Source organism: Perognathus longimembris, chromosome 8 (assembly GCF_023159225.1).
Source record: "Perognathus longimembris pacificus isolate PPM17 chromosome 8, ASM2315922v1, whole genome shotgun sequence".
NCBI lineage: Eukaryota > Metazoa > Chordata > Mammalia > Rodentia > Heteromyidae > Perognathus > Perognathus longimembris.
The window spans coordinates 13900293-14157658 of NC_063168.1; the positions used below are offsets into that span (position 1 = coordinate 13900293).

The following is a 257366-nucleotide window of genomic DNA, read 5'->3' on the forward strand; positions in this document are numbered from 1 at the left end:
GGGAGTGTCTGTGAGGACTGAATTGGCTGAGAAATGTTTTCATGAATCAAGTGATGCAGGATTTCTTCCGAGTTTCAAGAAAACACTTCTCTAGCCAAATGTCTTTTAGGCACTTCATACTTTTCCCGTGATTCAGTCCTACAATGATGCTTCTACTCAAATCAAGAATGCAGCTTTAAAGAACAGCTTTAATGGTCATTTTGAAGTATTTTACAGAAACATAAAAATCTTACCACCAACAATATCAAAATATAACACTCTTCTAAGTGAATTCCTAGTGTTTCCATACTGACAAGTCTGGCATACTTTACTTGCTTGGATGTTTGCATTTTAGGGAGGGAAACATTTGTAAAAAATGGAATGTTTGAACTAGAGAAAAGTGAAGGAAGGGGGCTGGGGATATGGCCTAGTGGCAAGAGTGCTCGCCTCATATACACGAAGCCCTGGGTTTGATTCCTCATTACCACATATATACAAAAAGGCCAGAAATGGCGCTGTGGCTCAAGTGGCAGAGTGCTAGCCAGGACTGGCAAAAAAAAAGAAAAAAAAAGAAAAAAAAAGAAAAGTGAAGGAAGGTGTGGTATTGTCCCAAAAAGAAATGTACTTATTACTTGACTTATGAGTTGGTAATCCCTCTGTACACACCTTAATAATAACAAAAAAATCGTATGTTTTTTAAAAATTGAATGTTTGAAATTCATTGCTCTGAAGATTTGTTTGTTTGGTTAATTTTGCTTTTGGAAGCCAGGGTCTTATTACATATCCTTAAACTCACTTTCTGTCTTAGCCTCCTGAGTGCTAGGATTACAGGTACACTGCTATGCTTGGTTATTCCTTTAGATTTAAAAGAAAATCGTACTTCATGTTTGTAATAACATTTGAAGAGTTGGAAAACACAATTTCTTAGTTTGTCTTTTTCTGTAACAGAAAAAAAAAGCCCAAACAAGTACTTTGTAGAGTGCAGAGACTCAAGTGATGGCATTTCAGTATGTCACATCTTACATATATTTAAAATGTGGAGTCAAACCTGTAATCCTATCAGCTTGGGGGGGAGGGGTTGAGGCAGGAGGATCTTCATGTTGAGGACTGTGTGCGCTACATGGGAAGATGTCACAAAATTTTATGGTATTTGTTTCTCCTCTCCAAGAGAAGAGGCGACTTAATAATGGCTATTTAGTATGTATGTATGTATGTATGTATGTATGTATGTATGTATGTATGTATGTATGTCAGTACTGGAGCTTCAACTAAAGGCTCTGTGCTTTTGCTTGGCTTTTTTGCTTATGGCAGGTGCTCTTCCACTCAAGACATGCCTTTACCTCAGCATTTTACCAGTTAACTGGAGATAAGAGTCTTGTGTACTTTTCTTCCTTGGGCTGGCTGTGAAAACCTATCCTCCAGGTCTCAGCCTCCTGAGTATCTAGGATTACCAGGGTGAGCTAACAGCATCCGGCTAAGGTCTTAACAGAAAGTTTCAGAAAAACAGGCCTTCCCGAAATTTCTAGACAGAAATGGGACTGCTCAGCCAGTTAATATGAACCCCATCCTTGCTACTATGAGCATCTGGGACATGTACTTTAATTATTGCTTCAGGAGAAACTACTGATTGTTTCAAGATTAAATGGAATATTTTTAGAAGTCGGCAGTCTTAACCTAACTGCAGAAGACAGGATTCTCATTGACATGACAGAGTCCTGGCTATGTCCTCATCGCCTAGGTAGTTTCCCACCTACCTTGAGGATTAGGCATGTATAGTATCTGCCCAGATCAGGAAGTCTAAAAGCTGAAAATGGGGTTAAAGACAATCCATTGTGCTCCTGGCCACTGTGGTGTCACTGTTCTGGATACAGGTGTAACCTGAGCCACCACCGTGGAGCCAGAAATCAGCTGAGAAGAGGGAGAGAGGCTGCCCGGGGTGGATGAGGCAGGCTCTCCGAACAGCTCATCCCACCGCGGGCTGACTGGCCCCGACGGTAGGTAAGTCCTTTTTGCAGCCCAGGAAGTCCGGGGAAGGCTTGTGCCACCTGAGCTGTGTGCTGAGCCCCTCGAGGAAGAGGATGCTGACGGCGATGCCTGGGTCGTGACTTCCTTGGCAGCCCTTCACCCCGCAACTGGACTGGGCTGGGGAAAGCTGACACCTGGGGGCAAGGGAGGCCCCGACAGGCCACGACCGGCGTCCCGGCACGTGGAGGGGGGGCGGTGGCGGGGGCTTTTCTCCAAGAGCCCCGCAGGCCACGCACGCTGGGGCGGCGGCGGCCGATCCCACCCCGCCTGACTCTCCCACCTCCGAGGTAGAGGAGCCCACCCCTCCCGAGGCCCCGCCCCGAGGCCGCCCGCTGCCTGCTGGGGTTTGTAGTTCCCAGGGGCGGGGGACAGAATTCATGCGCGCGTGCGCGGGTGGGTGGTGGTGGTGAATGAAAACCCTTGTATCGCGGCGGCCACCGTGGCGTTCGCCGCGTTCGGACTTCGGGACCTGGAGTTAGCCGCGTCAAAGACCCCAGCGCCCAAGACCCCGCCCCCTTGGCGCGCTGCCTGCTGGGACTTGTAGTTTATACTCGCTCGGCCCTGGGCAGGTGGGGCCGAATTGGAGGCCTAGTTAGGTGCCTTTCCCAGTTCTGGTGTACCAATCAACCCGGAACCTGTGCCCTCCGCCAGTTTGTCCGGGCTTCGTTCGCATGGCCGACCCACTATGTAGATACTAGGGTCTGCAGGACCAGAGTCTAGGATGGGCAAACCAAAACACCAAAGTGGAGCTTTCAGGCCAGGGTTCACCCCCTTTGCCCGTGATTACATCGCTGATTACATGCAGAGATGGCCTATCTAACTATCTTTCTATCATCTATCTACACACACACACACACACACACACACATCTACACACATACATATGTATACACGTACCTTCCCTGCTAACTAGCTAGCTACACACACACATACACACAAATACACACAATACATACATATGTATATATGTACTGACCTTGGTATCTATCTATCATCTAGAGAGGTATATGTACGTATATATGTGTATACACACACACACACCAGGGAAGGTACATATATACATATATATATATATGTTAGTCAAGTACCTAAATTTGAATAGTGTCTTGCTATGTAGCAGGCTGGTATGGAACCCATGGTCCTCTTGCCTCATCCCATCCTCCTGAGTTCTGAGCGTGTACTCCCCTACCAAGTTGGGGAAAAAAATGATTTGACAAATTTGTCAACTCCACAGAAGCAAATCCAGAGAATCTGTTCGGGGAAAATGAATGGGCAACTCAGGGCCATACTTTGCTTTAAGGATCAGATAAATGGGAGTGTGTGTGTGTGTGTGTGTGTGTGTGTGTGTGTGTGTGCTTAGTAAACTCTTTTACCCAGGATATGAGTGAGGTGTTGCTGAGGTCCTTCCCATTACAGTCTGAACTCAAGTCTCTGAAGAAAAGCTGGCAGCCTTGGGGAGCTCAGACTTTTAAACAGGAAGGTGCAGCCTGGGGGTTGGGAGTGGTGAACACCAGCACTAGGGAGGCTGAAGCAAGAAGGTCTCAATCTTGAGGCAGCCAGTGCTTCCGAGTGGTATCTTTTCTTTAAAAGGGGGTAGGGATAGGTCTAAGCTTAAGTGGTGGCTCCAATAGGTGAGAAGCCCTGATTTTTAACTCCAGTACCACAAACAAACAAACAAAAACACAAACAAATCAAACAACAACAAAAAACACTATAATGATGCGAGAAGCCCTATTTAGCTGAAGAGTAGATAGGCTCCACACTGTTTTAATAAAATGTGGAATGCACTGGACACTGTAATCCTAGCTACTCAGGAAGCTGAGATCTGAGGATCATGGTTCAAAGCCAGCTTGGGCAAGAAAGTGGGAGACTGTTAGGGCCTGAGCACTGTCCCTGGCTTCTTTTTGCTCAAGGCTAGCACTCTGCCACTTGAGCCACAGCGCCACTTGTGGCTTTTTCTGTGTATGTGGTGCTGAGGAATCGAACCCAGAGCTTCATGCATGCTAAGCGAGCACTCCACCACTAAGCCACATCCCCAGCCCCTACCTTCTCTTTTGAAGTAAGACCTGACTTGTGGCATGTGAGAGGACTCCTAGCGGGCCCTTAGCTTCAGGACTGGAGGCAGGGTGGGCCTGAGGAGGGGAGGAAGAGAAGGACCTGAGGGGGAACAGCTGACAGGGGCAGCTGACAGGGGCAGCTGGTGGAGGGATGGTTGGCAGGGGAGGCTTGGACTCCCACCACGGAACTCCCCACACATCTTCTGCCGCCTCTTAAGTGGGTCCTGAAACACAGTTTTCGAGTGGCATGCTGGACGTGAGCTTTCCCCAAGCCCTCCCCTCCCCGTGCCCCACCCGCCTCCTTCCGAGGCCCGGAGGGTGGATGGGCCGCTGGCTCTGACTCACCTCCGGGGAGGAGCTGGGAGGCTGGGGGCGCCGGAGCTTCGGCCCGCTGGGCATGGTTCTGGCCTGTGAGACCTGAGGTCAGCTGGAGGGGGAGAGGCTGCGGCTGGCTTAGCTGGTCCCCGGGCATCTGGTGGCCCAGGCTTGGAGGCCAGCTCCTGGGGACACATAGGCTCCTGGATTCCTGGAGACAGCAAGCGACCCCTTCTTTGGCGACAGGCTCTGTCTTGTTCTGGGGAGACTGCAGTGGGCGTAAACTTTGAGTCTCGTTAAGAAACAAAACAAAACCGCAGGTGGAGGTGTGGATGGCTCAGGCCTGTGATCCTTGCTACTCAGGAGGCTGAGAGGCGAGGGTTGTGGTTCGAAGCCAGCCTGGGCAGGAAAGCCCCATTACACTCTTATTTCCAGTTAACCACCCAAAATCTAGACGTGGAGTGGCCCAAGTGGCTAGTAGAGCACCAGCCTTGAGTGAAGAAGCTCAGGGACAGCATTCAGACCCTGAGTTCAAGCTCCAGGACAAACACCAAGAAAAACAAAGAAAAGAAAAGACATTCTAGTGTCTTGCTTGCAGATCATTTATCAGCGTATGTTTTCCAGTTCCCAGAGGCTGAGGAGAGACCCACAGATTGCCGGGCCTGTCCCCGTGTTTTTCTGCTTCTTGGTCATCCTCTCCTTCCCCCACCTCCCCACTTCCTTCCTGTGGTGATAGGACCTTCTTTGGCCCGGAGAGGCCCTGTGTGTAGGTAACAGTGACTCTCACTCATCCTTGTCCCCTGGATGGGTGCTCAGAATTGAGTCACCCAGGTTTGCACTGGTGCAACCAGAATGGCCACTTCAGAGGGCTCACAGGGAGGTCAGGGGGGGTGGAGAGGCATGTGGTGTACTGTAACTTTCTTCCCCTGGAGCTATTCACTAAGGGCGAATGAGGGACAAGAAGTGCTGGGCACACTTACTGGGGTTCTCTCATAAATTCTCATTGTTGCAAACATGAGGCCCTAAATTCAAACCCTAGTAATCCCCCCAAAGTACACTTTCACCGCTGGGTGATGAAGTGCATAGCAACCTAAAGAGAAGCGAAAGAAGCCTAGATTTATTGAGCATCTATTATTTGCTCATTATTTATAGGGTCCCAGTTAATCTTCACATTCCTCTGTATGTTCATTTTACAGACTGGACACAGGAGGCTCCAGGAAGTTGAGTAGCTGGCCTGGGAAAGCACACTTGGTAAGTAGCCAAACTGCCCAGCTCTTAGCTTCTCTTCCAGGTTGTCTGCCCAGCCCATGGCGCTTGTGTGAACAAGGCCTTCCTGGGATTCCAACCCAGACTGCCTTGCATTTAAGGCTATCTTTTGGAACCAGGCCTGGTGGTAATCCTGACTCAGGAGACTGAGTCAGGAGGATCTGGAGTTAAAGATCAACTGGGCTACTATAGCAAGACCAAATCTACGTGAAAAGAAAAGATCCGGGGTGTGGTGATACATGGCTGTAATTCTGGCTACAAGGCCAAGGTAGGAGAATTGCAGCTGAGTTGAGCAGTCAAAAACATATGAGACTTGATATGGAAAAACCAAACAACAAAACCTGAAAGCAAGAAGAACTGAGCTGGGGCTGCGGTGAGAGTGGCCACGGAGATGCTTGGAGGTCTTAACCCACACACAGTGTTCAGCGCCACTTGAGTGAAAATGCACAGCCCTGACTTCAAGCCTCAGTACCAGCACAACAAAAACAACCAACCCACCCAAACCACATCCTTCCAGTTTCAGGCTAAATCCTTGCCAGGATTTGCTTTGAAGGTTCCGTAAGTGTGAAGATTTCACAGTTCCCACTGCCAGGGCAGAAGCTTGACCCTCCACCCTGAGCGCTCTCTGGAACTCGATGTGAACCCACAGTTTTCTACTCTGGGGGTGGTCACTTGTGCTCACAGGGCCACCGTGTCCTCTGCAGAACCAGAAACTTGGACAAGACTGGCTGGGATGGAGGCGGGCCGGCTCCCCCGGTGCGGCCTGGGCCGTGCTTATTTCTATGGCCGTTCCTGAGTGCCCCGCGCTGATTCTGTGACAGTGGACATGTGGCGAATGACTTAGCAGAAGGAACAGAACTGTCTGGGGCAGGCAGGAGACCACAAAGAGCAAGTCAGAACCTTAGCCACTCCCTCAGCCCCGAGCGTTCAGAAAAAAACAACAACCAAATTCAAACGCACTCAGGGCAAGAAGAAGTCAGGGGGAGGAGGAAAAAGTGCTGTGGAGCCAATGACCCCACCCAGGAAATGTGACTAACCAGGAGCGGCAGGGGCTGTGCAGACGTGCCTGCCGGTCTGGTGAGTGGGGGTGCCGGGGGAATGGGGAATAGGGCGTCTTTCCTTGTGAGCCCCACACTCAGACACCTCCCTGGGCCTGCCTGACCTGAAGCTGGTCACTATTCCAGGCTGGGTGCGGGCACCCCTGGCCCGGCCCTGGACAGCACCTCCTGCTGGGCTCCAGGCCTGTCAGCACTGTCTAGACCCGGCTTCCAAGCCCTGAGCCTCCCCTTGGAGGGGGTGAGTGGGGCAGGGCAGGAGGAGAAAGAAAGGGGGAAGTGAGAAATTGGGGTGGGGCAGCAGAAGCAATCCAAGGAGCAGGAGTGAGAGAAAGCGGTGCCAGAGGTAAAATGGGAGGTGGCTGTAAAGATTATGCGGATGAGACAAGTAAGGGGTCCAGAGACGGCAACAGAGATCAGAACAGGCTTTTATTTGGGGTGAAAGCCGGAGAGGGTCGCCAGAGTCTTCCAGCTAGACTGGAGAGACGGTGATGCACTCTTTTCCAACTGAGATCTGCTTTTATAAGCCAAAGAGTGTGAAGCCCAGCAAGGCAGGGGCCTGGGGTAGTTTGTCACAGGAGAAGGGGCAGGATGGGAACAGGGGAAGGCACTCTGTGCAGAGATTGAATCTTATCTTGAGTTCTAGGTAGCGTCTGGTTTTAGTAGACATGTTAACTAATGGTAGGGCCCTCAATCCACAGATCCTCCTGACTCAGCTTCCTGAGTGCTTGGATTACAGAGAGTCATGGACCACCCTTCCTGGTTCCAAAAGACAGCCTTAAATCCAATCTCTTTTGCCACGACAGGGTATGTTTGGGGAGAGGGCAGGGGTTGGGAGATGACTCGGATTCATCCAGGTCTGTAGCAAGGGCAGTTTATGGCAGTCTTGGGCAAAGGTGTTTTGCGTTGAAGGCATTTCCCATCAGTGGCCACCAGAGGGCGATGGGGGCTGTCCAGAACACTTTAGGGAAGACAGAGGACGGCTGGCTGCCAGGGTCTTGAAACTGAAAGCTAAGAATGATGCTGACCTGGTCGACTTGTGCCAGCCTCCATGTGCCTTCCTTGACTGCGGGCTTGCAGGTTCCTAGGTGGGTCAGCAGGCTGTGCCCAAGATACCAATGGAGGAACTTGCCAGTGGGAAGTGGTGCCAGACTTCCTGACAAACACCGAAGCCCTCAACCAGCCTGCCTGGTGGTGATTTTAGATTTGGCTCTTCAGGTCCCCAAGACAGCACTGTGGTACATTTAGACAACTGGGCTAGAAGGGTTTGGGCAGAGGCGTGGCAGGCCTTGCCGTATGAATTCAAACACTGAGTATAGATTGGGGTTCATTAGCTCCCAGCAGAAGGTCTGCCTGAAGGCAGGGTGGGAGGGAGATGGAGCTGGGGGGCTGGGAGCTGGGATCGAGGGAGGCAGAGAAGCACCTCTGGATGGCTTCTGAGACTCCCTGGACCGTTTGATGGGATACTTAGCTCCAGCTTTCTGCCCCGAGGCTGCTTCGTTCCAATCTGCCTGTTAAAATCTTGGGCTGTCCTTCAGATTCCATCTGGTGTAATAATTGGAGCTCATCAAGGGTTGTCAAACCATCTTTGAGCATCTGCAAGGTATTAGGCACCCAGAGGTTCTGCTAGCTATGGAATATAGTTCCTAGCAACATAATCCAGCTCTTGCTCCAAAGGCCCTCCCTTAGAGTCTGGTGGAAGGGCGGGGGGGGGGGGGTCAGTGCCTAATTCTCCTCAGTATGGGAGAGCAGAAGATCTAGAAAGGGGCTGAGCATAGCTCAGTGGTAGAGAACTTCCTAGCATGCATAAAACCCTGGGTTCAATCTCCCATACCACAAGAAAAAGAGGGGCGAGGAAGAGGATAGTTGGCGAAGGCTATTACAGTAGAGGCTTCTGTGCTGTGTGTGTGTGTGTGTGTGTGTGTGTGTGTGTGTGTGTGTGTGTGTGTGCAGGTCTAAGTTGGGAGGCAGATTCAGATCAGGACTAGTTTGGCACTAAGGCTCCTTCTGAGGCTGACCTCTGTGATTCTGTGACATTCTCTCCTGGGGGAAGTTGGCGGGTTCATGTCTCTGTGCCAACTAACTAGGCCACAAGGCCTGGGCCTTTTTTTTTTTTTTTTTAACCTCTGTGTATTCCTGACCTCCCTCATCCCCCCACACCCAGTCTTCCCTTGGAGAGCACCCAGCAAGGGCCTTGAATGGAATTGGGTAGGCTGCTGGGCAAGTGCACAGAGGTATCAGGCTCTGGAGACATGACACAATCCCGACATGCAACATGCTTCCAGAGAGCCTGCGCACAAGGGCTGCAGTGTGTGCTCCCAGCAGAGAGGGCTGGGAGAACTTCCATAGGAAGCTGAGATACCAAATGGCCCAGACATTCCTAAGGCAGCTCGGGCTTGACGTGGGCCTGCAGGGATGTTGGGCTTTTATAGAGGTGAGCTTTTGATGGACCCTTCCCTGGCAAAGCCTGGGCAGGGTCAGGGATCTGATGGACCTTTAAGCCTGCCCTAGCACTTCTCACACACTGGCAGCCAGGCTCTGAGTCTGATTTCAGCTAATCCAGTATGGCTTTGGGGCATCAGGAGGTTTTTTTGTTGTTGTTGTTTTGTTTTGCCAGTCCTGAGGCTTGCTCATGTCCTAGGTACTGCCCCTGAGCTTCTTTGGCTCAAGGCTAGCACTCTACCATTTGAGCCACAGCTCCACTTCTAGCTGTTTTGGTAATTGAGTGGAGATAGAAGCCTCACAGACTTTCCTGCCTGGGCTGGCTTTGAACCATGATCCTCAGATCTCAGCCTCCTGAGTAGCTAGGATCACAGAGGTGAGCCACTGATGCCCGGTTAGATATTAGGAGTTTCAAGGGTCTTCAGATGATTCCACTGTGCCAAGGGTTAGACATTGTTCTGATGGAATATACTGGTAGCATTGGGATTGCTTCAAACATGTTTCAGGCCTGTGGAAACAGATTTTCTAGGCCAGGGGTGTGGGTACTATTCTGGGAAAATGTAGTAATACTTGAAAATGCACAATAAAGACTTGGAGAACACTGCCATGATATAAGGACCACAGAATCAGGGTCTTGAGTTTAGGAGAGAGACTGAGTTTAATGGGCAACTGGGAATTTATACCTAAGGAGCAGAATAAGGGTCAAGAAATGGAAAATTACTGAAAGGAAATGCCAGGGGTAAGGAAGGTTTTGTCCAAACTGACTTAACAGGATTCTAGAAGATTATCCAGGTTGATCAGACATCACCTGAAGGGGAGAGGAAGATAAGGAAGCTGATCAGAAAAGAAGATGACTGAATGTTGAGGGAGGGAGGACAGGGACTTGTGACTAAATAGGCTTAGCAAACTGGCCCAAATTGGATTTTTATTTTTTAATTAATTAATTGTCAACCTGATGTTCAGAGGGTTACAGTTTCATATGTAAGGCAGTGCGTATATTTCTTTTCCAACTTGTTACTTCCTCCCTCATTTTTCTCCCCCATGCCCCCTCCCCATTTCTCCTTCCCCCATGAATTGTACAGTTGTTTTATAGCATATAGTTTTTAAAAATTTATTTATTGTCAAACAGCATATAGTTTTGTAAGTATTGTTGTTGCATTGGTTTGTCTTTCATCCTTTGTCTCTCCATTTTGATATTCCCCTTCCCTTCTCTAGTTCCAATACAGCTATATACAATATCCAGGGTACCAAAGTCAGTTTCAATGATATCAAGGCTAGGAAGGTGGCATAGTGGTAGAGGGCTTGTCTAGCCTGCCTGAAGCCCTGGGTTCGATTCCTCAGCACCACATAAACAGAAAAAAGCCAGAAGTGGTGCTGTGGCTCAAGTGGTAGAGAGCTAGCCTTGAGCAAAAAGAAGCCAAGGACAGTGCTCAGGCCCTGAATCCAAGACCCAGCACTGGTTAAAAAAAACAAAAAAACAACAACCCCCAAAACGACATTGCCAAACTGGATTTTACAAGGAAGTGTACAGAGAGGGGCCTAGGGGAAGATTGAAGAGCCTGAGGGATTTGGGACAGCAAACCATTGTGCGTGTCTACAATTGTGTAAGGTCTCAAGGTAATTCTCTTGGGCAGCCAGGGCAATGGAGGAGCTGGTAGCCAAAGCTCTTTCATCAGAACCCTGAAATGTCTCAAGATTAGCTAGTTTTGAGCTAATATGGGCCTGAGTTCTCATGTCAGGAACAAATTGAAAAACAGCAAGGCTGATAATTGGCTCCCTCTATCTCATGCTTGGCTCTTGCTGCCGGCTTGGGTGGGGCGCCCGCCTCTCCGCTTCCCACCCGAGTCACAGCGGCTGGTGGGCTGCCTGTGGCAGGGATGCGGGCATACCACGTGATCCTGTGTGGGATGGAGAAGCTGTAGCTCCCCCCCTCCCCCGTGACTGCCTCCCAGCCTCAGGGAAGCGTGATGCCAAAAAAATGCCTTCCACTGTGTTTAGGTTGGTAATGGAAAGTCATAACTCATATGGTATTCCACAGCCATTATTACCGTGGCTCTGCCTCCCCTTCTGTTTCCTACTCAGACTCAATATCCTGTTCTCTAAGCCACCATTCAGAGTCTCTTCTGCCCTCCTGCAACCTCAGTCTCTGAAAGTCTCCTAATTTTACATTATTTTCTACTTTGTATTTTCACCCTCAGTTTCCCCAGACCTTAACCCTGCACCACAGAGGCAGGGAGCCTTACAAAAGCCTCAGTTGAGCTGGGCTCACGCCTGTAATCCTAGCTACTCAGGATGCTGAGATCTGAGGATCGTGGTTCAAAGCTAACCCAGCAAGAAAGTCGATGAGACTCTTATCTCCAATTAACCACAGAAAACCCGAGGTGGTGCTGTGGCTCAAGTGGTAGAGTGCTAGCCTTGAGCAAAAGAAGCCAGGGACGGTGCTCAGGCCCTGAGTCCAAGCCCCAGGACTGGCCAAAAAAAAAAAAAAGGTTTGCCTTTCAAAGTCTCTCCCTACTCTAATATATTTTGTTTGTTTGTTTGTTTGTTTGTTTTTGCCAGTCCTGGGCCTTGGACTCAGGGCCTGAGCACTGTCCCTGGCTTCTTTTTGCTCAAGTCTAGCACTCTACCACTTGAGCCACAGCGCCCCTTCTGGCCATTTTCTATATATGTGGTGCTGGGGAATCGAACCCAGGGCTTCATGTATACAAGTCAAGCACTCTTGCCACTAGGCTATATTCCCAGCCCTCTAATATATTTTGTTCAAGGATGGCCCTTCTGACCTACAGAATGAAGAGGGCAGTCATCATCCTAGCAGGCAAGCTAGGCCCACAGAAGTGAAGTGATAGCTGAGGCCTGGAAATGGGTGGATTTCCTGGGGATAGAAGTTTGAATTGGGATAGTCATTAAGTTTAGTATTAGCTAAGGTTTTACTAGATATCTTCTACCAGGTTAGAGAAATATTTCCTCTAGTCTTTGTTTGTTAAAGTATTTATTTTTAAATTTATTATTATTATTATTTTGGTCAGTTGTAGGGCTTGAACTCTGGGCCTGGGTACTGTCCCTGAGCTCTTCAGCTCAAGTATAGAGCTCTACCACTTGAGCCACAGCACCACTTTGGGCTTCTTTTGTTTATGTGGTACTGAGGAATCGAACCCAGGGCTTCATGCATGCTAGGCAAGCACCCTACCACTAAGCCACATCCCCAGCCCATGGATATATATATATATTTTTTTTGGCCAGTCCTGGGCCTTGGACTCAGGGCCTGAGCACTGTCCCTGGCTTCCTTTTGCTCAAGGCTAGCACTCTGCCACTTGAGCCACAGTGCCACTTCTGACCGTTTTCTGTATATGTGGTGCTGGGGAATTGAACCCAGGGCCTCATGTATATGAGGCAAGCTCTCTTGCCACTAGGCCATATCCCCAGCCCCATGGATTTATTTTTTGAGACATAGTTTCAATATGAGATCTAAGCTGGCCTCAGTCTTATGATCTTTATGCCTCAGAATCCTGAGTACTAGGATGTCACCATGGCCAGCCTTTTTAAAAATCAAAGTGGATATATAGAATTTTGCTAAATGCTTTTGCCTACGTGTATCAAAATTATATATTTTGTATTATATATGGTATATATACACATATATATACACAAATATGCTTCACACACATATGTTTATTAACTACATTAGTTGAATTCCAGAGGTTAAATAAGCTTGTATGCCTAGGGTAAACCTCATTTGATCCTCATGGATTATTTTATGTATTTATTTATTTTTGGTCAGTTTTGGGACTTGAAGATCAAGGCCTGGGCACTGTCTCTGAGCTATTTTTCTCAAGGCTAGTGCTCTACCATTTGAACTACTTTTGGATTTTTTTTTTGGTAGTTAATTGGAGATAAGAGTCTCAAGGGCTTTCCTGCCCAGACTAGTTTCGAACCACAATCCTCAGGCCTCAGCCTCCTGAGTAACTAAGATTACAGGCGTGAGGTGCCTGGTTTCCTGAGCATCGTTTGCTCAAGGCTAGTACTCTACTACTTGTGCCACAGCTCCACTTCTGGTTTTTTTTGGTAGTTGGCCGTAAGAGTCTCACAAGCTGGGTGCTAATGGCTCATGCCTGTAATCCTAGCTACCCAGGAGGTGAGATCTGAGGATTGTTTAAAGCCAGCCGTGGCAGGAAAGTCTGTGAGACTCTTACGTCCAGTTATCCACCAAAAAATTGGGGGATGCTGTGGCTCAAAGTGGTAGAGCGTTAGCCTTGAGCAAAAGAGCCCAGGGACAGCATCCAGGCCCTGAGTTGAACCCCCTCAGCCAACAACATCTACAACATCAACAACAACAACAACAACAAAATGTCTCATGAGCTTTTCTGCCTGGGCTGGCTTTGAACTGTGATCCCCAGATCTCAACTTCCTGAGTGGCTACTAGGATTACGCGTATGAGTCACTGGTGCTTGGCTGATTTTAAACTTTTCTAACATAAGCAGTGATTAGTTAGAAAGCTATACTCCAAGTTTGCCCAATAGCCAGAATTCAGGATAGATAAGAAGACTGTCTGAGAAGTCATGGCAGGAAAAAGACACTGGCCTAGAGGTCCGAGATCTAGTTTCCATAAGTCACACTCACCTTACTGCCTCTGCATTTATTATTATTATTATTATTATTATTATTATTATTATTATTATTATTATTATTATTGCCTGTGTAATGAAGCCAGGACCGTGTCCTCTTGGGCTCCTAGATCTAAATTAGTTGATGACAAGGCTTCCCCAGACCAGCGCGAGAGGCGATTATTGTGGCCTTTGTGATAACCATGGCTTCTTTCTTTGCAGATCTGGAAACAGCATGTACACACCCATCCCCCAGAGGTAGGCAGTGGGTCCCGTCTCCTCACTCCCCTCCCAGCTTCTCTTCCTTCCAAGGGCTTCTCCTCCTTCCTCCCTGCTGTCCTCATCCCAGACTTGTTCCCAGGCCTGTTCAGGTCTCTCCCTGAGCCCACTTCTTGTGGGCCCTGGACGCTGCCAACCCTCTCCCCCTTCCCACAGTGGTTCTCCATTCCCAGCCTCGGTACAAGATCCGGGCCTGCACGTGTGGCGGGTGGAGAAGCTGAAGCCAGTGCCCGTGGCGCGCGAGAACCAGGGCATCTTCTTCTCAGGGGACTCTTACCTAGTGCTGCACAATGGCCCCGAAGAGCTCTCTCATCTGCACCTGTGGATAGGTACAGGGGTTGGGCTGAGTGCGGAGTGAGGCCTGCGCAGGGGTGGAGGCTGGGGTGATCCTCAAAGGCTTTTCCCTGTCCCCTCCCACCTGCCACAGGCCAGCAGTCGTCCCGGGATGAGCAGGGGGCCTGTGCGGTGCTGGCTGTGCACCTCAACACCCTGCTTGGGGAGAGGCCTGTGCAGCATCGTGAGGTGCAGGGCAATGAGTCTGACCTCTTCATGAGCTACTTCCCACGGGGCCTCAAGTACCAGGTCAGAACCCACCTCCACACACCCACCCCGGGCTTCTCTCAGAGTCAACCCTGCCTCTGTGTGTGTGTGTGTGTGTGTGTGTGTGTGTGTGTGTGTGTGTGTGTGTGTGTGTGTGTGCCAGTACTGGAGTTTGAACTCAGGGCCTGGCCTCTGCTGTTGGCTTTTTTGCTTAAGGATATTGCTCTACCACTGGGCTTTCCTGCCAGGACCGGCTTCAAACTGTGATCCTCAGATCTCAGCCTCTCGAGTAGCTAGGATGACAGGCTTGGGCCACTGGTACCTGTTTCTGGCTAGTTTGTACCCTGTCAGAGGTCCCCCAGTACATGCAGACGTGTGTCCCTGCCTTTCTTCCCATCTTCCAGTGGGATGGGGTGCAGAGGGATCTGGGCCTATCAGCAGCTCAGACGAGCTTTCTGCTTTCCAGGAAGGAGGTGTGGAGTCAGCGTTTCACAAGACATCCTCGGGTGCGGCCCCAGCTGCCATCAAGAAACTCTACCAGGTGAAAGGGAAAAAGAACATTCGTGCCACCGAGCGGGCGCTGAGCTGGGACAGCTTCAACACTGGGGACTGCTTCATCCTGGACCTGGGCCATGTGGGTAGATGCGCGGGCTGGGCACTTGTGTTGGCACCCTAGTAGAAGAGGGGCAGGGCGGGGAGGCTGGGCAAATGGAGAGGAGTCAGGAAGCTGTAAAGCCACTGGTTCGCAGGTGGATAGATCCAAGCATGAGAGGAGGTCGTTATAGTCAGCCCTTTGTGCCCACAGCGGATAGAGATGTCCAGGCCCCACCCGGGACACCCAAATCCACAGATGCTCAAGTCTCATAAACACTTCCTCTCATATACTTTCCAGCATCTTTCCATGACTCCTAATAGTACATTGTGAATGCTGAGAAAATAGTTGTTACACTATATTGTTTAGGGAATAATAACAAGAAAAAAAAGTGTTATGTACAGATGCAGCGTTTTTTTTTTTTTTCCTGGAGATTTTCTTCTTTTCTTTGTGTATGTCCCAGTACTAGGGCTTGAATTCAGGGCCCAGGCAACTATTTGTTACTTTTTCTTCTTTGTTTTCTAAAGGCTGGCACTCCACAACTTGAGCCATAGGTCTACTTCCAGTTTTGATGGTTAATTGAAGATAAGAATCCCATAGAATTTCCTGCTCAGGACAGTTTTTGTTGTTGTTGTTTGTTGCAGAGTTTGAACTTAGGATGTGGGCGTTGTCCGTAGGCCTCTTTGTGCTCAGGGCTAATGCTCTTCCACTTGAGCCATAGTGCCACTTCTGGATTTTTGAGTGATTAATTGGAGATAAGAGTCTCACAGGGACTTTTCTGCCTGGGCTGGTTTCAAATTGCAATCCTCAGATCTCAGTCTCCTGAGTAGCTAGGATTACAGACATGAGCCACCGGCCCCTGGCCCGGGCTGGTTTTGAACTGGGATCTTCAGATCTCAGCCTCTTGAGTAGCTAGGGTTACAGACGTGAGCCATTAACATCTGGCTTCAGTATAGTTATGATCTTTGTTTAGTTGAATCTGGCTGAAGCCACAGATAAGAAGGTTGGCTATATTTGATAAAACAAAGCCTCCTCCTGATATCTGGCCATTATATCTAGGGCTCTGTAGTTTAATACCTCCTTCTTTTGGAAGCCTTTGTGGCTCTGAGATGGCTTCCTGCCAGACTCTTAGTAAATTTATTCACCAATGGTTCAGTGAATCTATCATGTTCTTCTGAGCCAGCATGAGGACCATAAAAGCTCACTCTGAGGAGGTATCCAAGACAGTCCAGTTCTTTGGCCTTAACCCATGGCAGGACACCAAGTGGGGGCAGTAACCACTGGGGTTGCTAGGAGGGGCAGGGAGGGTCCCTCTAGCCTAAGCCACTGCCAGTTGTCCCAGGGAAGTGCCATTTGACTACACCTTCATGGGGAGAGAGCGCCATTCCAGGTGAGGGGGCAGGTGAACGAGGCAGAATAAGGACTTGGGTGTAAGACAACAGGGAGGGGAGAGAATAAGCAGGAGCAGTGGCAGCACAATGGTCAAGGAAGCTGAGTTCCAGGTAATGCGGACACTGAGCTGGGTTGAAGATCTGGGCAGGAGGTCATCTGTAGGGAGGATTAGAAGTAGTTTGATGAGCAAATAGGGAGCGCAGATAGGGAGTTGACCTCTCCATCATTGCCAGTATAGGAGAGAAGTGATGTACTGAGTTCAAGGCTGGCATTCACCCATTCACTCATTTGTTTGTTTGTTCATTCATTCATTTATCCATTCATTCACTCTTACTCATTCAGTACAGAGTTACTTTGTGTCTAAATATGTGCCAGCTCTGTTTTAGCAGTAGGTGAATGCCAGGTAACAAAGCAAAAGAAAACATCTCTTAAGCCAGGCCCGGGTGGCTCACACCTGAATCCTAGCTACTCAGGAGGCTGAGATCTGAGGATTGTGGTTTGACGCCAGCCTGCACAAGAAAGACTATGAGACTCTTATTAGCCACCAGAAAGCTAGAAGTAGAGCTGTGGTTCAAATGGTAGAGAATTAGCCTTGAATAAAAACCAAAACTCAAACCAAAAACCTCAAGGACAAAGCCTAGGCCCTGAGTTCAAGCCCCAGGTTCAACACAAAACAACAACATCTCTTCTCTGAAGCTTTTAAGAGATGAGAGAAAAGTAAGTTTAAGTACACAACAATTGAAGTGGTGCAAAAATAAAACAGGGAGGGGCTGGGAAGGTGGCCTAGTGGTAGAGTGCTTGCCCTGCATCCATGAAGCTCTGGGTTCCATTCCTCAGCACCACATATATGGAAAACGGCCAGAAGTGGCGCTGTGGCTCAAGTGGTAGAGTGCTAGCCTTGAGCAAAAAGAAGCCAGGGACAGTGCTCAGGCCCTGAATCCAAGCACCAGGACAGGCAAAAAATAAAATAAATAAAAGTAAAACAGGAGGAGAAGTGACCGGCAGGCAAAAAGCACTCTCACAGAACGTCGTCAGTGCCTTTCTCTGAGGCCTCTGTCCTTGCTTATCCTGCCTCTGGGAGGAGAGCAGGGGCGGGACGTGGCAGCTGGACTCCTTGCTTCCTTGCAGAACATCTTTGCCTGGAGTGGTGGGAAGTCTAATATCCTGGAGCGCAACAAGGCAAAGGATCTGGCCTTGGCCATCCGGGACAGCGAGCGGCAGGGCAAGGCCCGGGTGGAGATCGTCGCTGATGGGGAGGAGCCCACCGAGATGATCCAGGTTGGAGAACATGGGGGGTGGGGGGCTGGTGGCCAAATGGCCAGAAGCAGTGCTATGCCAGAATCGTGAGGGTGGCAGATGGAGGACAGCAGGAGCACGGCTCGGGGCTGTGACTGGCTCACAGGGTGTCTTTGTGTGATGGAGAATAAGGAGTCCCTCTAGGTGGCCAGGTGGGACAAGCACCCTGGCTGTGGGTAGAGTGGACCCAGTCCTTGCTCATTTCTGCTTGTGCAGGACACAAGGTACCCATAGGAGCATGCTGAGAAAGAGCTACATTTAGAGTTTAAATGGTCATTCAGTGTCAATTGAGAAATAATTGCTAGGGGTTGAGTCTTAGTGTGTCTATCATACATTCTATAACTGATCATGTAATGAATAGGTTACAGTAATAAATATTATTGAAAAGAAATCTAATTTGTTATCTTAGAAATCTAATCTGGGCTGGGCACCTGTGGCTCATGCTTGTAATCCAAGTTACTCAGGAGGCTGAGATCTGAGGCTTGTACTTCAAATCAAGCCCAGAAGAAGTCCGACGGACTCTGACAGACCTCCAGACTGGAGGGGTGGTTTAAGTGAGCACTAACCAGGAGCAGAAAAAAAAGTGAGAGGTTCTAGCTTATGCCAGCGTGCATGCATGTACACACACACACACACACACACACACACACACACACACATCTAATCTGGGTGTGATGGCTTTGGGAAGTTTTTTGGGGGCAGGAATCCCACCATCCCTATTCTGCTCCTATAGGTCCTGGGCCCCAAGCCTGCTCTGAAGGAGGGCAACCCTGAAGAAGACCTCACAGCTGACCAGACCAATGCGCAGGCTGCAGCTCTGTATAAGGTGGGGCCTTCCCCAGGGACCAGATAGGGAGTGGGAGCCTACACGGAGCATTGAGCAGCGGAGGGAGCCCCGGGCTGAAGGACAAGAGGAGGATGTGGGAAGGTGGATCCAGGAACCAGGGGAGTTCATGCAGGGGTTGGAGAGGCAGACAGGGGCAAGGTGGGTGGGAGGTGGGGGGATGGCTTGTGATAAATGCTATTTTACTTCTGGTCCCTTCTTAGTGAAGGTTTCAAGCCAGGACTGAGTTTGAATCTGTGCATCTGTTTGTAGTTTCATTCTAAAATGAAGTTAGGGCCTGGCTGTTGTGGTGACTGAGGTGATGGGAAGGAGAGGAGCATCTTGGGTGTGCTTTTCAGAGCTTCTTTCTACCGTCTGTTCCTCAGTGATGGGCTGAGGCTCACAGGAGAGGCGGCCTGGGCACAGCCCCCTCCTCGGGCTCAGGTGAGGGCTGGTCTGTGAGCACTGCCCATCCTTCCTAGGTCTCTGATGCCACTGGACAGATGAACCTGACCAAGTTGGCAGACTCTAGCCCTTTTGCCCTGGAGCTACTGATCCCTGATGACTGCTTTGTGCTGGACAATGGGCTCTGTGGCAAGATCTACATCTGGAAGGGTACGTGTGGCTCCTTCCCACCAGCCTGAGGTCTCTGTAGCTGTCCTGACCTGAATGGGCCTTCCCCGGCAGGGGTCAGCCTGCCCCAGGGTTGCCTTTTGGCCACTCCCACCCCATTAATCTGGGTGGTGGCTCTCCAGCTGCAGCCAGCTTCAGAATTCGCAGGACCTGCCTCAACACGTTGTTGGGCACTGTCCCAAAGATTCATTGTTGCAGGTGGAGCCTGAGCATGCACATCTAACAAGTTCCCAAGGGGTGGCCTACAATCCCGGAGACCACACTTTGAGAACCATTGTCCCAGCCCATTCCTAGGTCTCCAGGTCTCTGGGTCCCCTGACCCAGAGTTTTTTGTCATGAGATGTCATAGAGGTAACTTAGATAAATTGTCACTTGATGTGGCACAAAGAAAACTAGCAGAACTTGTTTTTGGAAGAGATGTTATCAACTAGAAAGAAATGCTGTTGGGCAGAAGTCTGTTGGGCTTTGACTATAGGAAAATATTGGAACTAGAGGATCTTGAGTATTGGGGCACTTTTCTGTGGTTGTCTTTCCTTTCTTCCTTTTTTTTTTTTTTTTTTTTTTTTTGTCTTTGACAGGGCTTGAACTCAGGGCCTGGGCACTGTCCCTGAGCTTTTTCACTCAAGGCTTGTACTCTACCACTTTGGGTTTTCTGGTGGTTAATTAGAGATAAGAGTCTCACAGACTTTTCCTGCCCAGGCTGGGGCTTTTTGAATCATGATTCTCACATCTCAGCCTCCTGAGTAGCTAGGATTACAGGCGTGAGCCACTAGTGCCCAGCTCTGAAATATTTCTGAGGAGATTTTGATCAGACCAAGGCAGAGGGAAGTTTTTGTCTTAGCTTGGAGCTGGCAGTTTCCTGGGAAAATTCTTTAGCAACTGACTTCATACTGCTAGAGAGTCCCTTAATGTTCTTGGAATCTCCTGGTCCAGTTGTTTGTAAACAACTCTCTGTGACCACTCTCTGCCTTGAATTTGCTTAAAGTAGGATGAAAGCCAGGCATTGGTAGCTCATGCCTGTAATCCTAGCTACTTTGAGACTGAGATCTGGGGATGGCATTTGAAAACCAGTCCAGGGCTGGGAATATTGCCTAGTGGCAAGAGTGTTTGCCTCGTATACATGAAGCCCAGGGTTCGGTTCCCCAGCACCACATATATAGAAAATGGCCAGAAGGGGCGCTGTGGCTCAAGTGGCAGAGTGCTAGCCTTGAGCAAAAAGAAGCCAGGGACAGTGCTCAGGCCCTGAGTCCAAGGCCCAGGACTGGCAAAAAACAAACAAATAAATAAATAAAAAGAAAACCAGTCCAGGCAGGAAAGTCCACGAGATTCTTATCTCCAATTAACCACCAGAAAACTGAGGTGGTTCTGTGGCTCAAAGTGGTAGAGCACTATCCTTGAGTAAAAATGCTCAGGTTCAGTGCCCAGGCCCTGAGTTCAAGCACCACAACCGACCCTCCCTCCCCCCTGCCCCGCAACAAATGGATGGCGATTAGAGAGGTTCACTTTTTTAAAAATCTCTTCTTTCTGTTATCCAGGGCGGAAAGCTAATGAGAAGGAGAGGCAGGCGGCCCTCCAAGTGGCTGAGGACTTTATCTCCCGCATGCAGTATGCCCCCAACACTCAGGTGAGGAGACACCCACATCCTCAGCCCCTGCTCCCGGGCCTTTCCTGAACTCCTGCCCTTCAGATTGGATAAAAGGAGCAGGACAGCCGTAGGAGTCAGGAATACCCACACCTCCCCTCAGACCCATCCTGGGGAAGGTCCTTCGCAATCCTTCACCATTTAAGTGTGCTCTTGCTGGACCACAATGGCTCAAGTCTATAATCCTAGCTGCTCAGGAGATAGATCTAATGTTTGTAGGTTGATGCCAGCCTGGGCAAGAAAGTCTGTGAGACTCATATCTCTAAAGAACCAGCAAAAACCCAGAAGTAAAGCGATGACTCAAGTGGGAGAGTGCCAGCCTTAGCAAAACAAGCAATAGGACCAAACCTAGGCTCTGCGCTCTTGCCCCAGTACCAGGAAGAGAAAGCGTTATTTTCAAGGAGGATGTTGGGCAATACTTTATGGGCTGGTTTTCCCCCTGGGCTTTATGGGAACCCTGTATTTCTTCTCTTGCCTGTTGCCTCTGGCAGCTACAGTCCTTTGTAGCCCTAGCACAATGGCTGTACAAGTCGTTCTCATATAGCTCATTTATAACTGATGGCGTCTATCAAACTACACCCACGCGCTTCATATGATCTGTCTCGTAGCCTGTCTGTGATCCTGTGTCTGGTCTTGTCTGGGGGAGCCTTCCTAGCCTGGACTGAGTTCACTTCTCTCCTATGCCCTGCAGGTGGAGATTCTGCCCCAGGGCCGCGAGAGTCCTATCTTCAAGCAATTCTTCAAGAACTGGAAGTGAGGGAGAGCGGGTCTCAGTGTTTGCTTCCGTCCCTTTCCCAACCCCCGTGCTTTCTGTCTACTCTTTTCTCTGGCTGCTGGGTCAGTGCTGAGGTACCCTCATCATATGGAAAATAAAGGAAAACAAGTGCCTTCTCCACCTTTCTTCTGCCTGCCCTGGGCTGATTCTTATGTCCTACCTGCAAGACACAGATGCCAATTCTACCGCCTCTGAGGGCCCAGCACTGGCTCTGCAAGACGAAGCCCCCAGTACCGGAAGCGCCCGTGGGGCTGGCAGGTACCGCTGTGAATCCAGTAGTGGGGCGGCCTGGCACCGGGGCGCAGGGCAGCCTTCAGCCAGGGCTTAGTTCAGCCTCGCACTCCCTCCCAGGAGAAGGTTGTGTCTGTGGCTTGGGATGACTCTCCACGAGACCCAGTATTTCTTTACACACCCCAGAAAGTTCCCGCAAGGCAGCTTTGAATGATGCTGGCAGAGCAAGAGGACAGCGGCCTGTGAAGCTGGCAGCTTCTTCACAGCCATGGTGCACGGACGGACCCGGCAGTCCTGGGGCTGCTTTTCACCCCGCCTCGGACCCTCCCCTCCTCCTCTTCCTCATTCTTCTGGGCCACTTTTGGGGCTTGAATTTATGGTCTGGGCATTTTTGTTTTGTTTTGTTTTGTCAATCATGAGGCTTGAACTCAGGGCCTGGGCCCTGTCCCTGAGCTTTTTTACTCTACCACTTGAGCCACACCTCTACTTTTGGCTTTTTGGTGGTGAATTGGAGATAAGAGTTTCATGGATTTTCCTACCTGGGCTGGCTTTGAACCACAGTATTTAGATTTCAGCCTCTTGAGTGGCTAGGATTATAGGTGTGAGTCACCAGTGCTTGCTGACCCCATCCCTGCCCCACTCCCCTAGCAATGTGGCTTAAACGCAGGGCCTTGCACTCTTGCTTAGTGCACGCGTGTGTATGGTGTGTGTGTGTGTGGTGTGTGTGAGCACTAGGGCTTGAACTCGAGACCTGGGCGTTGTCCCTGAGCTCCTTTACTCAAGGTTAGTGAGATGTCTCCACTTCTGGCATGTTGTGGTTCATTGTAGGTGAGTCTCACCAGCCTTTCCTGCCTGAGATAGCTTCGAATCATGTTCCTCAGAACTCAGCTCCTGAGTAGCTAGGATTACAGGCGTGAGCCACCGGCCCTCTGTTGTTTTATCCAGGCACAAATTCCTGTGTAGATGGCCACTAACTAGATGATTGAGAGGGGCACACTTCTTATTTTTAGATCTATCCCATATCTTACGTCTCGAACGAAAGACCTAGGCTTTTTCCCAATAAAAATACAGAATTAGTATTTGTTTCCATCTTCATTCAGAGGGTTCACATTCTTATTTCCATTCCCAAACCAAGCCATCCACAGAACTGCAACTTAGAAATTCCTGGGCCATCTTGAAGCTGGACTCTGGTCTGGAGGAAAGGAAGGCAGCTGCCAGCCCTGCGGAGCCAACGGCCCCCTTCCAGCCAGCTCCCAGGATGCTCAGGGCCGGGTCTCTGATGTGCTGGGAGCTGTGTTCTCAGCCTGCTAAGCTAGTCTCACTGGCTGAGAATAAGCAAAGGAGAGGAACCATACAACCTGACATCTGCTCCAAAGTGGAGGCTGAGCTGCCTTCCGGCCCCCACCCGCACAGTGGCTTTCCTGCCGTCTCTGCGAGTCAGCTGAGGAGGCTCTGGAGGAAGTCATGGGAACAAAGCATGACAAAATGCAGGGTGCAGTTACATCTGGAGCCCCCCTGTTGGCAGCAGTCACTCATTCCTTCCAGACTGGACAGAGCTGCCTCTAGTGGTTGTCCCAGAGGGGGCTGCAGGGCCAGGTGACAGTCACACATAGCTCCACTTGAGGGACAGCAGGAGTTCAGCGAGTCTCTTACCTGCTCCTGCCTCAGGGCTGATTTTCTGGTCAGTGGGGACATACTAGCTAACCTTGACAGGATGCCTTGTCCACCGGCAAGAGCTTTCATTGGGTCTCTGGTCCTACAAGTGAAGCCATCAGGAAGATGGATTCCTATGAGTTTGGCTGGTGTTTGGCCAGTGTGTACCTCCGCTCCTAGGGCCCTGAGGCAGCTGACTCCCTCCCCCCCCTCCCCCCCAGATCTGGGACAAGTCGGAAGAAGGCCTTGCAAAACTTGTCTTGGAAGAAAATATTTGAGACCCATATACTACAACAACTCCTTTATTTAAAAACTGCTGGTGTTTATGTGAATGTGCTTCATCCACCCAGACTAGAACACCATCCTCAAGGGAAGGGTCAGCTTCCACCAGAGGCTCCAGCCTGGAGTGGTTAGGACAGGGCAGCCACAGGGATCCTAGACTAGCTGCGTGTCCATTTCTCCATCACAAACAATGGAGGAGGGAGGGGGCGAGAGAAGGCTGGATGCGTGTAAGGATGGAAGCCCAGGGGGCCCTGATAATGCGGGGGCTGGAGGGGAAAGCATGCCCAGCCAGAGGTTTCATCTAGGTTATGCTGACCTCTGCTGGCTGCAGCCATTACTATATTTTTCCTCTTGGAATTCCAACCAAACAGCGGAGCCTAACTGCTGTTAGGAAGTTGGAATTCTAGCTTCTTCTACTGGGGAGTTTCTTTCCAGATGGGGTTATGGGAATGCCTGATGGGGCTGTCCTACCTCCTGATCTGTTCTCTGTTATTGAGATACCTGGAATTCAACGCTGTAGACTGGACCCCAGCTGGGAATAAGACAGAATTCTCTGTGGTTCAGAGAAGGGGTCAAGTCTAGTGGCCCAGAACATTCCAGGCTGGTGAGGGTCCTTGGCTTTCTCTAACCAAATCCAGGAGCTTCCTAATCTCACCTGCTGAGGCAGTATGGGGCTTGGCCGTGCCACAGACCTTCTGAAAGTACTTGTGGCACAGCCGCCGTCTTTCCACCCGTCTGTCTGTGGGTTTGGTCAGATCAGTCCTGCACCTTCGGAGGAGGGGGGCTGCAGGTCGCACACACCAGTGAAGGTGAGATCCTTGGAGTTAGGGCCCTGAGGCCCACAGTACTTCTGGGCTCCCAACAAGGAGGCCTGGCCCTTCGAGACCTGGGCCAGGTAGATGTCCAGGGTCCTGAGCAGACGCCGCGGGCTCTTCTTGGCCAGTGCTTCCAAGTCTGGAACAGAAAGGATTGGGGACCTAAAGGCTTAAGGAGCTTTAGATGGCTCAGCAGACAGGGGCCCAGCACCTCAACTCTTATCCTATGAGACAAAGCTAAGTCACCTAGGATGGAGAAAACAGGGGAAGCCACAGAGCCCAGGGACCACACACCCCACCATGTCCAGGCCCATCTCAACTCTGAGAGACAATCCAATGCTGGGCTCCAGCTTCCGTTTTTGCTGGAAAGGGAGAGAAGTGCTGGCAGACAATGGAGAATTAGTGGGCCCCAGAGGGTGGGTTGGGCAGAAGCTGGAGGTGTAGCCTAGAACCATCTAGCAATCACACTGCGGTCTTTAGACCTCCGCCTTACCAGGAGAAAGAACACACCTTTGAGGACAAAGCCTGAGTCTGAGATGGTCTTTTTCTGGGTCCTCCACACATGTGCCAGGTGGAGGAAAGTGGCGGCGTAGAAGCTGTTTACCACGGGGATGACCTTTTGCTGCCGATTACACTCCCTGCAGGACAAGGGAAGTGATCTGCTTAGCCACAGATGAAGGGCAACACCTGCTGGCTTTTCTGCCCTCCCTCTTGGTCCAAACTGAGGAAGGCATCGGGCTCAGTTTGGAACAGAGAGATGGGCTGAAAGACAGGCACACGGAGGCTCTGAGCAGGTTCTGGAGGGGCCAGCAGGTGAGGAAGGGAGCTGTGGAGAATAAGGCTGGAGTGGGAGGGGCCTAGGCTCTGCTGGTGGCAGTGGGGAGGACTTACCTGGAGAGACACTCCTCCCTCAAGGCCTGGATGGCAATGCGTGTGATATTCACGGACATCAAACAGAAAGGAAACTGCTGGAATGGGGCAGGAGGGAGCAAGTCAGTGGTCATTCCAGATGTCTCCTTATGTTCTTTCTGTCATCAGCACCCTATAGTGTGGCCTGAAAGCAGTCCCAGCCTTGGAGGCAGAAGCTGATATTACTGCTGCCTCTTCTCCTCTTTCAGACAAGGAAGCTCAGGCTCGGTGACCTTATAAAGCTTTCCTAGGGGTTGGGGATATGGCCCAGTGGCAAGAGTGCTTGCCTCGTATACATGAGGCCCTGGGTTCGATTCCTCAGCACCACATATACAGAAAATGGCCAGAAGTGGCGCTGTGGCTCAAGTGGCAGAGTGCTAGCCTTGAGCAAAAAGAAGACAGGGACAGTGCTCAGGCACTGAGTCTAAGGCCCAGGACTGGCCAAAAAAAAAAAATTAAAAAAAATAAATAAAGCTTTCCTAAAGCCTAGGAACCAGGATTCTGCCTGTGCTTATTTGCCCCTCAGCTGGTATTCGTGACCATGAGCCAGCTCTCCAGCCTCTTTAACATTCCAGCCTTCTCCTTGCTCTTCCTGATGCTCAGGGACCGGGTTACCTTCCAGAGTGGGGATGAATACAAGAATCATAAAGCTCAGTTCCCTAACTCTATAGATTCTTGCTTTCTTTTCTTTTTGTTTTAGTGCTAGTACTGGGGCTTGAACTCAGGGCCTAGGTACTTTACCTGAGCTTTTCTGCTCAAGGCTAGTGCTCTACCACTTGAGCCACAGCTCCATCTCTCCATTTTTGGTAGGTAACTGGAGATAAGAGTCTCATGAACTTTCTCTGCCAGGGCTGGCTTTGAACTGCAATCCCCAGATCTCAGTCTCCTCAGTAGCTAGGATTATAGACATGAGCCACCAATGCCTGATATCTATTGGTTCTTTATTGGTGTGCCAGTCCTGGGGCTTGAACTTGGGGCCTGAGCACGATCCTTGAGCTTTCTGCTCAAGGTGAGTGCTATACCACTTGGGCCCACAGCTCCATTTCTGGTTTTCTGGTAGTTAATTGGAAATAAGAGCCTCACAGACTTTCCTGCAGGAGCTAGCTTTGAACCGCAATCCTCAGATTTCAGCCTCCTGAACAGGTAGGATTACACATGTGAGCCACAGGTGTCTTACTCCTTCTGTAAGTGCTTAATCTATTCTCCCTCTGGTCTGGCTATCTGGCTGCTCACAGGTACCTCATTCAGAAACAGAGAAGATGCTGAGTAGGTAAAAAGGCCACCTTGCCTTGCTGGCACATCCCATCTCACAATAACACAAATGCCCAAAAAGCCACTGTGCAGGTTACATCGAAGGATGCAGCAGGGGTATGGGAGTGTGTTTAACCAAGATGGGTCCACCTTAATGCGTCTTTCTTTTTCTTATGTTTATCCATATATGTGTATATATATATATATATATCCATAAATACATAGACAAATACTCATGTTAAACACTTTAATGCTTTCTTTTTAGAGGGGTAAGTTCTTTCCTAATTTTTTTTGTGTTTGTATTGGGGCTTGAACTCAGGGTCTGGGTGCTGTCCCTTAGTTTTTTTTAGCTCAATGCTGGTACCTTATTACTTTAGCCACAGCTCTACTTGTGGCTTTTTTGCTAGTTAATTGGACAAAGTCTCACCGACTTTCCTGGTCAAGCTGGCTTTGAACCATGTTCCTCAGATCTCAGCCTCCTGAGTAGCTAGCACTATAGGCAGGAGCCACTGGGGTCCTGGCTCCTTCCTAATATCTAGTAAAAATAAAACCAACTGGGCTGGGAATATGGCCTAGTGGTAAGGTGCTCGTTTTGTATACATGAAGCTCTGGGTTTGATTCCTCAGCACCACATATTATAGAAAATGCTGGAAGTGGCGCTGTGGCTCAAGTGGTAGAGTGCTAGCCTTGAGCAAAAAGAAGCCAGGGACAGAGCTCAGACCCTGAGTTCAAGCCCCAGGACTGGCAAAAAACAAAAACAAAAACAAAAACAAAACAACAACAACAAAACCCAACCAAGTTCTAGGTGCTGGTGGCTCATGTCTATAATCCTAGATACTCAGGAGACTAAGATCTGAGGATCATGATTCAAAGCCAGCCTGGGCAGGAAGCCTGTGAGATTCTTATCTCCAATTAATCACAGAAAAAGCCAGGAAGTGGGGCTGGGAATGTGGCTTAGCAGTAGACTGATTGCCTAGCATGCATGAAGCCCTAAGTTCGATTCCTTAGCACCACATAAACAGAAAAAGCCAGAAGTGGCACTGTGGCTCAAGTGGTAGCGTGCTAGCCTTGAGCAAAAAGAAGCCAGGGACAGTGCTCAGGCCCTGAGTCCAAGCCCCAGTACTCACAAACAATACAAAACCAAACAAAGCCAACCAAGCTTGGTTTCTAAACAGAAAGGGCATTTTCCCAGGGAACCTACAGTTGTGACGTATTAGCTTCCTTAATAGCACATGTACAGACACACACTAAGAGGGACACACAGGATGCAGGTAGCTGTATTCCTTAGAACAGAACAAGAGCCAAAGGCTTATGTTTATTTGCTTCTCAGAAGAAAATTCTGTTACACTGTGCCATAGAACTGTCTCTCAAAATGAAATTCAGGAAAGAAATTCCTGAATGTTGTGAAAGGGTTAAGGTGGCAGGCCTGCTGACCGAATCTCTTACAATGTACTGCTTACAAGCAGGGTTGTGGCTGGCATCTGGGTACTTAGATTTTGAACTGGTTTCCACCATTCCCTGATAAGGCTGGCTCATATTTCCTGGTCTGCTTGAACAGGCAAAATATATGCTAAACATATGCTTTCCTCTGTGATTCTATAATTTACTGTTTTTATGCTCACCTCTGGGCTTGAATTCAGGGCCTTGCGCTCTTACCTTCCTTGCTCAAAGCTGGTGTGCTAAACCACTTGAGCATCACCTCCAATCTTTTTGCTGGTTAACTGAAGATGAAGTCTTGAAGACTTTTCAGCCCAGCCGGCTTGGGACCTTAATCCTCTGATCTCAGCCTCCTAAGGAGCTAGGATTACAAGTGTAGGGCACCAGTGCTTGGCCTGTGATTCTAGAATTTTGGTATGTGCTTGGCAGAGCATGATCAGATCTTAATAAAAACCCTTTTCCAGGACTGAGGATATGGCTTAGTGGCAAGAGTGCTTGCCTCCTATACATGAAGCCCTGGGTTCAATTCCCACGTATACAGAAAACGGCCAGAAGTGGCGCTGTGGCTCAAGTGGCAGAGTGCAAGCCTTGAGCAAAAAGAATTCAGGGACAGTGCTCAGGCCCCAAGTCCCAAGGCCCAGGACTGGCAAAAACAAAACAAAACAAAAAAAACTCTTTTCCCTGATTAGCAACAGTTTACATGTACCACACATTGTGTGCTGGAAGAGTTCAGTGTATCTTGCGTAAGTCCCTTGAGAAAGGACTTCAGTTTGAGACAGGCTTTCATTATGTAGCCCCTACTATACTCAAATTCATGATCTTCCTGCTTCCACAAGTGTGGGGATTATGGAATGGGCACCATGCCCAGCTGGGTGAAGGCTTCTGGACCCCTTGGTCCTGTGCACTTTGCCTCTTTGCTGACCTTGCATCTGCTTTCCTAATTTGGCTGTGAGTATGAGTATAATGATTAGCTGAGTCCTATCAGAGCCTAGCATTCCTCCAAGTCCTAGCAAATCGCCCCTTCTGGAGTGATTTTGAGAGCCCAATACCCATGCTGTAAGAGAGGAAGTCAAATTGCTAGTCATTACAAAAAGTACAAGATGAGTTTCATTGTTTCCAGCTCATTTCTATTATCCCTCTATCTCACAGAGTACTGTAAGCCTTACTGTGAAATCATATGCTTGACATACTAAGTGTAACTTTGCCCAAGTAAACGTGAACAAATGTTCACCATTATTATCCTTGTCAGAAGACATCATCCTTGCTGAAGACAGCAGCAATGCACTTATGCTTTCATATATACATCATTACTTCCTGTCTCATTACCATATATACTTGCATGATATTATCCTTTCTCTTGACTTTTTTCCGTCTAAAAATAAAGAGCAAGAGTATGGTAAAATATAATTATTCATTAAAGATCTACCCCTACTCTCAGAAACAGTTTTACAGGGTACTTATGAAAGACCTTGATTCTAGCTCTAAATGTCTCTTTCCTTCAGCACTTTCCCTAAGACATAAACAATGTTTTCTGGAGCTAAAATACTTCCCAGTGTTGCTTAGGGACTCAAAAAAACTTCAGCTCCCTCTTTAGGAGAGAACAGGACCAGCTGCTAGCAAATAGGTGTCCTCCAACTGTCCCTCAGCTTTATAGACTACATCCAGAAAATGTGTTGAGCAAAGCTGTACGGGCTGGAGGTCAAGTTTTACATTGAAACACTGGAATTGCTAGTCAGGGAGGTGGTACATGGCTGTTGTCCCAGGTACTTAGGACCTGGCTGAGATCTGAGGACCATGGTTTGAAGCCAGCCTGGGCAGGAAAGTTCATGAGACTCTTATTGCCAAAAAGCTGGAAGTTGTGGCTTAAGTAGTAAAGAGCCACTCCTCAGCTAAAATAATTAGGAAATAGCACCTAGATCTTGAGTTCAAGTCCCAATACTGTGTGCACGCACATGAGCACGCGCGCACACACACACACACAGTGACAAGTAAAAGTTTGAGGATAAATAGGATTTGCATAGTGTCAAAGTAGCTTTCCTTAAGACAGTTATTAGCTACAACCAATAGCTTTATAAGCACAGAAACACAGCCAGCATCATCTTCACCAGGTGGCCTGTTATCATCAGTGGAGAAGCCATCCCCACAGTGGGTGCACCTTTATATGAGGCCCTGAGGAGGTCCTGTCACTCTCGCGGTGCCGGTCTTACCCAAATGCATAACCTTGATTGAATTTTATAAAAACATCAGACAAACCCAGATTGCGGGGCATGATACAAAGTAACTGAGCAGTCCTCTCAAACATGTCAAGGTCATGAAGGGCAAAAAAATCACTGAACAGCTTTAGGTGTTGGAAGAAACTAAAGGAACAGGAGAACCAAACATAATGGATCCAAGTACAGGTGACAAACAGAAGAAAATTTAACATAGTCTGAACAAAGGCTGTAGTTTGGTTAATCATTTCTTGGTTTTGATAACTATATTAGGGTTATACAAGATTATTTTGGGTGAAGTTGGTATATGGAAGCTCTCTGAACTACTTTTGCACCTCTATTTATTTTGAGTATGTGAGGGCCAATCTCCTTCTGTTTTTTTGTACCTCTTCATATTACAACAAATCTGTCCCGATTTCCTGGTCCTGGGCTGCCCTTGGTCTGTCCTCATCTTGCACCCTGCCCCACTTTTCCCAACTGTGCCACCTGCTCCTGGCTCGGAGGTCATGGTCAATGCTTGCGATGTGATCTCAGTCTGCGTGAGGACCGAGCTCTCCGCTGGGGACAGGCGGTTCGGGGGGCAGTGCTGTCAAGTGCTCAGGGCTTTTTCTCCCACAGCCCTCCTATTGCTGGGCCTGGAGGTGGGGGAGATATTCTGCTACGTTTCTGACCATTCCCCCCATCCTCTCTAGAAGACTTCAGCTTTGACTTCCATGTTATTAGAGGATACTGCCACTGCACAAATTTTCTGACATTGGAAATATATAAAAACAAAAACCCCTTAAGGGCTGGGGATATGGCCTAGTGGCAAGAGTGCTTGCCTTGTGTACATGAAGCCCTGGGTTCCATTCCCCAGCATCACATATACAGAAAATGGCCAGAAGTGGCGCTGTGGCTCAAGTGGCAGAGTGCTAGCCTCAAACAAAAAGAAGCCAGGGACAGTGCTCAGGCCCCGAGTTCAAGCCCTAGGACTGGCCAAAAAAAACCAAACCAAAACAAAACAAAAGCTCCTTAAAAATATCTTTACCCATTACCATTGCTTTTGCTCTTCATTGCAAGAAAATTCCTTGAAAAAAACTATCTATACTTACTGTCTCCAATTTGTCCCTCCCATTCCCTATTAAACCCAACCTACATCAAAGCCTTCTGCTTCTAATACCTACTCAAAGTATTCCCATTAAGCCAGGTGCCGGTGGTTCATGCTCGTAGTCCTTAAGAGGCTGAGATTGGAGGACTGTGGTTCAAAGCCAGCCCAGGCAGAAAAGTTGGTGTGACTCTTATCTCCAATTAATCACAAAAAAAGCCGGATGTAGCACTGTGGCCAGTGGTGGAGTGCTAGCCTTGAGCAAAAGGACCTCAGGGACCCAGCCCAGGCCCAGAGTTCAAGCCCCAAAGAATTGGAACAACAACAACAACAACAACAACAACAACAAAAGTACTCCTATTGTGATCCCCTAGTCCCTAGTCACATATCCAAACAATCCTGAGATCAGTCAGCACATGAGCCAGCAGTCCAGGATTGCGCCATGTGCTTTCTTCCTGTAGCTTCCAGAGACTGGGTCTCCTGAGCTCCTCTATGGAGCAGTTTAGAACATGCCCTTTCCCCAGGCAGTCACCCTCCAGTTTCACAAATGTATGCAAGATCCTTCCCAGTGGTTCTCAGAATTTCCTGCGGGGGTTTGTTACAACATAGGATTCAGAGAATCTGAGGATGGGCCCTAGAATGTGCTATGCTATTCTTTTCTTCTCTTTCCTTCTTTCCTCTCTTCCTATTTATTGTGTGTGTGCACATGAGCTGGTCCTGAGCATTATCCCTAAGCTTTTTTTTTAAACTACTTTATTTTAATTTTTGTTGTCAAGGTGATGTACAGAGGGTTTACAGTTACATATGTAAGGTAGTGAGTACAATTCATGTCAAACTTGTTACCTTCTCTCCCATTTTTCTCCCACCTTTCCTCCTTCTATTTTATTATTCATTTCTTTCTTTCCACAACCTCCCTTTCTTCATCTTAGCATATCTAATCTTCAAGATTCTGGAGGTTTAAGAACAATTCCCCAGGCTGGGAATATGGCCTACTGGTAAAGTGCTCACCTCGTATACATGAAGCCCTGGGTTTGATTCCCCAGCACCACATATATAGAAAAGGCCAGAAGTGGCGCTGTGGCTCAAGTGGCAGAGTGCTAGCCTTGAGCAAAAGAAGCCAGGGACAGTGCTCAGGCTCTGAGTCCAAGCCCCAGGACTGGCAACAAAAACAAAAACAAAAACAACAACAACAACAAAAAAGAACTATTCCCCAAATATTTTAGAAACACACATCCAGGCCTGTGTTCCAGGTTGGAGAAACTCCAGTGAGAAATTCATGTTGCCTTGATCGGCGTAATAATAAAGTATTCCCTTTAATCTTTGTCAAATCCCTTCATTTAAGAAGCCCAATCACACCGTGCAGGAAAGACAGAGACATTTCTGTTTGCCTGTTTCTCTTGCACAGTACCAGCTATTCCCTTTTGGTTCCATTTGCTTATACAACCTATAAACCCATCTATGGGAAACTGAGTCTTGGACAAAAATGGTTTCTATTCTGTTTAGTGTCTTACCTCTCTCTTTCTTGTACTGTCTTTCTTGTACTGTCTCTCCATCTCTGTATCTGTGTCTCTGTATGTCTGTATCTCTCTGTGTCCTGTCTTTGTCTCGCTGCCTCCATCTGGTCCCTAAGCTTTTTTGCTCAAGGCTAGTGCTCTATCACTTGAGACACAGCTCTACTTCTGGCTTAATTGGAGATAACCCTCCTCATATCTCAGCCTCCTGAGTATCTAGGAGTGATCAGCACCTGACTTCATTTCTTTTCTCTTTTTGTCAGTTGTGGAGCTTAAACTCAGGACCTGGGTGCTGTCTTTGAATTTTTTCCACTCAAGGCTAGCACTCTACCACTTTGAGGCACAGCACTACTTCCTGTTTTTTTTTTTTTTTTTGTTTGTTTTTTTGCCAGTCCTAGGCCGTGAACTCAGGGCCTGAGCACTGTCCCTGGCTTCTTTTTTGCTCAAGGCTAACACTCTGCCACTTGAGCCACAGCGCCACTTCTGGCCATTTTCTGTATATGTGGTGCTGAGGAATCGAACCCAGGGCCTCATGTATACGAGGCAAGCACTCTTGCCACTAGGCCATATCCCCAGCCTCTACTTCCTGTTTTCTAGTGGTTAATTGGAAATGAGTCTTATGAACTTTCCTGCCTGGATGGCTTCAAACCTTGACCCTCAGATCTCAGTTTGCTCAGTAATTAGCATTGCAGGTGTGAGCCACTGGCACCTGGCTTCATTTTCTTTTATGTAGGTCTTGCTATGTAACCCAGGCTGTCCTTGAACTCAAGCTCTTTCTGCCTCAACCTCCTGAGTGCTGGACTACAGGAGTGTGCCATCACATGGTCTCAAAATATGTGTTTCTAACAAGTTCCCAGGTGATGGTGATATTTCTGGCCCGAGGACAGTCATAGATAGTCACTGTTCAATGTGCTGACAATTCTCCAATTTTATTCTTAAACCTAGAACTTTCTCCTTAATTCTATATTCATATTTCCAACTGTTTATTAACATCTCTACATGGAAGTTGGATGTATCTTTCAACTTGTTCTTCTATTTATTTATTTAGTCAGTCATGATAGTTGAACTCAGGGCCTGGGCACTGTCCCTGAGCTATTTTGATCAAGGTTAGTACTCTATCACTTTGAACCACAGCTCTACTTTTGGTTTTCTGGTGGTTAACTGGAGATAAGAGTCTCATAGACTCTCTTGCCTGGTCTGGCTTTGAACCTCGATCCTCAGGTCTCAACCTCCTGAGTATTACAGTTGCGAGCCACCAGTGCCCGACTTTGTTCTATCTTTTAAAAAAAGTTAATGGCAACTCTCTTTCCAAGTGCACAAACTAAAAAAGTCAACATTAATTACTTTCTCTGTATTAAGCTCATACTGAACAAATGAATTCTACTTCCCATGAGTCTGGATAGACAAAGAAAAGGAAGCAGGGCAGATCAGTTTTCCACAATGGAGAGAGAATCAGTTTACTACTAGAGTAAATTATCATACCTCCCCCAGAAGACAGATTTGGACAGAGACCAAGGGGTATAGGCTGTCAGCAGGCCCATGGGTCATCTGAAGACTAACTCCCCCCTTCAGAGGAAGGAGCAGCACCAACACTGCAAGGATTTCCCTAGGGCGCAGAGTGGAAGCAGTGCCTCACTGTGTGCAAGTGTTTCTTGTATAATACCATGAGCTCCAGTGAGCCAGTTTTAAAGCTCCATGAATTCCCTTCTGCAGGGGAGAAAACCAAGTTGCCAAAAAACTTGCTGGAGGCCCACAGCTAATGAGTGGTAGAGCTCAGATGCCAGGGTGCACAGACAGACAGAGAAGCCTTCCCCAAGTTTGCCTCCACCATCCTGAAAGCCCTGAGCAACCAGAGATAGGACCTGCAAAGTCCTCCTGGCTGCTCAGGGTCTGGCTCCTCAGACCTCTCCTCGCGCTTCCCACCCAAGTCCCACCTGGATATGGTGACGAGACAGGCGTAAAATCTCCAGGGCCATAGGTAAAGTCTTTGAGTCCATCACCAGGTACAGCAGATGCAGGAGGGCAAGAAAGCCCGCCCCTCTCAGGTCCGTGGCTGGGTTTGCTCCTGTAACAGAATGGGGAGCAAATGGGGAGCCAGTGAGCCAGGCTTGTGAAGTCTTGCTCTTGAGTTTCTGGGACCTGGTTTAGCCTCCCTCTCTTTTTCTTTCTTTCCTTTCTTTCTATCTCTCTCCTCTCTTTCTTTTTCCTTCTTTTTTCCTCTCTTTCTTTGCTTTCCTCCTCTCCCCTCTTTTTTTCTTAATATAATCTTATTAAGGTGGCATACAGAGGGACTACCATTTCATAAGTCAGGTAATGAGTACATTCCTTTTTTTTTTTTTTTAAACAATGTCACTCTTCCTTCCCTTTCTTCCTCTTTCTCTTTGGTTACTGGGGGTTGAACTCAGCACTGGGCATGCTCCCTTAGCTTTTGCCCTCAAGGTTGATCCTCTAGCAATTGCACTACACATCTACATCTGGCTTTTTGTTGATTAATTGGAAATGAAGAGTCTCGCGGACTTTCCTGCCCAGGCTGTTTTGACTCAGGATCCTCAGATCTTAGCCTCCTGAGTTACCAGCACCAGCTGCAAAGCTAATTAAAATTATGTTTGATGACTGGAATAAGAATACTAACATTGCCTGATGCGATTCTCCATAAACAGAGAAGACATATTTAGAACAATTATGCTATGGATGAGGAAGAATGCAGGGGCTTAAACACCTTGCCAATTCCCAGACTTATATGACTTGATATGACTGGAAAAATAAACCAGTATAATTTCAAAATAAGTGAAGTTGGTTTATTGCAATTCTGTATACGTAAATATATGAAAACATACATGTATATGTATATATATATGTATGTATGTGTGTATATATACATTTTTTTTCTCTTCTTTTCTTTTCCCTCTGGAAGCTGGGTGCTGGTGGCTCATGCCCGTAATCCTAGCTACTCAGGAGGCTGAGACCTGAGGATCATGGTTCAAAGCCAACCCAGGCAGGAAAGTCCATGAGACTATCTCTAATTAACAATGAGAAAACTGGAAATGGTTCTATGGCTCAAAGTTGTAGAGTGCTAGTCTTGAACACAAAAGGTGAGGGATAGCACCCAGACCCTAAATTCAAGCCCCATGACTGATTTTTTTTAAAGTTGTTTTTTCATTAAAAAGTGAAAACCCAAGCAAATTAGATTCCAAATCATATAATTGCAGTGGTTTCCATCTGTGCATGAGACCACAAACCTTGGAGGCCATAAAGCAACCTTTTATCTCATCATTCTTTTTTTTTTTTTTTTTGCCAGTCCTGGGCCTTGGACTCAGGGCCTGAGCACTGTCCCTAGCTTCTTTTTGCTCAAGGCTAGCACTCTGCCACTTGAGCCACAGCGCCACTTCTGGCCGTTTTCTAGATATGTGGTGCTGGAGAATCGAACCCAGGGCTTCATGTATTCCAGGCGAGCTCTCTTGCCACTAGGCCATATTCCCAGCCCCTCTCTCATCATGCTTGTCAAGCTCTCAATTATTCTCCTTACTAATTTTCCAACAGAGTGCTGCCCTGGGTCTCTGCATCTGCTTCCCCCTCCTCCGCTGCTTCCCCTCTGTGTCCTGCCTCGTCATGCTGGCCTGGCAGGGAGAAGACCATCTGGCCTTTCATTCAGATCCTGGAATCAGGGGCAAGAAAAAATGAGCCATTGCTCCTCTTACCCTGGAAGCCCAGGTCCTCCCAGTGGTCTCCGTGGAGGGCACAGTCAAACCTGGAGCCTGTCAGCTTCTTGTAGATGGTCTGGAGGATTCGTCCATGCATTGGATCTTGACTGTCCAAACCACCTGCCCCAAAACACACCAACCAACACTCTCTGCTGGGCTGTCCCTTAGGATAGGACTGGGTGCGCCTCAAGCTCTGATTCCATTCTCCCCCACCAACATGGTACATGCAAGAGCCCTGGCTTAGCCTCAGCCAATGGGTGGGCCAAGAGCACTGTTCTGATTACACACGCGGCCTCTGTTCTGCGGCGGAGCCCATGCACTCACACTGAGCTATGGTCAGGACCAGGTCCCTTTCTTCCCGAAGACCCTGGTGGAGCTTTGGAGGCCCGAAGAGGCAGTGCCGGAGGGCAGCGAACCCAGTTCTTCGAACGGTTGGCTGGATTCTTTTCTGGGGAGGAAGAAGCAAGCAATGAGCAGAGTATTGTATTGATTTCCCTGCCTTAACGAATGTGATCAACTAAAAGTCAGTTAGCACCTCTAAACTAAATGGTTGGTCTTTGAAAGGAGGAAAAAATGGAAGCTATCTGCTGAGATGTCCGAGGTAATAAGCTCTGTTCAAACTCCTATATTCTTTGCAAGGAGAAATATCATCAAGCATAAGCATCACCAGCATCCAGGTGCCTAACTGGGAAATCCTCTATAGGGTCAGGCAAAAGCCTGGCCAGGGTTCCCCGCCAGATCACTTCTACCCTTGTATATTCATCTTTCTGTCCCTCTAGGGACACGAACTAAAAAGCTAACAACTTCCTTCTCTACTTCTCGGATAACAGGGCCCACAGAGGTTGAGTGGGGATTTATGGGAGTCAGATGTCACTGCAGGGCGGCTGGAACCTTCTGGTTCACCAGCACTTCCTGCACTAGGTCATGCTGGCTTCCATGGGCAGGGCCATTATGGCCAGCCATTGAATAGTCTGCTTCTGAATTTTATCAGGCAACTCAATTTCTGTCTCCTTGGCCTCTCTTGCCTGAGCCAGGTTTCAGATTAAATGCCTGAAATCATATTCCCCGAAACTTATTACTAGTCATTCAAGACATCCCAGAATGTCTCACACTGTTTCGTGTGTGCGTGCGCGTGCGTGCGTGTGTGCGTGCGGGTGCTTGCTTGTCCTGGGGCTTCAATTCAGAGCTTGAACACTGTCCCTGAGCTTTAGTGCACAAGGTTAGTGCTTTACTGCTTTGTGCCACAGTGCCATTTCTGGCTTTTTGATAGTTAATTGGAGGTAAGAATCTCACAGACTTTCCTGCCCAGGGTAGCTCTGAACTGAGATCCTTAGATCTCAGCCTCCTGAGTAGCTAGTATTACAAGTGGGAGCCACTGACCTGGTACCTCACAACTTTTATTCCCCCAAGAATTCTTTTTCCAATCCCACTTTGTTGGTTTTTTTGTGCCAGTCCTGGGGCCTGGACTGAGGGCCTGAGCACTGTCCCTGTCATCTTCTTGCTCAAGAGTAGCACTCTGCCACTTGAGCCACAGCACCACTTCTCGCCATTTTCTATATATGTGGTGCTGGGGAATTGAACCCAGGGCTTCATGTATATGAGGCAAGCACTCTTGCCACTAGGCCATATCCCCAGCCCAATCCCACTTTTTTTTTTTTTTTTTTTTTTTTTTTTGGCCAGTCCTGGGCCTTGGACTCAGGGCCTGAGCACTACTGTCCCTGGCTTCTTCCCACTCAAGGCTAGCACTCTGCCACTTGAGCCACAGCGCCGCTTCTGGCCGTTTTCTGTATATGTGGTGCTGGGGAATCAAACCTAGGGCCTCGTGTATCCCAGGCAGGCACTCTTGCCACTAGGCTATATCCCCAGCCCATAATCCCACTTTTTTTAAAAAAGCTGTTTTCTATTTGTTCTGGTAACAGCTGCTCAGAAATCTTCCTCCAAGGTTTACCTATCATCAGCAGTATAGCAATCCTACAATTTTTGAAACTTCTCAAATAGCTGCTGTCTCCCTCAGGGAATTTTCCTCCATTAGCAATGAAATACTCTGAATCCCAGGCAGTTTGCCTCACTTTCCCAAGGAGCTCCATCATCCTCAACTCCAGATATCCCCAGCACTATGAGGGACCTGCACGCATTGCTGTGATACCGTACTTGAAGATTTCTTAGGTGAGGCTGGGCCTTCAATTGGAAGCTTCTATCTTGCTTACGCAGTGCCCTATCCTGCGGAGATGGAAACCCGGCTCCTGGGCAGAAGGAACTTGCTGGAGCCCCCCAAGCCTCCCCACTGCCATACCTTGAAGGAGGAGAGGTCCAGAGTCTGGAAATGCTGCAGAGCTTCACTGAAGGAGACGAGCTGTCCAGGCTGGTCTGAGCTGGCCTGGCTCCCAGGGGCAAAAAGGAAGATACCTGAAGATTTAGAACAGTAGTTATTCCATCAGCAAACACGGAATGCCTGCTGGTTGCCAACTCTGAGCTAAGCTCTGGCTTCCAGCTGGATAGCTCACAACTACAGCACAAGGAGCGGGCATAATCTGCCATGCTGACCTCTTGTTTTGTCTTGCTAGCTGACCTCTGTGAAGAGATCAGATGACTGACCTCCCAGACCTGCCCTTACAGAACTCCCTAAATTTTACTTATGTCTGAGGGAGCAAGTCACTCCTGGAATAGGTATGCATAGAGTGTGAATGCCACTGGTTTGTTCTGAAGCCTTTCCTAATTTCTACTTTGCCCCTTCTCACTCCCTCTAGAGGACCCTCTTTCCTATCCCTTCTTATAACCTGTAGAGCATTATCAGCATTATCACTACAAAATGTCTCCGGGGGTTTGGTGGGACTCCCAGACCTCTATCAGAAAGGGACTTGAGACAACTTTTACTCAGCCTTCACAGACGCTGGGCAGGTGGCGTCTGCCCCAGCCTCATGCAGGGGCCCTAGCTGTCTGCCTCCATCCTCTGTGTCCTTGTCACCCTGCACAGAGGCCGACTCTGATCTGGGTGCTCCCTGTCCTCCCTGAAGAGGGGCGGGAACCGCAGCCCTTTCCCTGTGGTGTGCATTCCTCTTTCCTCCTGAGGTATCATTCTGGACTTGGGAAAGGGACTTTCTTCTACATCCTGCAGTTACAAAATGAGAACACTCAGGAATTCTGTCTCTGGCTCTAGTCACAGGTGTCTATGTACAGCTGCACATGTGGATGGAGTTTCTGCTGACAGCCGCACCGTGTGCTCAGTGCTGTTCCCGCAGTTACCTGGGCCTGGCTGGATGGTGTCCACAGCTTCCCATTCTTCTTGGGCTTTGAGCACCTCAGCACTCACAACTGCAATCACAAGAAAAAGAAACCCTGTGAAATTTAGGTCTATCAGAATCATTACCACAGACCTGAACCTTCACTACTTGACTTAGGCTTGTTGCTTTCCCACCCTGTTCTTCCCCACACAGCTGCCAGATGGTTTTGTTTTGTTTTAGCCAGTACTGGGATTTGAACTCAAGGCTTCACACTTGCTTGGTTGGCACTTTCCCACTTGAACCATGCCTCCAGCCCCAGAATGAGCTCTTGAAAAGGCTGACGTTTTTCCAAACTCTTCAAAACCCTCAAAAGAGAACAATCTATGGCACAGTACCTAAGTTCCATTCCAATCTCCATCCTTGTAACCTTTCTACCTTTTCTCTGAGAGCTACCTGAGGTCCTTGACATGCTGTACCCTCTCCCACCTTAATGCCTTGCTCACCCTCAGCTAAAGAGGCAGGACTGCAAGGACTCAGTCCTAACCCCTGCTGGTACAGCTCTCTCCTGCTTTAGTTTATTTATCAGTCTGATTAAGTTGTTACTGCTTTACAAGGGGCTGACTCTCAGTGCCTGCTGTAGTGGTGCAATTATTTCCTTCTATAGTAAGCCATCCAAGGGCAGGTCTCTGTGCAGACTAGAACAATGAATTCACTCACAACATAAAAAGTGGGGGAAAGCTAGAGAAAAAAAAGCATCAGGACAGGCTCTCCCTAACCACCACACCCCCACTTTTCTCCACACCACAGTGGGCATTCTCCAGACCAAATCACCAGTAGACTCTTTTTTTTTCTGCTCCAGTCCTAGGGCTGGAACTAGGCACTGTCCCTGTGCTTTTGTGCTCAAGGCTATCACTCTACCATTTGAGCCACAGCTCAATGTCCAACTTTTCGATGGTTAATTAAAGATAAGAGTCATGAACTTTCTTGCCCCGGGTGGCTTTGAACTGTGATTCTCTGATCTGTTTCCTAAGTAGCTAGGATTACAGGTGTGAGCCACCAACTCCTGGCTACCAGTGGCATGGTTTTTGTCACTAGCATTTCCAATTTACCACTAAGACATTAATGATATGTATGATGGAGACTGTGCTACCAGAAATTAGGATTTCTCCAGCCACAGTGGTAAAAATAAGTTAGGAGAGCTCAGTCTTGGCTGGCAACCTTGTCACTTGACAGGAAACTACCTGAAAGGTGCTGTAATGTGGATGTGGGTTGGGTGCATCCCTAAGTTTTCCTGTGAGTTATTAATAGAGTAGAAATAATCTAATTATGATGTTTAGAGCTGGGGCCTCTGGGATATGGCCAAGATAGATTAGATAATGGTGAACCGCTACCGTCCTTCCTCTCCACACGATCAATACAATGGCTTTGTAAGTGCCTGATTAGCATATACAAAGCTCTGAGTTCAAACCTCACTATCATCAAGAGAAAAAGGAGGTCAGACAGTACACAGGAACACTCCATCTCTTGCCAGACACCACCCTGCAAAAATTCACTACAATAATAGCAAAAAGGCCAGTGGCTCATGCCTGTAATTCTAGCTATTTAGGAGGCTGAGATCTGAAGGTCATGGTTTGAAGCCAGGCAGGGCAGGAAAGTCTGTGACACCCTCAACTCCGTTTAATCACCAAAAAAGCTGGAAGTGGAGCTGCGGCTCAAGTGCTAGAGTGCTAGCCTTAAGCACAAAAGCTCAAGGACAGCATTTGGGCCCCAAGTTCAAGCCCTAGGACCAGCACAAAAAGAAGCATAAACACCAACCTTTGGTATTTTGTTATAGTAACAAAAAAAAGGACTGACTTATAGATCAAATACAATGCTACCAAGAACTAATGGAATGCAGCAAGGAAGGTTAGAAGATGGTTTCTGAAAGCACCCAAGAGTAAAGGGCTTACTGTTGCTTACTAGTTGGACTAGTTACTTAACCTGTGGTGATTAGGCAATTTTTCAACCTCTGAGGAAAGTATGTGACCCAAAGGTAAGTGCTCAGTAATGTTAGTTATTGGTGTTGGCACAGCCCTGACTCATGTGGCTGTGGACCACAGGGTCCTAAATGTCTAGATCTCTAGGAAATTCCATTTTGCCACCTCCAGCTTGGGGTACAGAGCCAGAGTATCAGGGCTCACAAGCTAAACAAAATACTTGACTTTGGACGCCCAAGAAAATAGAATTCTCTTTTGACATGTAGGGTCCTGGAAGAGGGAAAATAGTGGGGCAAAGTGGCTGAACAAAAAAGGGAAATATGTCACAGCTATGGGGAATGCTGAGCAAGACTTTCTACCTCACTCCTCACCTCCATACTGTGGTACTGCTTCTTTACCCTTCAGATTCTCATCTCTGAGCAATTAGATCCACCTGTCACCATAGATGCTCCTCGTATATCAGAGGCTGTGGGCCCAGGGTCACAGTGGGTAGGAATCTGCTCTTACAACAGGTTAGTCAATAGACAGTTCAAGGCTTCAACTAGCTATACTAAGCTAAGCTGGTGCCTAAAGTCTGGAAACAAATGCCCATCCTCTGAGAGAGCTTTTCCTGTCCTCTTGGAACCAGGAAGACCTTCCCACTTCTGAAGGTGAGACATAAAGACACAGAGGATTATATTCTCTTGACTAACAGATCGCAGAGCTAAAGGACACATCTTTAAAAATAAATTAATGCTGCTCATGTACATGTAGTTCACCTTTTTCCTATTTTTTAACCTCCTTTCTCTTACCTATTTTCCAGATGTTAAACAGAATCATCAATTAAAATAGTTTATCAACTAATCAAAATTTTGGCAGTACTAGAGTTTGAACTCAGAGCCTTGCTTGAGCCATGCCCCCCACCCCAGCCCCTTTTTGATTTATAGTTACTATTTTGCAAATAAGGTCTCTGCTTTCTGCCCAGGCCAGCCTTGGAACATGACCCTCCCTTGCACTTAGAATTAAGTGTGTGCCACCACACCCAGTTAACTTTTTTTGCTTGGGTTGGTCTTGAACTGAGATTCTATTTCTGCCTACCTTATATCTAGGATTACAGATATAAGCCACTGCACCTAGCTAATTTATTTATTTATTTATTTATTTATTTATTTATTTATTTATTTATCATTCCTGGTGCTTGGACTCAGGGCCTGGGCTCTGTCCCTGAGTTTCTTTTGCTCAAGGCTAGCACTCTACCCCTTGAGCCATGGTGCCACTTCCAGCCTTTTCTGTTTATGCAGTATTGAGGAATTGAATCCATGGCTTCATGTATGCTAGGCAAGCACTCTATCACTAAGCCACATTAGCCAAAAGAAATCTTAAAAAAAAGATTATTTAATATAATTAAAACTATTTGGAGCTAGGTGCTGGTGGCTCAAGTCTTAGCTACTCAAAAGGCTGAGATCTGAGGATCAAGGTTCAAAACTAGTTTAGGCAGGAACGTCTAGGAGATTCTTATTTATATTTAACCACCAAAAATGCTGAAGTGGAGCTCTGGCTTAAGTGGCTGAATGCTAGCCTTGAGCAAAAAAAAAGGTCAGGAACAGTACCCAAGCTCTGAGTTCAAGCACCAGGACTGGCACACAACCAAAACAGAACAACAACAAAAACTCTAACTGGTACAAAAATGCCTGTTGTTTTGAAACATAAAATATTTTTACATTTGAAGTAAAATCTGTTCATGTATTTAAAGGCATAGCAACTCAAAGCCTGTAATCTTCGCTACTGAAAAAAAGTTACAAAACTCCATCTTGATCAGTGGCTGGCACAGTGGGACATGCCTGTATCCCAGTGACTCAAGGAAGTACAAAGAGGATCCCAGTCCAGGCTAGCCCAGGCATTAAAGAGATTCTAGCTCAAAAACATCAATATAAGCCAGACATGAATGGCTCTTGCCTGTAATCTTCGGGAGACTAAAATCTGAGGATCACAGTTTGAAGGCAGCCCAGAAAAGAATCTCGAATAAAAACCAAAAAGCTGGAAGTGGAGCTGTGGTTCCTGTGGTAGAATGCCAACCTGGAATGGAAAAAACTAAAAGAGAGCACCTAAACCCCTAAATTCAAGCCCTAGTGCCCCCCCCCAAATACACTCCCCTTCCTTTTCATATAACACTTCAAGAACAATAGTGTTATATTAATATTTCCACTTTCATCACAGACCTTACATGACTTGCCTGCCCAGAAGAATACAGTAAACCACTAGCAGAGAAACTGATTCCTAATCCAGTGTTGATTCTAGTTTTCCTTGAGGGATAATAAATCTACAAAATTCTGAATGACAAAGAGCAAGAGAAATCCAAGCTAGAGGAAGTAGATCTATGGCAGGTCTGAACTGGGTTCCCCCCAGGCTCTAAGAGTCCTGGGGGATCCTTACCCGCTGGCTCCCATCCATTGGCTTCAGCTCTCAGGGCCTGGAGAAGGCTATGGTTCTTCAACTCTGAGATCTGTAGGGGCAGGAGACCTTTAGAGTGAGGGGGAATGCACTCCCCCATATAGACAAGAGCATTTCCCATGCACCATACTGAATATCCTCAACTGGAATTCTCAGTATCCATAGGATACTAAATGATTGGCAGACCCAGAGGTCTGCTCTGCTTTGATAGGCTGATTGAAGTCAATGTTTTGTTTGTCAGTCATGGGGCTTGAACTCAGGGTCTGGGTACTCTCCCTGAGCTTTTGTGCTCAAAGCTAGCACTCTACCACTTTGAGCCATAGCTCTTACAGTTTTCTGGTGGTTAATTGGAGATAAGAGTCACACTGACTTTCCTGCCTGGGTAGGCTTTGAGCCAGGATCCTCAGATCTCCGCTTCCAGAGCAGCTAGGATTACAGATCTGAGCCACCAGTGCCTGGCTCAATTATTTTTTTTTTGGCCAGTCCTTGGACTCAGGGCCTGAGCACCGTCCCTGGCTTCTTCCCGCTCAAGGCTAGCACTCTGCCACCTGAGCCACAGCGCCCCTTCTGGCCGTTTTCCATATATGTGGTGCTGGGGAATCAAACCGAGAGCTTCATGTGTAGGCAGCAAGCACTCTTGCCACTAGGCCATATTCCCAACACCTCAATTATTTTTTCTTTTTTTACTTGTTTTTTGTGTACTGTATAGTGAACTTTGTACATGCTACGCACACTCTACTACTGAGCTATATCCCAGCCCCAAAGTCAATCTTTTTTTTTTTTTTCCAGTTTTTGAAGTTTTAACAAATACATATTTTACTATAGCAGATTTAAAGTAGGGAAAAGTGGAAAAGAGAGGGGAGAAGCATTTCCTGTTTTCCATGGAATCTGGAATTAAATTTCCAGGAAATCTGAATTAAAGACTCCTAGTCGTTTGTCTTATTACATAGCTCAGGAAGATCTTGAATATGGAATCCATCATCTCAGCCTCCAAAAATACTGAGATTAAGGGCTGGGAATATGGCCTACTGGCAAGAGTGCTTGCCTCGTATACATGAAGCCCAGGGTTCGATTCCCCAGCACCACATATATAGAAAATGGCTAGAAGTGGCGCTGTGTCTCAAGTGGTAGAGTGCTAGCCTTGAGCAAAAAGAAGCCAGGGACAGTGCTCAGGCCCTGAGTCCAAGCCCAGGACTGGCAAAAAAAAAAATAAAAAAAAATACTTAGATTATAGGCATGCACCACTACATCTGGCTTGAAATCAATGTGTGTGTGTGTGTGTGTGTGTGTGTGTGTGTGTGTGTGTGTGTATACTGGGGCTTGAACTCAGGGCCTCCTGCTTTCTCTTGACTTTTTTTGTTCAAAGATAGCACTCTGGGCTGGGAATATGGCCTAGTGGTAAAGTGCTCGCCTTGTATACATGAAGCCCTGGTTCGATTCCTCAGCACCACATATATAGAAAAAAGCAGGAAGTGGCGCTGTGGCTCAAGTGGCAGAGTGCTAGCCTTGAGCAAAAAGAAGCCAGGGACAGAGCTCAGGCCCTGAGTTCAAGGCGCAGGACTGGCGAGAAAAAAAAAAAAGGATAGCACTCTACCACTTGACCCACTCTTCTACTTCTGGCTTCTTGCTGGTTAACTGAAGAAAAGTCTCATGGACTTTTCTGCTTGGCTGGCTTTGAACTGCGATCCTCGAATCTCAGCTTCTTGAGTAGCAAGGATTACAGGTGTGAGCCACCAATGCCTGACAAGATCAATCTTTAAGTAAGATAACCTGGAAAACTTCAGCTATGATGAAAAAGAAAAGCTCTGTGGGGAACAAATGTCTATCTTCCTTGAATAGTAAATAAATTAAACTGCATGCCACTCATGGAGCCTGTGGTGTCGCTTTGGTATTCCCCATGCCCTTTCCATATCATGGGTAGTATATCCCACCATCTTATTGGGATAGAGGTGGCACAGCATGTTTGTGCACTTTCCCCCCTCACTGCCCACTTTCTTCAGGTCCTCCCAGTTCCTGGCACAGGGCCTAGCTCCACACGGCCTCATGCAAACCCAACAGAAGTGAGTATTGACAGGAAGCAGGGGAGGTTGGCGATATGTACAGGAATTCCTCTGAAAGCTGCAAGAGCACTGCTGTCCTTGTTGTGCGAAGAAGAGCCATCCAACATGCCTTCAACCTGTAAGACAGACCAGGGGCAATCTCCCAGGCTTCCAAAGACCACAGTTTAAAAATCACACGTTTCCCCAGAATACACACACACACACACACACACACACACACACGAGAATTCCAGATAAATTAGCTACTAAACTTGAGACCTTGGGTTCAATCCCTAGTACAACAAAAAAGTAAATCCTCTGTTTAGTAGGCCCTAGTAAATCCTCTATTTAGTAGGCCCTTCCATCCCCAGTATGGAAGAAGAAGGGAACGAAGGAGGAGAAAGGGAAGGAGAGGGAAAAAGAGAATAAGAAAGTTTGTGCATAGCTAAACCTTTCCCCCACTAGTGTTAATTCAAAATAAAACAAACAAAAAATACACTTGATATAGGGCTAATTTTCCTAATATTTTTTTCAAGTCCTAAAAATCAGGACGTTAAAAAAAAAAACAAAAAAAAAAGGCTGGGTGTGACAGTACACAGCTGTAATCCCAGGGTTTGGGAGATTAGGGCAGTAGAATACCAAGTTTGAGGGCAGCCTAGGGTACATAGTAGCCCTGGCTAAAAACAAAACAAAACCCCAAAAACATCCCAACCAAACAAACACCTAAAGCTAAACCCAGTGGAAAAATAGGCAAAAGAAATGGACAATTTATGCCAAATGAAACACGCAAGTAAATGTGCTCAATATCACTCATGAAGGAAATGCCAAATAAAACAACTCTGAGGTAATGCTTGAGTTGTCAGATTATCAAGGTCAAAAAGTAATACACTGCATTTCTCAGAGTGCCAAAAGTTGTGTTACAAGACCCGGGAGAATAAGTAGTTTCCACTCCTTCACTTGACAATACCTAGCAAAATCATCAGGTTTTGTACATCTTGGGCCTGCACTTGCATTCTAGTAATTTAACTATCAGATATATTCATCTGTGTGTAAAATGACATGTTTACATTTACAGTGTCATTCATTTTGCTTTATTTATTTATTGGGACTATTTATCAGGGCCTTGTACTCTAGTTTGGCTTTTCTTTTCCTCAAGATTGGTGCTCTACCACTGAAACCACACCTCTAATTCTGGCTTTTTTTTTTTTTTTTTGAAAATGCTCAGTATCTTGACATTTGGTCATTTATTTCTAATTTTAAAAATATACATGTATCTTACAGCAAACTATAATGCTATTTAACATACTTTCTAGGCATCTTCTGTTACTTGTAAAGATATCCTCATCAGTAACCTGAATATAGGTAATATGAGAAGTTATATTGAAAAGGACACTTTTTCCACATTATTGAAAATATGACACCAGTGACTACTTACATAAAATCGGTAAACTCTTTCATTAAGGAGCTTCTCATTTTGTTGATTTTCTTCTGTTGATTCCTTGGGCTTGAGCTCAGGGTCAGTGTGTTGGGCCTGAGCTTCTTTGCTCAAGGCTAGCACTCTACCCCTTGAGCCATCGTTTGCACCTTGGGGCAGTCAGTAAGAGTCTCATAGACTTCCTGCCAGGGCTGGCTTCAAAAAATAATCTTCTGTTCTCAGCTTCCTGACAAGCTGAGATTACATATCTGAGACGCTATATGGCCAGGCACTTTTGAAGTGAATGACATATGTTTCCATATATTTTATGTAAGTTATCTCAGGGCTATCATGATGATTTGACTTAGAGGAGCTCCCACCATTACTCTGCCCAAAGGAGATGTTTAAGGACAAACATCAAGAGTATTCTGAGGGCCTGACCAACAGACATGGCAACACCCATGTACTGAGGAGGACCGAGGAGCCCCAAATGCCTTAGACTGCATACCCAGGCACTCACCTTTGACATAGTCGTGGCATTCCTAGACACTTGGGAAGGAGAGAAAACCCTGTGCTGTGTTTCTCAGCACATTTGGGGATTTCTGCTAACGTGAAGAAGTTGGAAATTATCTCAGTGGAAAAGATATTGAAGGGAGGGATGGCCCAAAGTATGGGCTGAATATCTTCCCACCTATCAAGGAGTTCAGATCCAGTGTTCTGGTTTAAACTTCATGATAAAAAGTAGAACAAAATAAATGTCAGATCTTCTCAAACTAATCTCTCAGTTATTTGAAATCTGTATTCCTAATTCTATCTGCAAATTAGGTTCTGTCTGGTTGACCTTTAGTTTGGATTGGATGTTGTCCAAATCTACATGTGATAATCCCTCTTATTAATTTTATGCAATCTAACTATTGTACATATATATTTGTACATATCTATATATTGTTTAAAGATACTTTGATATTCAATAAATCAGAAATGACTCCACTTTCTTTTTAAGATCAAGCTTCCTCAGTGAATCTTTTTTTTTTGGCCAGTCCTAGGCCATGAACTCAGGGCCTGAGCACTGTCCCTGGCTTCTTTTTTGCTCAAGGCTAGCACTCTACCACTTGAGCCACAGCGCCACCTCTGGCCATTTTCTGTATATGTAGTGCTGAGGAATCAAACCCAGGGCCTCATGTATATGAGGCAAGCACTCTTGCCACTAGGCCATACTCCCAGCCCCTTCCTCGGTGAATCTTAATGTTGAAAAATACATCGTTATTCACTCAGAGATTTTCATCACTCACGACACTAAACATCATATACAATATGGAACATTACATATACCACAAACTTGGCTGTTAAATAAAAAAACTATCAATGATAAGAGTTCATCATTCATTTAGATGGAATACTTAAGTGTTTTTAGAACTTGTTACTTCAGGGTTTTTTGCATGCCATACCTGGTGCTTAGATGAATATTTGTTCACAAACTAAAGACAAATGAGGTCTGTCAAGTGACATGCTCTCCTATTACTTACAAATACATTGTATCCCAGTGCTGTTGGCTCATGCCTGTAATCCTACCAACTAAGGAGGCTGATTATCTAAGGATCAAAATTGAAAGCCAGCCGGGTCAGGTAAGTTCTCCAGTCAACTTAGAAAGCCCGAATTGGGGCTGTGGCGTAAAGTGGTAGAGTGCTAGCCTAGAGAAAAAAGAGCTAAAGGATAGTTGACAGCCCTCACGCCAAGTTGAAGCCAGAAGACCAACAAAGAACCAAAACACACACACAAAAACATCATAGATGGAAAGAATTCTCCATTAAGTATGGATTAGGAGTTTCCTTCCTGTTAAGGCCCTTAGGGTATTTGAAACTAACATTGTAACTACAGACTCCTACATTCACTAGAATCCAAGCAGATTACACACATACATCTTTAAATGTGTTTGTGCATAGGGACTGACTAGCCAAACTGAGTTTGGGTCTCTAGGTGGCTTTTCTTGTTCTAGTTCATCATATTTAAATTTACACTAAAGGTTGAGTCATTGTCATAGTTCTTATATGCATACTATACAAGCAAGATATAATACCCCACACGGCTATATTCTTTCCTTTTTGTATCCCCACATGACATTGAAGGGCTGACTATAGACAGAAGGATTTCTCACATGAAAAATGTTCTTGTGGATTCTCATCAGTGTGCATCGTTTGATTCTGTATAAGAGTAGATCAGTTCACAGCTTTCCCAGGAGCAACACTCATGGTTTCTCTCCGCTGTTTGTTCTTTGAGGGAGCCAACCCTCCATGATGACTGAAGTCTTTCCCAGAGCTGCGATGTTCATATTCTTTCTCGCCTGTGGATAATCAGGCCTAAAGCCTTTCACAAAGATGGTTTCTATCGGTCGTTTCTGTCTAGTATATGTCCTATGGTGTTGTTGTAGATGCGTTGATTGACTGAAGACTTTCCCACACAGATGAGACTGCTGAGTTCTCCTTCCGGAGGATTGCTCTTACTTTCTAAGATTACAGGGTGTACCAAAACCTTCCACACACAGGTTGCATTTGTGTGATTGCTGTCATTTCTCGTCCTGGCAAGGTTTAAATGAGATACTGAATGATTTCACTCACAGATGACACGCATCATTTTTTTTGCCAGTCCTGGGGCTTGGACTCAGAGCCTGAGCACTGTCCCTGGCTTCGTTTTGCTCAAGGCTAGCACTCTGCCACTTGAGCCACAGCACCACTTCTGGCCGTTTTCTGTATATGTGGTGCTAGGGAATTGAACCCAGGGCCTCATGTATAACAGGCAAGTACTCTTGCCACTAGGCCATATCCCCAGCCCCGACACGCATCATTTTTTTTCTCTAGTGTGTAATTTCTTATGGTGAAAAAGGCTGGAGGCCAAACCGAAAACTTTCCCACAGAAGTGACACTCATAGGGCTTCTCTCCAGTGTGTATTCTCTCATGTGTGGCACGAGAAGATTGCACAGTGAAGGCTTTCCCACAGGTGCGACATTCATAGGGTTTCTCTCCAGTGTGTGTTCTCTCATGTCTGGCACGATTACGTGGCTCAGTGAAGGCTTTCCCACAGGTGCGACATTCATAGGGTTTCTCTCCACTGTGTGTTCTCTCATGTCTGGCACGATTATATGGCTCAGTGAAGGCTTTCCCACAGGTGCGACATGCATAGGGTTTCTCTCCAGTGTGTGTTCTCTCGTGTGCGGCACAGTGAGATTGCTGAGTGAAGGCTTTCCCACAGGTACGACACTCATAGGGCTTCTCTCCAGTGTGCATTCTCTCATGTGTGGCACAAGAAGATTGCACAGTGAAGGCTTTCCCACAGGTGCGACATTCATAGGGTTTCTCTCCAGTGTGTGTTCTCTCATGTGCGGCACGATTACGTGGCTCAGTGAAGGCTTTCCCACAGGTACGACACTCATAGGGCTTCTCTCCAGTGTGTATTCTCTCATGTGCAGCACAAGAAGATGGCGCAGTGAAGGCTTTCCCACAGGTGCGACATTCATAGGGTTTCTCTCCAGTGTGTATTCTCTCATGTGTGGCACGGTTAGATAGCTGAGTGAAGGCTTTCCCACAGGTACGACACTCATAGGGCTTCTCTCCAGTGTGTATTCTCTCATGTGCAACACGAGAAGATGGCATACTGAATGCTTTCCCACAGGTGCGACATTCATAGGGCTTCTCTCCAGTGTGCACTATGCTATGTCTCTTAAGGTCACATGGCCATTTGAAGGCTTTCCCACAGATGTGACATTCATGCCGTTTCTCTTTAGTGTGTGTTCTGTTATGTGTCTTAAGGTCACTGGGCCTTTGGGAGGCTTCCCCACCGGGAGGACACGCCTGTGCTTTCTCTCTGGCATGTGCTCCTTTGTGATTTCCAAAATGAGATGGCTGAGTGACCGCTTCCCACACACAGAGGGGACCTCCATCTGCCCCTCCTCCAGTGGGCATGTCCGCCTGCTGCCGGAAGTGACTTGGCTGAATGCAGGGGGCAGTACACAGGTGGCTGTCATCAACTTCCTGGCTAGTGTCTCCTCCATCCTGCCAAATGACCTCCCTGGGTTGACTGAGTACATGCCCCAGGTCACTATCCTCACATGCTTTGTCTCCATCCTGTGCAGTCGTATGGTGACTGAACTTTGAAGGAACAAAGGCTGTCCTACACAAACTACAATCATGTGATTTCCTTCCAGTGTGAGTTACATTGTGTTTACAGTGTTCATTGCTCTCCAAAAAGACTTTAGCACATAGACCACAGTCACACTGTCTGTTTTCCTCAAGAGACTTACTGCATTGTCTAATGTTTAACGAATTCTTCATAATGCCATTGCCATTTAGATGATCAATTTCTTTGTGTTCCATGTGCTCAGGAGTACATGAATATTCATGGTGGTTCTCTCCCCGGTATAGGCTAACCCAGGAGATGTCTTCTGCATCCTTTAGCAAACTCTGTGTCAATGAAGAGCTGTGAGTCTTCGTTTCTGTCGAGTCATTCCTGTCAAGTGAGTCTTGCCGATAAAGAGATTTCTGCACTGATGGGGTCACGTGGACCTTACTGCTGACTTGTTGTATGTAAAGAGGGCCATCTTTGCCATGTGGAATGGAAATGCCGATGGACTCCAGCAGACAGGCAACCTCTGACATCACATCTCTCCACAACTTCCTCTGTGCTGCATTCATCAGGTCCCACTCTTTGGGGGTGAAGTTCACAGTTACATCTTCAATGTTCAGAGGTTCCGGGCACGCCATCATCCCAAGAAAGTGCTCCTCTAGGCTTTCACTCCCAGGCAGTCCCAGCGCTATGCTGAAAGAAGCATGGAGGGAGAAAGGAGGCAGCGGCTGCCTCCAGCCCAGGATTCTGGCTTTTTTTGGTTAACTGGAGATAAGAGTCTTTCTGCCTGGGCTGGCTTCTTCAGATTTCAGCCTCCTGAAGAACTAGGATTACTGACATTAGCCACCAGGACCTGGCTTTTTTTTTTTTTCCCCTGTGAAAAACTAAAACCTATAATGCTGGCTTCCCCAAAATATTTCTAAAACGCCACATTCTGAAGATAGTCTCTGTCTCATTAACAATAAATTAACAAAACAATACCTTCTTTCCCAAATTAGAGTGCTTACCTGTCCATCTCTTAATTCTTGCTCATTATGGAAAGAGCAAGATTTTTCATTCATGATGCAAAATCATTTGTTCGGGTAGGCTTTATCCTTGGGCTCAGAAGGAGGTTTATAAAGTCTGAGATCTGAAGCTATGAGGAAAGCAGTAGAATCAATTGCTCTACCTTCATCTTCCTTCTCGGCAGTCATTAAGATTAAAAGTAAGAAAACAGTCCCTTTGTGCCATCACTAGGGTGATGTGAGTAGACAAAGTCCTTGGAGACTCTGAAGCCTCAGCTCTGGAAAAAGAAAGAAACACTGGCTTCATCATTCATTCCAGCTCTACTGAGGAAAAAGGTGACTTTAAGCATTGTGTGTGTGTGTGTGTGCGTGCGCACACACCAATCCTGGGGCTTGAACTCAAGGCTTGCCTGGGCTATGTCCCTCAGCTGCTTTTGCTCAAGGCTAACACTCTGCCATTTGAGCTACAGCGCCACTTCCAGTTTTTCTAGTAATTTAGTGAAGATAAGAATCTCACAGGCTTTCCTGTTCAGGCTGGCTTTGATCTTTAATCCTCAAATCTCTGTTTCCCAAATAGCTAGGATTACAGGTGTGTGGCACCAGTGCATGGCAACTTTAAACATTTTTAAGCATTTAGGAACTTACTGTGAATAAAAAAGCTACCTTAGCCAAATGCCTACCTCTTACTGTCTAGGCCACTGGATAGACAGTACCATGCAGGAGTCTGGGGTTGAGTTTGGGTGTCCAGAGGCAGTAGCACTTCCGTAAGTGTTGGGCTCTGTTTCTAGCTGTGAAGTCATTGGGACTTGGGCAAACTTATCAAAGGCGAAGCTTTCCTGGTACTAGTGGCTCATATCTATAATCCTAGCTATTCAGGAGGCTGATATCTGATGATCCTATTTCAAAGCCAGTCCAGGCAGAAAAGCTGGTAACACTCTTATCTCCAATTAACCAGCAAAAAAAAAAAAAAAAAAAAAAAAGCCCAAAGTAGAGATGTGCCTCAAGTGGTAGAATACCAGCTGACCAGCCTTGAGCAAAAAAGAAAAACTGGAGTAAATAGCCAAATGAGAGTGCAAGGCCCTGATTTCAAGTCCCAGTACTGGCACAAAATAAAACAAAACAAAAGGGATGAGTCTCATTGATTGGTAGTCTTAGCTGGACGGCTCAGATTTTGTTTAGGTCCTAGACACAGGTTGGAGCTGGTGACTTATAATACTACAACTGGTTCCTAGGATGACAGAAACTCAAAATGCAATATGCTGTTTTAATCTTCATCAGTTCTCCAGCAGTTTGGTTGACTGTGTGCTTGGGTGGTGGTGTTGGGGTTGCAGTGTTGGTGATCAAATCTAGAGCCTTCTGCATACTACACAGCACTCTACTCTGTGTTTCATCCCATGTTGTCTGCCTCAGGAAAAAGGATGGAGAGGGATCATATCTTAATCACAGGGGAACTAGACATCATGGATGTCTAGCAGATAAATGGGCAGATACTCCCCACACAACTGACAAACATACATCACAGGCTCACGTGACTATGGAAAAAGGGTGGCCTCTTTATGCTGCTGGATTCCCTAAGAACCAGGTAGCAGAAACAAACTATGGTCTTTGTCAGGATTCAATGTCTAACACTAAGAAGAGGAATACCTCCTAGCTCTCTGGCTGATCATCTGGTGTACTGTACTGGAAGAGGGTGAGAGGGAGGCAGTGTCCCTCAGTTGCAGCACCCCAGGAACTAGCTTTCACTCACTGGAGCTTCAGCATCTGCCTCCCATTTTGGTTCCTTCCACCCTGGTCTCTGTGGTAGAAAATGACAATATAGCGTGTGTGTGTGTGTGTGTGTGTGTGTGTGTGTGTGTGTGTGTGTGTATCTGGCAAGGTGACCAGCAGGTAGGTAACAGCAATCTCAGGAAGGCTCTTTTGTTACTGTGCATGAAATGCTTAAAGCAGCAAAGAAACAGGACTGGCTTCTACATAGCTGGCAGAAGCACAGATGGGGGCTGCAAAAGGGACAATTAGGATATGTGTCAGAGGGGAAAACAATAAAAGAACAAAAACTGTCAAACAAGTACTCAGGGTTATGAAGTCACTTACTTCTATTAGACACATTCCTGATGGGTAGACCCGAGGAAATGGGCATCCTATAGAAATGGACCCTTCTCAAATCAATATTGGACACCTACTTTCAGCAAGGAGCTACCTTGAGAGGATGTGATTTTTCAATTGTTGTTGGAACTTAATAAACTAGCTCATTAATTCAGAAGCTGGCCCATTCTTAATTACAAATGTGCAGAGGCTGGGTTCTGGTGGCTGACATGCTTGTGTTCCTAGCTCCTCAGGAGGCTGAGCTCTGAGGATTGTGGCTCCGAGGCAGCCCCAGCAGGAAAGTCCAGGAGACTCTCACCTCCAATTAACCACAAAACGTCCGAAGTAGAGCCATGGCTCAAGTGATAGATTGCTAGTCTTAAGCACAAAAGCTCCAGCAACCAGGCCCAAAGTACACACACACACACACACACACACACACACACACACACACACACACACGGCTGACTCTGTCATGAGGTGTTTACCCTGGGTTGCTCCTGGACCCCGGGGGCCTCAGATTGCCAACTGGCTCCCAGCCACAGGCAAAAGAGCAGCGTCTTGGCCAAAACCACGAGCCACACAGAGCGAGTGACCCCGGGCCCGGGGTCGCCGGCACGCATCTCCACAGGGGTCTCCGGTCACCCGACGCCCGGCCGCCCCGAAGTTGAGGACGGACTCGGGACGGAAACTTCCTCACCACTCGGAGGGGCGCGCGGGGGTCTGCGGTCAGACCCAGAGCCCCCGACGCGTCCATCGCAGGACGCCGGACCAGAACCCAGGTCCTCGGTGCGTCCCCTCGTCGGGATTCCCTCTCAGTCGCGCATCTTTCAACGTGGTGTGGCCCCACGATGACCACGGTCACCCCATACCCTCTCCCTCCTCAGATCACCCCTCCGCTCACCCGACGCGGCCCAGCGTTCCCCCGGCTTCCCGGCGGGCTCTGACAGCCTCCTGGGCGGGGCCTCCTCTGCGCATGCGCCCGAGGCTCGCCGTTCCCGTCCCGTCCCTGGGAACTTCATTTCCCAGCAGGCCACGGGAACTTGGCGCGGCCGCGCGAGTTTGCAGAGCCGGCGGGGCGGGTCCGAGTCGGGCGTTGTGGACTTTGCTCGGGAAAGCACACCGGAGTTTACGCAAGGTCAAAACTGCCTCGGTCTTCCGGACTAGGGAGGGCAAACTTGGGTAAGGCGGGCTCAGGGCGGAGCCATAGCTATAAAACCTCGGCCCCAGCGGCGCGAGCGGGTGGCCGGGAGCCGGACCGGCGCCATGTGGCTGGCTGTGGTGCTGGCGGCGGTGCTGCTCTTGGCCGTGCTCCGCCAAGTTTACCTGTGGCTGTTCGCTGAAAGATCCCCGAACCCCTTCTCCAAGGACGTCAAGCGGCCCCCCGCGCCCCTGGTTACCGACAGGGAGACCAGGAGGAAGGTTCTCAAACAAGGTCAGCTGGGGGGACTCTGGGTTCTGCGCCTGCGCTCGGCCTTCTCCAGAGCACTGTCCTCGCCTTCCTGCACAGCGACACGGTGCCCGGCCCGCGCCCGGTGTTGCCCCGGAGCAAAGCCCTGGGAAGGCTTCCTCGGACGCCCCTTTTCAGTGTCACCGGTGACGAGAACCTTTCTTCCTACAGACATGGGAAGTAGTTGCCCCAAGGGCGCGGGCACAGTCCTTGAGGCGCCCAGCGCTTGGCACAGCCTCTGGTCATGGCTCTGGCAGCTGGCGTCTCTCCCGCTCACCATTTGGCTCCGGGCCATTTCCACTTGGAATCGCTCCTGATCCCTGATAGCATAGACCTTTCTCCCACTTGGCTGTAAGATCTTATCTTTTTCATGTGTCCCACGCCCAGGACAGCTGCACAGAGATCTCTCCCAATCTGCATAGGAAATTGTGATTTTCCAGTTGGGTATTTGAAAACTTAAGTGTGCTCCCAACCTAGAATTGAACTTTTAACCCTATAACTTAGGAGCGTTTCAACCGGGTGTTTTAGGCCCAGAGCCTTTCAGTCAACCAGGTACCTCCAACTGTCACCTTTACAACATGGTGGTTGCTGGGCTCGGGTGGCTCACACCTGTAATCCTAGCTACTTAGGAGGTTGAGATCTGAGGATTGTGGTTTAAAGCCAGCCCCGGCAGGAAAGTCCCTGACACTTCAATTAAACCATCAAAAAGCTGTAAGTGGTGCTGTGACTTAAGTGGTAGAGCACGAATCATAAACAAAAAAGCTCCAGGGCAGTGCTCAGGCTCTGAGTTCAAGCCCCAGGACTGGCAAAACCAAAACAACAGAAATTTGCTGTTGCTTCCAAGGTCTAAAACAAAGAGTGCTGCTGCTCCCAAATAAATAAATAAACGCTGGGTTCTTGTGTCTCACACTTAAAATTGTAGCTCTAAGCTAGAGGCTGAGAGGTGAAGATCTTGGTTCACAGCCAGCCCAGGGGGGCTGGGGATATGGCCTAGTGGCAAGAGTGCTTGCCCTCGTATACATGAAGCCCTGGGTTCGATTCCCCAGCACCACATATATAGAAAATGGCCAGAAGTGTGGCTGTGGCTCAAGTGGCAGAGTGCTAGCCTTGAGCAAAAAGAAGCCAGGGACAGTGCTCAGGCCCTGAGTCCAAGGCCCAGGACTGTCCGAGAAAAAAAAGCCAGCCCAGGCAGACAAATCCGAGAGACTCTTATCACCAGTTAGCTAGAAAATAGCCAGAAGAGAGAATGTGGCTCAAGTAATAGACTGTCAGCTATAAGCAGAACTAAAGCATGAAGCGTGGTGTTCAAGCCCTCTAGTACTGGCACATACACCTACAAGAATGCTAAGTTCTTCTGCAGCTTCAAAAATTCCAAATCTCAGTTCTTGGATGGATATTTCTTTAATGTTTATGTTTTTGTTTTTGGTAGTACTAAGATTTGAACTCAGGCCCTTGTACTTGCTAGGCAGGTGCTCTACCACTTGCACCCTGTTTTCACACCAGTATCAGGGAGTTTTGACATATCCATGTGATGTCTTTCTTGATCAGAGTCACTTCTTCCATCATTCTCTCCTACTCCCCCTTTCTACCAGCCTTTTTTTGGGGGAGGGAAGGGGGGCTTTAGTTCTTTTTCAAGTAAGGTTCTATGTTTTTGCCGGGGTAGGCCTTAGACCTTAATCCTCCCCATGGCTTTCTGTAAAGCTGAGATTACAATTATATGCAGTCAAACTCTGCTTATTGGTTGAGATGGAGTATCCCTAATTGTTTTTTTTTGCCTGGGACAACCTGGAACTTGGATCCTTCAAATCTCTTTCCTCTGAATAGCTAAATGTATAGGCATAATCCACTGCACCCAGCTTTGGTCAGTGACTTTTTTTTTTCCAGTCCTGGGGCTTGAACTCAGGGCCTGATCACTGTCCCTGGCTTCTTTTTGCTCAAGGCTAGCACTCTACCACTTGAGCCATAGCACCACATCTGGCTGTTTTCTATAGATGTGGTACTGGGGAATCGAACCCAGGGCTTCATGTGTGCAAGTCAAGCACTCTTGCCACTAGGCCATATTCCCAGCCCCTGGGTAGTGACATTTAAAGAACAGGTCTTGTACTAGGGGATTAGGTGAAGTGAAAGAATGCTTACCTAGCAAGTGAAGGTCCTGAGTTCAAACGGGTACTGCCAAGAGAAAACAAAACAAAAAGATGACTTTAAAGAACAAATCCTGTGTTGGAACTGTGGTATGGCACCACATTCTGTCTAGTCTGGCCTTAGCTATGGTGCCTTCTCCTGATACTTCCTCAACATGAGATTGGTGCTGTGATTTCTTAGAGCAGATGTTTCTGAGTAGACCTGTCCTCCCCAGTCCACTAGAAGCACTACCACACATCATAGCCCTGCAGCTTCCAGGAACTCGTCTGTGAATGGGCTACCAGCCTGTCCCCAGCCCCAGAATTCTTCCTCCTTACCTTTTTGGTTCTTTTCCCTTCCCTTGCTCTCTCTTTTAGAAGGCCTCTTTGGTTTCTTTTCTTTTTTTTTTTTTTTAGAAGGCCTCTTTGGTTTCTTGACGTTTGCTCCTCTCTGACTCTTTTTGAAAAGCCCACTCTCCACTCTTGTCCACTGCAGCTTTCTCGGCCAGCCGAGTGCCAGAGAAGCTGGATGTGGTGGTGATTGGCAGTGGCATCGGGGGACTGGCCTCAGCTGCTATTCTGGCTAAAGCTGGCAAGCGAGTACTCGTGCTGGAACAACATACCAAAGCTGGAGGCTGTTGTCATACCTTTGGAGAAAATGGACTTGAATTTGACACAGGTAAGGCTTGTATAGAAAGGAGTTCAAGCATAGATATATCTTTAAGAAGCTTGTAGCAGTCACTGTGGGATAGCATTGGGTATTTGAGTTGTTTTGGAGGTGCATCTTTGGGCACCACTGTTTCTTGTTTTACAGCCACATGAGCTGGGCACAGATCTGGTGGTATCTCCTATGATCTGACACTTCTTTTTTGGTGTCTGTTCTGGGTTTGATCTCAGGGCCTGCGCACTGTTCCTTAGCTTTAAATTTGTTTTTGTTATTATAAAGATGATGTATGGAAGGCTATAGTTACATAAGTCAGGTAAAGAGTACCTTTTTTTTTGGCCAGTCCTGGGCCTTGGACCCAGGGCCTGAGCACTGTCCTTGGCTTCCTTTTGCTCAAGGCTAGCACTCTACCACTTGAGCCACAGCGCCACTTCTGGCCCTTTTCTGTATATGTGGTGCTGGGGAATTGAACCCAGGGCTTCATGTATACAAGGCAAACACTCTTGCCACTAGGCCATATTCCCAGCCCCAAGAGTACTTTTTTTTTTTTTTTCTTTCCTGATTACTGGGCTTGAATTCAGGGCCTAGGCACTGTCCCTGAACCTCTTTGTGCTCAAGGCTAGCAGTTTACCACTTGAGCCACAGGGCCACTTCCAGCTTTATGAGCAGTTTATTGGAAATAATTGCCTCACAGCCTGGGTTGGCTGTGAACCATGATCCTCAGACCTCAGCCTCCTGAGTAGCTAGGATTACACGTGTGAGCCACTGGCTCCTGGCTAAGAGTACATTTCTTTTTGGACAATGTCAATCCTAATTTTTTTTTTTTTTTTGGCCAGTCCTGGGGCTTGAACTCAGGGTCTGGGCACTGTCCCTGGGCTTTTTTTTTTTTTTTTTTTTTTTTTGCTCAAGGCTTACTTGAGCCACAGCACTACTTCTGGCTTTTTCTGTTTATGTGGTACTGAGGAATTGAACCCAGGGCTTCATGCATGCAAGACAAGCACTCTACCACTAAGCCACACTCCCAGCCACCCCTTAGCTTTCTTGCTCAAAGCTGACACTCGACCACTTGAGCTCCACTTCTGGCTTTTTGGTAGTTAATTAGGGATAAGTTTCATAGATTTCCTGCCTGGGCTGACTTTGAACTTCAATCCTTAGATCTCAGTCTCCCAAGTAGCTAGGATTACAGGCGTGAGCAACCAGCCCCCTGCTCTCTGACACCTTTCTATGGGAGGCTGCACATCCACCTATGGGTGCACATGTGGTCAGGCTAGACAACTTCTTCCACTTGACTTCTTTGACTCTCTTTTCAGGGCTCAGTTTGCTTATCACTCTGTCATTCTTGTCTTTCTGCCCCCTATAGGAATTCATTACATTGGGCAGATGCAGGAAGGCAGCATTGGCCGTTTTATCTTGGACCAGATCACCGAAGGGCAGCTGGACTGGGCTGCCATGTCCTCGCCTTTTGACATAATGGTACTAGAAGGGCCTAATGGCCGGAAGGAGTTCCCCATGTACAGTGGGACAAAAGCCTACATTCGAGGCCTGAAGGAGAAGTTTCCCCAGGAAGAAGCTGTCATTGACAAGTACATGAATCTGGTTAAGGTAATGTGCATGACATGCCCCAGGTTATTCCCAAAGTGGAAAAACTGGAGTTGGGGGTGGGGGAAGGGAGGAATAGCCATATCTGTCCTGAACCAAGCCCCCTCTAGGGTCCTCCTGTACTGGGTTCCCAGCTGCCACTCTCACTCTGACCTCTGAGGGCACCTGCTCTCCACAGTCAGTTAGGCTGACTTCTTTCTATGCAATCACATCACTACTTTGTATTCCATACGCTTAGTCTGGGTTTTTTGGAAAGGAATTTGAGCAGGTACTTAAAAAGCAACAAAAGACCGTGTAAGTATACAAGATAGGGAAATTCAGTCTAGCTTGGTTTTTTTTTTTTTTTTGGCCAGTCCTGGGCCTTGGACTCAGGGCCTGAGCACTGTCCCTGGCTTCTTCCCGCTCAAGGCTAGCACTCTGCCACTTGAGCCACAGCGCCGCTTCTGGCCGTTTTCTGTATATGTGGTGCTGGGGAATCGAACCTAGGGCCTCGTGTATCCGAGGCAGGCACTCTTGCCACTAGGCTATATCCCTAGCCCCATCTAGCTTGTTTTTAAATACAAATTCAGCCAAGATCAGCCAGGAATAAGTGGTGCTGGGCCCCCGGGCTGGTGGAGCCTGGTAGAATGGTCACTACCGCAGCAAGCTCAAAGATAAGGGCTGCTACCCACAGCTGGTTTTCTTTTTCAGGCAGTTTCCAATCGAGCTGTTCATGCCATCATCCTGAAGCTCCTCCCGTTGCCTGTGGCTCAGCTCCTCAGCAAGTGTGGGCTGCTGACTCGCTTCTCTCCATTCCTCCATGCCTCCACCCAGAGCCTGGCTCAGGTCCTGCAGCAGCTAGGGGCCTCTCGGGAGCTTCAGGCAGTGCTCAGCTACATCTTCCCCACTTACGGTGTGTACTGGCCGCCGCAGGTTCTCGGCAGCTTCTGGAAGAATAAGCCAGCTGCCCTGGACCTCTCCGTCATTCTTCCCAAACCTTTGTAGCTAGCTGAAATGGAGAAGACTCCAGGCCCTTGTGGATGAGAAGTCTGACCCCTTCCTCATTGGATGGCCTGGGAGAAATTTCTCTCATGCAGTCTGGAATTCAGTGCAGGCACTGTTGCTTTCCCTGGTTTTGGCAGCATGGCAGGTTTCAGTCTATTCTCACCAGCCCCAGATCTGCATAGTGCCCATGTTGGGGTGAGACCACTCTTGTGGTGGCCCTTGGCCACCTGAGATGGACTGACTGTGTGTCACCTATCAGGAAACTCTTATTTCCCGCTGAATGGTTCTGGGTGTCTGCTCCTCACTTTCCCTTTTTTCTGTAGGTGTGACCCCCAGCCACTCCACCTTCGCAATGCATGCCCTGCTGGTTGATCACTACTTAAAGGGAGCCTTTTATCCCCGAGGGGGTTCCAGCGAGATCGCCTTCCACACCATCCCTCTGATTGAGCGGGCTGGGGGCGCTGTGCTCACCAGGGCCCCCGTGCAGAGTGTGCTGCTGGATTCAGCCGGGAAAGCCTGTGGTAAGAGCTCAGAACTGAGTGGCAGGGTCCCTGGTCTGGTGTGAGAGAGACCTGAGGTCTTCCTGAGGAACTGACCTCACACAGGGCCAAAGGTGGGAATCTGCTGCAGAGCAGGGGCTGAGGGACAGGATAGCAATCAGTCTGGAAATAAGAGGAAGCAGGAAGGATAAAGGATTGCATAGGCCTCAAAGAATAGTACTTAATCATTTGTTTGACAGATAAACATATCCAATAATCTGTGAATTCTTGTGTGAGGTTAGTGTCTTCCAATATCTGTAGTCCACAATCAAAGAAGCTCAGTCAGTGTTGGCTCAACGTATCTGTAGTGGTAGAGTGGGGCCTTGAGTCTTATCCTGGCTCAGGCTGATGCTGTTACTTGTACAATACGAGTCTCAATGCCTATTGTGTATGATCTTTTTTTTTTTTTTTGGCCAGTTCTGGGCCTTGAACTCAGGGCCTGAGCACTGTCCCTGGCTTCTTTTTGCTCAAGGCTAGCACTCTGCCACTTGAGCCACAGCGCCACTTCTGGCCGTTTTCTGTATATGTGGTGCTGGGGAATTGAACCCAGGGCCTCATGTATACGGGGCAAGCACTCTTGCCACTAGTCATATCCCCAGCCCTTGTGTATGATCTTTTTGAAGAGATGGGCTGTGTGTAGAAGGACCCCTGATGCAGAACCACCTGTTTAAGATGAGAGGTGCAGCTGAGCATTGGTGGCTCACTGCTGTAATCCTAGCTACTCAGGAGGCTAAGATCTGAGGAATGAGGTTCAAAGCCAGCCTAGGCAGGAAGATCCCCATGAGACAATTGGTGCTGTTGCTCAAGTGGTAGAGCACTAGTCTTGAACACAAAGAGGCTATGGGACAGTGCCTAGGCCCTGAATTCAAGCTCCAAAACTGAAAGAAAAAAAAAAATCTCCCATGGAGGGTCCAGGAAATGCCTGAGGAAAACAAGGCTGCTGGGAATAAGAATTGGCCAGAGAAACATTTAAAGAGAAGAAGGTGGTAAGGGTAGCCCAGCGTACATGTACATGTACATGTGCACACATGTGCACACATACACGAAACAAAGGCCACCTGTGATCTCAGAGTATGTATTTGTAGAAGGGACTGAAAAGTTACCTCATTGTGAGAGAGAGGTTGGTGTCAGTTGTGTCTTTCTTTGTGATGTTTATGAGCAAGTTATCCTTCTAGATGAAAGGGATCAATGAAATGGGGTGACATTATCAGTTCGAATCAATTCAGAATATATTTATGTGGTTGGATGATGATGGCGCATACTAGCTACTCAGCAGGCTGAGATCTGATGATTGCAGCTTGAAGCTCGCCCAGGCAGGGAAATCTCTGAAACTCATCCCCAGTTAACCAGGAAAAACCAGACTGGAACTATGGCTCAAAGTAGTGCTTGAGCCTTAAGCAAGAAAGCTAAGGGGCAGTACCCCAGATCTTTAGTTCAAGCACCAGCACCAAAAAAGTGTGTGTGTGTGTATTTGTGTGTGTGTGTGTGTGTTCAATGATGTGTTAGGTATTAAAAGACAGAGATAAAAGATAAGTAAGTACCAGTCTCTGTCTCAAGTTTTCAGGCTCACAGGGAAGTAATCAAAGGGCCACTGATGAGCATTTATATGAAGGGACATGCCATGCAGAGTGATGGAACCAGGAAGACCTCACAGCTGTTTGAGCCACTTTAGGAAGGGTGAGAAGCAGCCTGGAAGTGCATGAGGTTGGAGGAAGTTCCAGGAAGCAGGAACAGTATGTGCAGAGGTTATGAAAGAGTTGGTTATTTTCAGTCATCTAGAAAAAGGAGGATTGAACCATAACTGACATTTTTATAAAAGGTCAGAGAGAAGTTGATCAGCTGTTTGATATGGATCTGCCTAATAGTTTCATGAGAGTGGCCAGAGAGGAGTCTGGATATGCAGATGGCTTCACCAGATCGAAGAAAGTGGAGTTTCTCTTGTAGAGATTGAGGTGTTGCTGGGGAGTCAATTGGACATAGAACTTCAGCAGATGCAAAGAGGGCCTGGGGTTCCGTGGAAGGACCTCAGCCGGTTTGCTTTGTGGGGGATGGAGGAGCCTTGACTAAATTAGAACAAGTGCTGGGGGTGGGTGGAGAGAGCTGAGGAGGGTAAGAATAGACACAATTGTGGCCTGAGCACCTGGTTTTGCAATGTGCCTGAGGCCTGCCCTGTGTGGCTCTTGGCAAACTTGGACTTCCATGTCTGAGAAAATGGAGCATAGACTCAGCAAGATCTGGAGAGAATACGGGCTCTTCCTGGACTACACGGAACCTCAGCAAGTTCTTGTGCCTGCAGGTGTGAGGGTGAAGAAGGGTCATGAGCTGGTGAACATCTATTGCCCCATTGTGATCTCCAGTGCAGGACTGTTCAATACCTACGAACACCTACTTCCAGAGAGTGCCCGCTGCCTGCCAGGTAAAAGACTGCGCTTCCAAGCTGCTGGCCTTTCCTGTCCGGAGTTGAGCTGTACAGCCTGGATGTTGCTTCCCTTCTTAGCCACCTCTCTGATTGTCCTTAAGCAGAAAAGAGCTCTTGTCTGTAAAGCCACCATCCTAACATTCATGTCTGGGGAACCTGAAGCCCCCAGCAGTGAGTTAACACCCTCTGCCACCCAGCTGAAAGTGGCACAGCTGTGAGGTCACTGGTCTGTCAGATGTGAAAGGCTGGGCTCTCGGCATTCCCTGGGCTGAGAAGTGTGGAGATCCACAGAAAAAGCCTTACTTAAAGGGAAGGCGACCCCACAGGGAACATGGCGTGAGGGGTTAGCCCAGAAGTTCCCCCAGGAGAGTGGCTGAAATCCAGTGGCTTACGCCTGTAACTCTAGCTACTGAGGAGGCTGAGATCTGAAGATTGAAGTTAGGAGCCAGCCTGAGCAGAAAACTCATTGGTACTCTTTTTTTTTTTTTGGCCAGTCCTGGGCCTTGGACTCAGGGCCTGAGCACTGTCCCTGGCTTCCTTTTTGCTCAAGGCTAGCACTCTGCCACTTGAGCCACAGCGCCACTTCTGGCCGTTTTCTGTATATGTGGTGCTGGGGAATCGAACCCAGGGCCTCATGTATACGAGGCAAGCTCTCTTGCCACTAGGCCATATCCCCAGCCCTCATTGGTACTCTTGTCTCCAACCAACCAGCAAAAAGCCAGAACAAGAGGCATAGCTGAAGTGGTAGAGTGCCAGCTCTGAATAAAAAAGCTGAGTAAGAGCTCAAGCCCCGAGTTTGAGTCCAAGTGCGCACATGCTGTTACTGGCCAGAGAGAACCAGTAGCCTAAGAGGGTTGACAAAGGGGTGCAAATAAAGGCCTGGGGCTGGGGAGGGGTGGAAAGGACAGAGCAGCTCAGGCTGTAGCTCAGATGTGACCTTTGGTGGTGTCTAGAGGGCAGGTGGTCTCTGTAAGCTGACCCCAACCCCACCCCCAGCAGAGGAAGGTGAGTAGCAGAACAGGTTCGAGGCTACTTTGGGCAATTTAATGATACCCTGCCTCAAAATAAAAAATAAAAGGGGCCCAAGGGGATTAATAGCTCACTGGTAGAGCACTTGCTTGGCATGTGTGAGGCCCCTGGGTTCCATCTTCAGTACCACAAATAGCAAGAAAAGTGAGGTTCTGGGTTCTCTCGGGGGGGGGGGGGGGGGAAAGGGTAGGGTGACAGACTTTGCCTTTGGTCTTTCTTCCCTCTCTGTATGACTTCTCCTACGACCTCTGAACTTTGACACTGTCCTCTGACAGGCCCCAGTGGCCTACTCAGGCTTGCTTTTTCTCTAACCAGTCATGTGTGAGTTACCTGTAATCCTCGTCTCCCCGCATAATCCAGTTCTCACACTCTATGTATCTTAACCCCCAAACAATTTAGTGTTAGCTAACGTACCGTCACTGCCTTTGGGCAGAGGATTAGATGCTATCCCAGATGAATGCCAGTCTGAAAACTTGCTAGGCATTGGCAGAGGTGAAATGGAACCGAGAGATCCTAGATGTTGGATTCCACGATTCCCACTTGATGAGGGGTGGGGATCCTAAGGTTTGTTCTACCACTCAGGTGGGAGCCAGGTGTCTGATGACCTCTGGAGAGATAAGGCCGGCTGGACTGGGAGTGGAGCTGGCCCCACAGAGCCTTGCTTGCATCAACTGCCCAGGCTGAGAGCCCACCGAGGGGGGCTCAGAGAGAAGAGCTACAGTTCCTTGGGCTCCTTTTTTTGGTTGTTGTTGTTGCTTGTGGGGTTTAAACTCAGGGCCTGGACATTGTCCCTGAGCTTTTTCACTCAAGGCTAGCATGCTGTGACTTTGAGCTTCAGCCTTCTTCCAGTTTTCTAGTAGTTAAATGAAGGTAAGAGTCTCACGGACTGGCTTTGAACCGCAGTCCTTAAATCTCAGCCTCCTGAGTAGCTAGGATTATAGGTGTGAGCCACCGGCTAAAAAATTTTTTGTTTTTTGTGGGTCATGGGGCTGAACTCAGGACTGGGGCACTATCCCTGAGCTTTTTTGCTTAAGGCTAGAGCTCAACCACTTTGAGCCACAGTGCCACTCTGGCTGCTTCCTTCTTGCTGGGTGGAGAAGGGAGGAGCTGGAGAAGTGGTTATGTTCTGAGAGATCTTGAAAGATCCTGTCTGCCTCTACCCACCTATGCCTGCAGCTCTCGTGCCATGTTCCCTGTCTCTCTTCTCCCTACCCCCACAGCGTGGTAGCCATGAATCTGAAGCATGCTATCCTACTATAATTGTTGCTCCTTTCTCTCAAGGGGCCTGTTTAGGCTAGGAGAGTCCCTAGTCACCTATCCCCATAGCTCTTTGTGCTCTATGGTTTCCATTAAGAAAGGCAGTTTGTTTTTGGAAAGTATCTATTCCAGGACACAGGCCTCATATCTGGCTCCTCAGATGGCCCACCTGCACAGGCAGGGTTCAGTACATTGTAGGACATGAGCTGGTATGTGTTAAACGAAGCAGAGCAGCTCTTGGCTGAGTCTTTCCTCAGTCAGGTGTTGGAGATGCTCCTGGGCATGGGATCAAATAATTGCTGGTGCATTTTCTAGAAAAATGGTCTGGAGGGGCTGGGAATATGGCCTAGTGGTAGAGTGCTTGCCTCGCATACATGAAGCCCTGGGTTCAATTCCTCAGCACCACATATATAGAAAATAGCCAGAAGTGGCGCTGTGGCTCAAGTGGTAGAGTGCTAGCCTTGAGCAAAAAGACACTCAGGCCCTGAGTTCGAGCCTCAGGACTGGCCAAAAAAAGAAAAGAAAAGAAAGAAAAATGGTCTGGAATCATGTGTTGTGGTGAGGAAGCCCAGCAGCTTAGTTCTGGGGGTAGCACCCGTCCCACACAGGGGTCTGGCTTCCTCCATGTTCTTTCCTCTGTTCTTCCCTCCTTCCTCTAGTTCAGGAGTGGAGAACATTGACCCAGGCTCTGTAAAGACCACACATTCATTGGGAGATGATGGGACAGATTTGTTTTTCCTCAGCTTCCTGTGGCTGTTCAGCTGTATTAGTCATTTGCTATGGCCCACAAATAATGTTATATAAATAGCATAATCTCAAACTGTGAAGTAAATAATGCCATTTGCATTTGTTAGCTTGAATTATATATCACTTGAAGGCCTTATTTGCATAGTATTTTAGAAGTTATGAATATGTATTCATTAGATGGTTTGTACTTAAAAGACAATACTGAAATCAAAGATTATAACAAACTACTGCTCATTTGTACCGTTTATAAACAGCACTTGTGTCATCTCCTGACTTAGAGCCCTGAGGGTTGAGGCGGTTAGCCGGACTGCCCAGCGGATGCTGAGCGCCTGGGAGGAGGGTGCTCAGAGCAGAGGTGGGTGGAGCTGGAGTCCCTCCGAGGCTGGTTGATAGAGCCAGGAGACCAAACCGCCAGGTGCCCACCTGCCAAATTCCTGTAGGAATAGCTGTAAAAATAGCCTAGACAAGAGAATTTTCTTCTCTTTTTTCCCCCCTTTATTTTAGTTTTTACTTTTGGATGATTCTGTCTTCTTTACCTTATGCACAAGAGTACATCTTTGGAAGGGCTGGGGGAGGATACAGACCTCGAGGGAAAAGGGGTGCAAAAGTGCAGCAGTGCTCACTGGACGGACGGAAGGGACTGGGAAAGAATGAGGGAACAGAAGACACCGTATGAAAGGAAATGTACACGTGACTTATGTAATGCCTCTGTACATCATCTCTATCATAACAATAAATTAATTTTTTTAAAGACTTAAAAAAATGGCCTGAACCCCATCATGGCTGCAGCCTAAGGGCGAGCGTCCGAGGCTGTTAGGGCAGTGGTGGCCATCGCTGGCCACAGTCCTCAGTCCCGACTCCATTTGCAGGTGTGAAGCAGCAGCTGGGGATGGTGCGGCCTGGCTTGAGTATGTTCTCAGTTTTCATCTGTCTGAAAGGCACCAAGGAAGACTTGGGTCTGCAGTCCACCAACTATTACGTTTATTTTGACACTGACATGGACAAAGCGTAAGGCATGGGGGAGGGAGGGAGGTGTTGGGTGGGAAAGTGGCCCCTGGTCTGCAACTGGGAGTTTCACTTCTGTTCTTGACTTGGGAATGAGTGGCAGGACATGACATGGGAAGAGGGAGGCAATTTCCACTGGACTCCTGGAAGGGCTTTCTAATGCCAAGGCTGAACATGAGTTTCACCTGTGGGGTCTCTCGGGCTGAGCCATTCTTGGGTGGTGCTGGTGGTCTTGAGAAAAAAGGCCTGTGCATTAACTTTCCTCTTGCCCACAGGATGGAGAACTACATCTCCATGCCCAAGGAAAAGGCTCCAGAACACATCCCCCTAGTCTTCATAGCTTTCCCGTCAGCTAAGGACCCAACTTGGGAGAACCGATTTCCAGGTGGGGCTTACGGTGGTGGGTGTGGCTGGGAGGGGGGAAGGGGTGGGACTAGGAAGGCAGTAACTGGTTGTCCATCCGCAGATAGATCCACGATGATCTTGCTGGTGCCCACTACCTTCGAGTGGTTTGAGGAGTGGCAGCAGGAGCCACAGGGAAAGCGGGGCACTGACTATGAGTCGGTGAAAAACTCCTTCGTTGAAGCCTCTATGTCGGTGGCCATGAAACTGTTTCCACAGCTGGAGGGGAAGGTAGGATCAAAGCATGCAATGGCAGTGGTGATGGCAAAACTCTTGGTGACCTTCCTTAGTACAGTAGGATAAACCCCAAGGTAACTGAGCTCCAGAGGATGATGGAGTGCCCATCCAGAAAGAAGAGACAAAGCTCTCGAAAGCTCCCATTCACCCTCTGCCCACTTCTGTTTGCCTCCCCAGGTGGAGAGTGTGACAGGAGGATCCCCACTCACCAGCCAGTTCTTCCTGGCTGCTCCTCGAGGTGCCACCTATGGGGCTGATCATGACCTGGGTCGTCTACATCCTCATGTGATAGCCTCTATGAGGGCCCAGAGCCCCATCCCCAACCTTTACCTGACAGGTACACTGCCCTACTTCGCCGAGACCTTGGGCCTCCCTGGTGATCTTTCTTCTATTCCTGTCCTTGGGTCTTGCTATCTTCTGTAGCTCCCATCTTGGGAGGAGTTGGGCTGTCTTGCCAGACTGTGGGCCTGGTTCTGTGCTGAAGCCATCTCTGCATAGCTCTAGCATGGAGAGATGAACACAAGCACCCTTGTTCTCCCCTCACTCCATGTGTGTGGACACTCAGTGGTCTCTGTTCTTGCCTCACAGGTCAGGATATCTTTACCTGTGGCCTGATGGGGGCCTTGCAAGGGGCTTTGTTGTGCAGCAGCGCCATCCTGAAGCGGAACCTGTACTCAGACCTTAAGGATCTTGGAGCAAGGGTTCAAGCAGAGAAGAAGAAGATGTAGTTTGGTCAGGGAACAGTCTGACTTGCCTATAATATCCTTCTCTATTAGTCCCTTATAAATATAAAGCACATGATTTCTGAACAGAAACTTAGCATAAATAACAGGTCTGCTGGAGCTCTCAATTTATGTAATGCTGTTTCTACTAAATAGCTAGTCTTAATATGCATTAAGTCTTGGTGTATCATACTAAGCAGTGCTCTCCAACCCTTTCCCCTACCCCCTAACTCTGAACAAATTGAGTATTCTAAGATTCCAGTACACAGAATCCCTGAGACTTTTCCTCCCATTCACTCTTGGTGCTGTGCTCTGAGTTTTATACTGTCAGAATAACTAAAACAATTTTGGTCAAAACCAAGGCATGGTTAGGCACTGGTGGCTTATGCCTGTAATCCTAGCTACTCAGGAAGCCAAGATCTGAGGATTGCAGTTCAAACTCAGCTCTGGCAGAAAAGTCCCCATTAAACTCTTATATCCAATAACTTACTCAAAAAAGCTGCAGTGGCACTATAGCTCAAGTGGTAGAGCGCTAGCCTTGAGCACAGAGGCCCAGGGACAGCACAGCACCTAGACTCTGAGTTCAAGCCCCAGGACCAGCAAAAAACAAAACAAAACAAAACCCTAGGCATGGCTTGATTGTAGTTCAAGAATTTAAGAGGGTTTCAGGTCTTTTTTTTTTTTTTTTTCTGGCTCTCTTGGAGGTCAGGACAGGTTCATTGTTTCTGGATGTTGGGAGTAATGATAAGACCTACTAGTTAGTGAGCTGTTATGTTAGAAGATCCAGTTATATACAACTAAGCCCCCAGTATATCTTATTATAGTTGTGGCAAATGATTCTCTTACCAGTGCCATGATACTCTCAGTACTTGAGCCTCAAACCTTGTTCTCTAAAATATTCAGAGGGAGGATCATAGTAGTAAGGAAATAAGACTGTCTGGGAGCTGGGCACTGGTGGCTCACTCTTATAATCCTAGCTACTCAGGAGGCTCTGATCTGAGGATCACAGTTCAGAGCCAGCCTGGGCAGGAAAGTCTGTGAGACTCACCTCCAGTTAACCACAAAAAAGCCAGAAGTGGAGCTGTGGCTCAAATGGTGTTAGCCTTGTGCACAAGCACTCAGCAACAACACTCAGGCCCTGAGTTTAAGTGCTAGGACCAGCAAAAAGAAAAAATTTAAGTAATACTTCACTGGGATTAAGGCAAGCTGAAGGGTTATTCCAGGACAAAATCAAAGATACAGCAAGGAAATCATTGAGGCAGTGGTATTACCATGACCACAGCCTAGCAAGCTCCTAGACAGGACTCTGACCTTCCTGGTAAGAGGGGATGGGAGTAGAAAGTCAGGACTGAAACACAGAAAGCCACAGAATGTGCACAAAGCCCAAGGATGGCATTTATAGTTTGCTGGTATATGTAAAAGTTGAATGTTCTTTTTCATAAATGCTTAGAATCTGATTTGTTACAAGTTTGTTTGTTCCCCAGATTTTGGAATATTTGCATACATATAACAAGATATCCTGGGGATAGGACCAGAGTCTAAATACAAGTCACTCATGTTTCATATATACTTTATATATAAATAATTTTATACGCGAGTTCAAGTAATGCTAAATAATTTTGTGCGTTTTGACTGAACTATCAATGAGGCACTCTAATACCTTTGTATTTTAGAGCATTTTAGATTAGGGATACTCAACGTGTGTGAAGGATGGGTGGGAAGGTGAATAAAGACTAAAGGTTAAGAAAAACAACCTTTCACTTTTGTTAAAATTGAAACACCAAAGGCTTTATTTTAGTTTGTTTTAATATATAATAAATTCAATAGTTTCATTACTTGGTTAACTTGAGATTTATTTTGGTTTCTGTTCACTGACAACACATTGAAATGACATTTACAGAAGCTTGGTAAAACATATACTGAAAAATGACTATCATTAGACCACAATATGCTTTAAAAAAATAAAATTCAGTAATTAAGTTACAAAAAGCCGAAAGTATAAACATTACTACAGTGGCTATCTATTAATTGATCAAAGGAAACAGTTTCAACAATCATTTACTTATGAGCTAAATATCTACCAGTGTGGGGCTGGCTGTGTTGGCAGTTGGAAATACTGTTCAGCTCAGACCCAAACCTTTACAGAGTAGTTCTACATTGGAATATTCAGGGAAATTCACATCTGACTCATGGGACTAAGTAAATTGAGTCACTCTTGGCTCTGAGTGTGCAAATAAATTTAAACCTTAAAATTTCTTTCATTCTTTAAGCAATGCTAAATTCAACCTTCCTAGCAAGTGTTTTCAGAAAATGGCACAGCATAACCACAGGGTCTGGTTCTAGCATATCCTCCTAAGTGCTCTAGCTTTCAATTACATACTAGCATTATGCACCAGCTTACTGTGTAAAAACAGACTGAAGGAGAAAATAAGCTTCTCCACCAAGAGAAATCTTCAGGTAGAGTTGTATCATCAACTGTTCCGTTCAAAGCCATCACGAGGGAAAAGATGTAGAATATATAGCTTTGGTGGGGCCTTTCCAAGTTGCCATAGCCTATCTAAAGGGACTGGCCTTTAATTCTGAGTCCAGAAGTGGTATCTACACAATAAATTCAGCAATCCATAAAAGGAAAATGAGTTTTGTTAATATCCATAACTCAAGCAGATTCCTTCATCAAAAAGCTGGGGCTGGAAGGAAGCCTGTCATGGTCTGTACAGGGAAGCCTCCTGAAGCTCCATGTGTTCATACCTGTGCCCCTCCCCTCCCCTAGACTCTGGCTCCATGTCTCCAGCCAGCTCACTCTCATCTACACAATCTCTAGGAAAGATGATTCAAGTGTTCTTTCTTCAGAAAGATAACCATGCTGAAAATAAGTTTTCCCCTTGGTGGGAGATAATTCTTTCAGTATAATCTCTTTCAGCATAGGAAATCATACTTCTCTGGCAGGAACAGACTCTGGCAATCCTAATGTTTCTCCTTGCTGTCACTCTTTCTTCCCTCTCTCTTCTTTAAGAGCAAAAGCCAACATGTATGAGATCACAGCCACTAGTAGCCAGAAAGAGCTGTGTAAGCCCCCAGTTAAGTGACATCCAGATGACATGAAGCAAACCTCTACAGAAGTCATAATGCTTAAGTACTTAAGTGTCACTAACACTAGGCAGATATAACAATGCCCAGGGCTGTTTCAGAGCTTAGTTTTCTTGGAGAGACAAGAGCAGCATCAGATAATGACTGCTCTGTTCTGCTGAAGTTTCAAATGAGTAGCATTAATAGGAGTTATCAGAGTAAAGCAAGCATTGGTGGCGTACTCCTGTAGTCCTAGCTACTCAGGAGGCTGAGCTCTGAGGATTGCAGTTCAAAGTCAGCTTGGGCAGTAAAGTCTGTGACTCTTAAATTGACCCCCCCCCCAAAAAAAAAGCCGAAGTACAGCTTTGGCTCAAGTGGATTGAGTGCTAATCTTGAGCAAAAAAGCTCAGGGAGAGTATCTAGACCCTGAGTTCAAGCCCCAAGACTGGCATATACACAAAAAAGCTAGAGTAGAACAGAAGGAAAAGTTTATCAGAGTAGAACAGAAAGGGCTGGTGTAGGGTGAGGCAGTTAAGGAACAGGATGATCTGAGCAGAGTGAGAGCAGGAAGGGAAGAAAATCAACCACCGAAAGCAGTAAAAGGGTGGGGGTGGGGATGAGGTACAGATACTTAACAAGATGGAAGGTGTCAACTGCAGAGTTCTGAATTACCAGAGTCTGTAACTTGACTAAGCCAAATATGAGCAGTACAGACTGAAGCCTGACACTAGGGCGAGTGAGTACACTGTAAAGAGTATTTTCAAGACTGCTCTTTCCAAGATCAGGAACAGGAGAAACAATTAAGTGTTTTCTAAATGTAAAAGAATTCAGCACAAATGTGGAATAGGTGGTGGTGTAAGACAGGGGAAACAAGGAAAATGAAAGATTGTAGCTGGAGGGTTTTTTTTGTTGTTTGGTTTTTTTTTTTTTTTTGGCCAGTCCTGGGCCTTGGACTCAGGGCCTGAGCACTGTCCCTGGCTTCTTCCCGCTCAAGGCTAGCACTCTGCCTCTTGAGCCACAGCGCCGCTTCTGGCCGTTTTCTGTATATGTGGTGCTGGGGAATCGAACCTAGGGCCTCGGGTATACCAAGGCAGGCACTCTTGCCACTAGGCTATATCCCCAGCCCTGTTGTTTGGTTTTTTGGTAGAACTGATGTTTGAATTCAGGGCCTTGGGCTTCCTAGGTAGGCACTCTTAGCATTTATGTCTATGGTATGTATGATTTCTCCTATGACCTCTGAACTTTGACACTGTCCTCTGACAGGCCCCAGTGGCCTACTCAGGCCTGCTTTTTCTCTAGGCAGTCATGTGTGAATTACCTGTAATTCTCGTCTCCCCGCACAATCCAGTTCTCACACTCTATGTATCTTAACTCCCCAAACAATTTAGTGGTGTTAGCTAACGTACCAGTCACTCCCTTTGGGCAGAAGGTTAGATGCTATCCCAGATGAATGCCAGTCTGAAAATTTGCCAGGCATTGTTCTTTAGGAAGTGGGCCAAAGACAGGAGTCACTTAGAGGACGGAGAACTGAGAAATTTTTGAGGGGACAAAGGAATTGATCTGATTCTGAGGGCCTTTTTCCCCTCCAGAATACTCCAGAATAATAAGGCAAAAGACAGTTGTCAGAGACACTTGGGAAGGGGGATGTCAATATATATACGGTCAATTAGCATCCAATCCTATCAAACAGTAATACTAAGCTTGAGAATGAGCCACTGGATTTGATGACCTGATAAGTGAATAACTTTTGGAAAAAAAAGGGATCAAAGTGAGTTTGTTAAAGTCATGATGAGAATGAATGGCAAGATAACAGAAGGAACATAGTACAACAGCAGAAGAGCACAGTGATGAGCAAATAAGACGGGTGTGACTAGAAAACTCATCAAAAAAGGTACTAGAGTGGACAGGCACAAAGGAAAACATGCCAGAGGAGGGTGGAAACAAAAGGAGGGCCAGAGGGAATAAAATGACCATGGTCTTAAGAGATTGTTAAAAGGGGTGTGGAAGATTTAAGTTGGGGTCTTTTGAGATAGGTGAGGGATCATGGTATTAAGACGTGCATAGCAGACACAATGATAAGAAGACAAGTATGTACTGGTTCTCTATCTCCATTAAGCGTGTTACCTGCCAAGAATGAAAATTACAACTCCAAGCCAGGCACTATTGTCGGCCGGCAAGGTAGAAGACACTGTCAGGATGGTCCCTTCTTTAGACTGACTTCTCAACAGAATTCATCTTCCCTCCTTCTCCTCCTACATTCTTTGCATGTCCCTGAGATTGGCTGAGATTCACCTCTCTTTAGGCAGACTGAAATAAACTGAGCAACACTGTCATCCAAGACACTGCTCTCTGTTACTCCAGGGGAACCCGCTGGATCCCTAACATGGAATGAAGTACAGATTTTTACTAGCTATGCTTAGTATTTTAGAGGAGAGAACCATTAAATGGATTAAAATAAAATGTACACAATGCAGTTTCTAAATATAAATCTATTTTTTCTATTTTAGACAATGAAGGGTAACATGAAGTCTGTGGGAAACCTGTTCCATAAAAGCCCTTTGGAAAAAAACATAGACTAAAACCCTTCAATACATGGTTTCTTGCACAAAATATGAACTTGCCCCTTTTCAGGAAGTTCTTTCTATTGATTATGAATGTAGGAAATAATAATCATAAGCACATTTACAAAGCAATCTGATGGGATAGTGGCTTTACTCCCAGAAACCCCAAGTTCAGTTTTTTGCTCGCAAAAGCAGAGCTAATTCACTTTTTTCTTAATTAACATAAAATAGCAGAACAATGCAGAGAACTATACTTGATGAATTAAGATTTACAGGCAATAAAGCACTTTTAGCCTGCTATTTTGGTTTGCTGTTAAAATCTTTGAAGTGAATTATATGTTCAAAGCAGACCTCTGGCCCATCAGCATTTCATCATCTTCTAAAAGGGTATATCAATCCAAAAGAGGCCTTAGTAGAAAAAAACCTTTTGATTAACAGAGTCTTCTCTTGGTTCTGCAAAGATAAATAGTGCAATGCTACAGTCCAGGGCTAACTTCACTACAGAGCCAATGCCAAGGGAGGGTGGTCAGCAGTGCAGCCTGCCCGAGCTGGGGTCTCCCTTTGGTCATAGCTGTGTTTCCACATGCTCCCTTACTCACACAAGAGGAAGAAAGGCTAGATGGAACATGTCAGCATAAAGGGAACACAAAAGTACAATGTCACAGAGTATAATATCACCAAAGTGCAGGTGCAAAACCCAAAGCAATCCCTGGCCTCTGCCAGCCCAGACTTGCCACCAAACCCCAGAGGAGGTCACAGTATTTTTCATTTCTCTTGATTTGGAAACAAATCAGCAGGGAGGACAAAGTTCTTGAAGACATAGATCAAAGCTGAAACGAGAGCAACACGGCCTGTTGGTAACATTTACCTTTCCCAGAGGAACATAACATACGATTTTGGAGAAATAAAAGCTCATGTAAGAACTGCAGTCAATAGGAACAATAATTAATGAAAATAGCACACAAAATCAACCACATTAATGAGCCTTAAAACCAGTTTGAAATAAAACACACAGGCTGGGGCTGGGGATATGGCCTAGTGGCAAGAGAGCTTGCCTCGTATACATGAGGCCCTAGGTTCGATTCCCCAGCACCACATATACAGAGAACGGCCAGAAGTGGCGCTGTGGCTCAAGTGGCAGAGTGCTAGCCTTGAGCAAAAGGAAGCCAGGGACAGTGCTCAGGCCCTGAGTCCAAGCCCCAGGACTGGCCAAAAAAAAAAAAAAATACACAGGCTGGGTGTTGATGGCTCACACCAGTAATTCCAGCTACTCAGGAGACTAAGATTTATTATTTGTTTTTGTTGCCAGTCCTGGGGCATGAACTGAGGGCCTGAGCACTGTTCCTGGCTTCTTTTTGCTCAAAGCTAGCACTCTACCTCTTGAGCCACAGAGCCACGTCTGGCTTTTTTCTTATATGTGGTGCTGAGGAATCGAACCCAGGGCTTCATGTATATGAGGCGAGCACTCTTGCCACTAGGCCATGTTCCCAGCGAGGTTGAGATTTGAGGATCATGGTTCAAAGCCAGCTTAGGAAGGAATGTACATGAGACTTTATCTCCAACTGACCATTTAAAACTGGAAATAGAGCTGTAGCTCAAGTGGTAGGGAGCCAGCTTTGAGCAAAAAGAGCTCAGAGACAATGTCCAGGCCCTGAGTTTAAGGCTCAAGACTGGCAGAAAAATTATGTGTGTTTTTATAGTATATATATATATAGTATATATAAAAACACACATAGGAGAATCCTGGCTTCTGCTTTCTATATTTCTCTATTATTCTGAATTGATATGCATAGTTTCTCCAACTAGAAAGAAAAAAAACTGGGGGAAAAACTTCTTCAAGTTGATTATTAGAGTAAATAGGTCTCTGCAAGTGACCTAACACCTACCAGCTACTGAAGTTGACCTGAGTGGCTCAATCTGTAGCTGGTAAGTTGCACAAGTGAACTGTGTTCCTGTAAGAAGTCTTAGAAAATTCGCAACTGGGTCACTGTTATATGCCAATGCTTTCCCTATTGCTAAACAGGATAGGAAGAGGGCATGCTGGCAGCAACTCAGGGAGAGTACATGCTTCCTGCTTTGACAGGTTACTTTTGGGGAGAAGTTTGCTCAGCACTTCCTGCTGTGTGCTTAAATGAGTGCTCTTCTCCCTTGCAGAGGCAGACTGTACTCAGGAAGAACTGCCCACAGTGCTGATTTGGGGAGATGGAAGCCTATGTGTTTCTGGGCTCATTTGTTTTCAGGGAGTTTAGTCTAATGCTTTGCCACTTGAAGTGTGGTTCCAAGAGCATTTGGTATGTCCTGGAAAATTCCTGGAAATGTACACACGTATTATCTATTGCCTACCAAGTTAACCCGATTTTTAACAAAATCTGCATCTGCCATCCCAGTTACAGTAAGGAAGTGTAAATCCAAGCCAGCATGGGCAAAAATTGAGACCTATCTCAAAAATAACTGGAGCAGCTGGGTGCTGGTAGCTCACATGTGTAATCCTAGCTACTCATAAACTTGAGATCTGAGGATCATAGCCAACCTGAGCAGTAAAAAGCCAGAAGTAGAATGAACTGTGACTCAAGAGGCAGAGAGCTGGCCCTGAGCAAAAACAGCTCAGGCAGAGTACCAAGGCCCTAAGTTCAAGTCCCATGATAGGTGCTCTCTTTCTCTCTCACCACACACACACACAAATCCCAGAGCAAAAAGGCCTTGAGGCCTGGCTCAAATGGTAAAGTACCTGCCTGTCAAGTGTGAGTTCAAACCTCAGCACCATCCAAAAAAAAAAAAAATGAAGGGAGGGAGAGAACTAAACAGTCTCTTCTAGCTCTAACTGTGTACATATGTTTATAGTACGTGGACAGTTCTAGTCTGTGGTCTGTAAAGGGGGCAATGGTAGCTGTATCCCCATAACCAGCTGGTTTCACCATGCCAAATGCAAGCCCAATGGTTAGACCCATCTGGGGTTTCACATTCTTCTCATGCACTTTCTTCTTTCTTACCTTTAGATTCAGACGTTGATAGTCACTGGCCTTTGGCCGGCGAGTGACTTTGGATCTTTTTCCTTCCAATGCAAAAGCAATAATCTGGGAAAAAAGACAATAGCAGGTCACTCTGTGATGACACCTTTCAGCCTCTAAAATCAGAGCTAGTAACTTAGTAGTTCACTTGTTCATGACCCTGACTACAGAAAATCGGGGAGACATCCACAAGAAACCTAAACTTCCTTTGGGCAGTGCTGGGGATTAAACATGCAAGGCAAATACTCTACCGGGGCCTAAAGATGTAGCTTAGTGGCAGAGCCTCTGGCCTAGCATGTGTGGGTTCAATTCCTAACACCATTTTAAAAAAAACCTGAAGATTTTGAGAAGGGATGGGGTCTAATTACATAAAAATCCTTATACTGCCTATTGGAAATAATGGCAGATGGTTGTTCTGGGCTCTAACTTGTGGAAGTCTGTATGATTTAATCTAGGTTACTCAAAAATGTGCCAAGCTCTCCCCACAGAGAACTAGAGTTGTTTTATTTTTAAATCAAAATCAGTAACTATTTTCTCTATGTAAATATACTCTCTCACAGTTGTTGATTCATTAACAACTTCATCCTTAACTTTATCATTCTTTTTTCTTTTCGTTTGTCAGTCCTGGGGCTTGAACTCAGGGTCTGAGCACTGTCCCTGGCTTCCTTTTGCTAAAGGCTAGCACTCTACCTCTTGAGCCACAGCACCACTTCCGGCCTTTTCGAACCCAGGGCTTCATGCATGCCAGGCAAGCATTCTACCCCTAAGCCATGTTCCCAGCCCAGCTTTATCATTCTTATCATGAACATGTGCATGTAATGAGCATACATTTTTAATAATGGGCTTCTCTCTCTTTTTACGGTAAGAGGCCTGATGGCCATCATGAACTGAATTTCTCCAATTTTAACCAGGCTGCTGAAAACTTCTCAATTCTCAGGGCTCAATAGGAAATGTAGTTATTTTGTCATTAGGGACACTGGTTATCACTTCAAATTCTGTTAAAGAAAGAAAAGATGGCCAGGTACTGGTGGTTCAAGCCTAGAATCCTGAGATTTGAGGATCACAGTTTGAAGCCAGACAGGTAGAAAAGTCCCTGTGAAACTTTCATCTCCAATTAACTACTCAAAAACAGAAATGGAGCTATGGCTCAAAGTGGCAGAGCCAAAGCCCCAAGCAAAAGAGCTCAGGGAGGGGCCCTGGGGGCCCTGAGTTCAAGCCCCAGAATAGACAAAAAAAACCAAACCAAAACAAAAAAAACCCTCACAATAAAACCCCAGAATAGACAAAAAAAAAAAAAAAAAGAAAGAAAGAAAAGAAAAGATGTGCAATCTCTGGGCTTCTAGTATCAGTGACTGCAGAAAAGGGTCCTCTTGGGCTTTTGCAGTTGATATGCATGGTAAAGGAAAAGATAAGCGCTCCACGTGTCAAGTACTCAGGTCCATGGAGGCTGTGAAGGACCTGAGTTCATGGTTTGAAAGGAAATGCTTTTCTGTCTTTCTTTTTTCCTTCCCCCCTAAGTAGGGCTTCTTGACCTCAGGACCTGGCACTGTTATTTAACTTTTTTCACACCAAGGCTGGCATTCTATCACTTGAACCACAGCTCCACTTCCGGTTTCTTGGTGGCTAATTGGAGGTAAGTGTCTTATGGGACTTTCCTGCCTGGGCTGCCTTGAACTGCGATCTGAGTGCCCGAGAAGCTAGGATTAGGGGGTTGAACCACTAGTGTCTGGCAGGAGATCCCATTTTTAGGTTTGTCACAGTCATGTCCTACCTAGGCACCCTTACAGCAGCAGCACTCCAAGCAGGCAAGCCGCATGATGAAAACACAAGACTCCTAGTAGAGTCTGAAGAAAACAGAATTTGGTCTTAAAATTCCCAGTGCTCACCGGTTTGAGAGCAAATGAATACTTGTCCTTTCACCAAACTTTCAGAGTAGAGGAAATCCCATTTGCCTTAACTTACCTTCCGCTTGTTGTGATAGGCAATATAGAGGACAGCCACAAGAATGGCAGCGGTCACTAGATACGCAAAGAAATGACTGCTCTCTGCGCTGGCACTCCCAGGACTGTCCTTATAAAGGTCATCCTTCCCATTACTCATAGGATCCAAAAGTGTCCCTTCACGGTTCTCATTGGAGGCGGGGCCGGGCACCTTTTCTTTCTCTTCCTCTGGCGGTGAGCTCTCTGCAAGCTCTGAATCCCATTCCTTCTCCTTGAGCTCCACATCCTCAGGAGGTTCGGAGGGCTTTGCCTTGCTTTCCTGCTGACGTGAGGAGAGCTCATAGTCCACTGTCAGTGTTTTGGAAACATGTGGAGACGTCTCTGCATCTAGCTGGGTTTTGCCAGTCTTGGAAGTCTCCTTAGCAGAGGGGCTGGCGTTAGGCTTGTTGGCACCTCCTTCTGGGGGCTGCTTCCCGGTGACCGCGGGCTTGGTCGATTTTTCTTCCGCAGCCTTGGTCTCAGTTCCCACAGGCCTGCGGGGTTTTCCCCCTTCCGTGGGCTTCAGCTCGGACTCCGAAGGCTTGGAGGGTCCTCTTCCCACAGGATTGGACTCAGGCCCCGAAGGGTTAGAGGATTCTTCTTCCGTTGACTTCGGCTTCGGCTCGGTCGCGGGTTGATTCGCGGTGAGCACGGGCTTTCCGGAGCTTTGTTCCGGGGCCTGCGTCTTGGCTGGCTCAGGCTTGGTGGATTCTCCATCCGCAGACTGCGGCTGGGGTGGCGGCCCTCCCGGTTTGCCCGGGCTTCCCTCGGCCGAAGACTGGTTTAAAACTTGCCTAGAATTTTCCTTGTTGGGCTGGGAGGGTGTTCCCGGCAGGCTGGCAGTCGTACTGTGGGTGGATGGCAGTTCCTGGTTTTCTGCAACAGAAAAACCAGGACGCGCTGGAGGTGGGAACCGAGAGAAGAGCGAGAGACTGACTCCTCAGCTGGGGAAGACTAAGGGTGAGGGGCGACCGGGGAAAGAGGTGGGGAGGGCAGCAGTGGGGGGGGGCGAGGGGGCGCTGGCGGGAGGAGAAGGGGGCTAAGCGGGTCATAAGCTTGCCCAGGTCTGGCCCGGGGGCGAGGGTCGGGTGGGGCAGGGGGTCTCACCGGCCACCACGACACCGAGCAGGAGCGACGCCACCAGGAACCGCATCCTGGACATCCTGCGCTTCCGCCTTCTCTGCTCTCGCGAGAGGCGCCAGTAAGAAACTCTAACCGCGTGGCCACGCCCCTTCCGGCGCGCGTCTCCACGCCCCCCACCTCGCGGAGCCCCGCCCCGGAGCGCAGAGGGCCTGGAGGTCAGGGTTTGACCTGGCGGTGGCGGTCCCTTACTGTCGCGCTTCTGCTTTCTTTGCTCTTCAGCAGCCACGACAGAGAGGAGCTTCTTTTTCTGTTCTCTCACCTCGCATATCCGAGACTACACCGGCCGGGCAGGATCGCCTCTCCTCGGCGGTGGGGGTGGAGGGGGAGGATGCTGGGTCAGGCTTCTCCTCTCATCCTCTGCTCCCACGTCTAACCCCTCTCTCCCTTCCTGATGCTTCCTGCTCAACTGTACACAAAGGCTGCGTGTTCAGCTCCTTCCCATCGAGGACAAACTCACCCCATCACTTTCCTAGCACTAGTTTTAGTATTTTGACCCTCCTTCCTCTCTGAGACAGGGTAGGTGGGACAAAATGACAGGGAAACAAGAACATCTGAAAGTCAGTCAGAGTCTGGAATTAAGACCCAACAGAAATCACTAAAAGACTGAAATGTGATATATGAATAAAATGCCACGCCATATGCTCGGGCCTTGAGCAAGAAATTCAAACCAAGAGTGTGAGGTCCTCAGTTCAAGCCCCAATACTGGCAAATGTTAGTACACACACTGCCGCACTATGGCACTGGTGCCTCTTCCATTGGGAGTTCTCATTGGTAGAGAGCACACCAAAACGAGGTAAGATCTTCCTTGCTAAATAATCTTCAATTTAGAGTAATAAAAGTTAAATTAACCCCTTAAAAAAAAAGGTACTTGGTGTGGGTGTGAGTGGCAGCCTTCACCTGTAATCCTAGCAACTCAGGAGGCTGAGCTCTGAGAATTGTGGTTCCAAAGCAGCCCCAGCTGGAAAGTCCATGAGACTCTTATGAAACAGGAGTATTACAGTTAAACCTTTTCTAGATAAGTTGTTACATCATCCAGTAATCTTAATCGCTCCAGTTTCCACATTATTACCTAAACATAAAGACAATAGGTTTTAGACTCTCTTAATTAACCAGCAAAAAAATTGGAAGTGGAGCTGTGGCCAAAGTCATAGAATGCTAGCTAGCCTAGAGCACAAAAACTCAGAGACTGTGCCCAGGCCCTGATGAATTTAAGCCCCAGGAGTGTGTGTGTGTGTGTGTGTGTGTGTGTGTGTGTGTGTGTGAAGACCACCATATTGAGCTTCTGTTCCCATCTGCTTGCTCAAGGGACTCCATATTAACCTGTGGCTGTGCACAGTAGCGCATACCTCTCATCTACTGTGACACAGGGAGACACAAGTAGGAAGATAGCAGTCCAGTTCAGCTGTAGCACAGAGACTCTACTTTGAGATTTTGTTTTGAGGTTAGCCCTGGCAGGAAAGTCTGTGAGGTTTCTTTTTTTTTTTTTTTTTTTTTTTTTTGCCAGTTCTAGGGCTTAAACTCAGGACCTGGGCACTGTGTCTGGCTTCAAGTACCACTTGAGCCACAGCACCACTTCTGGCTTTTTCTGTTTATGTGATGCTGAGGAATCGAACCCAGAGCTTCATGTATGCTAGGCAAGCACTCTATTGCTAAGCCACATTCCCAGCCCATCTGTGAGATTCTTATTCAGTTAACCACCAAAAAGCCAGAAGGAGAGCTGTGATTAAAATGGTAGAGCAGTAGCCTTGAGTAAAAAAGCTAAGGAACAGTGCCCATGCTCTGATTTCAAGCCCCAGTACCAGCACATACACACAACTTGTGCTTTCTGTCCTTCTGTAGATTTACCATTTATCATATTTTCACCTAGTTTGTTCTGTTTTGTTTAGTATCCTTTCTTTTTTTTGCTGCTGGGGATTGAACCCAGAGCTTTGATCTTGTCTTGCAAGGTAAGCACTCACTCTACCACTGAGTCACACCTCCAGCTTCTCTTCATCCTTATTTTTGTTCTGACTCTCTTTGTTGTTGTTGTTATTGTTGGCTGTGGGGGCTTGAACTCAGGGCCAGGGCACTGTCCTTGAGCCTCTTTGTGCTCAAGGCTAGCACTCTACCAGTTGAGCCACAGCACCACTTCCAGTTTTTGAGTGGTTAATTGGAGATAAGAGTCTCACAGAGACCTTCCTGCCAGGGCTGGCTTTGAACTTCGATCCTCAGATCTCAGCCTCCTGAGTAGCTAGGATTCCAGGCGTGAGCCACCGGCACCTGGCCTCTCTCTTTTCTATGCATATTTATTTTTTCTCCTCAAATTAAGATCATTAAGTAGTTTTGTATGCCACTATTTACAGACTCTATTTTATGTGTAACATTTTTCTTGCTTATGAGAAAACAGCAATGATACTATTTACAGCATACACAGAAAAAGCTGGAAGTGGCGCTGTGGCTCAAGTGGCAGAGCCTTGAGCAAAATAAGCCAGGGACAGTGCTCAGGCCCTGAGTTCAAGCCCCAGGACTGGCAAAAAACACACAAACAAAAAAACCCCAAAGAAGTATATATATGTATAACATATGTAGTGAATTATTCCCATTTTATGTTGCCTCAACAGTTGTTTTGAATGTTTAACTTTCTTATCCTAGAAGCAGGATTTAATCACTCTTTACAACTGTTTTAGTGTTCCACCTTGTCCTGTTTCTCAATGTAATCCTTCTTTGTTATCTGCCCGGGTATAACCGGACACAGCCATCTCCTGGTGACCACTTACTTCCCTGTGGTCAACTCAAACAAAGTTCAGGTAATATAAACATAGCAGCAGTATTGGAATCCAGTTGGTCATAATGTTTGTTCAGGGTGTGACAGCAATTAAGGACAATAGCTCTTTTGAACAGTCTGATTTAAAGAGGTATTCAATCTTTTAACATGCACCCCACCTTCACCTGGACTGCCTAGACACACACAGGTGACTACCCCTCAGTCAGTGTGACTTGACTGTGGACTTCGGAACTTGACTGTGGATGCTCTAAATCCACCAGATAGAACCTCTAGTGGGAAATCTGCTTGAGTCACCCCTCTTCCCTCTGGATCTGGTATTTCATGTAGTGTACTGGGCTCTCACCTGAACCTAACTTCCTTCTGGGTCAGAACTCTTAGATAGCTGCTGTCATAGGAGGCATAAACTGCATATTGGTCAGACGAGAGACCCAAAGGCACCTCTCAGTATAAGTATTTCTGGTGGTCACCTAGTAATGTGTGCTCTGATCACAGACAGGCATTACAATGGAAAGGCACACTGTTGATGGCCAGCTCCTGGGAACCCTGCCTGGGCAGGCCTAGGGTTGACATTCACTGTATTGAGACCTCATTGGCCTGGCGCTGGTGGCCCATGCCTGTAATCCTAGCTATTCAGGAGGCTGAGATGTAAGGATTGTGGATGGAAGCGAACCAGGGCAGGAATGTCTGTGTGACTCTTATCTCCAACTAACCAGGAAAAGACTGGAAGTGGAGCTGTGGCTCAAGTAATAGAGCACTAGCTTTGAACACAACAGCTCAGAGGCCCTGAGTTCAAGCCCAAGGCTATTATTTTTTAAAAAGACCTCTTTAGCAAAAGTATCTATCACAGCATACAATTAAAATATTATTCAGCTATAAAAAGGAATGACACTCAGATATATGCTACAATATAGGTTTGCTGTGAAAATGATAAGCCAGACACAAAGGTCATAATATGTGATTCCATTTACAGTAAGTACCTACAGAAAACAGATTCAAGACACTGAAAGAAGAACTGAGTTGGGAGGCTGGAAGGAGGGAAATGGTGAATTTTGTTTAATGGGTGTAATTTCTGTTTAGAATGATGAAAGAGTGCTGGAAATTGATAATGGTCATTGTTGCTCAATACTGTAGTTAAAAGTTTGTGTCTGCGCACCGCTCATGCATGTACACACGTTCATGGGTATTGGGCCTTGTGCTCTGCTTTGGCCTTTTCACTCAAGGCTGGTAGTCTACCACTTGAGTCACAGCTCTACTTCTAGCTTTTGGGGGAATAATTGGAGACTTTTCTGTGCAGACTAGTTTTGAACTGTGATTCTCCTATTTCAGTCTCCTGAGTAACTAGGCTGTTAGCCACAGTATAGTTTAACATGGCAAATTTTATGTTACATATAATTTAGTGCTGTAAAAGAAGTGAAACACTGACATCGTACAACATGGATGAACTTGAAGGAAAAAAGTCTGACAAAAGATCACATAATGGTGTAGAGTTTCAAGACAATGGACATATTCTACAATTGGCTGTGACGATAGGTGAACAACTCAACAAATTAAAAGCTACTGAAACTTCCACACGTGTGTGTGTGTGTGTGTATGTGCGTGTTAGGAATCAGACCCAGGCAAGTGCTTTACCATTGACCTATAACACCCCCCCCCACCCCGTGCACTATTTTAAATGGGTAAATCATAACATATCTCAATAAAGTTGTTACTAAGTTTTAGTTGCCGAGCCAGGTAGCAGAAATCACACAAAGGATCGACAGTTAGATCCTGACAATTAGAAATGGGTGTCAAAAGCATAAACAAAATGATCCCAGGTAGTGATCTGATTTTTAAATCCACTGTAAAACAGATTCCCTGGTTGGTGTCCTAACACCAACCCTAACCCAAGCAGGACAAATTTTATACATCCCCCCGCCCCCAACAGGTGGATGCAAAAAGATCCTACACAGGGCTTAGTATGAAGAAGGTGGCTTGACTCAATCAAAAGACTAAAGAAACATCCAGAAAAGAAGTCTTGCAACTGCAATTTTATTTTCTTTTGTGAAAATAAACAACTGGGAATTTAAATTGTTCCAAAAAAAAAACCCATTAAAAACAAAAATGAAATAGACACAGAAGAAGCATGTGAAGTGTTGGGGAGAGGGCAGAGGGTCTTACGAACTTTGGCAGGTTGTGCTAGCGCAGCCCCAGGTGACGGGAGGCAGGCCCTGGGGCCGGGTCCTGCCCGCCCGCTGAGGCTGCGGGCTGGGTCTTGGCTGGTGAGGGAGGAGGAACACTGACTTCTTCACAGAGGAAATGACAGGCACCTTGCGTCCCTTTACATGTGGGGTGGGGAACCATTTCAGAGGACCTGTTTGCCCCCAGGGGTTGGAGGTTGGCCGGTATGTCTTCACACATGGTCACAGCCTTCCACTGGGCAGAGGACAAGGGGGAGAAGTCATGGTGGTGAGCGCGTGGGAAGAGCAGGCTCGGGAACAGGAATGGATTTGGATGAGGAGGCGCCAGCCATCCTGTCCACCAAAGCTCGGCCAGGCGGGGACCGGAGAGGAGAGAGAAGGGCAGACGGATAGCAGAGAGGTAGAGAGAAGGGGTCTCCTGCCCAGACTCGGCCACCACCGCACACACAGGGAGAATAACACACTACTTTTCAGTTCTCTTTCTTGTATAGGTTTTTTTTTTGTTGTTATTTTGTTTTTTTTTTCTTTTTTACTTTTGTTTTTCTTTTATTAAAAAAAAAAAAAGCCTGAAGATCAGCTACTGGTTACATCTACAAAATGTAAAGTGCCGTTGGTTACCAGTCACTTTACAAAACAGTCCAGAGTGGTCAAATATTGACCAATAAAGTTTCCTTTTTGTTTTTTTTTCTTCTTCTGAATGATTACTACTCAATGAGTCACGTGACAGCCTGCATAGATGGGGTGGGGGTGGGGGGTGGGGAGGAGATAGCTTAGTGGGCAGACTTGGTGACCAAGGAAAGAGGCTGGGCCTGGAGCACAGGGAGGGCCTGGTGGGCATGGAGTGTGGCTGGGAAGGAAGGGGGGGAGGTGAGCAGAGCAGTGGGCATGGATCCTAGCGGGAGGGGTCGGGAGAGGAGAGGAGGCTGGCTGCCCATCTGGCTGGGCGAAGTGGCTGTGGCCTTAGCGGACAGGAAGGCAGCTGCGTGCAGAGCCAGCTGCGCCCGCGTCTCCGGCTTGGTGGTGAGGGAGAGGGGCTGCGCCTGCTCTGAGTGGGTGGCAGCCGGGGCAGCTGGTGAGGCTAAGGCGGCAGAGGGGGTGGCAGGGGAGTCTAGCATGCTGCCATGGGAGGAGGCAGGGCTGTCACAAGACTTCTCAGGGGGCAGGTACTGAACGCATGGCTTCTTGCTCTTGGAGGCCAGAGCACCTAGGGAAGAGAAATACCGGAAAGTGAGCCATGAATAGCACTCGCAAGAGCACAGACGGACTCCTAGCCCTGGCTGTAGCCATGCCGTACCCACCATTGCTTCCACATCTGTGGATTTAGCCAACAGTGGGTGGAAAAGATTCAGAGAAAAACAACTGCATCTGTACTAAACACACAGTTGTTGTTGTTTTTTTCCTTTTGTCATTTTCCCCTGAACAACAGAGTACAACCACAATCTATACACCATTTACAATCTATTCGGTGTTATAATGCATCTAGAAATGATGTAAAGGATGCAGGAGGGTGTGTGTAGGTTAAATGCAAAGACTATGCCATTTTATAAAGGGGACTTGAATCTCTGTACAATTTTCTTTGAAACTGTGGGTTATGATACAATCAGGGAACAAACAGGCAATGGAATGCATTGTGGATGGTGCAAGCAGTTATCTGTGTGTCCTGGTGTGAGCGTGACTGCGGGATCTAACTGTGTCCTTGTCACAGTGTGAGCGTTTGTGCTAGAGGAGATTCTGCTATAGAGAGAATCAAAGCTGGGTGCTGGTGGCTCATGCCTGTCATCCTAGCTACTCAGGTGGCTGAGATCTGAGGATTGTGGTTCAAAGTCAGCCTTGGCAGGAAAGTCCCCATGAGACTCTTAGCTCAAACACTCGTCAAGGCCCTGAGTTCAAGTCCAATGACTGACAAATTTCGGCACAAAGTGACTCTTAAACTACTTCTGGTGTTCAACCAAAGGAACTGGGGGAAAATCTTATTCCATTGGATCCACCGATAGGAGGTGCCTCTTTCGAACATGCTACCTTCCTGTGGCCACCATCCATTTTATCTTAGGCAATTACTCTAAAACCTTACCCTTGAGATGCAACTCAACAAAGTGCTTGGACTCTGAAGAGCGAGAAGTTTCAAGAGAAGCAGAATAACTGGTAAATTATTATCTGGATTTCTCTGGGCCTGTGTGTGGCGGCCTCCACTCAGTAGAGCTGAGGAGCACTGTTATGATGCGGTCACTGATTCCTTAGAGGCAAGTGTAGCTAGGATGGAAGGTTGGTGGGGGTGGGGTGGGGGGGAGGGAAAGTGGAGGGGTTGGGGCCCCAGGCTTACCCTCTGCCTCTTGGACTTGCTGCTGTGACTGTGTCTGTGACAACTGCTTTTCTCTCTTCCTCTTCTTTTTCTTACCCTGAAAAAAAAAATGGCCAAAGAATTAGTGGGCAAGGACAGAGCAACAGCAGCTGGTCAGAGAGGGACTTCCTTTGTTCTGTTCTGACTGCTCACTTAAAATCCTCTGCTTGGGTGCTGAGATTACAGGTGCGCACTACCGTGCTTGGCTGCAGGCTACTTTCTTCCATTTCTTTCCCCTAGAACCAGTGGTTCCTGATCATGTTTGAGAAGTCTCTAGTTCCCAAACAGATGCATCTCTGTTTCCTCTTATCAGGAGAGAAGAACATAATTACAAAAATCTGCCTAGTCTCAGGGAGTTTACAGATGGGCCTCGTGAGCCTCATACGTTGTTTGGGCCTCAGGTGGGGAGCCTGTGGCTAGAGATCCTCTTTCTGTGGGAGCCGGCACTGCACCTGGTGAAGGGACCCACTTCAACTGGGAAAGTCACAACTTGTGTATGTGTCCGATATTAGCATAGGCTAAAAGTACCTACTCCTCAAGTATTTCCTAACTACATACATCCACAAATTCTTTTTCTTTCTTTCTTTTTTGCCAGTCCTGGGGCTTGAACTCAGGGCTTCGGCACTGTCCCTGAGCTTTTGTGCTCAAGGCTAGTGCTCTACCACTTCAACTCCACTTCTGGTTTGTTTTTGGTGCTTAAGAGTCCTCTCAGCACAAGGTCAGCTTCCCTCTGCCCTCTGGCACCCGCAGATGCAGCTCTTGGGGTCTGAGTGTCCCCTGCCCAGCGTAGACACTCACGTAATTGTCCCGCGCTGACCAGGTGGGGTAGAGTTGGGAATGAAGCTGCCGCTCCTTCCGGGCCAGCTCGTAGTATTTGGCCTGCTCTTCTCGAGACAGGTTGTGCCACTGAGGGAGAGAGGACAGACATACAGGGCGATCAGGGCAGGCGATGCACACCCCTGCAGGGCAGTGGGGGCGAGGGAGGGACTTACTTTTCTTCCCAGGATTTGGTTAATGGCCGCGCTTTCCTTCAGGGTGCACTCAGCCACCACCTTGGCCCTCATCTCCTTCATATACAACATGAAGGCGTTCAGAGGCTTCTTCACGTGTGGCTTCTTCTCCTCCTCCTTCTTCACGGTGACGGGGGATTTCCTGGGGAGGCACATGGCACCGGTCAGCACACGCAGCCCTCCCCCACGGCCCGTGACCGTCAGTGGCCGATCATGACAGGCTTGCCCACTAATGTGAGCAGCCACGGCTGCTTTCCCCACCTGAGCATCTCCTCATGGGGTTCCCTCACTCCGTATCACCCCCACGCCCTAGCCTTTGAAAAGCCACCCAGTCATTTCCTCCCCAAGAGCACACGGAGGGGAACTCGCTCCAAAAGCTGGGGTCCAGGAGGAAGTGGGGTGGGGCCTCCTGGGTGCCTCTGGGTGAAGGGACTTTCCTTGGCCGTCATCAGCCCTTGAGAGAAGCTTTGTCTTCTCCTGGCCTCACATTTTTTGTGGGATGACAGGGAAAGGATGGAACTAAAAGTGGTCTCAGGTTCCCTTTTACGCTCCAGGACCCAACGGTGAAGTTTTTCTTTTGGCCGGTCCTGGGGCTTGAACTCAGGGCCTGAGCTCTGTCCCTCAGCCTCTCTGTGCTCAAGGCTATTGCTCTACCACCTGAACCACAGTGCCACTTCTGGCTTGTTCTGTGTATGTGCTCCTGAGGAATCGAACCCAGGGCTTCATGCATGCTAGGCAAGCACTCTACTGCTAAGCCACATCACAGCCTCTATGAAGGTTTTCTTACTGTGAGAACAGAGGCATTAAGTCCCTGCAAAGATGGGGCCACAGGAAGTCAAAAGGGGGCTGGGTGCTAGTGGCTCATACTTTTTTTTTTTGCCAGTCCTGGGGCATGGACTCAGGGCTTGAGCACTGTCCCTGGCTTCTTTCTGCCCAAGGCTAGCACTCTACCACTTGAGCCACAACACCACTTCTGGGTTTTTCCACTTACGTGGTGCTGAGGAATCGAACCCAGGGTTTTGTGCATGCAAGGCAAGCACTCTACCACTAAGCCACATTCCCAGCCCCTCATGCTTTGTTTTTGTTTTCCTTTTCTTTTCTTTTTATTTTGCCAGTCCTGGGGCTTGGGGACTCTACCGCTAAGCCACACTCCTAGTCCCTAGTGGCTCATGCTTGTAATCCTGGCTGAGCTCTGAGGATCAAAGTTCAAAGCTAGCCTTTTCATAAAAATCCAAGAGACTCTTATCTCCAATTAACCTGAGGTGTGGCTCAGGTGGCAAATTTAGCTTTGAGTAGAAAAGCCAAGTGAGAACACAAGGCCTAATTTCAAGCCCTGCTACTAGCAGTACAAAAAAAAAGGGGGTGGTGGTGGGAACTGAACCCTCATTGAAGGAGAGGCTGGGGGAAGCTGTGGCCTGCTTGCTAAGGGCCACCAGGAGAGAAAAACAAATGGCATTTACTGTTCAGAGACTGGCCAGTGCTGCCCATGTCCTCCCCCCCCCCCCACCCCGCGCCACCTCTTACTTACGCGCTCACCGCGGGGCTCAGGCTGGGAGGTGCTGGCTCCTGTTTGACAATAGGGGAGACGATGGCTGGGTGGGGGATCCCTGAGGTGGGCAGGCCAGGATGGGCAGGAGCCACCATGTGTGGGGAGAACCGACTGGAGACCAGGCTGTGTGCCAAAGGGAGACAGATTACAACAGAGAGACATAAACACACAGATACCTCTAGCCACATGCCGCTTCCCCATAACACACGGGACCCCCAAATCTGGTGCTGGAAGCATGGAGACCAGGAAAACCACAAACGGTACACAGGGTCAGAGGGCCAGGAGCCGGGCAGGGTGTGGGTCATGGGTCACACTGGAGATTCCATTGTCAGGTGGAGCCTCCCCCATGACACAAGGCTCCCCTTCCCCCGCAACCCCCCACCCCCCGCTTCCTATCTGCTCTGCCCACTCATTTCAGGGAAAAGGATCTTTTCTCCCTGCCTCTGGCTTAGTGTTATACTCCAAATGCTTCATGCCACAAAGCCGGGCCTCTGTGGTGGCAGGATGGAGGGCTAAGGCTCTGAGGTTCTTGTCTCCAGAATGATCTAGTGGTTTCCACCCCACTCCAGAAGGAGGGGAGCAGGGGGCCAGGAGATGTCCTTGATGAAAAGGAGGCAGAGGAGGGGAGGACTGTATCTTTTCCCTAACTGACAGGAAAAAGGCTCCAGCCCTAGGACTCACCTGGACATCGACGCGTTCATGGCAAGGGCAGGGTAAGGGTGCCGGAAGCCACCAGGAGGGAGGGAGTACATGGGCTGTCCTTGCCTGTGAGGGCCACACAGGGGGAGGTTCAGGGATGGGATGGAGAGGGGCTGAGAAACAGGGGCTGGAGGTTGGCCAAGTCAGGAGTGCGCAGTGCAGGGTGGGAGCAGGGAGGAAGGAGGGTAAGGAAGATGGCGGTTTCCTTACTGTGGGACGAGCCAGCCGAGGGGATGGGGGATTTGTCCAACAGCTCCAGGAGATAGTGGGTAATATGGTGACAGCTCAGACGGGTGAGGGGGCCGAGGGATTCCTGCTTCCGAAGAGAGATGTGTCAGACTGCCCACTCACTGAGCAGAGCAACTGCACAGCCCCCCCTCCCCCAGGTGTTGTGGAGTCTGCAAGGCTCTCCTCCTTCATCCTCTCCTCCTCCCACTCCCCAACACTCTGGCCAGATAGTCAAGGACAACCCAGGGAGGAAGGACAAATCTATCTTCTCTCTAGCTGCCAGAGTCCACCTGTTTGGGCCTAAGTACCTTCCAGCTAGCTGTCTGTGAGACAGAAATTAGCGTCATGTAAGAGGGTTAGGAAGTCCCCAGGAGAGGGCAATTCTCTCATTCCTAGAGAAAAAAGCTCTGGATTGTCTTATTTCGTTATTGCAGTACTGGGAATCAAACCCGGAGCCTCCCACATGCTGGGCAAGTGCTCTACCACTGAGCCACTCACCCCAGCCCTGGAGTTCTCCATTTCCATTCCATATTTGTCCCTATTATCTGCAGCCACTATCTTTTTTTTTCTGAATAATTACTTATTTATTGTCAAAGTGATGTACAGAGGGGTTACAGTTTCATTGCAGTCACTGTTACTCCAAAGAGGAGCTCCAACAATGCTTTGAGCCATAGCAGACCTGTGGGAGTGTTATGAACACCTCAACTCACTGGGCCCGACAGGGCTGGAGGGCAAGTAACATTCCAATGCATGATCTGAACTTAGGTCTGCCTCTTCTAACCCCCCCCCCCACCCCTCCGTCCTGGCTTCTCCCATCTCATGGGACCGCTGCCTGCACGGAGACTCACCTGTCTTTGGATCGATCTCTGGGGACAGGTGTGCAGGAGGGGAGCCAGGGGAGAAGTGGTCGTTGCTGTAGGTGATGAGGGGTGTCAACGGGTGCATGTGATGTGCGTGCTGAACAACGGGAACTTTGTTAGACTGAAAGACAAGAGAGAAGACACTAGCAACAGGTCCGGAGGAGCGGGGAGTACACTCAGCTGTGATTCACTGAGTGAAATGTGCGCCAGCCAGCCAGTCCTCTCTGCAGCCTCGGGAGGAGGAAGTGAGGGGATTAGAGGGTGGGTGTAGGTTCCCTTTCTCCAGACTCCCCCCCTCCCCCAACCTTCCCCTCACCACCACACGGGGCTAACGTGTTCAGTTCTGAACTGCCTCTGACCTTGAAAGGCTCAGCACACACTCGACATCGACTGCACTGAAAGGGTCGGTTCAGGATGGAGGTCTGAGACAGCAGAGAGCAGACCTTACACAACCTGTCACCACCACTGGGCTTTCCTCACCAGGAGCATTTGCTATGCTTCTCTCTGAAGCATGTGACCTGGCTGACCAATTCCTATATATGTTCCATCCAGCACCACTGGGTGGAACAACAATTTGATAAACTAGATCCCTTTTCAGAGATATTAAAAGCCTGTACAACTCCGAATTGGTAAACCAATTATTATAGTGCCATTGCTCTTCTCTTCTCTTCCAGACAGGCTTGCTACAGTTTTGGTCAGCCTTGAACTCACAATCCTACTGCCTCAGCCTCCTGTGTCCACTAACTCTGGCTGAAGAGATGTTTTGGGCTCAAGGGAAGCAGGTAGTAGAGGGAGAAAAAAAAAAGAGCAAAACACTGGTTTGGTTGCACCCCGCAGAACAGATAGAGCCCCAGTTTTGCCATTTACCAGTCCCATGTCCAGATGCAGCACTTTAGTCTTCTGGGCTTAGTTTCCTCGTCTCTATGGTGGGGGCAATTAGGGTTTCTTGTGAGGTTTTTATAAGGAGCAGACATTGTACGTGTTGCCATGTTTTTAGTGTGAGAGCTCCCTAAAATGTCACTATTTTTCTTTTTTTTAGCTTGGGGCTAGCACTCTACCACTTTGAACCACAACTCCATTTCCAGTTTTCTGGTGGTTAACTGGAGATAAGAGTCATGCAGAGGGCTAGGAATATGGCCTAGTGGTAGAGTGCTTGCCTTGTGTACATGAAGCCCTGGGTACTGATTCCTCAGTACCACATAAAGAGAAGAAGTGGTGCAGTGGCTCAAGTAGTAGAGTGCTGGCCTTGAGCAAAAAGAAGACAGGGATAGTGCTCAGGACCTGAGTTCAAGCCCCAGGACTGGCAAACAACAACAACAAAACACCCCAAACCAAGAGTCATACAGATTTTTTCTGCCTGGGCTGGCTTTGATCCTCAGATCTCAGCCGCCTGAGTAGCTAGGATTACAGATGCGAGCCACCAGCACTAGCTGTTTTTAGATCTAATGTTTAAATTGTCCTTCAGTCATTGTACAAGGGAGTTTCAGTTCAACCGATCAGTTCATGAGTACCATGTACCTTGATCAATGTCACCCCTTTCATCGTTTTCCCCATCTCTCCTATCACTGTATGATAAACATCCTTACTGTTGAGTCAACATAGGTAAAACATCTAAGACATGAATACTGAGTTGGAAGAAAGCAGATATGAGATTTGTGTGAAAAGATGATTAGGAAGTAGACTCCAAACACCCATGCTCCTGTTTGAATTTTTTTTTGTTGTTGTTGTTTTGTTTTTTGCCAGTCCTGGGGCTTGAACTCAGGGCCTGAGCACTGAGATCTGAGGACTTCTTTTTGCTCAAGGCTAGCACCCTACCTACCATTTGAGCCACAGTGCCACTGCCGGCTTTTTCTATATTTGTGGTGCTGAGGAATTGAACCCAGGGCTTCATGTATACGAAGTGAGCACTTTGCTACTAGGCCATATTCCCAGCCCACCTGTTAGGAAATTTCATTGCAGATTCCACCAGCCCTTTCTTTCCTTTCATTTGGAACTTAAAATGCTAACCTTAATTGGCATACTTCCTGGAGGTCCCTGTGCACAATGATCTTGTTGCATTTTTCACAGTAAATTACACAGAAATGAGCACTAGAAACCCAGAGCATTGGCATTGCAGTTGCTTGGTAAGCTCCGCTGGTGGAAATGGACTTCACCTTGGGCAATTTCCCATCACCCCATGCAGCGGGCTCAGTGGATGTAGCAGAAAAAAATAAGTTATTTTTTGGTCTTCCTGTTCCCACCTGTTTATTTTCTGGTTGTTGATGATGTCTTTATACAAGAATATACAACACAAATGAAGGTATAAGAACCCAGAACCTTCTACATGCTAGTCAAGTGCTCTGCCACTTGAGCTATGCCCTTTGACTCTTATTTCCAATTAACCACCAGAAAACTGGAAGTAGTGCTGTGGCTCAAGTGGCAGAGTGCTAGCCTTGAGCTGAAGAGCTCAGGGACAGCACCCAGACCCCAAGTTCAAGCCCTGACCAGCAAAAACAAAACAAAAATAAAAAAAAACACCATCGAGCTCAATTACTTATCACTTTGGTTTCTCTCCTGTCATACCTATTATGCATTCATTTTCTTTCTTTTCTTGGGCTTCCTACCTAGCTCAGGCTGGATTCAAGCTTCCCTTGCCACAGCATCGATTTTTATGAATCTTTTATTTTTTATTGCTATTATAAAGGTGACGTACAGAGTGGTTACTGTTACATCATCCCTTCCCTTGCTCTTCTCTCAGTTTTCCCCTCCCATCCCCACCAACAAGTTATATAGTTCACTTTCAACATATAGTCTACTGAGTACCACTGCTGTGTTTGTTCACCCTTTGTCCTTCCATTTCTGTGCCCCTCTAATTCTTTCTCTATTTTTGCCAGTCCTGAGACTTGAACTCAAGGCCTAAGGTCTGTCCCTGAGCCTCCCTGTGCTCAAGGCTAGCACTGTACCACTTAAGCCACAGCACCACTTCTGTTTTTTTCTGCTTATATGGTACTGAGGAATCAAGCCCAGGGCTGCACTCTTGCTAGGCAAGCACTCTACCACTAAGCCACATTCCCAGCCCCCTCCCCAACCTTTTTTTTTTGCCAGTCCTGGGGCTTGAACTCAGGGCCTGAGCACTGTCCCTGAGCTTCTTTTGCTCAAGGCTAGCCCTCTACCATTTGAGTTACAACGCCACTTCTGTTTTTTTCTGTCTACGTAGTACAGAGGAGTCGAACCCAGGGCTTCATGCATACTAGGCAAGCACCCTACCTCTAGGACACATTCTCAACCCCCTAATCTTTTACTTTTAAAAATTTCATCTTTTATTAAACTCTTCTATTATCGACAGTACTGGAGTTTGAATTCAAGAGCTTTATACTTGCTTGGCTTCCTTGAAATAGCTTACATTTGTAGCATGAGTGGGTCTTATTGAGATATTTCTGAACATGTATACTGTATACTTTGAACAAACTCACCTCTACCATATTCCCTTCCCCACCCTTTATATTTTTCTGTAAAGACAGCCTCACTAGGTACCCCAGGCTGGCCTGGAACTCAAAGTCCTCTCCCGATTCAGCCTTTCAAATGCTGGGATCAATTGTTAATTTACATCAATTGACACCATTGATGGCTATTTTTATGATGTTCTGACTGCCTATGTGCTGCTGTTGAGTTTGGTTTCTTTAGAGGATGGCAAATTCACACAAAATAGGGAACTGTGGTTACATTACACTCAGAAATCTAGGTATCTCACCTAAATGCTTTATGAGTTACTGTTTCCCTCTAGGTGGCAGCATTGTTCAGAAAATAAACTGGGAGGGAAAGGAAATACTGCTATGGGAAAATGGTTCTCTTGAGGCTGACTAGACAGGTGGTTCCCCCTCCCCCCCACCAACTTTATATGCATTTTATAAATCATAGGCATATGATTCAGATTTTTTTCCAAATATTAAGTGAAAGATGATTTTTCAGGAAATTTCATGAAGCCCAATTAATAGTGGTGTGATTGGTGTGGAAGGAAGATGGTGTTGATCAGACAGCATGAAAATTAACAGCGTGCTCAAGTTCTTGTTGGATTTGAACTTTGTAGCTGATGCTCTTGTCTTATATATCTGTAATTCACAAGATTGGTTTAGGAAAATGATACAAACAATAACAAACTTAACCCATTCATGACAAACACCATAGTGACAACAGTGAAAAGACTGTTGGTGCGATACAGAATTAGAAAATGTATGTGCTGTGAGAGATTTTGGGAGTGTGGTATTTTCTAACAGCTGAAACAACAAAAAAGCTAGAGACAGACTAGAGGCATGGCAGTATGGCCCCAGTGTAAGAACACCTGTGTAGGTCCTGCAATTTGCTTCTCAATAGCATATTGCCTGTCAAATATTTATATAATACCAGCAAAATTTGCACATGATTTTGAAAGCATATTATCTGATAAATGAATTTAATTAAGTAATCTTTTTTTGAAAATTCCTGGATAAGTTGTTAATATATCCCTGTTAATTATGCAAGATAAAGAAACTAAAAATTATAGCAGCAGCATCCATTAAGAGTAAAAAGCCAAGTGTAACACAGAGGTGTACTTTTCCTATTTATTTATTTAGCCAGGACTAGGCTTTGAACTCAGAGCCTGGGTACTGTCCCTTAGTGTTTTGCTCAAGGCTAGGCCTTTACCACTTGAGCCACAGCTCTGCTTTTTGGTGGTCAGTTAGATATGAGTTTCATGGACTTTCCTATCTGTGCTGGCTTCAAATAGAGATCCTCAGATCTCAGCCTCCTGAGTAGCTAAGATTGGCGGTATGAGGCACCCGCGCCTATCCAACAGTAGAAGCCTAAGTGCCATTGGGTCAGGAGGTGAGTCTACATGTAATCATTCGAAGAACAGCTCAGATCTGAATCATTACTACTAGTCATGTGGATTCAGGTACCGCTTCTATTTTAGTCTACTTGCACCATTTTTACCTTAGCCAGTCTAACTTAGAACTTGTAATCCTCCTGCCTTGCCTCATGAGTTCTGGGATTATAGATGTGAGCCACCATACTCTGCATCTGCCTGTTTCTGAACTTGCTCAAGCCAAATCTCTTCAAGTTTCTGCGTCCCAAGGAAGGATGTGTCTTCCTCTCTTTCTTCAGGGCTTTCAAGCCCAGAGTAAAGGCAATAACTCCCTTACAGGTCATTCCCTGGCCCTCAAACTCCTGCTGCTCCTAGCTACTGGTCTGAGGTCTTCACAAAGCCTCTGATTGCTAGTTTACTTATTATTCTCTTCCTACCCCAAGTTTCAGAGATTGGTTGTATGAGGGTTTAGAGCTCTAGCAAAGTAGAAGCTTCTCTTTTATCGTCACTCATAAAGAAATTATGAACTTTGAGATCTGAGGATCATGGCTCCAGGCCAGTTGGGCAGAAAAGTCCATGAGACTTATGTCCAATGAATCACCAAAAAAGCTGGAAGTGGAGCTGTGGCTCCAATGGTAAAGCAGTTGAATAAGAAAGCTAAGGGATAGCATCCAGGCCCTCGTACTTGTAAACATACACACAAAGACACACACAGGCACACAGATATACACACATACCAGAGTTTAAGTGGCTAAAGTGCCTGGTATTCAAGGCACCTGTTCTATACACATTAAATTGTCTGTTTACTAATAAAGACAACCTCTCCAGAAAAGGCCAGAACTGACTTGGCGTAAAAGTGGAATGTGAGGGGAAAGGAAAATGAGTTGTGCATAAGACAACCGCCTGCTGCCAGAGCTGCACAGCCCCATGGAGTGGGAAATGGTCAGCGAGGCCAAAGAGGAGCGTGGAGTCCAGAGAGTGCGCTAAGCTGAGATGTGGACAGAAGGAAGAGGAAGTAATGCCACTTATATTACCATGTCAATAAATATTTGCTGGCCAGGCTGGGCTGGTGGCTCATGCCTATAATCCTAGCCACTCGGAAGGCTGAGATCTAAGGATGGAGATTCAAAGCCAGCCCAGGCAGCAAAGTCCATCAGATTCTTATCTTCAATTAACCACCAGAAAACCAGAAGTAGATCTGGTAGAGCCCTGGCCTTGAGCAAAAAACTTAGGTACAACAGCCAGGCCGAGTTCAAGCCCCATGACCGACCAAAAAAAAAAAAAAATTATAGTTAGGAATAGAGCTCAGTGGCAGAGCTTTTGCCTAACATGAGTGAAGCCCTAGGTTGAATCCCTAGCATGGAAAAATAACAAAAACCAACCGAATAAAAAAGCTGTGGTCTCAGTACTCAGTAGTCAGAGGAAGGAAGATGGAGAAGTCAAAACGCAGCCTGAACAGCACCAAGTGACCTGTTGCAAAAACCAAACAGAAAACAAAACAAAACAAAAAAAACAGGGCTGGGGATATGGCCTAGTGGCAAGAGTGCTTGCCTCGTATACATGAAGCCCTGGGTTCAATTCCCCAGCACCACATATACAGAAAACGGCCAGAAGTGGCGCTGTGGCTCAAGTGGCAGAGTGCTAGCCTTGAGTAAAAAGAAGCCAGGGACAGTGCTCAGGCCCTGAGTCCAAGGCCCAGGACTGGCCAAAAACAACAACAACAACAACAAACAACAAATAGCTGGATGAAGTGGTGAATGCGTATCATGTTGGGGCAGGCTATATAATAGCAGGGGATACCTACGTTTCATGCTGGTCCAGACAAAGCTAGACAAAGTTAGCCTGAGATTCTATGTGAAAAGACAGAAGGACTAGAGTCACAGCTTAAGCACGAGGGCTTGCAAACGTGAGGTCCTGAGTTCAAGGGACGATATGGAAAACATAATAAAGCACGACTTTCTCAGCTACCAACACCTGGCATGCAACCGTGTGTGCTGCAGGCTATGAAAGATGCCAAGATAGATGGGGCTGATTGTATACAAGTGGCAGAGCAAAGGTCCTGAGTTCAATCCTTAGTACAGAAAAAAAAAGGGGGGGAGAAGGGAAGCAGAAGAGAGGAAGGAGGGAGAGGAGAAAAATGGGAAGGTACATCTAGACTCCCTAGAGGGCAAAAGGAGAGATAAAAATTCTTTGAACACTGGAAATTGCCTTCTGAGCAGTGATTATTTATTTATTTTACTCTTTGTTGGTAATTTTTGAGATAAAATTTTGAGAACCACATTTTAAGGAGAGTGCGGGCATATACATTCTCTTTTTTTTTTTTTGGCCAGTCCTGGGCCTTGGACTCAGGGCCTGAGCACTGTCCCTGGCTTCCTTTTGCTCAAGGCTAGCACTCTACCACTTGAGCCACAGCGCCACTTCTGGCCGTTTTCTGTATATGTGGTGCTGAGGAATCGAACCCAGGGCCTCATGTATACGAGGCAAGCTCTCTTACCACTAGGCCATATCCCCAGCCCCGGGCATATACATTCTTGAGACTCCATCTCAACCTATGCTGGGCATAGTGGCACAACTGCAGAGGAATCACAATGGCTGGTGCTATGGAATGCACCTGCCATTCCTAACAACACAAAGAAGTACTTAGGCTGGCCAGGGCATAAAGTGAAACCTTACTCAGGGTGTATATATGGGGCTGGAGGCCTGGCTCCAATTGGGGAGAGCGTACCCGGCAAGCAGGAGGCTGAGTTCAATCTTCAGTACCAAGGGGAATGATTCATCTCTTGGTCACATGCATTTTCCTCTTACCCAATTCTTCTCAGCCCTCCAGATGATTCTGATGCCTGCTAAAAATTACAAACCACCTGGAGGGACTAAATTCCATCAGAAAGTCTGAGGGTAGGCCTGGCAGGCTTGAGTTTGACAAGCTCCCCAGATGGTTCTGATGTGTGTTCCAGTAAGAGACAAAGAATGATGAGTAGTAAGCTGGGCACTGGTGGCTCACACCTGTATTCCTAGCTACTCAAGAGGCTGAGATCTGAGGATCACGGTTCAAAGCCAGCCCACGCGGGAAAGTCTGTGAGACTCTTATCTCTAATTAACTACCAGAAAACCAGAAGTGGAGCTGTGGCACAAAGTGGTAGAGCGTTAGCCTTGAGCAAAAGAGCTCAGGGACACCCTTTAGACCCTGAATTCAAGCCCTATGACTGACAAAAAAAAAAAAAAAAAAAAAGAATGAGTAAAAGAATGAGTAAGATGCTGTAATTCTAGTTACTTGCGAGGCTGAGATCTGACTATCAAGGTTTGAAGCCAGCCCAGGAAGAAAAAAGTCCATGAAACTGTTGTCTCAAACTACCAAAAAGTTGGAGGTGCTGCTCAAGCAGAAGAGAAGCAGCCATTAGTAGAAAATGTATGAGAATGCTAGGCCCTGACTGCACTAAGTTCAACCCCAGTATCAGCACATACACACACCCACGTACAGAGGTCTACATACTTTTAATAGAGTAGGGTCCTTCTCATACTAAAAAGATGACAGCCAAGATTTTTTTTTTCTGGCTGTGATGGGGCTTGATCTCAGCCTGGGCACTGGCCATCCCTAAACTCTTTCCCTCAAGGCTAGCACTCTACCACTCGAGCCACAGTACCACGTCCAGCCTTTTCTGTCTATTGGAGATAAGTCTCACAGACTTTTCCTGCCAGGGCTGGCTTTGAACCTTGATCCTTAGATCCAAGTCTCCTGAGTAAGATCACAGACATGAACCACCAAAAACTTATAATTTGTGTGTGTGTGTGCGCATGTGTGTGCGGGCACCTGCGCAGGTGTGCATACCAATCAGGGGCCTTGAACTCAGGGCCTGCGTGCTATCCCTGGGCTTTTGTGCTCAAGGCTAGCATTCTACTACTTGAGCCACAAGCCTCACTTCTGGCGTTCTGGAAGTTAACTGCAGATATCAGTCTTATGAAGGGCTGGGAATGTGGCTTAGTGGTAGAGTGCTTGCCTAGCATGCATGAGGCCCTGGGTTTGATTCCTTGGTACCACATAAGCAAAAATAATATAAAGAAAAAAAATTAAAAAAAAGTCTCATGAACTTTCCTGCCTGAGTTGACTTTGAAGCACAATCCCCAGATCTCAGACTCCTGAATAGCTAGAATTAGAGGCATGAGCAATCAGAATCTGGCAAAAATTCTAATCTTGATCCCTCCAAAGATGTTTAAAAAAAAAGACAAACTGGACAGGATGAGGTGATTCACATGCAATGATAATTTATTTCTTTTGAGAGTATGTTGTGCAATAATTTCTACATGCGAGAGAAGATCAATAATTTGGAATATAATCACATGGGTAAAGTTTTATTATTTATAATCTTTCATTCTCTTGTAGTAGTCTTGCCTCTATGACATGCTTAAATCAATGAAATATGAGCAGACACAGTTGAGAGGATGCTGGTTTGGTTTTTTTCTTTGGTCAGTAATGGGGCTTGAGCTTAGAGCCTGGGCATTGTCTGTCCCTAAGCTTTTCTTGCTCAAGGCTAGCATTCAACAACTCTGAGGCACAGTGTCACTTCTGGTTTTCTGGTGGTTAATTGGAAATAAGAGTTTCAGCATTTTCCTGCCTTGAACTGTGACCCTCAGATCTCAGCCTCCCGAGTAGCTAAGGTTACAGGCATGAAGGCATGAACCACCAGTACCTGGCAAGAGGAAACTTGAAACATGCTGTCGTGACTGGAGATGAGGCATGGAGGGTCTAGCATGGGCAAGAACCAGGTTTCAATCCTCACAGTAAAAACCAACCAACCAAACCACCAGTTAACACGTGTGCTTTCCTTCTTGTGTATCTGCCACAGATCATGAGCTGGGTGCATACAGAGGTACACATTGAACCAGGCTCGGGAGCCATGTGAAGAAAACTTGGCCCACATCCCTAACTTAAAGAAGCCAGGGAGTGGAAAAGAAGTGCTTGTTGTAAGCCACAAAATTATTACAAGAAAAAAAATACCTGTCCCCTCCCAAACAAACAAACAAAACCCCCAAACCCCTGACTTTTTATGACACATGAAGTCTGACATACATATAACAGAAAAGTATAAAGAATGACACTACAACAAAATTTGCCACCTAGTACTAATTGCTATTTTTGTAGTTTTTGGTTTGTTCTTTGTATTTTAAATAAACATCACACTTTTCTGAGTCTCCAGCCTACCAGACTATCCACAGATTTTCCAACTGCATTTACATGAGTCTGTGAGCCAGTTTCTTTTCTTTCTCTCACATTACTAGTTTGTTATGACTTGTAAAAAAATCAGAATCTTTTATCTAATAGTATCTACATCTCTGTCAAAAGGGTGAGAAAGGTTCTTAAATCTCAAACATAATCCCCCTTAGGACCCCTATTGCTCTACATACCACCCCCCCCCCCCACACACAGTACTGAAGTTTAAACTTGGGCACCTTGTACTTTCAAGGCAAATACTCTCAAACCATGTCCCCATCCTGTTTTCTTTTCATTATTTTTTGAACAAGGTCTCATTTTCTGTTCAGGGTTGTCATTGACCACAATCTCTCTAAGCATTCTATTTTTTTTTTAATTGGTTAAGATAGAGTCTAGAGTCTCTAATAGCCTCCTGAGTAGCTAGGATTACAAACATGATCCAGCATGCTTGCCTACATTTATTTATTTAATTTATTTTTGTGCCCGTCATGGGACTTGAACTCAGGGCCTAGGCGCTATCCCTGAGCTTCTTTTGCATAAGGCACTCTGCCACTTGAGCCACAGCGCCACTTGCAGCTTTTTCTGGGTAGGCTTTTTGAGCTACGAGTCTTACAGATTTTCCTGCCTTGGCTGGCTTCAAAGTGTGATCTTCAGAGCTCAGCCTTGAGTAACTAGGATTACAGATGTGAGCAAGCCACCAGTGCCTGGCTGGCTACTGTTTAATTTTAAATGTTTTCAATGAGAAGAACGAATAAGCTTGGGGTAAATAAAGGAATATTGATCTTTTATCAAAGCTTTTATTCTGTATTCATTCAACACATTCTCCCTAGATATGATAATAGATGCAGAGCAAATAATTGTGAACAAGGCAGATGCAGTTTTTAGCTTGTGTTGTTTATACTGTGGGAGTGTGGGTTTCTGTCTTGTATGGCTAGACATAGCACTCTCTGGAGGGGGTAGAGGGGACACACAGCCTAGGCCCATGGATGGGGCCATACTTTGTCCAGAAGCCTGGACAAAAATCCCCAAACAGTGACATTACAGTAACAGGAACAGGAATAATAGGAACTATTTTTGTGGTTGGATTTTTAAACTTGCTTTATAGGTATCAAAATGTAACTCTGCTTCACTCCACCCTCAGCCGGGCCTGGTTATGACTTGTTTACACACATTTCCTTGACAGACAGCTTCCAAATGACTCACTAAATCTCTGCAAGTATGCAAGCTCTTTTCTTCGTTTGCCCTGCTCCCAGGGCAAGTCTCTTCTTAAAATATTTTATTCTGTCTGTGTGTGTGTGCACGTGCATGCACACGCTGATAATGGGGCTTAAATTCAGGACCTAGGTGGCTGTCCCTTAGACTTTTTCCTCAAGGCTGGCACTCTACTACTTGTGCCACATCTCTACTTCTTGCTTTTTGCTGGCTAACTGGAGATAAGAGATTTGTGGATTTTACTACTTGGGCTGGCTTTGAACCCAGATCCTCAGATTTCTGCCTCTTAGATAGTTAGGATTACAAGACTGAGTCATTGATATCGGGCTTGGATCGTATTCTTAATTTCTCTAATAAGAAAGCCCATGTCCAATCGTTGGTAACCCCTAAAAACCTTCATCTCCAGCTTTACACCTCTACCTTAGAGGGAAACTGGCCTCCTGTAAACTGGACTGTCTTTGATTCTACTACTTTGCTTCCAATTTGTGATTTACAAATTTCAGCAGTGATTCAACTTTGGCTGCCCCCTTAGAATCCTCTGGAGAGCCCCACCCCAAACCAATTAAATCCTATCCTTGGGGGATTAGATGTTAAATTCTATGGCCTCATTATCTCTATTACCTTTGCAGACTGTCCATTTATTCTGGCACCTAATTTGGGCTCTCAGTTACCTCTTAAGTTTTGCTAATTAAACAGGATTTTAATTGTTCATTCCCTTTCTAATTTCTTAATAATAGCAATGGCAGCCACAGCGATGGTGTTGGGATGGGAGAAGTGAATTACTTTGTGCTAGGTACAATGCTACACTCATTACAACATATCAGCTCATTTCTGCATAAGCCTATGACGTCAGCCCTCTTCTAATCCCCATTTAATAGATGAGGAAACTGAGGAAAAGACAGATGAGGTCATTTCCCTGAAGCCTTACAAAAAAGAAGGAAGTAGAAGCTGGGATTCAAACTTGCTGCATTTTATAACCTCCAACACAAACATCCTCCTCTTCAGGCATCCCAGGTCTTCCGCCTACATGTATATTCCTGGCAAGAGTTGGAATGAACTGCTCTAACTCTAAAATGGAAAATAGAGGTCTTCTCCCAATCTGAACAATTTCAGGTTCACATTTTTGCCCTCCCCAGTTTTGAGGTCTGTTTCAGCTTTGCCGTATAGAATACGCAGTATGAGAATACGTAACTTGTCAGAAAATTGTCCATTTTGCTATCTACAATGCAATGTATATCCACAGTTCATACCTGTCTGCTCTCAGACAAAATAAGACACCCCCGTCCTGCTACAGTGCTGCATTATTATTTGTAGATCACACATCTGTGCATGTTTGGCAGTTTCAAGTGGGACCACAGAACCTTCTTGAGAGTTTAGAAACTTCACGTATTTTTCTGTCACTCTGAGAAAGTAAGTGATGAAGAGCAGGTTTGAGGAAAAGAGTCTAGAAAGAAAACAAAAGCTTAGAAAAGACAAGGATGAAAACTGAACGTTAATAGTGTATCTTGGAGGCAGCCACAAAAGCCGAGAGTAGTGAGTATTGTCAGATGTCACTTGTGTAGAGAAAGCAGGCAAGTGACTGGACATAGTTATTGAATGATGGAGAGCTGAGCCCCTGGCTGCCACTGTCACTGATGGGCGGGAAACTGATGTAGCCAAGGATGTGTGAGAAGTTGGGTAGGAGACCTTAGAAGACAAAGTAGTGAGTTGTTCATGGATGAAGGCTGGAAACAGGCTTCTTAGACATAAGACTGCTTTGTGCCACAGGATGGATGAGAAATTCAGAGTCAGCTATCAGTCTTTAAAGGGAAAACACATTCTCTAAAAGGAGCCAGAAAAGGAAGTGGTGCTGTGGCTCAAACTGGTTGATTGCTAGCCTTCAGCTGAAGAGCTCAGGCATAGTGCCAAGGCCCAGAGTTCAAGCCCCACAACTGACCAAAAAAAAAAAAAAAAAAAAAGATCTTGGCTCACATAAAAGGAGCCAGAAAAAAAGTCTATGAATAGAGAAGGGACAGCAGCAGGCTAAGACCTAACATATTGAGTGGTGTTCTTGGGACTAGAGAATGGCAGAAGAGAGGTAAGGGGCAGCAGAGATGGGAGGCAGTTAAAGAAAGATGGCTGGGCTGCAAGGGGACAAGCCAGTTTTGTGGTGGGCTAGATGCACAATGGGTATCCTCCACTGTAGCTGACTCAGGCCACTAGAGGGCATCTGTAACTTGTACCTGTCCTCTCTAGTGCCACCACCTTGGTATGCTTGTTCAATGGGCTGCTCATGCCCTTGTGGCCAGCCACAGAATGAGACACTAGAGGTTTGCATGTCCTGGGGGCACCCTTTTCTGGAAGGCTAGTCTAACCACTCACTTTTTTTTACCCAGCCATCCCTGCCTGCCTGCCGTCCTGGCAGTCGACTATATCTGAGAGCTACACATGACATCATTTTGTAGACTATCAAGGTCTCTGCCAATGGAAGCTGGTCCTGTGGTGGCTGGAAATCACACGTGCTCCTCTGCACCACTGTTTCTATTCTATGTTAGATCCTCTGTCCCCTCAGCTCAACTCTAAGCTTTTAATGATTATCAGTATATCTTACGATGTCCTGAGAGGAAATAATAATAGGTCTGAGATTTGCTTTAAAATACAATGTGGGGGAGGGGGAGTGTGGGTGAAGGAACACAGGGCTCATTATGTAATGTGCTCTGCTTTATAGATCCTTGAATTTTTCCGTAATAAAGTTCCAACAATGATTTTGGTGGCAATGAAGAAGTTTGAGTTCTCCTTGTCTGTAAAGCAGACAGACTGAGGCAATTGTGGGTCCTCTGCACGGTGAGGGGGCCCCGGGAAGCTCTGTGAGGTGAGTGGGTAAGTAGCAGGCAAGCACTAGTCTAAGCCTCCACAGCCCAGAAAAGTGGGATGTAAGGCTCAAGTTCAGGACTGGTCTTGTCTGCTTTGGATTCCAGTCCTCTACATGTCCTGAGGAGGTGAGCAGACCCACTAAGATCTTCCTGTACCTGCCTCCCCAGCACCCCAACTCCTTCATTTGCAGGCCAGTATGGTCACTGGGTCTGGTAGAAAAGGCCCTGGAGTTTTTGCTGGCACCTGTTTTTAGTGGATTCTTCCCCTCGAACAGCAGTTCAGGAGAGCCTCTTCAATTGTGGCCTTGCAGCCATGAGAGAAGAATACGCGATTCTGCATGAGCTCTAATATGATGGGAAAGACCATGCGCCTGGGTGTGAACTGGGCACAGGATCCAGAGCGCAGGTACAAAGGATCTGAGGCAGGCATTCATAAAGGACCAGGGTTAATGGCCAGGGTCATGTGTTTCTAATCAAGAGTGTGTGTGCCTTTGATTGAGGGACAAGAGGTGTATGTATGTGCAGAGTGCGTAAGACACAATGTCACTGCTAACTGATTGTGCTCACACACTATAGGAGCACTGCCAGACTCTAGTAAGTAGTGGAAGGTGGAGCGGAGGCAGGAGGGACAAGCCAGTGTGCTGGAGACTTACCAAGTGTGCTGGAGATGGTGATCTGGTGTCCTTGACTGTGGCACTGGAGGGGACATCGAGGAGGGGCCATTTCATCTGTAGGTACTGCACAGGGGACAAAAACCACAAAGCAGTGAGTGAGATGCAGCCTCACAAGAGTCCAAAGTGAGCAGAGAAAAGCTCCGTAGTGAAGTCACAGGTGTCACAGGGAGGCCTGCTGTTGTAGACACACCTACCTCCTACAGGGTGAACTCCTATGACTCTAGCAGCACACAGCACACACATGTAGTTACCCCACCACAAACATCTCCCCTGTCATTGCTGGGAGGAGAAAACACGACTCAGCAAAACTTTAAGGTGGGGAAGAGAACTAATAAAGTCCAGCACAAATGATCAAGCCCTAAGAATCAATCACCAAAGCTCAAATTCTTTGCTTCAGTCACATGATGAGCAGAATCTGTAGGAACCAGAGGTTCCCAGATGACAGACCTTTCTGGTCCATTTCCATCTCCCACAACATCACACAGTCTTCTCCAAGATACAAATTCTGTAAGACTATCCAGACAAATGAATGGAAACCTTCTGCTTGATCCGCTCAGGGTCATGGGTAATTAATTACCGACCCACCCCCAAGGACATGGGTGATTATTACAGTGCTTCTCATCCTTTTGGTTTTATTTTTCCTCCAAGATCGAAAATTGAACTCAGTATCTGACACTTGCTTTCACTCATTGGCTGGTGTTCTCCCACCTGAGCCAAGCTTCCGACCCTCTCATCTTTGATAATATCACCTAGTACCCCACCTTCTGCCATGTGTCAGTGCAAAAACCTACTCCAATGGTAGGGCTCTGTCTCTCTGTCTCTCTCTCTGCCAGTCCTGGGGCTTGAATTCAGGGCCTGGACAGCATCTCTAAGCTTCTTTTACTCAAGGCCAGCCCTCTACCATTTGAACTACAGTGTCACTTCCGGTTTTTTTTGTTTTGTTTGTTTATGTGGTACTGAGGAATCAAACTCAGGGTTTCATGCATGCTAGACAAACACTCTACTACTAAGCCACATTTCCAGCCCTGGTAGATCTCTTATACACACACCAATGCATGTCCACACACAGCTGAATGAAAAAAATCTTGCTGTCTTGGCAAGAGGATGGACAGTGAGGAGCCTGGGCAGGGACGCCTGGCCTGTGTCCACCGTGCATGGAGTCAGGTCTCACTCAGCCGGAGTGGGCTGTGTGATTCAGGACAAGTGATGTACCACTTGGAGTCTTTTGCCAACTGGAAGGCAAACTGTTTACTACTGCCTTTACTAGTTGTTCGAAGGAGCAGGGGCAATGCCAGGTATGGTACCTGGCACGTGGGAGACATTTGATAAATGGCAGTTATTATGTCTATAAGCAAACCATTAGTCTTTGCCAGGAGCCAAAACACACATGTTGTCCTAGTGGCAACACTGACAGGGCGCTTCTGGGCAGCCAGCCGACCAGCAAGGCAGGCTTCTCCATAGAACGTTCTTGAGACCACTGCGAGAACTAATGACAACTCCAGGAAGTGTTTCAGAGAGATACAGAATGAAGACTCTGAATCTTCACTTGCTTTCTTCATTCAATTTCAGGGGAGAAGTGAAAAAAATCATAGCTGAGCATCGGTGGCTAGAGTCTATCTATTACTGAGTTCGGAAGAGCTCAGTGTGCAGCCAACCCAGGCTGACAAATCCAGGAGACTTCCATCTCTATCAAATAACCAACAAGAAGCCAGGAGTAGAGGTGTGCTTCAAGTGGTGGAGTACCAGCTGTGGGGTTCACAACAGGATCTTCACAAATACCACCACACCCCAGTATTCTCTTTGCTCAGATGGGTGTCCTCTTCATTTCCCACTTGGCTACCAGAGGCTATGTAGATATGCAAACATCAATGTTCTTCTATAGAGATTCTGAACTAGAACTTATATGTGGACACCAAACATCTAGAACAGGAGCGAGGAACATTTGGCCTGTGGGCCATAAAAAGCCCTTGAAATTATCTAGTATATGACAGGACAGGCCTATATGCTGTTCTTCATTGGCTGCCCCTTGGCCTGTGTGCCTATATTGCTAATTTTGGATGGCCTGAAAGGATAGTATTATTGTTCAAATGGCCCTTGGCAGAAAAAAAGTTTCCCACTGAATTCTAGAAGTAACAACTGGAACATCTGTTTAAAACGCTGTACTACAACATAATCCTATCAGCTGCTAAAGAAAAAGTCCTTCTTCCTCAATATAAAACACAAAAGAAGGGTCCCTAAAATATATCAGCCTGCCAGGTTTACATTGCTATAAGCGAGTCATAAAAACAGGTATGCTGAGGCCAGTGCTGGTGGCTTACCCCTGTAATCCTAGCTACTCAGGAGGCTGAGATCGGAGGATCGTGGTTCAAAGCCAACCCCCGCAGTAAAGTCCATGAGACTCTTATCTCTAATTAACCTACAGAAAGTCAGAAGTGGAGCTGTGGCTCAAAGTGGTAGAGCGCTAGCCTTGAGCAAAAGAGCTCAAGGACAGTGCCCAGGCTCCAAGTTCAAGCCCCACAACTGACAAAAATTAAATAATAAAAAGATATGCTGGCTAAATTCAGGTGGCTCACACCTATAAGCTATCATGGTTCAAAGTCTGTCTAGGAAGGCAAATCTGAGAGACTCTTACCTTCAATTAACCAGCAAAAAGATAGAACTGGCATAGCTGAGCCTTGAGTGAAAAAGGCCAATGAGAACAGGAGGCCCTGACGTCAAACTCTAGGACTAGCAAGATAAAATGAAATAACACACACATGTAACAACAATGCAGGATCAGATATTTCCTTAGATCATATAGGGTTGGCCCAAAAAATCAAAACCCTAGTTTGGGACAGTACTAGAGTTCAGATTCTGTTTCCTTGTGAGTTTTTTTGTTTTTTGTTTTTTTTTGAGCTACTATGAAATAAATTGAGAGCCTTGTACTCGCTTGGCAGGTACGCTCGCCAGGTCATGCCCCTGACCCACATGGCCTGTTTCCCCTTGAGGCCTTACTACACTATAGCCCCTGCTGGCCTTGAGCATTTTCCTAGCTAAGAATCTCATGGTGGGATTACAGGTGTGTACCACTACACCTAGCCCACACACGGATTTTAACTGAGGCCTGGAAGCTTAACTCTTAAGCCTGTCCATTACTGATGTGTGGTCCCTAACAACAATGTCTGATACAGTGGAGGAGGAGCAGAGGGGAGAGATGGCTCTGGAAATGTTATTTTCCTCCTCCTTTCTGGAGGCCTGAGAAAGGGGTGCACACAGAGGAAATCTTTCGAGGGGTTGGAAATTTTGCCTTCGTAAGATTGTAAAATGACGCCAGGCACTGGTGGATCACACTTGTGATCCTAGCTACTCTGAGGCTGAGATGTGAGGAGTCAAGTCCAAGGGAGAAGGTTAGCCCTAAGCACAAAAGCTAAGGAAGAGTGTCCAGGAACAGAGTTCAACCCCAGGACTGGCAAAAATGAAATATCTTTAAACAAAGAGCCACGAATGGCCAAAAAGCCTCTGGGTGGCAATTCCAAGGGGAAGGGTATTTGAAAGAGCTTCCCCAAGACCATGCATGAATCAGGACAACAGGAACCATGAAGCTCTGTCATCTTGGTGCCAGGAATTGGGAGGTGGCTGAGCAGTTCTGAAAGCCCAGGCCAGGCCTAGCCCAACATCCAGTGGAAATCAAACTTTTCTTGGCAGTAATTTCTCAGGTGAGGCCAGCCCCATGATTACCTACCCTGGGGGTAATCCCTGATGGGTGGAGTGTGTCTCTGGGGATTAAATGACACGTGGCTGAACAGAGATTCTTTGCTTGATAACGGAATGTGAGTAAATTAAAATTGCTGTTTTCTCCAAGCCCTATCTGGGCTCTATTCAACTGGCAATTTAAGGCTCAGCTCCTGACCAGTAGTATGTCATGGCTGTTCCAATGAGGGTGTGTACACAGCACAATCCAACTGCCTCCCTTCTGCGATGTCAATTTCAACAATAAAACTCTGGCCCTGTGTGTCACCAGTGCATCTGATAGGAAGGCAATAGCAGTAGCTATCACTTCTAGGGAGTATAGAGTCACACCTCTACTTCCTGTTTTTTGTTTTTTGTTTGTTTTTGCTGGTTAATTAGAAATAAGAATATCACAGAATTTTTACTTTTTATTTTTATTTTTTTATTTTTTTGCCTATGCTGGTTTGAACTGACACCCTCAGATCTCAGCTTCCTAAGAAGTTAGGATTACTGGTGGGAGCCACCAGCACCGGGCAAAGGACTTTTCTGATATTCAGAAATAGAAGAAAACCAAACCAGAATGGCAAAACTCTTGACTGACATCTATTATTTAATATGCCATCGTGCCTTACTAATACAAGACAAGACAAATATGTAGGTTCCCAATCAAACTGAATCTGGGAGGTATTTTTGGGGGGTGGTGGGAGGAGAGACTGGGTTTCTCCTGTTGTGATTCACAGTTAAGCAGAATAGGCTGTGGTCTAGAGCATGTCTTTACCTTGTTAAGGAAAGATGATTATGATTCTATTCTTATTTTCACATTGTTTTCATTGGAACGGCTATTGAATTCTCTCAGTATACCGAAATGGTCATGTGGTTTCTCTTATTTGACTCATTCACGAGATGGATGTGCAGTAATGGATTTTTATACTAGAACACTTTTGCATTCCCCAAGAGAACCCTTTTTAGGTCATGGTGGTTTGTTCTTAAACTATATTGTGGAAGGCCAATCAGAATGTTTTAATTTTTTTCTTTTTGGTGCTAAGGCTTGAACTAAGTCAGGGCTTGGGGTGCTGCCCCTGAGCTTCCTCATGTACCCCCTTAAATGCTAGCACTCTACCACTTGAACTGTAGCTCTACCTGTGGCTTTTTGGAGAGCCCCACGAGCTTTCTTGCCTGAGCTGGCTTTGATTCTCAGATCTCAACCTCCTGAGTAGCTAGGATTATAGGTGTAAGCCACCAGTGCCCAGAGCTTCAAGTTTTAGTTCCACATTCCTAGAAAAGGGTGCACAAACTTTTTGTTGTGGTGGTGGTGATAACATCTATATCAAGTGTTGCTATCAATGTCATCTTGTCATTATTTAGAGGGATTCCACTCTTTTTCCCGCTACAGTTCTGGGTCATTTTCAGCTTTTGGGCCCCTTGCTGATTTGAGCATTTGGCCAGGTGGGCTGGTTCCACTCCACTCAGGCAGGCTTGGGAAGGGTCCCTCTGAGGGACGCTGTCAGTAGAGACTAGAGCCCCCTTTCCTGCGGGGAGCTGGAGAATCGTCCTACACAATCTCTGCTCCGCTTGGAAACCGAATAGCAGATTAATTGCAGCTGTGCCCTGGAATTTCCCCAACACACAAATCTTCATGATGTAAAACAGCTGGGAGGAAATCCCAGCATGCTCTGTACAGAGGCAGAACTGCCAATGAGCTATGGAGATTAACCCTCTGGCTTCCAGAAGGTAGACAGGGCCCCTTGCTCCAACCAAACCCACCCTATCCCATGCCTGCTCGGCATAGACATTGTTCCTGTTTGTATGTTCTCAGAGAAAACCCTAGAAGCAGGGCCTGAGCATGGGAAAAGAACATTAAAAAAAAACCCAAAACCAAGCCTCATGTTACAGAATCCACAGCAAAGCTCCCGAAGGGACGCACTTATAGTGGGAAGCATAGATACAAGTGCTCTCCCAGTGAGAAAACCCCAGCCCCAAAGCCCTCCTCCTTCCACAGGACTGGGAGAGAAAGACATCTTTCCCCAGCTTTCCAGTTCCTATGCTTTAGTAGCAGAAAATGAGTGTCCTTATTTTAGGTGACCAGTTCTCCATGCCTGTCTGGTCCCCAGGGGTAAATGACTACTTTGGAGATCTAAAGCCAGTGCCCCTTTTATCAGAGAAGCAAAGAGCTTCTCAAACTTCCCTCTAAGGGAAAGGGGTACAAACTCAGACAGATGGCTGTCACCCCTGTGCCATGGTGCTAAGCTCTCAAAATGCTCTCCTCTTCCTTTAAAGACATTTGTTAGTGTAAAGAGTTGTATTACTGTGTGTGTACACAGCCTATAGTCCTCTCTCAGGAGGCTGAGATCTGAGGGTGCAGTTCAAAGTCAGCCTGGGGCCGATAAACCTGAGAACCGCTTATCTCCCTCCAATTAACCATCACAAAGCTGGCAGTGAAGCTATAGTGGTAGAACTCCAGTCTTGAGTGACAAAGCTAAGGGACAGCACTCAGACCTGGAATTCAAGTCCCAATACTGGCAGAAAGAACTGTTATTACATATGAAAAATGTGAAGAAATAATCACTAAATAATCGCTTCTCTCTCCATTCTTCACACTGCCACACTGGAGGCACCAAGAGCCTCCTATCACAACCAGGGCTTTCCTGAAAACCTATCAACCAGATCCTTCCTGCTTAAAATATCTCATGGTGGTTTCTGTGGTCAAGGGCTAAGCTCCACACTCACCAGTAAATCCCGGAGCATACCATCCTTAACCTCTGCCCCTCCATGCTCCCCCAAACTAGCCATGTCAGCCTCAAATGTGCCAAAGGGTACTGCTGGACTCTAGAAATTGTACTTCTCTACGTATCCTTTCCTCTGACATGGAGAGATTTTTTTTTTTTTTTTTGGCCAGTCCTGGGGCTTGAACTGAGTGCCTGGGCACTGTCCCTGAGCTCTTTTGCTCAAGGTTGGCACTCTACCACTTGAGCCACAGCGCCACTTCTGGTTTTCTTTTGGTAGTTATTTTGAGATCAGAAGCTCATGATCTTTCCTGCCCAAGCTGGCTTTAAACCATGATCCTAAGACCTCAGTCTCCTGAGTAGCTAGGGTTACAGGTGTGAGCCACTGGTGCCTGGTAGAACTCGCAGTTTCGCCACTTAACCAAATGTTTGCTTTAGAAAATATGCTATCTCTCAAGTCTAATTTTTAGTGGTAGAAGAGCAGAGTACGGGAGGCAAGAGACCAGGGGTCAAAGTCCTTCCTAGCCTCTCTGGACTTAATCATGTCACCTTTATAATGGGGTATTTTACCTCATGAATCTAAATGTAGGATCCAGACCAGATGGCTTACTAGAGAAAAAAAAAAATCAGATGCAGTTGTTGGTTGAAAAAATAAAGGCTGTTTTTGAAGTTCTCACTGAGTTTGGGATCAGGAATACTGGTTGAGGAAAGGTGAGAAAAGACCTCACCTTTCAGAATGTCTATTCCTCACCTCTGAAGTAAACACCCTAGATCTGCTGGAGAATGAACTCATCTGGGTGTGGTCAGAACACTTGGAGGAGAAAGCAGACTGTGTCTGAAAAGAACACACACACACACACACACACACACACACACGAGAAGCGATGATTCTTTCTTTTCCCAGCTCTTCAGGTGACTCAAGTGGGAAGATTGTTTGAGGCCAGGAGTTCAAGCCCAGCTTAGACAATGTGGCCAGGTCCTATCTCAAAAGAAGGAAAAGGGGAGACAAAAAGAAAAGAAGGAGGAGGTAACAAACAGTACAAGAAATGTACCCAAGGGCTGGGGATATGGCCTAGTGGCAAGAGTGCTTGCCTCGTATACATGAGGCCCTGGGTTCAATTCCCCAGCACCATATATACAGAAAATGACCAGAAGTGGCGCTGTGGCTTAAGTGGCAGAGTGCTAGCCTTGAGCAAAAAGAAGCCAGGGACAGTGCTCAGGCCCTGAGTCCAAGGCCCAGGACTGGCCAAAAAAAAAAAAGTACCCAAGGCCTACCAAGGCCTACCATATGAAACTGTAACCTCTCTGTACATCACTTTGACAATAAATAAGTATATATGAAAAAAAGAAAGGTAATAATGAAAGAAAAGAAAAATGTGTTTGGGGAGAATGATGAGGTAACATTGATGAGGATGCACCGTAGTCACAAACTGACATGCTGAACTGAAACCCTTTGAGCAGGGCACCCTCACTCACACCTATAATCCTAGCTACTCAGGAAGCTGAGATAGGAGGATCGCACTTGAAAACCACTCAGAAAAAGCTGCGGCTCAAGTGGTAGAGTGTTAACCTTTAGTAAAAGAAGCTCAGGGACATCACCCAGGCCCCAAGTTCAAGCCCAGGACTGACAAAACAGAAACCTTTTTTACAACGACCTAAAGATGATAACAACAACAATAATTAAAAAAAAATGTGTTTATAGTCACTGAAGCTAGGCAAGCACCCTCTACCACTTGAGCCAACTCCTTGGTTCTGAAAAAAATTCCTTTTTTGTTTTTTTTTTGCCAGTCCTGGGCCTTGGACTCAGGGCCTGAGTACTGTCCCTGGCTTCCTTTTGCTCAAGGCTAGCACTCTGCCACTTGAGCCACTGCGCCACTTCTGGCCGTTTTCTGTATATGTGGTGCTGGGGAATGGAACCCAGGTCTTCATGTATACAAGGCAAGCACTCTTGCCACTAGGCCATATCCACAGCCCCCTGAAAAAATTCTTAACAATTGGCTCTTTCTCTCTCTTTTTCTTTTTTTTTTTTTAATAAAAAAGGAACATAACACCAAACACTTCCTTTGTGGCATTTGCTGGTATCCACATTCTCGCTGAGTCTCATTCCAAGGGGCTATGTGAGTCACAGAGGCCAAGGTTGGGAAGAGCTGCTAACTGGCTTGGAACCAGCTGCGGGCAGGAGCAGAGGGGATATGGGTCTGCCCAAATAGCTAAAGCTGTTGGCTCCGTTTGCCCATGGCTGGAAAGCTGACACAGTCTTTAGCTGCCAAGGCCCGGAGCTCTCAATGGAGGTATGCCTTTCTGATAGCTGTAGGGGAAACTCCATCCCCAGAGTACTGGGCATGACCACAATAGAGGCCTGGCTGAGTGTTTCACTGGAACCCTGAGCAATGAAAAAAATTACAAAATTTAAAAAGTCAAAGTTCACCCTGTTTGGGGTGAACTTTTGGGTGAGCCATCCCAGGCAGGAAAGCCTGTGAGACTCTTATCTTCAATTAACCACCAGAAAACCGGATGTGGCACTGTGGCTCAAAGTGGTAGAATGCTAACCTTGAATCAAAGAGCTCAGGGACAGCACCCAGACCCTGAACTCAAGCTCCATGACCAACAAAAATAAAAAATAAGTCCACCTGTAGAAGAGCCACTTTCTTGTTCTCAAACAAGTAGACATTTCTCTGTCTTGTCCTGATATGAATACTCTGTGGCCTCCTTGAACACTCACCATTTTGCTCTTATTTGAATATATTTCTAGCTGTGAGGACAATGCTGAGGTACAAGGTATACATGTTTAGGTTTTAAAGCTCACACAATTTGTTACAATCAACACTGCTATCAGCAAGAGGAAAGAGCTTGTGTTCCAGTATCCCTGTCCACCCAAAGGTTCTTAAATGCTTTTTGCTTTGCCAGATTGATAGGTTAAAAAAAATAGTACCTCCAAAGTTTCTATTTGCATTTCTCTTTTGCTTTAGTAAGTGAGGCTGGGAATGATCAGATGGACTGGGGGCCATTTGGAGGAGAGAAAAGAGCCAGGTGGGCACAGGTGAGTGGTGGTCTGCTGGTCTACCGAGGACGGCAATAGGGAGTGAGGGGTCGCTGCAGGGGGCGAGGGCTGTGTGGCTCTTTGCAATTGACCAGAGGACTCTGCAACCTCTCAATGCACTTGGCCTTCACTGGAGAAGACGGCAGCTTTGATAGGAGCTGAGGTCTCTGTTTGTGGGACATGTGAGGGGACTGGAGCAAGATGGGGAGGGGGGGCCCAGATGCCACTGTTGGTGGCAGGGCAAATACTTGCTCAGTCTCCCTCCTTCTCTTCCCAGTATCTGCACAGGCAGCTTCCCTTTCCTCTGTTATACTCCTCACTCCGGGCAGCCTGACTTCAGTTCCCGCCCTCTGCTGTCCCTGTCTACTGGTGTTTATGTAGACACTGTGCTGTCTTTGCAAGGCCATGTCAGGCAGCTTGGGGGAAATACATTTCCTGCCTGGAAGTTCTCTCTTCCTTTCTCCCCTGCAGATGGCTTCAGGTTCTGTATGCCTTCTAGTGGGCTGGTCTGCACTTGGGGATAAAGTGTTCAGTGAGAAAAGCCAGTTACAGAATCCAAAGGTGCAGCTGCCAAAATATCACAGAGCTTTAACATTTCAGGCAATTTGTTTTGTTCTTGTACTTTTCTTCACTTAGAATTATTTTTCACAATAACCATGTATTATTTATCATAGCAGCAGTAAGTAATGCTATTAAGAGTAACCCAAAATTAATATTTTTCATCTTCAGACTTGTTTTTAGTTTTCTCAACCAGAAACCTCAAAATCCACCAGAGTGTCTCTTGAGTATTTCCACCTCTCGTTGGCCACTAAGTTCCATGGAGTTTATCACCCCCCCCCCTCTCTCTCTCTCTCTCTGGAGGGTGGTAGCAGTACTGGCATTTGAACTTAGGGCCGTACACTTGCTAGGCAGGTACTCCATCACTGGAGTCAAATGCAGCCCTAGGATTCTAGACATCTTCAGATTCCCCACTTTGCTGTGGACCCCTCAGCCAGCTCCTGTCTGCACCTGGAGGCTGCCAGACTTTCTTTCTCAGAGGAATTTGGGGGTAGAACCTACTTTGAAGGGGGCATGTAGTGGGTTGCATTAGCAAGTTTGGTTTTTTCAATTGTTCTTACAAAGGTGACATACAGAGGAGATGCAGTTACTTAAGTCAGGTACATCTTTTTGGGGCAGTGAGAGCCCTTCCCTTGTGCATTAGTAAGTTTCCCCTCCTTAGCTGGACAAAAGGTCTGTTGTCTGTATCAAGGAAAAAGGGATAGGCAGAAATGAAAGGGTTCTAAATTCGGTCTCCCCAATGTTAACCACTGCCTCTGCCCTTAACCCCATTTCTACCAGTTCATCTTTCATTTACACCTTTAGAAATAACCTTCCCAAAACATAAACATATTCATCGGGCTGGGATTATGGCTTGGTGGGAGAGTGTTTGCCTCGCATACATGAAGCCCTGGGTTCAATTCCTCAGCATCACATATACAGAAGAAGCCAGAAGTGGTGTTGTGGCTCAAGTGATAGGGTGCTAGCCTTGAGCAAAAAGAAGCCAGAGACAGTGCTCAGGCCCTGAGTCCAAGCCCCAGGACTGGCAAAAACAAACAAACAAACAAACAAAAATCCCATATTCATTAGTTTATGTGAAAACAAAGAGGCTCTGCACTCCCACATAATTAATTCAGAGATGATGACTTTGTACAGAGAGCACTCATAAACTGTGTGTGCGTGTGCATGCGCCTGCAAATACTTGAACTCAAGGCCTGGGCACTGCCCATTAGCTTTTTCACCCAAGGCTGGGACTATACTATTTGAGCCACAGATCTATTGGCTTTTTGGTGGGTAATTGGAGATAAGAGTTTTACAGATTTTCCGGCCTGGTCTGGCTGGCTTCAATCCACAATCCTCACATCCCAGCCTCCTGTGTAGTTAGGATTACAAGCATGAGCCACCAGTGCTCAGCTGAACACTCACAGATGTTTATTAAGTACCACCTATGGGAAGAAGGTGGTTGTTTATGGCATGATATGTCAAAGGGAAGATTTGTTTTAAACATACAAAAATAACTAGTGGGGGCTTGGAATGTGGCCTAGTGTGTACAATGCTTGTCTAGCATGCATGAAACCCTGGGTTCGATTCCTCATGCTGGTCCTAGGGCTTGAACTCAGAGTCTGGTACTATACTGCAAGTTCCATCCAGGGTTTGGGTGGTTAATTGTATAGAACAGTCTTATAGACCTTCCTGCCTGGGCTGGCTTTGAACAGCGATCCTCGGGTCTTCTCCTGAGAAGCTAGGATTACAGGTGTGAGCCACTGATGTCTGGCACTCTTCTCATTGCAAAAAGAAGGAAAGAAGTCAGCATCATAGTACACACTTATAATCCCAGAGGACTCAAGAGGCTGAAGCAGGAGGACCACAGGCTTGAGGCCAACCTGGGGTACATAATGAGACCCTGTCTCAGAAAACCAAAGTGGAAAAAATTTACAAAGGGAAACAGAGCCTTCTGGAAGCCTCTGGATTTAGCCATGGCCAGTCACTAAAATAGCTGATGTTGGCATAGAACGCAGGGTGCTTTGGTCTTGGACTTGAAGGGCACAAGGACATGAATTTTGCTTTCTAAAGGTTTCACCTAACCTCCACAGAACTTTGGGAGAGCAACCACAGAGCATGGGTGTACACTCATCCATCCCCGCCACTAGACCAGTGCCTGTTTCCTGCTTCGGGAGGCAGGGCCTCGGAACAGACAACACAGGAACGCCAGGCAGCCACGAACAGCTGAGGAAAATCACTCTGTGAGGCGCACGCTACTTATTCTGCCTGTAGAATCTAGATGTTCTCTGTTTCTGTCTGGACAGCTGGAGCAAGAACTAGAGGCAGGGATATGTTCTCTCCTGGCTGGCACAATGAAGAACAAGTTCCTGGAAAGGGTGATGGGTCCAGAGCGAACGTGACTAGATGGCACCACTCATAAGTTTCAGAGTCCATTGACCAAAAGCAGGCCTGGGAATTCTGAACTTTATGGATTTTCCCTTGTGGGAGAAGGAGCTGGAAAGCATCCCAGGTATTGAGGAGAGAGGAAGCAGGATCTGTGCAGACTCAATGGGGAACAGGAAGTGTTTATCTGGAGCCAGTGAAACATGCAATACAAAAGAGCAGTCACGCAGCCTGGAGCTGCCTCCCAGCGAACACAGCTTCCAGGGCCCCTGGCAGAGCCTTCTCTCGGGCTCCTGCCTGCCCCATCCAGGGGCTGGCCAAAGTCAACAAAACCTTTCCTATAGAGGTTACCCCTCCACAGGTGGGTGGTTCCAAGAGAGGCCTCTGACCCCAAAGGAAGGAGTCTGAGAATAAGGGGTGCACTGGCCACCTCTACACATGGCCATGGCTCGTGGTAGAGGAGCTACCGCATGGCTCCCTGCATGTGTGAAAGATGCATATGTATCCTGGCTTCCAGACTTAAGACAGAACAAGATGATCTTGCATTCACCCTGAAGGGTGGGCCTGGGAGATGGTGGACAGAAAGAAGAGCCAAGACACTTCACGGGTATTATCCAGCATTGGCTGTATGCCTCTGGTCTGTTTCATGAGTGTGGGTCACAATTCTTCACTCAATGCACACCTAAATTGCTTATTTTCATAAACATTAAAGTACATAGGTATCTTTAGTATCTGTATTCATACACACACATTATAGCAAAACCTTGATTTCCTAGACAGTGCTGCTTACAGTGAAGCTCTCTTTAAAAAGTAGGAAAGACTGAGCCAGATGTCTGTGGCTGGCTCACGCCTGTAAATCCTCATGAGACTGAGATCTGAGAATCAAAGTTTGAAGCCAGCCCAGGTAGGAAAGTCTATGTGACTCTTATCTCCGATTAACCAAAAAGGTCAGAAGTGGCACAGTGGCTTAAGTGGTAGAGTGTCAACCTTGAGCAAAAAAGCTAAAGGACAGCACTTAGGCCCCTGAGTTCAAGCCCCAGGATTGGCACAGGGGGTAAAAGAAAAAGTAGGACAAAATGAATTTGCTCAAAGAAGAATATGAAGTAAATAGTGTAGGTGGTATGTGGGAAAGATTATGCAAATATGCAACATCTGGGAAAGATTGCTGGAGTCACGTGTTTTCAGCCAGCTGGGGCCTAAAGCCCATTATGGTTAAGGTTAATCCTTAGAACTAGAAGAGGCTCTGCACACAACCCCCAAAGTCTGCATGTCCCCAAGATGCCAAAACGTTCTTTCCAAATTGCTTCTCATTCAAATCCATCATCCTAAAATCTACCATTCGGTGTACAACTAGGCCAAAATGTCTTACCCTCTTCCACCTGCTCTCATTCTTGCACCAACTCCTATCCAACGGAGTCTGCATAGATCTTTCCACCCCTGGATGGCTTCCTAATTCTCTCCTGCCTTGCTTCAGTCCCTCCTTTGAGCCAGTGACGCATTCTGCTGCCCACCGGCTTCCTGCTCCCAGCTAGGCTTGTGTTTGCTCTTTTCCCTATAAGCTCCTAAGGGCAGGAACCCAATCCATGTTGTCCCTTGGTCCCTCTAGCCCTTGGCACAGCATACCATTTGTTTATTTGTTTTTGTTTGCCAGTCCTAGGGCTTGGACTCAGGGTCTGAGCACTGTCCCTGGGTTCCTTTTGCTCAAGGCTAGCACTCTACCACTTGAGCCACAGCGCCACTTCTGGCTTTTTTCTGTTTATGTGGTGCTGTGGAATTGAACCCAGGGCTTCATGCATGCTAGGCAAGCACTCTACCGCTAAGCCCCATTCCCAGCCCCCCAGCACACCATTTGTAAGAGGTTATTTCAGGAGCAACTGACTGAGAGCTGAAAGTATTCCTCTCCAAAGTCAACAAAGACGGAAATGTCAGCTCCAAAGGCCACCAGCGACTGCTCCTGAGGGTGCCACCAGTCGTCTGGTTGACAAACACTGAAAGCAGTTAAACTGCAAAGAGTGGTCTCACTGCCAGTGGGTGGTCTACTCACCAAATAGGACTCCACTAAACATTTACTGGAGTACATGCTTGTAATCCCTCTACTTGGAAACAGAGGGAGGAGAATTGAGTTTGAGGCCAGCTTAGGCAAAATATGGAGATCCTTTAAAAAAGAACAACAACCCAAGAGCTGGGGATGTAGCCAGGGTAGTAGAGTGCATTCCTACTATGTACAAGACCCAAGATTTACCCTTCATATTGAAAAAAATAAATTCATTAATATCATAATCCACTTCCAAGTACTTTTATATTTTCCCCTAAAGTTCATATATTGGTCACAAAAAATAAACGAACACAGCTCTAACTATCTGTGGACCCCACATCCATAGGTTCAGTATCTATAGATTTCTATCAACTACACTTCACTGTCATTGGTTCAATCGAGTGTAGATTGTAATGCAGTCAGGCCTGTAATGGTTCTGCCTATACTGCTACCCAAACAATGTGGTTGAACATTGAGCTTTGTGTTGGGTATTTTAAGAATTGAGAGTTGACTTAATATATGGGAAGATATGCTTAGGCTATATATAAATACTACACTATTGTATCTAAGAGACTTAAGTACTCCTGGATTTTGGTATGCAGGAAGACTAAAAACAAATTCCCCTTGGACACTACAATTATGCATCTAACTCTGTAGCTGGGAACTCTGATATTGACATCATTTTTTTTTCCTGCTTTGTAGTGGAAAGCAGCATTTTCTGGGGGAGATTCCGATTCTTTGATATTAATAGTATTCCAGGTAAGCAAATAGGTTGTGCAAAAGCCAATTACAGCACACAAGATCTCCACAGAAGGAGCATCTTCTTTAAAGATAACATTTATTGAACGGATTAACTTAGGGCAGGGACTCAACCAGCCTATTTCCATGTGCTATTTTATTTAGACCTCACAGCCTTATAAATTGACATCACTGTTGTTCCCTCCCTCTGCAGGGACTATGGTAGAGAGGTCAGGTAACTTGCCAAAGTCCTGTCTCTTCCACCAGTGTTCAGAGAAGAGACTTCTGCAGCCCACCCAGGAATTCCTCAGACAGGGCACTCAAGCCATTGTCATAGAAGCACTAGCAAAGACTGGATTAGAACAACCCAGATGTACTGGCTCTTGGCTACACAACAGTTAGGATGGAGCAAGTTATTTTTGAAAGTATTATATAAACTAGAGGGGCAAATGTAAAATTAATTGGAAGAAATGATTAATGCAAATAAACCAATATTATGAATGCCAATCTGAAGTCATAAAACATAGCACAAAAGAATAATTGTATTAGCCAAGAAACTGGAAGGCATTCCCAGTAGGCTCAACAGCTCCACACTGCCCCCTGGCGGTTCCCATGCACTCACCGGAAGCATGTTAGGCTAATGAACAAAGACCCCAGATAAGGATACCAGCCATACTGAAAAATCCCACCAGTAGTCAGCCAAGGACCTGGTGAGCAAGTCTCTCTGGGCTGCGCAGCAAGCAATCAAGAAAAATATCTGCGTTCTACTTCCACTTGTTTGTAGAATTTGAGTTATGAATGGCCAGGCGTTGGTGGCTCACACCTGTAATCCTAGCTACTCAGGAGGCCGAGATCTGAGGATCACGGTTCAAGGCCAGCCCGAACAGGAAAGGCCATGAGACTCTTATCTCCAATTAACCACCAGAAAACTGGAAGTGGTGCTGTGGCTCAAGTAGTAGAGCGCTAGCCTTGAGCTGAAGAGCTCAAAGGCAGTGTCCAGACCCATGTTCAAGCCCTATGACAAAAGAGAAAAAAAAAAAAAAAAAGTCATGAACTTAGTATAAAGGTAACTACTTTCAGTCTGTCAAACTGGCAAAGGACCTTTTTTTCCTTTTCTTCTAAAATTACCATGGGTACGTTTTCATACCCTGTTGGAGGATAAATTAGTAAATAATTTCTTGCGCAATTTGGAGACATGTATCAAGTTTTCCAGAGCTTTAGAAATGTATCTTTTTTTTTTGGCCAGTCCTGGGCCGTGAATTCAGGGCCTGAGCACTGTCCCTGGCTTCTTTTTGCTCAAGGCTAGCACTCTGCCACTTGAGCCACAGCGCCACTTATGGCCATTTTCTGTATATGTGGTGCTGAGGAATCGAACCCAGGGCCTCATGTATATGAGGCAAGCACTCTTGCCACTAGGCCATATTCCCAGCCCCTAGGAATGTATCTTAAGGAAATAATTAAGAATGTGAGCAAAATATAACTGCAAGAATGCTCACTGAAGATATTAAATACCTTGTTACAATTATGTTGAGTTTCAGTAGTAGTTGGATAAAGGCATGAAAAACTGTTTGCTATACATTCTTGTTTCATTTTGGTTTCCAAGACAGGGTATGACTGTAGAGCTCTCCTTCCTAATATCAACTTTGAAAATTCTGGGATTATAGGAGTGAGCCACTATGCCCATCTTTTACAGCAAGTTTGAAAAGGAAAAAGCTGAAAAGAACACATATAAAGATACCTTTATTTATACATTGTTACAGAGATCTGGAAGCATAGACACAAAGAGTTGAGTTGAACCTTTTCTGGGTGACAAGATTGTTTTTGCCTTTTTTTTTTTTTTTGCCTAAACATTGTTTTTAGAATGTAATACATAAATGCCATAGACTACAATATAGAACCAACCAGAAAGAAGTAATTCAATAGGGTTGGGAATGTGGCTTAGTGGTAGAGTGCTTGCCTAGCATGCATGAAGCCCTGGGTTCAATTCCTCAGCACCACATAAACAGAAATGGCCAGAAGTGCCCCTGTGGCTCAAGTGGTAGAGTGCTAGCCTTGAGAGCAAAAAAGAAGCCAGGGACAGTACCCAGGCCCCGAGTTCAAGCCCCAGGACTGGCAAAGTAATAGTAATATAAAAAAACCAATAATTTAATGTACTCTACATTCAGACCTCCAGCTACTCATTTTCAAGCTTCCAAATGATATTTATTGACCTTCAAAATGGTGTCTTGCCCCTGACAACTGTCCCCACCCATTCTCATTAGGTCCATTTGAAACTCTTGGCTGGTCCTGGGCAATATGTACTGGGACCAGTAATGCTGAGTCTGCCAGCTGCACATGCCTCTCCTCTGCTGGGGAAGGTTTTAGTTCGAAGGACTTGCTGTTGACACCTCTTCCTGTTTGTTCTCTTCCACTAGAAGGCTTGGGCCTGAACCAGGGGACAAGAGCTGTGTAGACAACCCAGTGTGATAGTTCTCAGACCTCCCTGGACAGCAAGGCTTGCTGCAAGAGCTACACATGACTGATTTTGGTTCCTTTCCTTGAAAACAACTTAATTGTTCTAGGGTGGTGCTCCAGCATCTGCTTTCTTTTTAATGCCAAGGGATGGTACTCTGAGGTCAGAGGTATGCCCAAATATTCACATTTACCCCTCCACAAATGGCAGTTTCTTCTCACTAGGCTTTTCCTTCAAAGATGGTCTCTGGTGCTTGGGGACTGAACCCAGGTCTCCATGCACACTAAGGTTCCCAGTGCATGCTGCTGCTAAAGTTTTATCCCCAAGCTTACACCCCGCTGCTCTTACGCTTTCAGAGCAAGCATCCAGCTACCCATGCACTGAACACTTCATAGTGATATTGTCTACCAGCTCTCATGGTCTCTTCTCCAGAAAGCTGATCTGCATTATAAGGCCCATTATAAGGCTTCTGTCAAATGTGGAAAATCCACAGTTTCAATGCAGACTGCTCTGGGTGGGAAAGAGTCTCATAAATGAGCCACAATCTGAAGGTTAGATAAGAAATGTCTGCAATGGGGCCTCTGATTATTTACCGGACACATTCACCATTACAACCACTATTCCTTTAACATTCCTAGCGGAGTGGGTAGATGACATGCCTTATTTCTGGGTCAGGAGAGGGGCTGCAATGCATTCCTCCGTCAACTCAGCCAAATGCAAGGGCCCCTCTTTATGGAATTTCAGGCATCCAGGCTGGGCTAGGAGGGTACATTTCTGAACCCAGAAGCTCTAAAAACATTCCCCAAATCTGTCATTTCCCTGGGTGACCTGGGAGCATATCAATTCTCAGCATAGCCTATGCATGAGGTTGGTTACAGTATGGAACTGAACTTCAGTTCAGCTGTTTGGGGTGGAGACTGGGAGCTGACCAGACCTTGTTCAGGGCCTGCATCTGACCCAAAGATGTTGTTACTTCCTACATTTCATTGGAATTATTGGGTAATTCTCTTCCAACGACTATAAAAGGTAATCACTGACTTGAGTGACAACTCCATCTCCATATTTTGAGATCTATGACACATACACAGAATGGGTAGGTGGGGCCTACTTCAATGCTGTGTAAGCTCACTGGCTAAATTCTCCATTTTCCAAGTTCCATAGGTCTTACCCCTTTAAGGTCAAGGGTTCTTACTGGTCACTCACATACATACTGAAATAAGTAAGTTTAAAGCCATGGTTGACATGTATCACTGGATTCTTCCTCCTCAATTTCCATCCCACCGCCTCCACAAAAAGGAAGCATGGTCCAGAAGTCAGTGTCCAGAGTCCCGCAGTGGGGCCATCTGCCATGGTGTCACTTTCCCCCCTTATATGTTCTTTACAAAACCAAACCCTTTGTTTCCTCAGCCCATTGCCGTCTGGCTTTCTTGTTACAGACATTATTATTGCCAAGGCCACTCTGACCTCCGCACTTCACTTCTAATGTCCAGCGCAGGATTGTTTTGGGCCAGTCTTGGGGCTTGAACTCAGGGCCTGAACACTGTCCCTGAGCTTCTTTTGCTCAAGGCTAGCTAGCACTCTACCACTTGAGCCACAGCGCCACTTCTGGCTTTTTCTGTTTATGTGGTACTGAGAAATTGAATCTTGGGCTTCATGCATGCTAGGCAAGCCACATTCCCAGCATGGCAGCGCAGGCTTTTAATCTCAGATAGATTGGTAATGTGAGCGCAGAGCTACACCTGAATGCTCAAATACACCCGTCCATGTCACTGAAGTTTCTAACTGCTGTTCTGGCTTCTCTACCATGGAAGCTGGCATTTAAGTGTTCAATGGGTAGATGGATGGGTGCTTTCTCTGAGAGTGTACAAGAGCATAAAAAGCAAGAGGAGTATAGGCACAGTGGCAGAAGGCACACTTAGTGTGCAAAGGGCGCTGGTTTCAATCCCCAATCAAAAATCCAAATTCATCTATGGGTAATGTGCTTTCAGATCTCTGCCCTGCCCCACTCCCCCACCCCCACTCCTGCTTCTAGGACCTTTCTTTCCACCTCTAGAATGTCAATGTTCTGAGCTAATCACGCACAGGCCCAATGGGTTGGTCCATTGGTGATCACTCTTATGTGCCTCGGCCCCCCTCCTCATTTCCAACTGCTTCCTACACATTGCCACAGGCTGCTTAAGACTCACCCACACCCATACTGACCCAGTGTACTACTATCCTATGAATCAGTACTCTTCTTAAAGGGAATATTGAATTCACTCAGGAGCCAAGATCAGTCTGTCTTTTGGACAAACTTTGGGGATGATGTTGTTTTCTTCTTTCATCCCCTACATCTGTCAGAGAGGCTCAAGCCCTGTCATTCTAACTCTAAATGATCCCTCAAGTCATCTCCTTATTCTGTTCTCCTCTTGACTGTCCAGATCCTCTGTGAACACTCCAGGCGAACCTTCAGCAGTGCTCTGGACAGCCCATCCTTCCTGCTGCTTGCTGTGCCACTATTTTGCTGATGCTTGCAGGAAAAAAGAAAAGGAAAAAAAAAGCCTACCTGGGGCCTCAAGGTCCCAGGCCCTATCTATCCACCTCCAGCGAGCTGTTCCCACCACCTAACAGCACCGTCCTCCCTGGTTCTGGACATGTGTGATTCCCCGTTTACACCTGGGAACCTGCTGTCAAGTCTGTCAGAGTTTTTCCAGAGCTGGCCTACCAGCCTCGGTACTTTAACTCCTCCCAGGTGCATTTGGAAACTGTGTTGCTGTCACAGTCAGTCTCTGTCTGTCTGTCTGTCTCTCTCTCTCTCTCTCTCTCTCTCTCTCTCACACACACACACACTTTCTACAGCCACTCGCCTGGCCCACATTTGGGGTGAGGACAGGGCATCTGATGCCATGACTAATACTCAGTTCTACTCTCCAGTTCACCACCCTCCAGTGTAGCTGCTCCTTCGGTATCCATCAGGAATCCATTAGGATCACAGCCCAAATTCTAGCTCTCCAATTACTCTGAGAGTTCCCAAGAGACCTCATGGTCTCCCTGATGTATATAATGGCCCATTCTTCTGTGTAGTTTCATCTTTTTCCTTCTGGCAACGTCTTGAAAACAAGTCTTCCTGGGAGACTTTGAACTTGGATCCTTAACAAGTCCTTAATGAGATGCTTGGAACACTGTGCCTTTACCCTGGACTAGGGGCAGCTCTTTCTTCCAAGCTGGCAGCCTTTGCACCCTGCAGACGCCTCCTGACGCCTTCCCCCTTACTCCACTTGGCTTGCTGGAGCCCGAGAGACCAGGGAATTCCTCAGGAGAGGAAGCCGTAAGCTGACATCCTGTTCTTTTTGGCTGGGACACCCACTTCTACTCACCCTCACTGCTGGGCTGGCTTTTGGCTATAGTTACAGCCCATCATCCTGTCAAGACATAAGGGTGCTAGTAGAACCATCTATAGTACAAGAGATGTTACACAGGTGTGCAGAGCACATTTAGAGACTCCCTAGCACTCATTCACACCGTCATCTAGGGAGGTGGTGATGGCAAGCCTTCAGCAGCAACATGGGTCCACAGCGAATGGGCTACCTAGCCACAAACCCATTGAAAATACCCTTTCTCTTCATGCCTGCTAGAAGTGGGGAATCAGGTTTAGCTCGTGTGACACACCTTGATAGAAACCAAGTGTCTCCAGGTACAGACCTGCAGGCCTTTTGTTATTATACTTAACTTTTATGGTGGCCTCTAGGGGCTTAAATAATTCTACTAATATTGTTGGAAATGAATTTTACAGCTTAGGCTTTGAAATATCACACACACACACACACACACACACACACACACACACACACATCAACCAGCAATAATTCCAGAAGTAGTTGCAGTTTAGTCCAAACTCTGAGAGGTCTACTGGGGGTGCTGAATACCTCAAGAATTCTCGAAGACCCTCCCCTGATATGTACACCATGTCTAGTGTCTCAGCCACCAAGTTCTGGAGAGTTTCAAAGTGACCAGAAACTTCTGTGGAGTGCAACCAGCACACAGAGCAGCTAGCAACCCATGGCTCTTCTTCTATCCTGGCATTCAACATTCCCATCATTTCACGCTTCCCATTGGTACTCTTCTTTGTCCATTGTTCACAAAAATGAATCAAGCCATGACTTGAGACTTGACTTTGACTTAAAAATTTGTGTGGCTCTAAGGATCTCCATCCAAGTTCCCCCCCCCAAGAGGATTATTCTCCAAGGAAAAAAGAAAACAAAATGGCTAAATCTCAAACATTTTTCAGTGTCTATTATCCCACGACTCTCTACCCCCTTGAGACACAATTTTCAATCATAAACGGGGCTGAAGTTTGAGGGCATGGCCTAGAGAAGTTGTTTAATTTCTACCACCAAAGACAAACTTGGATTCTTTCAGGCCAGATTTTCCCTCGGGCTGGCCCTCTGCTTTATGGGGCCAAACCACTGAAAGAATAAATGAATGCAAAAAATTTGCCTTACAGCACCGAATGCGAAGATTTTTCTACAGATACAAATTCCCAAGCAAACCTAGCCCAAAGATAATAAAAAGCAAGGTTGGATTTATTGGTCTTGTTAAAGGCTAGCTGCCTGATTTTCTTTAGGGTCTGAATCTGTTTACATGGGGGCAGGAGAGGCGTTACTGACTTGGCAGTTTACGAAAATCAACACAGGCCCACAGAACACTAATCAGTTGGCAGCCAGCTGAGCCTCTCATTCCACAAATACTCACAGTGCATCTACCGTGCTGGACCACTACGTGGGGTGCTGTGGGGGACGGAGGAAGCATGTAACCAAGGAGGTGGCCCCAGCCTGGTAAGGGAGTACAGAACGGATGTCCCAAGTGATAAATGTCACACAGCACTGGAGTGGGTGGTGAAAGTGACCAGGAGTGATGAGATTGAAGAATGGGAAGTCCAGGTGACAACTTACACAGAGCAGCCCTCTACTGTAGAATTAATCAACAATATTTCCGAAGAATTTCAAGAATCTAGGGCAGTATTTCTTAAAGAAGATGGTTGAAATTGGCTCTGGTTTCAGAAGTCAGTTTTGGTCACCCTTTAGAGAAGAGGGATACACAGACAGGTTCCGTCCTCCCCCCCCACCCTGCACTATCTGCAGCATCTAGGGTAGGATGCTCATGTGCTTACATATTTGTAAGTTATAATGCAAGCTAGGAGTAAGTGTGTATCTCAAGTGGTAGACCACTTGCTTGATAAGTACAAGGCCCTAATAAGTTCAGATCCCAGTAGAGGGAGTCTAAAGCTAAATAACGGCTGTGTTTTGTGATATCGGGACTGAACTCAGGGCCTCATGCTTGCTCAACTTTCTTATTTGACTGGTGTTTTACCACTCACCATGGGTTTAGCCCAGTTTTTGCTGGTTATCTTAGAGACAAAGTCTCATAACACTTTCTGCCTGGGTTAGCTTTAAACTTAGATCTGGATTTCAAGCTAAGATCCTATCTTGACATCCTCCTACTTTCTTAATGATAGGAAAAGGCTAGGCCCAAATGTAGACTATCTAGACTTCTGAGTTCTATAGAATGCTGTGGTGGTGGTACAGAGCCCCTTTCCCTGACCATCCTACTTCCACCTATCCCAAGAGGTCTCAGGGCCACACATGGAACTCCCTCTGTTACATAGGAATTTATCTGAGAAACCACATATTGAAGGACTGAATCTTGGAGTTTTTATTAGAGCAGTCTGCAGACAGCCAGTTGTTACAAAGGCCTGAAGCCCAGAAATACACTTAACACTATATCAGGAAACAGGCCAGAGAGGAAAGATAGAACAAAACAATACCAACAAACCAATTCAGCTCCAATGGAGAGCTGACTTGGGACGCCATGGTGACTGGAGATGAGACACGACACAGGACACGAACATGGAGACATGTGGCATGGTGTAATGGCGCCTGAGCTGGCCTGACCCTAAATAGGGTCAGGTCAGGGGGCAGGGTCACAGGAAGCTCCCAGTCCCAAGCACTTGACGGATAGGTTCAGTAACCTATAGTCCATGTGCCCACCCCTGTCTCTTGAGATTCAGGAACACCCATCAAGACAAGATACCAGGTAGTACAACTCACCATGTGGCCAGTGATGGTGCTCGCCAGACCTGACCTCCATATTATACCTTAAGACCTTGGACCCAAGGAAACAGGCCACCCCTCCTCAAATTAGGTATGTGCATGAGTAGAAATATAGTGAACACCTCTCCTGCTGTACAAAGTGGGGGACTCCTAATGTGGAGACCCTAATATTCAGGTCTATGGGTGGTATTGTGTGCAGGAAGGATTCAATTTGCTGGACTGTGGGGCACATGGTCCCATGTGGTTCTGATTATGATGATGATACAAACGAACCTTTATCCCAGATAATCAGTATAACACTAGTAAGGCTTTCACTTAATCTTTCCATCAGCCAGAGTTTAGTGTTATTGTTATTCCCATTTCACATATGAGGAAACTAAGATGGGAGCGAGTTTAATTTGTCCAAGGTCATACAGCTCAAGTAGGGCCAGGATTTGGATGTTAGAGGCTGAGTCTCATGGCCTAAAAATACTCAGAGGAAAATCATTTCCTGATCTTGAATCATGGAAAAATCAAGAGCTGGAAGAAACCATAAAATTCATTATATGGAAGTCTTATAACGTGGATGTCTGGTGGGCAATAACAGAGGAGGAATCCAGGGTCCTGCCTGTTGGGCTGTCCCCCGAGGGCAGCAGCACCTGGTGGGTAGGCAGTCCAGTGGATGTGGGCTTAGGATGAATGGGAAGCCAGTCAGGGCCAGGATAGCCCCATAGCCACATGTAAGCCCCAAGACCCTCAGTGAACTGGGAAGGTGACTTCACTCCAAGTGGGGTGTTGGAATTCTTTCCTAAAGTGTCTGCCATTGGTGTTTTCTCTAAATCCCATGAGCACAGTGGCAGCCTGGGGAAGGCCGGGGAAGCCCCAGAACCTGGCATCTGTGCAACTTTCATTCAGTTTCCCAACGGAACAGGGATTTAGAGACCTACTCTCCCCATGGTCTGAGATGCCCCTGGAGTTGGACCCTGATCCCACTCTCTGCAGCTGTGTAAGGTCTTATAGATTAGGAAGGGTTTCTTTTGTTTCTTTTAGTATATTTTCTTTTAAGATTAAGCTGTAATATTTACGTGGTCATGTGCACAACTCCTATATACAGCTCAATGAATTTCAAGTACGTAGGTAGCATAGTATCGCTGCCCAGACCAAGGTAGTAGACTGCTTTAAAGTTGACTGTAAATTGCAGAACACACTCTCCAAGGAAAGAATTGAAACGTGGCTCGGGAGCTGACCCCTCCTAGCACCCCTCCAAGCACACACAGACCCCACTGTGAGCCTTGGGTCCAGAAGCTGGGTTTCCTCTCCACACGCATTCCCAGGCCTCCAGGCAGCTAAGCAGACTGACCAAACAGGTTTGAGGGTTTTCTCCTCCCCTCCCCCACCCAGCCCCTCCACAGATAAAGAAAGCCTGGCTCGCACAACAGCCTCTCCGAGCTTCCTCCGTGGTGAGGTTCTCCCCATCCTTGCAACTTAATGAAGTCTAAGCTTTGGATGTCACAAAAAAAAAAAAAAAGAGCATGCTTCAGGCTGCTGGGCCTCCACAAGGAAGAGGGGAAGGGGGTTGCACACCAAATCTCCAAGAGGCTCTAAGAGGAGGTGGGGGCACTGGGCCCCGGAGCAATACCACTGTGGAAGCCAGAAACTGCCCAAACTGGTTACATTCCAGCAAGATTAGCACAAGGCCAGGCCTGCTCCCTCGCCCACCCCTCCTCCCCTCCATGAATAGGATTTTTAACTATTTCCCTCCTACTTGCTGTCCAGCCTCACACACTGACAACACTCCCTGCTGTTTGCACATTAACCTCCCATTTGCCAGGCAGCTTCTCAGAGGCAGCGGATTAACACCCACCAACCCAGACAATGGTCCCCGGGGAGGGATGCAAGGGGCTCAGACAAAGACTCCAGACACCAGGCCCAGTCAATCATTGCACAGTGACCACTGGTTGAAAGTATTAGGGGCTCCAGGATACCCAGGAATCACAACCATTTCATTCCTGACTCTGGGCTTGCTGGGTTATGGAACAGAGGCCTACAAGAATCCAGCTTTAGTCTATCTAACTAGAAAGTTTGGGCCTAGCCGGGGCAAGAGGGAGCAGTGATGGAAGGGCTGGGGGCCAGGAGGTAGGAAGGAAGAGACCCAAAGCATCTTGCTCAAAGGCTCAGTAAATACTATGGGAAGTGGTGACTCTGGTTGACTGAGGGCTCCCTCATTCCTCAGCTCCAAGAGGCTCTGTTTCCTGCAGTCTGCAGACATTACTCCACACCCCTATGTCACTTTCTCCCTCTTTTGCTACAGATGTGTGTGTGCGCGCGCGCGCATTGGTGCACTTGGAAACGCAGTAGAATGTCCGAGGGAGCTAGACCTTGCACAAAGGCTCGGCATTCCTGTTCTCTACAACCTCCTCCAGGTGACTCTCCTGCTACCGTGGTCCTCAGCCAGGGATTCTTGCCTGTAAATCACAGGATCTAGGTGGAGGCAGCTTGAGGTTAGAATTGAAGTTTCTAACAAGCACCCCGGTGATGCCTACTTGGTTTCCTGTGGCAGGATTTCTTCACCAGGTGGCTGTCTGGCTTCAGGAGAATAAACACAGGCCACTGCCTCTCCGGCAGCTAGTTTCAGATATGAACAGTTGTGATGGAGACCATGCTGGCATTGCAGCATAGCAGGAAGGTCATCTATACATACACGACCATCACAAGTCCATTTTCTTTGACCTGCTCTGGATGCTCACCTCCTAGCTCCTAGCTGTCACCCTGTTTTCCTGCACCCACTGCGGCCTTCTACTCTAGGCCAAGGAAGCTGTTTTTCTGACCCACCCCCTGTTCTATTCACAGAACTAATGAGAGACAGGGTGGGGGTGGGGAGCAGAACACAACACAGCACAGACTGATGAGGCTATTGGGCGGAGGGGTGGGAATAGAGCCCACAGCGGAAACAGAAACCAGAGCTACTGCCCTAGGGCAGTTAACATACAAGAAACTTAAGGACAATTAAAAAGCAGCAACCACAATTAATATGGTTTACACAGGCAAAACTCATTAAGTGTGGGTTGTGGAGCTCAAGTTTACCTCTGCTGGGCAAACCCTTTCTTTATAGGCAGTGCACACATTAGCTTAAAATGAGATTCGGGGGAGGGGGGAGAGTACTTAAATGGTTATCAAACCAACTTGGGGCCCCCAGATGAAGGGGAGAGCATCCCTTACCCCCAAATGGATGCACAAAGAGCCTCACCCAGGGAACTCCTTGCCAGACTGGCTTGGGTCCCACGCAAAGTCCAGATACCAGGAATAAACCCTGACTCTCAGGCCTGGGGTATGAAGCTCAGCTGGGTATGAGAGTGCTTGCCTAGCATGCATGAAGTCCTGGATTCCATCATCAGCACCATCCAACAACAATAAAAAAACAACTTGCAGGGCTGGGAAAATGGTTTGGCGGTAGAGTGCTTTCCTAGCATGCACGAGGCTCTGGGTTCGATTCCTCAGTACCACATACACAGGAAAAGCTGGAAGTGGCGCTGTTGCTCAAGAAGCTCAGGGACAGCGCCCAGCCCCGGGTTCAAGTCCCACAACCAAAAAAAAAAAAAAAAAAAGCAAGCACCTGGTTTCCTTTAACCGCTTGCTGATCTGATAGTCTTGTCTTTTTCCTTAAATGCTCAAGATGATGCTTGCAAGTAGTAGGAACCTGACTGATATTTGTTGTGTTGACTTGGCCAGCCTAAGTCAGTAAAAACATGACAGTTGGAGGAGGGGCAAAGCAGCGGCTTCGGCCAGATCTCCCACCCACAAGTTCTAATGTCTATCCTTAAGAATAATCGGAACTACATTTAGGTAAGAGAGGAAGGAGAAGCACTTCTGACTAGGCACTAAACTCTTCATGATAAGGGCATGTCCGTCACACAATGAGTAATCACAAACGGAGTGGCTTAATAGGCTTTTCAGCACTTCATAAATATGGATCCGGAATGTTTCTATTCAATGTGACACAGGCCCCAAGTGCATTGTTCAGAAGTCTCATTGCAGTGTCCATACATCCGACCTTATTTTTACGGAAATGGGTCACTAGGTCAGGGACCACCTTCTTCCAGGTCGAGATGTACTTTGGTTGGGAGTGGCTGGGGTCTAATTTTAGGCCTTCTGAGAAACTGCAGAACCATTTCCCCAGCTTAATATCCTACAGTAGGACACAGAGGTCACGTTTTCAGGTTTTCTGAGGTTTCAAAATCAGAAAGCCCTTCTGTTTCCTTGAGCTGTCAGCCACTCAGCCTCGCTGTTGTTTTCTGGGCACAGAGAAGGGTGGACACCTCAGGAAGCGCCCTGGGGAAGCTGGTGGTGGACACTATGACTCTGTGTGGAGATACTTATATACCTTTCTTTGGAAATGGACTCTGAGAAACACGCTCCATCACAGTACACCTTTTTGGTGGCCTTGTTCTATTATTCTTTGCGGAGACACAAGCAATCCCAAACATCTGGGAAAGGACCACTTTTGGAGAGGTCTACAAGGAAGTACTCTGAGCTTGGATTGGGGTATAACAGGAAGCAGGCATTAATGCTCATTTTGTGTAGTCTGCCTGGAGAGCTTAGGTTAGCTATCACAAGGGTGTAACTGCCAGCCACAGGGTAAAGGAGTTGTTCCACTGTCCTGAGCAGCTATAGCTGTGGCTTCTCTACAAGGACCTTCAGCTGAAAGCCACTGGGAGCCCAACAGCACTGGATAACCAGTGGTGAGGGAGAGATTTCCCAATTCCTCTGCAAGAATCACTCACTCTCTTCAGTCTTTTTTTGTGTTCTCTACCTCCTTCCAGCCCTTGTCTCTAGCCCCAAACACACATTCAACCAGTGTGCAGTACCCTCAACGAAGAAGTAGCTACACGTTTTCCTAGCTGTTGCTTGAACTTGGATAGGAAAGGGTCAGCTGGCTTAAAAGGCCAGCAGAAGACAGGTTCTGGTGACATTTTCTCAATCAGTCACAACATCATCAAAAGCCGAGCCTTGCAAGAGTAACTCTAGATATGCCATGTCTAGTTGTTAAACGCTATTATTACCCTTTCTGTTATGAACAGAAAGCTCTTGCTGGTTCCTTGCTTCCATGTTTATATCCAGTTGGTTCCTCCTGTGGCACTGAGAGGGGGTAAATGGTGGAAGGCTGGGCCCAGACACGTGGGCCTGATAAGACCGATCCTTCACTATGACATTTATGGAAATAAATATGTATTAAGCACTAATATTTATACTACATAGCATACACATTAAAAGGCAAAGAGCTTTTATTTCTTCCCTACAAGTTTCTCTTTATATGTAGTGGAAATGAGTGTTGACTATCCTCCAGACATAATAATATCCGGATATGGGTCATTACACAGGGCAATGACCTACCCACTTGGTACACTGACCTATTATGGGTTATTCCAAAACATTATTCAGACAGCAAGATAAATTGCTTAATTTTTTCCTTCCACTCCTAAATCATTAAATTAATTAGATAGGGGGTGGGGAGAGAAGCAACAGATCTCCTAAATACAAAGTAGCACCTTGATTCTGCCATCTGTTTTCCTCCTAAATATTGGCCAGTTCATCCCTCTTCCCACCTCTGTTGTTCTTTAGCAATGTTCTGGCATTTGGCCTCTAGCAAACCCTCAGCTGCTAGTTAGAATCCAGCTGTTAATTAGTTCTTTAACACCTTTTGCTGCTCAGTCTGAACCCTAAGAATCCTCCAGAGATTACAGTTTCTCCTTTTCTTTTCTTAAGTGGCTTCAAAAGGTCTTAAAGGTTATCAGTGCCCCAGATGTGCCCAATTCCCTGAGTTAGAGCTTTCCTTCCAGAGGATACACAACTTGATGGGGAGCTTTTAACGCGTGCATGCATGCACGCACACACACACACACACACACACACACACACACACACACTCAAAAACCAGTTAAACACAAAACTAGGTAGGCTTATTTAAAAACTTCACCTCTGAACTAAGCCATATGTTTTTAGAGGTGACATAAGTTATGTGGGCAATATCCACGACTATACTTGAAGAATAGCTGGGTGGCAGGTGAGGCCCATTTAAGAGGAAGGGTTTGGGGACCCAACAAGCCCGTTCCATAAATCTTTTTCTGGAGGCAGAAAAATGCCCCTAACCTATATTAAGGGAAGAAAAGCAAGAGGTACAGCATATGAAAGCATTCTCATATGCTCACAGTTGAACTATTAGGGGGGAAAAAATCCAACCTTTACTCTGTCTAAAACTGGGTGCTGCCAAAGCAGGCATGCAAAGGTCCCCCACTCTTCTCAGGAGCAGTCGACGGGAAATGAGGCCCACACAGCACCAGGCAGCCAGGGGTCAATTCTTTTAAGCTGGAGTGATGGCAGTGACCCTTGATTCTTCAGTTGAGTCTCCAGTTAGAAATTCTAAAGGGAACCAATCTCTGACTTCAGCCCCTCAAAAGAACCGGGTGAAAATGACTATAATTGACCAGCAGAGAGACATGAGGCTTAGGACAGAAGAAAAGGAGTCCACTTCCCTTTTCCCTACTGCCTTCAGATTTTTCTTTTCCAGGGAATGAGACAAGTCAGTCAACAAGTATTTATGAAGCACCCACAGGCTTGCAGAGCTGGGGCGGGGAGGCAGGGGATACGTGGGCTGCTGGAAGAAGCCCAGGATAGCTCTCACTTGAGATGGCTAAAGGAAATGTCAGTCTTCAGGCCGTAAAGAACTGACTGCCACCCTGGGTGGGTTTATTCTGGACCAATGGCTTGCTCCTCTCTGTTATGGGAAAGGCCAATGTGGGCGGATCAACCATGTCTGTGCACATTTCTGGAAAACTACAAGCACAATGCTGACAATCTTGATGGTTTGGGGTTGGGGGTGGGATTAGTGCCTGAGATCATCTTCCCCTCACCCCAAAAGACCTGGCAACAATCAAAAATCAGTGAAACAGATGTTGTCAAATGGTCACCATTTTTCTCCTCTGCAGATGTAAATGTGTGTGAACTACATGAGAAAGGTTAGGAGAACCCAGAGCTTATGACAGAGCCTTGGGGGGCCGGGGGTTACCCTCTCTAGAGCCTTGGAAGTGTGCTGGACATGCAGAGTTGCAGGCCTTCCCAAGCCAAATCTGCATTTCTGCGAGCATATTGGGCAATTCAGACATGTGCACACAACACACAAGTCTGAGAGACACCCTTCCAGATAACCAAGTAACTCTTTGTTCTTCAACCCAGATTTCCTAAGATCACATTTGGGAGTATGCCCGCCTTCCACATACCCTAGGGGAGCAGTTTACAGGCTCCCTAGATTTTCTGTTCCCAAAAAGTCTCAAGATTAAAAAAAAAAAACCTATGTATAACTCTTGACTTAAAAACAGGCCACCTAGAAGGACCCAGTTCAACTTCACATTGTTTGATATAGGAAGATATGTTCCGAGCACTACCCACTACAAGGCATATCTTACACTTCTACAGTACCCTCAACTAATGGTGCATGCTGGCCTAGATTCTCTTTGGTTTTAAATACCCAAGCTATGTTAGAATAACCTGTATGGTTACAATTAGGATCACTGCATCTGGGGAAGTCACTGCAAACCCCCACACATAAATATGGTGATTTTAATAACAAATAACACATTTGAGATTGGTAGAAGTATGCTGGCAGAGGGAGCCACTAAAGATGTTAATTTGCATGTTCACAAAAGAATAGAATCCAGCAGCAATATTAATGCTTAACTCCAGAGAGCCAGAGGACTCACCAACAGCCTCACCAGGGGCATGCTCTAAATTTAAGGCCGGTTTTCAAATGCTCCCAATTTTGGCAAAACTGAAATTCAGCTGCTTGAAGAGAATGGATTTTATTTTTTTCCCCCATGAACCCGAAAACAAAAGCAAGTAGAAAAGTCCGTTTAAGTTTTGTGAGTTAAATCTAAATATCTGGATAAATTTGAGGCAGTTTCTTAAACTACCTTGAGGCAGAATGAAAAATGAGAAAACATTGTCTACCTGCAGAGATGTTTGGTTTTTATTCCCTTGGAAGGCTTTAGGATTTCAAGACTAGGGTCTAGCATGACTGATGTTTACTGGCCTCTTACACTTCCAGTAAAAAGGTGATGATGATCTTAGGCTTGGAGAGGATGGATTTTTAGAGTAGGATGGATTTGAATGCATGTTGTTTGTGTAAGGGGGCCTGGCTATTAACAACAGTAGTTATTGTGCCACAATTTAGACATCTTTGTATCCTGGTAAGTTTCGTTCACTGGATTATTTTCTCCTCGATGGTGGAATCTATTGAGCTGCTTATGATATACTTGTTCAAACATCTGCAAAGACAGAGGGGCCTCTTTAGGGATATAAACCCAGTGGGGCAAGCAAACAGCACACAACAATAGCATAATCGATTAGTTGTTTCATTTATGAAGGAAACAGCCACAAAAACCTCCTACTCAAAAGCAATGTTGAAAGCTCTTGGCATTCACTCTGTAAGAAAGATGGCATGGAGCTAGGGCTTATGGTGACATCAGCCACGGGCCCAAACTCCTGTCCTACAAGTTAGAGAGGGAAAGAAGGCTGTTAGTCGTTTCTACCTACTAACTAGACGCTGGCCAAACATTTCATGGGGGCACATGTATCGGGTAATGACTAGACAGCATGATTTCACAAGATAAGGACAAAATGTCTTGACAGTTACACGCTTGGGAGGCTTAGGATTGCAGTTCTGCAGAGTCCTTGGCTCACATGTTATTAATAAATGCCAGGGGCAATATCTAGGAGTACACTTGTCAAAAGGGCTATTTCCAACTCCTCCTCTTTCCCTTCAACAGCCAGATGTGGAAGTCAGGAGACCTGAGCTGAGAGCTTGCACTGCCGGGGGCAAATCTGTCACCTCCATAAGCCAAGGCTCATCAGCTCCTCTCTATGCAGCAGGAGCAGGCTGAGCAGCTTCATTCCATTCTTACAACTATTTGTGCTCTAATGTAAGTCCTCAGGTATGTCACCTGGAGCAGATGGCAGGGTTGTGTTGGGAGGGTCACCATCATAAATAGCACAAGAAAGCCTATGATTTTTCCCATAGTACCTCCATCCTGGGCCTCCCACAAGTCTGCCTTTACACGTTAACACGTTTAGAATTCATAAAGCAGTTGAATCCATTTTGATCCAATTGAGTTTTCTTTTGAGGGTGGTTGAAGTTTCCTCTAAGCCTGTCAGGCTTGGGAGTAATTGGAAGTTGAAACTCCGCCCTACTCACTTGTGTTGAGACACTCATCACTAATTTCTTCCCAGGGCAGGACTGAGCTAGCTCCCTAATGGCTTTGCTACATCTGGAGGCCAGAACCAAACCAACCACCATCGCTGGTAGTAGCAATAAATAACAGTGGCATTGAGTCTGCCCTGTGCTTGTCCTGCTGTAAGCCACGCACCAGAAAGAGGACCTTAATGCCATTCGGTGGGATATTTTCCTGTGCAAAGGTGCCCAGAGTGAGTGAGGTATGCCAGAGGGATAAGGCCATCCATGAATGGTTTCCATCTGAGAAATGACTTTCAGTGAATGGGCAACACTGTTCCATTTTAAAGGGGACCTTGGGGCCTGATCCTGTAGCTTGGAGATTAGCTGTAGGATTCCTCATCCCTGTCAATTTTTCTTATTTGCACTGTAACAAGACATCCAGACTCAATCCACTGCCTATCTATCCCCACTCTCACTAGATCCCAAAGAGCATCTCAATTGCTCCCTCTTATTTCCTTCCTACCCAGCCTCTCGTACTTTGGGGAACAGCTACCCTTCCTCTTGCTCAGGAAACATTTCTGACTCTTTTCTTCTTGTACCCTGCATTCAGTCCACCCACAAACGCTGTCACTCTTCAAAATGGGAACCAGACTCTGACAACTCTTCCCACCGCCATTTCTATTCCCACGATCTAAGCCACACTGCCCCCACAACTTGCCTGACTTTTCTGCCCTCTCTCCCTTTCTATTTTAAAAACAGTGACCAGAAAGCTTCACTGAAATGAGGGGCAGACAAAAAAATGGTGAGGAAAAAAAGGATCAGATCATGTCACCACTTTGCCCAACACTCCCAGTGCTGCACACCTCATGCACACTCGAGGTAGGGACTAGCCTTCTGCTCCTTGCTGATTGTGGCCCCCCTCAATGTTCCCCATACTAACTCAGTCCATGCTGCTCCAGCTGCCCTGCGATCCATGCTTCCAGAGCTTACCAGGTATGAGTTCTCCCGAGCCTTCACACTTACTCTCTGCCTGCAATGCCCTTTCCCAAAGGCTCTGCATAATTTGCTCTCTTTGAACGATCTGAAAAGTAAATGAATGCTGGGTGTCAGTGGCTCCCACCTGTAGTAATCCTAGCTACTCAGGAGACTGGGATCTGATGATCGAGGTTCGAAGCCAGCCCAGGCAGACAAACCCACGGGAAAATGATCTGGCATTAACTAGCAAAAGGCTGGAAGTAGAGGTATGACTCAAGCAAGCAGAGGGCCATCTTTGAGAGAAAAAGCTAAAGGAGGGGACCCAGGCCTTGAGTTCAAGCCCCAGGATTGGTTTTTTTTTTTTTTTTTTTAAAGAAAAAAAGTGAATGAGCAGAAGAACTGAAGGCTTTACTTTCACTGGTGGGTGGAGCCATGTTCCTTATCCCTATTAGTTTTCCCCCTGGGGCTAAACTTTCCTGACACCACACCTCCCATTTGCAGGTGGTGCTGTTGACACAGGTCTACAATGGTAAGGGTGTCTGTCTCAAAGCCAACTTTCCAGGCCTGTTCTCTCAATGAGAACAGGAATCTGTGCAGTCAGAGTGTCACAAAATATATCTACTGACTGAATAAATGAAGCGAACAGTGCTTCATTCTTCACCCTGAACCCACATCCTGCCTCTGCCAGGTAGCTCCCTCTCCATACATGAGCCAGCACCCCTGCCTTCTCCTCCTGGGCCCCTTCCCACCCTTTCCTTGCTCAGCTTCCAAAACCTATTATGCTATTTAGACCTAGATTATTTCAAAACACTGGATCCCCATAAATGATGTGTAAACACAGCTTTCCCATGCACAGCGACAGGCATGCCCCCAATTCCTTCTCCGACTCTGTACAGAGGTGGGCACAATGACATATAATGTCTCCTAATGGGCAAGGTACAAAATGGCCCCTTTGTAACTCAAAACAAATTGTGGGAAAACCACGGCCTCTCCTTGGCCTCCAGCAATAAACTACAATAAACAGTCAAACTCCCTCCCCCCCATGCCCCTTGTAGGTCCTGGGGCTTGGATTCAGGACCTGGGCACTGTCCCTGAGCCTCTGTGCTCAAGGCTAGCGCTCTACCACTTGAGCCACAGTGCCACATTCAGCTTTTTCTGAATAGTTTATTCGAGAGTCTCACAGACTTTCCTGCCCAGGCTGGGTTGAACTGTGATCCTTGAACTGTGATCCTCACATCTCAGCCTCCTGAGTAGCTAGGGTTACAGGTGTGAGCCACAGGCACCCCACGGTCAAACCTTTGCTCCTTCCTTTCTTTCTTTCTTTCTTTCTTTCTTTCTTTCTTTCTTTCTTTCTTTCTTCCTTCCTTCCTTTCTTTATCTCTCTCTCTCTCTCTCTCTCTCTCTCTCTCTCTCTCTCTGTGTGTGTGTGTGTGTGTGTGTGTGTGTGTGTGTATGTTGGTCCTGGGGTTTGAACTCAGGGCCTGGGCAATATCCCTGAGCTTTTTTGCTCCCAATTCTGGATGATGGGTAGAAATGCCAAGGTGTTCATTTGAACTCATAACACAGATACCAAGAGATCCCAAGAACTAATGGTGTCAAGGGGTCATATCACATAAAGAATTAGTTGGGAATTAGGTGCTAGTGGCTCATGCCTGTAATGGCAGATACTCAAGAGGATGAGATCTGAGGACTGAGGTTCAAAACAACACAGGCAAGGAAGTCAGTAAAACTATTTTTTTTTCTTTTTGGTGCCAGTCCTGGACTTGAACTCAGGGCCTGGGCACTGTCCCTGAGCTTTAGTGCTAAAGGTTAGTGCTGTACCACTTTGAGCCACAGCTCCACTTCTAGCTTTTGGTGGTTAGATGGAGATAAAAGTCTCAAGGGCTTTCCTGTCCAGGCTGGCTTTGAACCGGGGGAGTGCTGGGATTGGACCTGGGGCCTTATAAGTGCCGGGCGAACACTCTACTACCTGAGCTACATGAACACTCTACTACCTGAGCTACATGCTCAGTCCAGAATTAGTCTTTTCAAAGCTGCATGTCTTACAAATGATTATTAATAAACTGCAAAAACAATCTAAAAGAGTAATAACTAGAGCTGAATATATACCAACTTTGTACATGTTAACAAAGATATGAGGTTCAGCTAGAAGCCAATGTGACAGTTACTGATTGTTGACACTCACACCTAGGTTTTGGGGAGCTTGGCTGTGGGAGAACTGTAATGTCAATGGGGAAAGGCTGGCCTTAGCACTGGCCAGCTACAAGCTGCCGCCACAAGGCCATCTGAGGATGAGGGAGGCACGGAGTTGGCTCCATTCTGGGAGGGGAAGAAGGATGGCGTCTACATCCTCTGTGTTGAGAAAGTGAGGCTGAGGGCAAAGTGGGACCATTCTTTGTGTTCTAGAAGGAGTCCCATCGAAGAAAGAGAAGTTGCACGTGTGATGTGATGTGCTCCTAAGTAGAAAAGTGTGGGCCTGGCCCCAGCTGCTGGCACTGCACTCAGGCTGGGGCTTTATTCCATGTGTGTGTGTGGGGGGGGGGGGGCATAGTTGACGCCGGCAACCCATGGGAAGCCAGAGACCATAAGGTTTCCAGCTTCTTGTACTGATACGAATTATGGGATCATAAACATAAGAGCTAGAAAAGACCTGGGTTACAACAAAGCCTCTCTCCACGGTGGGGTCATTCACTTATAGGTGAATGGATTGATATTGTGCGTGTGTGTGTGTGTGTGTGTGTGTGTGTGTGTGTGTGTGTTTGCCAGTCCTGGGGCTGAACTCTGGGCCTGAGCACTGTCCCTGGCTTCTTTTTTGCTCAAGGCTAGCACTCTGTTAGTTGAGCCACAGCATGAGTTCTGGCCTTTTCTATATATGTGGTGCTGAGGAATCGAACCTAGGGCTTCATGTATAAGAGGCAAGCACTCTTGGCACTAGGCCATATAACCAGCCCAAATGGTTTGATTTTTAAGTTATCCAGCAGTGGAAAAGTAATTATTGACTTAAGAAAGTCATTTGCTTGTTATTTATTTACTTATGTATTTATGTCAGTCTTGGGCCTTGAACCCATGGCCTTGGCGCAGTCCCTGAGCTCTTTTTGCTCAAGGCTAGTAGTGTATCACTTGGAGCCACAGCACCACTTCCAGTTTTTTGGTGGTTAATTGGAGAGGAGTCTCATGGATTTTTCTGGTCAGGGCTGGCTTTGAACCACAGTCCTCAGATCTCAAGTCTCCTGAGTAGCTAGGAATACAGGAGTGAACTACCAGCACAGAGCTAAAGAAACCCCTGCAGACTTATTGATGTTTGGATCTGGTGATTCAAACATTTTTTTTCCCCTTGTAAAAGAAAGAAAGCAAAAGAAAACTGAAAGGAGTATTCACTGAGAAATACAAACAATCTATTCTTGAACCCTCAGAGTTAACTAAGTACAAATAGTGTCCTAACAAGGAGTTTAGTTGAAATACTAAAAATAAATACTGGTTTTATTTTTTAAAGTATTTTTAAAGGAACTAAGCAAATAAAATTATACCTGGAGCTTGAATTACTTGAATACTATATAAAAATGCACCAGTCTATATAAAAATGCATCAGGCTTCTAGGCCAAAGGACATGAGCAGTGCCTTCCCTGCTGCTCCATCAGAAAGTCCATCAATGAACTTCTACTAGCATCACTCTAGGGAACGTCAGGAGGACAAATCAAGCTAGGTAATACTCAAGTGCCAACTTCAGTTCCCACACTGAGATCAAAAAGTGCTGAGCTCTGTTAAAAAAAAAAAAAGTTGAAAAGGAAGACAAACCCTTTAAAAGGATGACCTTGGGTGTGCCCTTCCCAATCAAGTTAAATGTCACTGCTCTGAGAACTTGTACTTTCTGATTTCCTGATTTTGCAGAATCCAAACCTAGCATAACGAATTCAAACCCTCCAGCTTCCTTCCTTTCTCCATTTCCTTAAAAACAAAAACAAAAGACACAGATTTAATATTTCCATTAAGACATGACAAAAAACCACCACACACTTTTACTGTTATTACCATGGCTTAGGGGAAAATAATATTTCTCCCTCTTTTTCTCTCTACTGTAGGTCCCCCCCATGATCTCCCCCACTAAACTCTGAGTTAAGTCCACATTAGAAGCACTGTTAGAGGCAACAAACAGATGCTGTTTGTGTAGTTTTCTCAGTTATTGCCCTCACCTACAACATGGCTACTGTTAGAATCAGAAGAAAATTGCCACATTGACCCCTTTACTGCCCCGTGGATTCAGCACTCACACCTTTTGGGGCTACAGTCTGAGGTTTACTGGATCTTAAACCCGGGCATCAGACCCCCACAACTATCAGATGAGGAGGGAGGCTCGGGGAGGAAGAGGTACCAGGGTTGCAGTGACTGCTTACTGGGCACTTAAGATGTCACCGTGTATGTGCAACACACATGGAACACCTAGTATGAAAACGATGTGTAATCTCTCTCTGTCATAACTTTTGTGCATACGTGTGCGGACATACATGCCTGGGCCTGAACTTGGAGCTTGGGCGCTGCCCTTAGCTTTTTACCTCAAGGCTAGCGCTCTACCACTTGGGCTATAGCTCCACTTCTCTTTGGTGATTAATTGGAGATGAGTCCCCCACACACTGCCTGGGCTGGCTTTGAACCAGACCCCTCAGATCTCAGCCTCCTGAGTAGCTAGGCTTGAACCACTGGTGCCTGGCTGGTAGTAACTTTTTATACTAATTAAGTGCTGAAATAATATTTGTGATAAATTGAGTTAAATAAAACATGATTGAAATCGTGTCCTTTTCACCCCTTTTGAAGAGAGTTACGTTGAAGGCAAACACATATTTAAGTTACCTTGTGGCTCACGTGCTATTTTTATTGGACAGTGCTGTTCTAGAGAGATTGGTACAAAATCCCTGAGCAGGCTGCAGACAGGCCTGGGTGTAGGCCTCTGCTTCCACGTGTGGCAGAAGCATTTCCAGGGCCTAATGAATCAGGAAGGAGGCCGTGCATTCATCTGCCCATAGCACGGCAGGGCAGGAAGGATCTTGAAAGGTGGGGGAGGGGGCTGAGGGGGCATGCAGGACACTGGGATGGAAGAAAGGGATTGCTACTGAACCATAAATGCAGTAAGAGGAAGAGAACCCCCAAAAAGGGCTCCCAACTGCCTGGGAGGAGCTGAAAGGGGAAACCTCAGCCTGACAGCTCGTCTAGCAAGAGGACATACTCTGCAATAAGGATTCCTATGGATCCAACACATATCCTCTCCCCTTCCATTTCTTTTTTTGTTTTGGTTTTTGGGGAAAGAGTTTTACTCTATATCTTCCTATCTCAGCCTAGCAGAGTGCTGAGATTATAGACATCATCATCATATCAGGAGCCTTCTATCTTTTCTGCTTTTGTTTTGCTTGCTTACCGCTAGTGCTCTACTACCGAGTGCTCTACTATCTAGTCTACTTGGCTCTTTTGCTTTTTTTGTCCCTAGAGTGCAGTCTCACAGACTTCTCTGTCTGGGCTGGCTTCAAATCGCAACCCTCTGGATCTCAGGCTCCTAGTGCCCTGGAGTACAGGCATGAGCCACAGATGCCAGCTTACATCCATGTTCTACACAAGCAAGTGGAGAAATACCTTCAGATGTGCCCCAGCGCTAGGGATGTGGCTCAGTAGTGGTGTTTGACTATCCTTAACACCACAAAAGCAAATAAAGAGAAAAGTGTGGGCTGTGTGTGTGTGTGTGTGTGTGTGTGTGTGTGTGTGTGTGTATCTGTATGGAGCAAGAAAGAGACACACACAGAGATATATGTACATACGCACATATGTGTACACACACACACACACACACACACACACGGAGAGGGGGTCTTAATCTCATTCCTCGCCTGGCTTAAAATCCTCTGGTAGATTCCTCTCAGTCCACTCAATGTCCCTGTCCTGAAGCAGGCCCCTCTACAACCACAACAGACTGTGGGGTATTATTGCTGTCTATAGTGGTTTTGTTTCTTTGCTGTCTGTCTCCCTGAAGAATAGGGATATCCTTGAGGCTGGCATTGACACGGCCTGGCTGGGTTTCTGGCTGATCTTAGGTCCCAGTGATGGCTGGCAGAATGCAGCTGAGTGAAGAATGAAGGAAGCGTGGCTGACCACATTTCTACTACAGGTTAAACTTAACTGAGACCATGCTGCTTTTCCTGACAGTCATCATCATTTTCTTGGTTTCAGGGCAAGTGATTGAAGACTATGTGTCTGTGGCTTTTGCTATTTTGCTGGCATGCACAAATACCTAGCAAACCGGCTTCTACACTCCAGCCTAAGCCCCTAAACACTCCTCCAGCAGCAAAATCTGCCCTGACTTCATGTCTCCTCCCCTTCCTCCAAAACATCCCCACAGGACACAAAGGGTGGAGGACAGGAGCCATCTGTGTGCTGGCCTTTCTTCCCCACACTTATGGACTCTCCGTGAATAGGGCCCATGTCTTACATAGCTGAATCTCCACCCCTCCCCGCCCCACCCCCATCTGCCACTGCTGCATCGGTACACTCGGGGCATTCTGCAGAGAACTAATCATTGCTTGTTGCATGAGGCCAGACATGTAAGGAGATTCCTCCCATGGACTCTAGCAGCCCAGTACAACCTGTCCGGGGCAGAAGCATTTCTCATCTGAAATGCCACCGCCTGCCCTGGCCTGTTTGCCTCACCTTTCTGGAGACTGTTCACACTTTTCATCACTCCCATCACTCTGGCTTTGGTGAGTGTGTGTGTGTCTTTCTTATGTGAAAAACCTAGGAGCTGTTTACCTCCCTTGATGCTGCTGGATCTTACCTGCCCCTCCCCTGCATGATGGGGCAGCTCTCCTCAGCTTTCCTCCCATTATCCTTAACACAGGCTGTCTCCCCTTGGACTGTTTACACAGCTGCAGAAGGAAAAGATGCTGCTTCTCCCCCCCCCCCCACCCACCACAATCCCAGGGTTAATATATATGTATTTCCGGCTCCCCACAACTTAGGCCAATCCAGTCTCCATTCAATAGACCATACACCGCTAATGGCACTTTCTGGAGATGGGAAAGCAGGCTGAACTGCTTACAGTGGCTGAGCCCTGATCAAGCGACACACTAAGGTGGGCACTGCAGGCTTCAGTCACCAGGGTTCTGACCAGGGACCACCAACTATAGCGGAGAACCTTGATTTGAGGAGCCTGGACTCTCACATTCAGCTGAGTGTTGTAGACAGGTGGATAGAAATTAAAAAAAAAAAAACAAAAGAACAACAAAAACACCTCAGAAACAGATATCCAGGAGTTGTAAGGAATACCACAGACCTTTAAAGTGTATGGGGGCCTTTCCAGTCCTAAGAGGTTTCTCCAGGACTATTCTGAACTATTCTCCAGGACAGATGAAAAGCTCAAAGCTAGATAAGTATCTCCCATAGCCAGAGTTGGGAATGGCACCTGAGCCACCTGACAGAATGACAGTAAAAGAACTCAAGACAAGTGACCTGAGGTCTGAAGCATGCAAGATAGGATAAGCTGGTGTCATGACCCCTGGTGAGTGACGGGTTTGGGAGCCCAGCACTGCACACGTCCCCGGCAGAGCCTCCTCTCCTCCTTGTCCCCTTTACTTTGCAATTCCAAGAAAGTGATGGCCCCACCCCACCTCTCCAGGAGAAAACCTGGGAGTGTGTTTACCTCTCTCTATGCCTGTGGCTCTTAGTTGAGTGATATGGATCTTTGCTTCTGTCTTGAAAAGGAGAGTCCTTGTTCTCTGCATTCTCTCTCTCTTGCTGCCTCTAATGCTGCCACCCCAACCCAACCACACTAAGGAAGTAGATGCATCTAACCACCCCTTCCCAAAAGAGCTCTCCTTTTCTATTGTAGAATGGTTTTGTTTTTTTTTTCCTTTTCAAGAGATTACCTGACTTGTCTTGCAGGACAGCTTCAAGCAGAAACCTGAGAAACCCAGTGCGTGTCACTTTTTTCTTGAAACATTCACGCAAAACCTCGGGTGCCCAGGGACACACAAGTAGGATTAGCATCGCTAGCTGCACAGCTAGGAGAGGAGCCTGCAGGGGCCTGACTCAGGCCAGAGGCCCTTCTGCAAGAAACCTGGAAGGACACACCTGATTCTATGGGCAGTGTCTCCTGTTGAAGTCTTGGACCGACCATGGTCAGCTCCAAGCAAATGATGAGGGGAGACATTGTCCAAAAGGAAATGTACTCTTTACCTGACTTACGTAACCATAACCCTTTATACTAAAAGTAAAAAGTTAAAAAAATTAAAGCCAACAAATACCACCATTATTTTTTTTAAAAAGGTAAATGATGGAGTCAGGAAAAATCGACTTGTATGTACAATGCCACAGGACTATATTCTCACCAACAAAGACAGGCCTAGGCTAGTAATTCCCAGAGTTGCTTAAATCATTGTGCCCTGACCTCACTGGTGGTTGTGCTGCTAATTGACTGGGATCTCATTGTCAAAAAGATGCATGTTTGACCCTTGCCCTTGAGATCCTAATGCTGGGGTTGATGGAGATTTACCACAGGTAGAAGATGTAGCGGCCTCTTTCCTCTTCCCCGTGAAGTTTCCCAGGGTTCTGGCTCTAGCTAGAACATTAGTGCCATTGTATAGGGAGGAAATGTACCCAGGGCTACACAAGGAAGCTCAGTCCTGAACTGGAGTCCTAGGCTCCCAGATAAGAGTTCTCCCTTTGTGAACATGGCCCCCTCTTATATTGTACAATAAGTAAAAAGATTCGTCTGGGAAAGATGGGCAGAATCTCTAATTAAAATAAACTATTTCGGTGTTTTGGATTAAAACTGGTGTGTTATTTCTACTCCGTGTGGACCCAGGCCTAAACTAAGGGCAAATGAAAACAACTCTGACAGCCATTTCCTTGCTTTCTTTCTCCACCCAAGAGGCACCAGTGGTTAACAGTATGGTGGCAACAAGTGGGTCAAAGGTCAGCCCCTTAGCCAAGGCTGGTTTCCATGGAGATGGGGCCTATTCATCCAACACACAGAGCCTCTTCACAGCCACTTACACACAATTGAGCTATTACTGGGAGCCCAGGAGAGCAGTGTCTGGTGCACAGTGCACTAGACAGGGCAGAGTTTAATGGAGCTGATTAAATGGTAGTCAGGGAATTACCCAGAGCAGGATTTGGGAATACCCTTGAGAAGCTAAATCCCCAAGCCTCACCTATTCCCAATATCTCTGCCTTGAATCATCTCCACAGCCCAAGTCTCCTTTTCTATAATGTCTACACACTCGTGCTCAGGTCTTCTCATATTGAGGACAGTCCCCTGTTGTGAGGTCCTGCAGTCTGTCACTTTTAGCATCTTCATCTTTTCCTCAACAACATGGTGGCTTGTTTGTGTTGTTGTTCTGGGGCTTGAACTCATAGCTTTTTGCAATCGAAGCTAGCACTCCACCACCTGAGCCACACGTCTACTTGAAGCATTTTGGTGGGCAGAGTATGTAGCCCGGGCTATCCTGGCACTTCAGCCTCCCCAGAAGCTGGGTCATCAGGTAGACACCATTACATCTGCAAATAACATAGATAACACTTTTGTGAACTAAAAAGACCAAGAATTTCATGTCAAGCAAGTGATTCACTTTGAGCATAAAATAAATTCTGGTAGAAAATGTAATTCCAATCTAATACTTCTCACAGTAACAGATTCTTTGGCAATTATCTGGGAATTCTGGAAATCTCTTCTTTGAAAGGGAGGTATCTCTTCAAAAGGTGTGTCATGTGTAGTTCAGAGGTTCCACCAACGAAAATTTCCATAGACTTTTTTTTTCCCATACACTTTAAACCAGAGGGAAACAGTAGAGGTAAAAAGTAAAAATAATCTTTTAATAAGGCAGTTTACTGTTATGCAAAGACCTTTAGATGAATGTTTATAGCAGTTTTATATATGAGTTTTATGTTTTGGAACCAGTCCAATTTCCCAACAGGTAACTGGATAAAAAAATTCAGGCTCACTCATGCAATTGAATAATATTCTTAGCAATGAAGAAGTATGGAAGCCTGAATCAACATGGATAAATTTCCATCTTTTTTTGGGGCGGGGGGCAGTTGTGGGGCTAGGACTCAGGGCCTGGGTGCTGTCCCTGAGCTTTTTTGCTCAAGGCTAGCGCTCTACCACTTTGCACTACAGCGCCACTTCTGGTTTTGAGTGGTTAATTGGAGATGTGTCATGCCAGGGCTGGCTTTGAACAACAATCTTCAGAGCTCAGCCTCCTGAGTAGCTAGGATTATAGGCATGAGCCACCAGCACCTGGCAGATTTCCATCATTTAAAAGGCCACTAGCCTCACACAAGTCCACTTAGATGTCATTCTGGAAAAGGCCAGACGATAGGAACGTAACCAGATTGATGTTGCCATGATATGAATTGGCTATAGGAGAAGTGCTGGCTACATGGTGGATGCTCAGAGAAATTTAGGGGTGGATAGAATTATTCTATAACCATGATGATGATGGTAGTAATGCCCCAAGAGTGAGTTTTATGCTGTTTTTAAAATCTCAATTCAGTCCTTTAGAGACACAAAAGGACGTTGATGCTTCAGGATGGGATAGAACAACAACAATTTGTCTTGTTCTCTTAGCCTATCCTCTTTTAATTCTGTGGCGGTTTTCTCCAGCCAGGTGAAGGGGAAAGAGGCATCATTAAGCATGGGTACATCATGATAACCCCTTTGCCCATTTCCCCAGAATGTCAAACACACCAGCAAACTCATGCCCAGCTGTGGGCCCACAGAGGTGTACAATTAGTGTTGGATGACTGAGTAAAATGTGAAGGCAGAATCTCAGAGGTGAGATCAGATTAAAGAAGAAATACACAGTGAGGACTGATACAAATTACAGTCCAGGCTGAGTGTAGATTTAAAATAGTAACATTCATAGGCTGAGGATGTAGCTCAGTGGTACAGTACTTGCCCAACATGCACACGACCCTGAGTTCCTTCCCCCACATCACAATGAATGAATGAATGAATGAATGACTGGATAGATGAATGGATCAATCACAAAAACAAACATCCATGAAGGAAAAAAAAATCCCCCAGAAACTAACGACAAAAGCAAGCAGAGGCAAGCAGGAGGAGGCATGATGAACTTACTTCTTCTTCAGCTTGTACAGGTCTGCTGTCCACCCTTACCGAACTGCCATGATAGTTGGTGGGGCAGGAGATTGTTTTGTTGCTGACTAGATTCAGAGGGAACACAATAAAGATCCTAAGGAATCAAAACATGGCAGGCATGGTTCTAAGTACTTTGCTAGTAGGAATGCACTAAATTCCGAGATGTGAACTGTTAAGAGTTTCATTTTATAGATGAGGAAAGACATAGGGAAGCTCTCTGTCTAGGTTGGGGGTATGATCTGAACCTTCTCTGGCTAGAGTCTACACCTCTTAACTTCTACATTGCTCTGGGAAAATGGGAAAAGCTCATCAAAAGACAAAGGTTACCAGACATGATAGTCCCACATCCATGAACATTCCTGGGTTTGGGGTAAGTGGAAGAGTAAGATAGCTGAACCAACAGCGAGCTCTGGTGAGTGAATTCTGCAACCCAGGCACCTGTTTCCATGGCTGATAGGTTGCACGAGTTCAGAGTGGAGCTCTGATCTTGGGCACACCCTTCCGGCTAGTGTGGAGCCACAGGCTGAAGATACTCAGAACTGTGTTGCCAGAGGCCTTCTGCACGGAGGGCTGAGCAGTGGAAGGGTGTCACGTGGACAAGGAGGAATCTGATATGTTCTAGGCTGCCCCATCACTGCAGGTGTTCAGGCAGAGGCCAGACAACAAATTGTTGGCCCAGATAACCCTGTGATCTCAGCCAGTGATTAATTACTCTCAGATGGGAGGGTTCTCAGGTCTCCTGGAGCCATGTGTAAGCAGAAAAGCCAAGTTCCAACCCAAAGAATACCAACAAAGGAGCGAGGAGGCAGTGTCAGACAGACAAGACATGCTTGGGAGTCTGGGTTAAGACCCAGAAACAAACCAGCAGCCCAGGGCACATGACAGACCCATCCTAACAGACTTGTCTTCCCCTGGGGACAAGGGGGTGCCCCTTCTGGCTGACTTAGCAACCTCATCCATATGCAACATTCCCACAGATGTTACAATGGATTTTCAGCGTATCCTGTAATGTTTCCGGGAACATTACTAAGTTCTTTCCTTCTAAATAGTCTATTAATCCTGAGGGAACGAAGATTTCAAAAGTCAAGGGAAGCGTCCAAGCTTAGACTACATTTTGGAAAGCTTTCGACATTTGTTCCTTTATGAAAACCAACAGCAAATTAAAAGGTGATATCCAAGCATCCCTCAGGCTTTCCCTCTGGCAATGCTGCATGTAGTGTGGGCTGAGGAAGAAGTGATTTGAAACTATTACCTTAATTTTTTTTCAAGTCTTATAAACATACGAGTTGTTCTCAATAAAATGGAACCCACAAAACTGATAGTGCCATGTAGGCAAAAATGAGAAATGGGTATCCCAACTTGTCCTGGGTATGGACTCATTCATCCCCTTTCAAAAAGATCTAATCATAGGACAAAGAGCTTTAAAATGTTCCTATTCTTTTATACAATGAGCCTCAATCTGGGAATCTACTCGAGGTAATAATAAAATTTCTAAAAAGCTTACATGCATACATTACTATTGGAGAGTAACATGCCTGAAAAACTCTAATTTCTAAAAACAGGAAAACTCTTGGGTAAGTCAACTGGAGAAAATGACAAAAAAAAAAAATAAGTGAATTAAGCAGGGCATTGGTGTACCTCAGGATGAAGATATTTAAAAAGTGATATTTAAAAAAGGGGAAAGAAGGGCTGGGAATGTGGCTTAGCGGTAGAGTGCTTGTCTAGCATGCATGAAGCCTGGGTTTGATTCCTTAGTACCACATAAACAGAAAAAGCCGGAAGTGGTGCTGTGGCTGAAATGGTAGAGTGCTAGCCTTGAGCAAAAGGAAGCCAGGGACAGTGCTCAGGCCCTGAGTTCAAGCCCCAGGACTGGCAAAAAAAAAAAAAAGCAAAACAACTGGGTGCTGCTGGCGTGAGCTACCCAGGAAGGCTGCAAGCTGAGGATCACAGTTCCAAGCCAGCAGGAAAGTCCATTAAGACTCTTATCTCTAACTAGCCAGAAGTGGAAATGTGGCTCAAAGTGGTGGCAGAAGAGCTCAGGGACAGTGCCCAGGCCCTGAGTTCAAGCCCCATGACTGACAAAAATAAAAAAGATAAGCATGCTTCTCCCTCTTTCTCTTTCCATAGCTCAGGTAAAAGCAGCAGATACTCCCTCTGTACCTGTTTCCTTCCAGCAGGGGTGAAATGTCAAGCCACATACACATACCCACCTCCCTCTTTTTCTGTCTCCCACCTCTCTTTCATTTTTGGCAGTACTGGGGATTGAACCCCAGGACCTCGGTCTTCCTAGACAAGCACTCTACCTCCAAGGTCTCTAATCTCTTAGAGAGATGTCACCTCCCTTAACCCTCTTCTCTCAACATTATCTTCCATGCTTCCTCTCTAGTACTCTGAATGCCTCTGGGGTTCAAGTCAGGCTGTATACTCTGAAGGGGGCTCTGTTCTCTCTTGCAAGGTCTGTGCTCAAGGCGGCTGCCCTACTCTTCGCCAGTGTGAGACCTTAGCATTTCTACAGCTCCATCCCCAAGATACTGCCAGACTGCCAGGAGCTGCTTGGTACTTATTTGTTGAGGGAAAAACAAATACCAGAATACCACAAAAATGTTTATGACTGATTTAAAGCCAATCAAATATTTACTGAGAAATTTCTCCATAAAGAGAAATTCCCAGAAAGCAAAGAGCTTGGAAACAGGATGACAAGATATATATGTTTTCAACAATGTGCCACCTCTCATGATACCTGTCAAAATAGTAGAGATAAGGGAAAGTTTTTACTGAAACTACAAATCTGTATTATTTGAAGGACTGTCTTTTGCTCTGGGGTTAATGTCCTCTTTTTGTTATTGTTGCTAAAACTTTTTTCTTGTTCATTTTTTTCTTTTATTCAATAGGGTCAATGTTTGTAATATCTTTACTTGGTAAAACCCAACAAAAAAATGTCCTGAAATTTGAGCCTGAAAGTGGAATCCAGAAGGAAACATTCTAGAAGTTTACAGGATAACAGCTCAAGCCAGATGATCATGGCGTGAGGTGAGTCCAAGGCTCTTAGGTGAGTCTTTGTGAGTGGGTTTGTCAGTAGATATCAACACAGTGGAAACAGCTGAATGTATAAAAGGATGCAGACATGAGGAGAACAAAAGGAGGTTAGTAAGCAGGTTTCTGTAGAGTCCTAAGGTTAGGACAACAGAAAATGGGATAAGAGTGAAATTTTTCTAAGCACCTACTCTGGGATTCAAGTAATTCTGGGACAAATCTGATTTGTCTTTAGGTAAGAAAGTGGCCAAATGGGTATCTGAACCAGGTGCCAACCTACATACTTGGGCCTTAGAAACAAGACTCTGTGCTCATTTCATGGCCAGCGAGGATGCTCTGATGGTCTTTCAACAGGGCATGAAGAAAGTAGAGCATTAGGAGATTTTTTTGTTTTAATTTGAAGTAACCAAGGTGCAGCTACCATGAGCCAAGCTTGAAGCTCATGGACTGTGTCCTCGGAGGGCGAGCCTTCTGGGGTTGGGCACAGTTTTAAGGTCAACAAGACTGGGACTGAGTAGTGAATAAGGGACATGAACTAGGTAGGATCTTGAGAATGGGGACTAAAGGAGAAGAGGAGTTTAGACGGGACTATTTTATAAGTCCTAGTTTTCTACCTAAGTATGCCAGGGACACATGAGAATAGCAACAGAGTTAGTTGTGCTGGATCATGCCTGAAATTCTAGCTACTTGGGAGGCTGAGATCTAAGGATCAAGGTTCAAAGCCAGCTTGGGCAGAAAAGTTCTTATTTCCAATTAACTACCAAAAATCCAGAGATGGAGCTGTGGCTCAAAGTGCTAGAGCACTAGCCTTGAGCAAAAGGCTCAGGGACAGTACCTAGGCCTTGAATTCAAGCCCCAGGACACCTGCTCCCCCCCCAAAAGGAACAGCATAGCTAAATGGTTAAGCCTAGGTTCTTCAGATAACCTTGACTCAAGAGTAAGCTTGGACAAGTAATCTACTCTGCCTCAGTTTGCTCACATATAAAAGAGGACTAAAGAACAGAACGTGTCTCACGGAGGTGCCTAGAGTGGACCCGAGGTGCCACACAGCAGCAAGTCACATGTCTTCCTATATATGGCTTTTGTTCATGTTTAAACAGGTCTAGTATCCTTTGTCCTTTCTCATCCAAAGCTCACCGAATTCCACTGTGACCTAGTGAAACACCTCCCATGAATCCACTCTGGCAGCAGCCCTCAGGGGGTTCAGCCCTCTCCAGGGGGTCTCTCCACAGGGAAGTCAGCCAGACACCTGTTCTGACACTCCATTACCACGCACATCACCTTCCCAAATCCTTCCGAGTGAATCCAAAGAGAATGTTTAAAAGGTTTCGTTTCGAGACATTTTCCAACATATAAAACATACAATAATAATTCAAAGACCCTGGTTAAGCCACCCCCGTGCGCCATCATTCCTAGCCCCTGGCCACTCTGTGCCGTGGACTGTTACTCTGCTCACTACTCCTAAGCCCCAAACTATTTCTTAAACAGATGCCAAGCAGCCTCTTGTTTCATTGATCATGTTTCCTATGTACAGCTCCAGAAAATAGAGATGAAAGTCTAGAAAATGATTTTTAATTAACAATCATCTAATATAAGAAAACACCTGTTCGTACCTTTTATATTTCTCTGATTCTTATAAATTATTTTCCTCTATAGTTTCTTCCTCAACTCTTGATGGTACTGTGGTTTGAACTCAGGGCCTCCTGAGCTCAGCTCCACTTCTGGAGTTTTGATGATTAATTAGAGAAAGGAGTCTCATGGACTTTCTTTCCCTGGCTGGCTTCAAACTGTGATTCTTAGGTCTTGGCGTCCTGAATTGCTAGGTACAGGTGTGAGCCAACAGTGCCCAACCTTTTCAATGTTTTAATGTTGAGGGAATTCCTCTTTCTCCTTTCTTCTTCTCTGTCTCCTTCCCTTCTCTGGCACTGTAAATCAGCCAATTGGTCCTAGTTTTGTTGTTGTTTAAATAATCTTCATTCTGCTAATCATATATTTCTGGTGCCATTTAACATGTTCCTCTGAACCATGCTTTTTTTTTTTTTTTGCCAGTTCTGGGGCCTAAGCACTGTCCTTGGCTTCCTTTTTTGCTCAAGGCTAGCACTCTACTTGAGCCACAGTACCACTTACAGCTGTTTCTGTTTATCTGGTGCTGAGGAATCGAACTCAGGGCTTCCTGCATGCTAGGCAAGCACTCTACCACTAAACCACATTCCCAGCCCTGAACCATGTATTTTTAATAACATAATAATTAGATCTCTTGGCTTGAGCAAATTTAGGTCCAATGTTATTTAATTTTACTTAGCGGGGAGGGATCAGGATTTTTTTCCCCATTTGTTTTAGTTGGCTTTTCTCTGTAAAGAAAAATGTTCCTTAATTAGTGGTAAGAAGCAGATAGCACACAGTGAAGATAAATATGATTCTTGCTCTTTACTTACTAGGTTGAAAACAATCATTAGCTTGTTATCCTCCAGATGAAACTAGAGTTGTTATTTATCTGGTTGTCATTTTTAGTGTCACGGTGAACTTGTGGGTTTATCTCTTTTTGACCAGTAACCCTAAAACCTGTTGTCCATAAAAGCAAATCCAAGTCCCTAGTGGTCTTAGCGGACTCCTCAAATTTCTTATATAACAATATATTCCCGGCTCCTCTTATACATGACATGGGCTATTTCTCCAAAGAGCCCTGTATGGTTTGGTTTTGCTTTGTGTTAAAGTGTGAAGTAGAATTTGGAGCACTGGAGTTAGTCAGCATGACTGAGATGACCATTGGTTCTAGGCGTCTGCAGTAGAGAGAGCTAGAAAATGTATTTTCTCATAAATACACACACACATACATACATATATACATAAACATGTAAATGGAATCCTTCTGGTATGAATTCAGGACGGCAAGATCTTTTCTTTAGCCTGTGAGCTTCCTACAGTTCTTTCTCCCACTATGAAAAATCCTTGTTTTCTATAACACCATTGTAATTACATATTTACTCCAAAGTATATACACAACAGCTCAGAATAACAACACTAACACCATCATCAACAATGTGGTTAATGAAAATACTTTGGGTTGTTTTTGTTTTGTTTTTTTTTCTTGGTGGGAGGGATACACTTCTTCTAGCCACCCTCCCAGCCCTTGGGATGCACTTCTTTTAGTTCTTATGCTATATCCCACTAGAGATTTACAGATTTGTGTGTTTCTACAACTGAGTTTTGCTTAGGTATCCTGATTTCCAGTCTGACTCAGTCCTTGGGATTTAAGCTCCCTGATCTTTAGCTGAGCTGTGACATCCTGCCTCTTCTTGGCCAGCTCCACTCTAAAAGCTGGACTTGGTGCAAACCAGAGCAGAGACCAAACCACAGCAGATGCCAGGCTTCAGGCTTCATTCCTTGAGAAACAAGACGTGCTCAGCTAGGCTTGGACCTAGTCAGCTCAAGGCCTGGGCATGCCATGCTTGCCCTTTTGCCACAATTTGGATGAGTGGTTGTATGTGGAGGCCAGGCCTAAAACAGATGGTCTCCTTGCATCTGGGACCCTCTATAGCTATGGCATTCTCCGTGGAAACTCCTGATTGGTGCCTATTGGAAAGAATGCAGTGTTCCACAATATTTATTTATTTGTTTGTTTAATTCATTCATTCATTCATTCATTCATTGTCAGTTGTGAGGCTTGAATTCAGGGCCTGCGCACTGTCCCTCAGCTATTCTGCTCAAGGCTAGTGCTCTACCATTTTGAGCCACAGCTCCACTTGGGGTTTTTGAGTCATTAAGTGGAAATAAGAGTCTCACAGGGACTTTTCTGCCAAGGCTGGCTTTGAACTGTGATCCTCAGATGTTAGCTTCCTAGTAGCTAGTGATGAGATAAGCATATAGGTACTTATTTTATCCAATACTAGGCAATTACTTTTCTACTGAGCTACATCTTCTGAAAGACAGGGTCTTGTGCTGGGAATGTGGCTTAATGGTAGAGTGCTTGCCTAGCATGCATGAAGCCCAGGATTCATTCAATTCCTCAGCACCACATAAACAGAAAAAGCTGGAAGTGGTGCTGTGGCTTAAGGGGTAGAGTGCTAGCCATGAGCAAAGAGAAGCCAGGGGCAGTGCTCAGGCCCTGAGTCCAAGCTGTAGGACTGGTAAAGAGCAGAGAGAGAGAGGGGGGGGGGTCTTTGAGCACAGGGCTCTGTGCTTATTTAGCTAGTTCTCTACAACTTAAGTCATGCCTCCAGTGTGACATTTTGCTAGGCAACTAGAAATGAAATCTCTTAGACTTTCTTGTCTGGGCTGGCTTTGAACCTAGATCCACCAGCACTCTGGTTCAAAGCATTTTTTAATGGTAATTTTTACCTTAAAAATAAAGGCAAATATCACTTACCTATTTCCTCATAGCTTAAAAAATTATTATTTGTTACAGATATAGACTAATGTCTATTTCTAAAAACACTTATTTTTTTTAAAAGTGGACACAATTAGAATATTAATGTATCATTATTCAGACTGAATAGATTTCCCCATATTGGTCTTATAGCTCCTTTTGGGGTGAGGGGTGGTATTGCCAAATCATTCTTACATTCTCCCCAACATCTAGATTCTTCTCTCCCTTTGTTGTTTTATTTTGTACTTCTCTAACCCTGCTTCTTTCTTTAAACACTGTCTTAAAATATTACGAATACTGTATCTACACCAGCCAGCCATTTTTCTACACCTTCTAAGAAGTAACCTGTGCGTTACATCTCCACGTTTCTAAGTCATAAGTTTCTAAGTTTCTAATACATATGTATTATCATAAACAACTTACAGTCTCATTTCACTGACTTCTCCAAGTTTATATTTTGAAAAGAAAAACTCAAGTTTTCAGGAAAGCTGTAGGAAAAGTACAATTCTGATCTTTAATCAGACTTACCTTCATTAATATGTGCACAATTTGGTTTCTGTTCACCTCCCTCCCCTAGAATACATGGCCACACATATTAACATTTTGTTGAAGCACCTGAAGGTCAGTTGTAAATCGCCCCTGTAATACCTGACCCTCAATGCCTCAGCCAGAGGATCTCCTCAACATGCAAGATTCTCATGTAACGAAATGCAATTATCATTCTCCTGGGTGTCTGGTTATGTTTTGTTCTGGGGTTTTAGTGCAGGGCACATGTTAGGCAAGTACTCTACTACTTAGCCACACCCTCCAGCCTCTTGAGTTTTAAAACATTCATATGAATGGCACCACCTTTTGGGTATTCTTTAGCAACTTGCTTTTACTAGCCACCATTAAATGTACAGAGTTTTACTGGATGAACATGCCTATAGTGCACAGAACTAATATGTTAATACATGTAAACCTGGTTAATTCCAGGTATTCTAGTATATGGCTACATGTGTACAATTATTATATTAGCGAGCACATATGAGGTCCCCAGTTTAAGCTTCCAAAAACAGAGCAACAAGCATTATTCTTTATTACCCTGTGCTTTGTGTGCCGGATCCAAAGACACATGCATATTCCATTTGCCTAGGATACTGCCAAATAATCCTCTAAAGTACATTCATTTAAGTATCATTTACTAACCTACATTCTCATCAACATCTGTATTCTTGAGCCTTAATTTTTGCCATCTCATAGTTGTTTGCATATACATTTCTCTGACCCTGTTCCTTTTTTAAAACAGAAAGGATAGAATATGTTTTATTCTTTTGGGAAGCATCTTATGCCACGCTTCTGTCCCCGTCACAGGGTACCCTTTGAAATGACTATTCACCCACAACCTTTGTCTGCATGGTCAGTGTCACTTAATCTGTAGATGTCCATGCTTTATAAAAAGCAACTCATTTTCCTAAGTCGGGTAAGTAAATTCTGCATAAACCCCAGTGTCCCCGCTGTTGGTTTGAAGCCATTAGAAGTTAGAAAATGTGAAAGACACATTTTAGAAGGCTGGGGATGTGGCTTAGCGGTAGAGTGCTTGCCTAGCATGCATGAAGCCCTGGGTTTGATTCCTTAGCACCACATACACAGAAAGGGCAGGAAGTGGCACTGTGGCTCAAGAGGTAGAGTGTTAGCCTGGAGCAAAAAGAAGCCAGGGACGATGCTCAGAGTCTGAGTTTAAGCCCCAGGACTGGCAAAAAAAAAGCTTAGGTTAACATTAGTAGTTTGAAATCAAATTTCTTATGAGCTAAAAAGACAAACAAGAAAAATGTAATCCATGGATACACAATGAATACCTCTTGGGTACTCTTCTAAGAATGGGGAAAGGAGGAAGGACACCATTTCTAGTCCTAAGGAATTAGTGGTCTAATAGGGGAGACAAACAAGAAAAATTAGTATTTTAGTACAGGTGGCTAGGTTCTAATCTAAAGCAAATATAGGACCCACTGGGGAAAAGGTGTAGAAGTAAATCAGGGTCAAGAAACCTGACATTTGGTAGAGTAGGGGCATTGAGAAACTCTTGCAAAAAAGAAAAGGAGCCTCTGCAGCATCCTGGGATCACTGACAAGTTCTCTGGGGCAGAACGGTCTGTAGCAGAACATCTGAGTCTGGTGGCTGAGAAGCACGGTGCTGATGGAACAATATGGGACGCAGGCTTCACTGCTCAGAAGCCCTGACACCGGTAGTGACAAAGGTGAACAGCTTGTGTTTTCCTTCCTTTGGTCCTTCTACTGAACTCATTCATTCATTCGTTCATTGTGCTGGTACTGGAATTTGAACCCAGGGCCTGAGCACTATCACTTCACTTTTTCAATCAAAACTGATGCTCTACCACTTTAGCCATATCACCACTTCTGGCTTTTGACTGGTTTATTGCAGAGAGGAGGCTCATAGACTTTCCTGCCCGAACCAGCTTTGAACTACAATCTTTACATCTCAACCTCATGAGTAGTTATTATAGGCATGAGCCACTGGTGCCCAGCTTACTTCACTTTAAATGGTGTGCAGAACCTTCACTGGGCCTTAGAAGTGAACTACTACCTGAAGATCACATTATGCTAATGCAGCCAGGTAAGGCTTTTAGATTGCTCCAGGTGAATGTCAGGCTTCAACCTTATCTCCTTCATGTTTGCAAGGCTGAGAATTAGGAAGTTATTGGCTGGCGAGGTGGGAGGTGTCTCGAAGAAGTGTTGTATTGAACCCACAGGGGATTCATCTTCTCAATTGAAGGAGACTTGCCTCTGAATGCTTCTGGTGAAATCACCAGGTTCTAGGCATAGAGGATCATTAAGAAGATGACAACTTGCCCCCTACCCTGGGGGCCCCCAGCACGCATACAGAGGGAAGGAAAGGCTAGCTAGATGTGGCTATTAGCAGAACAAACTCTCACCTGGGAGTTCCGGCAGGGCTCAGCTCAAACATCCTCCCGGAGGCTTTTCCCTGCTCCAGCCTCAGATAGTTAGGTAGCTTTGATTCTGCCTCATCTGCCACTCAGGACATGATTATAAGGGCTCATTTTTTCCTGTTTGGTCCCATGCGTTTTAAGCTCTAGAGGGCAGGACCTGATCACATTCTGCTCGGTACCCCCAGAGGATGCGCAGTAGTTGTTATGTGGATGGGCGGGTGCATGTGCACCAGGTGGGCGGGCTGGGAGGGAGGCTGGCTCAAGCTGGCCTGATAAGTTTCACAACTTATAGACACTCTAGGAGCAAAAGAGAGCATGGAGAATGCTTGTGGGTTGCTGTGTTTGTTTGATATTATTTTACTTTCTGAGACAAATGGAAAAAGGCAGTCTGAACTGAGCTAATGTAGCAACACTAGCAGTTCACTGGAGTCATTTGGATCCATAGGGTTTGCAGATGGTCCAGGTTTTCTGGTTTTCACAGACAATGGAAATGGGCAAATGGCATTCCTGACAGATCCCAACTATTATTTCCGTACCAGTCGGGTCATTCAGCGAATAGAGAAGAGGCAGATAAAGTGCCTGGAAGAAGGGCACAGGAAAGGCCAGGCTGGCAGACCTATACACTAGGAGCCCCTTTCATCCATTTTCAACCAAGTCTGCATTCCTTTTCTCAGGGAAAAAGGGCAGCCACGTTCCCCATCTAACACAGCTCTGAATGTGGTGGACTTGGTGACCCCCAAAGCCAAGCTCCTTGAGAAAGCTGAACCCAGGCCAGTGGGGGGGGGGGAGAGAGAGAGAGAGAGAGAGAGAGAGAGAGAGAGAGAGAGAGAGAGAGAATTTTGTCCCCTTCTCATAGCTCAACATTTCATTCTCTTCCAAGGCCTCAAAACCCTAATTTGACCACAAAAACCTGGCCTCTGGTGTTTCTGTTATGAGTATCAGATTCCTTCAGCTGAACTTGGCCGTTCACTGCCTGAACAAATTACATTAACAATACAGAGAAATGTATACAGGGCCTTAAAAACACTGCTGAGCAGGGACCAAAACAAAGACAGTGGTGTCCTAGCAACCCCCCCTCCCAAGCAGCCCAGGGTTCTGCCAGGGATTGTAAGCCATTGAGCTTCTCTCTTCTCTGCAAACAATTAGGGACAGAGAAGTCACAATTACAGATGGGATTTACAGCCAAAGGAGCAATCTATAAATCATGGTGCCCCCACCCCCCAGCCATTCCCAACCAGATAATCAGAGCCAGATGTTCACCACAGCTGCTTCAACGTGGGTACACTGTTGGCCAACTCAACCATGCTTCTTGTTTGCACTGAGGACCAGCAGAGGCTCAAGCCAAACAGCCTGCCAAGCCAGAGGGGGCCTCTGTGCCCTGGAGCCTGCCCAACTGTATGAAAAGCTGGGTCGTGTGGGAACTGTTTGTTGGAGCAATTGTGGAGGTACAATGCTCTCCACTGATGACGACCTGCCTGTGGAGTTCCTGAAAACGCATCACAATTTAGTGATGGCAACAATGACAGTCAACAGCATCTTTAACATTATAGGTCACTTGCTACAAAGTAGGCACCAGACCAAGGACTTTATGGAGACTCTGCTGATGAACGGACACTCTTAGGAGTATGTTACCCAATTCACAGATGAATAAACTGAGTCTCAGCGGCAACTGTTTTCAATGCTAGAGTGTGGCAGAGCAGCAAATCACAGCAAAGTCTGCTGGACTGCAATGTCTGAGAAATCTCATTCATTAGTTGAGCAATGATTGACTTTGAAATTTCCAAATTTTCCCCTGGACTGTCAAAATAGGAAGAGATGTCATTATTTTATTTCTCTATAGGTAGTTATGTTTTAAATGTCTGGACTTGATCAAGTCAGGTTTTTAGGACCAGGGAACAGCAAATTTTAGGTATAGCAAAAGATAAGTTATTCGAATGTTGCTGGAGTGTTTCTGTTCAGACATCTCTTTTATACACATTTTTTCTGTGTTTATTAAGACTGATATCTCCAAAGTACACAGATCTTAAACGTGCCACTTATAAAATATATATAAATACATATAAAATACATATGATGAATATATTCATATGTATATATACACATTTGTGTGTCCACTGTCATATCAAGACATGCAGAATTTTAGAACTCTTTCTAGAAGGTTTTCACATGTCCTCACTTGGTCAATATTCCTTTACTTGCAAGGAAACTACTATTCTAACTTTTATTACCATAAAATATTTTTGAATATTATTGTGCTTTTGAATATTATTGTGTCTTCTGAATATTTGGCTTTTGTGCAGTTTGGGTTATTTTCAGTGTCAAACAAGAGCCCCTAAATCAAAACTACCAATAAAGGAAACCTGGGCTGAGAATATGGCTTAGTGGCAAGAGTGCTTGCCTCGTATACATGAAGCCCTGGGTTTGATTCCTCAGCACCACATATACAGAAAAGGCCAGAAGTGGCACTGTGGCTCAAGAAGTAGAGTGCTAGCATTGAGCAAAAAGAAGCCAGGGACAGTGCTCAGGCCCGGAATTCAAGCCCCAGGATTGGCAAAAAAAAAAAAAAATTAAAAAAAAATAAATAAATCCCTTTGTACAATTAAAGATAATAATTTTTTTTTAAAAAAGGAAACGTGAACTAACACAATTAGTCCTGTGTCTTAATGTTGGGTACTTGGGTTGATGAGAATATTCCACAACATTTGTAATTCCTCGTCACAAGACCCTGTTCCCAGTGACTAAGACTGCCCCTGCCCTCAAGAGGCAGAGGCCCCAGCCATTTGTCTTTGAGCAGTGCCTGGTAATCGAATCTGGTAGTAACAAGCTATGTTTACCTCACTTGCCACCCATCATCCTTTACCCGTTGACAGCCACCATCTTTCACTGCTCAGGAAGTGCAGCGGGGCATGGAGGATGTACTGATTCTCTTCACAGGAGGAGGAGGAAGAGGAGGAGGAGGAGGAGGATTAATGGTACTGGAATGCCTGGGCTCCCTGAGTCTGGTCAGGTTGCTGAGGCAAAGCACTCTCTCACCATTCCTCACAATGTTTATCACCCCAGAGGTCCTCTGGGGCTAATTCAGGGGTGCCCTGGGGTGAGGACAGAGGTGGGGACATCTCATCAGGGCCAAGTAGGAACCACCCCCTGTGCATATACCCACAGTGGGGCCCCTTCTCTAGTCTTGCCATTTGTTTTGAAATCTGGACCAAAAAGCTGTGCAAGTTGGGGGCAGGGGGCCACGGCTGTAAGACACTTCACCTGGGATGATTCAAACAGGCTGCCACCACAGAAAGGGATTCTGAGAAGAGGCAACTGCATTGGGTGCTTCTGGGGGCAAAGGGAGGTTTTCTCCTCAACATCTTTATGTCTCCCAGGGGAGAGAGGTACCTACCTTGGCACAAACCTATTCCATTTCCCAGGATGGTTATTTTTAGCAGCACTAAGCACCTGTTTATTTCTGTGACAGTTTAAAATTCTAAATGTGCTGGCATATTATGACATAGGACACTTGCAAAGGATCTAATGCTATCAGCCGGAAGTGGCAAATCCTTAGGGCTGACACATAAATACAGTGACCTTCCCTTCCAAATAAAACACGGGGACACGGGATTCCTCTAAGGCTATTTTGGGTATTATTTCTTCATCTGATAGACAATCGAAGAGGTGTCATTTAGATGTGGAAATAGTGGGATTAGCTTGGTTTGTCGGGATTTGTCCTGTAATGAGGAATGATAAAAAGTTCTAGAATTTAACATTAGGTACTCTCAAGACAGTGTTCTGAAGCTCAAGCTAAGCTCCTGGCTGTGCCACTCCTGACCACAAAGAATCCAGGGTCCACTGACAGCAACACTCACCGAACCCTACCCTGGCCTCAGCACACAGGAGAGCTCCAGGCTTCCTCCTGGAAGGCCTTCCTTCGGTGGCCCCATTACTCCAACCTCAGAGCGGCACACCTCCTCTCCCACATCCCACCCGCTGCCTTCCACGCCTCTTCCAAATGGAAGATGGACTCTCTTCTGCTGACTCACAGGGTTTTTTCCTGCTCTAGTCATGGAGACGGTCATGGAGCCTACCTCTGATTCCTCTAAAGACACCAGAGGGTCTTCCAACTCTTCCCATGTCTACATTAATACCCCACAATGGCCTTGCTCAGCATGTTAGTGTCTCTGTCCTGAAGAAGGCTACATAAGCCCAACTTTCAAGTGGGCATAACACTTTCTCAGGGTGGAAGATGCTAATCGCTACCAAGGCCTAAACCTAAATGCTACTCTCACTAAAACAAGAGAGATTCTCAACAGTAGTAAAATATTACACGTATAGCCCAGTGTCTATGGCTCACACCTGTAATCCTAGCTACTCATGGGGCTGAGATCTGAGAATCTAGCTAGCCAGGGCAGAAAAGGCCAACACTATCTCTCAACCAGCAAAATGCCAAACTGGAGGCATGGCACAAGTGGTAGAGCCTTGCTGGTGAGCAAAAAAGCTGGGTCAAAGTGCAAGGCCCTGAGTTTACAACCAGGTACTAGCACTCATACACATCATACCAAACGAATGAACAAACAAAACACGTGTTTAGAGCCACTTACTATGGCCTGCACTTTTCTACCTCCAAGCTTTTAATCTAGCTCTTCTTCTGCCTGGATGTTCTCATGTACTTCAGACCCAATTTAACACAAAAAAACACAAACTTGATCCAAGGTTGTGACGCGCCTGCCTTCCTCCACATGTGACTGTATCCAAGGACCACAGCACGAGCGGTTAAGACAGCAAAGCAGCATCCTAGGATTTGAACTCAGTCCAGCCAGAGTAGGACCCAACCCAACATGGCCCTGGAGGAGAGGTGGCCACAGTCTACCTGAGGGAATTTGCTGAGAGTTACTATGCAGAGATTAGAGCCCAGCACAGCTTTGCCTCCCGCTTCCTCATGACAAGCTGGAAACGAGAGGTTTCTAGATCACATTTTTTGTCCTTGTGAGGATCACTATTCCAGACCCAAGCCACAACTGGAAGAGGCCTGGGCCGATGGATGCAAGCCACTTCTGCTTTAAACAGCACACCTGGCGGGCACAGCCATGTGGATCCCCCTTCCATGACCTGCATTTACGAGTTAAGTGTTTGTGAACAGACAGCCCTTCTTGCCTAAAATACAAGCTATGTGGGGACAGGAAGCAGATCCTATAATCCATCATGTCTTGTGAAAGCCTGCCCAGCCTCTTGCCCCTCCCAGGAAGAATGGAAAGAGACTTATCTTTATGGAAACCTTGCTACAAGCCAGCACTGTGCTAAGACAATTCCTCACTTAATCCTCTCACTGACCTATTGACCTAGCTTCACTTTAAACAAAGAGGAGCATGAAGTTAAGTCTCCTACTTAAGACCATGGACTTTGGTGCCATACACACCTTTTAGCTCAGGGCACTGATATAAATATAAAGGTCTACTTCATATCAACAGTTCCAGGTAGGGAAATCAATTACTAAATTAATTAGTAGTGGGATATATATATATATATATATATACGGGAAACTCTCACTTGCAATATGCCTGTCTCTCAGTAAATAATCAAGCATCTGTTTCCTTGGACATCGTAATTCACAGAGCTTTCAGCAATGTGGTTTACCTTGAACATGAACCACTGCCCTAGACATAGAAGTTTCTTCAATGAGGTTTCCTGAACAATCCCAAAGGGCCAGGTCCAGAAGTGCAAGACTGGAGATGTCTGTGGGGAAGAGATCCACCAGGTGTTGCTTGTACAAAGTCCATGGCTCTACATACTCAAAACTGTATGAGCTTCATGGACTATACTTGAGTTTCCCTCCCTATAATGGAGGAAACGAGGTGATACTGAGAGGATTCAACCTCACAGGGCTGCTGTTGCAGTTGAACTAGCTCAAGGCCTGACACGTGTCAAGCACTGCAGTAGAGATCTTTCGTTGATGTTCACTTGACATCCTCTATGGAAGGAGAAGACTGTGGCAGACAAGGACAAAGGCTTGGGAACAACCTGGATGAACCCAGCCATTCAGTCATGTGACCTTCCTTCAATGGCCTTGTGAAAACTTCCTCCTCCGCACATGTCTTTGCTATGTCTCATTGTTTATGACGGTGTTCACTAGACAATCTTCAAATAGTAATCACTTTGCTTATTCTTTTATAATCTTTATTGTCTCAGCTACTGTGCCAATGCAAACCTCAGTCCCCATTCCTAGCCCTGTGCACTTGTTTGCTAAACGCCTTGTCTACCTGGCACTGATCCTAAGGTGCCACTGGAGAGACCTGCCAAGGCTGCATCTATGCCAGGCAGAAAACAGCTAGAACAGGGATAGGGATGCTCTGGTGAGTGGGGGTGGGGGTGGGGAGGGGTGGGGTAAGGCAAGGCAAGAGAGGGGGCCTCTCAGAGGAAGTAAGGGGAGCAACAGCCCTGGGCCACTATAGGAAACTGGTAATAGTCGTGTGGCTGGCAATGTCCCCTATGGGGCCTGATGCAAGTCTAGGCCTGAAGATTTACCACTGACAATTATGACCCGATAACTCTCACCTGTGACCATTATGTCTGATTCCTAGTTAGGCCTTTTCTGGATCTTCCCCTTTTTCAGGAGTTTAAATAGATGGAGCTCCAATTGTCTTAAATTTAACAAGAGTCGCTCATGTAACAAATGGAAATCCTTGCCAAAAAACCATAAATAGTTTCCTATTTCATTAATATTCTTATTGATTTCCTTATCTAGAACCATGCTACACCTCCTATGCTAGATTCCCTGGAAATGGTGCTATAAGGTAAGTCTTTGGAGGGAAAAATAAATCATCTCATAATGTAAGGATGCAGTAACTGCAGAATGGGTTCAGTGCAGAGCATTGCTTCGATTGCCAGGTTGTGTCCTCAGCCCCTGAGGTAAGTCTCAAAGCCACACCTTCAGCTCTCTAGAAGGGCCCAGAATCTGCATTACAACAAACACTTGTGAGGATTCTGTACTGAGGGTGAAGCCCCTGGGCATCCTCCCGGAACTCCCACTGTCTCCTGTGACCCAAGAGGCTGCTTAGGACATGGAGGGTTCAAGCAAAATGCCTCTTAGGAGCATAAGCAATGGACACAGCCCGGAAAAGGCAGCAGCTTTCCAGCGAAGCCCTCACATCACCCATTCTGGGAAGGGTTGTAGTCTACAGAAATGCCAGCTAAGCCTTTCTGCCTCCCACAGGTACCTACATAGAGCAGGTGCCAGAGCCCTGAGCATGACTGCCCTCATAGCTTCAGGCAGAAAAGGTGGAGACATCACTCAGGCTCCCATGTTCTTTTGGTCTCTGGATTGTAGATGTTAATAATTTCCTGTTGGGCCAAGGCCTAAAGATTCACTGCTTCATTCATGCTCGCTAATGACTGACAGGACAGCTGGTTCTGAGAGCAGTTGTCCTGGTGACAAGACTTGCCTGCTACCTGACTGGGTACACAGCCTTGATTTGTCCCACTTGGAAGAAACTCAGAACCAAAGCACTTTGTATTAATATGAAACTAGGAGGGGACGGGTGGGGGGAGAATGACCAAAATGTATATAGAGATATTAAAATAAACCCCCTGGGTAATTAATGTGTTAATTAAGAAGTGAGAGAACGAGGGGACGCTTATCCAATGCTTTCTGTAAATTTCTGCAGCAGATGGGAGGGAAAGGAAAATTAGACGCCCAAATAGGGCTAACATGTGAAATCCAGAATATTTCTTGTTCTTTTGTTAAACTTCACATTAATTCTCAAGGGTGAAGGGGAGGTAACACATTTTTTTGATTCATCACTTCCTCAAGATAATGAAAAAATGATCTAAAGATACAAAAAATAAAACATCTTTCTCCCCTTGACATGTCCTTCCCAGCCAAAAGGCAGGTCGATTATTGTGAAGGTTCTCTATCCACTGAACTTTGTGTATTCACAATTTGTGGCAAACTACAACTGCTGTGCGTGAGAACATCAACACATAGATAGAAATCACTCTGAAAACATAGAATGGTAAGAATTTAGCTTTCCTGCCACTTGTGGGTTTATGATTTATCTCATGCTTCCTTTCAGGCCTCTGATCAAATGTCCCCATCTCCTTGGAGCCTTCCCAACCCTCAGGAGATCCCCACTGCACCCAAACTTCGGCTCTCTACCTGCCTTACTCTGCTTTGTTTTCTTCTTGGCACTCACTGCCCCCTGACATAGCGTTCAGGTACCTACAGCCTCTGTCCCACCATAAGGTACAGCCTCTTGCAAACTTTAACATGGTTAGTGGATAGCACTGAAAAGTGCTCAACACATCACAGGACTCAAATATTAGTTCTGTGAAAGCCCATTGCATCTGTTCATCCGTCCGTCCATTCCCACAGTCCCCTAGGCCCTCATCCATCCACTCAAAGCTAACCATCAGCAAGACATCGTGATGAACATTTTGTGAATGGGGTAGAGAATAGACCTAGAATTTACTCTTGTGGGCAAGAAGTAAAACACCAATGGGCTGGGACTGTGGCTTAGTGGTAGAGTGCTTGCCTTGCGTGCATAAAGCCCTGAGTTCGATTCCTCAGCACCACATAAACAGAAAAGCCAGAAGTGGTGCTGTGTCTCAAACTGGAAGAGTGTTAGCTTTGAGCAAAAGAAGCTCAGGGACAGTGCCAAGGCCCTGAGTCCAAGCCCCAGGATTGGCAAAAATAACAAGCAAACAAAACAACCAAAAAACACCAACTATAAAGAAAAAAAAAAGCTCTGAAGACTAGGGAAACAGGGCAGTTCTTCCAAGGAAGTAGCATGCTGTATTATTTCTACAGCAGATGGGGGAGGAAAATAAATAAACAAAACACATAAATGTACGCACATGTTTACACACACACACACACACACACACACACACACACACACACACACACAGACGGATCAACTTGCCATGTCCAGAATGTCAGTAGAGACCTGGAGATCAAGAAAGAGCACACAGGTTGTGAAAGACAGGTGGGGGAGGGGCTTGGCTGTGTCAAGGAGGAAGACAGTGGCTTGGAACGAAGAGGAGTCGGAACACACCTGGCAGGAACCACTGTGCTGTGCATGGGCTAAGTTGGCAGATGGTAACCTGGAACTGAACACCAGTGACAATCAAGTACCAACTTTGTTTACAAGATTGCTAGAAGGAAGACGGACAAATTCTACATGCTTCTCTACCCATTATGAAATACTAAAATTAGTTATTAAAATGTGTGTTAAGGGCTGGGAATATGGCCTAATGGCAAGAGTGCTTGCTTTGTATATATGAAGCCCTGGGTTTGATTCCTCAGCACCACATATATAGAAAAAGCCAGAAGTGGTGCTGTGGCTTAAGACCTAATGTACTAGCCTTGAGCAAAAATAATATGTGTGTTGAGAAAGTGGCACTGTCGCTCAAAGTGTTAAGGGCACTAGCCTTGAATGAAAAAAACTCAGGGACAGTGCCCAGGTCCTGAATTCAAGCCCCACAACTTAAAAAAAAAAAAAAAAAAAAAAAAGGAAAGAAACTTTAAGCTGAGTGCCTGTGGCTCACTCCTGTAATCCTAGCTACACAGGAGGCTGAGATTTGAGAGTTGTGGTTCAAAGCCAGGCAAAAAAAGTCCCTGTGAGACTCTTATCGCCAACTAATCACTCAAAAACTAGAAGTGGAACTGCGGCTCAAAGTAGTAGAGCTCTAGCCTTGAGCAAAACAACTCAAGGGACAGCGCCCAGGCCCTACAACTGACAGAAGAAAAAAAAAAAGTGGGTTGAACTTTTTTTTTTCCTTAATTTTTCCTTCTTGGATCCATGAGATGCTTTTTATGTTTGAGACAACCTTGGGAATGAGACAATATGGCCAGGATGTTTTAGGTGATAGACTATTACACAGTCCCTAGTTATTGTTGTTCAGAATGACATTTCTCATCTAGAGTGGAGTCAACAGTCATATTCAGGAGACCAGAGTTAATGTGTAATTTCATGAAAAACAAATCCTTAATCTGGGAGCCAGTGGTTTATACCTGTAATCCTAGCTACTCAGGGAGCTGAGATCTATGGTTCAGAGCCAGCCCCAGCAGGAAAGTCCACAGGACTCTTATCTCCAATTAACTACCAGAAGTGGAGCTCTATGGTTCAAGTCGTAGAGCACCAGTGGAGTAAAAAGCTAAGGGACAGTGCCCAGGCTCTGAGTTTAAGCCCCAGTACCAGCACCAAAAATCAAGAGCAAAACCCAATTCTACCCACAAATCCTTAGACTAACTGACAAAATATGGACTATAAGTCTCTTTCCTGGTATTAATTTTCTTTTCCTAAAATTATAGTCTATGCAACAATTTTAGTTAAATGAGACTTTCTTTGTTGAATTATAAATTCTGAGAGGGAGGTATCATCCTTGCACTCCCAGCACCAAGAACAGTGCCCTAACCCATAAGAAATCTTTAAAATTTTTTGAGTAGGATCAAGTGGTACTATAGTCAAGATTTTGCTGAGTGTAGATTGCCATAAACCCCACCCGCAAATGCAATGCTAGCCATGTACTAGCTGTACAATTTTTACAGGCTCTGAAATCTACTTTTAGGAAAACTTAACTGAAATGAAGATTTACAGAGTATCCATGCAAAAGCCAAGAACTAGCGATCAATCAACTATTGCAAGGATGGCTGCGTATCCCCTAAGATGCAAGCAGAACCCTGACTGCTTATGTACCTTCAGCAAGCCTGTCTTAACTGCCTTCCATCAGAACCTTCGCCCAGCAAAAACCCCCTAACCCAGTGACACAAAGCCCCATGGACAAGGGAGTGTGGCATCTGTCTAGTCAAGAGCCAAAGCAAAAATAAATAGTCTTGGTGATGAAACAGCCACCAACAAGGCAAGGCCAGTGGTCTGTGAATGAGTTTCCACAAACTTCCCACGAGGTAGACACAAACCCCAATTGGCAAGTTGTAGGCACTGCCTGGGCCACATGCCCTCAATGCCCACTGTGACCACAGCCCCAAACCTCTCAGAGCAGGGCACAGGCACCAAGCAAGAGGGAGCTAATGGCTCCCAGCTAACAAGATTGTCACTTGGAATTGCCCTTTTTGTTAGGAATGAAGATTGGCTATCATACCAAGAAATGGACTGCTGGTCAGCTCTTAGTAATGGGGCTCGGAAGGAAGCATCCAAGGGGACAGAGTTCTTATCAATGGGTTCCTAGGGCCCAGCTAAAATGGTAACTTAATTCTTATATAAATCCACTGTTTAAAAGGTACAGTAGTGAAGAAAAATACTGAATGAGAACAAAGCACTCCTAACTCCTGTCCTCAGAGTGTTCTACAGGTAGACAATGATCCACATATACACAGAGCCAGCATGTAGATACTCAACCACTATTCAACTCACTAGGCCTCTGTGAGTAGGCAACAGGCTCTACAAAGGTGTAGCTTCTCTACAAAGGCTATTAATATACCGCTTGCCTGCTGTCCTCAGCTCTAGTCTTTACTCTGCAGTGAGAAGTAGCAACAGTAAATTACCATGCAGAACAGTCTTGAATGATTGTTTTGTTTTTGGTGTCTGCCCCAGAACTTGAACTCAGAGCCTGGGTGCTGTCCTTTAGCTTTTATGCTCAAGGTTCTGCCACTAGAGCTCTATGTCCGTTGAATGACTTCTTTTTGAAACAAATCTTTAGCCGGGTTTTAGTGGCACAGATCTGTAATCCTAGCTGCTAGAAAACTGCAGATTGGGAGGATTGCCGTCTGAGGCCAGCCTGACCCAAAGTTCACAAGGCCCCATTTCAACCCTTAGCTGGGCACAGTGTCTTGACTACCATTAGCATGCATCCCTCTATTAATAATAGTATAAGGAGCTGGGGATACGGCCTAGTGGCAAGAGTGCTTGCCTTGTATACATGAAGCCCTGGGTTCAATTCCCCAGCACCACATATATAGAAAACAGCCAGAAGTGGCACTGTGGCTCAAGTGGCAGAGTTAGCCTTGAGCAAAAAGAAGCCAGGAACAGTGCTCAGGCCCTGAGTCCAAGCCCTAGGACTGGCCAAAAAATAAAAAATAAAATGAAATAAATAAAAGTATAAAAAGTATGATGATTTAAAAAACTTTAATTCAGCGGGTATGTGACAAATCCAACTCTCCCTTCCAAACTATATAGATAATAGATCTGAACATGCTCCTCTGATCTATTCCACATCATTCCAAATGGCTGTGGCTTTATGCTTTACCATCTTTCTCAAAACTTTTTAAAGTATCCTCAAAATTTTAACTTTCTCGCTTTTTTTCCCTCTCATACTACTGGGGTCTAAACTTACGGCTTTGTGCTTTCTGGGCAGGTGCTCTACCACTTGAGTCATACCATGGCTAATTTTCTAGCTTTTTGTTTTGTTTTGTTTAAAAAAAAAACATTTGGAATTCACTTTTCTCTCAATGGTATACATTTCCCATTTAGTTCTGAGTCTAGTTCATCCAAAATCTGAACTTGGATTTCAACCACGCTGGCTATCTATCTACCCAAGACGTAAGATACGTAACATTATGACAAGCTGGGCACTGGTGGCTTACCTCTATAATCCTAGCTATGCAGAAGGCTGAGATCTGAGGATCACCATTCCAACACCAGCCCAGGCAGGAAACGTTGTGTGAGACTCTTATTGCCAATAAACTTTCAAGAAAGCTGGAAGAAGTAGAGCTGTGTGTAGCTCGAGGGGTACAGTGCTAGCCTTGAGCACAAAAACTATGGGATAGTGCCCAGGCCCAAAGTTCAAGCACCAGGACTGGCACCAAAACAACAACAAACAAACAAAAACCTCAACAACCTAATTTTAAAAGATCACGAGATAGGAGAATACCTTTCTTTTAAAGGTAGAGCTATGACTCAAAGTGTTAAGAGTACTAGCCTTGAGCACAAAAGCTAAGGAACAGTGCCCAATCCCTGAGTTCAAGCCCTAGGACCAGGAAAAAACAAACAAACACAAACACCCTGATTAAAAATACACTAATGGCAAAGAGGAACTTTTTTTTTAAGTGGCCAACATCACTAGCCATGGGGAAAACGCTAGCTATTACACTGACGTAATGCAATGACGTACCACTTCAGACTCACCAGGATGGATGGAATCACAGGACAGACAGCAACAAAGGGGGTGGGGTTGGGGGGAGATACAGTGACACTGGAACCCTCATCTACTGCTGGTGGCAAAGTAAAATGAGGCATCCAATGTGAAGGGTGACACGTCCCTCAACTGGTTATGTAGTTACTGTGACACAGCAATCCCACTTCTGGGTATATACCCAAGAAAACTGAAACCATATACCCACACAAATAATTGTACATGAATGTACAGAAGACACTGGTCACAAGAGCCAAAGAGTAGCAATAAACCAAATGTCTATCAGGTGATTTATGGGTAAACAAAATGTGGCACTTGTACAATGGAATATTATCCAGCCATAAAAAGGAATGTGTTCTGATTCACACTACAGTATGAATAAACCTTGAAAGCACTGTATGAAATGAAAGAGGTCAGTCAGAAAGGCCACATGTTGCATGATTCCATTGATGCAAAATGTACAGGCAACTCCATAGAGACAGACACTAGATTAGTGGTTGCCAAGGATTAGAAGGAGGAGATAAAGAAGAGCGAGTGCGCTTGAGTATGGGTTTCTTTTCAGGATAATGAAAATGTTCTGGAATCAGACAATGGTGATGGCTGCACAACTCTGAATGTACTAAAACCACTGAACTATACACTTTAATAAAAGGGTGGATTTTATGGTATGCACGTTATATCTAAATAAGATACACATCGTAAGACATTAAGGAAATAACAGGAAAAGGTTTTCTTCATATAATACTTCTGAAATAAGCCTGAATCTTCATACCAACCGGTATACCCCAAACAATGGTTCCCACCCTAGCTGCCCACTGGAATCACTTAGTAAGCTTTTAAAAACACACAGATGCCTGGCCTTCCTTCCCAGAGATTATGACTTAATTGCTCTGGGGGGTGGAGTTTGGGGACTGACGGTTTTCAGGAGCTCCTCATGTGCAGTCAGAGCTGAGGACCTGCTGCCTTAGAATTTGAGCTCTTAAAGGAGTCCCTGGTGTTGCTTTACATATGTTATTTTAGCCTTTCTCATAAACATGAGACAAACAAAATTTTAAATGGCTCTTGGTTCCTGGCTGTTAGAATTTAGGAGAAATAGGATTGTATTTTACTGTCTTTTGGCCTTTTTTTTTTTTTAAGATCAGCAAATTGCCATTTTATAGACAAAAGGGGGGAGAAAATGATAAAAATACACACTGAGGTCACCAGCCCAAGTTGGGGCAGGGTTGAATCAACTTCATCCTGAGAACCTCACTTAGCTCTTTTCCTGCCCAATTCATCTGGAGTCATCCCACACACTGGACACACCCGCTCAGCACGGGAGGGAGGAGGGCAGCGCCGCAACCTGGCACTGGCCGGAGAGACAGGAAGTCCGGGTGGAGCCTCAGAGTCTGGAAAACTGTACATGCCCAAGTCCACCTTCGGATTCAAATACAAACTCCTCCTTCACTCTCCCTCCCCCCCAAACCCAACCTGCTTTCTTTGTAGGTTCCATGAGAGGAGGTTTCCGTCACCTCCTCATCTCTGGTAGGCCACCCCAAAGTGCTCATGCATCCTGCTGGTCTCATTTTCCTTGTTTCCCCCTTCCTTCTGGAGTCCCAAAGGTGTTTCCAATTGGTCAAGGTATGGTCAGGGTGAGTTATTCATTAATATATATGTGAGAGGCTAGGGTTATTGTTCTTCAATCAGAGGACCAAGAAGGAGGCAGCCGCCACTACCTCCTCTATTCTGCACTCCTTACTTGCCCTGATCTCTGGCTCAGGAACACAGCGCCAGTGGTGTTTGGGTTCTAACTGTGTTGAGTAATCGCTCTGTGATTTTTCTAGGCAGTTCCCTGGCTCCTGCATCCCACTTTCTCACTTACTCAGCTGTTTCATAACTTGAATTCTAATCTGAGTTTCTTCACAATGTTTCCTTTCACTAAAAGCTAATAAAACCCCAAGCAGGAAATTCAGGAGTAGTGGAGATGTCACGTGGCTGTAACCAAAGGTTGTTGGTCAACTTGATTTGGATTTCAAGCCTGTCTCCCATCTGGGGGCTTCAGTCCCTCACACACCTCTATAGCAATAAAGAAGGTCTTTGTCTCTCCTGGCTGGGAACTTGGGTTCTGACCAGTTCTGAGGGCTCCTGCAGGCAGCCTTAACAGAGCTCAGGACCAACGCATCCCTCTGAATCTGCCTCCTCTGCTCCTTGCTTGCTCTGACCGCTGGGCAGGGCTCAGGGTAGCTACCTCTACAATAGCCAGGGTAACCGACAGCCCTGGCCAGCCCCTTTGCACTGGCCTATCCGCACACCCCGGAGGCTGCTCAGACACTCAGACACAGAGAATGTTTTGTTAGGAGCAAAATCCACACAAATTCTCCACATAAGGCTAGAGGTGTGGCTTAGCAGTACAGTGCCTGCTTAGCAAGTTCAAACCTCAATACTATCAAAAATAAAATTTAAAAAATATCCCCCCACAAAAATCAGATAAAGTATTTTGCTACAACCTGAAAGCTCTGTTGTGGCTGAGTTGTCCTATATCAGACACATCATCTAGTCACTTATTTTTTAAATTTGTTTTGATTGCAGAGAACTGGAAGAATTTTTTTTTTATTTCCACAGATAAGTGACAGGAAATGCTAACAGGTTTGTTTTTTGATCCTAAGGCAGTCTAGTTAAATTGGTGTTTCTTAGCCTTTCTTCCATTATTGTCAGAGAATCATTTGTAGACATTTTGCCTATTTGTTGTGCCTCCCTACCCCTACCAATAGCTTAGTATCACTGACAGACTGTGCATCTGTTTATGTACAGTCACCCTTTAGAGATGCCATGCACCATGTCAGAGTGAGGGCCCAGCCCCTATAAAAATGCATTTCATTGATACAAAGCTTGAAAGACTAGTGGAAACATTACCTTCTAGAGTAGGACCATTAGAACTACAATATTAAGAACAATAATGGAGCCAGACACCGATAGCTCATACCTGTAATCTTAGCTACTCAGGAGGCTGAGATCTGAGGATCCCAGTTCAAAGCTAGCCTGGGCAGGAATGTCCATGAGACTCTGATTTCCAAAAAAAGCCAGAAGTGGAGTTTGTGGCTCAAGTGGTAGAGCTCTTTGAGGGGGAGGGAAGGGGGAAGATCAGGACAGCATCCAGGCCCTGTGTTCAAGCTCTAGGACAAGCAAGCATACACAAAACCCACAACAAATAATGGAAAATTATCACATGGAAATTATGTACCAGAAGCATCATCATTTGTTCTAAGAACTTTATAGTTACTATAAGTCTTACAATCCCACAGTCATTCTTAGTGTGTGTGTGTGTGTGTGTGTGTGTGTGTGTGTGTACTGCTGCTGGAAGCCAGGGCCTCACACAAACTACCACTAAGCTACATCCCCATCCCTATTACACTCATTTAATAGAGGAAGAATGAAGAAAATAAGGAATGAGGCACACAGTGGCTAGATGATTTGCACAAGGTCACTCAGAAAGTAGATGGCCAAGCTAGGTGGGGTCAAGCCAAGCTCCACCCTGAACCCCCTAGGCAGCCCAGCCTTCCCACACTCCTGCACAACTACTTTTGTTTCCTTATCACAGTTTCAACAGCTGGTGGGATGCACCTAAAATTGTAATAAGCACACGATGAGCCATGATGACACTGAAGCTGAGACCACCAAGGAGAAGTGCACGCATGTGGAGAATGGACGGGGAGAGAATATGCATGCCTGAATATTTAATATTAACTGGTGCTTGGCTACAAGCTGCCTAACCAATACCACATTTATAAGAAACTCCAATAGAGACAGAGTGGGGGGTGCTACACACAGCAATGTCAGCCACCCTGGGTGTGCCAGTCTATGCACCGGTGGTCTCTACATGGAATATTTAATTGGGCCTGTGTCCATCCCCATCCCCCCACCATCACAATTTTGAAATGTCAAGAATAGGGTTTTTACAACATAATCAAGTTCCAGCAGTTGTAAGAAAAAAAAACAAAAAGTACTGGATCCATACTAGAGAATATGAATTACCAATGACATCCCAGGACTCTTGGGTATGATCAACAATGCTGGGACCATGCCAATTCCTGCAGGGGTCTTCCACCTGCTCCCTCCCACTCCCATCCCCATTCTCCCCTTCTCCGAGCTTCTGGTGCATGTCCCTGAGCTGCTGCTTCTCCTCTCTACCCCGGACCCAAGCATCACATTCATTGGGCCCTGGTGACCCTGGCCCCAGAGGCTCCAGTTTTGAAGCCCCCTAGTTGACTGTGTGCAGCAAGAGGCAGAACTACAGCTCTAATCTGAATTTCCACTTCCATTTTCAACAGACAATTCCAGCTGCAAGAGTCCAAGCCTCTTATCTGCCCCCCTAGAAGCAGGCCAGTCTCCCTTGTCTCCTAATTTCCTGCCCACCACTCAGACATAGGAGTTCTCTTGCCTTTCTACCTGTATATGTCCATGCCTGTGTTCTTCCATCCATTCATCTCTTATTTACTGACTACCTATTATGTATAGCAACTGGAAATCAAAAAAAAAGAAAGAAAAAGAAAAGTGAGGAAAAGAAAAACATACTATGCCATACTGTTTTGAGAATTGCAAAGGAAAAATAAGAGGAGTGGAACAAAACAGGAGATGGGTAAGAGGAAATTGAGGAGCAATGGTACTACCCGAAGGGCAGTTGCCAAGACAGAGGAGTCTGGACAGCCTGCAGCAGGCCCATGAAGCTGGAAGAGCAGGACTAAGGCAAAAATCACTGCACATCTGGATTCAGCCTGGGTGGTGGAATTGCCTCACTGGCTGGGGACCTAGAGCAGGCTTGGTTTCCAACCTGCACACTAAGATCAACTACCTACCCGAGATGACAGATGTTGTTAAACACAGTCATCCTTTTGAAGCAATGGTCCTTTGACCTTGATTGCTCATTGGACTCACCTGGAGTCTTACAAAGTTCTGACACCCATTAGCTGCCAGTAGGTTTGGTCTGGCCCACCCAAATCTTCAAAGCTCTCCAAGGTTGTGCATATGGGGTAAGAAGCATAGCATCGACAGGATGCTCATAACCATGCCAGCTGCTACCTACCATTAGCTGTACCATCATCCTCTCACTCCTATCTTTAAAAGCAATGTCCACACTCCCCATCCAAAATAAAAAATCTCTTAGCATGTCAACCATCATTCCTGTGCAGATGACAAAACTATTAAATAGTCAAAGCAAAGAGACAGGAAGAAGGTAGTTGGCAGGGGAGGTGTGATGGACAGTTGTTCAATGGGCACAAAGCTGCAGGGGGGAAGGTGAAAGGGATGGTGGTGATGGCTGCACAGTTTCTATGTACCTAGTGCCACTGCTAAGTTAAAAAAGATGCGAAGTCATCTGTGTGTTCTGTATTTTACCACAATTTTAAAATACACTGCTTACAATCTAACTTACTTATATTAAAATGTCTTTAAACGTCACCAGAATAGTTACAAGTTAACTTAAAAATTAAATGAAGGGGGTCTGGGGATATGGCCTAGTGGCAAGAGCGCTTGCCTCGTATACATGAGGCCCTGGGTTCGATTCCCAGCACCACATATACAGAAAATGACCAGAAGTGGCGCTGTGGCTCAAGTGGCAGAGTGCTAGCCTTGAGCAAAAAAGAAGCCAGGGACAGTGCTCAGGCCCTGAGTCCAAGCCCCAGGACTGGCCAAAAAAAAAGAAAGAAAAAAAATTAAATGAAGGGGCTGGGAATATGGCCTAGTGGTAAAGTGCTCGCCTCATATACATAAAGCCCTGGGTTCGATTCCTCAACACCACATATATATAAAAGCTGGAAGTGGCACTGTAGCTCAAGTGGTAGAGTGCTAGCCTTGAGCAAAAAGAAGCCAAAGACAGTGCTCAGGCCCTGAGTTCAAGCCCCAGGACTGGCAAAAAACAAAACGAAACAAAAATTAAATGAAAACCCGGTGCTGGTGGCTCACGCCTGTAATCCTACCTACTTAAGATCTTGGCTGAGATCTGAGGATCGCCAGCCAGGGCAGAAAAGCCCATGACACTCTTTATATCCAGTGAATCACGAGAAAACCAGAAGTGGTGCTGGGACTTCAAATGGTAAGAGTGTGAGTTTTTAGCACAAAAGCTAAAGGGATAGCACCTAAGCCCTGAGTTCAAGCCCCACAACCAACAAGTGAATGAATGAATGAAAACTTATGTTCCTAACAATCTACCCAACAGAAATGCCACATGTGTAGCCAGGCAAGGGGGCTCAGGCCTGGAATCCTAGCTATTCTGGAGGCTGAGATGTGAGGATCAAAGTTTGAAGCCAGCCCAGGCAGAAAAGTTTTATCTCCAATTAACCAGTAAAAAGCTTGAAGTGGAACTGTGGCTCAAGTGGCAGAGTGCCAGCCTTGCGTGAAAAAGCTAAGACCAGCACTCTGGCTCTGAGTTTAAGCCCTAGTACCAGCACAAAAGAAAAAGAGAGGGCGACAACTGACAGACAGATATAGAGAGCAAACAGTAAGAGAAAGATCACACTTGCATAACAACATTTATACGTACAAGTATGTTGAATGGGACATGTGAGAAGGTAAAGAGCATGAACACCTAAAACTTATCAGCAGGAAAGCCACTGAATAAGCTAGGGTCCAACATTATGCAACCTCTAAGAAGAATTAAGGTCCATCTATGTAGTCACAGGGGGCTCAAATTAATATCCTGCTCAGAGAGGTACTTGGCCCCTGGCAACTGAACTGTTGCGTCAGGTTTAGGATTATTGAGACCTTCATGAGTCTCAGTGGGAGGCAAGATTCACATCCCACTCCACAAACTGAAAAGGCCAGCAACACAATGTCCTCACCACTACAGTTTCAGGACAATTGTGACATGGTTGGGGCTGCTGCTTGGCTTCCCAGATTGAGTTCACAGCCTTCCCAAGTAAGTCTGGGAACCACTTCATTTTCTCTCCTCCCCCCCCAACTCTTCTTTGCTTTGTGCTGTACTAGGACTTGAACTCAGCACCTGGGTGCTATCCCTTAGCATTTTTGCTCAAAGCTGTTCTCTACTACTTGAGCCATGGCTCTTGGATTTGCATGCCCAGTCTGGCTTTGAATTACAATTGTCAGACCTTACCCTCTTGAGTACACAGGATAATAGGCAGGAATCATCAGTGCCTAGCTCTATTTTAAATTTTCAAATAAGAAAATCAAGCTGGAGCTATATAGCTCAAGGGGCAGTGTGTGAGCACAAGATACTAAGTTCAAACTATAGCATAATTCCCTACCCCCCCAATCCCCTACTAACAAAACAATCCACAGATGATGATTGTGGCACATGCCAGTAATCCCAGCACTAGGGAAGCAGAGGTGGGAGGGTCATGAGCCTGGAAAGCAGCCTGGACTACACAGCGAGGCTTTGTCAAAAGAAGGAAGAAGGAGCTGGGTGCTGGTGGCTCACACCTGTAATCCTAGCTACTCAGGAGGCTGAGATCTGAAGATCATGGTTCAAAGCCAGCCTGAGAAAGAAAATCTGTGAGACTCTTACCTCCAATTAACCACCAAAAAAAGCTAGATATGGTGCTGTGGCTCAAAATAGTGAAACAATAGCCTTGAACACAAACGTTCAGAGAATAGTGTCCAGGCCCTGAGTTCAAGCCCCGGGACAGGCAGGCACGGGCACAGAGGAGCACAGGCAGACACACACACACACACACACACACACACACACACACACACACACACACCACGCAGAGGATGGAATGGAGGAAATAAATGGTACTTTATGTCAATAGACAATGATAGTTAATAGTTCTCTATTTTTTTATGTTTTTTTCACAGAACCATATCAAGTCTGTTATGATTCTGATTTTACAGATGAGAAAACAGAGGTATAGGAAAAAATACTCAGAATTACAAAGCTGGGATATAATAGTCCTGTTCCAGTGCTCTGGACTCTACTATAAATGCTTTGAAAAGAAAAACTTGGGGCTGGGAATGTGGCCTAGTGGTAGAGTGCTTGCCTAGCATGCATAAAGTCCTGGGTTCGATTCCTCAACACCACATAAACAGAAAAATCCGGAAGTGGCACTGTGGCTCAAGAGGTATGGTGCTAGCCTTGAGCAAAAAGAAGCCAGGGAAACAGTGCTCAGACCCTGAGTTCAAGCCCCAGGACTGGCAAAAAAGAAAAGAAAAGAAAACTTACATTTGTGTGTTACTTTCAGGCACAACATCACTCTTGTTGTTATTAAACTTGAACCAGCCCACTCCCAAGCGAAAAGCCCTAGCAACTGTGACTGCACAGCATTCGAGGTCGTTTGCTGCTGCCACTGCCCAAGGACTGGAGGGAAATCAGCTGACAATCTCATGCCAGGGTTTTCCTCCCAGTCCTCCAGAATAATCCACTCCTAGAAGCCAGTGATGTGGCACCCGGGCTGGGGTCTGAGCTATGCACCTGAGCGCCAGGGCCCCGGAGAACTCTCTCAAGGTCGGCTAGCCTTAATCACAGGATCCCCATCATACCTACAGGGTCTTAGGCGATCCTTTAAGTTGGCCTGCCTTTCCACTTTCGTGCATTTTGGCGGGGCGGGGGGGGAGGAGCTTTTCTTTTGAGACAGGCTCTAGAGACTCCATTCCATGCTGGGCTTAAACTCAAAACCCTCCTGTCTCAACTACCTGATTACTAGTATTACAGGCATGCACACCACATCTGGCCCTTGCTTATAGTTTTCATTCTCCAAGGTCCAAATGAAAAGATACTTATTTCCCTAGACAGCCTTACTTTTTTTTTTTCCCATTTTCTTGGCTCACATTCCTAAATTCCCACTTGACAAGACCACTGATAGCTGCCCACATTCAAGGGACCTTTTTTCCTCAACTAGTTCACCTTTTCCCTTAGCCATCTTCACACACACACACACACACACACACACACACACACACACACGCGCTCACGCTCATGCTCCAGCATCCTGATGGCGTCCTCCCACTCTTGCCCCATAACCCTTCCCACGACCTCTTCCCACTGATCCCCCACGATCACACGCAGGGACCCTGCACACATGAAGGATTTAAAACACACACACACACACAAACCTTTCTTTTTTGTGGTATGGATCTTAAAAAAAAAAAATAGCACATGCCAGGCGCCGGCGGCCCACGCCTATAATCCTTACTACTCAGGAAGCTAAGAATTGTGGTTCAAAGCCAGCCTGGGCAGGAAAGTCCATGAGACTCTTGATCTCCAATTCACCACCAGAAATCCAGGAGTGGCGCTGTGACTCAAGTGGTACAGTGCTAGCCTTGAGCTGAAGAGCTCAGGGACAATGCCCAGCCCAGGCCCAGAGTTCAAGCCCCATGACTGACTAAAACAACAACAACAAAAACCCACACTTTCCATTTGAAATACTCTCATGCTTATAGAAAAGTTGCAAAAACAGTAAGATGAACTCCCATATACCCTTCACCAAAATAGTCCCAATGTTAGTATTTTAATTCTCTCCGTACTCTCTCTCTCCTCTCTCTCCTTGTGGCCCACTGGAAAGCAAGCTGAACACAGGATACCCCTATACTTCTAAATACTCTAGTCAGTGTGCATTTCCAAAAAAAAAAGACATTCTCTCATATCACCAGGCTAATTACCTAATCAGAAAATTAACATGGATACAATACTATCATTCAGTCTACAGACTTCATTCACATGTTGCCACTTGCCCTAATAATGTCCATGTCCAGGATGCCATGCCGACCAGCCTGAAATTGGCTTCCTGACTGTACAGAGCCCCGAAGGGAGGCTTGTCACTGGCCGCCTAGACTGCACAAGGGACTCTCCATTCTGGGCTCCACCTTCCATAGCTTCCAGAGAGAAGCTATGGGTGTTTTAGTTCTAATGCTCTCCATACATATCAGAGAGTCAGCCAGTAAGGTAACCATTATCATAGCAATCTTTGCCGTCAAGTAGAGATACTTCAATTGAAGAAAGAGGCTGATTTTGCTGGAGTGTTTTAATTAGCTGAGTCAAACAATACATGTTTCACATGAACCACCTCCTTCAATCCCCACCCATTAGTTCCGTTTGCAGAAGACGGGACAGGGCTCAAAGCTTTCCAACTCAGGATGAGGATTAGGATAAGCAGAGTAGCAAATTGTTCCTGCCATTGGCAAAAATGAGGAAACGTCTCTAAGCTGAAGAAATGAGGCTCGTAGGTTAGGAGGCTCCCCTGGCCAGCCAGGGCTGTGGCTGAAATCGTATACAGTGCCACCAGTTAGGGCACTGCATTCATCTGCAGCATAGACAGCCCTCAGCACAGAAGAAATGAAAACAAAACCACGCCAACTTTCATCTGCAGAACTACTTCTCTTGATGTCCTGGAGTTGACTTTTTTTTTTTTTTGCCAGTCCTGGGGCTTGAACTCAGGGCCCGAGCACTGTTCCTGGCTTCTTTTTGCTCAAGGCTAGCACTCTACCACCTGAGCTGCAGCACCACTTCTGGCTTTTTCTGTTTATGTGGTGCTGAGGAATGGAACCCAGGGCTTCATGCGTGCTATACAAACACTGTACCACTAGGTCACATTCCCAGCCCCTGGAGTTGAATTTTTGTCCCCTCTCTATGAAGACCTTTTTCCCTCCCTTGGGCCTGAATATCAAATCTTTTCCCTTTGCAGGAACTGGCCACCTCCAATGGAGAAGTCAAGTCCTATTTGCACTAAACAGAAGACTACAAAGCACACATTATGCACCGGATGCCGGCTAACTAGACACGGCATGTCGTCCATCCCACAGGTAAGGGAGCCAAAGCCGGGCAGAGCTCAGATGCCCAGCCGTGGCTCTGCTGGCACAGTTCACAAACCTGGGTCTGTGAGATCTGAGGGCAAAGCTGTTGAGAACAGAAGGTTTGAAAGCAGTGTCTTGTTAAGCAGATCACATCTTGCTCTTAGCAGTGAAACAGGTTAACTGCTTCCTTGGGAAGAAGGCTATGTAATTGTTTCAGAGAGCTCACAACCACCTCCGAGACTACACCACAGGTGGAAAGTTTTTTTCTGCATATCCTCGGCACAGATACTGTCCCCACTCCAGTGGCTGCCACTTTGGAAAGTGATTCTAGGTTGTACATTATGTTTCCCCCAACTACAGTGTGAGTGTCTAAAGACTCCTGCCCTGGTCCTCATAAAGACATGCTTGCCTTGCCTTTCCCTCTCCCTCTTCCCCCTCTTTTTGTGCCAGTCCTGGGGCATGAGCTCAGGTCCTAGGAATTGCCCCTTAGTAGTTTTTGCTCAAGGTTGGTACTCTACCACTTGAGCTATAACTCCACTTCTGGCTTTCTGCTTGTTAATTGGAGGCAAGGAATCTCAGACTTGCCTGTCTAGGCTGGCTTCAAACTGCAATCCTCAGATCTTAGCCTCATGAGTAGTTAGGATTACAGGCCTGGGTTACTGGTGCCCAGCTCCGTTTTTCTTAATGAAAAAATTGGGAAGAAAACTTGGTTGACTGCACTGGAATGATTGTGCATAAAGCCGTCTCTGTCTCCATTGCTATAAGTCCAAACCTTGTTTCAACAGAAGCTCTGCCATTCTCCTTGGAAAGCCACTTTATATGCCTGAAGCTAGGGAATAACAATCTATCTTGCTTTACAGTGCTATGGCACTTATAAATGTATAATGTACATACTTTATTCATTTATAATTATGCATACACACGCATAGCAGTTAAATGAAATACTATGTACCAATCACTTAATCTGATAAGTTTCTAAAAAAATATTTTGCTATTCCTTCTGCTATCATGAGTGATATTGCAGACATTACACTATTTTCTAGGGGATGCAACTTGCCGTCTAGGCCTATACTTTTCATTTCCTCCTGTCCCTAACACAATTCCAGGGTGCCTGACCTTACTGTGGGAACATAATCCAGATTGAGGGCAAGAGGTTTACAAAGTGTTGCCTATCAATTGGTACAAATCACAAGCACTTAGTTGAATCTGTGCCTCTAAATCCACATCTACCAACAGTTGATCTGAAGCTATCCCAGGGTACTGCCTGGTCCTACAGTGACCCTCATAACGGTGCTCTTTACAAAGCCTCTCACATCTCAGGTATATATCCCATATCCCTGACTACAAACAGGCCCTTCTCTGTGACCACTTCCCACCTTGAAAGTGACTCACGCCTGTAATCCTAGCTACTCAGGAAGCTAAGCTCTAAGGACCTCATGGGTCAAGCTAGGTGGGGCAAAAGTCCCCGAAGGTCTCCAATTAAGCACCAAAAAAGTCAGAGGGGGCGCTGTGGCTCAAGTGGTAGGGTGCTAGCCTTGGGCAAATGAAAAGCTCAAGAACAGTGCTCGGGCCCTGAGTTCAAGCCCCAGGAATAAGAAAGAAAGAAAGAAAGAGAGAGAGAGAGAGAGAGAGAGAGAGAGAGAGAGAGAGAGAGAGAGAGAGGGAGGGAGGGAGGGAGGGAGGGAGGGAGGGAGGGAGGGAGGGAGGGGAAAAATAGTCTTGACTTTCTAGTGTATCAAACTCTACTGTCCTTGACACATGAGGTGATCCCCTACTGTTTAGGAGGCTGACCGAGCACCCCAAGAACTCTGGCGTCTTTTCAAATGGACATCAGAATATCCTAGGACTAAATGGGGGCTGCAACAACTTGGTTCACTCCTTCAATAAGCACCTATTAAGTGACTCGGGTATGCAGGGCTATAAAGATAAAACAGACAAAGTCTCTACTCTTAACAGGGGATCAGCCCCCAGTAGACAAAGATAAAGCTGAAGGTCAGAGCCAAAGATAAGCTCCAGTCAGCCTGAGCTGGCTCCTTCCTCTCGTGCTGCCAAGGTATTCCCACCGCTCCCTTCCCCAGCCCGGTGTCCAGTGTTCACCCCTCTGGGCTTACTCCTGGGCCTTGGGCTCCTCCAAACAATCAGGGGCTCCTGGAGGCAAGCCGAGCAGGCGCATTCTCACGTGCGGGGCCCACAACGCCCTCACAGCTGATTGTGTCGCAGCAGCCAGGGTCTCCGAGGCGCATGAATACCCCTGAATGGGGCCATTCAGCCTGATGGACAGGAGCTGAAAGCTGCATATACACAAAAGCCACTGGGCAGCCGAGAGGGCTCCAGCCTGGGTTTGCCCACGGGAAGGGAGGCCAATCTACCACAAAGAGCAGTGTGAAGACGTCTCTAAGTTTTCAATGACATCCTCTGGCCGCCAACTGCAAGGCGCTGCCCCTCCCCCCCCCCCCACGGTGGCAGCCGCAGAGATGGCACTCCATGGAGAAGCTGCCAGGCGACAGGCAAAAATTCACATCCAAGAGACACACCAGGAGAACAGCACCTTTCTCTTGAGTGGCAAGATGTGCGATCTGAGCCGAAGGGCGCCTCCGTGTGCCCATCTTGTTCATTTGTCAGCTGCATTCCTGACACCCACCATGACCTTTAAGAACTGTGGCTGACCTGAGATTGTTTAACATGTCACCAAGAAAAATGATCTCCAAAGGACACGGCCAATATTTAAATGAGGACTGGAGCGACAGGGTCCTATTCTGGTGTCACTCAAGTGGTTTATACCAGGGTGTGGGGGCAATCCCTGAAACGACGTTTGTATTTTTAAATAGGACTAGGAAGAGGAGAACCACCCACCTGAAATTCTTTCAACTACCCCAGGGGGAGGGGTGGGCTGCACTGAGAGAAAGTGGGGAGTCTATTGAGCTGTGGGGACACAGTTCACAGTCAGGCCGCTGCCTTGGAAAGGACAGCTCAGCTTCTGAGATTCCACCGCTTTAGAAACACAATCCCCCAAAGATAATTAAAGATAGCTCCTCCTCATAATGCAACACAATAATGAGCAATTAAAATTAAATTAGCTTGTCATAATAAAAAAGATGGATCATGCTCTTAGGCTTCACAACCCAGAGTGAGCAACTTGCAGGGAGAAACCTTCCTAAGTAAGTAGTAAATGTTGAACATTGATTTTTGTGAACGAAAATGTGTACCCTAACACAATTATTACTTTTTTATTTTATTTTTCTAAATAATTTATTGGGGAGGGGCAGCCTTGGGGTTTGGACTCAGGGCTTGAGCACTGTCCCTTTTTGCTCAATACTTACACTCTTCCACTTGAGTGACTTCCAGCTTTTTCTGTTTATGTGGTGCTGAGGAATCGAACCCAGGGCTTCATGCATGCTAGGCAAGCACTCTACCACTAAGCCATATTCCCGGCTCACAAAAGAACTTCTTTTTAGTCAGGACCTAGGCACTTTCCCTTAGCCTTTTTGGCTTAAGACTGGTCCTGTACAAGTTAAGCTACAGCTCTACTTGCAGCTTTTTGTTTTTGGTAGTTAACTGGAGAAATGAATCACACAGACTTTCCTAATCAAGCTGGCTTCAAACTTCAGAGCTAAGATCACAAACACAAGCCACCAGCACCCTGCTCTTCTTCGGATTTTTCAAAAGAATATGAAAATGTCAGGAAAATTAAAACTTCTTTGTATATTACAATTGTCCCTCTAACATTCTGAAAACTACTCTTTTAGAAAAAGTCTCCAGACTCTCCTGGCATCAAGCCATGATCGTCAGATCTCCAGCTCCTGAGTAGCTAGGATTATAGATGTACGTCACCAGTGCCTGGCGCCGATTTTAAAGACAGAGAAACAAAAACCAAGAACCAATAAATCCTTCATCCTCAACTCACAAATGCTACCATTTGTGAGTTCAAGTCATATGTGCTTCAGGTCAGGGTAGGTTATTTTCTTTCTCTCTGTCTCTGTGTGTGTGTGTGTGTGCGTGTGTGTGTGTATGTGTGTGTGTGTGTGCGCGTGCGCACATGTGCTCATGCAGTAAGGTGGCTTGAACAAGGTCTCACTCAGCTTTCTTGCTCATAACTGGGGCTTTTCCCCTTGAGCATTTTGCTGGCTAATTGAAGTCTTGCAGACATTTCTAGCTGGGCTAGCCTTGAATTGCAGTCCTCCTAAGTAGCTGGGATTACAGGTGTGAGTCCCAGGCGCCCAGCTTCCGGAGTGGAATTTTAGATATAAAATGTTACAGAACCAGATGAAGCCACCTGCTCTCCTTGTGCAGAAACAAACACACATCTGTGTTTTTAATAGGTTCGCCCTGTTGATGGGAAATAAACAAAATGTAATATTATTCTGTATTTTCTTTACCTTTATACTACAGAATAGTTATGGGTTCACAGGTAAGTGAAAAGAACCATAGAAAGGTCTCATATACCCCTTTAACCAGCCTCCCCCAAGGTTCACATCTTAGGCAACCAACTGTAGAGGCAATCAAAACCAGGACATTAACTCTGAGACAACCCACAAAGCGTACTCAGATTTCACTAGTTTTAAAAAGCACTCATATAGGCTGGGAATATGGCCTAGTGGCAAGAGTGCTTGCCTTGTATACATGAAGCCCGGGGTTCGATTCCCCAGCACCACATATATAGAAAATGGCCAGAAGTGGCGCTGTGGCTCAAGTGGCAGAGTGCTAGCCTTGAGCAAAAAGAAGCCAGGGACAGTGCTCAGGCCCTGAGTCCAAGCCCCAGGACTGGCAAAAAAAAAAAAAAAAAAAAAAAAGCACTCATATACTGGATACTGGTACTTCACACCTGTAACCCTAGAAACTCCGGGAGGCTGAGATCTGGAGGACCAAGGTTTGAAGCCAGCTTGGCAGAAAAGCAACAAGCAAAAAGCCGCGCTAAATGTATGCTCCAAATGCACAGAGTGCCAGCTTGGCAAACTGAGGCCCTGTGTTGAAGCTCTAGTATCATCTCCCCACAAAGGCACTCATGTATAGCTCTATATAATTTTAATCATACATGTATCTTTGTGTTAATCTCAATTGAAATACTAAAACAGTACCATTGTCATAAGATATCCTCACATCTTCCCCTTTAATAATAATACTGTCTCTTTTCCCCTCTACCAGTAGAAAACAGAAGAAAAAAATCCTGTTTTCACACCTGAGAGTAAACCTGAATTTACCTGACACTAGACCCTCTGATATTAAGAGGATGTAAGCCTCAAATTTGATGAGGCAGTAGAGTATACAGACAGAGCCTGACTAGGGTAAGCTACATGTACAATAAGGGCCCTCCTAGCCCTAATCACAAAACCTACCACAAGCCATGAGCCTGCTTTGCAAGATGCTCTAATCTAGGGCCAGGGGCAGCCACAAACTCAGCGCAGTGTGCAGGCTGAGACCCAGTCATCCTGTCACACAAATGCAGCCTCTGAGACAATATCCGCAGAACAGCTGAGACAACCTTCTCTGGAGCTGGAGGTCCCTCTGAACCCAGAAAGCTTCTGCCGGCGCTCAAGCTACCCCTTGGCCAAGTGGGAACCTGTCCCTAGGATTCACGTCTTAGATGTCTTCTAGTCCTTGTTTCTGACCCGCCCAGGAGTGCCTAGCCACACACCTGAGGAATATGGGATTCTTCATCAGGTTTGTAGAAGGTTCTGAGCAGTGAAAGAGAATGCACCCCCCATGTGGAGCCTGGTACCAAGACACCAGCAGAACCTGTCCCTGAATTTTGCTGTGAGATCTTGAGGCAGGCCTATGACCTCTCTGAGCTCATTTCCTCATTTCTGAAATACCATATTGGATATTAGGAAGGAGCCTTTGCCTTGCAGGAGTTCCGGAGGATGAGAAGGGAAAACTTATGTGAGAGCCCAGAACACCTGGCTAGAACAGGAGGTCATGAGTCAATCTTGCCCAGGTACAAGAGCATAAGGCCAGGTCCTCAAAAGGAGGGCGCCACAGTCACTGGTAACTGCCCATGCCCTGACCCACCCTAGTACACAGACACCTTCTGAGCAGAAGTCAAACAGCAGCCAGAGAAAGCTTAAGAGCTATCACTTTGGGCAGAAGGATGGGCCATGCGTTTGTCTTCTAACCACCATCTCCTGTGAGGAAAGGCCTCCAACTTTCACACTCAGAGGGCTAGAGACACATGGAGATTATTCATAATCATCATCACATAGACACCTGAGCCATGGAGGACTTCTGGCCTTTGTTGGAAGAGAGAGCTCCAAATATGCCTCTTATCCTCTGAATATCCTACATATGCAAATGGGATCCTAGTCACCACACTGCTTTATTGGAGACGGAGAGAGGTAACTTGAACTCAGGCCCTTGAGCTCCCTTGCTTAGCTTTTCAATCATGGCTGGAGCTCTACCACTTAAGCTACACCTCCAGTCAGTCCATCCACCACATTTCTAAAACTGCTTCTGAGTCACCTACACTGCAGAAGATCCCATAATCTCAGACAAACTCCTTTTTCCAGAACATTGTCTCTGTCTGTCCACCCTGGTTTCAACACCCAAGTTAGGCCTAGCTCTTCCTCCTGCCATCAAATCCATTTCCTTTCTGTCCTACCTTCAGTAGACATCTGCAGACCAGAAGGCCCTACTCCTGCTATTCTATACCCAAATCCTGACTGACCATCATAGCTTAACTGATGGGCTGCTCCATGGTACAAGCCTTCCAAATTTCCTTCTCTTTCAGTTTAATTTCCCTTCCCAAAACATCTCCTTACACAGAATCAGTCCAACTCCATGTGGTACCTACACACCCAAAGCAAAAACTGCCCACATTCTCACTGATTCCCAGGTAGGTCTGCTCCTCTTCCTGGAACTATACATGTCATCAGCTCTATTCCTACAACCACAGCTCAACTTTACAAAGATCTCAATGGTCTAACTGCCACCTCCCTCCACCTCCTCCAAGTCAGGTCCTCCAAGACTCTCATCTGATTGCATAGGTCCTGCTGAAACTGAAGCTTCCAGAGCCAGGTTGAGCGTACAGAGCTGGGTTCTGTAATTCAACCACCTGCCATTGACACTGGATTTTATTCTATTTACCTCTATCCATAACTAGATCAGCTCTGAAAGGCATTCATGCCTATAATAACTGGGAGATCACAGTTCAAAGCCAGTCTAGGCAGAAAAGCTTGTGAGACTCTATCTTTAATCAACTTTCAAAAGGCTAGACTTGGGCTGGGAATGTGGCATAGTGGTAGAGTGCTTGCCTAGCATGCATGAAGCCCTGGGTTCAAGTTCTCAGTACCACATAAAAAGAGAAAGCTCAAAGTGGTGCTGTGGCTCAAGAGGTAGAGGGCTAGCCTTGAACAAAAGAAGCTCAGGGACAGTGTCCGGACCCTCAGTTCAACCCCCAGGACTGGCAAAAAAGGCTAGGCTGGATGTGTGGCCCAAGTGGTAGAGTACCAGCTGTGAGAGTATGAGAAAATTGAGCTCAAACCCAAAAAATTTAAAATAAAAATAAAGAGGGGTGTGTGTGTGTGTGTATGTGTGTGTGTGTGTGTGTGTGTGTAATAATGTTCTCTTGAATCCTCCAGTGCTATGCTCAGACACAAACAACTATTTGTCTATTCAGCCAGTGATTTCCCCTCAAATCAGGACTGAGCCATATAACATCCTACTCACCATGGCTGTGACTGAAAAGCACCTACCACTCTATTCAAGCAAATGGGTCATAGATTCTGTCATGAGACAACAATGGTGAAGAAAGACATTAAGAAAGAACTGGGGATGTCGGAAGCAATGTCTATCCCATCCAATCATTACTAGATCACTGCTTTCAGCATTCTTCCCTAGACATAGGGATAAGAGCTGGACTAAGGGGTACTATAGAAACTTTGTGCTCATACAGCCAAATTGGACACTCAACAGGGACCTCCATCTACCATCTGCTTTCCTCAAAGTCATCCTTGCTATTAGTAAGCGCAACTCTTAGTTATTTTCTTATCTCTTTGAAATGCATTTTGAGATCCAGCATTGTTAAAGACCAGGACGAAGCAGGCTCTGTGCCCTGCTATTTTCCTCCTGGGTGCAGAAGAGGGCTGCATCTCTCAGAGTCCTTTGGAATTAAGTGGCACTGATACTTTGTTGTTGTTGGTGGTGGTGGTGGTGGCGGTCATAGGTCTTGAACTCTGGGCCTGGGCGCTGTTCCTGAGCTCTTCAGCTCAAGGCTAGAGCTCTACCACTTGAGCCACAGCCCCACTTCGGGCACCTATACTTCTGTTCTTTCTCCTCTTCTTATCTTTTGGAAGGAAAAAGAATGAGGCAGTCTAACACACCCATTCCCAATGTGTGTTCCCTGGACCAGCAGCATGTAAGCAAGGTGAATTCTGAGAGTGTGGAGAGGAGGCCTTTGGGTGACTCACACACAGCATGAGCCACTACTCTGGAAGAGAGCTATTTATTGTCATAGACCTGCGTCTGAGTGAATGGGGAAGCACTGCTGCACACCTGCATTGACAGTGACATGAATGAGAAGTAAACCTGCACTGTGCTAAGCCATTTGTAACTCCCCAATAATCACTGGTCCAATCCCGTCTACTCACCAGGACTATTTTCCATGTCGGGTTTCCTAGCATCAAAGTCCAGCAGAACAAGCCTCTGGAGTAGAGAGAGTCAGGGTCATTCTATTCTGTCAGGGGCTGCACAGGAACACTGTCTACCCATTTCATTCATTCGTTCACAGGCTGGCTGGTATGTGAACAATGGGTGAAGCGGAAGTCACTGACAGCCAGGATCAGATAGCAGCCAGCTGCTGGTGTTAACACATTCCTGCTGCCCTCAGTCTTCTGGCGCCAGCTTGGGGTACCCGTCTGCTTCTCAGCTGAATGTACAGGGCCCGCATCTGGACCTCGAGAGTCTCAGAGCCCCAGGCTTGTAGGTCCCCAAGGTCAGCAGCTACAGCTGCTGAAAGTCTTGTCATCCATCTATGTGACAGTAAAATTGAGCTGGAAAGGCCTCCTCTCACCTGCCATCTTTCCCTTTCCTCTCCCTCAAAATCTCACTCAGCACTTCTAGGTCCCACACATTCTGCCTCCTTCACCTATATCCTTTGGCAGTGTACATCTATCTGAGCTTCCTGGAATGGCCTGACATCATGAACTTGCCCCTTGGGGTTAATGTGTTTTACACAGTTTGTGTCTCTCCATTAACACACACTTACTAAAGTCAGGGCACCGGACAAAATATATTCATGAAACTGGTACCCACCAAATGCTTGCTTAATGATTTGACAAGTGAGGTGCTGAGAGAAGACAAAGCGCATGAGCATCCTGGAATTGTGCCCCAGTGATACTGTACATCAGTCCCAGTGAACAATAGTCTCTAAGACTAAGATATAGAGAGCGATCAGTCAGATGCTGAGGCCCACTTTATCCCAAGTCTTCGCTAAGTAGAATTCCCTTCTCTTTGCTTGCCCAGGCTTCTATACCCACTCTGATTATTCAGTCCCAAAAGAATGCTTGCCCTTAGTTCCAGAAGGCACCTGAGGGCTCCCTTGCTGTGGTGAAGTTACTGTACCTTTGCCTCCCCAACACAAATTCTCTTTTCCCAGGGCTACTTGTTCCTTTTGATATGCTCCCAAGCAAACAGGATCCAGGTACAGCACAAAGATCTGGAGACCCTCTATTTCCAAAGCAGGGCCTTTCTCTGGGGGAGATTTTGGTTTACTCCACTCTAAGACAGGATCTTGGAAAGTAGCTCAAGCTGGACCCAAATGTATGATCCTCCTGTATCCGCCTATAGTGCTAGAATTACAGGTGTGTGCCACCACACTGGGCCCTCCCTGGGGTGACTGGAGTTGTTTATTCACTTATGTCTAATTTTTGGCCACACAGCCAAACCAGACAAGTAATGTATCCCCTCCCTACACACACCTCCTCCATCCCCATGCACCAGGCTAGCCACTGCTGTTGGGCTTTTCCTCAGTCCCCCAAATGTGCCCACCCAGAGAGGGCCACAGAGCAGCTAAAGCCTCAAGCCACTGGTTCCCTTGCTCTCCTTCCCTCCATTACTACAGAGGAGAAGCAATTGGCGGTCAAGTCAGCGGAGTCCTGCAGGACACCAGAGCAAGGGAGATATCTGCCATGCTGGCTGGCGTTGGGACTCCGTAGCTTCAGATTTTCCAGCAAGGAAGCCATCTACCTGCTTCCTGTTGCTAGCTGTGGAATGCTGGGCAAATCATGCAACCACACTGGCATTTCAGGTTCCCCAGTCATAAAAATAGGGCTGAGCAGTAGGTATTATTAACCTACCTCCCAGGGCTGCTAGAGATTGCATGAGGGATACAGACACTTGGAACAGTGCCCGGAGCATGGGAGACACTCCACAGGGGTCAACTGTTGTTACTCTTGTGATGGTTATTATTTCCTCAATCCTCGCTTTTAGAGGTCATGAGCCTGGGAAAATGTGAAAGTAAGGAGAGACCATTGTGAGCCAGGTGGTGTGGAAGATTCCACTGTGGTGTGCAGAGTGGACAAGGAGATTGGACAGGATGGGGATTACAAGGCTGGCCTTAATGAGGTGGAGATAGCCGTGAATCAGGCAAACGGACACCACTCACAGACAGTTGGCTTCTTGGCTAATACACTGTTGTTCATGAGTTAACCATAAAAAGCACTTTGTGTCTGGTGCTGCTGGCTCACACCAGTTACTAAGAAGCCTGAGATCTGAGGATCGCAGTTTGAAGTCAGCTAGGGCAGAAAAGTCTGTGAGACTCTCATCTCCAACGAACAAGCAAAAGCCAGAAGAGAAGCTGTGGCTCAAGTGGTAGAGTGTCAGCTTACTGAAAAAGCTAAGGGACAAGTGGCCAGGCACTAGGCTCAAGCCCCAGTATGGGGTTGGGGGAACACTTTGCAAATCAGAAGCCTTGGGGCTGATTTCTCCAGCACCATATCCACCCCCTCTCTTCGAAAGGGGTCTCCTTGATACTCTTGCCAGTTGTTGCCTCTACTTCTCCTGCCCCTTCAGCCTTGGACCTCAGTGAGCCACTGTCCTGGGCAGTAACACCCTCACAGAACAGAGAGACTCACCCCACACACCAAGTCATTAACAATTAACTCAAGAGATCCTGTGCAGTTAAGAGTCACCCAGACAAAAAAGGTTTCAAAGGATGAAATATTAATAGTCTTTTTCTTTTCATTCAACATCTAACAATAGTTATGATTGAAGAGAGAGGATGTAGTTTCTTCTTTTGAAAAAGGATGAGAAATCTTTTTTTTTAATGCACTTGCCATGGAAAATGCTTAGCTCATCAAATTCCACATGCTAAGAGGAGCGAAGCCAACACTTCAGCAAGACCTTCATCCTACCAGCCCCCTGCGCCCTAATCGAATTACTAGGCTGTCAGGTAAGGATTTCAGCCTTGGGGGCCTGGTGCAAGAGCAAACGAGGGGGCAGTTTGAATTGTGGGACTCGGCCAAAATCTCTTAATTGCTCTATGCTGAAAAGTCCCTTTTAAACCATGACTATCTGCCACACTTACACAATTCTGTTAAGATTGAGGGAGAAAACAGGGACAAGCGCTGAAATCTAAGAGATGCCCCAGTCGAGAGGTTCTCAAGGTACAGTCTTGAATCATCAGCTGCAGGGGCAGAACTGAGAAACATAAATTCTCAGGGTCCCACCCTGACCCTCCATATGAACACTGTGGGATTGGGGCCCAGCAGTGTTAGTTAGCAAGCTCCCTAGATGATTCAGCTGCATTTGAGAGCCACCACTCCACCATTTAAGTTCTTTCTTGTGAAGAAAACAAGAACCTGTTCTGTGCCCAATTGGCAGGAAACAACAGGTGCTCCCAATTGCATTCCCTAGGTCAACAAACAGCACTTTAGGTTCAGGGTGAGCGGCTCTATTGACTCCAGCATGTCAGTAATGGCAAATCTTTTTGCTATTAAGAAGCAAAAGACAATGCCTGCAGGGGGAGGGGGAAGCTGTGGAGAGAATGGAGAGCCCTTTGTGTGTGAATTAATACCAGCTCCGCCTTAGAAAGCCCCCCTTCTCTAAGCCTAGGGCTCTGAAAAGGCCACCATGCTGGTGGCTGCTTTCTCTGGCTCACCTCAGCCTTTTCTTCTTTTCCATCCTGTCTTTTTACTGTCTGCCCACTCAAATGCCACTCTCCCCAAAGCAGGAAAACCAGTCACAGTGGGGGCTGGCTGGAGGAGACACTTAAGACAACAATGTCTATCCTTCTCAAAACTTGGAAAGCTGAGAAGAGGCAACCACAGCCAAGCCAGGGCTTCAGTGATGGTTGTACCAATGTCACGTAATTGAAGCACGACTAGGCCTTGGAAAAGACCAGCCTAGATTTTTCCTATCGATAAAATATATGAATTACATCTGGGCGCTGGTGGCTCACACCTGTAATCCTAGCTACTCAAGAGGCTGAGATCTGAGGATCATGGTTTGAAGCCAGCCTAGGCAGGAAAGTGTCCATGAGACTCTTATCTCCAATTAACCACCAGAAAACCAGACGTGGTGTTGTAGTTCAAAGTAGTCAAGAGCTAGCCTTGAGCAAAAGAGCTTGGGGACAGAGTCCAGACCTTGAGTTCAAGCCCCACAACTGAACAACAACAACAACAGAAAGAATTACTGCCTACCAAGTGCTGGATCAGTATCCCTAGTCTGGAGGAAAGTCCTCTAGAGAAGAGGATGAAAACTCCTCAAAGCTAGCTAGCATTCTGCAGTCTCCCTTAGAGCTGCTGTTCCTACTTCTCTAGACCCTTAGGGAACAGGAGGGGTTCAACAGTGAATTGAAAGGACAGAGGTGTAAGGAGAGAGACAGTCTCGGGCAAAGGTAGAACTGATCATGAAAGTATTTGGGGAGGAGAGACTAAGTAAAACAAACATGCAAGGAAGCCAAAACATAACCAGCAAATGACAGATGAAAACACAGGTAATTCTGCAAAAAAGGAATTCTCTTTTTTCCTTCGAAAGTATCAACACAGCTCAAAAGCTATTCCTTTCCTTTCTAAACCACTCACTGTCCAATACAGAGATGTTCCTAGGCTGCAGAACTGGCCCTACCACAGCGCCCCTTCCCAAAGGCCTCTTTCTCTAAGAGGTGAGGGTTTGTAATCTCTTCATTGATCCATTTTCTGTGTGGTGTCTCTAGTTAATTTCTCTATCCAATCTGTGGAATGAGGCTGGTGGAGCTACAAGATGTCTGTGTTGTCTTTGCTTTACAATGCCTAAAACTGTGGGAGATAGACTACTTACAGTGAAATGAAGAAACCATCAAAAATTTACACATATACTCTGATCATAGGATCCAAGGCTGCCTAGGCACCAAAGCATGGTCCTATCCGAAAAAACACCAGCAGACAGACTTGGGAGCATAGCTCAGGTGGTAGGGCACCAGCCAAGCAAGCTTTAAGTTCAAGCTCCAGTACAAATAAACAATAATGCTGGAGATATGGCCTAGTGGTAAAGTGCTCTCCTCATATACATGAAGCCCTGGGCTCGATTCCTCAGCACCACATATACAGAAAACGGCCAGAGTGGCGCTGTGGCTCAAATGGCAGAGTGCTAGCCTTGAGCAAAAAAGAAGCCAGGGACAGTGCTCAGCCCCTGAATCCAAGGCCCAGGACTGGCAAAACAAAACAAAACAAAAAACAATAATAAAAAAATTTTAAAGAAAATGAAAACAAATACCTTTTGATAGGTGGTAGGACTATATTTTTTCCTTTGTATACAAAGATACCAACTTTATACTTAAAAAAAAAAAAATTTAGAAGCCAGGAGCGGGTAGCTTATGCTGATAATCCTAGCTACTCCGCTACTCAGATGGCTAAGATCTGAGGATCAAAGACACCCCTGGCAGGACAGTCCAGGAGACTCTTGTCTCCAATAAACTCAGAAAAAGCCAGACGTGGTACTGTGGCTCAAAGGGTAGAGCTCTAGCTTTGAAAGAAAGAATCTCAGGGACAGCATCTGAGTTCTGAGTTCAAGCCCCAAAACCAGCATGGGGGAGAGGGGGTGGAGAAGGCCAGTTCCCTTGGGACTTTTGGAACCTGAACCATGAAAAGTGGGTGAGACACACCTTTCAGGGGCTAGAGGGGAGAGGCCTCCACATGATTAAAAGAAGTTAACAACTGAGAATAAGGAAGAATTCTCCACTGTGGAGCTGCCCATCACCAGAAGTTGTCAAGGCCTAAGCTCCTGACCTAGGTATGTGGGGAAGTAAGTACTGAACAACATCTACCTGCAGGAACTGTGGGCTTAGAAGCTTCCAGATCTCACTTCCGATCTCAAAGACATGAGGGCAAACACACAGTCAGTGGAGGATGCTTGTTCCCAGGGCCCGAGACACACACAACAGCCACCCCAAGACTTCTGGTGGTATTTCTTCGCCACAAAGCAAGTCAAGGATGTCCAAGCTCCTTTTGGAGACAGCTAAGCTTTAGGCTCCCTCAGTATGCTCTACAACCATCATTTCTTCACACTTCTACCATGGGCAGAAAGACCAGGTGTGCCTTTCACCACAGCAAACAGGAGATGGCTCCCCAGAAAAGTGTGTAATTATTTCATCAGAAGTAAGTCTGGGGGGCTGGGAATGTGGCTCAGCGGTAAAGTGCTTGCCTAGCATGCATGAAGCCCTGGGTTCGATTCCTTAGCACCACACAAACAGAAAAGGCAGGAAGTGGCACTGTGGCTCAAGAGGTAAAGTTCTAGCCTTGAGCAAAAGAAGCTCAGGGACAGTGCCCAGGCCCTGAGTTCAAGCCCCAGGACTGGCCAAAACAAAAACAAAGAAGTCTGTCTGTCTTCATGAGAATTGTCTCAGCCAATCTTCTATTTCACTTTCACACACACACACACACACACTCCCCCCCCCCGCCAAGAATTGGAGTTTGCACTCAGGTCCTAACCCTAATTTTAAAACTGGCCTCAGATCATCTTTCTTTTTCTTTTTTTTCTTCAGGGACAATAGCCAAAAAGAAGACTGACGTGATCCAATCTGGTGGGTGACATTGGAGGAGAGAAGACCCAGCTCCAAGGAAACCGCAGCGGGCCTGCCCTGGACATTCAGAAACCCTTAATCACACTTCCATATCCTGGCTCGCATTACAGTCTACCTTTTATTTTTTTTAAATCAGGCTTACAGATTCACGCTTCCTGTCCTTCCCAGCTTCCTATTTTCATTTTCTTTTTTGTCAGCTCACTACTATCTCTGCAGACAATGAACACACACAACACAGAGGCAGTGAAAAAAAAAAATCTCAACTAAGTTACCTGCTAATGGCTATCACCTTGTCCATGGGGAAATCAGAAGTTGACAAGTGGACAAAGAGTGAGGTGAACCTCATTGTTATGGATTCAGTTATCTCAACCCGCACCCCGCCCTCCATTCCTAACTGCCAAGGCTCAAGTCAGTGCACAGCAGGCAGGAAGCCTTTGTCCCAGTAGCTCCTCATGCTTCTCGTGGTATGGGGGTATCAAAGGTCCTGCTGAAGGGTGGCCAGCACCTGCTGCTACACTGTGGAATTTACACAAGTGGGCCTGGTCAAAAAGGAAACCCACGATTTACGTTCTGATCAAACCTCAGGCTATTTTTTCAGCTAGGTCAACCATGAGCTTTCAGGAAATAACAATGGAAGTAAAGCAAGCTTCGAAATGATTTAAACCTGATCTCCTCTCCAAAGACCATTGCACAACTGAGCAGGTGCTTCCATTCACATCTCCCTTCTTCTCCTGTTACAAGGCAAAGGGCTTGAAACTCCCAGACACCAAATCAGCCAGCATTCAGAGAACTACTATGTGTGGAGTTGAACAGGATTGGGGATAAGACACTATCTGTGCCACACACCACAGTTATAGTTTGATTGAAGCCATAAGAGAATATATTACCAAAGACAGAAAATCATATATATGTATATATATACATACATATATATATATATAAACAAGAAAATATACACTTAAATAGTGTAAGACAGCAAAGTAAAAAAGGCCTGAGGAGTTGACCTAACATGAAGCCATGAGAGAGAAAGGTTGGGTTGGGTGGTGACTAGCGTTTTATTAATCAAAGAAAAGGATGTCTTAGCAGGGGGGAGTGCAAGAAAGCTAGATGCCCTTAGAAGAGGCTGTAAAGGAGCCAACTGGGTAAGAGTGAAGACTGAGGAGAAAGGGGTTAGGGAAGAAAACTGTTCCACAGGGAGGCCTTCAAGTGCAAGGTCAGTGAGTTTAGACTTGATCCACAGATCCAAGTATAGAAATGCTTGCACAGAAAGGCCACAGAAGCAGTGCAACTCTACTTTCTTGGGAGAGGGCAGTGTCTATAGTAGGGCTTGAACTCAGGGCCCTTGGGCTCTGGCTCAGTCTTTTCATTTATGGCTGGTGCTCTACCACTGGCACCAAGAGTCCTGGCTTTTTACTGGTTAATTGGGAAAACACAGTCTTTTCAGATTTGTCTGCCCAGGCTGGCTTTGAACTTCAATTCTAAAATATCAGTTTCCTATATAGGTAGGATTACAGATGTGAGCCACCAGTACCCAGCTAAACTCCATTCAAAGTGGACAATGATAGACAAGACTGTGTGTGTGTGTGTGTGTGTGTGTGTGTGTGTTAGGCCACATTGCCCAGTTTAGAAATCTCATTAGCAGTTGGATGCAGTGGCTCCCACCTGTAATCCTAACTACTTGGGAGGCAGAGGTAGGGACAAAAAAGCAGGGGATTGAAGTTCTAGACTAGTCAGGCAAAAAGTTCGCAAGACTTCATCTTAACTGGTACCTGGGTGAGATGGTATATGTTTGTCATCCCAGTAGTTCAGGGGAACACAAATAAGAGGATCACAGTCCAGACTGGACATGCTGAGATGTGCATACCACTGAACATGATATGGGGTACGAGGTATATGATGGCTAATCTTCATGGCCAACTTGACTGGACCGAGACATAAGGAGATTAGTAAAGTACACATCTGAGTGTATCTATCAGACACATTCCAAAGACTGACAAGTGGAAGAGCAACTGAAGGGCAGAAGATGTGGGTGTGGGCAGCAGCATCCAATGGGAGCTGGGGGCCCGGATGCAATAAAAATGGGGAGAAGTAGAGTGTGCAAGCTCTACTCTTCCTGAGCACAAAATGCTGCTGCTGCTAGCATTATCTGTGCACATCAGACTCCAATGTCTTCAGTCTTTTAACATCAACTCACACCAGTGAGTCCACGTGGGGCCCCAGGCATTCAGCTTCAGATTGGGGCGGGATCATTGGTCCATCATTGGTCTCCATTGTTGTGAGACTTCCACTGTCTTCGACTAAGCAAGTTAGAAAGTTATCTGGCTTTCCAGTGTGTAGAGGGCCATTGAGACTATCCACCCTTCAACTGTAACTCAAACTAATAAATCCCCTTTTAAATGATATTGTTTCATTTCTGGAGAACCTTGTCTAAGCTAAGGACACAGTTAACTTCCAGTAGTAACGAGCCTTGAGGTAAGGGCTCTGCCCTTACAGGAAGGTCCAGGAGGACAGGTGGGAGCAGTAAAGACCAGAAACTAGTGTCCTATGGTGGCACCAGAACTCAATAAACAATAAAGGATATGTTTAGGGCACTGTAGGGTAGGAGGAGACAGAAAAGGATGTCCCAATAGGCTACATGCAGCAGTTATTGAATATCAGCAAAACTAGACATGTGTGGTCCCCATTCTTGATAAAAAGTTGTTAGCAAAGGAGATATCACAATCGTCCTCTTAGAGATGACAAGACTGAGGTTTGGAGAACTTGGTCAATGCTGCAAAGCTAGCAGTCAGTGAGATGCTCAACTCTAAGCCCAGATCAGCCTCATTTCCTGGGTCCTTCTAACACTTGAATCATATGGAATCTGCTAATCATCAACTATTTTTTACCTCCCCAAACAGCTGCTTGCTATAGCTTTTAGAGAGGCTTGACATTCCTAATATTTACACACACAGACCCTGGGGAGGCCCTAGACAGAGCAGACGCTGTCACTCGGGGCTACTGAGTCTTGCAAGGACTCAAGCCTGGCTGTGATCATCCTAGGAGAACTGGCTCAGGCCAGTCCTGGCTCCCCTATCTGGATCTGAATATCCAGGGGTGAAGCCCATCAGCATTTGGGCTGGGGACAGTCCAGGATGCAATTCAGGTGTCCACATTTGCTAAGCAGACCCTCTATGGCTTGGACAATACCTCCAGTCCCTTTTACAATTTGTTTTTTTGGTGTTGTTGTTTTTTTTTAAGGTAAGGTCTTGCTTGATGCTCAACAATCCTGTGCTGCAATCCTCCTACCCTGGGCCCAGACATCGTGCTTCTCTTGGCAGCTAGGAGAACAAATGTATGCCATGATGCCCAACCATTGATGGAGATGGAGTTATGCGAGTTTTTTGCCCTAACTGGCATCACAATATCCCCTGTTCTCCATCTCCACCTCCAGCTCGGATTAGGATTACAGGCTTGAGTCACCATGTTTGACTCCATCTTCCTTTTGAAACAGCACCTTTACATCATTCTGACCCAATGCTTCCCCCAAAAGTCTGAAAAGCCAGCCACCTCGTCATTCCTTTGGCAAATGCCAAACTAATTTCAAAATGCACATATTCTAAGTTGTCCTTAGGCCAGAAACTGCTGTCCACAGGCCACCTGAGGCCCTCCCCTGGAGGGGGAGCCAAGGGGGGGTTACGCCATCACACCCACAGTGCACTGGCTTCTGGGCAGGCAGGATATTCCCAGAACTCCATTCCAGGGAGGTTTCTAAGACACTAATTTTTCTTTCTTGGTTTATTCAAAACTAAGACCTTGATGATACAGAAGATTCTCTGCTTCAAGAACCAGAGAGAACTCTGCAAGTCTCTAGAGAGCAGCCAGAAGACAGTGGAGCAGCTATTAAATACGAATCTACATTCACACTAGTCTTAGAACAAGGACCAAGGTAGCCTGGGACAATTGTAGATTTGGCACTCCAAAATATGAACACAGTTACTTGATCTGTCACTTTTTAAAAAAAAACATCTCAATTCCCTATATGGCTCAATTTTCTCTTTTCCTTGCTCTCTCTTTTCTCTTCCTTCCTTCCTTCCCTCACTGGTACTGGGGCTTGAACGCAGGGCCTTTTACTCTTGCTTAGCCTTTTTGCTCAAGGCTGGCACTCTACCACTTGAGTCATACCTCCACTTCCGTTTGTTTTTTTTTTTCTTTTTCTGACTTAATTGGAGGTAAGAGTCTCTTGGGCCAGGTGTTGGTGGCTCATGCCTGGAATCCTAGCTACTGAGGAAGCTGAGATCTGAGGATCACAGTTCAAAGCCAGCCTGTGTAGTGAAATCTGTGAGACTCTTCTATCCAATCAACCACTGAAAAACTAGAAGTGGAGTTATGGCTCAAAGTATTAGAGCACCAGACTGAGCAGAAAAGCTCAAGGACATTGCCCAGGCCCTGAGTTCAAACCCCATGGCCAACAACAACAAAAGTCTCTTGGATTTGATCTCAGCTTCCTAAGTAGATAAGATTCTAAGTATGAGCCCCTGGCACCTGGCTCCAACTTTATTTTGATTAATATGCATGACCTGTTTCCTTCCATAATTAATTTTAGTCAAAGATTGCTTATTTTATTTAAAATTCTAGGCTTGGTATCTTCTGCAAATGAAGTCTACCTATGGGAGACAGTATCTAAGACAGCTCAGCAGAGTGAAGACAGTTTCCCTCCTTGTGCTGAGAGACAGCAACTGCTGGATTAGCCACTGGGGTCCCATCTTCCTCCCTCTGAAATATTTACCTTTCAAGTCTACCTGGTCATGACCTAGAACCTCATTTGAAGAAAGCAAACTTTTAGTAAAAAATAATAACAATAATAGTGTTTATTTTGCTTTTCAATTCTGATATTTCACAGTTATCTCAAAATAATTTTAGCTTACTATCTCATACCCAAGAAAAACCTAAACAGTTAACTAAAATATTCTGATGGCCAGCCCCTGACATTCCAGGTTACTGATTGTTGCAATGATAAATTCCAGTCTGCTTTGGGAAAACCTCAGCTCAAAGACCCAGACCAGAAGTGCTTGATGCACTAGGAGGGAGCTGGCTGGCTGTATCACTCAGCTAGCACTGAGGGGTAGCAACGACATGACAATACCGCTGCCCGGGAGGACAAAAAACAACACTGGTCCCTGCCCTCACCTGGCTAAGGATACAAGACCTGCAGGGGGAACAACATAATACACTTTGTCATGTTCAGGAATCACACATGAATAAATAAGCGATCATTTATATGGCAGTATGATTACATAACAAGCCAATTGTGCTGACTACGAGGCCCATATGAGAACAGATGGACGTGGGCTGGAAGTTCAAATCCCACTACCCTGAGAACAGGTAGACTAATCTGGCAGTTGGGTCATGAAAGCTAGGATTGTTAGGAAAAGGACAGAATGTGGTAGGATGACGTCTGAAGGAAAGGGGTGGGCAGTAAATGTGGGGAGTGGGTGGTTTCAGAGACTACTGACTGAAAGCACTGGCTGGAAGGGAGGCTGAACTGATGCGATGAGGTCAGATGTAAAGGTCTTCAGAGGTGGATGGGAAGGTTTAGATGTGTGTGTGTGTGTGTGTGTGTGTGTGTGTGTGTGTGTGTGTGTACAATTGCAGCTCTCCTAAAAGCCAAGTGACAAGATAACAATTCTTTTGGAAGATGGAATTTATCCTTCATGGGGAGATCAGCTGAGATAAGCTGAGTAGAATAGGCAGGATTTCTGTCCTGGGACTGTGGCCACCCTGGTCTCCTGCTCCACTTTAGTTTCAAGCACTATATTCATAAGTGACTTGCAGGTCTCCTCTGATAACCTGCTCAGAGTTGTAAGACAGGCAGGCTGTCTAAACCCAGTTTGGCCAGGCAGTGGATAAGGCTCAGGGTTGACAGTACCTAGAATTACCAATTCCCTGACAATGTGATACCCTCTCCATTTCAGCCCTTGCCCCACACCTCCCAGGTCTACTAAGTGCCCGCAAGGGCTGTGTTGAGCCAGCAAATCAATACACCCTTCCCTCTCTTCCTTATTTTCAACCTTATGTTGAAACAGAACTTAATGCTGTTTTCCTTATTCTACTCGTTTCAGAGCTTCACTGGTGTATGAAAGATACGCCCCGATCTACATGTACTTAATAGACAAGTCTGATGTGTGGGTGTGTCAAACATACTGGTGATACCATCACCATAATCAGGATATAATATATATATATAATATATATCCAAGACCTTCAAAAGTTTCTTTGTGTCCCTTTACTTCTTTGTGTTATTGTAATGGTGACAAGATAAGTTTAACAATAAATCTACTTTTTATTTTCTGGCCAGTACTAGGGCTTAAACAGGATTTTGCACTATCACGTGGATCTTTGCTCAAACGGGTGCTACAAGAAGTGGAGCTGTGGGCTGGGGATATGGCCTAGTGGCAAGAGTGCCTGCCTCGGATACATGAGGCCCTAGGTTCGATTCCCCAGCACCACATATACAGAAAACGGCCAGAAGCGGCGCTGTGGCTCAAGTGGCAGAGTGCTAGCCTTGAGCAGGAAGAAGCCAGGGACAGTGCTCAGGCCCTGAGTCCAAGGCCCAGGACTGGCGCAAAAAAAAAAAAAAGAAGTGGAGCTGTGGCTCAAAGTGGTAGAGCACTAGCCTTGAGTACAAAAGCCCAGGGACAGTGCCCAGGCCCCAAGTTCAAGCCCCACAACTGACAAAAAAAAAATCTCAAATGGGTGCTACACTACATAAGCCACACCTCTACTTTTTGCTAGCTAAGTGGAGATAAGAATCCCTTAGATTTGTCTGTCCTGACTGGCTTCAAACCATGATCCTCAGATCTCTGCTTCCTGAGTAGCTAGGATTATACACAAACACCCAGCTCTACGTCGTGTGTGTGTGTGTGTGTGTGTGTGTGTGTGTGTGTGTGTGTGTGTGTGTGTGTGTGTGTGTGTCCTGGGGCTTGAATTCAGGGTCTGGACACTGTCCCTGATCTTTTTTTGCTCAAGGCTAGCCACTCTACCACTAGAGTCACAGCTCCACTTCCGGCTTTTTGGTAGCTAATTGACCTGTGATCCTCAGGATCCTCAAATTTCAGCCTCCTGAGTAGGGAGGATTATAGATGTGAGCCACCAGCACCCAGCTCTAAGTCTACCTTCTCAACAACATTAAATGCACAATATCATATTGATAATTGTAGGTATTATTTGTACTGCAGATGTCTTCAATTTGTTCATCTTGGATAGCTACAACTTTAAAAACATTGAATATGATCTCCTCATGTCTTCCTCTCTCACAGGCAGTCATCACTCTCCATTCTGCTCCTCTAAGTCTATTTTGTATTCCTCGTATAAGTAAAAATCACACAATTAACGCATGTCCTTCTGTGGCTGGCTTATTTCACTTAGCTTAATGTTTTCTGGGTCTATCCAAGTAGTCAAAAATGGCAGAATTTCCTTCTTTTCTAAGATCTAATGACATTCCACTATATGTCTATGCCACATTTTCCTTGTCCATGTGTCTATGGATGGACATCTCGATCATTTCCATATCGTGGCTATTGTGAACAGGCTGCAACATACTTTAGGGCATCTATCTCTTTGAGACTCTGCCTTCAAATTAATATACACATGGTAGTGGGATTGCTGGGTCACATGGCAATTTAATATTTAGTTTGCTGGAAAACCTCCACTGTGTTCTCCATGGTGGTCCTTGCAAACTGCTCTTGTACCACATATTAGCTCTTCCTGCCCAAGCAGCCTCGCATGGCTAGACAGCCAGAAGAAAAGGTGGCGGGGAAGAAGGTTTTAAGCACAGAACAAAACACTGTCTCACGATAAAGGTGAGTACCTACCTGAAAACATCAATCAGAGTAACTTTTTTTAAAAAGCGGCAATTAAATAAAAATAGAAACCCATGCACTATCATTGCCCAAAACGGAAGTGATGAACCCCCAATACACTTTAAATACTGTTCCTTCGTGGATGGACAATGGAGTATCCCACTTACTTAGTGATCCTGGTTTACTAAAGGGTACCAAAGAGACAACAGACACATGACTGGCTTTAGGAAAAGGCCCTCCTATCTTAGTCTTAAGTGTGCTCTGGGATTCGTATTATCTTCCCTGATACTACCATACCTGCCTTTCCCAATATGAGAGAATGAGAGACAGCAGAGCAAATATTGTTCCATGCTCAGCCAGTGGGGTCTGAACTCACTGTACTCAGCACCGTCAGTTCTGGTGTACATGATAAGGGCGGAGCGCAGTCCCTATGCCCACCAAGCTACCACCTTTCCCCACAACTGTCCCATCTTCCCAGGCTCTGTCCTCTCACCTCTGTGTGGTCTAGAGCCCTTTTCTGAGTATTTGGCTGGTGCCTTATTCCCTGCCTGTTTCATTTCTCCTCCCAAGCCCAGAGAATCAAACTCTACTCCCAAAGCTGGACTAGAGCCTTCCTGCCTGCGATACCTAAGCACCATCGCTACCTCAGGCAGATGCTCCAGGTCCAGGGCTCTGCAGACCAGCCCTGCAATGAAATCATTGCCTCTAGTCCTGAAGCCTGACAGGCAGATGACTCAGGAGGCAGATGTTACAATCGCTACTGGGCCTTCAGGCTGGAAGACAGTTTAATGGAACTGAAAAGAATTCACTATAGCATCTGCCTCACAAGCAACTTTCAAAAATGTTTCATAAAACAGTTCTGTACTATGATTGTGCTGGTTACACAAGTTTACAGATAGGCTAAAACTACACACACACACTTGCACATACAGTTTACTTAGCCCTAAGGAGCCATAAAGAAAAGTTGCAAATAAACTGGACTCTGGTGGCTCACGTCTGTAATCCTAGCTACTCAGGAGGCTGAGACCTGAGGATCGTGGTTTGAAGCCAGCCTGGGTGGGAAAGTTTGTGAGACTCTTATCTCCAATAAACTACTCAGAAGTGATGCTGTGGCTCAAAATGGTAGAGTGCTAGCTCTGAGCACCAGGCTCAAAGACAGTACCCAGGCCCTGTGTTCAAGCCCCAGAACCAGTAAAGTAAGCAAACAAACAAACAATTCTATTCCTAAAGATGATAGTCACAAGTACTGCTAATATCATTATGCAAATTTCTGGTTAGTGAAAATAAGAAGTAATTCTTTCTCATTCAAGTTTTTGAAAACTTGGTCCCTGAACTAGTATGTCAAGAACCTCAGGACCAATCAATCCATAACTATATTCACAATAGATTCAGCAGCTAGTAAGATACATAACTGCCATGGAATCAAACACTACTTCCTTTCAAGCCCTGTCACTCCCTCCTGTTGACTAGCAAGAATGCATTCATATTCCAAAGAAGTACCATTGCTTTACTGTTGCTCTATCAAATCCCTCTTATCCCAAGAGCTGTCATATCACTCCAAGTGATGTTTAACACTGGCATGTAACTCCAGCTTTCACCTGGGGCAGAAGCCGTCCGCCCTGCCCAGTTCATCTCTCCATCATCCCTGCTGCTGTGCGGAAATAAGAGCAATTTGATCCATCCCTGGGGGAAGCTGACCATGAGCCGTGGTCTTCCAAGTGTTCAAGCCCAGAGTCAAATGTCATCAGTGGGCACATTCTTGTTGAACACTGAAACTAGCTCTGGGCTCTGTTCTTTGAGCAACTTAAGAGCAGGAGTGGGTGTAAAAAAGAAAATTGAATAAGTAGCTCTACATATTAAAAGCTGCAGTCAAGGAGACAAGCTTGGCTCCTAGGGACTGAAGTATATTCCCCACTAAAAAAGATGTAGCTACATTACCAAGGGTGGAATTCCATCTCAATAAACCCGCCATAAGTCCAAAATTTTGGAAGTTGTAAATGCACCTCACCTACTACACATGCTAGCTTAGTACTAGAATCAGTTGTTTCCCTCCTTGATTATGTAGGGCTGACACAAAGCTGTAGCTTGCTGCCCCTGACTGGTATTGTAAGAGATTTTCACATAGCAACATTAGCTCAGGAAAAGGTCAAAATTCAAAGTATGATTCCTATTAGATGCATCATTTACACCCCACCTTAAATTGGCTCTCTGCTTGCTAGAATCCTTCAGCCTGTGATTTGATTTGAAAGTTGGAGTCAGGTGCCGGTGGCTCATGCCTGTAAGCCTAGCTACTCAGGAGGCTGAGATCTGAGGACTGTGATTTAAAACCAGCCTGGGTAAGAAAGTCTGTAAGACTCTTATCTCCAATGAACCCCCAGAAAACTGGAAGTGGAGCTGTGGCTCAAAGTGGTAGAGCGCTGGCCTTGAGTAAAAAAGCTCAGGGACAGTGCCAGGCCCCACAAGCGACAAAAAAACATGACAACTTTACCAGCAGCTATGGTCTGATGGGGGGGGGGGGGGCCATCACCTCAAGAGAAAGGGATCTTTTCAATCCCTTCATTCAAGTGTCAAGCAAGGAGTTTTAGAGTGGAGCAGCGCTACACAAACTTGGCTGTATATCAGAAGCCCCTGGGGAGCTTTTAGAAAATTCCACCCGAGCTTGGGCCCCACCCCAAACCAGCTGAATCGCAATCTTTGGGGTTGGGGGTTGGGCATGAACATTTTTTAAAAACTCCCCAGATGATTCTAATGTGCGGCCAGGGTTGAGAGCCACTGGACCTTACGACCTCTGAGGGCTTTTCCTTCTCAGAATCCAGCGAGAGTGCATTTTGTGTTTATCTTAGTGGTTCTCGGAGCGTGCTCCAGGGCTGCCTGGCGTCTGGTTTCACACAGGTTCAGGCTAGGGCACCCTTCGTGCAAAATGAGTGGATGAGTAATTCTGATGAACAGGGTTCAATGGCACAAAAACAAAGTTTAAAAATATAGCCTTTTTGTTAACTACGCAGGAGGCGGAGACCCGAGGATCACGGTTCAAAGCCAGCTCAGGCAAGAGGGTCCATGGAACTCTTACGAACCTCTGAAAAGCTAGAAACAGAGCTGTGGCCTTGAACAGAGCCAGCCTTAAGCAGAAAAAGCTAAGGAACAGCTCCAAGGCCCAGAGTTCTATCCCAATAACTAGAACAGAAATAAATAAACAGCTTTCTTGCTCAACAACTCAAAAAGCTTTGGTTGCATATGAAGTACAATGTGCCAGGAGCTCAAAGATAACCAGAATCCAATATGCAGAATTCTGGAGACTGACAGTGACATTCCAGAAACAAGCTGGCAACTACTACAGAAAGTGAGGAAAACTACTCCTGACCTACACCTAGGAGCCCTAGGATCAGAGAGCCGAGGTGCTGCCCCAAGGCCACTGTCAGCTGACCCTGAAGTTGACCTTAAAGGAGAAAGCAGGCTCTACCATGGGGATGAAAGACTAAGGGAATGCTCTCGACTCACGATGGACTGCAGTGGCTTTGTTCAGCTAGAAATAGACAGGCATCTTCAAAGACAAAGAAAATCTGAGAATCACTGCCTGAGTGAATCTTGTAATCTGGGCTAAGCAGTACTGGACTTCCAGGAGGGGCTAGCTTCTGCCGGCCTCAGAGGAGCAGTCTCTAGTACTAAAGGGAAGTCGGTCACCACCTTCAAAAGGAGTCTTCGATAAATACATATACAGGATCCTACAACCCAGAGATTCTGAGAACAGGGTCAGTCATCTGTACTTTCAACAAAACAAAACACAGGCCAGGCACTGGTGGCTCATGCCTGCAATCCTAGCTACTCGAGAGGCTGAGATCTGAGGATCTTGGTTCAAAGCCAGCCCAAGCAGAAAAGCCCCATAAGACTCTTATCTCCAATTAAGGACTCAAAAACCGGAAGAGGAGGGCTGGGGATATGGCCTAGTGGCAAGAGTGCTTGCCTCGTATACATGAGGCCCTGGGTTCGATTCCCCAGCACCACATATACACAAAATGGCCAGAAGGGGCGCTGTGGCAGAGTGCTAGCCTTGAGCAAGAAGAAGCCAGGGACAGTGCTCAGGCCCTGAGTCCAAGCCCCAGGACTGGCCAAAAAAAAAAAACAAAAAAAAAAAAACAAAAAAAAAAAAACCGGAAGAGGAGCTATGGCTCAAAGTTGTAGAGCACTAGCCTTGAGCAAAAGAGCTCAGGGACTGTGTCCCTGACAGTGTCCAGGCCCTGAATTCAAGCCCCATGACTTAAGAAAAAAGAAAAACAGGCTTCAAGGAATCCTGAAGGCAAATAATTTTCAATCTGGAGGGAACTGAGAGCTTCTGTCTTCAAACCTCATTTCTAAGGGCAGGCAGTCATCCAAGCCCAACAGCCTGGTACCTGATCGCCTTGCCTGGCCTGCCTCGTTAGACCCTCAGCCTCTGTCTTCCTCCCTCGCTGGCTCCACACGAGCCTTTGAGTTGTGCCTCAGAGGACTGGGCCTAAGCACTCTTCTAGTTCTGGCTCCAGCTCTCAGGTGACAGCCCAGCTAGGGGTTGCAGACCCCACAAGTGAATTGCTACAAACCCTTGGTCCACACACACTGTACTCAAAGGTACAAACACTGTGTGTGTCTCAAAGGGGCTACCAGCACCTCAGGAAATCTCCCCTTTCCTCTTGGGCACCCACCTCATCCCTGGAGGCAGAAGAAGTCAGGCTTGTACCAGTAGGGAGCTCCAAACTTGGGGAAATTTCCTCAGGGTACCTCAACTTGCTCACAGTTCAGCCCACTGTTCCCCCCCCCCCCCTTAAAGAAAAATGAAGCCTGCAGGCTGACTTCTGTTCCTCTCCAGGAAGAGAAGGGCTGATCATTCAAGTTCTGGTGCCAAAAGCCAAACACCCACATTACATTTTAGAGACTTTATTTACCTGTAAAAAGTATCCTGAATTCATCCAGGCCCTCCAAGTCACCAGAGAATCTGAAAATTTATCAGGAAAACTGGGCAACTGCACAGTTATCCTGGAGGTTCAAGTCAACACTTAATTAAATGAGAACCATCCTGTTCACGAGCTGAAGCTGGCGCAGTAATCGGGAGGACGTGGGCAGGGGGAAGTAGATTTTTCCGAGGGTAAGGCGGATGCTAAGCCCTTAGCTATGGGATACTGGCATGGTCCCAAAAGCCAGCCCACTGAAGACATTTTATGTCCATGAACTAATGGGCTGCAGTCATAATACTTCCATGCAGGCAAAGGGTACCTAGATGCATCCCAATAAGCAATCCCTTCTCTTAAACCTATTAAACAGGAATGGTATGTGAGTCCTTGCCCAGGTTTGTCAATAATCTGTGGAGCAAAATTAAACTTTTCTCCCCCCAAAGAGGCATATTAGACTTGAAAAATAAAGGCAAGACCCAGAGCCAGAGTCAAGAATTGCCTGAGCATTTTTTCCAACTCCTCTTTTTCAACCTGAGCACCCTCTAACCTACAGTGGTAATACAGATATTTATTCAAACTTGGAATTCTGTGTCTTGGAACACAGCATCTTGAAGCACTGAGCTAAGAGAAGCTTTTTGGGTTTTTTGTTTGTGTCAGTACTGGGACTTAAATTTAGGGCCTCCGGCTCTTAATTGGCCTTTTCTGCTCAAGGCTAGCACTTGAGTCACACCTCTAACTTCCAGCTTTTCACTGCTTAACTGGAGATAAGAGTCTTGAATTCGTCCGCCCCAGGTGGCTTCAAACCAAGATTCTCCGATTCTAGCCTCCTGAATAGCTATGATTACAGGCATGAGCTACTAGGGCCCAGTTGAAAAGCATTTTTAATATGAGCACCAAAAAAAGGGGTGGCGGATGGCCAGGCACCAATGACTCAATTGTAATCTTAGCTACTCAGGAGGCTAAGATCTGAGGATCATGGTGCAAAGCCAGCCCCAGCAGGGAAGTTCATGATACTCTTATCTCCAAGTACCAAAAAAAAAGCTAGAAGTGGAGTAGTGTGGTAGAATGCCAGTCTTGAGTGAAAAAGCCAAGAAAGAGCAAAAGGCCCTTAGTTCAAGCCCCAGTACTGGAAAGAGAAACAAAGGCAGGCAGGCAGGAAGGAAAGAAAGGAGAGAGAGCAGGAGAGAGGGAGGGAGAGAGGGAGGGCAAGCAGGAGGGAAGGTAGGCAGGGAGGAATGTAGAAGTGTTTAGGTAGAGAGAAAGAAGTATTGGTTAGAGATAGGACATGTGGGCCTGGGAATATGGCCTAGTGGTAGAGTGCTTGCCTCGCATACATGAAGTCCTGGGTTTGATTCCTCAGCACCACATATATAGAAAAAGCCAAGCGGTAGAGTGCTCAAGTGGTAGAGTGCTGGCCTTGAACAAAAGGAAGCCAGGGAAAGTGCTCAGGCCCTGAGTTCAAGCCCCAGGACTGGCAAAAAAAAAAAAAAGAAGAGAGAGAGAGAGCGAGCTAGGAAATGTGACTAACCATGTGACTCTCCCTACTCAGGCACATGGGCTTTGAACCCAAGGAACTGAGTGACCAGTGTCTGAGGTAAACAGGGAGCGAGGACCTCAGTAGAGCCCTGGAGACTCCACAGCGAGGCCCCCTACACAGCTGGACCTTTGTGCAGCAGAGTGGACTAGCCCTGCCCTTCCCCCTATGCCTTCTCTTGGTCAAGAGCCCTGGGCCAGGAAAGCCTGATAGATAATATGACCTCAAATTTCTTCAGGGCTTCTCTCTTTCCTGACAGGTCAAAGGTCAGATACCCCCAAACAGGGCTGGCATTGATATGGACAGCAGTAAGTAAAACCATTTCCCCTCATACTTCACTCAAAGCTTCCGAAGTTCTAACAGCCAGTTGTCATCCTTGGGTCTCCAGGGATCTGTCTGGAGAAGTGATCATAGCATGCAGATAACCACGATGTAGGTAAGGACTGAGAAAAGCCAATGGAGGGACAGGTGTCTGCCTCACCAATCCCCGAGTAACTCAGAGCAGCCAAGATCTAAATGGGGTGGGGGGTTGCGGCTGCAGCCTGAGGCCCTGAGCAAGAGGGCCTGGACCATGCAGGGTGGAGCAGTTCCTGAGGCCAGGGTCTGCCTTAGAGTCAGGGCAGCAGCTGAAGAGAATGTGGGCCCAAGACCTGCCTGCGACACCAGTGAAAGGGAACTAGGCCAGAGGAAGCCCAGGAAGCCACAGGAACATCAGGAAGGGCTTCCTGTCTGGAGCTTCATCTCTGTCCTTCCAGGAATCCCCTATTCCTGAAGCCCACTGCTATTTATTTGGACAAGGCTGGCCCCCCCTTCCAGGGCCCTGCTAAGCCCTCCTCCACCACAAAGCCCAATTGTGCTTCGGCAGGCCTCCCCGCCAACACGGAGACAGAAATTTGCCCCAGGGAAGACAATTTGTACCAGAGATGAAGAACACAGTCAGATTTTCAGACAGAGAAGATCTTCATTAGGGTGGAGCACAACCTTCTAGGGGAAGGCAGAAAAGGGAGTTGTTCCTGGCTTGGGTGGTGCCGGAGGCCCCGCAGCAGGTGAGCTGTACCTTTGGGTCTCTGGACCTCCTCCAAAGGACCAGGCCATGCCAGAGGCCTGAACTGGGAAACAAACGGGCATGCTCTGTGTTCCAACTACAGAAAGGCAGAATGACTTTAAAAATTAAAAAAAAAAAAAGCAGGACAAGTAAGTGAAAAGTAGCTTAAGCTACAATGATTTTCGGCTATTCAAACAGGGTGATTGCATTAGGGTTGAACGTGGGATTTCTTCCAGTCCCCAAACCTCTCTTGGCAAGAGGTATGATTAGAAATTATGTCTAATAAGCTACTTTCCCTCCCCCTCCTTCCCCCACCACCATCACAACCAGAAAACGGCTTTGAAAGCCCACAAGAGGCTGGGCCCTGCTCGTTCACATCTGTTATCCTGGCTACTCAGGAGGCTGAGATTGGAAGATGGAGATTTGAAGCCAGCCTGAGCAGAACAGTCCATGAGATTCCGTCTCCAGAATAACAAGCAAAAAACTGGAACTGGAGGCATGGCTCAAGTGGCAGAGCTCCAACTGTAAGTAAGCAAGTGAGAGCTTGAGGCACGAAGTTCAAGCTTTCCCAAAATAGCCACCCCTCCAAAAAGCCCACAGGACAGAGCTGCTCCTATGTTCTGAAGCCCCAGCCAGCAGGGACAAAGAGGCACACCGAAGCCATTTTTCAGGAGCCCAAGCAGGAGTCTTGAGGCTCTAGGTGGCTATGGAGGGCCGCTGACTCTTACTTCCCAATACACCACCTGAGGCCAGTGCCTCATTCCCAAGAGGAAGTCTCACAGGGGCAGAACCTCCAAGGAATCAGCTCCATGCTGGCTCCTTCCTGTGGAGTTCCTGCTTTCTCTCTCCTCCACACAACTCTCTCCACCCCAGAGGGCACCTCTAATATCCATGCCCCCAGCCTGCACAAATGATGAGTAATTATACTAATTGCCCCTTACCTCCCACTAACTCTAAGACCTCCCCTGAGTAGAGGGAGGGAGGAAGGAAGGAGGCTGGAGGAGAAGTTAGGAAAGCTAACCAGGGTCTTTCCATCCTGCGCCATCCCACCTCACTCCTTCTTGGCCTACACGAGCTTGACTGACTACCACCATCATACCTCCTCTTCACTTACAGACTCAGCAATCCTATACACTCTGGGCTGTACAGCTCAAGACCTCCTAGAGACAGAGTGCAGGCACTACTGACCATTTCCAAAGAGCCAATGAACGTATCCACTTGCTGGAAGGAGCACGCTGGCTCCTCCAGTTCAGCATCTTTACAGTATAGACCTCATCCCTAGAGGCCCACACAGCCATCATCAGGGCCCCAAGGGAGGTGACGCCACAAGAGAGGGGCTGGGGGAACCTGGGTTCTAGGCCTGGCCCTGGATTGCTGAATGCCCTAGGGAAGGATATTGACCTCGATATGCCTTGGCTTCCTCTTGAGTAAAGCAAGGATAACCTCAGTCCCCACGAATATCGTCATTCGGAGGACGGAAGTAATGAATGCAATAATCCTCAGGAACACAGGAACGACGAAAATTGTTACTCCTGCCAAGGCAGTGTTCATAGAGAGAAGCAGCCCAGGTTCTGGTCCTGTGTGGCTTCTCATGAACTCCATGAAGTTAGGAACTCTCTTGCCTTCTCTGAGTCTCAGGGTCTTCAATCACAGAACTAAAATTCCAAGAGTATCTCAGAGTCTCATCTGACAAAGAAACACCTTCATCTGTGTATCTATTCATGTGTATGTGTATCAGGGTTTTTCAATCTAGGCTATGAATACTGGGGGCAGGTAACACTTTCTTTTCAAGACTGACCTGTATATGGAAGATGGCTCAGCACTATCACTGGCTTCTGCCCCCTAGATGCTAGGAGTATATATATGCCCCGCTCCCCGCCGCCCCCCGCCACGTGCTGAAAGTGGAGCGAGGGTGATGGTGTTAGTATTCCTTGTGATGCAAACATGAACATACACACACTCACCCGCCATAGTCTCTGATACAGTTGACAGTGAGTGGAGTGTGAGTGAGAACTGAACGTCCGTGTACAGAGCCCTTGAAATGTGCTCATGGAAACTTCACAGGGTTCAAGACTACATGTGTGCGCGCACGCACACACACACAGGATTTCAGAATTGTTTCTATCTGTGGCGCAGTGGCTGTGCTCGTAAAGATGCCTGCAGACTTCCTCTGGCATATACATACAGAGTCCCATTGAGTGCAGCAGCTCGCTGGGCCCCTAAGCTCCACACCTCTGCTCAAGAATGTGCTGGGGGAACTCAGCCTGGGGGGGAGAAGAACACAGGGGGGTTCTGTGTGCTCCCACCCAAAACCTCACCTTGAGCACGCTGGAGGAAAGGAAGCAGAGCTGGGGAAAGCAGGCTGTGGCGGTCACTCCTGAGGCACGGGGGCGGGGGGGGGGGCAGGGGGAGTGGGGTACACTCTGCTAAATGTGCGACTCCCTTTGACTCAGTGAGTCTGCCCAAGCTTCTCAATGTGCTACTATTTTCTTAGCTCAGAGGAGCTGGTAGCTTGGTGAACAAGGTTGTACACACAGACCGGAGACCCACCTTGCTAGAGTTAAGAAAATGAATGTTAATGATCGAAGACATTTCAAAAAGGAGGGCTGGCCAAGTGGAGGAGGGAGAAGGGAATGTCTGCTTTATAGAGAGCTCTGTTTATCCAGAGGGTTGAAAAACAAAAGAATCCTGAACTCCCCTTCTACCTCATTATGACTTCTTTAACATTTGTTTTTAATTTATCCGAGATCATAATCTTCACTAAGGACCATACATGAGTCAAACTTGAACTTGAAAAAGCCAGGGCCTTTTGTTCTGCCTGTGTTAATTAGTGTACAAAGAAGCATCTGATTTCTTCCCTCCCTACAGTAGGAAACACTGGTTGCCATTGAAATAACTAAGGAGGTTAGAAGCGGTGCAGACAGGCCAGGTGGCTAACGGGCCTGGGACAGGTATCAGGAAATGAAGGTTCTAATCTTGGCTGATGTGCCTGAGACAAGTTATTTCAAACACTGTGCCTCACTTTTGCATAAAATTGACAGTCTCCTGCCAGCTGGATGCACGGAGCAAATTAATGAGCATTATGAAGATCTATATAATTCTCCTTTTTGTGTGTATGAAAAGGAGGTACAAGCCAGTCGACAGTAGCTCACATCTATAATCCTAGCTACTCAGGAGGCTGAGATCCGAAGATAGAGGTTCAAAGCCAGCCCAGGCAGACACAACTCAGACTTTTATCTCCAATTAACCAGCAAAATGCCAAAACTAAAAGGGTGGATCAAGTGGTAGAGCACCAGCCTTGAGTAAAAAAAGCCAGGCAAGAGTGTGAGGCCCTGAGTTCAAGTCTCAGTATGAGCACCAAAAAAAAAAAAAGTTCACAACCTAAAGACTCTGTGGAGCATTAGCTTTGTGAGATGGACTTAGAAAACAGATTCCTGTTTCTTACCACTCATTCAAATATTGGCTAAGCCAGGCACCTGTGATCCTAGCTATTCAGAAGGCTGAGATCTGAGGATCATAATTCAAAGCCAGCCTGGGCAGGAAAGTCTGTGAGACTCTTATCTCCAATGAAACTACTCAGAAAAATCTGGAAATGGTACTGTGATCGAGTGCTAGCATCGAGCAAAAAGAAGCTCAGGAAGAGAGCTCAGGCCCTGAGTTCAAACTCCAGGACCAGCAGCAAAGTCTTCTATATGCCTGGTGTTGAGAATGCCGACAGTTACTGAACAAAACAGACTCACTTCCTGTCTTCTTCAGTGAGTTTAGAACACGAATATGTAATGGATAATGAGGCCACATTGTTAGCCAACAGTGAAACATGCTCAAGTAAGTACAAGAGAGCTGAGAATTTACAACAGGGACCCAGGAGTAAGGCTGTCTGTCAGGGAAGTATGGGGTGAGACCTAGACATGGGGAGAGGGGCCGTGAGTGGAGGGGAGAACTCCAAACACAAGGAAAGCCTTGGTCAAATGAGCCCCAGGAATCTGCATAATACACTCCCCTCTGAGGGGGCATTATGGCACGTTAAAGGCCTGAGAAGTCCTGCAGAAATGAGGCTCAGTGTATTCTACCTAATAATATCCCAAAGATGTTGCTCTGGGAGGTAGTGATAGAGGCACTATTGTTCTAACCTATAAGAAACTGCAGCCTAATACAAAAGCCCTTGTTCCTATAACTGGAAAACTATCATGTGTCCTTTCAGAACAGCCAAAATACCTTGGAGTTGCTAATGTAATTCTAAAGTATTTTCCTTGGCACAGGCCTGTGAAAACATATGGCCTCCACAACTGTGCTCATGCTCCCAGCATCACAGATGAAGTTCACAGGCACGAACAAAGGTCTGCCTCTAGTTCAGACCTCTGCTTCGTTTATTTTCCAAAGGATATACGGCCTCAATTCTGAGATGAATTGAAAACAACTTTCATAATAAGCAAAATGAAAATGATCAGCGACCAATATCAACTTATCAAAAACTTACACTGGACCATATCAGAACTGAACAATGATTTCCCTTGTTAGCCTACAACTGTCTAGGAAGAAGACAGTTTTTCACTATTTATTTTATTACATGCTGTGCATAAAAAGGAGGGAAATAGAAATAAATAATATCAGGCCTTCACACATGAGCAGAAAGAAGGCAGACTTTGTGTACAAGGCACCGTACCAGGAAAATGGTGATTAGAAAGAGAATGTGACCGCAAGGGACCTTAAGAATACAAATTCTCAAAAAGTAGCCACCCAAAATTTAGTAGAAAGTGCTTAAACAAATACACGTACAGCTCCACAGGAGAGTGCTTGTCCAGCCATGAACGAGGACTGGGTTTGATTCCCGGCACACAGTCAACCAATCAATCAATCAATCAAATCACCAAGCAATCAATGCCTCAGAAATGGTACTATGTAGAAATGGAATTTTATAGTGAAATCCGGAAAACCCAGAACCACCACATTGGAGCAGTAAGTTCACTTTAACAAAGCACTTACTACGTGTCAAGCATTGTTCTGCATGTATATGTACAACCTTATTTAATCTTTGCAACTATGTAGTAGATCCCAGGAATCTATGGCCTCAGAAGACTAGAAGCATGGCTCCCAGGTATCACGCCAGCCTAGCAAGTGTGAGGACCTGAGTTCAAACCTTAGTGCCAAAAATATAAGTAAATAAAAGTTTTAAAATATCATGTGCATGTGTGTGCTGAAATCTATAATTTGGTAATTTTGTTTTGAATGATCAGATGTTCTTCAGGTGACAAACACCTAATAATTAAAACAATATGAGCATTAAGGAAATGAAACATATTGTTTGGATTTGCTGTCATCATGTGAATATGCTCTTTTACAAACAGGCAACGCCCCTCATGAAAATTTTGTGGGCTTTAATCTGTTGAAATGCTATCAGGTATAAAAACATACATGCATTTTTTTTATTGAAAGAATAAAAAGTATGAATGACTTCATAAACAGAACAATTTTCTCACACAATTGCAATTATCAATCAATAGGAGAATCAAGATAGTACTAATGTTAAGGATACGTGAAAAAAATATGACATCATGTTAGAGCAAGTAAGTACTTACATGTTTTAAAATTACAACCAATTTACTATATTTTACTTCTAACCCCTACAGAATTGCTAGGTATCCTCAGAAAATTAGCCAGAATAAACTTTAGTGGCTATATGTGCATGCTAGTAAATTAAATCATGGTCCCTCAATAATCTTGCCCAGTAAAAGAAGGCAGAGTTCCTTCTAGAACTAGCTGGCTTTAGGTCTGGGACAGGAAATATTCAAGTTGGGCCCAGAACACCCTGTTATACCAGTATTATGTCCAAAGAACTCAAGAACCAACTTGTAGAGACTCCAACCAGCTAAAGATGAGACACTTTGAATACCAGCAAGGATAATAACTGCAATAGACTAAAAGACATTAAGCAGGCTCAAATCTGTAAATGTATAAAATACCTTTACATTCACTGGGCATCCTTATAGGGTAATCGAAACTAAAAACAATGAGTCAAGCACTTGAATTGCTTTTACCATGATGTGGAGCAGAAGTTTGTAAACTTTTTCTGTAAATCTTTCCATTCTGTGGGCCACTTATGGCCCCAATCACAACTACAAAACTGGGCACCCAGTAAAGCAATGCATCCTTAAATAATATGCAAATGAATAAGCATGCGTTCTAATAAAACTTCTGTGTTCTGTGTTCTAATAAAACTTCATTTACAAAAACAAGAGGCATATTGGATTGGCCTAACAACCTTCCTTGACTAACCTCTGATACAATGTAAATAGTTGGTGATAGGTCATTCCATTCTTTAAAAATATTACAACAGATGAGTGAAACAGAAATGATACAAATTATTACTATTTTGAAACTAGAAGTGAAGTAGAGGTAATGGGTGCATCTGATTCTTAACAGCAGAGGGGCAATCAGAATATCTATGCAGCTGCAGCGGTCTTACAAATGGAGAGAAATGTAGTTCAGTGGATGAGTGCTTGCCTAGCATGACAAGACCCTGGGTGGGGTGGGATGGGGTGGGGATGGAAAGGTAGCCTGGTGACGGAGAGAAACATTGAAGCTTGATGCTGAACCTAGGCAGAATCTCAGCACTCAAGAGATGGCAACAAGAGAATTCCAGGCCAGACCAAGCTACATAGAGAATCTAAATCTAACAATTCTTAAGAACTGCAGGGGACTAAGAAACAGGTCGAAAGACATTTTGGGATTGCAGTTAACAAAATCCAGACTTCAAGGAACTTCTTAGTCATCCAGATAAAAACCTAATTAGGAAGTTCTTTACATCCTTTGAAGAATACAGAGCAGAATCTCAACTCTGATAACATTACACAAGGAAAATATTCTCCAACATTAAGTACTATAATTTCTTGATAAATCACCTTTGATCTAGACATAATAAAGACTATAAACAGTAAAAAGAAGCTATTTTTTATTTTTCTTTTGTGGTGCTAGGGCACTCTGTGCCTGGCACATGCTGGCCAAACACTATATCTACAACCCAGCCTTGTTATTTTTTTAAACAAGGGGACCCCCCCCCCAAAAAAAAATCATCCTATTCAGTATTCACAAATCTGATAGCAATGTGAAAACTATTATTCCTGCACTATAATGTTCATTTTTTTTGACCATTTGACAACCACATTAATAATAGTTTCTGGCAAAAAAAAAATCATTGTGCCAGTGGGTCAGAGTTTGGTAAGAAATGGGATATTTATATTGTCTCAAAGTTATCTTGCATAAGATACTAATTAAGAAAAAAGAAAATGGTAACTTTGTTGGAGAAACTTGTCAGAATTTCTTCTGGCAGATGAGAAGGAGGATTAAGGCAGGATACTCCCTGAGTAGCCTGGGCTAACCTCTTGATTTTTCTTTTTTGTCCTCCCTGTATGCTAAGATTACAGGTATTCACCACCACCAAACTCCTGGTTAATAGGATACCAACCATGATCAAAATTAACATCAGCTATAATGAGGGGAAAGTAGATGGTGTTGACAATTCCAACTGAGAATACCACACTTCCTGTCCAAAATATACAACCTGAATCGACTTATAAGGTCATGAACATTAGAGACACAGGCTGAAAACTAGACTGTTCTAAGCTGGAAGAGATACCAGGCTCTGGTGCCTCACACCTGTAATCCTAGCTACTCAGGAGGCTGAGCCCTGAGGATCTATCTCCGTTCGAAGCCAGCCCAGGCAGGGAAGTCCATAAGACAGACTCTTATCTCCAATTAACCACCAGAAAACTGAAGTGGCACTGTAGCTCAAGTGGTAGAGTGCCAGCCTTGAGCAAAAGAGCTCAGGCAAAGAGCACAGACCCCAAGTTCAAACCCCACAATCAATAAAAATAAAAAATAAAAATAAACTGGAAGAGACTAATGAAATAAGATAATTAAATGCAATGTGATCTTTAGCTCATCTGAACCAAAGAGTACTTTTTTCTCTTTCCTTGTTTGTTGTTTTGTTTTTGTTTTTTGGTGCTGAAGATTGAACTAGGCATTTCACAAGTGTTCTAAACAGGCACTGTCAGTGAGCTACACCCTTAGCCTGCAATTTAAAATTATATGTATTTCCTATTGCTACAAAATAAATCATTAAAATCTTAATAAAGTCTATAGATGAGGCAAAAATAATGCCTCTGTTACCTTCTGATTTGGGTAATTATATGGTAGTGAATGTCCTCTTATTTGTTTTGTTCTGTTTTGGCCAATACTAGGCTTTGAACTCAAGACCTCACACTTACTAGGCTTTGCTTGCTCAGATGGTGCACTACCACTGGAACCATGCTTTCTGCTCTGCTTTTTTGCTGGTTATTTTGGAGAGTTATCTGCTCAGATTGGCTTCAAATCTCAAACCTCCAGATCTCAGCTTATATCTTCATCTTATTTAATACTCACACATATGCTGTTCAGTGGCACAAAAATAATCCAGCTACTTGAGAAATCATGTTCCTGGGCACTGTGAGTGTAACTTATGAAAATGCATTTGGAAATTAAATGTATATGTGTATACATATATAATTTATGTATATTATATTTAGTATTGCATAAAAATTTCCACTTATAAAGTATATAAAAGCACAGACATACACATACCACCCTGATGATAGCTATGTGATTAAGATCCCACATAAACTCATGATTATATGGAAGTAATATATAAGCTCTTGCAAAGAGAACTGCCAACCATGCAAATTCAAAATCTGTAGGAAATTCTGATGCTATCATACCAATTACTTTTAAGCATCTCTGGCTCCTCCTCTGACTATAGAATTTAGCCATTTCCTATAAAGATGTTTTAAAATACTACAAGGATATATCTGCCTAAACTGTTGGTAACGGTGGGTGTGCTGAAACATACATGAAATCTGAGCACCAGAGGTAGAAGGATCAAAACTTCCAGGCCAGCCAGGAGCCCGTGGCTCATGTGCCTGTAATCCTAGCCACTTAGGAGGCTGAGATCTGAGGATCACAGTTTAAAACCAGTCTAGACAGGAAATTCCACGAGATTCTTATCTCCAATAAACTTCCAAAAAAGATACAAGTGCAGCTGTAGCTCAAATGGCAGAGTGCTAGCCTTGAGCAAAAGAAGCTCAGGGACAATGCCTAGACCCTGAGTTCAAACACCAAGACTGGCATGCGCATACACATGCATGCACGCGTACACACACAAGTTAAAAAAAAAAAAGTTACAGGCCAGCCTGGGCTACATAAAGCAGCAAGTCCCTGATTCTAATTAATTAATTAACTAACTAATAAGTAGATACATGACTAATTAAATCCCTGCTCACTATACATCTTAATAGTACTACTGCAATCTTGTAATAATAAATTATTTTTAATGGAAGTGGTGCTGTAGCCCAAGGTAGCAGGGTGCTAGTCTTGAGCAAAAAAGAGGTCAGGGACAATGCCCAGGCCCCAGCCCAAATTCAAGCCCATGACCAACAACAACAACAAAATTATTTTGATAACATCTTTCATTTCTTTTTTTAAAACCTAGAAATCTTTTTTCTTGACATCGAAGAAGAAATAATGACTACATCAAAATTATGTATACAAGAATATTCACACATACAAAAAAAGAGCAGGCTGATCAGGATTAGGGAGTAATAAGCAAGAGACTAGGTCAACAGATGCACATATTATCACATATCATGTTAAAGGAGCCCAGTTTACCACTTCAAGAGATCAGAAGAAAAGCAAAAGAGAATTGGAGGAAAAGATTAATTGGAGCTTCAGAGCACAGAAAAACAAGAAAGATTAAGACAGCAATGACTACCATCACCAGACTGTCAATAAAGCAACATCAAGGGCTCTAGCTCCACTCAGATACGAAAAGCGCTTATGGAAGGGAAAAAAATACTACTACAAAGAATGAACACAGATATACCACTCATATTTTTATTTGTACACATACTTTCAATTCTGCTCCTGCCAGGTACCTGTAATCCTAGCTATTCAGAAGGCTGAGATCTGAGAATCCCAGTAGCAAATCTGGACAGGAAAGTCTGCGAAATTCTTATCTCCAACTAACCAGAGAATGGAGTTCTCTCTGAGGCACAGAGTTCAAAAGCTCCAGTACTGGCATGCACTCTCTCTGTGCTCCAAAAGCCAGTTGCACATTAATTTGTGTAAGTGTGCATGCGTGCGTGCGTGCGTACACACATGCACACACACAGCCCCAAGGCTGCAAGGTTGGCTTCCTTACAGGGGGAGGTAGGTGACCCCGGCCACTTGCTTCATCTCAATCTCTGCTTCCTCAAGGAAAAACCAGTGGTTACAATATCATATGCACAAAAGTTCAGTGTGGGAAGTTATAACAGTGTGGTAAAGTGCCTACAGCATTGCTTTTTAATGTTGATGTTTAAATATTCATGCTGTCAACATTTAACAAATGAATCACTTATCATGCATCAGATAAAGAAGTATTTTAAGGTTCATGGTCTCTGGGGCACGGCTTGCTGTGGACCTCCCTGAATGGTGGGAGGGTAAAGCTCCAGTGAGCGCACCTGAGCTCTGGTCCTATGTCCATCATTCATAACTGTCTGCTCTTGCATACCCAAGCTTGTGTTCCTCACCTGTGGAGTTGGTTGAATGGTCCCTTCCAGCTCTAGACACTCATGTAAGGATTCTTGGTGAGACTATTACTAGCACAAATCTACCCCTAGAAGGTCTGTCTTACAAAGCCAACTGAATCAATGGAGAGAAGTACAGTCTCAAATATCAGCCAACTTGCAAATTGATCTGATTTGTATATGTATATGTGTGTGTGTCCATACTGAGGCTTGAACTTAGGGCCTCAGCGCTGTCCCTTACCTTTTTTCATCAAGGCTGCTGCTCTATAATTTGAGCCACACCTCCACTTCCAGCTTTTTTTTTTTGCTAGTTAATTGGGGGTAAGAGCCTCATGGACTTTCCTGCCCTGACTGACTTCAAATCATGATCCTCAGACCTCAGCCTCCCAAATAGCTAGGATTAGAGGCGTGAGCCACCAGCATCTGGCTCAGTTCCAGCTTTTTTGCTGGTTAATTGAAGATGAAAGTCTTAAGGATTTGTCTGCCTGGGCTGGCTTTGAACCTTACCCTCAGATCTCAGCATACCAAAGTAGCTAGGATTACAGGTGCAATACATTGTCACCTGGCTCCAGTATTTCTTTCATGGTCAGTTTATTCCATAATAATGGTTCACAAATAACTGGGACTGATAGCTTAAAGATCCTTAAAATATCAAATAGTTTATGAAACAAACCATAGGGAAATAATATTTGCATGCTTGGTTTACCAGAGCTTGATTTGTTAACTATGTTGCAATCCAGATAGATCATAGGGATAGGGAGCAAGTTTATTCCTTGGGCTTTCTTCTACTAGTGTGCTCTTCCAACCTTCACCGATTGCAACAAAACCAGCCTCCAGCTTCCAAACAAGTCAAAAGTTAGCAGATAACCACTTTTTCCTCCAGTGCTAAAGTTCCTGGGGCAGCAGACTAAAGGTGATTTCCTCCACTTGCCGCCTGGCCAGGCAGGACAACTTCACCATTGGCCACTCCCTCACTCAGACCACTTCTGACAAAGGAAGGGACAGTGGCCGTTGGTAAGGCTGGGAGGACTCTCCCCACCCTCCAGTCCCAAGTGACAACTCCCCCCAGGATTTCTGAGCTGGGAAACATAGGTCAGTGCCCTGTCCAGAGAGGGAGCCAGTGATATCAGGCTTGTGTGCAAAGTTACAAGGGTAGAATGTGAAGAGCTAGACTTTGGACTCACAACCAAGTTCAAATGGTGACACTTGCAGCAATGACCAGCAGTGCAACTTGATAGGACAAACTTGACCTCTTCAAGTCTGTTTGCACAGAAGGCAAAATGGGAATAACAAGTTTTTCCCCTCCTAGTGGCTCAGGAAAGATGAAAAAGATCAAGATTTTAGTAGCCACTGACAAATGCTTTCCAAGTAGAGTGAAGCCATTTACAGCCTTAGGAACAGCCCAAAAGAGCAACCATCTCAGCCCACGCTTGCTGTGTGTAATTCACACACACACACACACACACACACACACACACACACACACACACACACAGCATGAACAATCTGAATTCAAAATCTTAATGTGGATCTGATGCCAGAAAGTATTCTTGTCTTAATTAGCATCATGGGAGCCTGACACATAGTTATGTATCTGGGAGCCATTTATATATAGTTTCATTCTGTGAATAGTGTGCTTGCATTTATTTTCTAGAATCAAGGTGAACACTTGGGGCCTTGTTCCTTCTCCTGAAAACTGATTTCCAAAAATGCTGTAACAGTCTGGGGGCATGAGAGCAAATTCATTTCCTGTCCCAGCAACTCCAAGTAATTAATTAGAGTCACCACCTCTTAGAATTTCACGAAGACTCCTTTAAAAAGCCATGCTTAAGAAACACTTTTTTACTTTCTTTTCAAACACTGAAGTATACTTCTACATTAAATGCCCATTTCCCACAAAAGTCAGTATTATGCACACAGTAGAAAGATTTAAGATTCTGAAATTTGTTTTAGAACATTACAAGTACTCAGAAAAATTCTACTAAGTGCTGTGCGCTGGTGGCTCATGCCTGTAATCCTAGCTACCGGGGAGGACTCAGATCTGAGGACTGCGCCCAGGCAGGAAAGTCCAGGAGACTCTTATCTCCAGTTAACCACCAAAAAGCCGGAACTGTTACTCAAGTGGTAGAGTGCTAGCCTTGAGCATAAGAGCTCAGGGCCAACACCTAGGCCCTGAGTTCAAGCCCCAAGACCAGTATAAAACAAACAAAACCATAACTAGGATCATATACATTTATACATAAATAAACAGAAATATGATGTACTCGGCAGGATTTTCACGGTGTAACTCCTCTGAACAATTAACATACAATTTAACCAAATGAATACCAGGAAGCTGCAATATGTTTTTTGAGGGATGAGGTAAAAGGGAAGGGACACAAAAGGAGACAGAAATGGTGGGCAGATATAGTCATTATATCCAATGTACATATATGAAAATAGAGCCAGGAAACTTGAGGGGATGGGTGGGGTTGGGAGAGATGAGGAAAAACAATGGAAGGGGTGATATTGACCAAGATGCATTGTACTTATAAACTGGTAAGTGAAATTAAAACCCCTTTTCACAATTACTTAAAGATTGCAATATTTTTTTTAAAGTATCCACTCAGGGTATACACACCTGATGAAAGACAAAAATCAATCTGTTTCTAGGACAGCAAGTTCAACACAGAGGAAAGGGCCAAGTCCCCTTTGCATTCCTCCAGACACCTACATTCACAAGTGCCAAGGTTCTGGAAACTTCACTTATTTCATTCCTCTCTAAATTTGGTCCAATTTGGAAAAAGATAATTAATACAAGACACAGGATGCTTAAAAGAATTAAAACACAAACACCTCCAAGATAGATTAGATTAGCCAAATTGGGGCAGTTCTCTATAATCCTGCCCTGCCCCCAACTAATCTCCTACTCAAATCAGCCCCCAAATGCAAACAAGTTTGTGTTTTGATTCCCATCTTTATCACCCTTCAAAACCAGCCAGCTCCAGACAAGAGGCAAGAATGTCCCAGGTGCGTCATATCTTTATATCAACACACAAATATTTCGTTATTTAACTGGTAGCTAGGAAGCCACAGCATTTTCAGCTTCATAATGAAGTAGAAAGGAAAAGCCTGAGCCAGACGCTGGTGGCTCACACCTGTAATCCTAGCTACTCAGGAGGCTGAGATCTGAGGACTGCAGTTTGAAGCCAGCACAGGCAGGAAAGTCCTTGAGACTCTTATCTCCAATTAACCACCAGAAAACCAGAAATGGAGCTGTGGCTCAAAGTGGTAGAGCACTAGTCTTGAGTACAAAAGCTCAGGAACAACCAACAACAACAACAAAAAAGAGGCACTGGTAGCTCATGCCTGTAATCCTAGCTACTCTGGAGGCAGAGACCTAAGGGTCTAAGTTTGAAGCCAACCCAGACAGACAAATCAGAGTCCCTTATCTCTAATTAACCAGCAAAAAGCTGGCAATGAAGATGTGACTCAAGTAGTAGAGCACCAGCCTTGAATGAAAAAGCCAAGCAAGAGTGTAGGCCCCTGAGTTCAAGCCCTAGTACAGGGGAAAGAATTGGAAGGGAACTGAAGGGAGAGGAAGGGAGCCTGTAGCCTCCCCAGGCCCAACAACACTCTTAACCCAGCCAACTAGCTGTAAAAGTGAGAGCATACCTAACATGCCCACTCCATCAACAGAGAAAGCTCTATCTCATCCCTCCTCCACTCCTTTCCATTCGCCTTCAGCCCTGTCTGAGTGCTCCTCCAAACATCCTTAATACACTTTCATCAGTGGATTGTAGAGCCTATGGCTCTTCCCTTCCTCCTTCTCTAAACCTGGGCTTTTTTTGTTCCCTCCATTTGCCTGAGACTGGAAGTTGAATTTGGTATCTGATGCTTCTGTTGACTGGCAGGCCTCCACCCTCAAGGGTTAATAATAAGAAGTCCGCCTTTTTTTTGGGGGGGGCAGTCTTTTTAAATAAGTTATCTAGAGCCTGGTTTTCCAACATCTCTTAGGTGAAATGTGGCTTGTGTCCTGGAGCCTTCTCCCACCTGGCCCTATGCTCCTTCAATGACTTCCTTACCTGCTGAGCATCCCCTCCCCTTCGTTGCTCCCAGCATCCTCCCCTAGAACCTATGGTGTCCCCACAGACACCAAGCAGCTCCTAATGACAGCCTCTCAGAATGCCCAGCTATTATTCTGGAAGCATCTATCCCAGCGCTGAGGTGGCAGGCCAGGGTTCCACCTGCTGAAGTCATTCCGCAGGTCACCCAGGCTAGATACCAGGAATTAACAGTGACATCAGCTACCTTCTGTTTGGGTACCGCCTCTCCTCAAAGAAATGCAAGCAACCCGGCCTCTCCCAGACAACGCTTCCTTTCTACTGAAGGAAAAGAACCCTTTTACCTCTCTCTTGGCTCCTGGAAGTCTCCACACTATTCTAGCTCCCACACTGCACCCCTCCAGCCCACAATTATCTTTCTAAGCAGCAGTGTGTGCGGTGTGAGTCACATAACTTCTTGGCAAGTTCTGTGTGCGTGCCAGTACTGGGGCTGGAACTCAGGCCTCCCTCCCTTGCTTGGGTTTTTCACTCAAGCTGTAGCTGTACTACTTGAGCCATACATCCACCTCTAGCTGACTAACTGAGGATAAAAGTCTGACTTGTTTGCCTGGACTGGCTTTGAACCCAGATCTTCAGATCTCAGCCTCCTGAATAGCTAGGAGTACAAGTGTTAACTATCAGTGCTTGGCCACCTCTTCCTTCTTCTTCCTCCTCCCTTTCCTCCTCCTCATTTTTTTTAGTGAGGCTGAGGATTGAACCCAGGGCCCCAAGCATGCTACACAAGTATTCTAGAATATATATATATATATATATATATATATATATATATATATATATATATATATATATATATCCCAACTCCTGGTGTAACTTTTGATGCTTCTTTTCTGCCACTTGAGTTAAGGGCAGATTCCTTTCCCGGCATTCACAGCTTCTCCTTCCCTGATTCCTCATCCTTCCAGGCAAATGTGACAGAAGAAGCTGTATAGCCACCTGAATACCATACCCCCCAATACCATACCCCCCCTCCAATAGCCCTGAACTTTCCTCTCTCCTTGACTTTGCTGTCCTTATACCGGCTTCCACCTCAAGATGGAAGTGAAACACTACTCGTTCTTTAAATACCTCTGCCCTGCTTCATTCTTCTACAATTAACAAGAATTATTTTGAATTTCAGAAGGAGTGTGCTAGCTGCTCTAAGAGGCTGAGATGCGAAAGATAGTGGTTTGAGGTCATAAGGCAGGTTCTGCACATCTGTCATCCTAGCATCATGGAAGTAGGCAGCTGGTCATCCCGGCACAAGCTAAAGCAAGAAATGAGACCCTATCTCAAAATAACCAATGAAAAAGGGTTGGAGGCGTGGCTAAGAAATGGAATGCCCACTTAGCAAGCATAAGACCCTGAGTTCAAACCCCAGCACCACAGAAGCATAAATAAAGTTAAAAGCAAGTGCTTTTCGAACACTAGTTTGAAACCATTTCCTCTACCGAACTTTCTTGATTGACTCAGCTCAAAAAGTTTTCCAAATTCCTCCTTATTTTAAAAATGCTCCACCAGACTTAACTGCCTTATAACAAAGTTCTCCTCTCACAAAGCTAATAGTATTTTTCCCTTGTTATTTTTTAAGGCAAAGACTAGGTCTAATACATTTTATCACTCATAGTTCCTTAGCCATTGTCCATGATAAATACTTATTACACACCAACTGAAGAAGTCAAGGAGCTCACACTTGTAATCCTAGCAACTCAAGAGGCTGAAATCTAAGGATCACGGTCCGAAGCCAGCCAGAGCAGGAAAGTCTGTGAGATTCTTAACTCCAGTTAACTATCCTCCCACCCCCACCACCTCCCCAAAGCCAGAAATGGAGTTGTGGCTAAGTGGCTAAAGTGCTAGCCTTGAGCAAAAAAAGCTCAGAGACAGTGTCTAGATCCTATGTTCAAGCTCCATTACTGGCATTAAAAAATAAATTAAAAATCACATTCAGGGCCCATACCCTTTTCTTGCTTTATGAACTTATGGCCTAATGAACTAATTTTTCAGACATGGTCGGTCTCAGGTTTATACAGTTATTCCCCTATATTACCCGCTGAGTATATGAGGTTTCAGATGCATACCACCACATCCCGTTTGTTTTTTGAGATATAGTCTCACTAATATTTTGTTCAAGCTGGCTTCAAATGAAGACCCTCCTATCTCCTCTCAAGTAGCTGGGATTACAGGCATGCATCATCATGCCTGGTCCAATATAACCACTGGAATAATCTTTGTTAAAGGTTAAGTGTGTGTGTGTGTGTGTGTGTGTGTGTGTGTGTGTGTACTCATGCAGCACACCAGCCTACCTTCACAAGAAGCTCTAGAAATGAGATCAATGGAGAGTGAGGCCAAATCTCACCTTTCCAAAATTTTAACAAGCCAAGTCAGATATTCCCTTCCAGATCTATCTACCCAAAGGAAAAAGATCGACAGGGTTCAAGTCCTCCCATGGATCTGAAACCAAATGTCAGCTTAGCAATCCAAGTGCCAAAACTTCAGCAACACAGGCAGGGCCCTCCCAAAAGCTTACTCCATGTGAAAAGCACTCATTAAACTCAAGAGTTATATTTAGCAAAAAATGGAACACAAGTTATATTTAGATGAAATGACTTAAAAGAATTTTACCAAAAACAGCATGTTTGTACTGATCTTCCAAAAGAAAAGGTCTTCCTTAGCTGTTATATACAATTCCCCAGCACAATCTTCTTATACTTGCAAAGAGATTTCTGGGTCCAGGTGCTATGGCTCATAATTATAATCCTAGCTACCTCAGGAAGCAGAAATCAGGAGGACCATAGTTCTAGGACAGCCCAGACAAAAAGTTAGCAAGACTCCATTTCAACAAATGCACCAGGCATGGTGGTATGAGTTTAATTTTAGCTATGAGGGAAGTGTAGGCAAGAGGACCAAAGTCTGAAGCCAGCCCCAGGCAAAAACAAAACCCTATCAAAAAAATAACTAAAAGCAAAAAAAGGCTGGAGGCAGGTTCAAGTGATAGGCACTTGCCTATTAAGCAAGAGACCCCGAGTTTAAACCCCATTCCTGCCCCAAGAACAAAACAAAACACATTTCTGCTTGCCTAAAAGAACAGGAATGCCAATGGCATTCCAAGGCTACCCAAGGGAAACTGAGATACAAGGAAATTTAAAAGTTGACATTTTAAAAGACCAGAAAGATTTCATTAAAAAAAAATCTGAGTTGGGAGTGTTTGACAAAGACATAAGCAGCTTGTACTTGAGGTGCATAATAGTGACTTCTAAATTTACATGCTGGACATATAAACTACAGTTGCACTCCGAAACTAGACATGCTACTTCCCAAAATGTTATTAGCACTCAAGTTATAGTCCCAAACTACTCTCTTAATCACTTTGTTGCTAGCTTGCCCAACCACGATGAACAGTTTTCTTTTGGTTTTTCTTCATCTTAAACAATTTTTCATATCCACTTACTAATTAATGCTGCTGGAGAAGGACTGGCCAGCCCCTTTGTTCTTGTAGCAATTATTCTAGTAAGGATGCTGAGGCCTTCTGCCAGCTATTCCTAAAGTCCATGACCACCCTGAAAACACTCCAGCTGGGCCCCACTTTTCTGGTTTGGTAGTTCTACAAAAATATTAGCAACAAGCCGGGCGCCGGTTGCTCAAACTTGTAATCCTAGCTACACAGGAGGTTAGGATCTGAGCATCCTGGTTTGAAGCCAGCCCAGACAGGGAAGTCTGCAGGGAGACTGCAGTTAACCACCCAAAAAGCTGGAAGTGGAGCTGTGGCTCAAGTGGTCAAGCACTAGCCTTGAGCGAAAAAGCTTAGGGAAGCTGGGTGCTGATGGCTCTTGCCTGTAATCCTAGCTGAGATCTGAGGCTCATGGTTCAAAGCCAATTGGGCAAGAAAGTCTGTGAGGCTTTCATCTCCAACAAACTACTCATAAAAAGCAAGAAGTGGCACCGTGGTTCACATGGTAGAGCGCTAGCCCTGGGCACAAAGAGGCTTGGGGATAGTGCCCAGGCCCTGAGTTCAAGCTCCAGGACCAGCAAAAGTAAATATATAAAATAAAAACAAATTACCAAAAAAAAAAAATCAGAAACAGCTTGGGGAGGGGCTGGGAATATGCCCTAGTGGTAAAGTGCTTCCCTCGTATTACATGAAGCCCTGGGTTCGATTCCTCAGCACCACATATATAGAAAAAAGCCGGGAATGGCACTGTGGCTCAAGTGGTAGAGTGCTAGCCTTGAGCAAAAAGAAGCCAGGGACAGTGCTCAGGCCCTGAGTCCACGCCCTAGGACTGGCAACAAAAACAAAACAAAACAAAGAAACAGCTTGGGGACAGTGCCCAGGTCCTGAGTTCAATCCCCAGAACCAGCAAAAAAAAGAAAACTCAAGGACAGTGCCCAGGCTCTGAGTTCAAGCCCTAGGACTGTCTTACACTCTTGTGCAGGGGCGTGCACACACAAAATGTAGCAGCAGAGAACCAAGATAACCCATTCACATACCACATTTACACCTTAGAGCAATGAAGTCAACAGTTGTGTAATTCACAAGTTACAACAACAACAACAACCAAAAAAGATATAGGAAGCCAAAAAGAGAGACTGGAGCATAGATACTCGAAGTTCTTCTTCACCCCAAACTAGCAGCTCCCTCCCTGTCCTCACCCCATGTCTATCTACATCAGAGGACCACTCTGATCTGGTTTGTCTCCAGTGAAAACTACACTAGTTACAATGATATAATCATCCAGAGGAAAACCATCACCTCAGCCCTGTAGTCCAAATGAATACTTCATTGACTCCTCACTAGCTTTCTTCACTGGTCACTTTGCCCAAAACATAGAGTCAAATTAGAAGAAAACGGTCCTAGCATATCAATGAACTTTGTAACTAATCAGATGGCAGGCATAGAAGCACAGACATGAGGGTGGGCTGAATTCTACTAAGGCAATGCTCCCAGGAGACAAATTGTAGAAATGGGAACAAGATGGAATCCAAGTCCCCCAAGAAAAGGAGTATCTTAGGATGCTGGGAAGGGAAGTGGTGACACTGGCTACTGCACAGGGGGATGGCTGTAAGGATGAGCAGGGACAATCAGAGGCATGCAGATGAAGGAAATTTGACTTCCCCAAGGAAAGCTCCAAAATCCTACACAAGCCTGGATTTAGTCATCAGGAATCTCCAACATCAGCAAAAAATAGCCTTTGGAAGTCCTTATACAGAAGAACACAGAATATAGAAGAAGGACAGAAAGAAGAGGCAAACAGAAAATCTGTCTTACTTTGGACCTTAATGGTCAAACAGGTGACAGAGAGACAGTTGTCAAAGTCATGGTGCAAACGTTTTAACCTGAGAGGCTAGAAGAATACAAATGTCCTAAAATGATTGGAGGAATGTCCAGCTTGAGGGAGAAATAGTCTTATGTGAAAGAGTTCTGATGCCCCAGGCCCTGGTTCCAAGCTGACACACAGAGGTTAGTGGCTCCCAGACCCCGGCTCCAGACATCCTAATGATAACTGGAAAAAGGACTTTGGTGGCAGAACTCTTCCCATCACACACAAAGTTACAGGAAGTGTCTGCTTCCATCCTCTGCAGCTAGGAGAGGGAAAGTTCACCCAACTTTTACCCACATCGGGTTTTCTTGAAATGTGGATGAGAAAAGGCAATGGTCACAGGTCAATGTCCAGCTTTCACTGCAAAAGTGACACAACAGGACGTCCTGGGGTACTCTGGTTCAGCAGATTCAAGGCTGCAGAGTATCCCTGGCCAGGGCAAAGCCAAGAGATCTGGATGGTTCCACAACCCTCTCCATCCATCAGAGCCTCTCCCACAACCCCCACACTTCATCATGCTGCCCACTGAACCAAATATGAAGGCCATCGATCTCCACAAACAATCCCGCCATGACAGCAAGGACAGCCCACCTGTCCACACCTAACAGTTCCTTAGTTAGGATCATTATTTAAGGGCAACTTTTGCACAAGTGAGTTTGCTGGCTGGGGAAAGCCAGTCCCGAAGGGCCAACGCTCGCAGCCCCTACTGGAGAACAAACCAGCGGGCGCTGGAAAGTTGAGCGGGAAGCAAAGAATGAACTGTGACTAAATGGCAGCACGCATCAGGCCTGGCACACAGTAGGTGGGTGCTCGTCTGAGATCTGCCAGCGGACCCAGAACCCGGAAACCACCCAAGGATGGAGAGGCAGTTCCGGGGGACACAAAGGCCTCCCAGCCCCGGACAGTTACCCCCTGGCTACGCAGGGGAGGAGTCAGGAGCTTAGAGCCCAAGAAAGGGGTGAAGGAATCCGCCCTCATTTGCACTTCGTCTGGGGCCCAGTCAATTTGCTTAATCACCACTGTAAATGCCAGCCCCCAGCACACAATGCGCGCCCATTAACAGGTTTAAAGTGTCCTAGCGGTCGCTTTAAATGAGAAAAGCCGGCAACAAAAGGGGGGGAAAAGCCAAGTTCCTTCACTTGGAGAAAGCCTAGGATCTCCCTCAAAACCATCGCAGGGAGTGTACGATCCGGGGCTCAGCAGAGCTCGGTGCAGAGCCCCGGAGGGAGGCCCGGCGGTGGTGAGGGGGGTGGTGGAGAACCCACCACCAAGACGGAGTTTGCTAGGACCCCAGCTCAATGTCGTCCAGGGACCCTGGAGAAACGGGCACCACGTCGTCCACCCGGCTCCAGCCGTCCCTCGCCTAACTGCCAAGGGCAGCTGACCGATCTCTAGGAAGGAAGGCGAGGGTACCCCCCTCTCCTTGAAGCGGGCACAAATCCAAGTTTTCCTTTGGGCACACGCTTCCTTTGAGGCGAGGGGAAGATCCCAGAGGTGGCTCCCCAGACCTCGATCCGTAAAAGGGACGAAGTTAGAGCAACTTTTCTCTACAGGCACTGGTCGGCGCAGCCTCACGCGCGGCCGCCACCGAGGAGGAGTTGGACTCCGCAAACAAGTTCTGCCCGGGATCGGCGCCGGAGGCCCCCTCCCCCACTCCACGGCCGAGCCCGGGGGTGCGTCCCGCCGCCCCGGCCCCGCGCGCGCCCACCCCGGCGCGGCCCGACCGCCTCTCCCTCACTCACCGTGCGCGCTCCTCCGGGAGACAGGGGGCCGTTGGAGAGGTACGGGCTGCTCAGGTCCGGGATCATCAGGAAGGGGTACCCCGGGTATGCGGGTCCCTTAAAGAACGCGCCGTCCTGGGGCCTTCTCACTGCGGACAAAACCAAGACGGGGTGAGGCCCGGGGCCCCCGGACAGCGCCGCAGTGGGGACCTCCGGGAGGGGACCGGGACCCCGAGCGCCCCTCGCGCGCGCCCCAGGGCGGCTGCAGCGGCGCGGGGAGGAGCCGCAGGGGCTCGGACACTCGGGCCCCGGGGCACCGGAGGCGCGGGACGCTACGGGGCCCGCGAGGGACTGGAGACCCGAGCGGCCGGGCGGCCACGTACCTTCGGCGAAATAGTCCCGCGGCTTCTGGAAAGCGTCCCGGGCGGGCTGCGGGCGCCTCTCCGCCTGCGGAGGAGACACAAAGGCGAGGGCGGGTGAGCGGGAGAGGGCTGGGGTCCCCCCCCCGCCCGGGACTCCCCACGGGAGCCGCCTCACCTCCGAGTCCGAGCTGCTGCTCTGATTCTCCGACTCGTTGACCAGGGACGACTTGACCTCGTCCAGATCCCGCTGCGCCGAGGCGCTGTCGCTGCTCGGCTCCTGCTCCTCGCCCCCCTCGTCCTGGAAGGGGATCAGCTCGTCGTTCGCCCCGAGGTCGTCCCCGCCGCTGGCCGCCCCGGCTCCCGAGCCGCCGCCGCCTCCGCCTCCTCCTCCGCCGCCGCCGCCGCCGCCGGCGCCGCCACCGCCACCGAGCTGGGGCATGGTGGGGCCGCGGGCCGGGGCCGCCGCGCTCCGAGCCCCGCGCCTCCCGCGCCCTGCCCGGCCCGGCCCGGCGCCCCTTCCTCCCGCTCCTCGGCCCGCTCCGCTCGCCGCAGCCTCGGCCGCCGCCGCTGCAGCCACAAAGTTTGACAGGGCGTGGCCCCGCGGGAAGCGGGCCCGGCGCAGGCCGGCCGGGGCGGGGGAGGCTCGGCTCGGGGCCCCTCCGGCAGCGCGGAGCCCAGGGCTCCCCAACTCGCAGCCGCCGCCTGCCTCCGCCGGGGCGTCCCAGAGCCTGGCCCGCCGGGGAGGGGCGAGCGGGGACCGAGGGAGGGCCCGCCCGCCCGGCTGGGCAGGGGGGCCGGAGGGAGGAGCCCCGGCTGCAAGCTGACACCCGCGCGCCTCGCGGAACCGGGAGAGCTCCGGCGCGCGCGCACACACTCGCATTCGCACGCGCACCTTCCGGGGGCTACGCCTCCCCGCCGCGTGGAACACCCCTACCTCCCACACTCGCCCCGATCCCTTCCCCCGCGCCTCCCCGGTACCCGCGGGGACCCTCTCCGCACCCTCCTGCCAACACCCGAGTCTGGCTCACAACCCCTCCATATCCTCTAACTTTCTTCCAAACAAACCCCAGAACTTGTGCGGGTCCGCACCCCCCCCCCCCACCGCCTCCCCACGGCGAGGGCGCGCTGGCGGGCGGCACTGCCCCCTGCGGGAAAGCCTCGGACCCGCAAGTCTGCCGCGGGCCGCCGGGCTGCCTGCCGTGCCTCGGAGCCGGGGCCCGAGCGCTTCGACCCGGGTCCCGCCAGAGGCTTACAGAGCCCTGAAGTGGAGCGATCTTCTTTCCCGTGGGGGCCCAACGTTCCTCGCTCCTGACTAGGCTTCAATCTTGTCCAAGTGTCTAGTACCGCGAAATCCCACCCCCCAAAATAAGTTGGAATAATGTCCTAAATCGAATGATCACTCTTGACGTTGTATTCGTTACTCCCCATCCCCCAAATAGCCCAGGACCTCCAAAGTCGTAGTCAATGAGCAGAAGAACAAAAATGCTCCACCAACTTGCTAAGTAAAGAAGCATGTGCTGGAAGTCCTGGATTCATGCCCCTCTTTGGGGAAATTCGGAGAGAAGGATGCTCTGTTGCACCTCCCATGAGCAACCTAGACATCAGTTTAGGAGTAGGGAATCTTTCTTTCTTTCTTTCTTTCTTTCTTTCTTTCTTTCTTTCTTTCTTTCTTTCTTTCTTTCCTTTCTTTCTTTCCTTCCTTCCTTCCTTCCTTCCTTCCTTCCTTTCTTTTTTTCTGGTCTTGGGGCTTGCACACAGAGCCTAAGCCCTGTCCTGACTTTTTGCTCTAACACTGAAGCCACAGCTCCACTTCAGCTTTTCAGTGAGTCTAGTCTAGTCTAGTGGACCTTCCTGCCTGGACTGGCTTTGAAACATGATCCTCAGATCTCAGCCTTCTGAGCAGCTAGGATTACAATCTTGAGCCACCAGAACCCAGTTAAACTACCTTAAATACAAGTGGCAAAGGAGCTTTTGAAATATAGAAAAGTCACATGTAGAAAAGTCGCATGTAGGAAAAGTCACAGATGGGCTGGGAATATGGCCTAGTGGTAAAGTGCTGGCCTCATATACATGAAGCCCTGGGTTCGATTCTTCAGCACCACATATATAGAAAAAGCCAGAAGTGGTGCTGTGGCTCAAGTGGCAGAATGCTAGCCTTGAGCAAAAAGAAGCCAGGAACAGTGCTCAGGCCCTGAGTTCAAGCCCCAGGACTGGCAAAAAAAAAAAAGTTTTATTTTAAATGTTATTAAATGTCTTTATTTTGTTTTTAATGTCTTTTCTTTTGTACAACTTATATGTGAAAATGGCATTAGGAAATGTTTTCAGAAAAACCTGTATCATGAAAAATGTCTTACTATATTATTAAGTATTTGTACAAAGGAGTTATAATTCCATATAATCAGGCTATAAGTACAATGCTTTTTGATCAGTGTCACCTTTTATTTTTAGACAGAGTCTCTCTGTATATCCTAGGATGACCTTTAGCTTGTGATCATCTTGCCTCAGCCTCCCAAGTGCTGGGATTACCAGTGCACACTGCCACTGTCGAATTGTGAATGAAAAGTAAAGTTCAACCTGATGCTGGTGGCTCACACCTGTAATCCTAGGCATTTAGGAGGCTGAGACCTGAAAATCAAACCAGCTCAGGCAGGAAACTCAGATTCCTATGTCCAATTAACCACCAAAATGGAGATGTGGCTCAAGTAGTGGAGCACTATCTTTGAGCACAAAAGCCCAAGGAGATAGAGTACCTAGGTCCTTAGTTCAAACTGCAGGACTGGAGGGGAAAAAATAAGCTCAAAAGACTCAGTCTCCATGAAAAAAAGCTGGATATAATGAAGCACACCTGTTGTTTCAGCAATAGTAGGGGGGCGGGGGGTAGGGGGGGCTGAAGTCCAAACAACTGGCCCAGGCAGAAAGCAAGAGCAAAACCTAAGTCAAAAAACAACCAGTGCAAAAAAAGGGGCTGGAAACTGTCTCAGTGAAAGTTCCTCCAAATAACCATTGTTACTAATTTGATATGTATCATCCCAGACATTTCCCCAGGCAGTTGAGAATGTGAGTAACACTTATACCTGCATATAGATTTACATGAATGGAATTGCATATTAGGTTTTTTTAAAAAGTGCCCCCCCCCCAGGACTGGATAGGTGGGGTGGAAATTTTAGAGACTTGGCAGTGAATGGAATTCCAAATGTGGGTTAGGAACTCAGGCCAAGGCCTAACATGGGTTGTGTTGGTCACTTCCTTTAACCTCATTTGCAGAGGGGGGAACTTGTGCCCTACATTTTCAGTAATGCTCAGTGCCTATTGCTCTGGACTCTCCCCGCTCCCAGCCCACTTTAAAACATTATGATCATATCTGTGGCTTTCCTTTAATGAAGCAAGCATTTCTAAAATTAAAAAAAAAAAAATCAAAAGCCCAGTGCTGGTGGCTTTAGCCTGTAATCCTAGCCACTCTGGAGGCAGAGATCTAAGTATCACAGTTTGAAAGCCCAGAGACTCTTACCTTCAATAAACTTCAAAAAAACAAAACAACAACAACAAAAACAGAAGTGGAAGTGTAGGCTCAAGGGGTAGAGCTCTAGCCTTGAACAAAGAAGCTCATGGATAGCTCCCAGACCGAGTTCAAGTCCTAAGAGGAGCATGAAAGACAAAAACAAGCTATGGGGGCTGGGAATGTGGCTTAGTGGTAGAGTGCTTGCCTAGCATACATGAAGCCTTGGGTTCAATTCCTCAGTACCACATAAATAGAAAAAGCCGGAAGTGGCACTGTGGCTCAAGTGGTAGAGTACTTCTAGCCTTGAGCAAAAAGAAGTCAGGGACAGTGCTCAGGCCCTGAGTTCAAGCCCCAAGACTGGCAAAAAAAAAAAAACAAGGTAGGCATTGATGCTACAATACTAGATATCAGGAGGCTGAGAAAGCTTCACAAAAGCTCACTGGATCCTGGCACCAATGGCTCATGGCTGTAATCCTAGCTCTTCAGGAGGCTGATATCTAAGGATTGATCTTAGAAGCTAGTTCAGAAAGGAGACTCTTATTTCTGATTATCACCAAAAAGCTGTAATTGGATCTGTGGCTCAAATGGTAATGCACTAGCCTTGAGTACAAGGACTGGGCCCAGAGTTCAAGCCCTAGGTAGGACACAGACACAGACAGAGACAGAGAAGGAGAGGAGAAGGCTTTTCATGTGGTCTATAAACAGATGAAAGCTATTGTGGCCAGGCCATGGTGGTTCATGCCTATAATCTTAGCTACTCAGGAGACTGAGATGTAAAGATCTATGAGACGCTTGTCCCCAATTAACCACCAGAAAAGCAGATGTGGAGCTGTGGCTCAAAGTGGTAGAGCACTAGCCTTGAGCAAAAGAGCTCAGAGACAGTGCCTAGCCCCCGAGGGCAAGCCCCACAACTGACCCCAAAAGAGTTTCCTATGGTCTTTGTAATAAGTTGCCACAATCAGTGGCTTGAAAGGACTGATTGTAGCCAGGTGCCTGCAATCCTAGCTACTCAGGAGGCTGAGATCTGAGGATTATGGTTCAAACCCAGCCTGAGTAGGAAAGTCCATGACACTCTTATATCCAATAAACTACTCAGAAAAAGTCCAAAGCGGCTCTGTGGATCAAGTGGTAGAGTACTAGCCTTGAGCACAGAGAGGTTCAGGGACAGAGCCCAGGCCCTGAGTTCAAGCCCCATGACTGACAAGACAAAAAAAAAAAAAAAAAGACTGATGTTTCTTCTTTCAGTTGTGAAAGGACAGGAAACAATTCTGTTCCACTGAGTAGAAACCACTCTAATGTCTATCTACACTCACTGTCTTCTTCTTCTAATGAGCCACACTTGTGAGTAGGCCCACTCTACTAATACTGGATAATCTGCTTAGGTGACAATTTTTGGTTAATCATATAATCATATCTGAAAAGATTTCTTTCTTTCTTTTTGTCAGTCCTGGGGCTTGAAATCAGCCTGGGTCCCTGAGCTCTTGTGCTCAAGGCTAGTGTTCTACCACTTGAGCAACTGTTCCACTTCCAGATTTTTTGTGGTTAATTGGAGATAAGAGTCTTGTAGAGTTTCCTGGTGGGGCAGACTTTGAAACTCAATATCAGCCTCCTGAGTAGTTAAGATTACAGGCATGAGCCACTGGCACCCGTCCCCTTTTCCTTATTCATAGATCCTTTGGATTTAGGTCATAGACATATGACATATGGACAGACAAATCTTCGGAAGTAAGCCATTATCAGCCTTATCATCCTCGAAGAAATGCAAATTGAAGCAGCATAGACATATCATTTCGCATCTATCAATTTGGCACAGGAAGAAAAGAATGGTAACACAGCATGGACCCTGTGTCTGGAAGTGTAGCATTATGTAACATTTCTGAAAGGAGATTGGGCAATCGCTAGGAGAAAGCTTTACATGTGAAAATGCTTTTTAACTGATCCTGATACTTCTAGGATTTTTTTTGTACTAAGGAATATAAACCTGGAGGACTGAGTTCAAGACAGTGCTCCCAATGATTCCAGCCAGGAGGGTGACATCAAACCATCAGACACTGTAACATTGGAGAAGTCGGCTTGTCCATGTGACCAGAGGCTCATGATAGTATGTGAAAAAGAAAAAGTTGAAATTAACCCATGGAGCTTGGGATACAGCTTAGATCCATTCCTCAGCATCACACCTAACACATACAAATTTATGCTTCACTTTCTAATGGAGTATTAGTATCCATTTCATCCTTTTTTTTTTTTTTTTTTTTTTGCCAGTCCTGGAGCTTAAGCCTGAGCTTCTTTTGCTCAAGGACTAGTGCTCTACCACTTGAGCCACAGTGCCCCTTCTGACTTTTTCTGTTTATATGGTACTGAGGAATCGAACCCAGGGCTTCATACATGCTAGACAAGCACTCTACCAGTAAGCCACATTCCCAGCCTCCATTTCATCCTTTCATCACGAATAACTATAGAGCTGGGTGTGATAGCATACACCTGTAATCTCAGCACTAGAAAGGAAGAAACAGAACAGAAAATTTGAGGCCAATCTATATTACATATTGAAACTATGTCTCAAAAACAAACAAGAAAAAAAACCCTAAATCACACAGGGACATGATATATTACACAGAATTCTAAATATTCACACACAGTGAGGCTAAAAGGAGATACTCTTAGAGGAGGAACACAAAGGTGCAATCCCTCTGTGCTTCTGATCATATAAACTTATATTTGTTTAAATGGGCTCCAGGAACTGGAAACAAGGTAGGGTTTTTCCTTTCCTTTTTCTCTTGTTTGTTTGGTTATCTGTCTTTGGGGGGTAGAGGTGCATAGAAACTGAGGGACAAAGGGTGAACAAATGCAGCAGTGATATTCAGTAGAAACTATGTTGAAAATGAACAATATAACTTGTGGGCAGGGGCAAGTGGAAAATACCGGGAGAGGGCAAAAGAGGGGGTGATATTATCCAAAAATAAATATATTCCTTACATGACTTATGAAATGGTAACCTCTCTGTTCATCACCTTTATAGTAACACTTTCAATTTTTTATTTTATTTATTTATTTATTGCCAGTCCTGGAGCTCAGATTCAGAGCCTGAGCACTGTCCCTGGCTTCTTTTTTCTCAAGGCTAGCACTCTGCCACTTGAGCCACAGCGCCTCTTCTGGCTTTTTCTATATATGTGGTGCTGAGGAATCGAACCCAGGGCTTCATGCATGCTAGCTAGGCAAGCACTCTACCACTAAGCCACATTCCCAGCCCAACACTTTAAAATTTTTTAATTAAAAAAAAAAAGACCTAGCAGGATGCCAGTGGCTTGCGCCTGAAATCCTAGCCATTCAGGAGGCTGAGGTCTAAGGATAGCCATTCAAAGCCACCCTGGGCAGGAAAGCCAGTGAGACTTATCTCCAATAAATGATAGAAAGCTGCAAGTGGAACTGTGGCTAAAAGCAGCTCAGGAACACTTCCCAGGTCCTGAGTTCAAAGCCTAGCATTTGGCACAAGAAAGAGGGGCAGGGGAAAGGGAGAGGGAGAGAGGGAGAAGGAGAGGGAGAGGGAGAGGGAGAGGACAGAGAGACAGAGGAGAGACCCTGTAGCTCTGGACAAAACTCAGATAATTTCAAGACATCACAAAGGGAGAAGTTAGGACTTGGGGAGTTGATATGGCAGAAAGCAAACAGATTCTGGTGAGTTTATATTTGCTACTGTGCATCACTTTAGAGCCCTGGTGATTTGCAGTACCAAGTAGAAACCAAACAAAATGAACCTATATAGAGCAGGCAAGCTGTAACCTGTTCCTTGGTTTTGTTAGATCTGTGAACTTGAATAGTATTTTTACATTCATAAATCATGAACATTTTGTGAGATCCAAACTTTAGTGTTGATCAAGTTTTATTTAAGTAAGGCTATGCTCATTAGTTTACATATTATCTATTTTATGAGATGGGCGAAGGAAAGAAGTTTGAATTTTTTGTTGTTCTGTTTTTTTTTGTTTGTTTTTTGAGGTGTGTGTGTGTGTGTGTTCCAGTACTGGAGTTTGAACTTGGGACCTCAAGCTCTTTTTCTCTCAAGGTTAGTACTCTACCATTTGAGCCACACCTCCACTTTTGTCTTTTTGCTGACTAACTGGAAATGAGTGTCTCTCTGATTTATCTGCCTGGGCTGGATTTGAAGCAAGATCCTTAGCTCTCAGCCCCCTAAGTAGCTAGGATTACAGACATGAGCCACTGTCAACCAGATCTATAATACGACTTGTTATATAAATTGTTCCAGAAGTGGTAGTAATAATAATAATTCACTCATTTAATATGGTCAATATAATCTTTTCCTTTGTGGTGCTGAGGATCAAACTCAAGGCTTCCAACATGCTAAGCAAAAACTCTACCACTGAGTTTCTTTTTTTCTTTCTTTCTTTTCCTCTCTCTTTTTCCTCTCCTCCTCCCTCCTCCCTCTCCCTCCCTCCCTCCCTCCCTCCCTCCCTCCCTCCCTCCCTCCCTCCCTCCCTCCCTCTCTTTCTCTCTCTGCTTTTCTTTATCATTTTCTTCTTCTTTGTTTTCACCAGTACTAAGGCTTGAACTCAGGGCCTCATGTTCTTGCTTGGCTTTTTTTTTTTGTAATTTATTTATTAATTAAACAAAATTTTTTTGACAAGGTGTTGTGCAAAAAGGGTACAGTTACATAGTAGGGCATAGTAGGGCATAGTAGGGCAGTCTTGTGATATCTTACACCCTGTTTTTCTTTCCCTTCCCTAGGTCAGGTAGACATATATACAATACACAATGTACCAAAAACATATACAGTAGCCATGTGGCCTATGCCAAAGAAAAATTTGCCTAGGGCTTTAAATGTAATGTCGACATTAGACAATATGTCGACAGTAGTCTTATGTGAATGTACACACATAGGTTTTGAGCTATTGTATTCCACTGAGAGGTCAATTTTTGACCTTTATATGTTGAGTAGTTGTTTGGTTTTAGTTACATAGTGTTGGGTCACTGACCCAATCCTGTGGGAAATACCATTTGACAAGCAGTTTTTGGTTTCACAGACTTGGTCTCTACTGTCTCTCTGTCTCCCTTTGTTAACAGTCATATATCAGGGAGATCATGCCCCTTTGTTTTCTGTGTTCTAGGCTTGTCTCGCTCAACATTATTTGTTCAAGTTCTGACCATTTCCCTGCGAATAACAATATTGCACCATTCCTAATCGCTATGTAGTATTCCATTGTGTATAGGTACCATATTTTTTGGATCCATTCATCTGTGGAGGGGCATCTGGGTTGATTCCATATTTTGGCTATTGTGAATTGTGCAGCAATAAACATGGAAGTGCAAATGTCTTTTTGATATCTTGGGACCTGCTGTTCAGGATAGATGCCTAGGAGTGGTATGGCTGGGTCACAGGGTAGGTCTATATTGAGCTTTTTGAGAAACCTCCATACTGTTCTCCAAAGTGGTTGTACTAATTTGCACTCCCACCAACAATGGAGAAGGGTTCCTCTTTCCCTGCACCCCCTCCAGCATTTGTTGTTGCCTGAGTTCAGAGTATAGGCCATTCTAACTGGAGTGAGGTGGTATCTCAGGGTTGTTCTTATTTGCATTTCCTTTACTGCCAGGGATGTTGAACATTTCCTCAGATGTTTCTTTGCCATTTTTATCTCTTCTCTTGTGAAGTCTCTCTTGAGCTCCTTTGCCCATTTCCTAATTGGTTTACTGGGCTTGGAGAGGCTTAGTTTTTTGAGTTCTCTGTAGATGACAGATATTAGGCCTTTGTCTGTTGCTGTGCTGGTAATGATTCTTTCCCATATGGTTGGCTGTCTTTCTGTTTTGGTGGCTATGACCTTAGCTGTGCAGAAACTTTTTAATTTGTAGTAGTCCCATTTGTCGAGTCTCTCCCCTATTTGTTGTGCCCCTGGGACTCTATTCAGGAAGTTCCTTCCTGTGCCTATAAGTTCTAGCGTCTTTCCTACTCTGTCCTTCAGTAGTTTCAAGGATTCAGGTCTGATATTGAGGTCCTTGATCCATTTTGAGTTGATCTTGGTGCATGGTGATAGGCTTGGGTCTACTTTGAGTTTTCTGCATATGGCTGCCCAGTTCTCCCAGCACCAGTAGTTGAAGAGGCTATGTTTATTCCATTGTATGTCTTTAGCTCCTTTGTCAAATATCAGCTGGCTGTAAGAGTGCGGTTTTATTTCTGGATCTTCAATTCGGATCCATTGGTCTTCTGGTCTGTTTTTATAACAATACCAGGCTGTTTTTGTTATGATGGCTCTATAGTAGAGCTTGAAGTCTGGTATTGTGATACCTCCTGCACTGCTTTTTTTTTTGCCTAGAATTGCTTTGGCTATTCTAGCTTGCTTGGCTTTTTTGCTCAAGGCTGGTATTCTACTACTTGAGTCACCCTTTCCCTTCTGACTTTTTTTGCTGGTAAATTGGAGATAGGAAGCTCTCTGATTTGTCTGTCCTGGATGGCTTTAAATCTTTAGCTCTTTTTTAAATCTGAGATCTTTAGACCTCAGCCTCCTGAATAGTTAGGATTACAAGCATGAACCACTGGTGCCGGCTTTTCAGCATAGTCTTGATATTATAGTTAACAAAGACCTAAGAAAGTTGCAAGCTAATCTTTCTTACTATTATTCTGAATTTAGCCTCATCAAAAAAAAATAATAGAGTGTGATAAATTGGGCTTATTTCAGGAACGCCGGTTTGGTTTATCATTCAAAAGTTCAATATAATTTTTCATAATTACAAAATAAAGAAGCCGGGCACTGGTGGCTCATGCCTGTAACCCTAGCTACTCAGGAAGCTGAAATCTGAGGACTGAGGTTCAAAGCTACCCCGAGCAGGAAAGTCCATGAGACTCTTATCTCCAATTAACCTCCAGAAGAACTGGAAGTGGGGTTGTGGCTCAAGTGATAGAGTGCTAGCCTTGAGCAAAAGAGTTCAATGATCAGTGCATAGGCCCCCAGTTCAAGCTCCAGGACCGACAAAAAAGAAAAGAAGAAAAGTTTAGAGCAGGATTTTTACAAGTCAATTATGAGGGCTGGGGATATGGCCTAGTGGCAAGAGTGCCTGCCTCATATACATGAGGCCCTGGGTTCGATTCCCCAGCACCACATATACAGAAAATGGCCAGAAGTGGCACTGTGGCTCAAGTGGCAGAGTGCTAGCCTTGAGCAAAAAGAAGCCAGGGACAGTGCTCAGGCCCTGTGTCCAAGCCCCAGGACTGGCCAACAAAAACAACAACAACAACAAAAAAAAAACAAGTCAATTATGAAATAGACGGTTATACATATGTATGTGTCTATGTTTGTATGTGCTGGGGGGGGCGGGGCGGATTGGAACTAGGGCCCTGTGTGTGGTCAGCTTGGTTCAGTTGCCCCAGCCACACTCCCAGGCCTCCGGATCATACTTTGTTTCTGAGATAGAATCTTGCTCCCTTGGCCTGGGCTGGCTTTGCACTTGCTATCCTACGACCTCCATATCTCCAAAAGTTGGGATTACAGGTGTGAGCTGTTGTGTTGGGCTGGTTCTTTCTTTCAATACTTCCTGACATCATGGAGGCCTTTCTGTAAGGTCCATCTCGGAGGGCTCCATGCACTTGCCCCAGCCTGTCTTTAGTCTCCACCCAGTACCTGTGTTACCTAGGTAACTGGCATACCTAGAGGCAGTTACCTCCCCCTAACCTGAGGTCACATCGTAATCCACCTGGCCACACCCCCCTGCCCCTGCCCTAGATAAGGCAGGGCCTGGCGGGGCTGGGCGGGGGTCGCCTCTTCTCTCCAGCCATGCATCATCGCGGCTACAGGCCAGCAGTTTGGTAATAAACTTTCTCTCCTGCCTGAATACCACGTGGCGTTCTCCTTTATCGGCTACCTACTTTAATAAACCTTACATATATGGTGCTGAATCAAGTGAACTAGGATGTGACCGCAGGGAAGGGAGGTAAGGGGGAAGTACCTCCAAGTATGCGGTTACTTAGGTAATGCAGGTACTGGGTGGAGACGAGACAGGCGTGGGCATCTGCTTGGAGCCCTCCCGGGTGGACCTTACACTTTCAACCCTAGGAAAAACGGAGAATTCTTAGAGACAGCAAATCGTTCCCCTGGGAGGGAGCCTTTCACATACAAACCCAACCCGGTGCCCTTAGCCCCAGACCTCCAGAGTCAATAGTCCACTGCCCTAACCACCCTGGGACACGTTGGGGACTACTCAGGATGGCTTTTGTACACTGGAAGAGTGCTGCATTTACGAGCTGATGCCAAACCTGCTAAGTCAGTTTACCTGCTCCTCCCATTCCTACCCAGGAAAACCACAGAAAGTCTTGCGAAGGCCTTCTCCCCTCGCCGACTCTGATGCTCCACCAGGGGGCCTTGGGTAGTGCGGCTGGCCTGTTCCTCTTGAACACTGAATTGCAAACTGTCTTCACTGGTACTTATTTTCTGATCTGTCAGTGTCACCAAATCTGAAAAACAATAAAACTTATACTTAAAAATAATATGGTGGACTGGGAATGTGGCTTAGTGGTAGAGTGCTTGCCTAGCATGCATGAAGTCCTGGGTCTGATTCCGCAATACCACATAAACAGAAAAAGCTGGAAGTGGTGTTGTGGCACAAGGGATAGAGCTCTATCTAGCCTTGAGCACAGAGAGACTAGGGGACAGAGCCCAGGCCCTGAGTTCAAGCCCCAGGACCAGCAATAAATAAATACATAAATAAATAATATGCTATTTAAAAGACTAAAGATTGCACAGATTATTTTTCTCTTTTGTTTCTGGATCTGTGAATCAGGGCCTGTATGTCATGTAAAGCACATACTCCTCCCATTTATACAGAGATCAAGAACAGGCAAAATGAATCGATTTGATCAGAATCTGAACTATTGTTCTGAAGAGTGGGAAAAACTGGGAGGGACATAAAGAATGCTTCCTCCCTCCCCCACTAGTTTTTGGCTGTGTGTGTGTGTGTGTGTGTGTGTGTGTGTGTGTGTGTGTGTGTTGATTAGAGTGAACTCATGCCTTGTGCTTGCTAAGCAGGTGCCTGGCCACTTGAATCATATCCCAACCTGTTTTTGCACTCATTCTTTTTGAGAAGGGTCTCACTTTTAGCTAGGGCCTGCCTGGGTCATGATCCTCCCTCCTATTGACACTTCCTGTCATAGCTGGGATAATAGGCACATGCCATCCTGCCCAGCTTTATCTGCTAAGGTGGGGCCTTAGAACTACAGTCCTACCAATCTCCATCTTGTAAGTAGCTAGGATGAACATGTGAGCTACCATGCCCTTCTTAGGAAGTTTTTCTGTGTGTGTGTGTGTGTGTGTGTGTGTGTGTGTGTGTGTGCGCACACGCGCGTGCGCCAGTCCTGGGCTTGAACTCAGGGATTGGGCTATGTACCTGAGCTTTGTGCTCAAGGCTAGCATTCTACTACTTTGAGCTCTATTACTCAATTACTGGCTTTTTGGGGTCATTAATTGAAGATCTGAGTCTCATGGACTTTATTACCTTGGGCTTGCTTTGAACCTCGATCCTTAGATCTCAGCCTCTTAAGTAGCTAGGATTACAGGTGTGAGCCACCAGCACCTGGCTAGGAAGCTTGTTCTTAATGCTCTAAATCTTAATTTAGATGGTGGTTACATGATATCTTCAGTTTGTGAAGATTCATTCCATTATACTTTACTCTCTATGTACTTCAATAGACATTTACTTTAATGAAGAATTCCTCTTCTTTACCTATTTGTTCCTATTTGTCTCAATCATCTTTGACTTTAAAAACTCACAGAAATTCTAAATGATTCTCCCGTCCCCAGGAATCCTGTTCTCGTGACTATTTTTATTTTATTTTGTGCCAGTCCAGGGACTTGAATTCAGAGCCTGGCACTGTCCCTGATGAGCTTTTTGCTCAAGGACAGAGCTCTTCCATTTGGGCCACATCTCTACTTCTGCCTTTTTGGTGGTTAGTTGGAGATAAGGGTCTTGTGGACTTTCTTCTTCTAATCCATTCCCCTGACCCCACTCAGATTCAATCAGATGGAAGCAGTTGCCTTAGTCCTGAACTACTCCCTACTCCAATGTTCATTCCTGGCCAATTTATTCTGCAATGCCACCTCAGAATACAATCTGGACCCAGGAATAGCAAATATCTACATGAAAATAGTGATTCAAGTTCAAGAGAATATATAGGTAAATGCTAAATTAGTGATACAGTTGAGAGGGTCCACAGTCGCTACTCAATAAATTTTCCTCCAACTACAAGCTCCATAAGAATGGGAATGTTTACATAAGTTTATTTTGGTTGGGTTTGGGTTTTCTTGGAGCTAAGAATTGAACCCAGGGACTTCTCTGTGTGCTCTACTACTGAGCTACATTTATAAGACTTGAAGTGTTTTGTTTTGTTGTTTCTCCTGTGTGTGTGTGTGTGTGTGCGCGTGTGTGTGTGTGCGTGTGTGTGTGTGTTTGGTCTGTACAAGTACTGGGGCTTGAACTCAGGGCTTGGGCACTGTCCCTGACCTTTTTGCTCAAGGCTAGCATTCTACTACTTGAGCCATAGCTCCAATTTCTGTTTTTGTTTTTTTGGTTTTTTTGTTTTTGTAGTTTAGTGGAGATAAGAGTCTCCTGGACTTTCCTGCCTGGGCTGGCTTTGAATAGCCATCCTTAGATCTCAGCTTCCTGAGTAGCTAGGATTATAGGCAAGCCACCAGTGCCCAGCCAATTATCATTTTTTGAAAGATTTATTAATTGTTAATTGACAGACAAACTCTTAAACTGTTTAACTTTTGCTGCCCATGATATTTGAGAAGTAAGCCAATGCAATATTTCTGCTTTGAGTTTGTAAATTATAATCAAATTAGGAATACAGAAACGGGTGTATTATATATGCGCGTATTCACTATGCTCTAAGAGTCTGTCATCCTCAATTAAACAACACAGACAACACTAAATTTAAAAAAAAGGCACAATAAAGCCATGTGCAGGTGGCTCACCCCTATAATCCTAGTTATTCAGGAAGTTGAAATCTGAGGACTGAGGTTCAAAGCCAGCCTGGCCAGGAAAGCCCATGAAACTCTTATCTCCACTTAACCACCAGAAAACTGGAAGTGGCCCTGTGGTTTAAAGTGGTAGAGCGGTAGCCTTGAGCAAAATAGCCCTGAGTGCTCAAGCTCCATGACCAATGAAGAAAAAGTAAAAACAAAACAAACAAACAAACAAACTAAAACTAGATCCTTATATATCACCCTGCACCAAAATCAATTCCAAATGGATTAAAGACCTCGAAATCAAAACAGACACCCTGAAAACACTAAAGGAAGGAGTAGGAGAAACACTTGGGCTCCTTGGCGCAGGACGGAACTTCCTTAACAAAGACCCAGAAAGGCTAAAAATCAAAGAAAGGTTGGACAAATGGGACTGCATCAAACTGCAGAGCTTCTGCACGGCAAAGGACATAGCTCGCAAGATAAACAGAAAGCCCACAGACTTGGAGAAGATCTTTACCGGCCATTCAATGGACAAAGGCCTCATATCTAAAATATATGCAGAACTAAAAAAATTACCTTCTTCCAAAACAAAACCGCAAAGAACCAATAGCCCCCTCATCAAGTGGGCTAAAGACTTACAAAGAGACTTCTCTGATGAGGAAATGAGAATGGCCAAGAGACATATGAAAAAGTGCTCTACATCACTGGCCATAAAAGATATACAAATCAAAACAACATTGAGATTCCATCTCACCCCAGTAAGAATGTCATATATCAAGAAAACTAACAATAACAACTGTTGGAGGGGGTGTGGCCAAAAGGGAACCCTACTTCATTGTTGGTGGGAATGTAAACTGGTTCAGCCACTCTGGCAAGCAGTATGGAGATTCCTCAGAAGGCTAAATATAGAACTCCCCTATGACCCAGCAGCCCCACTCTTGGGTATCTATCCAAAAGACCACAAACAAAATCACAGTAATGCCACCAGCACAACAATGTTCATCGCAGCACAATTTGTCATAGCGAGAATCTGGAACCAACCCAGATGCCCCTCAGTAGACGAATGGATCAGGAAAATGTGGTACATATACACAATGGAATTTTATGTCTCTATCAGAAAGAATGACATTGTCCCATTTGTAAGGAAATGGAAAGACTTGGAAAAATTTATACTAAGTGAAGTGAGCCAGACCCAAAGAAACATGGACTCTATGGTCTCCCTTATTGGGAATAATCAGTACAAGTTTAGGCAAGTTATAGCAGAGCATCACAAGGCCCAATAGCTATACCCTTATGAACACATACGATGATGCTAAGTGAAATGAACTCCATGTTATGGAGACAATTGTTATATCACAGTTGTAACTACTTTCAACATCTCATGTGTATCTGTAGCTTCTATTATTGATGATGTTCTTGTATCACCTTCCTGTGGTTGTACCTACACTATCTCTGTAATCTTATCTGAGTATATTGGAAACCATGTATACTGGTATTGGAACTAGGAAATTGAAAGGGAATACCAAAATTGAGAGACACAGGGTAAAAAAAGAAAAACAACTACAAAAGCAATTCGTGCAAAACTGTTTGGTGTAAGTGAACTGAACACCTCGGGGGGGAAAGAGAAAGGGGGAGGGGGAGGGGGGTATGAGGGACAAGGTAACAAACAGTACAAGTAATGTATCCAATGACTAACGTATGAAACTGTAACCTCTCTGTACATCAGCTTGATAATAAAAATTTGAAAAAAACTTAAAAAAAACACAAAACAAACAAACAAACAAAAACCCACCAAATTTTCCAAGTATATACAGTATTACCAGTTTCAGGTAGAATCTAGTATATACTTAAAGTTCTTTCCATAATGTTGCATGCCTGTTCATGACAGTTCCAATCATGGTTATAATTAATTTTTCTAGCTATATAATTTCATCATTTTGCAAATATGGAATTAAATCATTTTATGGATGCGTTAAGATTTGAGCAAGAGGACACAGCCTACTAAATCTATGAGTCAAAGGATTTTTCTCATCTATAAAAATTGCACTAAATCTTCCCAATAACTTACATTAAGCATGCCTTGTTTTTTGGGAAGGGGGTTTAAGGGGGGAGTTGGTCATGGGGTTTGAACTCCAGGCCTGGGCTCCGTCCCTGAGCTCTGTTGCTCAAAGCTAGTGCTTTACCACTTTGAGCCATGGCTCCATTTCTGGTTTTCTTGTGATTAATTGGAGATTAGAGTCTCACAGACTTTGCTGCCCAGGCTGTCTATGAACTGTGATCCTCAGATCTCAGCTTCCTGAGTAGCTAGGATTACAGACCTGAACCACCAGTGCCCAGTTTGTTTGTTTGTTTTTAAGTGATACTGAAGCTGGACTCAACACCTTGGACTTTCTCAGCTTACTTCTACCACTTAACCCCAGCTTCCAGCCCAACTTTTTGCTTTAGAGACAGAGTCTTGAGGACTTTCTCTGACTGGACTGGCTTCAAATATTCATCCTCTGGGTCTCAGACACTGACACCAGGCAAGTATTCCTTAGATTTTCAAAATTAAATTTTGCTACCCACCATGTTGTTGTAAATATGGAGAATTGGTGCACGGCAAGTTAAGAGGATCTGGGTTTGCACTTGGGTTCTGATCAATTATGATGTGACTCTGCATAAGTCATCTTAGGATTTTGAAATCTTGGTTTCTTCAGCTATGCATGAGACAAGCAAGCAGAAGCACAGATGTCCTGTGTGGTCTTGCTTATACAGCTATCAGTCAGCTGGGGAAATGTGAGCATTGTCTGTGAATACAGGAAATGACCATTCTCAAAACCATCACGTTAGCCAGGCAATGATGGTTCATGCCTGTAATCTTAGCTACTTGAATGTCTGAGATCTGAGCATTGAGGTTCAAAGCCAGCCAGGGCAGCAAAGCCCATGAGACTCTTATCTCTGATTAATCACAA

General features: G+C 46.1%; 5 protein-coding genes and 2 long non-coding RNA genes across 11 annotated transcripts; 2 read left to right on the top strand and 5 right to left on the bottom strand.

Moving 5' to 3' along the window:
- Nucleotides 1–6611: 6611 nt before the first annotated feature.
- On the top strand, nt 6612–21849 carry Capg (capping actin protein, gelsolin like). 3 transcript variants are annotated; one of them, XM_048352587.1, is made up of 11 exons: nt 6612–6719; nt 7399–7504; nt 13963–13998; nt 14176–14348; nt 14447–14601; nt 15026–15193; nt 17672–17821; nt 18573–18665; nt 19145–19277; nt 20831–20919; nt 21629–21849. In XM_048352587.1, exons 2-11 carry the CDS (start codon nt 7443–7445, stop codon nt 21692–21694), a joined length of 1125 nt encoding a protein of 374 aa, XP_048208544.1. In that variant the 5' UTR covers nt 6612–6719; nt 7399–7442; the 3' UTR covers nt 21695–21849. The 3 variants fall into 3 exon arrangements, with proteins under 3 accessions (XP_048208544.1, XP_048208546.1, XP_048208545.1); XM_048352588.1 differs by lacking the exon at nt 6612–6719 and adding an exon at nt 7022–7043; XM_048352589.1 differs by lacking the exon at nt 7399–7504.
- Nucleotides 21850–23882: 2033 nt separating this feature from the next.
- Elmod3 (ELMO domain containing 3) lies at nt 23883–56085 on the bottom strand. Of its 3 annotated transcripts, none has more exons than XM_048352586.1 (12): nt 55984–56085; nt 53001–53275; nt 46525–46599; nt 44406–44475; nt 40040–40108; nt 39090–39202; nt 37121–37244; nt 36794–36916; nt 35030–35160; nt 25585–25658; nt 25204–25331; nt 23883–24832 (listed from the first exon to the last, which is right to left on the bottom strand). In XM_048352586.1, exons 2-12 carry the CDS (start codon nt 53052–53054, stop codon nt 24630–24632), a joined length of 1164 nt encoding a protein of 387 aa, XP_048208543.1. In that variant the 5' UTR covers nt 53055–53275; nt 55984–56085; the 3' UTR covers nt 23883–24629. The 3 variants fall into 3 exon arrangements, with proteins under 3 accessions (XP_048208543.1, XP_048208540.1, XP_048208542.1); XM_048352583.1 differs by having other exon boundaries at nt 25585–25661; XM_048352585.1 differs by lacking the exon at nt 55984–56085 and adding an exon at nt 55780–55865 and having other exon boundaries at nt 25585–25661.
- Nucleotides 56086–56275: 190 nt separating this feature from the next.
- On the top strand, nt 56276–70719 carry Retsat (retinol saturase). The gene is made up of 11 exons (XM_048352581.1): nt 56276–56514; nt 59146–59328; nt 60674–60915; nt 61603–61804; nt 62220–62417; nt 64732–64851; nt 68757–68895; nt 69168–69277; nt 69359–69525; nt 69709–69868; nt 70120–70719. The coding sequence occupies exons 1-11, from the start codon at nt 56346–56348 to the stop codon at nt 70257–70259; spliced, it is 1830 nt and encodes a 609-aa protein (XP_048208538.1). The 5' UTR covers nt 56276–56345; the 3' UTR covers nt 70260–70719.
- A 4793-nt stretch (nt 70720–75512) lies between these two features.
- Nucleotides 75513–82039, bottom strand: Tgoln2 (trans-golgi network protein 2). Its single transcript, XM_048352590.1, has 4 exons — nt 81975–82039; nt 80851–81743; nt 78871–78954; nt 75513–76710 (listed from the first exon to the last, which is right to left on the bottom strand). The coding sequence occupies exons 1-4, from the start codon at nt 82027–82029 to the stop codon at nt 76705–76707; spliced, it is 1038 nt and encodes a 345-aa protein (XP_048208547.1). The 5' UTR covers nt 82030–82039; the 3' UTR covers nt 75513–76704.
- A 4747-nt stretch (nt 82040–86786) lies between these two features.
- On the bottom strand, nt 86787–240398 carry Tcf7l1 (transcription factor 7 like 1). Its single transcript, XM_048352582.1, has 12 exons — nt 240131–240398; nt 239977–240040; nt 239615–239742; nt 108378–108461; nt 93624–93756; nt 92758–92860; nt 92530–92613; nt 91828–91971; nt 90282–90441; nt 90088–90195; nt 89272–89347; nt 86787–88155 (listed from the first exon to the last, which is right to left on the bottom strand). The coding sequence occupies exons 1-12, from the start codon at nt 240392–240394 to the stop codon at nt 87722–87724; spliced, it is 1782 nt and encodes a 593-aa protein (XP_048208539.1). The 5' UTR covers nt 240395–240398; the 3' UTR covers nt 86787–87721.
- On the bottom strand, nt 134851–152317 carry LOC125356234. The gene is made up of 3 exons (XR_007211838.1): nt 151772–152317; nt 142955–142961; nt 134851–134861 (listed from the first exon to the last, which is right to left on the bottom strand). It is a non-coding gene; the product is annotated as an uncharacterized LOC125356234 (long non-coding RNA).
- On the bottom strand, nt 202387–227238 carry LOC125356233. Its single transcript, XR_007211837.1, has 3 exons — nt 227073–227238; nt 213734–213738; nt 202387–202407 (listed from the first exon to the last, which is right to left on the bottom strand). It is a non-coding gene; the product is annotated as an uncharacterized LOC125356233 (long non-coding RNA).
- Nucleotides 240399–257366: the final 16968 nt, after the last annotated feature.

Coding starts and splice junctions, on each gene's coding strand:
- Capg (XM_048352587.1), top strand. CDS start 7,443: ATGGACCACCCTTCCTGGTTCCAAAAGACAGCCTTAAATCCAATCTCT. Junction 13,999..14,175: donor TACACACCCATCCCCCAGAG/GTAGGCAGTGGG, acceptor CCCTTCCCACAG/TGGTTCTCCATTCCCAGCCT. Junction 20,920..21,628: donor AGTATGCCCCCAACACTCAG/GTGAGGAGACAC, acceptor TATGCCCTGCAG/GTGGAGATTCTGCCCCAGGG.
- Elmod3 (XM_048352583.1), bottom strand. CDS start 53,054: ATGAATGAAAAATCTTGCTCTTTCCATAATGAGCAAGAATTAAGAGAT. Junction 44,476..46,524: donor CAGCTTTCAGAGGAATTCCT/GTACATATCGCC, acceptor CTGCCCCTACAG/ATCTCAGAGTTGAAGAACCA. Junction 40,109..44,405: donor CAATGGATGGGAGCCAGCGG/GTAAGGATCCCC, acceptor TTGTGATTGCAG/TTGTGAGTGCTGAGGTGCTC.
- Retsat (XM_048352581.1), top strand. CDS start 56,346: ATGTGGCTGGCTGTGGTGCTGGCGGCGGTGCTGCTCTTGGCCGTGCTC. Junction 61,805..62,219: donor CTACATCTTCCCCACTTACG/GTGTGTACTGGC, acceptor TTTTTTCTGTAG/GTGTGACCCCCAGCCACTCC. Junction 69,278..69,358: donor TTGGGAGAACCGATTTCCAG/GTGGGGCTTACG, acceptor GTCCATCCGCAG/ATAGATCCACGATGATCTTG.
- Tgoln2 (XM_048352590.1), bottom strand. CDS start 82,029: ATGTCCAGGATGCGGTTCCTGGTGGCGTCGCTCCTGCTCGGTGTCGTG. Junction 81,744..81,974: donor GCTCGGTGTCGTGGTGGCCG/GTGAGACCCCCT, acceptor TTTCTGTTGCAG/AAAACCAGGAACTGCCATCC. Junction 78,955..80,850: donor CCTATCACAACAAGCGGAAG/GTAAGTTAAGGC, acceptor CTTTTTTCCCAG/ATTATTGCTTTTGCATTGGA.
- Tcf7l1 (XM_048352582.1), bottom strand. CDS start 240,394: ATGCCCCAGCTCGGTGGCGGTGGCGGCGCCGGCGGCGGCGGCGGCGGC. Junction 92,614..92,757: donor CTCGGCTGGCTCGTCCCACA/GTAAGGAAACCG, acceptor TGGCCCTCACAG/GCAAGGACAGCCCATGTACT. Junction 90,196..90,281: donor ACCAAATCCTGGGAAGAAAA/GTAAGTCCCTCC, acceptor TCTCTCCCTCAG/TGGCACAACCTGTCTCGAGA.